The sequence below is a fragment of the Carassius carassius genome, chromosome 27, assembly GCF_963082965.1.
Source record: "Carassius carassius chromosome 27, fCarCar2.1, whole genome shotgun sequence".
In the NCBI taxonomy this organism is placed as follows: domain Eukaryota; kingdom Metazoa; phylum Chordata; class Actinopteri; order Cypriniformes; family Cyprinidae; genus Carassius; species Carassius carassius.
The window spans coordinates 20,485,393-20,753,087 of record NC_081781.1 but is presented as its reverse complement, the minus strand read 5'-3'; the positions used below and the strand labels follow the sequence as shown (position 1 = coordinate 20,753,087).

The following is a 267,695-nucleotide window of genomic DNA, read 5'->3' as shown; positions in this document are numbered from 1 at the left end:
GAAAACAATCTAATACAGTGGGAGAACACTGACAAATTTGAAACTCTGAAAAATTCTTTGCGCAACATCGTAAAAGAAATGTTGCAGTTCTGAAGAAGGAAATCTCAAAAACAACATAATGTTTGCAGAGATATTTTTTTTTTTTACATTTTGCAAGCTCGCAAATCTTATTTTTCGATCTTGCAAAACTTTTTTTTGTAAGATTTTGAGTTTTCGAACATTTAGTTTCAACCTTTCAGACCTTTATGTTCAGTTTTGAATCATGGCAGGATTTAAATCCCATAGGGATCTCCGCCCCCTTTCATTAACATCTACGTCTACACAGGGGTGTGGTGTAGTGTAGTGAGCAACATCGGATCTTACGCTATCTGCGATCACAACTTCACACTAGGTAAGATGGCACGCCACAAACCTTTATTAACATTTAACATAACTCGTATGTGTTTACGTAACATCATTTAAAGACGGCTAAGCTATTTGCCCGTCCGATTCGAAACCTGATGCTTTATATTTATATTTCCTTATTGTTGGCGTTTTAGCCAACAAGTCGATTTCACAATTACATGCACTAGCGATGACCAAACAGTATTTGAAATGGATTGGTTTGATTTTGTATTGCAGCTACAAGTTAATATGTGTAATATTGTAACGCTTGGTATTTTGTTGTGACAGGGTTGCATTACAAGAACTTATTTGACAACTTATTACGTGTTCTTTCTTTCTTTTCTTCTTCTTTTCTTCTTCTTTTCTTCGCTTTTTAATTTGTATTCTGCTCTCGCAACGCGAAAAAAACCAAAATTGTCTCGTGGTCACTCTTTTTTAATGAACAGCATGAATTAATCCGCTGGAATACACGTGTCTCTCCCCGATTTATGGCCGTCTTTCTGGTGGTCTTTGTCATTTTCTTGGAGGCGCTTTAACACGTCTTTTACCAAGGCAGCATCAAATAAATGTGAATTTATTTGAGATGATATACAGAACAAGTTATGTAATATGCATGGCTTTTTCATTTTTAAAGTATTAAACACAGGGATGGGAAATGTAGATGCAGTCCAACCAGTTAAGAAGATCAAGTTGGCATGTTACCACATACCTGCATGTATACAGCTTGATATATAAAAGGAAAATGTCACGTGTGAACAGAATATTTTCTCTGCATCAATTTCAGTTTGTTAAATTATGCAGAAATGTTGTTGTGTGTAATAAAATGTCATTTCCGCCACAGAAAGCTATAAAAACGTGCATAATTTGAAATATAATGGACATGACACTGGTGGATATTTTCATGCTTCTGAAAAGATGACAAAGTTCCATAATAGACTGAAAATCATGGGTTTGGAACTTCTGGCTGTTCATAATTGATAACCATTTTTTGATAAACTATTCCTTTAATTCAGATTTTTCTATCATCTCTGGCTGTCTTAAGACTGAATATTGTGGATCGTCATGGCTAAACGTGTTGCTGTGATTGGAGGAGGAACTTCTGGGCTGGCCTGCATCAAATGCTGCCTGGATGAAGGTCTGGAGCCAGTGTGTTTTGAGACTAGTGATGACATTGGAGGACTATGGAGGTTTAAGGTGAGAAATCTCTATATGATTGGGTCCACTGAAGTTGTGGATGTGAAGAAAAAAAGGGGCCAACCACTGATCCCTGAGGCACAGATAGTTGCAGAGAAGTAATAAACAAACATGCTCCTAGAAACTGATCCAATTTTCTTCATTTCTTTCCATCTTAGGAAAACCCAGATCCAGATCGTGCTAGCATTTACCACTCTTTGATTATCAACACTTCAAAGGAGATGATGTGTTTCAGTGACTTCCCGATCCCTGCCCACTTCCCAAACTACATGCACAACTCCCTCATCATGGACTACTTCCGCATGTACGCTGACCACTTTCAGCTCAAACGGCACATCCGCTTCCAGGTCAGAACTGAAAGGTTTTGAAGACACATTAAAACTCTGAAGTTTTAATGTACTATACTGTTTTCAAAGATCCACAAGTTCATGTTTTGTGTTTCCCAGACAAAAGTCCTTAATATAACACCAAGGCCAGACTTCTCTCACTCTGGACAGTGGGATGTAGAGACCGAGTCTAAAGATGGTCAGAGAGAGAAGCATGTGTTTGATGCTGTGATGGTTTGCACTGGACACCACTCTCACCCTCATCTCCCTCTACATGACTTTCCAGGTGCAGTACATATGATGACTTAGCAAACAGAGTGTATGTGCAAAGTGCAAAAACACTATGTCAATAAAGACCAAACAATCAAAGTAAGCTTTGGTGTACAACAGTCATTCAAACCAGTTTGAAGCCTCATTCAAATCCTTTCTTTAGGAATAAACACGTTTAAGGGAAAATTCTTCCATAGTCGTGACTACAAAAACCCTGAAGAATGGCGAGGGAAGAGGGTAGTTGTGATTGGTATTGGGAACTCTGGAGGAGATATTGCTGTGGAGCTGAGCAGAATGGCCAAACAGGTGATATGAAACAAAAACAGAATAAAAAAATTACAGTGTATTAATTATTTTACTCCTACTGAAGCCTCTGTTTTCCACATTATTTCTTTTACTTTAATTCCAGGTTTATCTGAGCACCCGAAGGGGATCTTGGATACTAAATCGTGTAGGAGAAAAAGGTGTTCCATCAGATATGTTGTTGAATAACAGAATGAGTAATTGGCTTATTCAAATGTTGCCTGTTGGATTTATCAACAATTTTGGAGAGAAACAACTCAATAAACGGTTCAACCACAAGCTCTATGGGCTGCAGCCTGCACACAGGTACTATGAACACTAGAAGAAATAAGACTCTGATGATGTTGGTCATTCTTAGTGTTGGTACTTAAGCATGAGGAGGTCATCTTTATGCAAGAAGAACAAGACCGAATCCATGAAAGCTTTTTTGCTGCAATTAATTACATTATATAATGTTTATTGTTTTTCCGCAGAGTTTTCAGCCAACATCCCATGGTCAATGATGACTTACCAAACCGCATCCTCTCCGGTACCGTCTCAGTCAAGCCGAACGTGCAAGAGTTTCGTGGATCAAGTGTGGTGTTTGAGGATGGCACTGTTGAAGATGACATTGATCTGGTGGTGTTTGCCACAGGCTACACTTTCTCATTCCCCTTCCTGTCAACCCATGTAATTCCTGTATCAAAGAACAAAGTATCCCTGTACAAATACATATATCCCCCAGGACTGGAGCGGCCAACTTTAGCAGTGATTGGTCTGATCCAGCCTCTGGGAGCCATTATGCCCATCTCTGAGATGCAGGCGCGCTGGGCCACTCGTGTTTTTAAAGGTATCAAACATGACGCTGACCTTCACAGAAAAATACAGGGTGTTCCTAATGTATATTTTCACCAGAATGCTGTAAACCAGTTTATCGTTAGGGTTTTACAATTGTAGAATTAAACAAAGAATTTCAGAGAATAGCTTGGTTTTTCATCATCATCAGTTTGGACTGGTTTTGAGTTCTGAAAGTTATAGTGTGACAGTATTCTGTAGTACTTGTACATGACCTATATGAATATTGCAGTGCATTAAGTATAGTGTTTTTGTACTTGAGCTGTGATATTCTCACTTAGGTCTGTGCAAACTGCCTCCAATGACTGGAATGATTAAGGACATTAAAGCAAAAGCGGATGCAATGGCTCGAAGGTTCTCCACACTTGATTTAAAAAGGCTATACAAGACAGCACTTACACAATTTCTACAGTTAAAAGTACATATTTTCAGTGGATCTTGATCTTAATCGTGTTCTCATGCAGGTATGTGGCTGCCCAGAGACACACCATCCAGGTGGACTACATCCCCTACATGGATGAGTTGGCTAAAGAAGTGAGTGTCCGTCCTTCTATCCTGAAGTTGCTCCTGACAGACCCTAGATTGGCTCTGAACGTCATCTTTGGGCCCTGCACCCCATACCAATTTCGTCTTTATGGACCTGGACGATGGGACGGTGCTCGTCAGGCCATCCTGTCTCAGTGGGATCGAGTCAATGAGCCCCTGAGAACACGCTGCACACCAGAGCCGCAGTCTCAGCGCTCCTCTCTTTCACTCGTATTCTCGGTGTCTGTTGCAGTGCTGCTCTCTGCTCTGTATTACAGCAGAGCCAGTCTGCACACACTCATAGGAGACCCTTCATTACTCCTGGACAAGATCAGGGCTTTTATACCATGGCCACTGACCAGACAGTGATCATGCTATAGGAGTCAAAAGACATCTGAAGAAATGTCTTTCCGTTGTGGTAAAACATTGTCAACATCATGAAAATGTCTTAATTGACAATGCATATGCTTGATATTGATATTTATCAGCAAGTGCCTTATCATTTATAACACAGTTTGTGTATAATGAGCATTTCATTTGATTGTGAAATAACTGATTATATTTGCCTGTAATGTGTATGTAATCATTTTAATATAAGTGTGTGATTTTAATTCACTAGCAACAAACTGATGGTCGTTGTGTTAAAACTATAATTATGCACCACTTTCAACTTAAGCAGTTTTTAGCAAGTCTTTTTAGCAAGTTAATTTTCTCTAAATATATATGTACTCGTAGATAAATATCAATGAAATGAAAGGCAACTTGTTTACTTAAAGTAGACTTTGATGATTGTTTAAAATAGTGCACTTTTATGTCAAATTGAAAGTTTTAAAGTAACTTTTAAATCCGTTCTAATAGTCTTTTGTTGTGTTTCAAAAAAGTTATCTTATTTTGATGTTATGTTTATTGTGTGTTTACTGCTCTTATCAGTACACTGTTGAGATGTTATTGCTGCCTGTATAAAGTGCACTGTGTGAGATCCAGTATGCAGAGCAATATGAACTGTAACACATTTTAATATTAACTAGAATAAAGAAACTACAAGGGGACATGGTGATAGAAAAAGTATGAGATGGTAGGGAAAAATATTTCAATGCAATTGTCTTCCCTCAAAAACTTTTACAAGTAAAACATAGAAATATAAATTTTCATCATGTAGAGGAGCTCTGTAATATGAAATCAAAACTAATAAACAAAAACGTATACATTTGTGCCATGCATCCTGGCTAACACTTCTGTGTTTCTGTGGCTATGTGTTGTTTCATATGATTAACAGGACTGTGTGGTGATTAAACTAGAGCTTAATATCTAAAACTATGTCAACATCTAGTTGAACATTGACCAGATAGGGTTATAAATAATTGAATCCCTGCCTCTTTTACAACCCTAACTGTGGTGAAATTTTCCCATTACTCTGAACTGAACAAATTAAATTTATTCACTCGCTGCTTCGCACTTGGTAAGATACAATGCCACAAACATTTTATTGACACTAATAACACTGTTTAAGTAGTTAATGTCCAGTTAATATTTAATTACAAAGTTTTTTGTTAAACAATGATCTGTTATTTCATGCCAATAGTTGAAGAGGCTGTATGTTGTGGAAGATGAAATTCGGAAGCAACTGTCAGTGTTTAGCAGGTCGCTTTCACTTTACATTTTGACATAGGATACACTAGTGATGATGCAACAGGGCCATATGCATGCAAGAATTGGAGGCCTATACTATCTACTGTGTAATGAATACACAAAGGATTAGGAACAATAATGGACCACTATGTTTTATGCTTAGGTTCCCTTGTAAAAAAGAAGATAAATTAATTGTATTGAATGTGCAAATGTACTTAAAATCTTAAAAGTATATTTAGAAAACAGTACTTGCAGGTAATATAATATTAATAAATAAAAGGCAGTGTACTTAGAGTACATTTAAATAAATTCATCAAATTAAAAGTTTTACTTCAAATCATTATGTTTGATAAACAGTATTTTTCATATGCTTTTGTCATGCTTCAATTAAGTACTTATCTTGATGTGTTGACTAACATAGTAAATCACATGTAAAGATTATAATTTGAACTGTTATTCAATATTATGTTTAAAGTTAATACAATTTAAAAGTCCTAAACTGCAACTAAATCATAAAAAAAATGTGTAATAACACATATATTTAAATTAGGGCTGCATCACGTGAAATTTAATGAGCATCTAGTCAGTAAAGCCGGTCAGACCTAATTTAAATACACAACTGTAACATGGAAGCATGGCAACAAGTGATGAATCCAAATGTAGGCTTCATTTTAGCAAAACATAGTCAGGCAGGGTCGAAACAACAGTAAGAAATAGTAATCCAAGGCAGAGGAAAAAGAGTAACCCATAAAATAGGCAAAGGTCAGGGCAGGCATATATATATATATATAAAATAAAAATTTATTTTTATATATTTTTATTTTTTTCACTCTCTCTAGCACCAGTTAAATAGTTTTATAGAGTATTTCACAGCTTTGGTCTAGGAGGTAAAATCATATAACATATTCTCTACCACAGTTTAGATGTATGACATACTGTATAGAAAGCTTTGAAACAAGTGTAAATATCATAATTTATTTCTACTTCCTGCATCTGCCTAAAGTCTGACTGTTTTGGATCGTCATGGCTAAACGTGTTGCTGTGATTGGAGGAGGAACTTCTGGGCTGGCCTGTATCAAATGCTGCCTGGATGAAAATCTGGAGCCAGTGTGTTTTGAGACTAGTGATGACATTGGAGGACTATGGAGGTTTAAGGTGAGATATCTCTATATGATTGGGTCCACTGAAGTTGTGGATGTGAAGAAAAAAAAGGGACCAACCACTGATCCCTGAGGCACAGATAGTTGCAGAGAAGTAATAAACAAACATGCTCATAGAAACTGATCCAATTTTCTTCATTTCTTTCCATCTTAGGAAAACCCAGATCCAGATCGTGCTAGCATTTACCACTCTTTGATTATCAACACTTCAAAGGAGATGATGTGTTTCAGTGACTTCCCGATCCCTGCCCACTTCCCAAACTACATGCACAACTCCCTCATCATGGACTACTTCCGCATGTACGCTGACCACTTCCAGCTCAAACGGCACATCCGCTTCCAGGTCAGAACTGAAAAGTTTTAATGACATATTGAAACAGTAAATTTATGAATATACAGTACTGTATTTCGAGAATTCACAAGTTCATGTTTTGTGTTTCCTAGACAAAAGTTCTTTATGTTACACCAAGGCCAGACTTTCCTCACTCTGGACAGTGGGATGTAGAAACAGAGTCCAAAGATGGTCAGAGAGAGAAGAATGTGTTTGATGCTGTGATGGTTTGCACGGGACACCACTGTCACCCTCATCTCCCTCTGCATGACTTTCCAGGTGCAGTTCATGTGATGACCAAGCAAATGTGCAAAGTGCAAAAGCATTATGTCAACAAAGGCCAAACACTCACAGTAAACTTTTGGTGTACAAGAGTCATTAGGCTTTATCACAACTCTGCTGTACAGTAAGTGATAAAATCCTTTTAACGTTAAGTAATTTTAACATTGAATAGAAATATTATTTATAATTAGTAAGTTTACAGGGCTTGCAAAGAATGATTCAACTTCAGTTCATGAGTTCTCACTTACATATAATCAGATAAAGCGAAGAGTATGCATATTTGGCATGCTATCTGAGGGGAGGGATCCGAGCTTGCGATTTAGCCCAAACCCAGAATACTCCTCATCCTTATCTGGGATAATAATAATTGAGAGGGAAAAACTGATATGGTGGAGGGATGAGTCAGCTGTATATATACCTCATATTGTGTTATTAATTTGATTATCTGAATGTTTCTATCTGGTGGTAATTGATTGATTGTCTAAACATGCGCCTCCCAAACTTTGTTTATATGTTGTTTTTATGTTGTTTCATGTTCAATATGCATATGCAATGAGACACTAAAGTTATTATAAAAAGTTATATATTAAATGCTACATTGCATATAACTGGATTTCAATCATGACAACTCTTGAGATCAAGTCAAGTCAAGTCTGCTTTATTGTCAATTCTTCCACATGTACATGTCATACATGCAGAGAATTGAAATTGCGAGCCTGGGTGCATACAGATAGCACTAACAGTTGAGTAAAAATATAGCTAGATACAGATTAAATATAAAATACAACTATACAAATAAGGGCGTCAAAAAAATTACAAAATAAAAATAAAGTGAAATAAAGCAGCACAAGGCACATGGCAGATTTAGTGTAAACCAGTGAAGTAAACAAACAGTGCAGATAAAAAGATTTGTAGTGCAAAAGAGCTGTCTGATTAAAGTGACAAAAAGCTCAGAGAGCAGTTCTTTATTTAAACTGACTAAAGACGTAGTTGAATAAGGTAGTGAGCAGACCAATGCTGCACAAAGTGTCTGGTGAGGTCACAGTTTGTTAGTGGGAGCTGGGTAGTGGAAGGACCTGGGGATGGGGGATGTGGGACGTGGGGGGTTGCAAAAAGAGGGGAGGGAGTTCAGAGTTCAGTGGTGACTGGGGAAAAAGAGGGAAGGGGGGGCAAGGTCTGGAGGGAGTTCAGCTTCCTGACTGCCTGATGAATGAAGCTGTACTTCAGTCTGTTGGTCCTGGTCTGGAGACTCAGGGATCACCTTGGGGGTGAGACGGGTTCCATAAATGTTCTGAAGGAGGGGAGAGAGACACCAAAGATCTGCATTGAAGGGTCTTCTGGCAGAACACATTGCAGGCACCGTACTACACAGTGATGCAGCTCGTCAGAATGCTCTCGATGGTGCCTCTATAGAAGGTGCACATGATGGAGGCTGGGGCTCTGGCTCTTCTCAGTTTTTCGGAGGAAGTAGAGACGCTGCTGTGCTTTCTTGGCCAGTGCTCCAGTGATGTCAGTCCAGGAGAGGTCCTCTGTGATGTGCACACCCAGGAACTTGGTGCTGCTCACTCTCTCCACAGTCACATCATTGATGGTAAGAGGAACATGTTGAGTGTTCACTCTCCAGAAGTCAACAACAATCTCCTTCATCTTCTCCACATTCAGAGATAAATTGTTGTCACTGCACCACCCGGCGAGGCGACTCACCTCACTCCTGTAGTTTGTCTCATCTCTGTTGCTAATGAGACCCACCACAGTCATGTCATCTGCAAACTTAATAAAGAGGTTGGAGTTGTGTGACAGTGTGCAGTCATGTGTCAGGAGACTGAAGAGGAGGGGGCTCAAGCACACATCCTTGGGTGGCCCCAGTGTTCAGTGTGATGATGCTGGATGTGTTACTGCCGACCCGTACTGCCTGAGGTCTTCCAGTCAGAAAGTCCAACAGCTAGTTACACAGCGAAGTGTTGAGCCACAGCTAAATCAGTTTGTGAATGAGCTGTTGAGGGATGAATGTTTTGAATGCTGAACTGAAGTCTATGAACAGCATTCTGACATATGATTTTTTTTATCTCTAGATGTGTGAGTGCTGAGTGGATGGCAGTGGTGATGGCGTCATCAGTCAAGCAGTTGGACAGATATGCAAACTGGAAGGGGTCCAGGGAGGGGGGAGATTTGATATGGTGCATAACTAGCCGTTCAAAGCACTTCATGAGAATAGGAGTCAGGGCAACTGGATGGTAGTCATTGAAGCAGGATGGAGATGGCTTCTTCGGGACTGGAATGATGGTGGTAGCTTTGAAACATGTGGGGACAACAGCCTAACTTAGTGAGATATTAAAAATGTCTGTGAAGACATCAGTGAGTTCCACTGCACAGTATCTCAGTACACACCCAGGAATGTTGTCAGGACCTGGAGCTTTGCATGTGTTGATTCTGCTGAGGGATCTCCTCATGCTGTCCGAGGGACAGCATCATCAACTGGTCGCAAGGAGGAGGTGGAGACGTCTGTGCAGTGGTGCTGTTTTGCTCCTCAAAGCAAGCGAAGAAGGCATTCAGCAGGGAGATGGTGCTGTCACAGGTCCACGGTGGGGGCTTGTAGTCCGTAATGGTCTGTATCCCCTGCCACAGGCTCTGAGTGTCTCTGCTGTCGCTCAATCAATGGGCCATCCTCCAGGTGTACTGTCTCTTAGCCTCTCTGATGCCGCGGGATAGGTTGGCCCTAGCTGTCCTCTGGCCCACCTCATCTCCAGCTCTGGAGGTAGTGTTCCACGTCTTCAGGAGTCTGTAGACCTCCCCTATCATCCACGGCTTCTGATTGTCCCAGACAGTGATGGTCTTTATGACTGTTACATTGTAGAATCAGTAGAGGCAGCAGAGTTTCATGGATGTGTTACGTCCTGTGACGTAGACTTGCCGTTGTATTGTGCTGGTGAATGTGTTCACTTTTTCTTTTATCTCTCTCTCTCTCTTTCATGCAGCACTCCAAATCATCTGCAGCTGATCTTAATTAGCAGGAGCGTGGCTTTTCTGCTGGCAGCGTTTATAAAGCAGCAAAGAGACTGTGATCGAGAGGAATCCCTCTCCATCTATCCCAGACAGAGTTGTGTGAACTGTTGTTGAAAAGAGAACTTATGTGGTGAAACCTGTTGTCTGAGTACAAGCATTTAGACTGTGTGAGTTTGAATGTTTAAACCGTGTAGGGAGACGGGCGCCAATTTATTTGGATTATCCATCCCTAAACTTTTCTCCTGTTTATGTATTGTTAGTCAGGGAGAGAGGTAAGATGACTGTCTTTATTTTTCTTTTCTTTTGTTAGGTAATTTATCTGGGTTTAAACTTTAGAAATCCCTTGTTTTGTTTGTTATTTTGGCCTGGCCCTCTCCTGACGATTTGGTTATTTAAACTTGTTTTGTTTGTTTGTTGATCATTTGTTTGCTTTATAAATATTTGGATACTTTTTATTTAAATAAAAGAAACGTTTAGTAAGCGTATTTTTCTTCAGTTTTCTTTTGTTTGTGTGAATCAAAAGGGTGTTGTGTAGCCTTCTGGATCTAACTCCGTGAGAGGTATTTAGAACTGGGATAGATGGAAAGGAGTTTTCTCACATTTATATATTTGTTACAACACTTGTTACTCCCCTTGAAACCCCTTAGACCAAAAAAAAGGGGGAACGTAACAATTGGGGGCTCGTCCATTGCATTGTATTATCTGTCTTTTTTTTTTTCTTCAAAGTACTACTAATTTTTCCCCGTGAAAATTGGCTCGTCCTTACTAATATTGTGGATTTGTTACTTGTTTTCAAGCAATTCTACTTTTGTGAGTACTATTTTTTCTTTTCTTGATTGCTGGCTGTTTTCTTCCTTGGGTGAAAGAGGAAAGTGTGTTAGGGGATTTTAAAATGGAATTTGATCTGGTCTCGTTTACTCTTGCGCCATCTATTGAAGTCTTTAATCGCTGTAGAAAGAAAGATCTTATTCAGATAGCAGAATTTTTTAACATCGTCATTATCAAAGAAGCTACCAAACAAGTCATTAAAGAAGAGTTGTATGACAAATTGGTAAGCGATGGAATCTTGCCGAGACCGAGTGATAATAGTGAGGTGGTAGAAAAACTTGAAGCCACAGCAATTAAAGAGGTGGGTAGTTTAGGTCAACCTGAAACTGAGGCTATTGCTTTTCAAGACCCTAGGTTAACACTGAGGTTAAAGGAGTTAGAGCTGGAAATAAAGAAGCAAGAGTGTGAAGCTCAGATGATTAAATTGAGAACCGTTGAAGCAGAGACTGAAAGGGATATTAAGTTGCAAAAGTTGGCTTTAGAAGCTCAGCGTGCTGCTCTACAACCAACCCCTTTTCTGCGTACCAGCACTTCAATTTCCTCTCCTTCATTGACAGCAACTAGTTATTTGTCTCAGGGGGATAGCCATGTGTCTACTACAGTTCCGTTTGACCCCAGTAGATATATTAAACTAGTACCACCGTTCAGAGAAGCGGAAGTAGATTCCTATTTTGTCACATTTGAGCGAGTTGCAGGAAAGTTAGGCTGGCCAAAAGAGATGTGGGCCCTATTATTGCAATGTAGCCTCAGTGGAAAAGCACAGGAGGTCTGTTCTGCTCTGCCAATCGAATCTTCTCTCGACTATGATCTAATTAAGGCAGCGGTTTTACGTGCATATGAACTTGTCCCTGAAGCATACCGGCAAAAGTTTCGGAGACATGGGAAAACAGCCAGGCAGTCTTACGTCGAGTTTGCAAGGGAGAAAAAAATCCTCTTTGATAAGTGGTGTCTTTCTAGCAAGGTAACAACTCTGGAACAGTTGAAAGAGTTAATCATGCTAGAAGACTTTAAGAATGGTGTGCCAGAGAACGTGGTGGTTCATTTGAATGAACAAAAAGTTGCTTGCTTGTCTAACACTGCCGTTTTGGCTGACGAGTTTGTATTAACGCATCGTACTGTTTTTGCTGCAGCACGGCAGCCAAAATTTGCCATGCCATATGCAGTCGATACGCTGAATGCAATGCCTCATGTAACCCGCCCTGCTAGAATTGAAAATTTCATGAAAGGTGCTCGTAAATTTAAACCTGCAAATAGTGAAAGACGAGAATGTTTTTACTGTCTAAGCCCTGAACATTTGATTGCGGACTGTCACCAGTGGAAGCAGAAGGGTTTGAAAACTAAAAGTGTAGCACTTGCTCAGACCTTACAAAAATTAAGCCCAGCTGATGTAGAAAGTTACCAGCCATTTCTCCTAGAAGGCATGGTTTCTATATTTCCTGATGCGGAGTTTAAGCCAGTAGTTATGCTTAGAGATACTGGAGCTTCGCAATCCTTCATTCTCGAGCATAGTTTACCATTTTCTGCTGACACGTACACAGGATGTGATGTGTTGGTGCGAGGTATTGAGATGTGTTGTGCTAATGTACCTTTGCATACGGTTCACTTAAAGTCAGGTCTTGTCAGTGGAGCTGTTAGGCTGGGTGTCCGCAAACAGTTACCGGTAGAAGGTATTGACTTAATCATTGGGAATGATTTAGCAGGTGGTGAAGTTTTTCCCTCTCCAATTGTGTCATATACGCCAAGTGTCAAGGAGCAGTCTAATCTTGTTACCTTGTATCCTTCAGCATTCCCTGCATGCGCAGTGACCCGTGCACAAGCACAAAAATTCAAAGAGGTGGTGGATCTTGCTGATTCCTTTCTTGTCCCTGACATTACCCCATGTGAGTATACGCTGACTACAGAGTCTGAGATTACGCCTGATCCCAGTTCGGAGTTAAAAATTCCCTTAAAAGTGAGTCGAGAACATTTGATAGCAGCACAGAGAGAGGACCCAACGCTGGCTAAGTGTGTTAAAGCTACAAATCTCAGGCAAATGCCTAATTCTGGGGTAATGTATTTCTGGGATCATGGACTGCTGATGCGTAGATGGAAACCAGATGAAGATGATGAGAACTGTCAGTTGGTGCAGCAAATAGTTTTGCCTTCTGGCTATCGAACACATGTATTAAAGCTGGCTCATGAACATGTAATGTCCGGTCATCTAGGTGTAACAAAGACCTATTATAGAGTTTCAAGATACTTTTACTGGCCTGGTATAAAGTCTGCTGTATCTACCTTTTGTAAAACTTGCAAAGTTTGCCAACTTGCAGGAAAACCAAACCAACAAGTTCCTGTTGCTCCTCTTACGCCAATCCCTGTGATGTGTGAGCCATTTGAACGACTGATCATCGATTGTGTGGGCCCATTACCCAAGTCCAAGGCAGGACATCAATACATGTTGACTATTATGTGTGCTGCAACACGCTTTCCTGAAGCAGTTCCATTATGCAACCTGAAAGCCAAAGCAGTTGTGAAAGAGCTGATCAAGTTCTGCTCCACTTTCGGTCTCCCAAAAGTAATCCAGACAGACCGGGGTACAAATTTTACATCAAGAATGTTTGAACAGATTCTGAAGGAGCTTGACATAAATCATCAATTATCTAGTGCTTACCACCCAGAGTCACAAGGTGCGATTGAGAGGTTCCATCAAACTCTTAAAACAATGCTGCGCAGCTACTGTGTTGAGACTGGAAAAGATTGGAATGAGGGTCTCCCATTTCTTCTGTTCGCCGTGAGAGAGACGGTACAAGAGTCTCTAGGATATAGTCCAGCTGAACTTGTCTTCGGTCATGTGGTGCGTGGACCATTAAAACTGTTGAGCGAGCAGCTGTTGACTGAACACCCAACACCAGTAGCTATCCCTGACTATGTCCAGTCGCTCCGCCAGAGACTTCAGAGTGTTCGTGAAGTGGCAGTAAAACACCTTGAAACAGCACAAGGCAAGATGAAAGCACGTTTTGACCAGAAGTCTGTTAAAAGATCTTTCCAGCCTGGTGATTCGGTTCTAGCTTTGCTACCCACTCCTGGTTCTGTGTTTCAGGCGAAGTTTAGTGGTCCCTACATTGTCAAGAAGAAAGTGAGTGACACAAATTACGTCATTGATACACCTGACCGTAGACGTAAAAGCCGTTTGTGCCACATCAACATGCTGAAAAGGTATGTGACTGCACAATATGAAAGTGAAATAAAATGTGATAAACCTACAGATAAAATGAACTGTGAGACGGCAAAAGTGCCAACCGTCACTGCTGCTTTGGTTACTAACTATACCATGGAAGAAGACGGATTGTGTAGCAGAGAAGTGCAAATTTCTTCCACACGGTTACAGAACTCTGCTATTCTACATAACCTCAAGAGTTACCATGCTCATCTTGGTGAAAGTCAAGCTAAGGAATTGACTGATTTACTGCATAAATACCCTAATCTGTTCTCAGATGTACCTGGTAAAACTGCAATGTGTTCCCATGACATTGATGTTGGAAATGCATCCCCGATCAAACAGCATCCTTATAGAGTCAATCCCCAAAAGCGTAACATAATGAAGGCTGAAGTGGAGTATATGCTGCAGAATGGATTCGCTGTGCCTAGTCAAAGTCCCTGGAGTTCGCCCTGCCTCCTTGTGCCAAAACCGGACTCCACCTATCGCTTCTGCACTGACTTCCGTAAAGTCAATACCATAACTAAAGCTGATTCCTTCCCGCTTCCTAGAATGGAAGATTGTGTAGACCGGGTGGGTAGTGCAACGTTTGTAACGAAGCTAGACCTCCTGAAAGGATACTGGCAGGTGCCTTTAACTCCACGTGCATCAGAAATCTCAGCTTTTGTCACTCCAGACAATTTTCTACAGTATTCAGTCTTAGCTTTTGGGATGCGAAATGCTCCCGCCACATTCCAACGTTTAATGAATAATGTGTTGGCAGGTGTGAAAAACTGTGAAGTGTATTTGGATGACGTGGTTGTCCATTCACATACCTGGACGGAACATCTTTCTACCCTTGAGAATGTTTTTCAGTGTTTTGCTGATGCCTCATTGACCTTGAACCTTGCCAAATGCGAGTTTGCAAAAGCAATGATCAGCTACTTGGGTAAGCAAGTGGGGCAGGGAATGGTGAAGCCTGTCGAGGCTAAAGTTGCAGCTATCCTAGAGTACAAGATTCCTTCTAACAAACATGAATTGCGCAGGTTCCTTGGGATGTGTGGGTATTATCGTGCTTTCTGCCCAAACTTTTCCTCCATTGTCTCACCACTAACTGATCTGCTAAGTACTACAAAGAGGTTCATCTGGACACCCAGTTTTGAGTATGCTTTTAATGCAGCAAAAGACTTACTCTGTAGTGCTCCGATACTCAAAGCCCCTAAATTTGATGCCCCGTTTATGCTAGAAGTTGATGCCTCTGCTACAGGAGCTGGTGCGGTCCTGTTGCAGGAAGACAGTTTCGGTATAGAGCATCCGGTTTCATTCTTTTCTAAGAAGTTCTCAAAGTGTCAGCAGAACTATAGTGTTATTGAGAAGGAGGCGCTATCAATGTTGATGGCACTACAGCACTTTGAAGTGTACCTAGGTGGTAGTGTTGAGCCAATAGTAGTGTACACTGACCATAACCCGTTAATTTTTCTTGAGCGCATGTCCAATGCAAGTCAACGGCTTATGCGATGGTCTCTCACAGTACAAGAGTTTAATCTTGACATCCGTTATAAAAAAGGTTCCGAAAATGTTGTTGCGGATGCGTTGTCTAGGTCATAAATGGTTTAATTTGTGACTACTACTTTTTTTTTCTCCAGTAATGTGAGTGAATTGGTGTCTTGTTTATTATATAACTGACTATTGTAATTTATAATCTTAACGGTGGGGGTGTTACGTCCTGTGACGTAGACTTGCCGTTGTATTGTGCTGGTGAATGTGTTCACTTTTTCTTTTATCTCTCTCTCTCTCTTTCATGCAGCACTCCAAATCATCTGGAGCTGATCTTAATTAGCAGGAGCGTGGCTTTTCTGCTGGCAGCGTTTATAAAGCAGCAAAGAGACTGTGATCGAGAGGAATCCCTCTCCATCTATCCCAGACAGAGTTGTGTGAACTGTTGTTGAAAAGAGAACTTATGTGGTGAAACCTGTTGTCTGAGTACAAGCATTTAGACTGTGTGAGTTTGAATGTTTAAACCGTGTAGGGAGACGGGCGCCAATTTATTTGGATTATCCATCCCTAAACTTTTCTCCTGTTTATGTATTGTTAGTCAGGGAGAGAGGTAAGATGACTGTCTTTATTTTTCTTTTCTTTTGTTAGGTAATTTATCTGGGTTTAAACTTTAGAAATCCCTTGTTTTGTTTGTTATTTTGGCCTGGCCCTCTCCTGACGATTTGGTTATTTAAACTTGTTTTGTTTGTTTGTTGATCATTTGTTTGCTTTATAAATATTTGGATACTTTTTATTTAAATAAAAGAAACGTTTAGTAAGCGTATTTTTCTTCAGTTTTCTTTTGTTTGTGTGAATCAAAAGGGTGTTGTGTAGCCTTCTGGATCTAACTCCGTGAGAGGTATTTAGAACTGGGATAGATGGAAAGGAGTTTTCTCACATTTATATATTTGTTACAACACTTGTTACTCCCCTTGAAACCCCTTAGACCAAAAAAAAGGGGGAACGTAACAGATGCAATAGTCATATGTGTTTCCATGTTATAGTGACTACCTGTTTAAAATCCTTTATTTAGGAATAGATACATTTAGGGGAAAATTCTTCCACAGTCGTGACTACAAAAACCCTGAAGAATGGCGAGGGAAGAGGGTAGTTGTGATTGGTATTGGGAACTCTGGAGGAGATATTGCTGTGGAGCTGAGCAGAATGGCCAAACAGGTGATATGAAACAAAAACAGAATAAATAATTATAGTGTATGAATTATTATTCCACATAACATATTTTATCAATATTACATTACACCAATTACATTGTTTTATATATATATATATATTTTTTTTTTCTTTAAATAAATGATCACTCCAAAAAATGAATCTCTTTCTTTTCTTACCTTCATGATTTTCCATGATGTTACAATTTCTTTTCACTGTGAAACACAAAAAGAGATAATTTGATGGTGGTTTTACATACACTGCAGTGAACAGGGACTTTTAAAGGGTCACAAAATTACCAGAAAAAAGCATTTGAATTGTTTGTTATATTTCAGGTTTATCTGAGCAACCGAAAGGGATCTTGGATATTGAATCGTGTAGGAGAAAAAGGTGTTCCTTTCGATATGATGTTTAATAACAGAGGGCTAATGTTGTTTCTTGGATGTCTGCCACCTGGATTTCTTAACAAACTAGGAGAGAAACAACTCAATAAACGATTTGACCACAAGCTCTATGGGCTGCAGCCTGCACACAGATACTGTGAACACTGGAGTTAAATGAAGCATTTTCTCTTCAGTATTATATCGTGTTGTATAGTGCTGTTTTGTGTGTGTGTTTTTTTTTTTTTATCTGGCAGAGTTTTCAGCCAACATCCCATGGTCAATGATGACTTACCAAACCGCATCCTCTCCGGTACCGTCTCAGTCAGGCCAAATATTCAAGAGTTTCGTGGATCAAGTGTGGTGTTTGAGGATGGCACTGTTGAAAATGACATTGATCTGGTGGTGTTTGCCACGGGCTACACTTTCTCATTCCCCTTCCTGTCAACCCATGTAATTCCTGTATCAAAGAACAAAGTATCCCTGTACAAATACATATATCCCCCAGGACTGGAGCGGCCAACTTTAGCCGTGATTGGTCTGATCCAGCCTCTGGGAGCCATTATGCCCATCTCTGAGATGCAGGCGCGCTGGGCCACTCGTGTTTTTAAAGGTATCAAACATGACGCTGACCTCCTATATGCTAAAAAAATAAAGGTTCTAGCAAAAGGTTCTATAGAGGAAATAGATGTTTTTCACACTAAGAAAAACATTTTATTTTAAGAACTGTTGACTTAAAGGTTCTTTGAGGAAACCCTAAATGGTTTTTCTGTGGCACTGTTGTGAAACCCACCTTTTGAAACTTTTATTTTATGAGTGTATGCAGAGAAATATGAGATGTCCACCTGCAATCCTGTACATTATAATTTTATTAAAGATGGTAATTAAACCGTTACAATATGACAAAATGTTTATTACAAAACATTTACCCTTTTATCTGTAGATTTAGACGAATGCTACTGAAGCTTAAGACATCTTCGATGTTCTTTCAGCATATTTTGGTCTTCTTAGTTTGGAAGTTTTGAGTTTTGCAGATACAGTTTATTTACATAATACATCAAACCCTTGTTTATAATGTAAATAAAACCCTTTATATTTTTTTCATGACATTACCCTTAAAAACATTTATCTTTAAGTGAAACATAAACATGTAAGAGCATCATTAATGTTCATAAGTATACAGTGTTTGTATGTAACAAAGCTGTGATATCTTCACTGCCCAGAGACACACCATCCAGGTGGACTACATCCCCTACATGGATGAGTTGGCTAAAGAAGTGAGTGTCCGTCCTTCTATCCTGAAGTTGCTCCTGACAGACCCTAGACTGGCTCTGAACGTCATCTTTGGGCCTTGCACCCCATACCAGTTTCGTCTTCACGGACCGGGACGATGGGACGGTGCTCGTCAGGCCATCCTGTCTCAGTGGGATCGAGTCAATGAGCCCCTGAGAACACGCTGCACACCAGAGCCGCAGTCTCAGCGCTCCTCTCTTTCACTCGTATTCTCGGTGTCTGTTGCAGTGCTGCTCTCTGCTCTGTATTACAGCAGAGCCAGTCTGCACACACTCATAGGAGACCCTTCATTACTCCTGGACAAGATCAGGGCTTTTATACCATGGCCACTGACCAGACAGTGATCTATATGAATCAGTTGTATAAAATCTAAAGCACAAGTCAACTAGGCTAAACTGTAACAATGACAAAAAAAAAGTAGTGTGTGAAATTCTTACATTTTGATTTATCAGCATGTGCCTTAACATTTTAAACACACATTTTATTATAAAAGTGATTTTATGTTTAGTTCAATCATCCACTATCGAACTATTTTATTCTTTGTATTGAGTGCATTATAGATTCCAGCTATTACTGCATTTTAGAAATGTAAAAAATACAGTAATTTTAGTACATATACAGTATTTTTAACTTTCTGAGCATTAAATAAAAAAAGTATAAATATACCTATTCACTGCTACAGAAGTGATTTTAACTATTGAGTATACTCAATTTGTTCCAACTTAAGTAATATCAAAATGTTACTGTAGTATTAAGAAATTACCCTCTCGGTTGTAGTATCAATGAGAAAAATAAGTCAATAAAAATAACAGTACATTTTCGTGGAACAACGTTTAGTTTACTGAGCTCACAGGCAAGTGCATCTCATTGTAAATGATTTTTATTGTATGTTGCAGTGTAGTAAGCCTAAAAAACGTGAGGTGTGCAAGTTTACGTTTATTGCTGTAAATTGGCACATGACAGCACATTTCTTGTGGATAAGCAAGGATAGGCTATAAAAGTTATTAGGTCGCTATTAGGAGCTTTACTTCTCTCATGTCCAAACGAGTAGTTACCAAGCTACATTTTTCTTGGGAAACAAAGTAAAAATTCTCACAAACCATCTAAGCAAACCCTGCTGACTTTTATGATGCGTTTTTAAGCTGAAAATGCCCTGGATTTATTGCAAAAAGCAGCGTCATCATTCTGCTAAACTTTTGTGCTCCACAGAAGAAATAAAGTCATCGGTTTGGTGGGGAAACTATTTCTTGAAATATATGTTATGAGAGATATATTATAATAGCTGAACCATCTACTCATAAAAGTTTTTTGTGGACAAATAATTTAAAAACTAAAGCTTGGGGTATTCATAAAAATTATACATACAGTCATGGCCAAAAATATCGCCACCCTTGGTAAATATGATCAAATGAGGCTGTGAAAATTAATCTGCATTGTTAATCCTTTTGATCTTTTATTAAAAAAAAAAATCACAAAGATCTAAATTTCCATTGGATATAAAGATTTTAAAATGGGGGGAAATATCATTATGAAATGAAAATTTTTCTCAAATACACATTGGACACAATTATTGTCACCAGTAAAATATTTCTGAAGTATATTCTCATTCAAATTTTCAATTTTGAGCAGTCCAGGGTGATTATGAAAATGAAATTATCCGGCCATGGCTTCCTGTTTCACAGAAATTTAAAGAAGAGGGAAAACAAAGCCCAAATTCCCTTAATCATTCATCACACTGAGAAAAACCAAAGAATATATTTCTGATGTGCAGCAAAAGATAATTGAGCTTCACAAATTAATGAAGCGGCTTTAATAATAGTGTTAGAGCAATGAAAATTTTCATTTCCACCATCAGGACAATAATTAAGAATTTCCAAGAATTTTCCAATCAACAGAAAATGTTACAAAACTGCCTGGAAGAGGACATGTGTCTATATTGTCCTGATGCACGGTGAGGAGGAGAGTTTGAGTGGCTAAAGACTCTCAAAAGACCACAGCTGAGTCTCGGGTTCAGAAAAACCAACTAAAAAAAAAAAGTCTGTGAAAGCCATGACATTTGCCAAGTATGGTAACCCATACTCAGAATTGGTGCTCTGCTTTTAACCCATCCAAATGCACACACACAGCGATAAGTGAACATACACCCACAGCAGTGGGCAGCTGTAGATCCAGCACCCGGGGAGCAACTGGGGGTTCAGTGCCTTGCTCAAGTTCACTTTAGCCATGGGTATTGAAAGATTTTCCTAGCTCATCCAAAAACAAACTCCAGCATATTCAGTTATCAGACATGACTGGAACTTCAAATGGGACTGCCTTCTATAGTCAAATTAAACTATATGAGCTTTTTAGCAGCAAACACTCAAGATGGGTTTGGTGAACACAGGGATCAAAAGTACCCCATGTGTACAATGAAATATACTGCTGTATATGTTGTGGGTTTATATTTCTGCTGGAGGTCCTGGACATCTTGTTTAGATACATGGCATCATGGATTCTATGAAATACCAACAGATAAAAAAAATCTGTGAATGACTGACTCTGTTAGAAATCTTATAATGGACCATGTAGATCTTCCAACCATACAATAATCCAAACACAAACCTCAAAAACACAAAAATGGGTCACTGAGCACAAAACCAAGCTTCTGCTATAGCCATTCCAGTCCTCTGACCTGAACCTTATAGAAAATGAGAGGAGTGAACTGAAGAGGAGAAGCACCAACATGGAGCTGGGAATATAAAGGGTCTGGAGTGATTCTGGATGAAGGAATGGTCTCTGATCACTTTTCAGGTGTTCTCTAACCTCATCAGGCATTATAGGAGAAAATTTAGACCTGTTAAACTAGCAAATGAAGGATTCAAAAAGGCCAGTGTGTATTAGAGAAAAACATTTATTTCATAATGATATTTCTCCCCATTTTAAATTATTATTATCCAATGAAAGGTTCGATTTTTGTGAATTTCATTTTTATAAAAGATCAAAAGGATTAACAATGCAGATTAATTTTCACAGCCTTCTTTGATTATATTTACCAAGGGTGGCTTTATTTTTGGCCATGACTGTTGAATGAAAAAATGATATAAGAAGGTAAACAGATATCAAGATGAATAATTTTGACATACAGGTGCATTTCAATAAATTAGAAAGTCATGGGAAAGTTCATTTCAGTAATATATATATATATATATATATATATATATATATATATATATATATATATATATTCGAATTTTTGATCAATGAATGATTGCTATGTACACCCTGGTACTTTTTTGTAGCCTACACATTTGTATACTTATTTTCTAATAAAAAAAAACAAAATAGGGCAGTCAAGTTCTATTCAAAAGGTATAAAGGGCGCCATCTGCTGTCTCACATGTTATAGACGCTTCCTCAGCCGCTGGAACGCCTGTACGCGGTGACGTCAGGCTCTCGTGGATTGGCGCGCTGCCATCTTTGATTGTGCGACAGGCCGCGGCGCGAGCGGGGCCCTCTCTCGAGCGCACGAGAAACCGCCAACCGCCCGTTATTGCTCCCCTCACACCGGCGGCGCGACCAGAAACACACACAGAGAAAGAAAACGACAGAGAGAGGGACATAAACGCTCCTTTCTCTTTTGTGGAGGAGATTTTTGTGGGTCGCTAACCGCTCGGCTAGCTGGGACTAGCATAGCACGAGCTTTTGTAATCCACAGCCGGCCTCGCTCTCTCTCTCTCTCACACACACACACACACACACACGCTCAACCACACAATACAAAGGCCCAGGGCACAGACCTTCTGGACGGGATAAACGATATACTTGAAGAGAGAGACAGGACCGGCGGAGATAGGTAAGTTATGTTAACGGCTAGTCAAGAGTGCTGCTCCTGCTGTTGCTCTTAGAAGAAAAGACTCAGTCTGGCTAATGTTAGCACTGCCATGAGCAACGACAAATCACGCAACCAAACCCAGTTTTCTTTTCTCTCACATAGGTCGGTATTAATATGGGCAGGTTTAGTTTATACTTTGCTGAAAGATAATATCCGGATAGCCTGAGGCAGAATTTGGGGTGAATGGGGGGTTTGGAGGCCACCTCACATTGAACAGCCATTTTTGATAAATGACTCATTTTGCCGGTAAAATACTATTGGGGCTGTTTTAGAGAATTCTTTGGTTTGTTTGATGCATCCACACGACTTCAAACCGATGGTTATATTCTTGCATTTTAAATCTGAAAGGCAAGTTCGAGGTGAAGGAAGGTAGTAGTTCCCCGGTGTCCTGTTTTTTTGGTGGTGCAGAGGTAGGTTAGCCAAAGGTGATGGCTCACATGACTTTTTCAAGTACATCAAACAAAACATTAAAATCAGTGCATGCAAATGAACACACACAACAAATTTATGCTCATGTTGTGGTTTAATCCTGTAAATTCTACGGTTTCGTTTTTGATTCGTGAAACTAAAGCATCTAAAATTATAAACATGGTAAAAACCCGGTTGTGCATTATCTTTTGCTTACCGCCCACAGATTGATAGTTTATACAAGCTTGGCAAGAAAAATACATTTTAGTAGATTTTTTTGTTTGTCTCAATCATCAGTGAATTGCATTACATCGTTTTATCTAAACCATTAAAACTACAGAGCTTTGATCATTTTAGATGATTTTTTTTTGTCTCAATCATCAGTGAATTGCATTACATTGTTTTGTCTAAACCATTAAAACTACAGAGCTTTAATCATTTAAGATTATTATTTTTGTCTCAATCATCAGTGAATTACATTGTTTTGTCTAAACCATTAAAACTACAGAGCTTTGATCATAAAACCTAATCCTCTTGATGATACATATTAATGAGGGGTATAGAGTGACAACTGATATTTCTATGCATTTAATGTAAATAGTCTGCTCTACTGCTAAAAAAAAAACCTTGATATACAAGCTGTTAGGATTTTATCTTAATTTTTGGATATATAAATCATAGAATCTGCACTAAAGTGCATATATTTGCTCAGTTTGGGCCTCTGAGGCCATCCTTAAAAATATTCTTGTTTGCCGTAACCCGACCAACCCTGTCAATTTAGGGCCGGCTAAATTTATTTATTTTTTGCTTTTAGTCCGACTGACTTGCCGATTGTAAATTTGTGTTAAGACAGACCAATTTTTTTTTACTCTTCAAACAACTAATACAAATGCAATAAAATAATATTAATTATATTTAAGGATTGTAAATATATACATTTCCTAGGCCTACATACAATCGAAGGCCATCTTCCTTAATAAAAAAAAAAACCCGTGACGTCATCTATGTTTACACGGATGTCACACTGCCTGTGCGTTCGCTTCGTCTCATACTCTCATTCACTGTCGGAGTCAACGGTTCTCGCATGGTAATGATGGCGGCGGCTGCAGTAAACTAAATGTTCGCGGTCAGTGTTCAAAGTCATACGGGTTCGGACACCATAATACATCTAAAAAATTCATTAAAACAGCTTGACACCACTTTAACTTGGCACGAAGTTCTGATCTTTTCCCATCCCTTCTCCCGTCTAGTCTAAAACCGTGTCTGTGTCGACTGTCACTTTATGTTCGAAAATCTATTGCACGAATCGATCGGACCAACCAACACAAGTTTCGAAAACGAAAATAGGAAATTGATTCCGACCTTTTCTCGGAGCACGTCCAGGTTTTTTTTTTTTTTTTTAGCGCGTCCAGTTTTTTTTATTTATTTTTTTTTGGGACACGCGTCACAGCAACTGCAGCTTCCGACACACGCATAACAGCAAATAATACTTCTGCACAGTGTTTATCTTTTTACAACAGAAATGTGAATTCTGCCGGTATTCAGACAGTCTCATGCATACAGATACAGATTCAGACTAGAATTGCCTAGGGTTGTCAAAATAGCTGAAAAACTAAATTCAAATTTTTTTACTTAAACATGATTGTATTCGAATTTAAAATGCATAATTTCAGTTGGGGTGAAGAAAAGCTTTTTGCTTCTCTTCTGAAGCCTCAAGATAGCGCTTCGAGCAAAATATTTCTGCACGTTTATTCAAAGCATTAGAATACATGACTGTGAAAAAAACAACATAATATTTAAAATAATTTTTATGAACCAATTATTATTAATGAAGTTGCTTAAAGACCTATAAACAAAACAGCGTCATGTATGCATGCATTGTTAAATAAAAAAAAGGGCGGAAAACCAGTTACACAGGATACATTTTTTTTCATTTAAAAACATGAGATGCAGTGAGATGGGGAACAAAAACCCAACATAAAGTCTCGATCTTTTTAGAAAATTAAATAAATTTTACATGTCTTTCTAAACCTGCGGCTCTCTTGTGCGAGACGCGAGTCCAACGGTGTCCCTCTAGAAAATGTGTTCTGTGTGAACGGCTTCAACTGTATAGGCTAACATAACCTTATAATGCGATGCCACATACATCGTCATCGCATCTCGTGCGCCACTAATAAAGATCAAGTATACTTTGGCCGTCCGCACACTGTTTGCATTATGTCCTTTTCATCATCCGCGTGCGGGCATTTTTTACACGAGGTGAAAGATAAGACGGCAGCTACTGCGTGTCGAGCTCGTCTGCCTTTGAAAGTTGTGTAGACACAGCTGTGCGCGCAGTGAGATGGAATGGAACACGGACTGTGAAGTACCGGGGCTCCTAATGCAGCTTCCTTAATGCACACCTAAAATTCAGAATATGGATTTTTATTTTACATTATTTTATTTTATTCGATTTTTTTTGACAGCCCTAAAATCGCCTATGTGATTTTTGTTGTTGTTGTTGACATTTCTAATCGTAAACACACTAGGGCTGAAACGATGCCTCGAAGCCTCTTTTAATTTATTTTAAATCTCACGTCAGGTTCTTTCGCAATGATTTTTTTTAATGTGACACAACGCGTTTGTCACCCACAAAGCGGAAGGATACACAAGCGCTGCCCCCGAAATCGCATAATGCAAGGAGTCAGCAGTGTTTTGATTTGAGGGCGCGGGCAAACGTAAAGAGAAGGTCGTGGCGTGTGTCCATTGCAAGATAGAGCTGGCATACCACAACTAGGGCCCTATGATTTTCGCGATGCAGAAAACGTGGAGGGAATCGCGGAATCCAGTCATAAAAACGGATTTTACAGTTTAATGCGGAATGGCACGGAATTTGCCAAATTTTGAATGAATTAATCAAAAATAGGTCATTGCACTTACATCAAATCACGATATGGACTAATATCTGTAAATATTAAGCCGGAACAGTCCTGCGTGTTCTGCGTGTCTCTGTTAATGAATGGCGCAGAAGCACGTCTTCGTCTATTTTACACACACGAAGAGCGCATGACGCTCGCGGTAATTTCAGCGTCTGCTGTCTCACTAAATAAAGACGTGAACACATGAACAACATCTCCAGAACTGCTCTGACAGTCACTTCATGAGCATTTGACCGTTTGATTTGAGTAAAACTAGCATCACATCACATAAACAGAACTGTAAAGGTACGTCAACCCGTCAAAATAAAAGTCCGGTTAAAGACTATTGTTCAGCAGAATGTACATAGCCTAAAAAAAAATCTAACATTTTTTTTTTTAAGGTTTAATCACACAACATTTCTTCCATCTTTTATTTTTTTATAGCAAATCCCCTTTGTTTACCAAAAAGTTAAGTTAATTTTCAATAATTAAAAGATAAATTAAATTAATGTTTTGTGTTTAATGATTAATGTGCATCTCAGAAAATGCTTTATTTAAAACCCCAACTGAATGGCACTTAAATGCACTTAATTCATCTGTCAACTTTATTGTCATTGTTCACAGTACAAGTACAGACAGAGAAACAATGGGTAATAATTAAATGTTTATTTTTGATGTATGCATTGCATTCTATGCATTTAAAAAATAAAAATATTTTTTTTCTAAAAAAAGGAAACTTAGTTGTTCATTTTAAGAGACCCAGGAGTCTTTTCTCTTGCATAATTAATATTGCACTTTAATTAAGCAAAAACACATTTTATCCGATTACTCGATTAATCGATGGAATTTTTGGTAGAATACACGATTACTAAAATATTCGATAGCTACAGCCCTAAAACACAGCCATGTTGAAGCCTGCAGTAAATGTTTTGCATTATGGCAGTCCACTCTGCTTATTATTTTTCGAAAATGTTGCACTCCTGTTTGTCATTGTGCACGTAACTTCATGCCAATAAATCATCAGAATTATTGGTCTTTACATTCGTCCTGCCTGTTGTCCGTGGATTTACCTATATTTGGTGTTATTTGCCGTATAGAACTTATTTAGACATGCAAAATTGATTTTACAATCGATTCAATGAACACTTGTTACTCAAATCAAAAAGTGACAACCCAAAGTAAACGGTCTCTCATTTGTAGGTTGCATTAATACCTGGTGGTGGATGCAAGTAAAACAGTATAACAGTACCTCATTTGTTTTCTTCTCACCTGAAAATCATGCAATAAACATGTTTTTGACAAAGATTGTAATTTGTTTGTGGTCTATATAGCCTGCATCAAAATGAGGTTTGCAATTATGCGCCCGAAGGCACGGGTTGAAGACACAGTCAGTGACGTCACGATATGCTAATTTGTTTAAATTCATACTTGCGTCATCAATATCGCCAAAAATTTCCTTTTTTTTTTTACATTGAAACTTTAAAAAAAAATATAGACCGACCTACCGACCCTTTTAAAAAAAATAAAAAATTACTGTTACTGCAAACCAAAATATTTTTAAGGATGGCCTGAATAAATTAAGGTGCTACACATTCTCATTGTATCATACTGTATAGGCCATAAAAGCCTGATGTGTCAAATATGATGCAATACATACAGCATGCGCAAACTTTTGTATATTATTTCTGTGAAATTGAAATGTTCTATAACAATTTTATTTTTCTGATTAGAACTATATATTGCAGGCTTGATTGGTTGCTGGAATTTGGGGTTGAAAGAATAAAGATCTTTAATTGAAATCTCAAATCCATCTCAATCAAGTTCATCAGTACTCAATAAATGAATGTTTACACAATAATAACTATTAGGGCTGTCTATCACCAGCAAAGTCATGGTACGCATCATAATACATGACAGCACTGAATTTAACCTCAACAGAATTTAGTAAAACAGCTGTTTATTAAACACTGCATACTATAGTGCCATTTCTATCTATTGGCAGAGCAGGCAGTTGACCTCTTTATTATGAAGGCCTCCATAACTGTACCACAGTACAATACAGGTAATAGCATATGTTTCATGTTTACATTGGGCACTCCCCACCAGATAAAATATTCTGATTGCTTGCATCTTGTTTTTAAGCCCATAAATGATAGTGTACTCATTCTAATAAGTTTATCTTGTACTCAAACTACAAAAAAATAAAAATTTTAATTGTTGGTAGGTGGGGTGGGCAATATGAAAAAAAATTAAATATCATATATATGTATATATATATCACGATTTTATAACAATTCTTTGTCATGCTGGTTTTACTATTTTGCCAGTTGTCTGAGCATTACAGCCAATCTCATTTCCCTATTATAAAGACAAAGCCTTTCAAAGTAACCAAAGAAAGAATGGCAGATATTTAGGCCAAAGAGAGCGAAGATAAAAATCTTTGTTCTTATTTTTTAAAAACAAGGATAAAAGAATGGCAAAGATACACATTACTACTACACATAATATACAAATAAAACAAACTGGGCTTTATTTTCGGGTACAATAAGGTGTATTTAGCAGGAGCATTCAAGAAATTGAATGAACAAATATAAAAATAAAATACTATATTAACTGATTCCTAAAGCAACTGTATTCAGTTTCTTCGATCAAGAGCAGTGAGTGATTTTTCTCTTTTTGTTAATGTTACAGGAAGAGTTCGCCCAAAAATAATAATTCTGTCAGCTGTCTGTCAATTCTGTCACAGTGTTTTATATTTATACCACCATTTACTCACTCAAAAGTGGTTTTAAACCTGATTGAGTTTTTTTCTTTCTTCTGAACATAAATACTATTTTGAGGAACGTGGAAAATCAAACAGTTGCTGGTCCACAGTGACTTCCAAAGTGTTTTTTGCTACTATCAAATTCAATGTGGACCAGCAACTTTGGTTTTCCATGTTCCTCAAGGTATCTTCTTTTGTGTTAAGCACAAGAAAGCAATTAATACAGGTTTGGATCAATGTGACAGTGAGTAAATAATGACAGAAATGAATTTTCATGGTGATGTATCCCTTGACAGTAATGATAGTTGGCTGCATGTTTAATAGGCCTATTGTCACTTTAAGACCTGCACGCATCTGATATAAGGCAAGTTTACGTTTTTCAGTTTTCTAACTGTTTACTTTCATTTTAGACATAACCAACTTGAGTCTACATGTAAGGCCTTGTGTGTTTTGACAGAATTAGTGCAAACTAGCTTAGTTCGGTAATCAGACGCTGTTTGACGGGCTTTAGCGCTCATGCTTTGGGTGTATGCGGCGCTCAGGATGACGCCAAAAGACCACTAAATAGCTACCTTGACCTGCCTGATCCAGATGTACTAAAACACTGACTACTGCATCGGTTAAAACGCCTTCAGCAATATCCAGTATAAAGCACTTGTGCTTTTAAGTAGGGATGGTCGTTTTCTGCAAATATCACATTCGAATATTTGAGCTCACAAAAAACGAATATTCGAATATTAGTTTATTTAAATTAAGTTTAATGAGACAGACGTTATTTTTCAGAGACATTTATTGTTTCTGTAATTTTTGAACAAGCTTACACACAATAAGCTTGAGCATTACACATGGTGTTTTAACAATGAGTGCAAACAAACAAAAGTACAGATTAAAAGCAAAAAAAAAAAGTGAACAAAGAAAAAACGTAAAGCAGCCTGCAGCAATTAGGCTATTGTACAGAATGCTTACACTTAACTTTGAAATTGTCAGCAAATCTTTTTTGCTTTTTTTTTCTATCGTTTTACATGTTCTTGTTAAGAAACACAGGCATGTAAACATGATCGGGGGAAAGTCGGCTTTTTAGTCTGTTAACAATAAGGCCGGCCGCGGAGAAAACGCACTCTGATGGCACAGACGTTGGCAGAACTCACAAATAACGGTGTGCTAAGCGAATAAGTTTTGTGAAGCGCTTCGTGTTTTCGTTTCACCACTGAATGGGATCCTCATCTGGTGGAATACATGGCTCCAGCAAGAACTGTTCCCACTCGTCTCGGCTGGACTCTGTAATCATTGCTGAAGAACTGGCTCAGCCTTTTCCGATGAGTGGGCATTGCATCCTCTTCATCGTTGGTGGCGGCGGCTGCATCCGCACCACTCGCATCAAGGACAAGGTTCTGATAATGTTAAAAAAAAAATTTCTTACTTCTCTCATGTTTTCATCGAGAGACCTGAGATGTGCCGAGGGTCTAGGGCAGACGCGAGAAGAGGAGTTTTCACTGCATTCTCCAAATTAGCGGTGTTTATTCGTTGCTTGAGAGATGCCCCAACAATGTTCTTGAATTCTGTGATTCTCCACGGCATATTTGAAGTACTGTAGAAGACCGCAGTTCTTATTCATTCATTAATTATTTTTTGCTTGCATACATCTTCAAATATGCCGTGGAGAATCACAGAAAGTGACCGAATTAGGTTTTATTGTGGACTTTTTTTTTTTTTTCTTTTTTTTTATGGAAAGCAAAAATATAGCGAAATTCGAATATCATTTTTATTTATTATTAGAGCAGAACTAATATTCGAATGCTCGACTATCCGTGCACACCCCTACTTTTAAGCCAAATAGCCTGCTGGGGTTTTTTTTTTTTTTTTTCCTCCTGCCCTGTACAGTCATGGCCAAAAGTTTTGAGAATTACATAAATATTGGAAATTGGAAATGTTGCTGCTTAAGTTTTTATAATAGCAATTTGCATATACTTCAGAATGTTATGAAGAGTGATCAGATGAATTGCATAGTCCTTCTTTGCCATGAAAATTAACTTAATCCCAAAAAAACCTTTCCACTGCATTTCATTGCTGTCATTAAAGGACCTGCTGAGATCATTTCAGTAATCGTCTTGTTAACTCAGGTGAGAATGTTGACGAGCACAAGGCTGGAGATCATTATGTCAGGCTGATTGGGTTAGAATGGCAGACTTGACATGTTAAAAGGAGGATGATGCTTGAAATCATTGTTCTTCCATTGTTAACCATGGTGACCTGCAAAGAAACGCGTGCAGCCATCATTGCGTTGCATAAAAATGGCTTCACAGGCAAGGATATTGTGGCTACTAAGATTGCACCTAAATCAACAATTTATAGGATCATCAAGAACTTCAAGGAACGAGGTTCAATCCTTGTAAAGAAGGCTTCAGGGCGTCCAAGAAAGTCCAGCAAGAGCCAGGATCATCTCCTAAAGAGGATTCAGCTGCGGGATCGGAGTGCCACCAGTGCAGAGCTTGCTCAGGAATGGCAGCAGGCAGGTGTGAGCGCATCTGCACGCACCGTGAGGCGAAGACTTTTGGAAGATGGCCTGGTGTCAAGAAGGGTAGCAAAGAAGCCACTTCTCTCCAAAAAAAAACATCAGGGACAGATTGATCTTCTGCAGAAAGTATAAGGAATGGACTGCGGCAAAGTCATATTCTCCGATGAAGCCCCTTTCTGATTGTTTGGGGCATCTGGAAAAAGACTTGTCCGGAGAAGAAAAGGTGAGCGCTACCATCAGTCCTGTGTCATGCCAACAGTAAAGCATCCTGACACCATTCATGTGTGGGGTTGCTTCTCATCCAAGGGAGTGGGCTCACTCACAATTCTGCCCAAAAACACAGCCATGAATAAAAAATGGTACTAAAACACCCTCCAACAGCAACTTCTTCCAACAACAGTTTGGTGAAGAACAATGCATTTTCCAGCACGATGGAGCACCGTGCCATAAGCCAAAAGTGATAACTAAGTGGCTCAAGGACCAGAATGTTGAAATTTTGGGTCCATGGCCTGGAAACTCCCCAGATCTTAATCCCATTGAGAACTTGTGGTCAATCCTCAAGAGGTGGGTGGACAAACAAAAACCCTCTAATTCTGACAAACTCCAAGAAGTGATTATGAAAGAATGGGTTGCTATCAGTCAGGATTTGGCCTCAGAAGTTGATTGAGAGCATGCCCAGTTGAATTGCAGAGGTCCTGAAAAAGAAGGGCCAACACTGCAAATACTGACTCTTTGCAAAAATGTCATGTAATTGTAGATAAAAGCCTTTGAAACGCATGAAGTGCTTGTAATTATATTTCAGTACATCACAGAAACAACTGAAACAAAGATCTAAAAGCAGTTCAGCAGCAAACTTTTTGAAAACTAATATTTATGTAATTCTCAAAACTTTTGGCCACTACTGTACATGAGTACTATTATCTCTGCTGAAATCGGCCAAGTTTTCTCTGCATTGTCAATGTTTTGAACCATTTGAATGCTTTTGCTTACTGGATCTTTAGACTTTCCAGGAGTTTGCCGGTTGATCTGATAGCAAAAATTGTTATTATTATTTTCATATATCATTGACACGAATGAATGTAGAATATTGTGTTTTTCCATTTCTGTCGGTGGGGCTCTAGCACTGAGGTTCACACTTATTCCTTTGAACAGTCCACACAGTCATCAACTGAAAAACCCCACACCCCTAATCCTAACCATTGCGAATCATATACACACCAAAGTCAATTAATGCATATAAATAGAAAGCCAAATATAAACAGAAACTTGTGCTATTGATGCGCACTTTCATAATTTGATATTTATTTTAAGACAATCATATGCTCTCATCGGTCACACAAAATGATGTGGTGGGACAGAATAGGCCAGCGGGCTTTAGGGGGTTTTAGCTATTCATTGGTCTCCTGTCCTGGCAGTTTCAAGTAAAGAGTGTTGAATGTTGATCTGGCCTTTACATAGTCCCATTGGTTGCATTTAACTACCTGTAACTTTTACAATGTAGCAGCCAGCTAAAAGATTACATTTTTTGAGGTGTAGATTGAGAGGAAGCTGGCATTTAACCGGTGAAGCTGCACTAAGTCTTTCCTTAATGAAATGTTTGTGTCAGAAAATCCTGATAACCCAAATTAAAATATGACTGCTTTCACTTTAATTACACCTCGTCTTATCATGTGACTTTTAGTTTGTTTGTGTGTGTATGTAGAGCTGGTTTGCATGATGTTAAGTTTTATGCTCTGTATGTTTTTGATTTGGCATTACTGGCCTTTTTAACTCTCTCCCAGAAATGACTGTGTTAAATGGGTTTGAGGGCTGTTGCTTTATCTTAGGTTTATCCATACTCAAGCTGATTTCAACTTATGAAATACATAATAATAATGCATTTTATTTCATGACGCCTTTCAGAACACCCGAGGTCACCTTACAAGCAATATACAGGTCACTGCATAAGACAAAACACACAACAAACAAACAGCATATACATTATAAAGTGCATTTAAGTCTCAAAAAAACATGTTATAAATATTAAACCGATTCTGAGGATTTCAGTGTTGATTTTTGTTCTGAATAGCATTATATTAATGTAGTTGTGAAAAATACCACATTATCTTTATAATTCTCAGTGTGCAGTGAATCTAATTGTGTATGAACATGATGAGGTGACCCTGTTGCTTCTAATGTGCTGTCTTGGCATAAGCCCTCACACCACATCAATTATGAATGGAGCCCCATGTGGCTCACAGTAGATTGCCGTACCCCCTTTCCCTTACTGTCACACTGACATCGGCATGGCATCATGATGTGCTTCATCAAATTAAAATATTTGGGATTCAAAGATGTAGAGTCCCACTGCCTTTTGCAGTATACGTATACGATACGTATCCCGATTAGGGCTGAGGAAAAATCAAATGCGATTTTCATGTGCGTCTCGTCATTAAAGCCACTCCTGTGATTAGTAGGAAATCCCCAGTATTTTATTATTTATGTACCACTTGGAAACGCTGAGACTGGGACATGAGCACTGCACCAACTGCACAAAAATGCCCCCACCACGAGAGAAAGCTGCAGCTGCGCGATGACCCTAATGCCGGCCGTGCCCAACAGCAATTGACGAAACCGAGGGGGTGCCTGCACCACAGTCGTGGTGGACATTAAATGCCGGAGTGCCCTGCTGCTAGTATTTCCTGTCACTGTTTTAAGTTCAGAGAAGACTGCTATCTACCAGTTGGGATATAAGCTCAAAACTAAACCACTGCCATGAATGCCATGAATCTTGTATGATTTCTTTTTTTATATATTGATATTCCGTTTTTGAGAATCTATATCTGTATCAGCAAACAAAATGTTGAGGTGCTCCCATGTATCTATTTTCTTACACCCCTAATGTTAATCAGTAATTTTTACACAATAAAAATGATCACAATTTGCTTGGAAAATACTTAATGATAATGAATGATAATACTTAATGAAGTAATGATAATTTGACTATATTAAAAGTATAGTTTTTAACAGACCTGTGTGTTTTCTATCACTAGTCCATTCTTAGAGCTTATAAAATCCTGGCCGCGAGAGGTGTGCCACTGCGAGCTCGCACTGTTCTGTAGTTTATTAAAAGTTTATCTATATTGCGTGTGTCTATATTGCACCAAAATGCAACCCTGCACTCCATTGGGTCTGCAGCAACACACCAGCTCTCAACATAATAAAAATGCAAACAGACAGACACCCAAAGATTCCTGCCTTTATTAGAGAGAAGAAAATGTTCAGCCCCCTCCCTCTGAAGCTTTGAATATTAGATGTTCTTACTACCGAGGCTACAAAGCTCAAAAAATGGTATTCGGACCACCCCTAGTGTAAATATGTAATAAATTTGACAAATAAGACCCTGCCTTAACCTGGAAGTAGGAAAGTCTGATAAAAGCCTGATTGTGCACCTAATGATTTCTCTGCATGTTTGGTGCATGGCCTTGAATAAACCTTCCAGTTTGAACCACTGAATCTAATTTAGTAATGTTTGTGAAAGGAGTATAAAGGCTATCATAAGCATATGCTGTATTTGGGGAGGGTTGCTTGCTCACATGCACATTTGTCTGTTTGTCTCTGTAGTTCCTCAACAATGGCTCCTGGTGTTGCGTTGTAGCCTGCTCTAAAGCCTGACAGGAAATACTGCTTAAAATTCTTAAGAGGTGCAGGTGGAATATTAGAGAAAGTATTTGGTTAAGCATCTGCTCATTGAATATTTTATTTATTGGGTTCTTCTAAGGGCTGGTTCTGAGGGGTGAGGCCGCAGGACTCAATGAGTTTCCAGCGCAATGTCAGAGAAGTCAGGGCAGAGCACCAAGGCAAAGGATGGCAAGACCAAGTATGCAACCCTTAGCCTCTTCAACACGTACAAGGGCAAGTCTCTGGAGACCCAGAAAACTGCAGGTAAGTCAATGGACCATTCTTACAAACAAGCTGTTAATTACTAAGTTCCCTGTGGTGGGGTGAATCCCTCAAAAGCTGTCAAGAACATGTTTCGGTTACATTTCTCCTTAAAACCTAAAGTGGTGAATTGCTTTTGCATAAATACGATGAAGCAAACAGAAAAATGCTTACAGGATGCTTAAATGCCTAATTCAAAGCTTACAGACAGTCTACACAAATTTTTGCAACATTGACTTACACTTGACTTGGGTAATTTGTAATGATTTGCTGTCTAGTTCTCAAAATAAGAAATCATTCATTGAGTAGAGTGTCAAGTGATGCACTGGGGTCTTTGAACTGTTGTTCATTGAGCCCCCCGATCAGCCTCCTTTGCATCGCTGGGTCAAATAAGCAGCCTTTGTCCACTAAGTTACTGCTGTGCATTCCTATGAGCTTAAAGATAGAGACTGCCTAAGAACATTTTTTGCTCATATTAACAATATTCCTGTACAAATTGTTAATTTTATTGCATATTATTGCTCTTTTGTGGGGGGTTTGATCACTTCTATTGTCATCATTTGTAAGTTGCTTTGGATAAAAGTGTCTGCCAAATGTAAATGACTTTTGGTCATGTCGTGGAAATTCTAATTCAATAATTTGTAGAGACTGAGAATGAAAAACCAAACAGAGTTTTGTCTTTGTATTGCTTTAATTCTCTGCAGAGAATGATCTGCTTTACACAGAGCTTGAATCTGTGTGAAAAGAGATAACACAGACTCACAGCCCACTTTTTATAGTATTTAAAAAGATACATTGAAGGACCTTTAAGCCAATCATGTTGCTCAGTGCACATCACACCATAACACATGCACATTACATCGTAGATGCCTGGTTACTCTCAAAACTTCCCATCCCTGGTACGCAGTTTCCCCTTAAATGTTGTTTTTCAACCTAAAGCAGTTATGTGCACAAGTTACATGAAATTACTCAATGTCCATATGGACTATATATACTACCTTGATCATTGTATGTTAAAAAAGATACTTAAATTAGATGAATGCAATCAATTATCAAAATAAAAAATTTCCATAACAGTCAGAAAATTGAAAATCCTTTCTTTTCTTCCACTTAGTTGCTGCCAGACATGGCCTCCAAAGTTTGGGCAAAGTTGCGGTCAGTCGACGCATGCCCCCTCCAGCTAACCTGCCCAGCTTAAAAGCTGAGAACAAAGGCAACGATCCCAATGTTAGCATCGTACCCAAGGATGGCAGCGGATGGGCCTCCAGACAGGATCAACCAGGAGATGAACGGTAAAACTCCACCTTCTTAAATGATAGGTCTTGTTCCTGTTGAAAAATCTATTTTAGATGTTCCAAACATACTCTTTTCACATTGTCTTGCATGTTTTGCAGTCATTAGATTCTTCTGTTCCACTGGCACTTTTTTTTTTTTTTTTTTATGATTGTAGGCAACAAGAGACACCTCCACCACAGCCTAAGCCAACTGTGCCCCAGACATCTGATGCCCCTCTGGGAGGCAGCCGCTCCTGGGCCAACAGCAGACAGTCTGGGCAGCTGGACGGTAAGCCGTTTCCTCTGTAAACCTTTTCATTGTTGTTCACTCTCAGAATGCTACTCGGTGAACTGTAAATCCTTTTCTAAACAAATTTAAGCCACAGATTTATCTTAATTATCATGAATTTTGAACTGCTGAAGTCAAGTGCTGAAGTTTCACTGTGTCTACAGGAGCTCCTCGGATGAGCAGTGAGTTCCATCAGGAGTTTCCGAGTCTGCAGGCGGCGGGTGAGGTGGAGAAATCAGGCGATCAGGAAGATGAACCTTATGGGCCAGGCCCCAGCCTCAGGCCTCAGAGTACGACCATCATCCTTCACCATTACTTAGGAGCTCTGATAAAGTGCCCATATTATGCTGATTGCTGATAGACATCATGATGTTGTCACGTTGCGCCGCTCACATCTGGTGTAGACACGATGTTAGGAATCGTTAGTTGTTTTCCCTTATAAGGATTCACGCTTCCAGCACAACCCCCCCATAGCCACCCCTGGCAGAAAACACAGCGCATTTGATTTCATTCATCGTCATATGCGCTCGTTCCTGTTGGTGTCGTCAATAGGGATGGGTACCGAAACCCGGTATTAAAATGGCCCCGGGGCTAAATTATGAAAGACCTTAGTATCAGTAAGATCGGTATCGGTTCTGCTTTCAGTACTGGAGGGGAAAAAATTAATAAACTATGTATTTTTGCTTAATGTTATCGTGCACATTTTATCTCACCAAACATTTCTAATTTGCGATATTAAGACGTTTGTCTGTGAAATCTGCGAGATCTCTCATGCGCGCCGCGGAGGCTGTCTGTCAGTCACACACACACACATACACAACAAGAACAAGCGCAGCGCACACACATGCATAAGGGGCCGTTCACATATCGCGTCTTTTGCGCACTCAAGTTCGTTATTTCAAATGTAGGCGCGCGGTATGCCCGCTCATAATGGAAGCGATGCGGTCGCCACGTGCACGCAGTGCAACGAGCTAGTTTTTTCCAGGCGCGTCCGCACCGCATCGAGTTAAAAACATCTCAACTTTTCAGAATGCCGCAAGCGCACCACAGGTCATGTAACTTCCTCACCTTTTCCGTAACAACGTTGAAAGCTCAGCCAAGATGACGGAACAGCTGATAGCTGTATGTGGATTTTTAAATTAATTTAGTAGCAGAGCTACTGCAAGCGATTTTTAGTGCTGCAAATCCATTTATCCATTGCTGAAATTTCCGCGTCTTCATGGAGAGAGCAGGTCATGGTTGCTTAGCAATGGCAGATTCCTCAGGAGCGCAAGTGCCCGAAGGCTTTGGGGAAAAAAAATCAAAGCGGCGTGCCTAGCGTCTTCCACACGTTTTTAGATGTGATATGTGAACGGCCCCTTACAGTACGAAAACTCCTGCTTAATACAAAGAGTGACGATGGCGGAGACAGTAAAATGTTCCAAAGTGTGGTTATACTTCACTAGAGTTGATGCAGACAACGCTGGTTGTCATAAGTGCAACAAAATTTTTGCATGTAAGGGCGGAAACACAAGCAATCTGTCAAAGCATCTTTCAAAAGTGCATTATGTGCAGACAGAGAAATGCAAAGTTTTCGACTGCCTAACACAACACAAAGTGACACAACACAAAGTACCGATAAGAATACCGTTAAAGTACCGGACCGTTAAGCAGTATCGATAAGAGTAGTAATACCGTTAAAACCTTAACGATACCCATCCCTATTTGTCAATATGGCAACCTGCATGTGCGTCAAGTCTTAGGAGGGGCCTGGGAAAAAAAACCCCTCTCCAATATTTTTAATTTGGACTGCAATACCTGGCAATCCTATATATATATCACCTTTAAAACTTGACACTTAGTGCTGAGAAACATCCTGCTCCAGTCGTTCTTGTGAATGAGTCTCTTGTCGATCAGCCACTTCAACTCTTTCATCATGAGAAATGGTAAGGTACAATCCATACCATCTTTTCTATGTACTGACAAGTCTCCAGGGCTGTCATTCCGTTATGGCAATGTCAGTTTCGTTTCCGACACATGCTGTACGCGGTAGACCAATCACAAAGGACTGCGCCATCTGGCCAATCACAGCAGTGAGGGCTCACAGAAAGGAGGGGTTTAGAGAGACTGATTCTTTGAACTGCTTCGCACAAGTCGCTTATGAATCAATTAAAAATTAGCTAAAATTAAATAATTTTTTTTGAGAGAACTAACATGTTTTTTGAACTTGAATGCATGTAGACCTGTTTTAGGAGACTCATAAAACAATATTAGGAAACTTAAAATGGCATAATAGGGGCACTTGTTGGGTTGCAACTATTTAGGGAAGAAAATATATTCAGCAGTTTCTTAATGAGAGTTCTTAAATATAATTATCACCTTCACTCTGGCCTTTCATTTCCATTCCCTTCTCAGATGTGGGTAGCTGGCGGGAAGGTGGAGGCAGGAACTTAAACGTTGCTCCCAGTTCTTCAGAGACTGATAGTAAGCCCTCTGAGGAATCAGGCGTGGGACGAGGCACACCATCTCCCTCTGGGGACTCCGATGAGACAGGGAAACCTTCTGCTGGGGAGGGCAGAGAAAAGAGAGATGCCAGAGACAGGCTCCCACCTACTGCCCCTCAGCATAAACTTAATGGTGGCCAGCAAACAGTAAGAGGAATGTCATCTCCGTTCCATGCTGCCCAGTTCAGGAGCATGATGCCACCATATGTGAGTGATTTAGCCATTGTTTATAATTTAATTTACCTTCTGAAATGTGACATGCTGCTATGTATTGTTTTGTTTGGTACTGATTTGTAGAAGTGTATTTGGCAGTGCTATTTTAATGTGTGCTTTATCTTTTCAGATGTTCAGTGCTTACCCTCGAGGGCCCTTTCCTCCTGTACAAGGCAGCTTTAGGTACCCTGGACAACAGGAGATGTCTAAGTAAGTGATCTCATAAGGTTTGAACTTAATTGGCCTTAGATCTAGAAGCTAAGGTTGAAATAATTATTTATTTTGAGGAATCTGATGCATTTATGCTATGGTGCTATCTAAAGTTGAAGTTACAGTTCTAACTAGTTATTGTTCTAAATGTTGTCCGAAGTGTTAAGTTAAAATGGAAGCAGTTGAAAGTGAAATTTTATTAAGACAAGCAATCTGGTATTTTGGAATACATCCAGGACATTAGGAGCCTTGTGAAATCTAGCTTTTTCCTAATATTTCTCTCTTTTCTCCACTAAGGGGTCCACGGTCTGGTGGAAGACCCTCCCAGCCTCCCTCTCAGCCATGGCTGCAGGATCCAGACAGGCCATCAATTGTTAGTGCCACTGAACTAAAAGAGCTAGACAATCTGGACACTGATGCTGATGAGGGTTGGGCAGGTGAGAGTGACTTTTGGATGTTTTTTTGTTGTTGTAATTGTGTTTTTTTTAATTATTATTATTATTTATGGTTTACAGAAGGGTTGGGTTGTAAAGAATATACACTTGTAGGCAGGTGCATACATTTCGTCTAACATTTGGGGGGACAATAAACATTTCTCAAGCAATTTTTGAAGGGGACACAAATAATCCATCAAAAATTTTACTTGTAAGGATATGTATACACCGAGGAAAGCCGTGCTACTATTAGTGCAGCAGGAGACAGTGCCACATTAGACAACTTCAAGCTGTTGTGTTTATGCCGAGACAGCCCTCTGTGTCCGTTGTAGACATAACTATCTGTCACGGTATTGCCAAGTTTGCGGTTTTCCCGTGGAATTGGGCTAATTTATCACTGCTGCAGGATGTTTTTCATGTCTGCGCCGCGGGTTGAAGTGACGCCAATAATGTTATTTTAGCACCCGGAACGTGTTTTTACAGGGGACCCCACTCGAAAAATACATTGGCATTGTGTATTAGAGAGAAAATAATCACTTATTAGATGTTTAAGTGAATAAAAATAGCTGACAGCCTCACGTCTAGGGCTGGGTATTGTTCAAAATCTTTCGATCCAGTGCCAATTTCGATACCTCAGTTTCGATAGCGGTTCCTAACGATACTTTTTTCGATACCATATGTTTTTAAAATCCATTTCAACATCAACACAAATACGTTAAACACAAAACTTTTATTTTTCACCTTAATTAAAACAAATTCTGGTAACACTTCCCACTCAGGATAACATTATTAATACAACTGGTTGTGCTTTTTGGATAGGGGTGAGCCATTCAGGGGCGGACTGGGACCAAAAGGTTGCCCTGGACTTTCTGGCCCACAGCAGCCCACCACATCAGAACGCAAACGCCCGTTTTGATGTCATTTATTAATTTAATATTTAAGTAAACAGTTTGGGGATTTTAACCAATAGGGCAACTGATCCTCCGTTTAAAAAAAAAATAAAAAGAACAGCAGCTGTTCATTTATGCCGCGTTTCCACCGAAATTACCCGGAACATTTGTACTAGGAACTTTTTTTTCCCAGGAACTTCCCCCCCCAGAACTGTTGCTTTCTGCGTTTCCACCGCGGTGTAAAGTACCGGGAAGATTAGGCAAATAGACTGGTGACGTAGGTCTGCGCGCGTTTCTCAATACAAAGTGCGCTGATTTTGGACGTGCATTCTCGGTAGTGCGGACTTTGTGCATTCGTCTCGGGAGTGTGATGTCCGCGACGACGCAAGTCCAGTAAATCTGCAAACAGCAGCATATACTTGATAACTTCAGTCAGCTACTATTTTCCTCTCTGTATATTTACAATAAAACAAAATAGGATATCAAATACCACTGCCTCCTTTCGTTTTCATTTAAGCATAATAACAGCTGCAGAAATGTACTTAGTTCAGGGATATGTGTATATATACAGCCATTACAATGAAACGAAATATTATATAGATTTGCCTTTTTTATTTTCATTTTAACATATAGATAAATTGAATACCAAAAGATACTGTGACAAAAGACCAAAGATAACCTGTTAGATTTACCCAAAACGAATTATATTTTATGTTTAACCACTAAAGAGACATCAGAGCCAGCGGCACACATCAGAAGGTCTAGCCGAGGAGCGGCTGCTTCTCGGCGGATCGATGAGAACTGAGCTCCCGCTGATCGGGTGGAGTTCACAGTCTCTGAGATCGGCGAAACACATTTTTAAATAGGCGCTGTCTTTACAAATAAACCACAGATTTGAGTTTTAAACAACTACATTCTCGCCTGAAATAATTTTAAAATTACATTTCATGACACAATAAAACAGTAATATTCTGAACATGATCCGAATAAATGGTGGTTGAACTCAATCAATGCTGCGTGAACTCAGCTCGCTTTGGCTTCTGCAATTTTCCTCCGTATATTTACAATAAAACGAAATAGGATATCAAATACCACTGCCTCCTTTCGTTTTCATTTAAACATAATAACAGCTGCATAAATGTACTACTTAGTTCAGGGATATACAGCCATTACAATGAAACGAAATATTATATAGATGTGCCTTTTTTATTTTCATTTTAACATATAGATAAATTGAATACAGACCAAAGAAAACCTGTTAGATTTACCCCGCAGCTGAATTATATTTTGTTTAACCACTAAAGAGACATCAGAGCCAGCGGCACATATCAGAAGGTCTAGCCGAGGAGCGGCTGCTTCTCGGCGGATACATGAGGACTGAGCTCTCGCTGATCGCGTGGAGTTCACCGTCTCCGAGATCGGCGAAACACATTTTTAAATAGACGCTGTCTTTACAAATAAACCACAGATTTGAGTTTTAAACAACTACATTCTCGCCTGAAATACTTTTAAAATTACATTTCATGACACAATAACAGTAATATTTAGAAAATGTTGATCCGAATAAATGGTGGTTGAACTCAAACAATGCTGCGTGAACTCAACCAATCAGGATGTTTAGCGCCCAAGTCCCACCCCCGAAAGTTCAGGAACTTTGAAAAAGTACCACCTCGCCAGCGGGGACTTTCTGAGGGGCATTTTTTTACCCGGAACTTTATTTAGTTCCTGGTTCCTGCGGTGGAAACGCACCGAGTACCAGGCCAAAGTCCCTAGTTCCTGGGTAAAGTTCCTGCGGTGGAAACGGGGCATAATAGACTCCTAGTGAGCGATACATGCTCATCAAGACACAAACATTCTTCTAGAACTCACACTTTGCATTCAGTTAACAGATCCATACGAATCATGCATGAAATAGAAGTTTATAAACTCAAACGATAGCTTTATGTGCTTTACAGATGAACTTGAAGTCTTTATTCATTCGAGATGTTCAATAATAGATAATCTTTGGCTCGGTAATACAAGTTCATGATCCGATTAGTGAACCAATGATTCTTTTGAGTCAATCTTTTAAAATAATAATTTATTTTGTTTAACGAAACCAGTGTGGAAACCAGTGTTTCACAAACTGGATAGATCTGAGGTGCAGGGCTCGCAAAATCGTAAGCCCCACGTCCCGGGCCTATTGTGTTTTCCAGTCCGATAGACTATCGTGAATAGTGATGTAAAATTCCTAACTTGTTTCGCGGCGTTCACTTGCTTGAAGGGGTGAAACGGATCGTAGCTGATCGTTTGCACTTGTTTCTAAATATTGCTGATTCAAGCGTTTTAAACAATTTGCAAGCGTTCGGAGCTTGCGCTCACTCATTCAAAGCACGTGCTGCGAGCAGCATTTCAGACAATGCACATACAGAGAATAAATTCATCTTTCGCGTATCGTAGCTTCTGAATGAACACATACAGTTATATCAAAATAATTGTTTCTGCAAGTATTCTCGTAAACACAGTCGGTTATGTTTTAAGTGAACGTATACAGTGGCCTGCTGCTTGGAGAAATTCGCTGTACCGGATAAATCTGTCTCTCTGTTTTTTAGACGACGTGAAAGGGGGCGTGTTTCAAGATACGCAATGGAGTAGACCAAACTAAACAGAGAGGGAGGGCAAAACACTCATCCAAACAAATGCACCGGCTTTGGTTGCAATACTTTTATCGCATATGTTGCACTTTGCTGACTCGGCATCCACTTTCATAAAGTGTAGCCACACTTTAGACCTCTTTGGCATTGTAAAACGGAAACGTTTTGAGAAAAAACAACTACACTTGTGTTGTGTGACTGCGAGTATCTTCAGAATTCCTCCCCGTCACGTGGTGGTGGACAGCCAGTCACGGTGAATTTAGGTCCTTACATGCACGTATGCTACAAGCTCACACAGATGCAGCCACTTGGCAAAAAAAAAAAAAACACACAAACCAGCCGCTTGGCTTTTGGAACCGAAATTTGACACCAAAAGATAAATAATTTTTCGATACTCATAGTATAGAAGTTTTTCGTTCGATACAATAAAGGCATCGAAGTTCGGTACCCAGTCCTATTGACATCTCTCTCACTGGACTTGTCTCTTTGTGTGTGTAGGTGACGTAAAAGAGCAAAGCAGGCATTTGGACCAAAGCATCGTGAGGCAAGGGAGGGGGAGACAAAAAATCTTTCTCAACTTAAAACGCATTTTTACCCTGTTTGTGGTGTTTTACTACTTGCACAATTATTTAAAGTATACAGCATTATTATTTACATTTTTCATTTTAGGGGGAGCAACCCTCAGATGGGGGGGTCCCGTAAACTGTCAGTATGAAAGTGCAACAGCAATCAAGCCAGTATTACTTACCAGTAACCATAGCAACAGTGACCGAAGTAAAATCAAAGATGGCGACATCAATAATACTGAAAGTTCTGACATGACAGGAGTCCAATCGAGCCACAAGTTCTTCCGTCAAATCTTCAGTAACCGACAGCAGCTTTTAAATTTGGGTAGAGAGCAGAGCATATTTGAGTCATGCACAGAACACAAAACTGATGGGTGTGGCTTTGGTGGAAAACTGACTGAATCTAAAACTTTCAGATGACACAGATAATTTCTCCATCACTGTAAGCTACCGAAACAACACATGAAAACTCGTACCATACATTAGACACGCATGTGTGCAGCAGAGCAACTCTCTCGCACTGTATGATGCATCAGACAAATAGTTGTTTAGTCCTGTTCTGTTCACACAGCGCGTGTGTTCTGAAAATGTGGTTGTGAATCCTGAAAATGTACAGGTGTGAGTTTGGTTACAGAATGCACTCATCACACCTATAAATAAACCGAACTGTGTGTGAATGTAAACCGTTCTAAGGAATCAAAATCAGGACTGACAACCGTATTCTGCTGCTGTGTGAACGTGGCCAATGACTTGCCCACCATTGTTCTGATCTTTTTTTTTTTTTTTTTTTTTTCAATAGAAATAAAAGTTATTTTGTTTAGTTAAACAATAGACTAAAGTTATAAACTGAAAGCTTTTGTTTTATTAAATTGTGGCCTCATACAAATTCATTTCCCTCATTTAAATTTGCTGAAGTTGTAGGAACAATTTCTTAATTTGTGGCCACAAATTGATTTTTGTGTGGGGTTCTGTATGTCAACTGTCTTATTTTTGCTCTAAGTATGTTTGAGTTTGTCATTGTACTGTTTTATTGTTGTTGGGAATAATAATTATTCATAATGAATTAAACATTTTCAAGAAATCTGTAAAGATCTAGATTTCCTTGTGGCATCCCTAGTACAGTGCAATAGTAGAAATCGTCAGTTGGTCAAGGTTTCTGCGCCATTTACATTGTAAAATATAGAAATTTTCACTGATGTAAGTACTTATTCATGTTATGAATACTTTTATATTCAGTAGATCATGGAAGCAAATCAGAAGATACAAATTAATCAGATAAAGTGATTTATAAAGTTTAGAATAAATTGGGTTATTAGCTATTTCCACATTTCATTTTATATTTAAACCATTTGTAAATTCGTCATCATCATTTCTCTTCATCCCGTATGGGACATAAGGCTTCAATGAGCACTCTCCATTGTATTCGGTCCCTGGCAGCATGTTGGGCCTCTCCCCATCACAGGTTCGTCTGTTCCAGCTCTTGTCACAGTTCTGCGCCAGGTGGTTTTGGGTCTCCCTGGTTTTCTTTTACCAGGGGTGTCCATCTTAGGGCGACTTTTGTGATGCTGTCCTGCTCCATCCTTAACACATGTCCTAGCCATCCATTTGTTAATTGATTCACCATTTTTGTTGTTAATTAGGTGCTCAAATGGAAGTTGACTATACTGAGAAACTGAACTTTAGTGATGATGAGGAGAACCATTCGGCTAAGGAGAAAGGCGATAACTGGTAAGCACTCATCTTTGTGACTTATTTTATACAAAATTCTTTGGGAATAGTGAACATTGGCTCTATAAAACTCTTTCTTGCTGAAACAAAGGGAGTGGATGACTAAAGTTGATCGCATGCGGTCAAGAAATGCTGATGTTCATGAGGCATGGAAGGAAGGAAAAGAGGAGAGGCGTGACGGCAAGAGCTCATGGGCTGAAAGTGGAGACCCCAGGGCTCCCTCCCCTGGCAATATTGTCCATTATAGCAAGATGGTTCCTCCACAAGAACAACAGGTATGGTGTGCACTAGAACTATTGACCCTTTGAAAAGAGCTTGATTGACAGGCGATCTGACCATTCATAAGGCAGAATCTGACATCTTGGTTGACAAACAAATCACACAGGATGGTAGATTAAATTTGGTGGACTTAAACTTTAAAAATTGGTTTTTATTGTTGTCTTTGTGCGTTTAAAATAAAATAAGTTCTGATGTTCATTTGTTTATTTCGTGCTTTAAGGAAATATGAAAAGACAATTGGTTCACGTGTGTGAACTACAGTGAGGCTTAGGGCTACAGTGATCTGTCACGATCCATAAAATGGTATTTATTGTTTGAATTTCTAATAACAATTTGAAAGCATAGACTTTGTTTCATGCAATAAGTAACCTGCTCTGTCTTGTCTGTCGGCGTATTGTCAGTTTTCCCTTTGCTCTGCAATATATTTTTTACTGCATGAGAATGTGTAGTGTGAGAGCAGCATTGCTTTTTCAGAGGTAGAAACAGTAATTAAGGAGGGCGGGTTTTTGTGAAGGGTCAATTGTCTTACTGATTTCACTGAGTTGGTCCTTTTATTTTTCTCCATATTTTTGCTTCATTGTTTTTTTGTGTATAGGGCCAAACTGTTGGACGTTCTGTGGGAAGTGGTGGTCCCCGTGTTACAAAGTTACCCACAACAGCACCCTCTGCTGGTGAAGAGGAAACTGAAGCATGGCGACAGAAACGGAAGAAGCAGTCAGAGCTCTCAGAAGCAGTAGAACGCGCTCGCAGGCGGCGTGAAGAGGAGGAACGGCGCATGGAAGAACAGAGACTTGCTGCATGCAAAGAGAAACTCAAACAACTGGAGGAGAAACGACGACCTTCAACTACAGAAACTACTACACAAATTACGCAAGCTCATGGTGATCACCAGGAATTGACCGAAACTGTGCCTAAACTACCTGCTGAAACTCCTCCCCCTCAGCCTCAACCACCACCTTCCCCTGCAAGGCAACCCTGCCCTCCCATGCCAACCCATGAAAGGACAGAGCCAACTGTGGAGGAGGTGCCACAGTTTGTTACCCGACAACCTAGCCCTCCTGTCCATAGGACTGCCCCAGAACCCCAAAGCAAGGTTGATACTGCTGTAACTGAGGAGGTGCATAGACAAGTGGAGAGACACCCAATGAGAGACTACTTCAGTACTGAGGAGCCCAGAGGTAAATGTAAATGGATGAAAAAAAAAAAATCATAAAGGTATTAAAATTCTAAAGTATACTAAAAACTAGTTTGGGGTGTACTAGTTTGATTTTCTGGTACAGTTTACTGTTAGTTTTCAGCTTGTATTCTTTCTATCAGATAAATGCTAATGTCTTTATGTTGAGGTGACAATTTGGTTGTAAATCTAAGAATCAAAAAGCTCAACTGGAGCTTATGCCCTTGTTAATGATTTAAACTTACCTTAATTCAGAGCCTAAAGTACAACATGAAAATATTACAGTTGTGGTAGGGTGTCAAAACTCAGACCAACCAAAGTGCGACAAGAACCTAAATTAAGCTCACCTGGTTTGAAGCATTTATACTTTTTCTGTAGTGTAGCTCAAACAAAAGAGCATGGCACTGGCAATGCCAATGTCATAGTTGATTCCCTGTTGCTTTGGATAAAATCTGGCAGGTGTTCACACGTTGTTGGTTTTTTTGTTGTTTTTTCTAATAAAAACGCTAGTTATATATTTAAAAAAAAAAAAAAAAATTTCTTTCAGTTGAGGAGCCTCAGTTGTCGTTATCCAGGCTGGATCATTCTCTTAGTGAAGATGCACCTCTTCCGTCTCAACTGGAAAATGAGGGAGACACTGGGACTGCTGTTCGCCCTTCTGTCACCTCTGGATACTCAAAACAGTTCCAGAAGTCTTTACCACCAAGGTTCCTTAGACAACAGGTGCTCACATAATGTCCTGGCTTTAAGAATCAATGTTAATTTGAACCTCGATAATGAAAATGAGAACTAGTATTATTTGTAGTAATTCCTGCTTTATAGTAATGTAACTTTTATTCTCTTAAATTCTCCAGGAACAGCTTAAACAACAACAGTGGCAGCAACAGCAACAACAGCAGCAGCAGGGTGGAGGGGGTCCAGTCTCTCCCTCAGGCGGTTCAGTTCCTCAGCACAGATCCTTATACCAACCTCTTAGCCCCCACCACCAACACCTTGCTTCAATGGGCTTTGACCCACGCTGGCTAATGATGCAATCTTACATGGATCCTCGCATGATGTCTGGGCGGTCACCAATAGATATGCCTCCTATGCACCCCGGTGTGTCTTGCAAACTAAAATTTTCCTTCCTAGTAACTTGGTAACACACCCAAGCACTGTAACACATTTACAAGATACAAGAACACATTTTCACTTAATGTTGTTTTAATGTAATGCTGTTTCTTCATCTCAGTTTAGCCCATATTTAGCCCACATTTTTAAATGCATCTCTAGTCACTAGACATTACACTCAAACATTACATCTGATAATTTAATAATTTCCATTTATACATTTTTTGAGAGTTCTATATCTGTAGTATGTTAAGTCATAATAATTGTTTTGTATGTCAACATCAGGGAGAATGCCTCCTAAGCAATTGTTACGACGAGAGCCAACAGACAACAGCAGCTCTGGATCAGACACTTTTGATCATCTGACCCGACCAATCAGAGAACACGGAGTTCCCAATGAACCTCGAATGGTCTGGGGTTCTGACCCATATCCATCAACAGAGCCCCTGCCCTCTTCTGCAGCCATAAAAGGGCGTGAAGATGGCAAGGAGACAAGGCAAGACTGCTTTATTATAGAGGTTTTAGATCAAAAATAAAAGTTATTTGCAGACTGTTAGAAATAACTTGTTGATCAAGTATTAAGACCTTTTCTTTTCCCTTTCTCTCTTAAAATAGATTGGATGCTTGTCTGGAGCTGGATAGAGGTCTATCAGGTGTCTCCCCTCAGGACCATAGCCCACTAGAGCCCAGGGGCAAGAGCGACTTCTTCAGGAATTCTTCTGAATCCTTGTCTGCGTTTGGTCATGTTTCGGAAGAGGTTCCAGGTCTCCTACAGACTGACAGAGTACCAGTCATCCCTTCTTTTGAACCTGAGGAGGCTAATCTCTCTGGTGCAGATGAGGTTGAAGCCATTGGACAGGCTGTATTGAAACAAAGCATCTCGCAAGGCTCCAGTCACTCTCTAAAACTGGAAGAGCCCAGATTTGAAGGACTTACCATAGCACAGAAAAACCTGGACTACCCTGATACCGTGGAAAGACCAGAGGACAAGTCAAGAAAGGAGCCATTTGGACAAGGGTCTGTAATCAACAGCCATTCCACGCCGCCTGTAGCTAATGATGGCATGCACAAAACCGACAAGCTTATTTTACCTGCACCCAACAAACAAAAGTCAGAGATGCGCTGGGGATCCCGTGGATCTGGATCTGGAAGGAGAGAGGGTACCGGGGGGGAGCGGCCAGTGAGGAGATCTGGACCTATTAAGAAACCTGTGCTGCGAGACATGAAGGAAGAGAGGGAACAGAGAAGAGAGAAAGAAGAACAGCACGAACGAGGGGAGCGATCCAAAAAAGAGGTAGCTGCTCCCAAAGGTGCCGTTTCATCCACTGTAGAAGCATCTGATGGACCGAAGCCCTCTGGTAATGAGAAGAAAGTCGTGGTAGAACCTGAAGTGGGAGTATCAACTGCTGGAACGAAGTCCAGAGATCTGCAGGCAGCTGTATGTCCTACAGCCACAACTGTTGCCGAGGATAAACCAGACAAACCTCTATCTAATGACAAACGTCCTGAACCCAAATTACCATCTCGCAAAGACTCCAACCTCCCTCCCAGAGCTTACCGTAGAGATGAGAGGGAGCGAGACAGAGAACGGGAGCGAGACAGAGAACGAGACCGAGAGAGGGACAGAGATGTGGAACGAGAGAAGGACTGGCCTTCTGATTTTAAAGCCCGTGGTCGGGGAGAGTACTATTCCCGTGGCCGGAGTTACAGAGGCAGCTATGGTGGGAGGGGCAGAGGTAGCCGTGGTCGGAGTCGAGGTGACTACCTTTACAGAGAGCCACGGTCACGCTCAGACTTGCCATTAAGTTCCACAGGAACAGCTAGTTTTCATGGCAGAGAGGAGAGTGAAACCCGTAGCGAGAGCTCAGATTTTGAAGTCTTGCCTAAGCGCAGACGCAGACGAGGCTCGGACACAGACTCTGAAAGTGAAGGCAGAGAATCTGCCAGTGACACCGGAGCATCAGATCGCGAGCCCAGCTCCAAACCGAGTAGGCTGCTTCGTCGCGAGCTGCCGGAATCTCGCTCCTCTAAATCTGCCTCTGGATTTGCAACTGGAAATCTTTCAGAAAAACCTGGGCCTCGAGATGAGGATGGGCGACCTAAACCGGGTTTTCTTTTAAAGGGTGATGCCACACGGCGAGGCAAGGGAGGCTTGCAGAGCAGGCGAGGTGGTGGCAGGGAACGAGGCGGCCACAGATCTGCTCCTTTCCGTCGGGTCCCAGTTAAAGAGTCCTCACAGTGGCCCTCGAAGCCCATGGAGACCTTTCGGCCAGAGGAAGCAGAGACCTCACGCACTGATAGCACCCCCTCTGAAAGACGGCACACCAAATATGACAACAAGAAAATTGGAGAGGGTGGACAAAGCTTTCGGGAGAGGCCCCGGAGACCAAGGGCAGCCCGTCCTCCCAGACAGGACAAGCCTCCACGGTTTCGGAGGCTTAAAGAACGTGAGGCAGCAGTGTTTGCTGGAGAGACTACTCCTGGTGTGCCAGTACCTACATCGGTCTCCCCAACACTGTCTAAAGCTCCTGGAGCACTGGTCGCTTTGTCAGAGAGAGTGGCTAATACCAGTACAGCACCTTCTCTCACTCCTGACATGACTCCCCCTGAACTTCCTGTCACAGAGACTGTTGATCCTGAAATGGGAGCCACCACTGTAGTTGCTGCTGGCAGCAAATCACCTGACTTGTCCAATCAGAACTCTTCTGACCAGGCAAATGAGGAATGGGAGACGGCCTCTGAGAGTAGCGACTTCAATGAAAGGAGAGAGCGGGAGGACAAGAAGCAGCTTGAAGCAGCCATGACTGCCATCACTACTACTTCCTCTTCTGTGCCCATACATATCTCTGGGGGACAGAACAAATCACCCACAGAAAGTGTGGCAATCTCAAAACGGGAGATAGCCTCAGCAGCCAAGAGGAGCTTCTCTAGCCAGCGGCCTGTGGATCGGCAGAACCGAAGAGGAAATAATGGGCCTAAAACAGGTCGAGGGTACCCTGCAGGCAAGAACGAAAGAAGGGGAGGATCTGGAGCCAAATCGGGACGGAGGGGGTGAGTCTTAAACGGTGTTGTCCCAGGCAGAAAAGAGTTTAAATATAGCAGATTAGGGCTGCAACTAATGATTATTTTGATAATCGATTAATCTGTCGATTATTTTTATGCTTAATCGATTAATCTTTATGTACTTATATTTTAGTTTTGCCCATTTGTTCCAATTCAATTATTAACAAAGGGTCTTTATCATTCAACATAGACTTTTAAAGATTTTAACCATTTTGCATTGTCATATCCTCATCAAAAATATACCTGGAGTTTTGTTTTATTATGTGTTAGTAATCCTTTGTCAAACTCTTCTGCAATCAAAACACTGACCCATACTCTAGCAAATTTCACAAGATTTCAAATAATGTTTTCACCATGGCAGTCCTTTGGGCTCCTAAAGTAGTTTAACATCCCGAACAAAGCTTATTAAGGAATCTTTCAGAAAATATTTTCACGAAGAATAATAATAAAACAGAATAAATTTGCAGTACATTGCATTTTATTATTTTTTTCGTGTAAATACACAACTTATACCTGGGAAACAGCTTTATAGCTTATGCTGTGAAATTGTAAATAATCCTTCGAATAAAGTGCCAATGGCCTGAAACCTGAATGGAACTCGCATTTTAAAGTAAAATCCATCAGAAGGTTGTCCAGAAAAAAAAAATTTGACACACAAAAAACCTGCTGTGTGAATAAGAGCAGTGAATACTTAGGGGAAAAAAGTGCATTTCAAATACATTTAAACATTTACCCCTCTCATTCAATTAGGGATGGGCGTTTTCTGCAAATATCACATTTGAATATTTGAGCTCACAAAAAACTAATATTCGTTTATGTAAATTAAATTTAATCAGTTATTTTTCAGCAACATTTATTGTTTCCGTCATTTTGAACAAGCTTACACACAATAAGCTTGGACATTATACATCGTGTTTTGTAGCTGAAAACCTTTAACAATGCGTGCAAACAAACAAAAGTACAGATTAAAAGCAAAAAAAAAAAAAAGTGAACAAAGAAGAAACGTAAAGAAGCCTGCAGCAATTAGGCTATTGTAGAACGTAGCCTACACTTAACTTTGAAACATTTAAATTGGCAGCAAATCTTTTTTGCTTTTTTTTCTATTGTTTTACATGTTCTTGTTAAGAAATACAGGCATGTAAACATGATCGGGGGAAAGTCGGCTCCTTAGTCTGTTAACAATAAGGCCAACCGCGGAGAAAAAGCGCTCTGACGGCACAGACGTTGGTGGGACTCAGAAATAACGGTGTGCTAAGCCAATAAGTTTTGTGAAGGGCTTCGTGTTTTATTTTCACCACTGAATGGGATCCTCATCTGGTGGAATACATGGCTCCACTAAGAACTGTTTCCACTTGTCTCGGCTGGACTCTGTAATCATCGCTGAAGAACTGGCTCAGCCTTTTTCGACAAGTGGGCATTGCATCCTCTTCATTGTTGGTGACGCACCACTCACATCAAGGAAAATGTTCTGATAATGTTCAAAAAAGTTTTTTTTTTCCTTCTCATGTTTTCATCGAGAAACCTGAGATGTGCCGAGGGTCTAGGGCAGACGCGAGAAGAGTTTTCACTGCATTCTCCAAGTTAGCGGTGTTTATTCGTTGCTTGAGAGATGCCGCAACAATGTTCTTAAATTCGGCCACTTTCTGTGATTCTCCACGGCATATTTGAAGTACTGTAAAAGACCGCAGTTATTTGGGGCCGTTCACATATTGCGTCTTTTGCGTGCTCAAGTTCGTTATTTGCAAAGTTGGCGCAGTATGCGCGGTCATATTGGAAGCGACATGGTTGCGATGCGCACGCGGTGCGTCGCGCCCGTTTTTTCCAGCCGCGTCCGCACCGCATTGAGTTAAAAACATCTCAACTTTTCAGAATGGCGCAAGTGCACCGCAGGTCATGTGACAAGAACTAAACATTCAGCTTCATCGTTTCCCGTAACAACGTTGAAAGCTCAGCCAAGATGAAGGAACAGCTGTATATGGATTGCCATTTTGAAATAAATTTAGTAGCAGAGCTACTGAAAGCGATTTTTTTTTTGTGCTGCAAATCCATTCATCCTTTGCTGAAATTTCTGCGTCGAGAGAGTGCGTCATTGTTGCTTAGCAACAGCAGATGCCTCAGGAGCGCTTCTGCCCGAGCGCTTTGGAAAGGAGAAGCATTTTCCATGCGTTTTTAGGCGCGATATGTGAACGGCCCCTTATTCATTCATTAATTATTTTTTGCTTGCATACATCTTCAAGTATGCCGGAGAATCACAGGAAGTTACCAAATTAGGTTTTGTGAACTTTTTTTTTTTTTTTTGCGAAATTCGAATATCATTTTTATTTAGCAAATAATTAGAGCAGAACAAATATTCGAATGTTCGACTATCCATGCACACCCCTACATTCAATCATAATTAGGCTGCAAGACTGAATTATGAACTGGTAAACGACAAACTGATCACAGAACATGTTTGTAAATCTTTAAATGTTAACTGCTAAAAAGCAATGTTATTAGCTTTTACGACTAAACATTTGCAAACAACATTGTACTGGAGAATCTGCACAAATAAAAGTCTTAAACAGTTAAACAGTTCAGTAGTGCAGAGTTTACAGGTTACTCTTCTTTTTTTGAAGGCTCAAAGTAAAGTTCTCCCACACTTTGGATGACTTCGTTCGATTAGTTTTATCTTCCACTTTTTTCTTTTTCTTTCTCAAACTTACTCCACTGCCACCTGTCTCTACCATCTCGCTGCTGCAGACGCAGTTCGGGAAGCGCGTGACTTAAAACGAGGCCAGCTATTGGCTATTCGCTACTTCTCCTGCTGTACTGGCTGAATAAAACCTGCGGTGGCTCATTACTGCCACACTTTGGTCATCGCAGATTTTAAATATGCACAAAATGAGGCGCTTACAGCAAATAAAAGTTTTTTAGCAACTAATCGATGACTTAATTAGTTGACAACTATTTTAATCGATTAAATAGATTAGTGGTTTCAGCTCTAGCAGATTATAGGTGAAAAGCATCTGTCATGGTTTAAAGCAGGGCTGTTAAATTCAGCTCCTAAAGGGCCACTGTCCTGTAGAGTTTAGCTCTGACCCTAATTAAACCGCACCTGATCTAGCTAATCAAGGTCTTCAGGAACGCAAGAAACTTTAAAGGCTTACAGCAGGCATCACTTTGCTTATACCATGAGTGCCCCATCCTGCTCCGGAAGGGCCAGTGTCCTATTTAGTATAGAGCCTTAACTATTAAAACTATTAAACCAACTAATCAGGATCTTCAAAATTACTTAAAACATCCAGATAAGTATACTGGGGCAAGTAGGCCCTCCAGGAGTGTGATTGGACAAATTGTTCTTCCTCAAAGAATTACATTTCAGAACAAAACTTATGCAATGGCAATTTGAGATTAAGTAATTAATTTATGCCTGGTAAAAACCATATAGCTATGGACCAGAATGAGGGTAAGCCCTTTCACTTGGACCACAGAGAAACCAGAACACCCTAATAAATGCATAGCAACATGCAGAGAACATAACAGCCTCATAGCTGTCCACAGTTATTTTAGGAACTAACAACTCCCGTTTTCTTCAGACAGTGTAAAAAGCAGTGCTCTTTTATGCTTTTCTAAACTTTATTTCATGGCAATTACTTCTATTATTCAGACATTTATTTATAATGGAGCTTTAGGACATTGAGTTCTGCTCTGTTTCTTTTTTTATTTTATTTTTTAAGAGCTTTGTTTTGATTCAACTGTGTAGGTGATAATTGCCTGTGAGTTTGTCTTGACAGCCCTCCAAATAGACATGTATTTTTAGACCGTCTCTCATTCAACTGACAACTTTTATCTTGCTGCCCCCCCCCCTCCCCACAACCCTCAGATTTTTATTTATTACTGAGCTTATATTTTCTGTTTCCTGCAGTGCTGCTTCTCAAAATGCAGAGACCACTCAGGCCAGTACAGGTCTGAAAACTGGGAAAGAACCTGCTCCCAGCCGCCGGAAAGAGGAAGGAAAGCAAGCTGTCAAAAAACCCAAAGAGAAAGAAAATGCTTTGTCTCAGTTCGATCTCAACAATTATGCCAGTTAGTTTTTTTTTTAATTGAATTTTTTGGTACACCTTGTAGTGACAATTTTTAAGTCAAACTATTTTTAGTAACTTTTTGATTAAGTAATTTTTAGTAAAATTTTGGCTAGCTATAAATTACTTGTAATTACTGCTTCATTATTATCACTACTATTTATGAACAAAGTTTTACTATTGGTAAGCTTAATAAAATAGTTTGACACTTGTTTGTCCTCTTTCCATCCTTTTCTAGGTGTAGTGATCATTGACGACCACCCAGAGGTCACAACACTGGAGGACCCTCAGTCTAACATGAATGATGACGGGTTTACAGAGGTTGTTTCACGGAAACAGCAGAAACGTTTGCAGGATGAGGAAAGAAGGAAGAAAGAAGAGCAGACTGCACAGGTGAGGAGAGGAGGGAATGACTTAAGTCCAATGTATTGCAAGTATTGCATCATGGCAGTTGGTACACAAACCAATATCTCATCTGAAGTCTTCTTTGTTTGTCCTTATGCTGTACAGAATTGGAGTAAAAAGGGCTCTGGAGAGAAGGGCAGGGGAGGTGGTGGTTCTAAACTCCCTCCGCGATTTGCCAAAAAGCAGCAACAGCAGCAAGGATTGGCAGCAGGACAGCAGCAACCATCAGCTCCAGCTCCACAGACCCAGGCTGTACCTCAGCAGACTCAACCACAGCCAGCTATGTCTGTGTCGCAGCACAACCTGCCTGCCTCCAACCAGAGCACTAGCTCGCCCCAGCCTCTTGAGGGTGCTGTGGCTCCTCTGACCCCCACACCTGTAGACTTCCCTGCCAAGAGTCAGGCACACAACACCCTGGGTACAGAACTGTGGGAGAACAAGGTGGCTGGCTCCGCTGTTCTCTCTGATGTCAAGAAACGTAAGTTCCTCACTATGTTTACGTGCATTTTTAGTTCAAGAAACTTGTATACGTTAATGAAGAAAAGGCCAGTGAGATTTTTCTTGACATTTGTTCTTTAATTTTTAACAACATGGTGGCAGCTCTGCCTCTGATGGTCGTCCTATTTGTCTTACTATTATAGTTGGACCTATCAGCCCTCCCCAGCCTCCCTCTGTCAGTGCCTGGAACAAACCCCTCACTTCATTTACTGGGACCGTTACACCTGAGGTGAGAGGATATTAAAACAAGGCTGTTTTCCAACATGCTATTGTTAGCTGGATGACCAACACCATTTTGAATATTCTGAATTTTAAGTGCTGGTGTTTTTGTGGGTGTGTGTTTTAGGGTGTGAAAGCGGGAACAGAAGGTGGGGTTGATCTTGGCATGGATAGCATCCAGTTTGGTGCCCCTTCTTCAGCAGGAAGCACTGACAGTGACGGATTGCCCGCCTTGCTAGAGAAAACCTCTGATAATAAACTACCCGAACCCAAAGAGCAAAGACAAAAACAGCCTCGTGCTGGACCTGTCAAACCTCAAAAGGTAGTCCCTTCTTTTATCTAACAAAAACCAACGTACATTAGCATTTGCATCAGATAATATAGCATATTTTCAAATGATACAGAAAATTTAGCAAGATGTGGCACGGGACTTGATTTTACTATTGTTTGATTAATGAGAAGGGGGCTGTTAAATTTGCTGCTGTAAATAAGGCAAAAGAGATGATTGAGAAAATTGATCTGCTATACACAATATAGAAGCATTTTTACTAGTGGTCCCAGTCTTTACAGACATCCCTATATAGGTGTATAATATACATTAAAACTTACATTTTCCTCCACAGTTACCTGACATCCCCCCTCCAGAGCACAAGGAATATAAACCTGGTCCCATTGGTAAAGAGCGTTCGCTCAAGAACCGGAAGGCTGCCAAAGATGTGCGTCAGTCTGATGGAGAGGGCCTGGATAAAAATGGAAGTAGAGGCAGCCGAGACAGAGACTCCAGCTCACCCACTAAAGACAAAGTTCCTGAGCTGGGAGGAGACATTGAGGGCATGATCACTGCTCCATCAGCAGAATACTCCAGCAGCACTAAGGTGCAATTTAATATCCTATTGCTTCAGTTGTCATTAACACACTATTATTCAAAGGTTTTGGGTCAGTGAGTTGTTTTTGGGGTCAGTGTATCATTTTAAAATAACAGTTTTCTTGATTTATTTTTGGTCTTTGTCTTATTCTTAAGTTAATTAAAACTATTATAAAAAAATAACACAACATACAAACCAACACATCATGACACCAATATTGTCTTATTTTAAAATACACTTTTTAAATTGTTTATTATCTTATTTCACAACATTACTGTTTTTTACTCTGATTTTGATCAAATAAATGCAGCCTTGGTGCGCTTAAGAGAATTTTTTATACATTTAAATCTTACCAACCTCAAACTTTTGAATGTTAGTGTTTATTTTATAGAAGAAGAAAAAATAGTTCAGTTGTAGTTATTTTCTGAGAATGTATGTGTTTATTATGCAGGAATCAGTGACTGACTACACGATCCCATCTTCCTCGTTAGCAGAAAATGTCCCCACTGCAGGGACCAAGATGGAGGAGAGCCTTGTGACACCTGTGAGTGCTTTAGTACTGTAATAAGTGTGTGTGTGTGTGTGTGTGTGTGTGTGTGTGTGCGCGCTCTTGTTTTTGTGACATATCAGGACACATCTCTGTATAATGACATGGGTATGGCACAGGATTACAAGGAGAGGGTGACTTATGAGGACATAACCCATGTCCCCATTTTTCAAAACGCTTATAAATCATACAGAATGAGGTTTTTGAGAAAGTAAAAATGCACAAAGTTTCCTGTGAGGGTTATGTGTAGGGTTGGTGAAGGGTGATTAGAATATACAGTTTGTACACTATAAAAACCATTACGCCTATAGGATGTCCCCACTTTTCACAAAAAAAACGTGCGTGTGTGTGTTCTGATCACTTTTTTGGTTGTTGGTTCAGGTGGCGCTCCCGCACCCGTTGCCTATTCAGAGAAGAGAAGCCCTGCAGCAGAGCTCCAGCCTTGCCACAGTCTCTCCTGCTACTGTTGACCTCACACTTAAAGTAAAGGCACACCCACTAAATTATTCATTTGACAGTCAGAAATGTAATGTTTAATTTACAAATCCTTATCCTCAAAGCAAAAGCATACGCATACAATGTTATGCTGTGGCGGTTTTTCACACCATAAATAGTCAAAATGTACTTTGCATAAGTATGTGAATGCAAATACTTCCAGAAGCATCTTTTAAACTGCTCCTCATTGTTTTCTTGCAGATGGAATCTGCGCGCAAAGCTTGGGAGAACTCACCTAGTCTTGTGGAAAAGAGCTCTCCTGTCTCCTCCTCTGCTTCCCCAATCACCAGTGGAGGAGGAGCAGGCAGTGCCTCCTTCAATTCCTTCTCCAGTGCTTCAGTGCCTCAGATACCTGTGGCCTCGGTCACCCCCAGCACCTCACTGTCCGGTAAAAGTTCATGCTTTAACAGCAAACCCCATAAATGGGTCTGATAGTAAAAAAAAAAACAGACATGGGCCGAATTTTAATAGTGGGCTTCCGTTATACAGGATCTGCAACCTACACAACGTCCTCTCTCAGCACGAAGAGCACATCAGCTTCTGACCCTCCCAACATCTGTAAGGTGAAGCCCCAGCAGCTGCAGAGTTCAGGAATGTCCAGCACTAACTTCTCCCAGCTGGGCTGCGTGCCTGCTCTGTTACCACAACAGCAGCAGCAACAGACCCAACAGGTGTTTGTATCCCAGTCTGCAGCAGGTAAGTTCATTTATAGTTCATAACATTGTTTAACATCAGTTAAACAATTATTTTAAATATAATTTATTTGCAACATAAATCTCTCTATTCACTAATTTACTGCATTCTTGTTGACAAAGTATTAATCTGTTTAAAAAAAAAAAATATCTTAATGACCCAAGACTTTGCCTGCATGTAGGACTCTTAATTTGCATGGTATTTCTTTCTTAGGTCTATATATCTCCTTGTTAGTTTTGATTAAGCGATCAACGGCTGTTTTAAATTGTGTAGGTTCTGCGGCCCAAATCCCGGCCTTCTACATGGACACCAGCCACTTGTTCAGTACGCCCCATCCTCGCTTGGCTCCTCCCTCTATAACCCAGCAGCAAGGCTTTCAGCCTGGACTCTCTCAGGTCTAAAACTCAGTGTCCTCACCAGCAGAATCAGAATTTTAAGTCATGATATGAATAATATTTTTAGTGGTCTCATTTCCCTGAAGTTTTTGAGTTTAGTTGACACCTTATGATTTCTGTCTCTGTAGCCTACAGCAGTGCAGCAGATCCCCATCCCTATTTACGCTCCTCTGCAAGGGCAGCACCAGCACCAGGCCCAGCTGAGCCTCAACGCTGGACCTCCGGTGTCTCAACCTCAAGACCTCTTCAGCTCCTCCATGCAGCCCTACAGGTATTGCAGGCCACATTGCTGAAATCTATAGCATCCAACCATTTTTTGTATAATGCATAATATCTCAATACATTTATTGTATGCTCTTGTGCTTTCACAGGTCTCAGCAAGCATTCATGCAGAACAGCCTCTCCCAGACGTCTCCTATGATGCTGTCTGGGACGCCACTGCACAGTTACCCTGGAGTGCAGCCCCCAGAATTGGGCAAGCCTCAATCCAACCTGGCCTTCCAGCAGACTTCAAACACCCAACACATCCCCATCCTGTTTGAGCCCCAGCTGAATCAGCCCTCTGGCATGGGAGGATCACAGCTTATAGACACACATCTACTGCAGGTCAGAATTCAATTCCTCTAGATGGTGACCTAGTATTTCTTTGCCCTTATATTTAGCCTGCTAAAGTCTTATTTTTTTTCTCTCTCACTATGTGATGATCCACAGCGTCAGGGAATGAGTCAGCACTCAAACCTGTTCTCCGGACAAGTCCAGCAGCAGAGCAGCTACTACAGCTCAACACAAAGTCCCAGTTCTGCTCTACATCATATGACTGTTTCCATGCCAGGTTCACAGTTGTCTTTGCCCAATTTCGGCTCTGGTGGTGGTCAGCCACTCTTGGCTTTGCCTCAGTCCTTACCTCCGACCCCTCCACAAGCCCCGCCCCCCAGCCTCAACCGCCAGACCCCCAGCAATCCACCCTATCGTGGCCTAATTGGTCAGAATACACACAGTATGATGCAGCATTCCAATAAGGTTTGTGCTCAGATGCTCATACACTGATCATTTTTTATTTAAAAAATGTACTACTTTTTTACTTTTTCAAACTAATTTATTTCACTTTGTTTAATTTACTGGAAGTAATAAAGTTACTGAATGTAAACCTACAGATTCACTCCTAATAATAAATTAGTCTTTATAAGCACAGCACTGCTTTGTGTACAGCAGTGATCCTCAAATCTGGCTCACGAGAGCCACTTTCCCGAAGAGTTTAGCTCTAACCCTAATCCAACACATCGGAGTATGCTAATCAATGTCTTCAGGATCATTTGAAAATCTCAGGGAGGTTTGTTTGATTAGGGTTGGAAAGCAGGAAAGTGGATCTCGCGAGCCAGACTTGAGGATCACTGTTGTACAGAATAACCACTGTATTTTGCCACCTACTGTCAGAGTGAATTTGTATTTTTACTCAGCCCATCTGCTGTTTTGGTTCCAATTATATATACATAATGGTTACACTTTCTATTAAGATTTCCTTGTTACATGTACTTAGCCTGTACCTAACCCTATTTTAATAACAATACATTATGCATAATTACGTGCACGTAACCCTAAGCCAAACCCTAATCCTACCCATATGGTTAGTACATTTAGTTAATATTACTGTGTACTTAAATATATAATTACTGTAAGGATACCTTTAAGTAAATTGTAACATACATAATCATTTATTAAGCTTAAAAGTGAGGTGTCCTTTTTTTGTCAAATTAAACTGTAACATTTCAGGAAAATGATTTAAACATAGCTCTAGTCCAATATAATCTTTTTCTGAAACTGAAATATTCTTGTAGTCTAAATCTTATCATACATGGGGTATATTGAAACAGTTTTATCTGTTGTAGATGTGTGAGATGGATCTGAAGCTCTTCAGTGGTGGAATGGATATGAAGCCTGGAACTCCACCTGTCAGCGCCAGAAGCACTACACCCACTTCTAGCCCTTATAGGTGTGTGTGCATGCAAAGTAGCCTGAAAAAAACCACATCATTCATGATGTACAAATTAAGCTTTTAATGTGATTTTAAACTTTAAAAGTACATTAAAATAGAAACAACACACTATTCTTCTACATGGAAAGCAATAGAAATGCAGTATGCAGTACTGTGCTTTGCAGGGCTGTGGGACACAGTACATTCCTACAACTTAATTCGTTCCTATGATTTATTAATTTGTGGCAACTGTTCATGTTTCATTAATTTTGTTCCTTAACCCATGAGTTAACTGAATTGAGGGAACAAAATATTAAATCGAACAAATTCTTAATTCATGAAATCTTTTCTTTCCCTTCCCGCATGTTTACCACAGTAGGAGATGCGAAAACTGTGATTAAAAGTGAAAGATAATAAAATAAACCTGCAAAATTAGAGGGTTAGCTGTGAAAATTTAGAAAGAAACGATGCCTAAATATTATTGAATTTGTGGAAATTCGTGACCAACCGTCAAACCAGAACAAAGCCGCATAAATGTAGGCTATAGGCTCGAACATCATCCAAAAGCATGGTTGCGATATAACATTTTCCAGCTAACCTATTATTCCTCTAATAAACAAACCTTTTATACTACACTTGTCATAATCTTATAATTTGTAAACAAATAATTGTTGGGTTCAAAACCTGAGCATACAATGATAATATAAAAGTAATAGGGCTAACATAAACCTAACATAAACAATTAGTTTTCATAAAATATGCGAAATATATCTGGCTCAAATAATTAAGATAATGGATTTAAAACAGAAGTGTGGCGGTGCTCCATAAGTTCATGGAAAGAAAAGGCTTTTTGTTTGCATTATTTTACAAGAGCACAAATCTGAAAATGAAAGTTAACACTTTTGCTGATTATATTTTACTCAGTAGTATTTTTTATTTAGTTATTTTTAATGTCTCAGCTGTTTCTACCGCACCGGCGCCTCGTGCGCAAGTAATTGTAGCAATTCAAACCTGCATCGCAGTCTGTTCATTATAAAATTAAAATAGTCAACCAAACATAGAAAAGCTTACTCTGGTCATTTTAAATAGACCGTAGAATTCCGATTAACTCTGCTGTTATGCCAAGGACGTTTTTGCTCATGTGAAGAGGATGATCTTTTCCATCTATGTGCGAATGCATGTAAAAACAAGTAGTTTACATTATAAATGATAGTTTAACGTTCTAATACATTGCGAATATGGAAACATTTGGATTTGTGCAATAACCTCCAAATAAATCCAGCCAAACTGGCACTGTATGCCAGTCCATCCTTGTATGTATGCACCCACTGTCACGATCTAATGCACTGTAAATGACAGATTTTTAAAAACAAATAGGCCAACCGGAATGTAAAAATTTCTTTTTTTGAGGGGCTTTTGCACATTGTGTCATGCCGGTGACTCTGCGCTGCTGCAGTAGAAGTATTTTGCACCATTAGGGTTAACTATTAATTGATTGTTAATTTAAACTGCGATCAATCATGGAAATTATAGAAAATTGATGCAAATGCCTAATGCAAAGCCATCCAGATTAAGGCCCAGACACACAAAACCATCAAAAATCATCAAAAACATAGTGGTGATAAAAGCATTGCATTGTTTCCATCTGAGCCAAACTTTTTTTTCCTACTCTCAAATTTTAGAAATCATTCTAATATGCTGATTTGGTGGTCAAGTGAATAATTTTGTGGAGACTTTGGTGCCCTAAACATTTGAATGGTAGTGTAAGGACCAACCATCCTTGATGTCATGGCCTTCATGCACGCTGCATGCATATCCCCAATCTGTCGCAGCCATATTTAGTGTGATTTCTGACAGCTTCCTTGATTGCGTTCTCAGGGCAAGCTCCACAAGCCCCAGTAGTCAGTCTGGCAAGATGAACAGCATGCTGTATCCCAAACAGTTCCAGTCGGGCACCACAGGAATGCGCATTGCCCAGCACTTCCCAGGACAGTTCAACCCACAGGTCAGTTACTACAGGCATAAAGCAAGTTGTTGGAAATCTTAATTTGATGACACTTCTTGAACATTAACAGCATTTCCCGTCTCTTGGACATAAACAGATGTTGTCTCAGGCTAACATGGTGTCTCCATTGGTGCGTCCACCCCATGTAAACTCCTTTCCTGGAGGGGTGCAGCGTTCACCAATGGGTCCACCTATGTCCCCTAATTTGAGTGGGGGTCTGATGCCCTATCCCAGACCCCAGCATCCTCCACGTGGACCTTCTGGTCCCTCATTGGCACCACGTGGCACACAGGCTGCCCTGAAAGCAGAACAGGACCTTAAGGTGAGCATTATCACAATTTAACTGGGGTGATTTTTTTTTTTTTTTTATTGAAATAGGACCGCAGTAACTCCAAATTATACATTCAGCTAAATTATTTGTTGGTCAATAAATGTGAAGTGTAGTTTTTTAATGGCACTAACTGTAAAGTGACTGTTGCCTAATACATTTATCCTAATACTTATCCTTAGTCCAGTATCCATATCCAGTCATAGAGCCTATGTTTTTCTGTGCGATAGGGGTCCTTGGAGTTAACGTAAATTTGAGAAGCTCTACTTTAGGGGTTGTATATGAGGTTTTTTTCTATATTGGCTTTACAATTTGTATGTGTTTTTTTTTCTCTCAGGCTAAACAAAGAGCTGAGGTGTTACAGTCCACCCACAAGTTCTTCTCTGAGCAACAACAGCTCAAGGCTCCAGTCAGCAAGCCGACCCACATAGAAGGAGCAAGCAAACCCACCGACAGCATCACTTCAAATCACCAGGGGGCGCCATCTGACCGCGCAGAGTCTGACAAACCTGCACCTCTAGCAACAACCAAACCCATCCGGACGGGTCCGATCAAACCACAGGCCATCAAACCAGAAGAGAGCAAATAGTCGTTACTGCTTCAGAAAAGACAGATGGATGGAAGGATGGACAGAGAGGCCGAGTGCCGGGGAGGTGGGGGGTTGGTACGTCCTACAGCACCTGAAAGCGTCAGAGAAGTGTAGGGAAGTAGAGTGATGGATATTAATTTTACAAGGTGCTGTGCATTTCTCTCACACTTACTGTGCCCATTTTCCTCATCCTTGTTATCAGTCCATCTGTTATTGTCTCTGCTGTGGTTGGCATTCCAGATAAAGCGCCACTCCATTGTGTAAACTGTACATCCTCGGTGAACAATGAAGGTAGACATCAACATAAGTTAAACTTGCTGCTGAGAATGCCATTTTTATAGCAGTATGATTTACTTTCTCATTTCCTCGTGTAGAGAAACACATTTTAGGCAGGCAAATGTCTCCTTTTTTTGATTGAAGATGTTTTCCCCCATAATTTTATATTTTTGCTCATGTTTTCGTGCAACAGTTCAGTTTCCGCGATAAAGATATAATGAAATGTCTACACACACTTTCTTGCATACCTTTTATCGTGTGTATGTGTGTACCCCTCTCTCAACATTACCTACACTCACATTTACTTTGACTTCAACCATGTGTATTGGCCTTAACGATACATAGAACATTATTTCAGCAGATTAGGAGTTGATTACCGATGTATCCAATTAATTTATCGTTTGCAGTCTCCACTTTGAGCCTTCCCTCTTGCCTTCTCGGTCTCAAGAATCGAACTTTGTGTGTTTGCGTGTGTGCGCAAAATACCCTTGAATCTTTAGCCAAAGGTTAGGTGTCAAGAGACCTGAATCCTTTTAAGAATATGATTTTGACAATGACTGCTCTGCTTGGTCAGCAGATAGTAGAATTATGATGGAATATTTTCTTTTTTTGTAAACGGTTCCTCCAGACCAGGCCTATGTTCGTGTCCCAAGCTTACGCTTCTCCCCTTTTCAGTGAATGAGGACAGATGTAGAAACGCCCACTTCTATAACTCCATATTTTCACCTTCTAGCCTCTCCACACAGCTCCCAACCATGCTGCTGACCAGCTCTGACTCTCCTGGCCAATCACTGCAGAGGGGTGGCAAGGTTTGGTTTGGGATGAGTGGTCAAGCAAATTTAGTTTCAGTACTAAAGAGCGTAGCTGCAAGTTTAGAAGAGAAACGTCAAGTATGAGGCTGCCAGACTCAGTGGGGGGGTTGGGACAAAAGTGATGAAAGTCTTGAACTACTCTGTACGTTGACCACAGGCCTGAGTACATAAGGTCTTTCTCCAAACCACTCCTCTTGGGTTGCTTTTGCAAAGAAGGGGCCTGCATTTGAACAAGGGTTTCAGTATGGCCCCTATTTCTTGTTTAGTAGGAATGAGAAACTGCAAACAGAAGGGGAGGAGAGGGAATTGATTTTTTTTTTTTTTTTTGGTTTCTGTTTTTGTTTTACTTGTACAGGGGTTAAATCGCTGTATTAAAATATGTAAGGTCTTATTTACATTCTCCTGGTTTGGTTACAGAAACTAATAAAATAATATGCTGTAAAAATGAGCTGTGGTTGGGATGTCAGTTTTTTTGGTTTTGAGGCAATGAGTTCATTAAAATACCTCTGTGCATGTATGCAAAACAGAAGAAAAGCAGACTTTTTAAATCTTTATTTTCATATAAGTTAATACACTTCCATAGCCACAAGATTCCAATCTTAACATCTCAAGCAGCACAAGGCTTGAAGCAAATTCAAAAGAGAGAAGGGAAAATGTTCAACATATACAGAGTTACGATAGCATAATTATGTAAGGATTAGAGCATGTACACAAGCAAAATTTTTATGGTTTTTAAAGTTGCATACCTCTGTGCAATCTATCAATCAAGAGGCAGGCCTACTGTAATGAATTGTATGCCATTATATTTTCCCCCTTTCTTGAAATTTTCAGTGCGGTAAACAAAAAAGACGAGACATTACTTAAAAAGGTAGAAAAATAATTTCTCTATTAACATGTTAAGTGGACAAAATCATTGAGGACGTAAATGTGGCCTCAATTTATTAAAAACCTGATATACTTTATCCATTTTGGAATTCATTATTCAATGGAATATCTTTTAAAGCATTTAAAGATGTAAAAATATATATTTTTTTTAATGTGAAGATGTGCAATGTAGTCACTGGTGTTTATTGTCTGTTGTCTTGAAAATAAGTCTATATAGAAGTCTTTGTGCTTAAATGAATATGATCAAGAAAATGTTATATTTGCTGTATTCATTAAACTGTTTATACCTACTGCTGGTGCTAGGAATAATGTCATCGGCATAATTATAGTTGATTCTTGTCCAGTTGTCTATTATTGTCTTGAATTCCAGTAAATCCAACAAAAGCTGTCCCTCCAGATGGTAAAATATTAAGACATTACAAAACGCATCTATAAGCTGGGTGATACAGAAACTTACGCTGATGTCTTCACTTTACTCCTGCTTGCCTAGTCTCACATTATAAGAGACCAAGTAAAAGTTATCCCAAGCATATAGCTTTCTCTGCGTTGGGTTGTAGTCTACCATGCTGTTGTAGCGATAGCGGTTTTTGAATGACACCGAGATTGTTTTACCCTGGCTGGTTTCGGTGTCGTACATGTAATTTATGGTGGTGTTTGGTGAGGTGTAACTAGCAACAGTGTACAGCATGCCACAGATCATAAAAGCATTAGCCACGGATGTCTTGCGGATTTTAGTCTCCCAGGTGCCCTTCACCTCCAGGTTGTGAGGGTCCAGCTGGGAGATGACAATAGCTCCCCTGGCTTTGTTGGTGCTGTATATGGCCCATAGACCTTTCTCATCTATTGCCAGGTCAATGTCTGTGTAGCCTCCCCAGGAGTAGGGGAATTGGCCATGGAAGCCAGCATGGGGAAGATCACGGCGGGCAGCAATGCTTTCAGAGAGTAGATCGTATCTTAGAAGGGTGCGGCTGAGCCTCCGTTGGTAGTACAAGGAGCCTCTGTACATGGTGGCACCTGTGCTTTCCATAGACTCGGGCAAGAGGAGGACTTTAGTGGGGAAGCCACGTGACAGCTGGTCCATGTTTTCATACCCGAAGAGTTGACGGACTTCAGACCCTACGGAATCAATGCGCCATACCATCTCTGAACCATAAGGTTCTTTAGCTTCTGGGTCTTGCATCCAGACACCGTATTTACCAGCAATGCTGTCAGCCTTGCGGTGCACCTCTGGCTCTTGTACCCACACCAGATCACCACAGCCTGAAAAATCAAGAGATTGGACAATTGATGGAAAACCAAATAATTTTAACATAAGATTGCACATGGAACCAGTGACTGGTTGCAAGGAGATCCTGTTAAATCAAAATCTCCTAAAGGTGGAAGAGAGGACACCTTGTCCTACCATTCCTTTGAGTGTAAAAAATTAGAAGCATAACTTACCCTTTCCTAAAATACCCTGTAAGAGAGAGGTACTGGGGAAAGGGATGGTTGGCAGAATTCAAAGGACTTCCTGGAAATAACCTGAACCTTGATATCTTTGTTTAGAAACATGGTCCTATCAAGTGATTCGCATTACCATTTTGGCGCCTTACTTAACATACACAGCTCCTTTTATATACTAGATTATTTTAGATGCAAATAAATTGGTAAAAATAGCTGTATTTGTGTTGGTGCTGTCAGCAGCAATGAATACTATGTGCACGGTGTCATTTTTTCAGGCAGCTGAGATGTAGGGGCATGATGTATTTATACATTCACATGCTTTGACAGTGTCGGAGGACATTTAGTAGGTCGGTTACTTTTGAGTGAAAGGCTAGGGTTAGGGTGTGACTCACCTGAGATGTCTGCTGGACCTTCCGGGGCAGAAACCTCAGTGACTACAGCCGTCACCTCCTGGTATCCAGTATTCTCGTAATGCCATGCAGGATCTAGGAGCACAAGAGGACAGAAAATCACATACTCCGATTGAGACGTGCTTGTGAAGGTGTTGAGGTCTACATTTGTCAAGCCTTCACTATAAGAATGGCAACTAGTGACCATGACATTGCAGTCAGAATATCAAAGAACTCTTGTTTAGGAGACCATTTCCATTGTGTAGTAGGGAAGTGGATTCATCTATTATGGTGGTGAACTTTGTTCTGTGCTAACGTAACTTTACCCTTGTTACCCCATACCTCTTAAACTTCTTTTGTCTCCTTGTGTGTTCCCAGGCCTTGATACCAGTTGGGAGACTGCAGGTCCTAAAAGGCAAAGACACATGATGCCGTTATGGTCTAATGATGTATACGGTACCTTAATTGCAGTCTAAAGAAACCAGATAATGAGAAGATAGACTGGTTAAAAAGAGATAATCAACCACTGGTATCCCAGAGTGGCATAACGGAAGTCTAGTTCCCAAGAGTGGTGTGTTGCATGGTTTTGGGGGACTGGCAGCTCTACTGACAGTCAGGAATCTAACAGAAGGAAATAAACGGCTCTGAGTAGATTCCCAGCTGTCCCGGAGCCTGACAGACTCCAGACCTCCCATTACATATCCAAAACTCAGACTTGCTCTCCAGCAGGGCACAAATACACACCCCCTGGTAAACAATCTCAAACAAAAACGGCTAATATTTTTAGTGACGTTTTCTGATGTAAAAATATCAAACAGCGGAAGATAGTTGAGAAGGGGTAACTTGTTGGAAATTATGTACTTTTGATTGGTCTCCACAAAAATGCAGAAAGGACCTGAACAACACATTACCCCCATTTCCTTCATTTTATTGCCAAGAACTAAATGACTTCTGTTAAACTGTGGTGCCACATTGTCATTGAAGTTTGATCATGTGCTAACTTGTTTACCAGCTTTTATAATGGCCCAGATTACACTTGGAGACATTAACATCTGGAAGCTGACTTTGATTCATTGCTGTGAAGAGGGTTAAAAAGGGCTGCTGTCGGTGATAGCCTGCTCAGACCTGCAGTGGGAGGGTCTGTAGGTACTGTCCTTTATCCCTATAATCAACAAATGCTTATGAATACAAGTCTATGCGTCACTACAAGACAACAAAAGCGTGTAATTCCCAATGTTTGTTTGCATGCTTATCTGTATAACGTGCCTAATGGTTCCCGAAGAGATCAAGCAGAACTTCAAGAACCCTCTGGACCAACTGGTAGCGTGTTGCAGGCAAATTTATTTGCAATAGCCAACTCATCTTGAAGACTTTGGAGTTTTAGGTGTGGGGTGGGGGGCGGTTTGTAATGTTTGAATGCTTTTGGTTTTTGCAACTCTAGACTGTGAAGCACATGCCAATGCTTATTATAATTCTAAATGAGAATTCCATTCATTTAAATTTTAAAACATCAAAGGCAAAATTTCCAAAACAGTTCAATCTCCAGAGGCAAGACAGCAGGATTATACATTTATAAATTTGTACTTAATGAGGTGACACTGACAACATCCACATGGCCAAATGGCACAAGTTTCCTGATCTTTTATTTTTTTGCAGCTTCACTACTAATTTTTCCTCATTAAAATGTTTTATACTTAAATAGTACTTTTAAAAAGTCATACGTTTTAAACCATGTACAAACACATAAGACGAAGACTGTAGTCATCAGTACCCTAATACTAAATTAAAATGGTGAATTTCTACAACAGCAAAAGTACCAGGAAATCTTTGCTTTTACATGACACTACATTCACGCTGCTAAGGGCACCTTTGAACCTTGCTATTAGCCAGTGTAAATAAAGCTTTTATACCCACTGCAAAATTACTGTTTATTCAGCCCCTTTTTGAGGGTGTACATTTGCATGGTAGGATATTTATGGTCTTAAAGGGACTGTAAACCTGAAAGAAAAACACTGAATCCAAGAGGGTGAGGATGTGCAAGACAGATGTCCTGTTTTCTTTTCCAGCTCAAAGAGCCAGAATCTGTCTTTCTTTTGCAAAGAGGGTCTCCAAAGTCCACTGCTTCTCTAATCTGTCTTATTAAACTCCATCTTTATTTTTCAAGTGTTTACATGATGTATGGTGCAGATGTGTGGAGCTGTGGTCCTGATCACAGGTGTCAGTGTGAGAAGTAGAACAGATGTCAAATATGGCAGGACATGGAAAAGAGAAGCTGATAGGGAGGAATATATAACCTTGATAAACGAAAATTAATTTGGGAAATTGAGGCGGGCCACAGAACTGTGGCATCATGCTATACATAATGCTAGCAACTTGGCTGCTTGCCTAAATATTATTTTGTTAACAGAATATGTCAGTAAGGCTTAACCATTTTTAAGGTACCAGCACTTGCACTAACAACCCCAGTTGGGATCAGTTACCTCTGACCTCCACCCCTTCTCATGCAGCATCCGTCAGTGGTCTGCTGGGAGCTGTCAGTAAGACTTTACTGCTGAGTATTTGCACAGTACTTATGTTTAGCTGCTTCAGTAGCTTGCCCCTACACCCTCATGTCTATCTTGCTTCTGTTGCCCTGCTCTTACTATGACAGCGGGTTGTCACCTAGTTCTAACTTTTCTGTTCCCTACTGCTTTTAAATGAACACAGTGACCTACTCACACTTCCAGGCAAGTATAACTGTGGAAATACACACATAAACCGTATGAGTCTTTTCCATGGTGCCAGTGACTAGCATGCCAATTTGCTCACTCCCTCCACGTTTCCAGACACCACACCTATTTACTTGTCACGGCTCGATTGTTCTAAACATTTTAGTAAACCAGATTACAAATTAGTTTACAAAAATAAGTTCACAAACATCATGCAGATGAAGGTTTCCATCATTACCAGTATTTGACTGTATGTTGACAAAAAATAGGTATAGGTAATCTTTCACACTTTATTATGAATGTACACAATGTCACAATATTTACCTTTATGGGTACAGCAACTTTCCACTGGGACAGTACCCCCAAAGGGACACATTTGTACCTTATTTTCCCCTAAAGAATCAATTTTAGCATCTTAGAGTACTAAGGTAATTATATCCACACTTATGGTACCACTATAAAAAAGGTACAAAGTTGTCCCTTTGAGGGTACTGCCTCAGTGACAATTTGTTGTATTTTGTGCATTTTTTGCTAATTTTTTCTAGGAAGGCACATCACAAATATATAAGGTAGGGAACGTTTGGCTAAACATAGCTAAAAGACAATTTGGTTCTTGGTTGTCAGTTCTCACCTGATCCTGGTCTGAAGCTGTTGTCATTTTGGGGCACTCTTGGAGGAGGCTGCTGCATGCATGGTCTGCTCCTCAACCTCTCAGCCTCCTGGCGGAGCTCTTCCATCCTCTGCTGCAGGTCCTGAACCTGTCTGTCCAGTCTTTGCTTCTCTCTCTGGAGCCGGGCGTTCTCCCCCATCACCTGGTTGTATGCATCCTGGAGACCTGACTGAGATCCGGAGCCATGTGACGACTCTGACATGGCTTCCCCTCCTACAAGGCGGGCAACCAGCGCCTCTAACAGCCCCAGGCGAGATTTCAGTGCCTCTACCTCGGGACTTGAACCTGCTGATGGACAACTGGCCTCTGTAGGGCTGTCCACCATGAAGGTGTATTGGCAACGTCCACTACCGGCATTCGCCCGGCGAAAACTTGCGTTGCCCTGAGCATGGGTGCCCATCAGTAGGCAGGAAGCCCACAACATAGCCCAAAAATACATGTTGAGCTTGACCACAGATACCTGGAAACTTCTTTCTGTCTTTATCTGATGTTCTACCTCAAGGAAGGTGGTTTTCGCAGAGGTGAATCTACTCTTTCTGTATATCACTTGTCTGCCCTGTCCTCTTTAGCTCCGGCACTAATCTATTCCTTCCCTTTTGTCTCACAAGCGTAACCAGAGTCGCTCACTTCTCTGGCGTTCCACTAATGACCTCTCACCTGAGTCTATTCAGTCTTCCGTTCCCACTGACTTTCTCTCAGTCGAGGGACTGATTGGAGCGCCTCGTTTTGATTGGTGGTTGAATTTTCTCTTTGATGTCTGTGATCCCACAGTTTGTGTCTTCGGGTCTGGAGGCAGTTTCTCTGAGTCCAGGCACATTACGCGGGGACATATTTATACAGTCAGGGAGGAAAAGGAGGGAGGGAAGGAGTAAGAGAGACTGAAAGAGGGACGGAAGAAAAGGAGGGATGCTGTGTGCTTGAGGGATTGCCCCAACAAAAAGATCTTTCCAGAGTTCTGCATTTGCCACCTCCTCTTGGAGGGCATATCAGAGCATGTGTGGGATTGATTGTGTGCTGTTTGTTTAGCTTTGTGTCTAGGAATGCAAGGGCAACCACAGGTGAACACAGGGGGTTTTGTCCCAGTATTATTTAATGGGTTGTATGCTCAGGCGTTTTCCCACTGGGTATTGTAGTGATTACTTATGTAATGTACCTAACAAACGAGCTAAGTGTGTGTGACAGTTAAAGAAGGTGACTACTGGGGGAGTGCATACCTTTTCTGCTGATTTCTAATTTGGGTGTTGCGGTGTATGTGGACCTATCGGTTTGCTGCTGGTGGTTCACAGCCGGGGATCTTGCTATGGGGAACCCAAGACAGACTGCTAAGAGGGGGAGTAAGTTTGGATAGAGTTACCCCTAACGGACAGGCTATGGGGGAGGTCTGCAGTGTTGGATTACATGTGGCGTTTAGCTAAAGGGGTCAGAATGTGATGCAAACAGTAGCAGAGGTCAATGCTTGTTTGAAATTTTACATGCTTGATGGCATTTGTAACAGTTAAATATTCAGTCTTCAGAATCAACATGCTCCCTTGCCCATTTCTCGTTCTGTCACCAACCTTCGCAATCCCTTGATATTTAGTTTTCTTTTTCTCATCTACTTATGACATGCAACTGCAATTTTCACCCCTCTCCTCTCCACAGTTCATCAACTCATTTTCTCTCAATAGGTCTGTCACTTGTTGTTTTTGCTAGTTTGCTCCATAAACATTGGCTCAAAACACCTTCACACTCATTTATCTACAATACGGCACAGATGATTCAGGACTGGAATCCGTCTTTCATGGTGGCCATTTGTTTTGTTTGTTTGCATGTGATGTCTGAATTTCTTGCCCAAGTCTTCTGTGAAATTTAGTAATACAAAATACTTTACTTGTACCACTCTTCCTTGCTTCTGTGAGTGCTCATAAACATTCTTTCTTAAAGGGATAGTTCACCCAAAAGTGTAAATTCTGTCTTTAACTACTCACCCTCATGTACCTGTAAGACCTTTGTTCATCTTTGGACCACAAATTAAGATATTTTTGATGAAATACGAGAGCTTTCTGGCCCTCCACACAGCAACACAACTGACACGTTCATGGCCCAGAAAGGTAGTAAGGACATTATTAAAATAGTCCATGTGACACCAGTGGTTCAACCTTAATTTTTATAGTTACCAGAATACTTTTTTTGTGTAATATCCTATTTTATCATTTCAAGTTGTTTTGTGAGATGTTTTGCTTGAAAAGTGTGCCTGAGGTCTTAAAATTAACAGCACTTGGATTTTGTTAATGTTATGACATCAGTCTTAAGTGGAAATGCAAGTTTTAACATCATTTTTGATTTCAACACCTTTGCTTGCAACCTTCTGGCCATTCTTCAGGACCACCATCAGAGTTCTCAGCTTTCACCTTGCAGGCTTCATTTCATATTACCACATCAGATTTATTGGAGATTGCAGAAAACTGACATTTACCAGAAACACTGTGTATTTACAAGACCATGCTTGTAAATCATGTTCAACTAAATCCTTCCTGTCAAACGCACAATCTATGGCAGTAACTGGAAATGCTTACTTTGAAGGATGGTGCAGAATCAAAGCATACATTCCTTCAGTCAATGCAATTCTTTAACATTCTCTCCACCCATCCAGTCAATATCTGCAATCCCACTTATGTTTTTTACAAGCTCCATACAAACATAGGATTCTGGATTTATGTCTCAAAAGAGCATAAAAAAAAGAAATCTTGTTAGCCTTTTGTTTCTGTGTATTGAAGAGATTTCCAGCAAGTTCAGAACTGTAGATCTGCAACAAATCTTCAATAGCATTTATTGACTCTGCAACTATACATACATCTTTCCATTCACATGCATGTTCCGGTCTCGCAAAAGTCTGAAACAACATGCAAAAAGACTGTAAAATGTCTGTTTTGTGGTTGTAAAGGAGTTCCTGTAGCTCAATTGGTAGAGCATTGCTCTATCAAGCGCAATGTTGGGTGTTCAATTCCCCGGGAACACATGATGGGTAAAAATTGATAGCCTGAATGCACTGTAAGTGGCTTTGGATTAAAGCATCTGCTAAATGCATAAATTTAAATTTAATTTAAATTTAAAGCCTGGTTTGAGTAGCATGCACACACACAATTAAGACATCTTGCCTAAGAAGTGAACGGAAGAACCTTAGTTAGGCAATTAATTGCTGACATGAAGAGCATCTCTCATTAAAGACTTCTTGGGGAATTTGCTGACACAAACCAGAATAACGTGACACTCCAACAACATGCAAGTTAATTATTTCCATACATACACGCACAAAACATTATGATATTATGAAATCAAATCATGCTTGTATCAGAATTACAAATTTTACCCAGACAAGTTAATAAGAGTTAATAAGAAACCAGCAACACCCTGCAATCACATAGCTGATAGTGATGGTGATTTTTGCACCTGCAAACAGTACTCGCATTTCTCAGTAAAGGATAAAAAAAATCTAGTTATTACTTGCACTGAACTTTTCCTTTCTGATACATTATGACTTCACTGGAAGTGATGAGCCACACAGGGATGGGGGATTATTGGAAAGCCTTGGATACTGGATGCTCATTATTTCACCACTACAGTATTTTTTTGCCTGTTTCTGTCCAGAGTCAGTACAGATGGAGTGAAGCTGTCAGCCATGAACACATGGAAACCAGAGTGCATGACTGAGATGAAAAGAACAGAAAGTTTTTAAAAAATGCAGAAAAAAGAGGGATAAAAGACTGCAAGAAAAGTAATTCAGTGTGAGGAATGCAATGATACTCAAAGGGGAGTGAAAACAGTAAAACTCAGAGCTGGTGTTTGAATGAGAACTTTTAAGGGTTGACCAGGGAGTTGATTTTCAGCTTTAAAGAAGGAAATATAATACATGGTGCTATAAAAAGACTTAAATAATAAACCATAGATGTGAAACGAAAACAGTTTTTGCCTTGGTAAGTATAGTTCAGGTCAACAGTTACGATGTAATTATTTGGAGGTATATAAAATGGGAATCATGAAATGTTCCATATACCCACTGAACATACTGTATTCTGAAGCATCAGCTAAGTCATAAAAACACGCGTTAAGGGCCATTCTGTGAAGCCCGCAAGTGTTTTAATGCTTTTGTCTTCGCTCACAAAATTTTTGTATACTCTCCCAAAAGGACTGGATTCTTCTGAGAAACTTTGCATTCGTTCGTAAAACTTTTGCGTTCCTCAGAGAAACTTTGAGTTCGCCCACAAAAATATTTGATACTCTTAAATTTTAAAGAGTTTCTTGGGGAAACTCTGGAAGCCCATTTCTGCCAATTAATAAAAAAATAATAGTAATTGCAACTTTTTATCTCACAATTATGACTTCTCACAATTGCGAGTTTACATCTAGTAATTGACTTTATCTCAGAATTGCGTCATACAAACTCACAATTCTGACTTCTCACAATTTTGAGATAAATCAGAATTGCAAGATATTAATTCAGTGTTTTTTTTCTCAGAATTTTGAGATAAATCAGAATTGCAAGATAGTAATTCAGTGTTTTTTTTTCACAGAATTTTTTTTTATTAGAATTGGATGATACAAACTCACAATTCAGCCTTCTCAGAATCGCAATTGTGAGTTGTTAAAATTGCAAGATATAAATCAATTTTCTCGGAATTGCATGATTTAAACTAAAAGACAGAATAGAGAGAGAGAGAGAAAAAAAGTAATTTTAGTGACGGAAACAAGCTTCCATTGCAGACAGAGCACAAAAGAATCCCTCCGATCTCTATTTTTTTTTCTACTTCTATGTCCACTTAGAGGCTCCACACCATTCACTCACACACAACATATTTTTTCATTTAAAAATTAAAGGCACAGGGCAGTGGAATTAAAAAGATAACTTTTTACTCTTTTTGGACTTTTTGTAACTTCAGCACTACCTTTTTAGAAAGGTAAATGCTTCCAAAGAAGCGAGTGCACACTAGTTAAACACTAGTCTGTGTTTTAATGCGGTCTTTGTAAACAATACCAAAGAAAATGTTTTGATAGGCAGTGTTTTTTCATCGTTGAGTCTTGCTTGATAAATGGCTTCTCACTGTAATCCTGTCAAATCATGCCTGAATTGAAGGCACCTCAATTCCAACGCGATGAATCAGATCAGATATGATGACTTTTATAAGCACTTTATTTAAATGCAAGTTTATTTCACTGTCTCCCAGTAGAAAGCCAGTGCTGACTTGTTTAGGGAATAGATATTTACAAATAAATATACCAAAAAAAAAAAAAAAAAAAACAGTAAAATATGGATTAAACCAAGTGTACAGGTGTGTTCAGGTCATCTTCAGCAAATCAACCAAATCATCATCACACACAACTATTACATTACTGACCAATACAAGCTGTTAAAATTACACCAGTGAAGATAATTAAAATGTGTACATAAACTTCATATCAAAATAACCAACTCAACAGAATTAACCACAGTCAATTAAAACTTTGTAGCCAAATATGCAAAAAACATTACAGCAGGTAATAGCAGCAAATATTAAGTAACATTATGCCCAATGTTTTCTCCATGTTAAAACTTACAGGAGTCATACAAACAGATGATGACATCACAGCCATGGTGCAGCGTAACTCCTGTTTGGCCCCACCCACCTGAGAAGACAGTTTTTCATAGACCTACCTATGTTGGAAATGGATTCAGATTTTTTGTTATACATGGGTATCATGGTATAAGCAGAACGGCTCTAACGTCTAATTAACTAGAACTATATACCACCACTACAATTTTTAATCCATGTTTCATTGCGTATAGTAAGTTTTGAATTTCTGAATGCATATACAACAAAATAACCATTGTGTTTGTGCGCATACAAGAGATTGGTCTGCACCAGTGTTGTGCCTTCATTTTGAGAGCTTGATATGTTGTGTTGTCATACACGTACAAATTGAACTCTGCCCCTGTTTGTTATGTTTCCAGACCCTGCCAAAATAGGCAAATACAGTTGGCAGCCCAACTCTGTGCAGCGCCCCCTCTGGTATGGAGGAATGGCAGCAGAGAGATGAGGGAAAGGAGGGAGGAAGAGTACATCATGCCTCTAACCTCCCGGCCAGACACTAGCGATTCCGCAGGATCACAGGAACTGCAAAAGAAGAGGGATGCAAAATCAGGATATGGTTTAATTCTTGTAAGCATGAAGAAGTGTGTCTGGAGTGGACTTACTGATTATGACGAGGAGAAGGATGACAACCACCAATGCTATAATCATTTTGATCTGGGGATAGAAGAGAAAACCAAAGGCAAAAATTATATAGTGTACAATTAGACTAAAGGCACACCTTCGGGAAAATGATATATATTGAATGTAGAAAATCGTATAGTTTCTAAACCCAAAGTGTCTTTACACAACAACAACTTTATCAAATAAGGCCATCGGAATAGAGGCTCACCTTCATGTCTCTCCACCACATCCTTCTGTGGAGCTGCTTGGCTCTACTGCTGAATGCTGATGCATTGTCCGAAAGGCTTTCTGAAAGTCAAAAGAGGATCAGAACTAAGGTTGACTTCCATACATGTTTATTATTATATAACTATAAACAATCTTAAACAACTGAGATCGTTTTATGTGGATTATATTCTTCTCCAGGAGATGCTTGTTGACTTTCATAATGCTGTTTTGGGATGTTAAGATCTACGACATGTGGGAGCAACTAAAACTTCATTAGTAAAGCTTCATTAGTGCAAGAACAAGAATCAAGAAAGTTCATACCAGCTGCCATTCAAACAATACCAGAAAATGAATGTGTGTAGAGCCGGAAAGATACAAAGAAACCAGGTGCAGGTGATTTCATTGCATTTAGACATTTAAAAATTCAAGAAAGAAATCTTATGGATCAGTCTTCAGGTTCAACTTTAGCACAAAGACAGTATTGCAGTCGCCATATGGAAAACATTCCCTTTAGTAATGTCAATGTCTTCCAGATGCTGCGCTATAAAGCTACTTGTTCTCTATTTGCAAACAATCTGTTTCAATTTCTGCAAGGAAGCCAAATTGCAGTAATTATAATAAACAAAGACAATGGATTTGAGCTCAGAACAGTCCTGTTTTGATTTTATACTGACATGCAAAGATTCATCATTTAACAACAATGTAACATTTCTGTAACAAATATGTTGTAAATGTTCAGCATGTTTTTTTTTTTTTTCAATTCGATGCCAGTCCAGTTTTATTTTAGTATAGTTTATATACTTTTATAGGATTAATAAAAAAAATTATAATATTTTTATTAGCTTCATGTTTATTAAAGTTATTAACTTATGTTATATATTTTTATATTTATACATTTCAGTTATTTGCGAAGACTAACGTTTTTCTTCATCTTTCATTTAACTTTTTCATCTGATGTTTATATTTAATTTTGACAGCATTATTTAAATTAATGACAACTATTTTTAATAGTTGACGCTTCATTCCACTTGAATGCACTTGGGAACACTGACACGCTAAAAATCACAACATCATTTAATATTATGCGTGTAAGATATCTGAGCACCCGAGCAGTTTAAAACAGTCACACTGGCTTAACCAATGGAAACCAAAATAACTCTGAAGTGTGGCAATAACACACGTCACCTCTTTTATTTTCCTCTTTAAAATCTAATCAATGCAAAACTGCTCATAATTCACAACTCTAAACACAGTGGCTCCTGTTACATTAGCCTCACAATCATCATGCACGTCTCAGAAAGTGCTTTCATTTACAGCTAAATACAAAAACAGGACCAAACATGTTGCTTTTATCACAGGGATGCTGTGCTTGAACCTGCTTTAGTTCATTTATCTCCACTACTTAATGTTATGAGACTAGTAACTAATCTCAGATCAGCTTGAAAACAAAACCATCTGCATCATCTTGTGCACACAGGTGGTGTATTTTTCACATCTGGGCCTAAAATGAGAAAAATTCCACACCATCTTGTGGGACATGGGATATTTTAACCACTTTCCTGCCCATATGTCCCAAGGCAGTTCACAAATGGAATAACAGAAATGGGACCCGACTCAATAGAGGTTCAGGTATAATGAAATATTCAATTAATGGAAGGGTTTATTCATATGGCATTGGAATTTAAACACTTTCCCACAGTTCTCTGGGTCAAGTTTGGTCAATAGTAGTGAGCTGGATAGTGTGGATATGATTAATTTGCAATAATAGTTTGTTTACACATGGCTTCCCAATCTATTCAAGTGCTGGCCCCGAAATATATCAAACATGCTTTTAAATAATCAGAGGACGATTTGCAATAAACGACTGAATTAAACTTTACTGCAATTTTTGGGGAGCTAATTTTAAAAACCCTTCATATTTCCACCCAGGTTTTTAACTTCCGAAGATCTGCTGTTCAAAATCTGTAATGTTTCATGAATCATTTCTGTCTCGATTCCTATGAATCCAACCAAATCACAAAGTGCATAAGGATTCATAGTGATCCGTCCATGTCCATCCTACCAGATTTATCCTGCAGCTCATCCAGCCGTTCCCCACGTTCGATCACTTTGGAGATGTTCTCCTGCATGACATCAATGACCTCATCAACCTGAGACTGCACCCTGAAGGGCAATCGAGACAGAGAGGATAACATGAGAGGAACAATCTGGTGCTTTCATTGATTCAGCAGAACATTTTTACAGCTTAGGAGCACATGTTTGAGTCTGTGATTCTAATATTTCTAAGATATCATTATGACTACGATCTGTTGACCCTGCAATGTTGAGGGGAGGTGAGAACGTTTCGCTAGACGTGGTCTAGACACATCCAAATAGTTTGAACTATTTGATCTCATAGTCGTGACATGCAAAGGACGCACTAAATAGCTGGTGAGGTATTTAGCTGCTCTCATACACCTGGCACATGGCTTTGAGACGCAGGTTACCCTGTGAATGAACTGAACACAGGATGTTTTGACTCTTGACTCTGTTCTTGGATACCAGCCTAGGAAAACACACCATGATCTGCGCCAAACTACCAGTCGTGCAAAACCTCGCACATACCTTGCACCTGGGAGGGCACCTGCCATGTGTGGTTCACCTTCAACTTCAAAACCCCACAGATACAAATGAGGTAACCTCAAGAATCAAAGACTTCCATGGAAAGGTAAAAAAGAAAACAATATGGAAATTTCACTTTCCAAGGGTTCCCTATTAAATTCCATTGTTTTATGTGTTACTTCGCCGTGCAGTGCATAGTTACGTAAACCTGGTGTTGTGTGGCTGCTTACACCGGGCGAAGCTCTTCTGGGTTTCCCTTGGGAGAATTACTGCAATGCATTAGTATGTACCAAATTTCATAACAAAGAACAAAGAAAGGCTCACAGTCTGGCTACTACAGCTACGTCAGTACACAGAGTTTCGAATATTGGGAGTAGCTGTTTACTTTTGCCTGCAAATATTATGTTGTGTCATAGAAACCCAGATGGTTACAGTGCCTCCCTTCTTTTCGGACGGGAAGCATGTTTGTGGGTGGGTGTTTTCACAGATGTCATTATAAGGAGTTACATAAACTCAGCAAGAGACAATGGCACAGGCAGTGCCTGCACAGTCAATAACTGTGATTTCCACAACACAAAGCCAATGGAAATGATTGTTCTCCACATTTCTGAACTGAGCCCATCCTAGTATTTGTAAATCCCTAATTGTTCAATTCTCAAAATAACCCCTTAACCCTAAGATAATGATACCTCAAACTGTGCAGCTTGCCGAAAGATACTGCTTTACAAAGGAACCAGACATAGCTTTCACCTGGCAGATGATAAAATGGCCTAAAGAAGCACATTGAAGGAAGGACCCGGGCTGTATCAGAAGAGCAGAAATTCATGGATTCATGCCCAAGACCATATTTTCATAGACTTTTTCTTGACTCGGACTCAACCATCTACAGGTCTCAGTCTTGACATGGACTTGACCCTCTACTGGTGACGGTCTTGACATGGACTCAACTCTCTACTGGTCTCAGTCTTGACATGATGTCTTGACATGGACTTGACCCTCTACTGGAGACAGTCTTGACATGGACTCAACCCTCTACAGGTCTCAGTCTTGACATGGATGTCTTGACCTGGACTTGACCCTCTACTGGTAACGGTCTTGACATGGACTAAACTCTCTACTGGTCTCAGTCTTGACATGGACTTGACCCTTTCTACTGGTGACGGTCTTGACATGGAGTCAACACTCTACTGATCTCAGTCTTGACATGGATGTCTTGACCTGGACTTGACCCTCTACTGGTAACGGTCTTGACATGGACTAAACTCTCTACTGGTCTCAGTCTTGACATGGATGTCTTGACCTGGACTCAACTCTCTACTGGTGACGGTCTTGACATGGACTCAACTCTCTACTGGTCTCAGTCTTGACATGGACTTGACCCTCTCTACTGGTGATGGTCTTGACATGGACTCAACTATCTACTGGTCTCAGTCTTGACATGGACTTGACCCTCTCTACTGGTGACGGTCTTGACATGGACTCAACACTCTACTGGTCTCAGTCTTGACATGGATGTCTTGACATGGACTTGACCCTCTACTGGTGACGGTCTTAACATGGACTCAACCCTCTACAGGTCTCAGACTTGACATGGACTCGACCCTCTCTACTGGTTACGGTCTTGACATGGACTCAACTCTCTACTGGTCTCAGTCTTGACATGATGTCTCGACATGGACTTGACCCTCTCTACTGGTGACGGTCTTGACATGGACTCAACACTACTGGTCTCAGTCTTGACATGGATGTCTTGACCTGGACTTGACCCTCTACTGGTGACGGTCTTGGCATGGACTCAACTCTCTACTGGTCTCAGTCTTGACATGGATGTCTTGACATGGACTTGACCCTCTACTGGTGACGGTCTTAACATGGACTCAACCCTCTACAGGTCTCAGACTTGACATGAACTCGACCCTCTCTACTGGTGACGGTCTTGACATGGACTCAACTCTCTACTGGTCTCAGTCTTGACATGGACTTAATTCTCTACTTGCTCAGTCTTGACATGGATGTCTTGACCTGGACTTGACCCTCTTCTGGTCTTAGTCTTGACCTGGACTCGACTCAATATTTGTCTCACTCTTGACATAAGGCGCTTTTACACCGTGTAGTTGCACCATGTAGTTCTTGACATCATCATAATCATTAATGCTGAGAAAAGAACAAAATGCTGCAGACAATAGGTAAATGTTCTTATCGCTGTTTTCCATATTCTTGGCGTAAATATTTTACACTGCTTTTTAATTTTAGTAGGCATATGACCAATCAGTGTACACATATGTCACTGGTAATTCCTATAAACTGTAAAAGACACTATTCTGAAGTAAGAGCTAATTTAATTCCTCCAAATGGAGTTTCTAGAACTAATACCGTTCCTAGTTCCCAGATCCTTCCTAAAAAGCAGGAACTACTACCAATGGTTGTAGGAACTATGAAAAGGTTCCTCTGGTGTGAAAGTGCCTATGGACTCAACCCTCTACTGGTCTCAGTCTTGACCTGGACTCAACCCTCTTCTGGTCTCGCTCTTGCCTCTGACTTGACCCTCTCCTTGTCTTGGTCTTGATTCGGACTCAACCATCTCTGGTCTTTGCCATGACTCAAACTCAAATCTCAACTGCAACGCTGACAACAGCTTTATGGATAAATGTAGGTTGTGAGTTATTTTAAAGGTAAAGAGAAAACTACTGCTAAACATTATTTACTGTTAACATAAATATTTCTAGTATATATAAAATACAATAAAACATTTGATGCTAAAAATGAAGATGTTGGCAAAGCAAGTAAAAAAATTGGGCAAGCTGAAAAAAGTACTCCTACAAACTTATACATACTGTTTAATTTTTTCATTTTGTCCTCCAAATCTTGGTCCTGTTGGGCCTCTCCTGCAAAAATAAAAATGTTTTTTTTTTAAATGTTAGTAACCAAACAAACCGTCATAATCACCTTTGCTGGGAAAATTGCCTGCAAACAAAAATAGCTGCTTAAAGACCTGTTTATTTGTCAATGCATGGATGATTATGCAGACTCACAGGAAAAAGTCCTCCTCTTCATCCGAGTCTTCCTCTAGAAGGTTCCTCTACAAGTTAAGAAGATGAGGGTGTCAGTGTGGTCAGAGCTGGTGCAGGCTGGGTTTAATCTAAAATTCCATCTGAACTGAGGCCAGGTGTTTGACATAAGAGTGACCAGACTGAGACTTATAAAGATCTTATTGTGTATAGAGTATACAGTCATCTGCCAGAAGTGAAGGACAACAGAACCCTTTGAAGGGCACAATGTAGGCACAGCTTGTGACACAGTATTCCCGGAATGGAATTCACCTGGAGATAAAACTGGTCAGAACACAAACTCCTGCAAGGAGACACTGCTGATGCCCAAGACATATGAACTCCATTTGGTCTGCATTTGTGCCATCTGATCTTTAAAGCAATGAATCACAGATCAGGAGGCATCTAGTTGACCTTCCATTAGTTTTGTTTAAACATCCATGATTGATCACATTTAACAAATACCTCACTAGATCATTTCAACATCTCGATGACTAATGTTATATAACTTTCCATAACTGCATCCAGACCTGTGACACTCCTCTAAAATTCCATCTGGACAATTCCATACTAATGTCAACCTTACCACAGAAAAATGAAGTGTTTAGCAAAAGAATAAATAACACTCAAATAAACTGAGCATTTTAATGTATTAAAAAGCTATAAACTTGAAAGGAAATCATACAACTCCAACAATCAATGAGTCTTGTGATGTTGGTGGATGATGTTACATCAGTTCATAAGTTACTTGGCTGAATGGCGATGAGAATCACAAATCATTACTAATGTCAACTATGACCATCTTAAAGCTAAATGCATTTATAGCCAATGTTTTGGGAGGGAATATGATTTAAAAAAGTAAAGAAGTAATATTTTTATAACACTGTCCAACAGATTCAGTTCAACTACTGAATCTGTTGGACAGTTCAAAACTGAATTAAAAAAAAAGAAAAGAAAAAACACTAAAACTGAAATTTTGATGAACATTTAGGCTATCATTTCATTTTACTGCCCAATATCTAGGAGCTATTCATGAGACTTACCAGTGTCTCAGAGTGTTTTAAAGCATTTTAGGATTGATTCTCATCGTCATATATAAGCTGCTGTTTTAGGAACTGACATTTTTGGGTCTGGACCCTATCTGCTGGGTTTTAGGATAATTCATATAAATGATTCAGTATAAATGAAATGAGCTCCTGAATTTAGATTTAATGTCGTGACTGCAAGTAACCCTGCAACTCCTCACTTCCAATTGGCTCTTTACTAAGGGGATATTTAAACACAAGAACCAGGTCCTTCCTTGGGTCACGGTCAACAGTGTTACATAACCGGCACGTGGAAAGCCACATTCATCTTCACTCTATTACACATTTTTGTTTTCTCACTTTTGCTGAGTTCAAGCTTCAATGTGAGGCAAATTAGAAAAGACTTTTCTTTGGATGAGCTAAAGTCTGAACCATCCAATGGATTCTCCCAAACATACATCAAATCGGGAGTTGTACCCAAAATAAATACACATATTTATCATATCCTGGCATAGACTTACATGCTTTTGACTGTAAGGTCTGGCAGGGTTTTTAAAATGGTTTTTAAATGACTCTCGAATACTGGCAGAAGATGGAGACATTGAATCTTAATTATGAAATCGGTACTGACAGGTTCTTGGGTAGGGCTCTGCTAGTTTATTACCCCAGGCCTGAGCTAATGCCTGTTACATCATGACATTAGTCTTCACTTTCAAATAATCTTTTCTGGTCTTTTCCATTTAGTGCCTGATTTAGTTAATAAAATATAGGTTTATTGTTAGTGGTGCTTGCTATGACAATTTGACTTCCACTACCATTCAGAGGCCACAAATAAAGTGCAGCACAAAAGTATGCAATGACAGTGGCAACTTTAACACTTTAAATGATCACTTTCCTTATTCAAACTGATTTTTTTTTTTTTTATGAATATGATTGACCTGAAGAATGAAAATTGTATCATACACTTTGGAAATTATGATCTTTATTGCCACTTATTAACACTAGAGTTATACACTTAGCTCATGAGATATACAGATACTTGGTTCACTAAAATGAGACAATATTTTTATACTATTTTAAAGATTTTTTTTTTTTTAATGACAAAATATTTGTCTTTTATTCACACAAATCAAAACAATGCAGTTATATTTTGAAATATTTTAACTTATCAAGGGCTTTAATTAATGATTATTTGGGTAATCAAGTAATCTACAGAATTTTTTGACAACTGAATAATTTGATATTTTTTTGTAATAGAAATAGACCTAAGTGAAAAACGGGCTTTATTGTGACTATTTATATATAAACTAACAAATAGACGATAATAATTGGTTCAAATAAAGTATCAAAACCAAGTAATTGCATGGTTTTATTGAACAACCCTGATAAAATAGGCCTACATAATGTAAAATGTCTACACAAATTTAAACATAACCAACTTAAGTTTATTATGCATTATAGCAAACACCTGCAGAGGGCGTCGATGTCCTGGCAATGTTTCATTTTACAGCGTGATCCAAGGATGTTAATTCCATGTAATTTTAATATTTGGCCACATGCAAACTCAGAGCGAGGGTTTGAACTTATTTTGAAATCGTGTTGTACAACAAATCGCATACTTAGAAATATGTTGATTAGGGCTGGGACAACGCGTCGAGGTCATCGATGACATCGAAGCAAAAAATACGTTGACGCAAAATATGCGCATCGATTCGTCGACCTGTTTTTATTTCTCTAAAAAACGTTTGCTAAACGTTTACCTTATGTGCGCTGAATATACGCGATGGCCGGATCAACATTCTGTCCAACGTTATATAACCAATCCAGGGGTTTTTCTGCAATGATCTTTTTTTTTGGCGGCTGTCAAAGCCTTATTTGATCAGTGAGTGATGTAGAATAGAATGACTGTGCTGCGCCTGACAGGGCACGTACGAGAGAGAGCCCCGGCTGTGCGCGCGCAGTCTTCAAACAACACGAGCGCTTCTTGCTCTCTCTCTCCCTCGTGCATATTAATCAAAATCATTAAACATGATAGAAAAACACCAAAGTTTCACGCGCGCTCGCGCACTCACAGTCTTCAAACTACACGAGCGCTGTCTTGCTCTCTCTCTCTCTCTCTCTCTCTCTCTCTCTCTCTCTCTCTCTCCCTCCCTCCCTCGTGCATATTAACCATAGACTGTATAAAAACATGGACGTAGTGTCCGTGACGTCACCCGTAGTCTGCTGAGGTGTGTTTTTGAAGCCTAAAGTGTGTAGAGCGGGCCATCGCCATCTTGGCAGCGCGTCACCGCGCGACTCTGCCGGACAATCAAAAATGGGCAAAAAGGCGGGAGCTAGTTGCTGAAGCCACACCCACCTAGCACGACGGCAGTGTCAGCAGCGGCAATCCACCTGTCACTCAAGTGGCTACGCACTTAATTATGCAGAAATTTAAGTCTTATATAATTTAAACGGATGAGTTATAAAAAAATTCACCCCCCTCACAGTTGTCATGAAGGGCAAAATTAGCTATTTAGACCAAAATCATTTTTTGAACCAGGCTGTAAACATGTTTTTTCCTGCTGTAAAGTTGGCCATTTTAACATGGGGAGTCTATGGAACTGACTCCCTTTTGCAGCCAGCCTCAAGCGGCCAGTCGATGAATTGCAGTTTTAGTCACTTCCTTATTGGCCTCACGAGAAAGAGCGGGAGGTTGGCGCTCGATATTAACCAATATCATTAGACACGATAGAAAAAGGGCGGAACGCCAAAGTTTCACATGGAGCATTCAGAGATTTTTTTTTTCTCTATGACAGGCTGCTGGCTCCCACTGTTAATTTTTTTTTTTTTGGAAAAGCACTCTGTATTAGCTTAAAGCCCCTCAAGTTTACATTGGTTACTGTATTCTTTCAATTGCTCTAAACAAGTATTTTGGGTGAACTTTTTTATTGAATGCTAGACATCAAGTTGTTCTTATTTTCATCTGAAAGAAGAACTTTTTTTCAGTAAGCTAGGCCCTATGTGTTCAGTAAGCTTGTTTCAGTAAGCTATGTGTTTTCAAGGCTTCAAGGTTTTATTGAATGCTATCTCTATACAAGTGCAAAGTAATGCATTCTTAGTCAGTCTTTTATTTTGTAATTTTAAGGAATTAATGTTTTTTTCATTCAGATATGTAAATCAACATGTATAAATTGTTAGTAGTCAATTAATGGGGAGATAATCGTAATCGGATCGGCCAGAAAAAATTAATCGTTAGATTAATCGATGCATCGAAAAAATAATCGCTAGATTAATTGTTTAAAAAATAATCGTTTATCCCAGCCCTAATGTTGATGAATTTTCCTGTGTTGGCATAGGTTATAAATATTAAGTTACAAATCTAGTGAGATAACAAGTACTGTTCTCCCAGATAAATGTTAACCAACACAAACTCACGGTATATGCTGAGGAAGAGTTTGTGTCCCGAGCTGCTGAGATGGAGATGCGCTCCACGTTTGTAAATGATAAATGTAAATGTAAGTGCAACACAAAACGCATCAGACTTTATATGCGTTGCCAAATGAAACCCAAACGAACAGTACATGAATAAAAGACTGAACAATATAATGCAAGCACTATCTAACTTTTCACCTCAAGGAGTAATATCGCAAGAGCTTGTGCACTACAAAAAAACAGGCAAAACGGCTCTGTATTTATATCAGACACACTGCGTCGTTAATTTTGCGTAAAAATATTGTTTTATCGAGGAAATTAAATAACACTTATTTCATATATACTGCCCTTCAAGTACTTTTCAAGTACCTTCTCAAAAATATGTATGTTTTCAGGGGTTTTCCAGGATGTAAATTTAAAAAAGTCAAGTACTTTAAGCACCTTGTATGAACCCTGGACTTATGAATGGACCAAAAACACTCTTTTTTTCATTTAAAGAAACCAGTTTATATATTATGTCTGTTTATTTCTACAAAATCATGTTCTGTTTTATTTGAGGTTTTTTTGTATATTTTTCTCTCCCTCTGTTTAATTTCTTTTCCACCTCAGTTTATCCGCTGCTATTATGACATATGGCAACTGCTTGTTGTTAAGAACAAACTGCTCTCTGAAGTGTTGTACAACACAGAGTTGAAATGTGGTGTGTGATTGTGTGTAATAGCATGAACACTGCTGTTTTAGATGGGCTGTTATATAAATTAGACTTGTTTGTGGCCTGCAGACACTGAAGAACATGAGGACAGAGCTGTTTACTCTTCCAGTAAACAACATAAACAGATCATGGAGCACAATGGGGTTGTAAAGTGAAGAAATATGCAAGTCAGCTAAGAGCATCTTCAGACCTCTCATCTCCAGGTAATCTATATGGTAAGAACTGACTCACTGTTGCCTCAGTGACTTACCCGCTCACTGCGAATGGAGCCGGTGACCTCATCATCATTCAGATGCCGTTTAAATTTAGGGGGCATGCTGGGATCGAAATGCTCCTCCCGCTCTGGCTCCCTCTGCAAGCAAACACAGGAAACACAGCAGTGATTGACTAGGTTTATGAATCTTGAGTCACTCCACTGACTCATTCTTCACACATAATAAAATCATTTAATCCCAAATAATATTTTATCCCATGTATTAACTTCATTAGCTTAAAAGTAGGATGGGTTTGGTTGACTTTTGCTAAGCACCACTGCAATACTACAGAATTTGACTGTCACAGATGTGCATTTAGCAGCTAAGAGATCCAATCAGATTTCAGAGCTGGAACCATCTGTTCTTTATGTGTTAATTTAGACCAGACTGTTACTTAAGAGAAAGCTTAATTATAATGTCCATATATCTAAGTCTGTTGGTCGGTTCATTAGACTGAACTTTGGGCCATAAAAGCTGCACTACTTTTAAGTAAATCCAGTCGTAATTCAGACTTGGGGAGAGACCACCCGGTAATACTTAACTCTTTTGGTCATGGGGATCAGTTTAGCCACACAGACTGAAATGTGCTGCTTGCAAACATCAAACAGAGCAGTTTAAGACAACCTCCAACAATTGATGTGAAAGTCATAACTTTCCTCAGTGTGTATTTGCTTGAAATTCACACAGCTGATGTATGGTTAAACCATTTCGTCGTTCTTTTACAAACCTGTTGCCTTTAGCTTTGAATTCACAGCAGGTTTTCATCTTGAAACTACCAGACATATAAGATTAAACCTTACCAATGGAATTACAATGACAGGTCCTCATACAGACCTTCTGATTGACACTCTCACATTGATCATAAAGTCATTCTGAAATTGTAGTTTGCCAAATTCTATATTAAGCCTATGTAATTTAAACAAAGCCATAATAATAACAGCAATATTCACTATATAACAGCAAGACTGCACAGGGACTTCTAGGAAAACTATAGAGCGGTGCATTGATGACAGACTTTTGTAGGCCAACTTGAAATTAAAAGGGTTTTTGCTATTTTTAACCCATTAAAGGGTGAGTCATTAATGACATAATTTTAACATTTGGGTGAACTAATCCTTTAAGCATCACCCTGTTTCCCTTGACAAAAAGCCATTGGCCATTTTCCCCTGGCTTTTGATTCACTGCAAAAAAAATATGCTCTGTAACCAGCAAATGTTTATAATTCTTAAATGTTTTGTTAATCAAGATCTTCTCATCTTCACAAATGAACAAATTTTTTTTGACTTTCTAAGCCTAAATACATCGGTAGAAGTGAAAAAATTAAATAAAAATACAATCGATAAAAAGTTAAAATATCTGGATCTTTTTTACAACACAGACCTTACATAATGTGTTTCACCAAAAACCCTTGACTTTGGAACAGAACTGGAACTCATTTCCAGGATTTAGGACTCATTCAAGCTAGAACATTCCAGAAAAGAGTGCATATGACTAATGCACATTACAATGTGACATAATACACGGATGCAGTGTTGTCACATTACTCTGATTAGGAAATACTAGCTCGTTACCATAAAAGCTACAGAATTTTACAGTAATTGTACTGAAAATGTTATTAGGTTCAGGTTATAGTGAAATGTTGCATTTTCCCTAGTTTTAGTGAGTTACTCCATAACACTCAGTACTTGAGTGGGAAATATGTGATAAACTTCGTATTTATGCAAAAGGTGTTCCTGTAATAAATAATAGATGATGTCCTGAACAGATGTGCCTCTTAAAAATAAAATAAAAAAATTAAACGTATTCATGAATTCTTGCTATTGTTAAGAAATATGATCTGTTCTCTTCGTTAACAGTCAAAACAAAGCTGGTTCCTTCACACACTCATCCCAATCTCCATGTCTAGTACCATTGAGTCCACTGTCCTCTCTCTGAGACTGCTCTCTGCTTCTCTTGCTGGAAGAGCTGTCGGAAAAAGGCTTCTCCTTTATCCAGGAGCACGGCAGAGCTTTTCCAGAAAGCAAGAGAGGGGAAAAGAGGGGCTGGGGACAGGGAACGAGAAGGAGAGAAGAGAAGGACACATGGGGTTTGAGAGAAAGAGCATGAAAAGGGAAACAAGTAATGCCAAGACAAAGAGAGAATCAAACCATCATCCACTGAGACCACTCTGATATATTTACATTTTGAATTTCAGTTTAGTGCTGTCAAACAATTAATTGTAAAAGTTTTTGTTGACATAATATATGTGTGTGTACTGTGTATATGTATTATGTGTGTATTTATATATACATAATAAATATACACAGTACACACACACACACACACATATATATATATATATATATATATATATATATATATATATATATATACACACACACATGTAAAAAGAAAAAAAAATATTTATCTGCAACTGTGCAATGGTTGGACGGATGGCTGGATGGACAGATGGATGGATGGGAGACCATTTTTAGGTGTTTGAAACAGAGTTGGGATGAAAACTGAAAGCAGAAATCTGCCCCTGCTGTTTCCAATACAAACCACCAAAACCACAATGAGCATTCTGATAGCAGAATGTTTACAGACTTCACAAATGATCACACTGATTAAACCCTCACATGCGTCACGTTGTTAAAGGGGTCATATGATGTTGCTAAAAAAGAACATTATTTTGTGTATTTAGTGTAATGAAACGTGTTTAAGACAAAAAAAAAACATTATTTTCCACATACTGTACATTATTGTCCTGCCTTTCTGAAATGCATTTTCACAGAGCTCATCGTCCTGAAAAGCGAGGTGTGCTCTGATTGGCCACCTATCCAGTGTATTGTGATTGTCTGAATACCTCAAGCATGTGACGGAAATGTAACGCCAAACAACAAGCGCTACTTTACACTGCTGAAAACTCACGTTTGAATCATCAGTGGCAAATCCTTTACATATGTAAACGTATTTACGGACTGTGAGTCAGAACAGCTGGAATTGTAATCTACTCTCCCAGGATCAGGAAACAGTCCTCCATAAAATGTGCTGCACACATCTGAATATTACAGTTGAACTGTTCTGGAACAGTGTTGTAAATACAACTTAACCACTGATTTCTAGTTGTTTCCTCTTTTGGAAGGCCAAACAAAGTATCTTCGCTTTCGCAACAAAACAGCGTTTCTACAACATGACACCAGCGGCAACAGCGAGAATAAAAGTTACGTCTTCTTTCTTTGCGTAAACATGTGGGTGGTGTTATGAAAATCTTCCCACATTGTGATGTAGACATGTGGGGGTGTGTTTAAAAGAGGCGTTTTAGGAGGCCATGGACGAGTCTAAACTTTTATTAAGGCTATCACTTTGGGTTTGAGATTTTAGTCTTTGCAACTTTAGGGATCTTATCTATTCATGAACATCTTGTAACACTCCAAAGAGAAAGGAAAACTTGAAATTACATCATATGATCCCTTTAAGGAACAGATCACAAACAACACTAACAGGTTAGGCATTATTCCAGTGTTCTCTCCATCACGTTTCAGAAACCAACAGGTCAGGGAACGGCTGAAAGAAACACTTAGATCACTAACACATGACAGGACTTCCATCATTCAGGAAACAAGACATCAACAACCGCGGATTAATCAAAGACTGTTTGAATATCCGAGTCTAAACCAATGAGACTAACATAATCACTGAGAAGAGACGAAACCATGAAACTGAAACTGATAGACTCGATATTCTTTCACTTTGAGAATTCAGAGAACAATATGAGACTGAAAAACAACATCATTAACGTTACTTCATTTGTTTATTCATTCATTCGTTAGAAAGACAAGTTATCACGCCATAACGTATATATGGGCTTCATCATGATGGCAGTTATTAATGTTATTAAACCAAACAATTCTTAAATATACTAGTTTTCACTGAAGCACTCGACTGACTGCATATTACCGATCATTTCTAATAAAACAGCAGATGTTCCTGTCAAGCACCTGCTAAACAGAGCTTCATGCTAGTCAAAACAAACTCATAAGCATAAAAGATCGAAGCAAATGGTAAAACAAGGTTTCGGGAAAAACAAGAAGCATGAAATCAAATAATCATGTTTACATGAAGATTTGTGAAGGAATGGAAACGCTGAAGTGAAAACAGATGGAATGACAACTAGCATGACTGCTAACACCTCTGGCTACATCACTGACCGCTACAAAAGCACACACAGGCCTCGAGAGCCACGTCTCGGGCCAGTCTACCTCTGAGAGCTTGCTTTCGTGGATTCCCGTGTAGAAGAACCGCGTCTGTTGTCCCGCTGACGGTGTACGATCCGAACCGGTCCTGACCGATGTCTCTCGCTCGCTCGGCTCTGAAGCGGAAGTCAGAACAGCTGGATACTGTTTCCTGCAGACACATCATCATCACCGTCATCACCATCTTAATTTTCTATTGTAAGATTTAAAAAATCATCTAGTAAAAAAAAAAGAAAGAAAAAAGTAAACTAAGTATAATCAAAAACTGTCGACGTCTATACAACAAATAATATAAAAACCATCACCACCTTCATTTACTGTAAAAAAAACAACAAAAACAAAAAAACAAGAAAAAGATTATCATAATATCAACAAATCGTCATCTAATAATAATAAAAACTAAAAAAGCATTATCTTCATGACTTCATCCAGTAAAATGGTAAAATATACAACATTCTTCATCAACATCATCACATTCATCATCATCACAAGCAGCCCAGCTATAGTCATAGAGTGATTACTAATCTAGTGAGTCATCACAGTAATGCTGATTAGTAGATGACCTGGGGGGTATTCCAGAAAGCAGGTTATGTGACATACCCGGGTAAGTTTAAGGGTAAGTTAGTGGATAACCTCAACTTTCGGTTCCAAAAATGGAGGTAACTTTCTGGGTATGTATGTAACCATAGGGACTTACTCTCTGAAGATAACCTGCTCGGTAGCAGGTTATGTTCCAGGGTTAGTTTGTTTCAGAAGGTTACTGAGTATGGCGTGCCCTTTTGATGACGATCCTGTGGACGTGGAGGCACAAATTATACGAGGTTTTTTTCGCCGGGAGAGAGTTATAAGACCGCGAATTGATGTATTTTCATTTCCTAATGATTATTTGAAAGAGCGTTATCGATTTTCAAAAGATTCGTTAATTTATTTAACACATCTCTTGAGACCACATATTGCAAATGTCACAAACCGCGGGTCTGCGCTTAGAACAGAGAACATTCTGTGCATATCACTTCGGTTTTTCGCGTCAGGGCATTTTTTGTACAATGTGGGCGATGCAGAGCATGTGGGAAAGGCAACTGTGTGTAGAGCCATTCGCACAGTATGTCAGGCACTTAAACGATTCTTACACACATTTGTACAGTTCCCTGGCCATAAACCTCTGCGTGTTATTAAAGAGGAATTCCACAGAGTGGCAGGTTTGTCCTTTGTAGTAAAATCTATGACGCATATTAAATATGTAGTCATACTATTTATATCTATACATGTATTCATCCTGCACACACACACACACACACTTTAAACTTCCATATATGACTTTCTATTTCAGGATTTCCAAATGTAATTGGGTGCATTGATGGCACACACATTCCTATTAAAGCTCCTTCAGTAAATGAGGGAGACTATGTTAATAGGAAATCCATTCATAGTATCAATGTGCAGGTAACAATTTCATTTTGTGTTCCTAATTTTTTGTCTTGTTAAAATCATTAAACTCATTACTTTTTCCCACTAACTATAGGTAATATGTGAGGCAACCCACATCATTACTAATGTGGAGGCAAAATGGCCAGGATCTGTGCATGATGCCAGAATTTTACGCGAGTCATCATTATGTCAGGCATTTCAGGAGGGTATGTTTTGCTGTATAATTTTTTTTTTTTTACTATATTTGTATTGTACACTTGAATCATTACAGGACAGTACAATGGTTACTTGCTGGGGGACAGAGGATACCCTTGTCTGCCCTATTTAATGACACCCTACCCTGAACCTGATCCCGGACCACAGACCCGCTTTAACCTGGCTCACAGCCGAACACGGGCCAAGGTGGAGATGACCATAGGGATCCTGAAGTCTAGGTTTCAGTGTCTGCGTGGGCTCCGGGTCAGTCCAGAGAGGGCATGCGACATCATAGTGGCTTGTGTTGTGCTTCACAACATTGCCACTATAAGAGGAGAGAGCCACCCTCCTTGGATTGAGGAAGATGGCCCAGAGGAACCCCAACAGGGTTTTGCACACAACAGAGATGGAAGACTATTGAGAGACAGGATTTGTCAAAATTACTTTTATTAAAATGTTTGCACTGGTCTGCTCTGCAGTTCATTTCTTGATTTCCTGCAAAACAATGAAAGTAAAAATGAAATAAAATGAAGCAAAACAAGCTTGAAATAAAATTTGTTGTTTTTTTATTACAATGCTTTATATACACAACACTTTTAACATGCAACAGATTAATCAGAAGTTCTCACCTTAAGGCGATGCTCCAGTAATTCAATTTCAAGTTTTGCTTTTTTAATTTGAAGCTGTATAAGGTCCATCTCCATGTCACTTTTTCTTATTTGTTTTTGAAGATGGACCTTATACAGCTCCTTTGCTGGCAACTAGGAAGGCAAAAAAAGTTTAATGAATGAGATTCTGTCAGACAATAAAAGTAAAATATGGACAACTGCACTCAAATTCTTACTCTGGTTAGATTGTGCATTGAGGTTGAAGGACCTTCATCTGTGGGCAAATCCCCAGGTATGTACTGTGAAAGGACAATGACAGTTTGTTACTCTAATGTAAAAAGGGGGCATACATTATAATGGTGTGCATCATACCTCAGTGGATCTACCAGCATTGTCCACTTCTGTCACAGCAGATGTGGTCTCTTCATCGTCATCTTCATCCTTAAGTGGAAATATGCAAGTATACATTATCTGGCAAAAATAAACATAAAAAATATCTAAAAGCAACTAAAGGTACCTGACAACAAAACACTTACAGCTGTGACAGACTGTGTTCTTTCTGTAGGGTCCAATAATACAATCCCTCTGTCAGTATCTATAAGAAAATACAACCCATACAATTCTCAATATTATCAAAGAGAAACCAATAATGCAGGAAAAAATATCAAAGCAATATAACTAAGACCACAGTAGCCTATACATCATATGTAGTTAAATAATGTAAGCCTGCATAAAAACGTTAAGCATGTTCAAAAAGCCTTTATAAGTGACAGAGAGTAATTTATTAAGTCATAATGAGAACAAATCACAGTGGCAAACTTACATGTCACCATGTTACTTGTGGTGCATGGTGTGTGTGATGAAGTGCCCCCTGGAATGCCAGCAACCACTGGTCGCCCTTTATTAAGGGACAGAGCCAGCTCCTCAGATGGGGTTAGGGGAGGTGGTGGTGGGCCCCCGCCAGTTAGACGGGCTTCAGCCTTCTTTCTATTAGCTACATGACAGAAAGAATATACTAAATCGTGTTTAATAAATAGTTCAGTAATTGTGTAATCAAATATTACCTTTTTGCAGAATGTTTTTGTGTTTCATTTTGACTTGGCTCAAAGTTCTTCTGGCTCCAGAAGGATTACACCTTATTAAATAAGAAACCATATATTCCTAGTCAATATACACTATTTTAATCTGAAGAAATGAATGGCAGGAAAAGCAAATGCTTTCGTAGTGATTTAACAGTCAAAAGGATGCGGAAGGGGTGTTTAATTATTGTGCACTATAATAAAAGGGGAGGCAATATAAAATTTGCAATTTAATACACTCACGCATTTACTCTGTCCGTTATTTTTTGCCAAGCCAACTCTCTTTCTTTAGCCCATGCAGCCGTATTGCTTTTTTTCATTATTATTGGCTTGAATTCTTCGTATGCGTGCATTAAAACCTCCAACTCCGCCTCAGTAAAGTATGCCGCTCTTTTTTTTTCGTTGTCATTTTCCATTTTGACTCGTGAAATCGGCGATCCATTGAAAATGCCTTTATGCACGCGCATTAACTCTGGGTAACCAGTAGGAGGTTGATTAAACTAACTCTTCTCGGGTGTTTTGGAACCGACATACTCATGGTATGCGGGTTTGGGGTAAATCAACCCAGAGGTTATGATTTACCAAATGGTAAGTTAACCTTGCTTTCTGGAATACCCCCCAGATCTATTCAGGAACAGCTTGTAACACTCCAAAGAGAAAGAAAAACTTGAAATCGCATCATATGACATACACCTTTAAACAAACATTAAATATAACCAAGGACTTGAGATGATTTATGGAACGTCTGTAGCAATAAATTCAGATCATCCTGTCACATGAATAAGAACAAAACGCAGAGTGATGCAGCTCTTTAGAGGATAAATGGTTTTGTAAGCAGGCCCGGAATGTGTCCTGCGGGCTACAGGAGGCATGATTTGTAAAACAGGCAACTTTGAGAAATGTTTCACAAGGGGATAAAAGGTGCTTCGCAAAGTGAAAAAGACAAGGTGATGTGTCCCCCAAAAGGCCCTTGTCCAAGGTGCACACTTTTAGCACTTAAATCCCCTGTAAGGATGCATTTACAGACATAGAAGTGAAGTTTCTTTTGCATGTGTCTTTTGAGTACAAATCTGGTCTGTTCTATTTTAGCTGGACAACAGGTTGAGTGTGCAAAGATCTGTGTATATACTGACTACCTCAGACTTTTGTCAATTGTTTCATTTTCAGATTCCTGTGAGACTTTGAAGGATATGGGAAATGATGAGAAATATCAGCACATAAACAATGAGAAAGCCATGGATGACTCCACTCAGAATATTCCAAGTCACTGGACTCAAGATGTTTGCTATTCGAATCAAAACAGCAATATTTTTTAACATGGAACTGTCCAGTAATATATTTCTATGGAATAGCAGGATATTTCTTAACCTTCCCTGTTTATAAAGACTCAGCTGTCTTGCTTTGCTGTGACCTTTGACCTTCAGGTTAATTTAATGTGCCTATGGGACACTTCAGTTCATAATTCAGGTAAGTTATAAAGCTGTGCTCTCAGACTTTGTCCATTTTAACCTCTAACATCTCTCCTTATGACAGAATGAACATGCTTAGAAACCAAAAGAAGCAATGGCTTACATACATATCATCAATACACAGATCATTACACCCAAGATGTATATTCCAAAATTTATGAAGAAACAGATTTATTACCTTTGACTTCAAATGTCACTAAAAGGAAATATTTATCTGTCTGTTGATCCTAATGTTTATTCACTCAGTCAGAGTCCAGGGTTTGGAGCACGATGAAAACGGCTAAAATAAACTGCCCTGTCGTCTTGATGAGATGAGCAGACGTCCTGAGAGTGGGAGCAGGAGAGATAGAGTCACAGAAGATTTAGTCAAGGCCTCTAGATGAACATTTGAGTATTTCATATGGGATGTATATGGAATGGTGGCAGGCTGGTTGATGGGATGGTGCTCAATGGAAATCCAGACTTGGTTAAAGGATTGTAAACGACAGGAGTGAATGGTGCAAGGTTGATGGATGAATGGCAAAACCTGTGATAGATGAGTCTCAAAAGCACTTGGGAAGATCCATACTATCCTGTTTATACACATCAAGGTTAATATTGTTAACTAAAAGGCAACATTTCTCATTTTACTTTAGCTTAAAAGAATAGTTCAACCAAAAGTTTACAGACAATATTATAAATCTTATTAATAAGTATTTTATCTTCCTTGTAATTGTCCAGGGTAATGGATGTGATTGGGCCACACAGAGCTTTAAATCTTTGTCCAAGATGGTTTTCATGACATGAAGCCCTGAGGGTGAGAAGGTCAAAACGTGCCCTGTTTTCACTCTCTCTCTCCCTCCAGTTTCCTTTACTCCCGGTGCAGTTGATCAATCTCAAACTGACCTTGACTGCAGAACAGACCTCAATCAAGCAGCCATGTCTCCGGATGCATTAGTCACTGCTGAGCTGCTAAATGCGATGGAGCAGGAAGCATCAATCTTTCCCAGTGAAGTGTTTACCTACTGTCATGAAGACTTCCAACACCATGACACAGGTCACACCTGCCATGTGTCCTGAAGATTAGAGTTCACCAGAGGTCAAATTTACTTCTGAATGGTGTCCACAGTGGATGCTGCTGTTTTATTTAGTATTACATGTGTTTTCAAGACCATAAGTGCACCAGGATGAGTTTTAGTTTAGTGTTCTTTACAGTTAAAGGAATAGTTCTCCCCCTAAAATGAAAATGTACTTCCCTTTGATTTAAGATTAGATTAGTTTGTTTCTTCATCAGAAGAGATTTGGAGAACTTTAGCATTACATCATTTGCTCACCAGTGGATCCACTGCAGTGAATGGGTGCTGTCAGAATGAGAGTCCAAACAGCTGATAAAAACACCACAATAATCCAATAAGCAATCCACATCACCCAGTCCATCAGTCCATGTCTTGTTAAACAAAGATCTATGTGTTTGCATGAAGCAAATGCATCATTAAAATATTTTTAACTTTAAACAGTTGTTTAAATACGAGTCCTCTATTTATAATATTGCTTTCTCCAATGAAAAAGTAATCTTATGCACAGATCAAGTGTTTACAATTGTACAAGACAAACAATCCAACACCAAAAAAAAGCTCTACACAAATGTTTTTATCAGCTGTTTGAACACTCATTCTGACAGCACTGGATATGGCAAAATTATATAAAAACAGATTTTGTTCTGTCAGATGTTAACTCTGCCACAAGCCTCTCTTTTCACCCTTTAAACCGCTTTGAACAATGTATGGGAAACATTAGATCATCTGCTGCTGTCTAGTCAACAAGGCAATAAACACGTTTTCCCTAAACAGGAACTGTGCTTCCAAACAAAAATGTCCCGCTGAAGATGAGGAGGAGAACGCCAGGTGTTTGTGAAGGCCTCCTGATGGGTCATGACCTTTTTAACTGGATTTCTACAGTTTATGGGACATCCTGCAGAGTAAGAGTGCAGTTTATAGCCTCGTTCACCCACACGATTAGTGATCACATTCTCACGTGTGAAGTTACAGGTCCATTAGATCATAGGAGACTCTGTAGCCTCTATAGTTTTGATTGAATGGACAGTTATATTATATCTATACCTGTATATGCAACTTTTCAAAGTTTGTGGTTAGTAAGATTTGTTTTTGTGTAAGAAATGTATAATTTCCAACAAAGATAAAGTAAATTGATCAGAAATGACAGTAAAGAGATTTATAAGGTTACAAAGATTTGCTGTTCTTTTGAACTTTCTGATAATCATGAAAAAAGTGTCACAGTTTCCACAAAATATTAAGCAGCATAACTGTTCTTAGCATTGATAATAATTAGAAATGTTTATTGAGCAGCAGAGCAGCATATTATAATGATTTCTGAAGGATCGTGTGACACTGAAGACTGGAGGAATGACACTGGAAATTCAGCTTTAACATCACAGGAATAAATTGCATTTGAAAATATATTTAGAACGGAAAACAGCTATTTTAAATTGCAATAGAAATTCACAAAATTTGAGTTTTTACTATATTCTTGATCAAATTAATTCAGTCTTGGTGAACAAAAGATACTGCTTTCAAAAACATTAAAAAAATCGTACCAATCCCAAATCTTTGAAAGGTAATATATATTTGTAATTATATTTCACGTTAGCAAAACAAATGTGCATCAACCAAAACTGTACATATAATTGTGAAAAAATACCCAGAAGCCATTTAGAAGACAATTTAACATTTCTCCAGACATTAGGTATTAATGATTACAGGATGTATTTTCGCCTTAAACACTTGTTTTGCCCACTAGACAGACATCCGACAACATGTTTACACATTGTGGACTTGAAAAGCGTTAGACAAAAGCATTTCCACACGATTAGGAGTTGAGGAATGTTGTTGTGTATAATTGAGGGTCACAAGGTGCCAATTTCTCACCATCTTTCTTTGTTTTCCATAGATGCCACTCCTTGATCTTTATGGGCTCACTCCCATAAGCCCAGCAGGAGCCAGGACAGGGATGCGGGCCATGTTTTCATGTGGTTTGGACATAGACAGTTTGAATGAGCTCCTGAATACCGGAGATATTTCCCCTAGCCATTTGCTCTCAGTTCTCTCAGCAGTTGTTTGCATCCCAATCATCCCGTGCAACCATGAGGAATTCAAACCTAGGTGCTTTTCAAAATTCTTTCCCTCCTCAGTGCTCCGAATAAAATTTGGGTGCATATCCATTGTAAAAGGCCTCTGAATGAATAAAAACCTCTGAATGAGTAAAAACCAACTATTCTTTGGTTTGAAATTTGAACCCAGAAGACAGTCATGATCCATGGTAATAAACTTAAAATGTTTGCTTTATAGCCCTATAAATGGTTTGTAGCTTAGTGACTATATTCTTCTTTCTGATGAATTTAACATTAGATCTTAGATAAAAGCTGACTGGATCAAGTCAGAGACCTTGAACTAGAGGTTATGCAGACCAAAAGCGGTTTATTGCTCCTATTCTTATAAAGGCATTTATGGTACAATGAATGAGTCTGAGTTATGGCTCTCAGTAACAAGCATATCACATGCAAATATCATCATGCATAAGCTGCAGTTAAAAATATTTTTTTATTGCTTTAACAGAAGTTTCTTAAATCTGCAATTAAAACCTGGAATACTTTTAAATATTATTGCAATTTGCTGCAATCTGTTTTCTACTTTAAATTATTTTAAAATGCTATTTTTCCCCAGTAATGCAATGTTACATTTCCAGCAGCCACTCTGTTACTTTTCTTGTGAGTTGAATAGGCCTCCCTAACAAGTATAAAGCATTATTATTTACTACTGTATATACACTCACCTAAAGGATTATTAGGAACACCATACTAATACTGTGTTTGACCCCCTTTCACCTTCAGAACTGCCTTAATTCTTAATTCTGCCTAATTCTGGCAATGATTCAACAAGGTGCTGAAAGCATTCTTTAGAAATGTTGGCCCATATTGATAGGATAGCATCTTGCAGTTGATGGAGATTTGTGGGATGCACATCCAGGGCATGAAGCTCCCGTTACACCACATCCCAAAGATACTCTATTGGGTTGAGATCTGGTGACTGTGGGGGCCATTTTAGTACAGTGAACTCATTATCATGTTCAAGAAACCAATTTGAAATGATTCGAGCTTTGTGACATGGTGCATTATCCTGCTGGAAGTAGCCATCAGAGGATGGGTACATGGTGGTCATAAAGGGATGGACATGGTCAGAAACAATGCTCAGGTAGCCCGTGGCATTTAAACGATGCCCAATTGGTACTAATGGGCCTAAAGTGTGGCAAGAAAACATCCCACACACCATTACACCACCAGCCTGCACAGTGGTAACAAGGCATGATGGATCCATGTTCTCATTCTGTTTACGCCAAATTCTGAATCTACCATCTGAATGTCTCAACAGAAATCATCAGAGACTCATCAGACCAGGCAACATTTTTCCAGTCTTCAACTGTCCAATTTTGGGTGAGCTTGTGCAAATTGTAGCCTCTTTTACCTATTTGTAAGGATGGCTGAAGCGAAACAGTCGTTCCGAAGCTTTGCGAGATCCCGAAGCGCAGATGTGTCGAAACACTGATCCGAAGCGTGATTCGAAACACCCATGTCACGTGACTATGACCAAACGAAGCCTCGAAGTGTTTCACTAATTGTTTCATCAGGTGTGGTCCGCCGAATCAGCGTTTGATTGGAACGGTCGGGAACAGACCACACAATCGCACATCTGTATAAAAGTGAAATAAACGCATTTTGACCTCGTGGGTTTTTGTGAGAGGAGTTTGACTTTGAGATAGCGGATTTTTGGTGATATAGTGACATAGTGCGATTTGATTAGTTATAGGAAATTTAGACTTACATTTAAATTTACACAACACATTGACTGAGAGGCTAGAGACAGACAGAGCATACATATAGTGACACATTAATAGATACATAGATATAAATATATATAGACAGCTAGATTAATAGATAGATACATATATAGATAGATTACAGATACATATATAAATACATATATTATAGATAGATACATATATAGATAGATTATAGATACATATATAAATACATATATTATAGATAGATACATATATAGATACATAGATTATAGATACATATCTAGATACATAGATCGATTCATATATAGATAGATAGATTTGGATAGATAGATAAAATGGAAGCTCCCCAGAAGAGATGCCGTACATCTGTGGTGTGGGAGCATTTCCATTTAGAAACCCCAAATAAAGTGAGATGTGTGTATTGTGATCGGCAGCTAGCCTACTGCAACAATACATCATCCATGATGCGCCATTTGAGGAGCACTCATCCTGCTATTTTGCAGGGTGCAGAGGATGGCATTCCCCCTGTACCTAGGCCTGCTACTGACACTGCTGGGCCATCTAAGCAAGGTATGCATTGTTTGGGATATAATTATAATTGAAATATAATTACAACCTTTTGGGACACTGTTTATAAAGTTTATAAGTTATATAAAGCACTGATTATAAACACTGGAAGGTTTCCAAATAATGAACCAGTAGGCTATACTTTTAATAGATGTGCACTAATTGAAGCTGTATTTTTCCAATGTATTTGTCTGAAAGTATGTTTTGTCTTCTCTTTTAAAAGTCAGACAGAGGGAATTGGATTAGGCTCTTATAAACATGGTGGTGAAGGATCTGCAGCCCTTCACCATCGTGGACGATGAGGGATTCAGGGCATTTGTGAACAAGCTTGATCCAAGCTATGTCCTCCCATCCCGGAAGGTGCTTAAAATAATGGTCAGCGAAAAGTACAACAAAGCCAAGGAGAAGACAATGGAGGACCTACAAAAGGCCGAATTTGTTAGCCTTACAGCTGACATGTGGTCCTCCATTAATATGGATGGATATCTTGGTGTGACTTGCCATTACATAACACCAGAGGCAAAAATGGCAACTGTTGTACTGGGTGTAAGGAGGTTTTACCAAACCCACACAGCCCAGCATCTCATGGGGGCTAAAGCCTTGCTAATGGCTGAGTGGGGAATAACCTCCAAAGTTCAGTGCATGGTGACTGACAATGCATCTAACATGATCCTAAGTGCCCAGCTACTCCACCTTCGCCATGTCCCATGTTTTGCTCATACTTTAAATTTGATTGTGAAAAAGGCACTAGATCAAACCCCAGTCATCAATGAAATATGCCAGAAGGCCAGAAAGATAGTGGGGTTGTTCAGATCCAGCTGCAAAGCAAAGGACAAGCTTGTGGAGATGCAGAGCTTGATGGGAAGACCAACTCTGAAACTGATACAGGAGGTTGACACGAGATGGAACAGCACATTTGACATGCTACAGCGCTTGTATGACCAACGTGAACCAGTGGCTGCTGCACTTTCCAACTTAAACAATGATACTGCTCCCCTGACAAGTATTGATTATGACATTATTGAACAATCATTGTCAATACTGCAACCATTCAAACTCGCAACAACAGAGATGTCAGAGGAAAAGAGAGTGTCTGCTTCAAAGCTTATACCACTGTACAGGATGTTGCAGCACAAGCTTGCACAGAAAAAAGGAAATGCAACGCAGGAATCAACTGTTCAATTAGGTAGGCCACAATGACCATACTACCCATGTGATTGGCCATAACTGTCATATTATTGTCATTATTATAAATATGTGTTTCTCCTGTTTTGGCTCATAGGCTCACATCTGCAAGAAGGTCTGCACTCCAGATGTGGAGGTTATGAGAGTTTTAGAGCCTTGGCACTGGCTACACTGCTGGACCCAAGGTTCAAAAATGTGGCATTTGGAAATGCTGCCAAAGCCCAGGAAGCTGAAAAGCATATCACACTGGAGTGTGCTTCACTGATGCGTTCAAACACAAATCCTGGTGAGCAGTTTCAGTCTGTGTTATGTTATGTAATCTGAATCATGTAATATAATATATCCTTCATATATGCCGTCAGTTTAGGATTTGTTACTAATTGCTGTTTTCATTTTTATTCAGACCCAGAAATGTCAACATCACACCCATCACCATCAACACCAGTAGAAACACAGGATAGTTTATGGGAACTTTTTGATACTCGCATCCATCAAACCAAGATGATACACAATGCTACAGCTGATGCCACAGTGGAAGTGAAAAAATACATCAACGATGCGTATTTGCCCAGAACTCATGATCCACTAACTTACTGGAAAGAGAGAGCAGTAATCTTTCCTCATTTGTATGTCCTTGCAAAAAAATATCTTTGTATGCCAGCAACAAGTGTCCCTTGTGAGAGGATTTTTTCAAAGGCTGGAGAAATTATCTGTAAAAAAAGAAGTAGGCTAAGTCCTTCCACAGCAGATAAATTAATATTTTTGAATAAAAATCTCTAAAAAAGGGAGACATTGTGGCTTGATTTCTTTTATTAATATTCATTTTTCATGACCAAAATAACATTATGCACAGTGAGGAGCCTATAGGTTACAAGCTTCACATATTAGAACATTATAATAATAAAAAAACAACACATTTTTTTAAATGGCTCGTCAAGGTTGTTTCAGATCAACACCTGCAAGTGACCACTAGGTGTCACCGTTGAGACGGGTGTTGGATTGATTCGAAGCCTCGAAACAATATGGCACATTTGGTTCAACTGTTTCATTGGTTCACGAGGCCTCGATTTTGCCATCACTACCTATTTGTAGTGGAGATGAGTGGTACCCGGTGGGGTCTTCTGCTGTTGTAGCCCATCCGCCTCAAGGTTGTGCGTGTTGTGGCTTCACAAATGCTTTGCTGCATACCTCGGTTGTAACAAATGGTTATTTCAGTCAAAGTTTCTCTTCACCAGCTTGAATCAGTCGGCCCATTCTCCTCTGACCTCTAGCATCAACAAGGCATTTTCGCCCACAGGACTGCCGCATACTGGATGTTTTTCCCTTTTCACACCATTCTTTGTAAACCCTAGAAATGGTTGTGCGTGAAAATCCCAGTAACTGAGCAGGTTGTGAAATACTCAGACCGGCCCGTCTGGCACCAACAACCATGCCACGCTGAAAATTGCTTAAATCACCTTTCTTTCCCATTCTGACATTCAGTTTGGAGTTCAGGAGATTGTCTTGACCAGGACCACAGCCCTAAATGCATTGAAGCAACTGCCATGTGATTGGTTGATTAGATAATTGCATTAATGAGAAATTGAACAGGTGTTCATAATAATCTTTTAGGTGAGTGTATATAAATAGATTAGAAGTAAATATTGAAAAAGCAAGGTTCCACATTTACGGTATGTCATCTATTGTTCTGCTCCTACACAACAACAAGCTCTGATTGATTTACACTCAGCGTTTGATATTATTCAAGCAAGGTTTTTTACTTTAAAGTTGGTCTTAAATGTTGAGAAATCTAAATTTAAGTGGTTATTAAAATTCTAGAAATTCTTTAGATAGTTCTGTCGTTCTCCGAACTCTGCAAGGGAAACAGATTGATTTAGTCTCAGAGTATAAGTACCTGGGCATCATAATTGATGACAAACTTCGTTTTAACTCACATATTAATCATCTGAGACAAAAGTTAAAGAAAAGGTTAGGATTTTACTTTATAAATAAGTCTTGCTTTTCATTTAATGCAAGAAAGAAGCTTGTGTCTAGAACTTTTTTTTACCGATTCTTGACTACGGGGATGTAGTATACCAGCATGCCTCTTCTTAACTTCTTGCCTCCTTTGGAAGCTGTGTATCACGGTGCCTTAAGATTTATAATGGATTGTACATTTTCTACACATCATTGTACATTTATATACTAGAGTTTTCTGGTCTTCACTTGCTGTTCGAAGGATAATGCATTGGTACTTATTGATTTACAAAGCAATTATGGGTTTCTCGCCATCCTATCTCTGTTTGCTTCAACAAAAAGTAGTTGGTAACCACTCATTGCGTTCCCAGTCTTATTATCATCTTCATGTACCCACAGCTCGAACTAATCTAGGTAAAACTAGAGTAAATCTGGTAAAAAAAAAAAAGGTAAATCAGTTGGTGCCTTTTAGTAAATTTAAAACACTTTTGCGTGCTGTGGAAAATGATTTAATGATATGCAAATGCTTCTAGTGCTGTATTTTACTGATATCTTACTGTTGTGATGCATTGTTGTTTGTCATATGTGTTTTAATATAACTGGGCCGCCAATCTTGGCCAGGACAGTCCTGTAAAAGAGATTCTTAATCTCAGTGAGGTTCTCTCCTGGCTAAATAAAGGCAAAGAAGAATGAACAATAGAAAGGATATAACATCTTTTTTTCCTCACTAAATATGTTCTAGAACCTTCTTTGAGAAACGTGGGAGGCTGGTTTCTGAATCAGATGCATCCATATGCACGTGTTACCAATGAACGCTTCTTTGTCATTAGGGAAAGAACGAAAAAGTGAATGAATGAGGGAGAGAATGCAAGAAACAGCAGTGCAAACACTCCCTGCATGCCATTAATAATGAGAAACACAAACAGTAGATGATATAACTGTAATACGGAGTAACATCCCCCCTGCACAGAGGGCAGATGAACAAACAGGAGGTGTCACAGGAACATCCTGAAGATTTATGACTCTGAATTCCCCATGTATCTATACTCAGACCTGCTCTCTGTCTCTCTCTTTCTCACTCACACACACACACACACACACACACACACATATACACACACACACGTTTACTAAGAAAACCAAATGGGGACACACCATAAACCATTTCTATATAAAACCAGTTGTAAGTACTATGGCTAATGATAACTTCGAGCCATTACTAATTTAAATTAATTGTGAAAATGAAAGCTGCAGATGTACTGTGATTTTTATAAACAAAGCATTTATTTAAAAGACTATAAGGATGGAGTACATTAGAAACCGTTTATGAGCAGCACATTAGGGCTTTGATTTGAGCCAGAGCCTGATGAGGATTGGCTGAATCTGTTTGGATAGAGAACAGTACTCAGTCTTGGTGTTTTGCACGCTTGGTCTCCGGTGTGTCGTTGAGCTTGGAGAAGTTTTCCGACAAGGCTGCCAGGGCACGGTACCGATGGGAGATGCTGTTCTTCACTTCTTTAGGGAGCTCCGCATAACTTCCACAGAAACAAAGCACAGAGGAATGAGAAAAACAAAATCACTATGAAAATAAAAGTGCTAATTTTATCTGACAAATTAATTTGCCATTCATTTTCAACTATTGTTGACAAATTTACTCTATGCTTTTGTTTTCTTGTCTGAGCATGAGTACAGCACTTTTTTTTTATAAAGCATTTTACAACATTCTTATAATTTGATAACATGGACAGTAGGAAAAGTCTTTCATAAATATTTGTAGATTTGGTTAGATCTGCTGTCTGTAACTATTTTTGTGTTCAAAATTTCCAAACTTTATATAATAAACGAGTACACAATGAATCCATCTTCCAAACCGTGTTTTTGGCCTGTCCTGAATCCTTACGGTACACCTATAATAAGTGTTTATATTCTGACAATTTTAGACCGTTTCGGGTAGGTACTGCAGCGGAGTAACCCAGTACCTTTGTGATTAGTCATAGACATAAACAGAGAGAAGTAGCTCCGGCTACAATGTTCTTCCGCAAGACGCACGGAGTTCCGCCAGAGCGTCAAAAGTTAAGGCTTTTCAAAAGGATTTACTTTTACCAATACTGCCACCTACTGGTGAACCTGAGAAACACAAATGCAAAGTTATGAGAAGAAGATACTCACGTTTTTTCATAGCCATCGGGCTGAAAACAAGGATCCCACCCAAAATCCCTCGGGCCCCTGGGCTCAACAATACGGCCCTGAAAAAAATTATTAGAAATGTTGGAGGTAGCAATCAAAACCTGCATGCTATAGTGATCAATGTCACACATTTATATATATTACCTGTTAAAACTTTGTGGTCAGAAAGATTTAAAAAAAAAAAATAAATAAAATAAAAATGCTTTCATTCAGCAAGGATGCATTAAATTGATCAAAAGAGACATTTATAGTGTTTTGATTTAGATTTCAAATTAATGTTGCTCTTTTGAACTTTCAATTCATTAAAAAATTCTGGAAAGAAATTTGTCACACGGTAGTTTCCACAAAAATATTAAGAAGCACAACTGTTGTAACAATTGATTATAACAACATTGTGACAATGATAATCATAATAAATGTTTTAGAGCAGCAAATCAGCATATTTGAATGATTTCTGAAGGATCATGTGATACTGATGACTGATGTTATGATGCTTTGCATCACAGAAATATATTACATTTAAAATATATTAAAGTGAAAAACTTTAAATATTAGTCTTTTAAAATTGCAATATTTAACAGTAATACTGGTTTTACTATATTTTCAATCAAATAAATGCATCCCTAGTGAGCATGGCACACTTATTTCAAAAACATTAATACATTTTACTGACCCTTATCTTTTGAGAGGTAGTGTACAATACACATTTGTGGTACTTATATACCATACATCTGGATTCAGTTTATTGATTGAATGATAGTAAAGACAGAAAATGATCAGAAAAAAAGAGAAGGCAAACAATGCCTGTATGGGCACTAAAGCTCAATGTAAAAACCACTGCATCACGAGAGTTGATAAACATGCTCACCTCAGTTCTTCCTCTGAACAGCTGCACTGGCTCATCTTTTCCAGCACAGAAAGCAAATGTACACAGAGCCCAGGCAGATTTATCCTCAAAACCGGCTAGCAATTTATACAACCCTACAAACATATACAAAACAGCTCAATTTTCAGATTTTCCTATTTTTGCCTATGCCTATGAAGATGACTTTTTAAGAAATAAAGCTAAAATATAAATAACATAAAATAACAGTATTCAGTGTTAAATATAAACTAAATGAAAACCAAATGTTGACTTGGCAGCTATTGAAAATTTAGTTTAGTTTAAGCACTAAGATTACCAACTCAAAAAGAATAAAAACTAAAACTGAACTTAACTAAAACCTCATAAAAATGGCTGAAAATTACAGTATTCAGTAGTAACCTACATTTCTGTTAAAGTGCCTTACCCTCTGGCTTCAGTTTATCCAAGAACCATTTTCTGTGAAGAGTGAAAAAACATTAAATCATACAATGCACTGTTTAACATACTTACACCTTACCACTGTTTTATATTTACAGAATTTAAAGGAGCCAGACTCACATGTAAGGTCCTGGTAGTCCTCCTAGAGCCCTGAAGCACAGACAGGTGTCCTCTACCAGCACTGGCCCATCCACCTTCACACAAACCCATAACATCATGTTTGAGGCATCAACCAAGGAAACCAAAGTAAAAAAGGTGTGCAATATACAAACCTGCCTTGCAGCTTCTTGACACTTCTGTATAGAAATATCATCTGGTTCCCCTTGATATTCAGGCACTGCAAGAGACGACATAAACACATTACAAATACAGCAACAGCATGCTTGATATTTTAAGTCAACAAAGCAGAAGAATAATAGCCAAGTACTTACAGTCAATCTTCTCAGAAACCAGTTTGTAGGGAAATTTGTCACCAAGGATCTGAATTACCTGTTTGAACAAGACATTATTAGATTGATAGACAGATTCTACAACTAAGATCATTTTAGGGCTGCAAAAAGATTAATTGCGATTAATCATATTCAAAATAAGTTTGTGTTTACATTTTATAAATTATATACAAGTGTAAATATGTGTGTGTGTGTGTGTGTGTGTGTGTGTGTGTGTATGTGTATATATTATATGTATGCACAAACACATATAGTATGTAATCAAAGGTTTATTTTCTATGCAATTAATCATGATTAATTGTTTTGCAGCACTAAATAATTGTAATCTTTTTGATAACATAATATTACTCTGTTCACATTTTGTCATATTTTATTTTAACCCACATTTTGACCCATTCCAGTCTGTTTTTAAACAAATTTTGTTTTTAACATTTAAATTGTATTGTCAGTTGTTAGATAATTACAAGTTCATGGTATCAATCTGCATTTAGACAAGCCCCAAATTCGGATATTAGGGTTGCAAAATTGCAAAGCTCATTGAAAATTATTTTAAGTACCATACAGACCAAATAAATATTATCAAATAAATAAATAAATAATAATTCAGGCCGTGTTTTGTAGCCCATTTATTAAAATAGCTCAAACGTGTGCATGAAGTCAACTTGAATCTAAAAATCATCTTTCAGACTATATAACCAGCTAGGCGTTTATTTAGGAGTGAGAAGTGATTACTGGACAATTCACTTATTTATAAAGCTTCTCAAAACAAATCTTACAGTACGGCGTGTGAGGAAAGACTATTCATTCAATGCAAGTCAAGAGACTTTTTCACATTTTGTTTTAAATTGGATAGTTTGTGGCTGAATCGATATTTGTAAACACGCCGCACTCCCACCTCTTCCAGTTTTTTCGCGTTCCCGGTAACGAAGACCACAGCTCTGCCGGTGGGTGCTGCCATGCTTCAGCCGGTGTCGGTCATACAACAACTCACTGTCGGAAGTTCACTGTAAAACACTCGGCTCCGTCACCCACTAACCAATCGTATTCATTGAGCAAAAACATCCACCAATCAGGGAACCGCAGTCCACCGGATTCTAGACACGCCCTCCTCACACACTGACCAATCGCTGGCTGCTCAGCGCCGTCCTTCTGTAAAATCACTCCGAGTGGAAAGTGCAAAACGTGTGAGAGCGTCATTACTTGTCGACAACGACTGTAGAATAGAAATCATTTCACCAGTATATGCACATTAAAGTACTTAGTAAATTAATTTTATCAGCCTGGGAAAAGGTTATAATTCATCTGATCAATCTGAATTGAGCTTAATGGAGTAGGAGGATCTGACCCATAAGCATGAGTTCGCTGCCTCGCACCACAGAGGAGTTCAGCTCCGCGGTTTACTGGGAGCGCTTTTTCCGGAAAAGACGAGAGAGAATGCTTTCGAGTGGTACGGAGACTACAACTCCCTCTGCTGTGCACTGCATAAATAATTTCTGAAGGATCATGTGACACTGAAGACTGAAGTTATGATGATAATTTGTAACTTTTTTTTTACTGTTTTTTTTTTTACTGTTTTTGTCAGATGTCAACCTGTAACTTTTGATTAAAACGTATATTATTTCATAATTTCTTTAATTTCTAATTTCCTTAAATTTGGAAGAATTGTAATTGTTGATCTGTTCAATGCAATTGTCAAATGTTTCAGATGTACAGATGCTGTAAAAGTACCATATATATATATATATATATATATGATTAAAGTGGTTCAAACTATTTTCGAAGCCAGTTTTGTGAACTAGAACAACTAGAACAACTGATTCATTGATAATCTGATTCTACACATTGATTCTTTTGATAATTCTGTAATTCCTTCAGGAGCATGTTTAGAAGAGCTAGGATATCAGGGATATTTTCAGTAAAAAAATGACTGAACAATTTTTTAAATAGCCAATAAAAACTGATACATAAAAATAATAATAAACATCTTGTAGATTGAGTTATGTGAACTTCTAATTATAATTATAACTCTTGTTCTCTGCTGCAGGTGTTGGTGGTGGGCTGTGATAACTCTGAGCTGATTGAGCAGTTCTATGATGTTGGCTAACATCAGTTAATCAACATTGACATCAGCGAGACGGTGGTGGCACACATGAACCGGAGGAACGCAGAGCACCGTCCTGACCTGATATTCCAGCAGCTGGATGCCACCCAGACAGGCTTTGAGAGCGGGAGCTTTCAGGTGGCTCTGGATAAGGGCACGCTTGATGCCATGGCTTCAGAAGAGAACGGTGCACTTGCAGGCAGGATGCTGGCAGAAGTTGGCAGAGGTTTGGCTGTGGGGGGCTGGTATGTCTGCATAACTTTAGCGCAGGAGCATGTCATAAAGCTGGCTGTGGAACATTTCGCCCAGGGCTTGGCTGTAAGAATTCACTGTCTTAGCGGACAGCAGAAGGAAGAATCTGATTCCTCCTTCGTCCTCCCTGTATTCATTCTGGTCTGCACCAAATTCCGCCAATCGCCTCTGTTTGCAGTGCTTGAGTTGTGTCAGGGGGAGGATGGCGCTCCTGTTAGACTTGCGTCAGTACCAGAGCTGTTGTCCGCTGTGAAGGAGAGACAGGCCTACAATCTATTTCGGAAGTAAAAGTCCCATTCATTTTCTCCATAGCAGAACTGATTTTAATGGTGACTTCTAAACCATTCAAAACCGTTTTACTATGAGCTACAAGGTTTTTAATCAGTGGCATATGCTTTCAACTTATTTTTTAAATAATTATGTTTATCAAGTCCATGGTGGAACACTACATCACCCATGATACTCTCATTTAAATTTTTAGGGAATTGAAATATGCAAATCATGCCAGAAGAATGTTTTAGTAATTTGCAAGACTTCATCAGATTGTAGCCCTTTCCCAGTTTTGTACTTTTTTTGTGCATTATTGCCCAGTTTTCAAATACTTCTTTGATTCTACTAATCAATTTGTAATATTGTGATTCATCTTGGTAACTTGTTGGATTGGCTCATGGCTTTTAACTTTTAAATGAAGAATGTGTGCAGGAACTGTTGCACACTATTACAAATATCTATGGAATTCTTGAATCTGATTGTCTAACTGCAGAATTAAAGGGGTATTTCACCCAAAAATGACAATTCTGTCATTAATTACTCACACTCATGTCGTTCTAAACCTCTTTGTTCATCTTCCGAACACAAAGTAAGATATTTTTTGTTGAAATTCAAGAGCTTTTTAATTGTTCAAAGCCCAGAAAAGTAGTAAGTACATTGTTCGTTAAAATAGTCCATGTGACCTCAGTGGTTCAACTGTAATCTTATGAAGCTCTGTGAATTTTTGTATGGAAAGAAAACTAAAATAATGTGTTTATTCAACAGTTTCTTCTCTTCCGTGTCAGTCTTCAATGGTATTAACAAGAATACTATGACACATTAAAAAAAAAAAATTATAATATAACAGATATAATGAAATGTTATAATATTTGTATTTTTTTATATATATTTTTTTCTGAAAGGGTCTATAATACAATTAAAAAATTTCCAATAAGATTTGTATTTTTGTTAGTTCCTCAGTGTCATGAATCTGATTGGTTATATGGCTCGACTGAGGGTCGGACTCAATTCAGACGCCTGGTCATTGTGGCGATGCATCGAGATCAGGAGTATGAGGACATGCAGGCTGTCCAATCAGAGCTCTCTCCAATGGTGATGGAGCTTACACCTCCTGGAATGCCAGGAGGAATAATTCCCAGCTGGTGCAGTCAGAGAGACTCCGGTCTGCCGCCACAGGTGTGGTACCGCTTCAATTCTGCAATGTTTATAGAACAACTGGAGATTTATTTCAGTGTTTGGTAGCTTCTTCTGCTCATAAAAAAGTATCCAAACCATCTGTTTCTGATGCCCCTGCTTTAACGGGTGTTAAAGATCGCATTGTGGACAGAGGTTTTCTCTGCTGTACACACCATGAAGTTATGGTGGCGGGTTTAGCCATGCTAGGAATGGATGCAATCAATAATAAAGGTAAGTGTGCTAGCATTAAAAAGCCAAGTGGAGGTTTAAAGCATTTACATTCAAAAGGGATGATATCATTTAATTTTTCAATTAAAGATGATTTATGTACTTCAAATACTATAGTCATGTCCTGGTTTGGAGTTTCCTAAGGCTGTATTTATTTCATCAAACATACAGAAAACCCCCCCTGAAATATTGTTTACTTTTATGCAAATTAAAATATATAACAGTTTTCTATTTGAATATTGTCACAATATAAAAACTTCATAATCACGGGAAGAAGGAGGCGGGAACCAGCGGACATTTAAATGAAACTTTAATAACAAAATAAACACAAAACAGCGCGACAGCCCCTCATGGACGACTGCCGCGCACAAACAAAACCAAACACAAAATAAAGCCCAGGCCTGGTCCTCTCTCGTCCTCCACTGTCGTCGCTCCTCTTTTGTATCCTTCTGATCTCCTCCGTGGGACTCGAGACCGGTCAGTGGAGCAGTTGTCGCTCATTTCCCAATCGCTCCACCGGCCTCGCTCCGTTCCCACGGCTCTCGGCCCTGCCCCACTCGCCACAAATATATTTTATAGATTTTTATAGAAATAGATTTTTTTTGTTGTTGCCTGGAATGGTAAAATGTTGCTTAATATTTTTTGGGGAAACCATTTTTGTTCAAGATTCCTTAATATATAGAAAATTAAGCACAGCATTTATTTGAAATAGAGCTATTCTGTGACATTATGGATGTCACTTTTGATCAGTTTAATTTGGCCTTGAATATAAATATTAATTTATTTCAATAAATAAACAAAAAAATAAAAATCTTACTAACTCCAAAACCTTTTGAAAGTTGTTTAACATATTAATTAATACAATTACAACTATTAATTTATTAAAGAGTGTAAACGCTGTGGCTCTTTAAATCAACATGTATCATGTTTACAGTTCTATTTGCAATTGTACTGCTTCTAGTACCAAAAAATAGTTAATGTCCCCCAAAAATAGGTTATAATGTAATCACGTTCATATAATGTACTGTTAGTTATTTAATGGAACAAAGAAGTTGGAATTTGGAAACAATTGTTATGCAGCTGATGTCATGTAACATCAGTTCATAATGACCATGGGCTGTCAAAAACATCCTCATAAATGTTTGTAGTGTATGTGTTATATTGCAAAGATATGATTTGTTTATGGAACGGACAGAAAAGTCAAAATTTCACCCTTCCCTAAATCTTACATCTACAGTAGACCGTATAGTGGCTCGATTAATCTTTAAAAGATTGCGATCTTGATTTAAACACCCTCACAATCTTATTCCTACATAACAATGATTCAGCAGTGTGTATGAAACCTTTGAAAAATACAATCACAGCAGAACCAATAAATCTGTGTTTGCACTGCTGCGGACCCAGAGAGAACAGTTGTCATGTACAGGTATGAAACAGCTTCACAAACAGCTGAAGCACACAGTTTGGTTATTTCTGTTACAAAAAACATGGAATTCACAGAAGAACTATGATTTTTTTAAATTTGGTTATAAACACATACCCAACTACAAATATAGAATGTATCAATACATCGTTTTGCCAGTAGATGACGACAAGTGGCTGATTAAAAAAAGTATTTGTTAATGATTTGTTCATTTAATGATTTGTTAAAAAAAGCTAATTCAGTCATGTTAAGTCCTTATGAGTAAGTCATTAAATCATGCATTTAAACATAAATTTTAAAAATAATTCTAGAATAGACAGCAGCAGTTAACATTTTGTCAGAACTTCTCGTAAATTGCGTTATATTGTTGTAGTTCTCTGTTCAGACTCATGATCTTTTTTTAACCAAAAAATAAATTAATAATCGTGATTCTGCATTCAGCCAGAGTCATGCAGCTCTACTAGCATGTATCCAGAATCGTCTAAATGGCGCAGCATGTTCGGTAACATTGAACACTATAATGTTGATCTACTATTGATGTTGATTTCACAAAAAATCTATTCTAAATAGTCTGTCACATGTTTTCCGACAGATCACCCAGTGTCTTTCTTATTGGTGGGACTGGGTGGCAATATGATTTTTTTGGGTTGTTTTTAGGTCATTTTAAGTTTTGTCTTAATGATTTTAAGTCATAGTACCTTTTTAAAGTTTGCTGATGCTCTTTGAAAAAAGAAAAAAAGCTGGCGAGTACTTTATTGTCATAAAAATGTGGCAATCTCATTTATCTGTGTACATAATGCGTAGGAGAATCGTGATATCTATTGGTCATCTGTCTTATGTGGAAGAGATAGTGGAATTTATGTTTTTCGCTACCAGATGAGCTACTAAGTTGCTGTATCTACAGTATAATTCTTTTTCTGCACTTATATAGGAGGGCATTCTTTTGATGTCATCATGTTAGACGTTGATAGCAAAGACTCCACCCTGGGCATGAGCTGCCCTCCACCTGCCTTTGTAGAAACATCACTTCTGATGAAAGTTTACAGCTTATCAACCCCTCGAGGTAAACACTGAAAGTTGAATGGTTCAGTTTTGATACTTTTTCTTTGAAAGTTCTGATGCTGAGATATTTTGTATATTGTACATTTGGCTTTTCCCCCAATGATCACTGTTCTTTTGTTTCCCCCACAGGGCTGTTCATGTTGAACTTAGTGTGTCGTGACTTGGCACTCAGGACGTCAGTTGTTGAACGTGTTCAAGCCGTGTTTCCGTGTGTGTTCTCTCGTGGAATCGAGGGTGAAGTCAATGAGGTGCTGCTGTGCTGCAGAAGTTCAGGAGAGGGACACAAACCTCACAACATTCCACAAACATTACAGCAGACAGCAAGAGACTTACAGAAGACACTATGTGCCAACACCCAGACTGCACCATGTGTGCCTCAAAAAGACAGTACTGCAATGCTGAATGACCTGAAAGTCAGCTAAAGATTGGAAAACATTTTTTTTATCAAATTAACATCTGGTTTCACTTGGCAAAATGTGCATCATTTTCATGGTTAAGAAATTAACTTAGTTGCATTCTTATGTCACAACACCTTTGACAAAATGGCATACAGCCTGGCTCATATTTCATCTTATTCCAGAAAAAAACAAAACACAATGTCTACTTGGAAAGGAAGAGATTGTCTGAATGACATTAAAAGCAACTATCACAATTTGTTTTGACATTGTGTAGTATTTAGGGAAAATTCCATCTGAAATAAATGAAAGTCTTCTTTTCCTGCCCTTTGAAAGAACACCGCAAAATTATGTCAAATGCATTAAGCATATACTGTGTGAATATTAAAATATAACAATCTTTATCATTGATGATCTATATCAAAATGGAAAGATCTATCATCGCCATTGCACTTTATGGTACAAATGATGGCAATATGTTCAGATAAAATTAAGTGTAAGGGTCAGTACCTGTAAAGAATTTGGAGGTGAACATTTTCATTTCAGAAACTGCTGCTAAATTTGACAAATGATTACAAATAAACAACTGCACATAACATTACATTTTGAGGTAGAAAGACTGAAATACTATTTTCTTGTAAAATAATATTTACGTAAAATCTCCAATAATGATAATTTACAGTTTGCGTTATATCTTGCTGGGCTGTTTTAAGTTTAAACAACCTTAAAAACTAAATTTAAAAGAAAATACTGTTGTCTCAATTCTTTCATCAAACAATAAGAGTGAATCAGGGTAATGGTCCTGAAACAAATAAAACCAAAATAATAATAAAGTTACTGACAATAAATATCAGTTTTTATATTACTGTTGTAAAGTTAAATGCACTGTAGACTTCACACAGAAGCAAACTATCTGGCAACCCTGTAGTGGCTGTGCAGTGTTATTTTTACTGGATGAAATGAGGGTGGGGTGGATGTCATGCACTGTAGTGTTGGCGGGTCATAAAAACAAATTAAATAATAAACATATAGTAGCTATTCTATTTTGCTTGTAAATTATGGAAACAATTCTAATTTTATATATAATTTAGCTTTGTTTATACCATGGTATTGTATTTATTCTATCGGATTTACCTGCCGCTGTTGAAATCGTTCAGACTGTGGAAGAACAGTGCCACTAGTAGACTCACCTATGTCACTTTTTACTTTTTCAAATGACTTCCAATTTTTTATTTTATTTTTGTATCTCATTCAGCTGTGTGCATTACATAATAATAATAATAATAATAATAATAATAATAAAATAAATAAAAATATAACCAAATCTGTACCTCGAGATTCTGATCAGAGGAGTGGCGTCTGCGCGAGCACGCGCACGCGCACTCCACGAGCGGACAGTCGCTGTCAGGTCTCGATCATAAGTTGAAGTTCAGGACAGACGAGCGGATAAAACAGTCGACTTCCACTGGAGATAGTCCATGTGGTTTCTTTATATGCCGCCTTATAGTTTATTTGGGCTCGTCGTAAAGTGTGTGTGTGCTTTTAAGTTAACGTAAGTCGCTGCTGCTCTCGAGCGCCGTTACTCTCAACTGCTGCGTCTGTCAGGACCAAGCGCTCGGAAAAACTCACATAAGGTAATTAAACTGTGATTTACAAACGAAACTGGTTAGTATGTTCAATACGTTTACTTTGTAAAGAAAATAAACTTTGTAATTTTAAGTTAGGCAGTATTATTTGAGTGGTTTTGCTTTAAAAGTCTATGTATGGGGGGCAAAAACAAAACCACAACAATAAAAACCTTCCTTTATTTGAAGTTTTCACGTTGTTTTCTCTTTCTCTCTCTCTCTCTCTCTCTCTCTCTCTCTCTCTCTCTCTCTCTCTCTCTCTCTCTCTCTCTCTCTCTCAGTTTTAATGTATATTTTAATATATCACAGGAGAACTGTCCGCTGCGTCCGGTGGTTCGCGCGCCGGCAGCATCCTCGCGGCTCCGTAACCATGGGCAACCGGGGGATGGAGGAGCTGATCCCGCTGGTGAACCGGCTGCAGGACGCCTTTAGCGCCATCGGACAGAGCTGCGACCTGGACCTGCCGCAGATCGCGGTGGTCGGGGGTCAGAGCGCAGGAAAGAGCTCCGTCCTGGAAAATTTCGTGGGCAGGTATGACACCATCATAAACAGGCACTGCAGTTGATTATTTTTAACAGTTCAGTTCAACAGACCAGAGGTGTGCTAAGATTTTATTAATGTCATGATTACTGGTCAAACAGACCATGTGTTTTTAATAACAGCACAATGTCAAAAGCCTGCCTGATCGAGATATCAGGGTGACTGAGGGCTGATTATAGACCAATCAGCATTCTAAAAGAGATAAAAAATATTACATGGCCATGTGGACATAGTTATTGGTCTTTGGTGATAAACTCTCGGCTAGTGATGTTGAATTGAGTCACTTCTCTGCAGAGGCACTGAACTGTATCACTGAAGCAGGTGCAGATGGTCTCATCTGTAGTCGGGAGCAGTCACTACCTCTTCCTCCATCTGTCTAATGGCCTGCCAAGCCAAGGTCCGTGAGCCATGCAGAATCTGAAGACTGACTTCATGTTCTCTGGACAATACGGATCATTAAAACAAGCTGGCAACTTATTTTTTCTTATTTTCAAGAATATTTGTTTTCTGAATCTGGTCGGTCACTTATTAGGTGTGACGTATTTTTCCATAATTTATCCTATATTTTTTAAAGGAAGCCATTTGAAAAATGTCAATTTTCTTTGATCTCTTGAGAAAGCCTGATGTACTATGAAAGCATCTGCAACTTTCTGAACTCAAAACATGTGGTTATATACAAAAATTGACTGTTTTTGGCAAATAAACTTAAAACTAATAGTGTTTAAAGAGCTCAAAGTAAGTGTAAAATTAAAACACACACGTGTTCCCACTTAAAGTTAGGTGTGTTTAACTGCTGTGTAGATAATTAAAATTAAGGTGTTTGTTTGCTATTATGGTTAGGTTTAAGCGTGGGTTAAGGTGTAGGGGTAGGGTCAACAGTGTAATGATATAATATACTGTATATATATATATATATATATATATATATATATATATATATATATATATATATATATATATATATATATATATATATATATTCCCTCAAAAACACAATAAAGGATCATGTGACACTGAAGACTAGAGTAACTGCTGCTGAAATTCAGCTTTGCCATCATAGGAATAAATTGCATTTGAAAAAATGTTTGAAATAGAAAACAATTTAATTTGTTATAATAATTACAATGTTACTATTTTACTTTATTTTTTTATCAAATAAATGTAGCTTTAGTGAGCATAAGAGACTTCCTTTAAAACATAAAAAAGGAAATCTTCATTATGCCAAAATGTTAAAGTTTTTTTATTGTATGACCCCTTTAAGAATCCCTGTAAGGCACACAGCTTCAAGTCTTTAGTAATCTTTTCTTTTCTCAGCGAAAGAGGAGCTCACAGGATCTTCTCTTTACATGCTGATTTCCGCATGGAAAGACTGGGCCTGTCCAACAGGAAGCTGTGATTGTTAGTGGAAGCTATTGTTTGCTCAGTGCAAATCAGTTTGGTGAGCTGAAGTGAAGTGTATATTGCCTGCTTAAGACAAGTGTGTCGGACTGAGATCAAGCTGCTTGCTTATCTGAGAGGGAGGCACTCAAGCGCTCTGACCATCATCCTAAAATCTCGGTCAGTGGGTTGAGGCAACATGCTTCAGGCAGTTACCGAAGACCCAGTTTAGTTTTTTGATAGACAGGCTGTTATTTTTTTATTGATTCTCTTACATTCTTGATAGCTTATTATATAGAACAATTTATGTTGACCAAAGATCTTAAGTTATCTTGGAGCAATTACACATATACTGTATATCAAAATGTAATCTCTGAAACACACTAAGATGTGATGCACATATTTATCTCTGAAGCTGTACTAATTTATAAGGATGATGTGTACGGTACACACTTGATGTCACATGATGACAGCTATAACCTGTGTGTCATCGCATTACAACTAATTACAGTTGGTAATGTAAATAGCCATTAATATGTGGAATTATACAAATGTCAAAACAGACTGAACCTACAGCACTTTGCAGGGAAAAGCAGGTTGTCAGCAAAGATTTAGAGTGTGTTCACACTTCTTCTTGTTTAGTTCTCTCTCAAAAAAGAATCTACCATTCATAACATTCAAAACAATGCTATGTACTGGGCTAAATGTGCTTACTATATGTTGTGTGTGCATATGGTGGTATTTTTACCAGTTGAGTACTCACAAAGAGCTTATGAAATGCATAAAGGTGTCAAAACAGCACCAGGAATTCCTCAGATGCACACACAAATGAAAATCTCCTGCAAGTATGGAGGTTTTGATGCCTAGTTCTGGACTGTGATGGGAAACATAGCTCCTATGAGGAGAAGAGACTGTTTTTGGTTAATTTAGATGTTCTGCATTTATTGGTCTGTGTTGCATTCATATTTTAGTTGAACTGCAGCAGAGTTTAAAAAGGCAGGCTCTCATAAGTCACATCACCTTAATTAAGTGATATGTGGAGAATTACAATTCTCAACTTATCCTCATTTTACTCAAACTGTATGTTTTCTTCCAAAGAACACGAAAGGAATTAGCTAGCTGAATGCACACGTTGCTTCTTCCTGTCTGTATATATATTATAAAATGACTTAAATTGCATTGAAGAAATACATTTTTTCAGCTCATGCATTGTCCTATGACCTTGGCATTTCTAGTTTCTATTTATTAAAAATATATATATATATTTCAATCAGTCCTTGCATTCCTTGGGACTCAAACCCATGACCTTTTCTAGTGTCATGTGCTATAATTTGAGCAATGCACAAGCAGTGCTATATTTTGTGTTCACAAACCATACGATAGATTTGTTTCCTTTGAATGAAATAATGTGGGAATGAAGTGGAATCATTTATGTACCAGAATGAACTTTCCTGGTGCAGTCATATGATGGCCTACTTAGAGCTCATGCACAGGAAATAATGAGTACACGTATCCATAGCAATGAGTTATATATGAATGGAGGAGAGCAGTGCACGCTCAGCCATCTGTTATCTCAGTATCACTGCAGTCAGTGGAACACCAGAGATGCCCGGAGAAATGGGTTAGTGAAATTAGATCTCACTGATAGTGGGAACATAGTGCTTGGGTTTAGTAGAGTAAGAAGTTGATTTTTACATGACCAGTAGAAGACATCTTAAAATAAAGAAATAAAATTCAGCTGATGGGTTTGGAAACTTTCTTTTGAGGAACTTCCCAGGTTCTCACACTGGTTTACATTACATTTGCATTTATAAATGTAGAAGAATCATTTATTAAGTGACTTAAAAAAGAGGAACACATCTAAGAGTAATGTAAGAAGTGGAGCAAGTTTAGAATAGCTGTATAAAATACCAAAAGTACTGAAGGGATAGTTCACCACAAAATGAATAGTCTGTCATTACTTTCTTGCCCTCTTATCTCTTAGACACAAATTAAGAAATTTTTAGTGAAACCTGAGTTCCCTTTCAGTCGGTCACTCTCGACACCACGTCGGTGACCGACGAATATGGGATATCGCTTCGATAGACCAATCTACTTCGAGTGTAAACTAAACGAGCCAATGCACATTGGCATGCAATTATTGCATCCAGCTGCCGCTGATCACTGCTTGAGTATAAGAAGGCAGCAGGTGCAATGCATTTCAGTTTTTCGATTCGGAGCCGAGCATTAGTATCGCTCTGCTCAACTGTGTCTGCTGTGAACTACGAGTTCAGCACGCTCTCGGAAGCTTCGTGTTTTGGCTAGACGGCGCTTCAGTGGCGGTCGTTCCTGTGTCGAGTGGATTGCACACTTCAGGCTGCACTACCACTGCTGTGTTGCAAACGGCCAATTCCCCTGTGAGCCTCAGCACTAAAAGAGCATTTCCGAAAGAGCAAATTTCTCTAAAAGAGCTTCACGGGTGCGTCTTTGTAAAGACGACGGATCGTCCTTATAAGGACGCCGTTTCACCCGTGTGTTTCTGGGTGCGGTCGTTACCTGGCAACGGGTGATGGTCACGATCGCTGCCTCACGTGTCTGGGCGTTGAGCACGCTGAGGTGGCTTTCGTGGATGAGTCATGTTCTCACTGCGGGAATATGACCATCTCGGAGCTGCGAACCAGGCTACCTTCAGGGGGGCGGAGTCCCGTTGCCACGGCCGCGATCTGGGGCTTGTTCTGGCGGCCGACAGATGAGAACCACTTCTGGCAGTAGCGCGGATGGTTTGAGGGTCACAGTTCGAGAGCGTCAACAAAGGCCCTACTCACGCACCCTCTGCCAACCCGTGGAACCAGGTGAGCCCTGCACCCCACACACTTGCACCACACTCCGGCCTGCCGACAAGTCGCCCGAGTTGGGTCCCTATGTTCCACCTCGCTGCCCCACTGCGGGTACGGCTGTGGTTCCACTGGTCCTGTTTTTACGGTTTTTAAGTGCCTGGTCAGCGCTACCCAGCCTGTCTGGGTGGCTTCTGCCAACCATCAGCCTCGGCTATGCAATTCAGGTCGCCCAGCATTCAGGTCCAAGCTCTGCGGTGTCCGCTTCACTACAGTGAAAGCGTCCGATGCCCCTGTCTTGCAAGAAGAGATCGCAGTCCTACTGGCGAAGGACGCGATAGAGCCGGTCCCTCTAGCCGATATGAGAACGGGGTTTTACAGCCCGTACTTCATTGTACCCGAGAAAGGCGGTGGGTTACGACCGATCTTGGATCTGCAAGTTTTGAATCGGGCCCTCCATCGGCTACCGTTCAAAATGTTGACACAGAAACGCATTTTCGGGTGCATCCGTCCCCAAGATTGGTTTGCAGCGATCAACCTGAAGGACGTGTACTTTCATGTGTCCATCCTTCCACGCCACAGACCTTTTCTGCGGTTTGCATTCAAAGGACTGGCATATCAGTACAAGGTCCTGCCCTGCGGGCTGTCCCGGTCTCCCCGTGTCTTCACGAAAGTCACGGAGGTAGCTCTCGTTCCTCTCAGAGAGCAGGGTGTTCGCATTCTCAACTACTTAGACGATTGGCTGATACTAGCACAGTCTCGAGATCAGTTGTGTAAGCACAGGGATGTGGTGCTCCGGCACCTGAGCCTGTTGGGCCTTCAGGTCAGCTGGGAAAAGAGCAAACTCTCGCCGTGGCAGAGGATCTCTTTTCTCGATATGGAGTTGGATTCGGATGAACAGACAGCACGCCTTACAGAGGAAGGTGTGCGGTCGGTGCTAGCCTGCTTGAATACGTTCAAGAGCAGGACAGCGGTCCCACTGAAACTCTTTCAGAGGCTCCTGGGGCATATGGCGGCCGCGGCGGCACTTACACCGCTCGGCCTATTACATATGAGGCGGCTCCAGCACTGGCTTTATGGCAGAGTCCTGAGGTGGGCGTGGAAGCGCGGCACTCACTGGGTCCAAGTTACACCGGCCTGTCGCCAAACCCTCACTCCGTGGTCAGATCTTGCATTTCTCTGGGCAGGGGTGCCCCTAGAGCAGATCTCCAGGCATTCTGTGGTTTACACGGATGCCTCCACCACCAGCTGGGGGGCCACGTACAACAGGCATGCAGTCTCAGGGGTTTAGATGGGCCCGCAGCTGCAATGGCACATCAATTGCCTAGAGTTGTTAGCAGCACACCTTGCCTTAAACCGTCTCAAAGGTCTCTTACGAGGCAAGCATGTGCTGGTCCGAATGGACAACACTGCGACTGTTGCGTACATCAACCGACAAGGTGGTCTGCGCTCTCGTTGCATGTCGCAACTCGCCCGCCATCTCCTCCTTTGGAGTCAGAAGGTTCTGAGGTCACTTCGTGCCATTCACATACCAGGCCTGCTCAGTCGTACAGCCGACGAGCTGTCTCAAGCAATGCTCCCGGGAGAATGGCGACTCCATCCCCTGACGGTCCAGCTGATTTGGAGGTTGTTCAGAGCCACTCAGGTAGACCTGTTTGCTTCTCCAGAGACCTCTCACTGCTAGTTGTTCTAATCCCTGACCAAGGAAACTCTCGGCACGGACGTACTGGCACACAGCTGGCCACGGGGCCTACACAAGTATTCGTTTCCCCCAGTGAGCCTTCCCGCACAGACACTGTGCAAAGTCCGGGAGGACGAGGAGCAAGTCTTGCTAGTAGCGCCGTATTAGCCCACGTCGACCTGGTTCCCTGAACTAGTGCTCCTTGCGACAGCCCCTCCTTGGCCAATTCCTCTGACGAAGGATCTACTTACTCAGAGATGGGGCACCATTTGGTACCCACGTCCAGACCTTTGAAAACTCCATGTCTGGTCCCTGGACGGGACGCTGAGGTTCTAGGTGACCTACCACAAGAGGTAGCAAACACCATCACTTCGGCAAGAGCACCGTCTACGAGACACGCTTACGCCTTGAAGTGGAACCTGTTCGTCGAGTGGTGTTCTTCTCGCCGAGAAGACCCCCGAAGATGTCCGATTGCGGTCATGCTGTCCTTTCTGAAGCAAGAGCTGGAGCGAAGGCTGTCTCCCTCCACCCTCAAAGTCCAGGTTGCTGCTATTGCTGCGTACCATGACCCCGTGAATGGGAAGTCTTTGGGTAAGCATGACCTCATCGTCAGGTTCCTTAGAGGGGCCAGGAGGTTAAATCCATCCCGCCCCCCGTGTATATCCTCTTGGGACCTGTCTCTAGTGCTTAAATCACTACAGCAGGGCCCATTCGAGCCTTTGCATTCAGTTGAGCTAAAGTTTCTTTCATTGAAAACTCTGCTCCTGCTTGCACTGGCCTCCATCAAGAGGGTAGGGGACCTGCATGCATTTTCAGTCGACGATTCGTGCCTAGAGTTTGGGCCGGCTGACTCCTAGGTATTCCTGAGGCCCCGGCCTGGCTACGTGCCCAAGGTTCCCACTACACCCTTCAAAGACCAAGTGGTGAACCTGCAAGCGCTGCCCCTGGAGGAGGCAGACCCAGCCCTGGCTTTGCATTGTCCCGTCTGAGCATTAAGGTGCTACGTAGACCGGACACAAAGCTTCAGGACCTCAGACCAGCTCTTTGTCTGTTACGGAGGCTGGCAGAAGGGGAGTGCCGTCTCTAAGCAGAGGATGGCCCACTGGATTGTGGATGCCATAACCCTGGCTTATCAGGCTCAAGATGTGCCCCGCCCGTTCAGGTTGCGAGCCCTCTCAACTAGAAGTGTTGCATCCTCCTGGGCGCTGGCTCGTGGCACCTCGCTGACAGATATTTGTAGAGCTGCGGGCTGGGTGACCCCTAACACATTCACTAGGTTCTATAGCCTTCGTGTAGAGTCGGTATCCTCCTGTGTTCTCACCTCAAATGGGTAGTGGCACTGAGAGGCCCCGGTTAGTGTCAGCTTGCTTAAACTGCTCCAGAGTGTCCGTACTGTAGACCCTGTTGAGATCCTCCATCACCCTAAGCAGCTGGACGCGGCGGAACGTCCAGTGCCAGACCTTCATGATGAATCCGTGAGAACCATGGAAGGGTGGGTTCCATATTGAGACCTAAGTGGTACTCGTATGTGTATAGTCCACGGTATAGCCTTAGAGCCTGTGTTTCCCCCGGCAGACTTCTGCCTTCCCAAGAGGGTTTTTAATCACCTCAAATTTCTCCGTATACTCCTAAATGGATGCTATATGTGTATTTGCCTCCGAGACCTCCTTCCGGAAGGATGGGGCTTCCGCAGCTTTCCCAGTGTTATCCAGTCTCACCCATTGAGGTAGTGCTTTGACAACGGTGAGTGGAGCTACTTGTTCTGAGCCCCGGCCTACACCTAATAGGGGCGCAGGCGGCTCGCACAGGGCACTGGAAGGGGCAGCACCCATGGCGCTTTGATAGGGATCCCATATTCGTCGGTCACCGACGTGGCGTTGAGAGTGACCGACTGAAAGGGAACGTCTCGGTTACGTATGGTAACCCTCGTTCCCTGAAGGAGGGAACGGAGACGCCATGTCCCGTCGCCATGGTTGCTGTACCGCCGCTGAGCTGCCGGGTCCCCGGCTCGGCTCCTCAGCGAAAAACTGGAATGCATTGCACCTGCTGCCTTCTTATACTCACGCAGTGATCTGCGGCAGCTGGATGCAATAATTGCATGCCAATGTGCATTGGCTCGTTTAGTTTACACTCGAAGTAGATTGGTCTATCGAAGCGATATCCCATATTCGTTGGTCACCGACGTGGCGTCTCCGTTCCCTCCTTCAGGGAACGAGGGTTACCTTACGTAACCGAGACGATTTTTGTCCCTCCGTTCAAAGTTCATTCCATCAAAACTTTGACACTTCAGAAAGGTTTAGAAAGAAATTGTAAAAGTAATCCACGAGTCAAGCAGTTAATCCAAGTCTTCTAAAGAGACACAATCCCTTTATATGATAAACAGATTTGATTTAGGCCTTTGTTCCTATAATCAGTGACCAATGCACATACATAAAACAAATCAAATATGGTAAATGACAGCACAACCGTATTTGCCTGTTTCGCTTAAACATGCTTGCTATGCTGGTTCTTGAGCATTCAAGCAATCACGTTTCAGCTTGTTTTGAGCATTAAGTTTTGCTGAAATGGACTCTCAGTGGAGGCGTAGAACTCTCTCAGTGTGATTAAAATATTGTTTAAACTATCCGCAATTATTTCTTAAAATGTTTATTTTAATCTGAAAATGCTCAGTTAAACACCCACTGAAATGTGTACGCATTCATACGAAGTTACACACAGGCAGTGCACAATTCTGCATTATTGTACATATCTGTTTACTACAGTAATGCCAGTTGGGTGGGAAAAGGACAGGATGAAATAAGCGGATGAAGAAGAAAGGAAAGAGAAGGGGGAGAAGACAAGGCTGAGAATTTGAGTCAAGAGGGGCTTTGTTGAGGGGGTTAGAAAAGGGAGGTCATGGTTAAGTATTGGGAATGACTGGGAATGTAAAGGACATTGTTGAAGAAGACTGAGCCATGTGTCAAACACACAGATGACTCACTGCCTGGGTTCAAGCTAAATACCACAGGCTGGCCTGCTAGTTCATAGTTTCTTGGCTAATATACAGATGAGTTACCCCCTTAAGTTCAATAATTAGTGGTTTGTTAAAATCTGTAACTCTACTGTAATTATAAGGAGTACTAATAGTCATACTTGCTTTAGCAAAAACCTCCAATTATTTGTAGTAGCCTACTAGCAATAGTGCTGCAGGGAAGACATACTTTTGTAGGCCAAATCTCAAAAATGATTTAGCACTTTAACGCTTGTCCTGAAGTCACTGTTTTTTTTTTGTTTTTGTTTTTTTAATGGGGTTTTGGTTAAAGGCCTGAAATAAGGCATGTGTTTTACAAAAGCTCAAGACATTTTCACATTTATTCTGCAACATAAAATACATCAGCAGGTCCACTTTGTGATTTTTTTTAAAAGCTTTTACCGGTCTTGAAAAAGACTGGAAAAAGCTTTATGTTTATAATTGCATTCTTGCCAACTATTCCGGCTTTCAGGAAAAATGTTTTAAAGGGTTTTAAAGAGTTAAAAATTCCACAAATTTTTATAGTGTATTTGGTTTTGCTAACTCAAGTTTGGCCTGCAAAGTACATCATCACTGCAACACTTTATACCGCAGATGGTTTTACCTGCATTTTGCCCTTCTCCCTGGATGCCTTTAACTAGGTCTAATCCAATGGGACTTCCCCTCTATTTTGGGCAATAGTTCTGTTTTAGATTTGAGCACACCCTATTTCCGCTATCATTTTCATTATCCAAGTGATTCATCTCAAGCCTGGGATTTATCAAACCAAATGGAAAGCACATTTTTCCATTGAAAAGGAAAACTATTCCCATCATTGTACTGTTGCCTCTTTCAAAATATATTGGATAAAGAAGAAAAATCAAAGTCAAATGGGTCCAAACCATGAATCAACCAGAAGCTAACAAATAGAGCTATGATGGTGTTTACACTTTTTGGTGTAATCATACTATGATTAGTTTATTTAGAGATATCTCTGCACTTTAAACAGAGGTAGAGTTGTATTTTTGTTTAATATTTTTTTTGATCACCCATAAAGAATATCAGTGATCCAGCTGCAGTTCCTCTACTGGGCTGTTTTATTTATAGACAGCACTCATGTCCTCTGCACATAGATGGTTAAAATCAACTGGGTCTGGTTTATGTATTCACTACTTTATGATTATGTAAAGCTAGATTGTCTCACAACTCTTTTGTAAATGTACAGGCCAATACAAGTTGTGTGTAATGTGCCATAAATATCAGAGTATGAGGGTCATGAAGGGTGGGACATGGTTTCTGGTTTCACATTAAGACTGGACTAGTGCAAGTATGCAGTGACAGAGTCTCTGGCACTGTGCCTCAGACAGGGACTGTGTCAGTGTATCACATGAGAGAAGTTTTATGTGTAGGACTTTTTAGTTTTTTTTTGAAAGGAGAGTTTTACTTTTGCATGTATCAGGATTCGTCTGTCTATTGTATGTTTTTTTTTATGTGTAATCTTTTTTGACATAATGGTCAATGCTATCTTTTCAGAGATTTCCTGCCTAGAGGCTCAGGAATTGTTACAAGGAGACCACTTGTCCTTCAGCTCATTAGTTCAACTTCAGGTATAAGTAATACACATATACTACTTTTTGTTTATAGGCTTTTACTAGACAACTAAAATATAACAACCAATCCAAAATTTACAACACAGTAACTCAAAACACACACACACACACAAACAGACACACACACACACACACACACACACACACACACACACACACACACACACACACACACACACACACACACACACACACATTCAAACAAATAACAAATCAACCAAATATGTATACCCTATGTACAGTAATGATCGCAAAGCCAGTTAAAACTGCATTATTATAATTTTTTTTAGTTTCAGTCTTTTAAATTCTAAATCATTCCATAACACCTTTCACTGAAAATGATAACTGCTTAAAAGCTGGTCTACATTTTAGTGCACTACAAGTATGCTTTTAAACTCTCCTGACTATGATAATCAGTTAACTGTAATTTATTTTGATAAATTTTTTTCTTTACTATAATACTATATCATTGACTTCTATCTGTTGCACTCAGTGACAGATTGAGGTGTCTGACTCTAAGAAGTCCCAAAGTACAATAAATGTGAAAAAATTAATAATAATTGCATACATATACATCTTGTCTTTTTAATGTCTAAATAAAGTCTAAAAATATAAAAAGTAAAAATGAGTTTGGTAACACAGTTACACCTACAAATAATAAAAAAACACACCTACAAATTTAAAATCTTTTGACTTTAACCAATCAAGCCCTTTTTAAAAAAAATTATAATATTCTTCACAGGTTAGTTTTTATAAACCATCCTAGTCACAGACTCTAGTTTCCATCTCTTAATAGCAAATATCATGTGGCTTATATACTGAACACTAGAGGGCAATGTCTTCCGTGTTAAGATCAGTCCGTGTTTGGAGAGTGGAGAAATGAATTCATGAATTACAAATTGTTGAGCTGTCACTTCTTTTAAGGCGCTATCATATTCAGCTTTCTCTAATTCATACTTTCCATTCTCCACCGCAGAGCATGGTGAGTTTCTGCACTGTAAAGGAAAGAAGTTTACAGACTTTGATGATGTCCGACGAGAGATTGAAGCAGAGACAGACAGAGTCACGGGAACAAATAAGGGCATATCCTCTGTTCCCATCAACCTTCGTGTCTACTCTCCAAATGGTATTATTGTCAGAAAACAAGTGATTCATTGATGTACAATGCTCTTATGCTCCCAAAGGCTGCATTTATTGTCATCATTTCACAATGTCATGTATTCCTGTGATGTCAAAGCTGAATTTTCAGCAGCTGATTTGATGCTCAAGAAACATGTCTTATTAATGGTAATACTTATGCTTAATAGTTTTGTTTAAAACAAAACTTTTTACTGTAACTTTTGCTCAATTTAATGTTCCTGATTTAAAAACTAAACAAATAAATGATACTGAAGGTATATATACTTTTTATGTTGTTTATGCCTCTCATTCAGATTTTTTCCCCTCCTATAAGTATCTTTGACCAAATATTTGTGTCTGTCTTTGTTTTTCTCTGTTTCTTTCTCTAGTTTTGAACCTCACTCTGATAGATCTTCCAGGCATAACTAAAGTACCTGTGGGAGATCAACCCCCTGACATTGAATACCAGATCAGAGACATGATCATGCAGTTCATCTGCAGAGAGAATTGTCTCATCCTGGCTGTCACACCCGCTAACATGGATCTGGCTAACTCAGATGCTCTTAAACTGGCAAAAGATGTGGATCCACAGGGTGAGTGGGAAAGAGCGATTAGGGTTCATATCTGACCTCAGTTACATCCCCTCTTGGCAATCTCATGTCTTCATAGTGTCTTTCCTTCTTGTTTTTCTTTCGGCTTTACTTGATCTTTCTTTCAGGCCATCGCACCATCGGTGTGATCACTAAGCTGGATCTGATGGACAAGGGCACAGATGTCAGGGACGTGCTGGAGAACAGGTTACTGCCACTACGCAGAGGTACAGCGCTCATGTAGAAATGTGCTGTCAGCAGAGGCCCAGTGCAGTTTGGTCTAAGACCTGGGCCACTGCCAAGCAAGTCTGCTGCAGGCCATAGAGGCTAAAACAGGGCCAGGTGCAGAGTCTTCATGCTTCCTGCTGCTGCCTTAATGCATTAGACACACAGAAGTACAGCCATGGAGAAGGGTTAAGACACTCTGGAAATCCTATTCCCCAGTCATTTATGCAGATCGCATACAGACTTACTTCTAGTTGTAGTACGTTGGGTTTTTCTTTTTTGTTGTGAAGGGGTCATAACACTGCTGAAATTTCAATAAAGCGGATTTCCCCGCCTAAAGTCTAAAGTTCTTGAAGTGTTTTTTTGCCGTAACAGAGTTGAGCTCATGCTATGGCTAGACCAGTGATTCTCAAGCTTTTTGACTCCTGGTCTACAACCACATTTGAATAACTCAAAAAAGTTTTTGTGTACATATTATATATATGTATGGCTACTGTGTATATTTATTATGTACATATAAAGACACACATATACAGTATATATTTTGAAAATATTAAATAGATTTACATGTATGACTTTATATTAATATAATTTCTATTATATATATATATATATATATATATATATATATATATATATATATATATATATATAAATGGATTTAATATAGAAACATAACATATTTTTCTTAAATATATACATACATGTGTGTATTTATATATATATATATATATATATATATATATATATATATATATAATAAATATACAAGGAACACACATATATTACATAAACAAAAGCTTTTATTTTGGATGTGATTAATCGTTGCCCAGCACTACATTAAAGCAACATTTTATTAAAGAGTTCACCCCGAAAATGAATATTTTGTCATTAATTACTCTTCCTCATGTCGTTAAAACCTTCACCCGTAAAACCTTTATTCATCTTCAGAACACCATTTAAGATATTTTGATAAAATCCCGGAGCTTTCTGACCCTCCATAGACAGCAATGGAACTGAAATGTTTCCAGGCCCAGAAACATAGTAAGGACATCAATCAAATAGTCCATGTGACATCAGTAGTTGACATGTGTCATGGTACTCTCATGAATGTTGTTGAGAGGAGAAAAACTGTCGAAGGTGAAAAATCGATAGATTCAGTTGTTATTTTTGTTTTCTTTCCAAACAAATTATTCTCATAGCTTCATAAAATTACACTTGAACCACTGATGTCACATGGACTATTTTAACGATGTTCTCACTATGGTTCTGAAACTGGAAATATTTCAGTTACATTTCTGTCTATGGAGGGTCAGAAAGCTCTCGGATTTCATTAAGAATATGTTAATTTGCATTCCAAAGATGAAGATTTTACGGGATTTTTGGGTTTACTATCCCTTTAAATATTTTTTATTCTGTGCATCCTAGTTAAATGTAATGGCACTGGTGAATTAGCTGGTAATGCCAAACAAATAATTAAAACTATTAAAGCAACTGTATGTACAGTAAGTTCTGATCGTACACCCTACTTCTAATAAGGCTTCATTATAAAACAAAGAATGTATCTGAAAGAAGAGAACTTTTCCCCTCTACTATATTTATTTGTTGTGACTACAGGTTATGTTGGTGTGGTCAACCGTAGTCAGAAGGACATTGAGGGAAAAAAGGACATCAGTGCAGCTCTGGCTGCCGAAAGACGGTTCTTCAAGTCACATCCTGCATATAGACACATGGCAGACTGCATGGGCACACCGTACTTACAGAAGCTCCTCAATCAGGTAACAAGAGAATGATACTATACAGAATATGTCTGAAATACATAGTAGTGCACAGAATAAAAAAGGAAAATTATAAAACCCGAATTCCGGAAAAGTTGGGACGTTTTTTAAATTTTAATAAAATGAAAACTAAAAGACTTTCAAATCACATGAGCCAATATTTTATTCACAATAGAACATACATAACATAGCAAATGTTTCAACTGAGAAAGTTTACAATTTTATGCACAAAATAAGCTCATTTCAATTTTGATTTCTGCTACAGGTCTCAAAATAATTGGGACGGGGCATGTTTACCATGGTGTAGCATCTCCTTTTCTTTTCAAAACAGTTTGAAGACGTCTGGGCATTGAGGCTATGAGTTGCTGGAGTTTTGCTGTTGGAATTTGGTCCCATTCTTGCCTTATATAGATTTCCAGCTGCTGAAGAGTTCGTGGTCGTCTTTGACGTATTTTTCGTTTATTGATGCGCCAAATGTTCTCTATAGGTGAAAGATCTGGACTGCAGGCAGGCCAGGTTAGCACCCGGACTCTTCTACGACGAAGCCATGCTGTTGTTATAGCTGCAGTATGTGGTTTTGCATTGTCCTGCTGAAATAAACAAGGCCTTCCCTGAAATAGACGTTGTTTGGAGGGAAGCATATGTTGCTCTAAAACCTTTATATACCTTTCAGCATTCACAGAGCCTTCCAAAACATGCAAGCTGCCCATACCGTGTGCACTTATGCACCCCCATACCATCAGAGATGCTGGCTTTTGAACTGAACGCTGATAACATGCTGGAAGGTCTCCCTCCTCTTTAGCCTGGAGGACACGGCGTCCGTGATTTCCAACAAGAATGTCAAATTTGGACTCGTCTGACCATAAAACACTATTCCACTTTGAAATAGTCCATTTTAAATGAGCCTTGGCCCACAGGACACGACGGCGCTTCTGGACCATGTTCACATATGGCTTCCTTTTTGCATGATAGAGCTTTAGTTGGCATCTGCTGATGGCACGGCGGATTGTGTTTACCGACAGTGGTTTCTGAAAGTATTCCTGGGCCCATTTAGTAATGTCATTGACACAATCATGCCGATGAGTGATGCAGTGTCGTCTGAGAGCCCGAAGACCACGGGCATCCAATAAAGGTCTCCGGCCTTGTCCCTTACGCACAGAGATTTCTCCAGTTTCTCTAAATCTTTTGATGATGTTATGCACTGTAGATGATGAGATTTGCAAAGCCTTTGCAATTTGACGTTGAGGAACATTGTTTTTAAAGTTTTCCACAATTTTTTTACGCAGTTTTTCACAGATTGGAGAGCCTCTGCCCATCTTTACTTCTGAGAGACTCTGCTTCTCTAAGACAAAGCTTTTATAGCTAATCATGTTGCAGACCTGATATCAATTAACTTAATTAATCACTAGATGTTCTCCCAGCTGAATCTTTTCAAAACTGCTTGCTTTTTTAGCCATTTGTTGCCCCCGTGCCAACTTTTTTGAGACCTGTAGCAGGCATTAAATTTTAAATGAGCTAATTAAGTGGATAAAAGTGTAAAATTTCTCAGTTTAAACATTTGCTACGTTATCTATGTTCTATTGTGAATAAAATATTGGCTCATGTGATTTGAAATTCCTTTAGTTTTCATTTTATTAAAATTTTAAAAACGTCCCAACTTTTCCGGAATTCGGGTTGTACTTTGAATTATATTTCTTCCCTTTTTTTACTCCTAAACATCTCTCCATCTCTCTAGCAACTTACCAACCACATTCGTAACACATTACCAGCATTACGCAGTCAACTGCAGGGTCAGCTTCTGTCACTGGATAAAGAGGCAGAGGAGTACAAGTGCTTGAACCCAGATGACCCCTCACGCAAGACCAAGGCCTTAATGCAGTAGGTTCACACACACATAAACTCGTTCTAATTCAGAGATTAAATAAACATGCGCAGATAAACACAAACAGACATGGACACAACCACGCTAGTCTTTACCTAATTCAATAAACAAGACCTTTGTTTACAGCCAAAAGAACAAACGGTTTGCAGATAAGATCAGATCAGAACTGAAGATGCCACCCACACAAACACATACTGTTTTTCTTGTTGTCCAGGCTGATACAACACTTTGGGTTGGATTTTGAGAAGCGGATCGAGGGATCTGGAGATCAGGTGGACACAGTGGAGCTTTCAGGAGGAGCCAAAATCAACCGCATCTTTCATGAGCGTTTTCCTTTTGAGCTGGTTAAGGTGATTTAAAGATTAGTTAATTATTATTAATTACTTATATGCCATTCAGAGTTCTGGAATCAGAGCAAATGCTGATTTCCTTTTCACATTCCACTACATCAGATGGAGTTTGATGAGAAAGAATTACGAAGGGAGATCAGTTACGCCATTAAAAACATCCATGGCATCAGGTACATGTCACAAATTTAAAAGGGCACTCAGTCATTTTCTGTTTTCATTGTGCTTGACATTATGGCAGTCATCTTAATCTGATTGCCAAAATAAATTTCACACATAGAGCTTTTCTGTACGTATTTCTCTACCTCTACCTCTTTTTATAACAAAATATATTCAGATGTTATCTCCCTGTACTGCATTTTTTTCTCTGCTCTTGCTGGTACAGGACAGGCCTGTTCACACCTGATATGGCCTTTGAAGCTATAGTGAAGAAGCAGATTGTGAAGCTTAAAGGGCCGTGTCTCAAGTGTGTAGACCTTGTGATTCAGGAGCTCATCAACACAGTACAGCAGTGTACCAACAAGGTACAACATCCTCTTATACATCCTTTTGTGTTGTTAACTAAAATGTACCTAGTTATTTCTATTGAAACTTGCTTATCATGTATTTAAATGTTTTTTGTAATTACACATCTTTAATGATGAAGTTGCAATTTAGTGCATTTAAAATATATTAACTTTAAGTTTAAGTATGTTAGTCAGTGCAATCAAATAGCACGGCAAAAGATTGAATTATTTAAAATGTACTGTAAAGTAAGTGTACTTAAGTGTTTTAAGAAACAACTCTATTATGTATACACAAGTGGCCTTTTATTTAATACATTTTATATTATCTGCAAATGCAGTTTTAAACATAAATACTTGAAGTACTTTAGATACCTCAACATCTGAAGTACACTTCAAGTGCACATTCAAATCAATTAGGCACACTTCTTTGTCAAGGCACAGAAGGGACAAAAAGACAAGGAACTTAAGTTAAGAATGTAAATGGTGGTGGTAATGTTTTTAGATTTTTTTTTCTGTTTGAACTTGTTTTTCTCTGTCCACAGTTAGAGTCCTTTCCAAAACTGCGAGAGGAGACGGAGAGGATAGTGACCACACATATTCGGGAACGAGAGAGTCAAGCCAAAGACCAGGTCAGACCGATACCGACACACAACCTTTCTAATTACTCTCTCTTTTTAGGGAGGGTTTAGTTGTGGTTGAAAATAACTTCATTAGCAGTTTACTTACAAATGATGTTGTATGTATGTCATATCTTGTTTTGCACATTCATGTCTTTTTCCATTGAACAGGTTTTACTCTCACTAGAGATTCAACTCTCTTACATCAACACAAACCATGAAGATTTTATCGGGTTTGCAAAGTAAGTCTTAAAAATAAGAAAAAATAAAAAACACATTTAAGAACATGGCATGAAAGATTTTCCTCCATTTACACATCTCCTTTAAGCGCTCAACAGAAAACCAGTCAAACAAGTAAGAAGCCTTCAGCTGGGAACCAGGTGAGTCACAGTGTTTTATGAGCTGATAATATGAATCTGGTATAAATCAGAAAGCATCAGCAGGGTTTAGACAATCCTTTTCTGGGAGGAAGTCTCTTTTCTGCTCAGGCTCTGTTGCTCTTTTGGTCATCTGTCTCACATCAGATAATATGTGGCTTATGTGTATGTCCAACATTTTTTCATATTAATCTTATTTCGGGTGCTGTAAATTAATGGTAATTTTTTTTCGTTCTCTCTGAAGGCTGTTTTTGCCCCAATTCTATCGAATTTCAATGTTTAACATTGGAGTTTAATCACAGTAACTGTTATAAATTATTTAAAGCCCTGAGACTAGTAGAGCTCAAAAATGTCTGCCCACTTTTTGTGTATTTCTTATTCTTTATCTACATTTTACTGAGCAGTTTTTGAATGGGAAGCAAGAAGAGTTCTTGTAAGGAGAATCATTTATTGAAGGTGGTTATGTAGCATGCCCCTCTCTTCAGATCCACTCCTCTCTTCAGGGCCTTTCGTAATAAATGTGTAGTGAGCACCAAATCAACATATTAGAAGGATTTCAGAGGGATCTGGAATAATGATGCTGGAAATTCAGCTTTGCTATCACAGGAATAAATTACATTTGAAAAAATATTAAAAACAGTTATTAAGAAAAGGTATTATTATTATTATTATTATTATTACATATTTAAAATTTTCTGAATTATTATATATTACTTATTATATTTTCCTGAATTTTAATAAACATTCTTACCAACCAAAACTTTTGAACAGTAGTACATGTCAAAAAAATGTATGTATTGTACTAATGGCAGTTTATTAAGCAACTGGAATAAATGTTAAAATACACTGTTTCAGAACTTTCTACATGTTCAGTTGAGATTACTGTAATAAAATCAATTAAAGCCATGACTAAAAGGATGATTTAGATCACCTTACATTTCAAGAAACTAAATTTAAATCATACATGGATGACTGTAAACATGTTTCCCCTATGTTTTAAACATTCAGGGTGTGAAAATGATTTTTTGTGGTAATAGAGTTGGACTCGTATTGAACCTGGAGCATCCCTGTAATGTCATAAGGACATTGTTTGCTGATCTATGTTCATATCTCCTCCACTGTTCACTGTGCTACATATACAGTTGAGGTCAAAGGTTTACATACCCCTTTCAGAATCTGTAAAATGTTAATTATTTTACCAAAATAAGAGGAATCATACAAAATGTATGTTATTGTTTATTTAGTAGTGACCTGAATAAGATAATTTTTTTCATGTAAAAGATGTTTACATAAAGTCCACAAGAGGAATGACCTCATTTCCCCTTGTTTCTTAATACTGTGTTGTTACCTGAATGATCCACAGCTGTGTGTTTTTTGTTTAATGATAGTTGTTCATGAGTCCCTTGTTTGTCTTGAACAGTTAAACTGCCTGCTGTTCTTCAGAAAAACTCCTTCAGGTCCCACAAATTCTTTGGTTTTCCAGCATTTTCTGTATTTTCAAAAATGACTATGATTTTGAGATGCATCTTTTCACACTGAGGACAACTGAGGGACTCATATACAACTATTACAGAAGGTTCAGATGCTCACTGATGCTCCAGAAGGAAAACCCATGCATTAATTGCAGGGGTGATATGTTTTGAATCTTTTTGTGTGCATTATTCTTATTTTGCCTAAATATCATATTTTTCATTTAGTACTGCCCTTCAGATGCTACAGAAGATTGTTACATGTTTCCCAGGAGACAAAAGAAGTTAAATTTACCCTGATCTTCAAATTTAAATGCAAACCTTAATGCATGTTTTTTCCTTCTTGAGCATCAGTGAGCATCTGAACCTTCTGTAATAGTTGCATATGAGTCCCTCAGTTGTCCTCAGTGTGAAAAGATGCATCTCAAAATCATGAAGTTATTGTTGAACAGGGTTTAAATACAAAAGAATGGTGGAAAACCAAAGAATTTGTGGGACCTGAAGGAGTTTTTTCTGAAGAACAGCCAACAGTTTAACTGTTCAAGACAAACAAGGGACTCCAGAACAATTATCACTAAACAAAAAAAAACACACAGCTGTGGATCATTCAGGTAACAGCACAGTATTAAATGCAAACTTTTGAATGGGGTCATTTATGTAAATTCAACTATTATTCTCTCTTGCGGAATATATGTATATTTGATGTGAAATATCTTATTCAGTTCAGTACTAAATAAACAATAACATGCATTTTGTATTATCTTTCTTATTTTGGTGAAATATATTTTTTTTTGCAGATTCTGAAAGGGGGGTGTACACTTTTGACCTCAACTGTATGCTGTTTTCTGTACATGTCTAATCTTCACTAATTTAATCCTTCCATGGCTTAGAAAATTATTTTGTATTCTTTATGTTGGTGATAAGAAATAAATGTGGAGTGGCAGCATGCCAGGAGAGATGCCCATGCTCACTGGTGCCACCTTAATGCTTCTATTCTCTCCTCTCTGCTGATGTTTTAGGGTGCTGCCCCTCCTCCATCCAGTCAAATTGTACGAGTCCAGTGTCTGTAAGCCTTACCTACTGTCTACCAGTGTCACATAGTCTCATTTGTGTTTGTAGCTATGTATGTAAAGTATGTCAGAAAGACTGTATGCCTCTGAACACAGCAAAATCACGTCTTCCTCTTTCCCGCTTTATTTTCCACCCTTTATCTGGTGCTGCTTTCACATAAATCAAAGACATTCTGAGACTCAGAAATTCAGATTTTTATGACTCCTGCTAAAACACTCCCCGAACGTTGTTGTACAGTGTGTTTTTCATGCACTACACTTCCCTAAAAACTCCTCAATCAGTGTATATACACAACAGTCCAAAACATGACTCATTTGACCTTTGAAAACATTTTCTGAATCCTGATTTGCCCAGCGGTGTCTTTTAAATCCTAAACCACATTCTTAAACTTTATTCTACTAATTACCTTCCCGTATCCTCCTATTCAACATTTTAATGTCTCTGATTCTCTGTACTGTAATTCTGTTCTGATAATGTGCTTTCTGTGAATGAACCTCCTTCCAGTTTGCAGTACACGAGTAAATCGAGTCATGTATATGTGGGTGCTAATGTTAAAAACAGGTTGTAATCTCAAACTTCTCTTTGATCTAAGTCCAGTTGGCCTTTGTGTGTATATATGTATGCATGCATGTGTGTTGCAATTTCTGATTTTGAACAAAAGTGGTGCGTGCTGCAAATGTGAGGTTGGTACAGTCACAAAATAAAAACGTTTGTGTGTTTTATTGTTTTTTGGATGATCAATTGGAACAATAGGTGAAGAAAAATATACTGAATGAGTTTTATTGTATGTTCATTTATTGAATAGTTCAGAATAATTACTAAAAAACAGCAACTCATAATGTTGTTAAACTGAATGAATGATGCACAGGATAAAACTATTTTTTTTAAAGTCATGATCCGCTTAAATCAGCCAGAAAATGACTCATATTTCCTACAGGATGTTTGGGACCTTTCCCCCTCCTCTCTTTGTCATCCTGACCTTCTGTTTCCTTGTCTCCATCTCTCCATCCCTCCAATGCCCACTAGCTTTTATTGTTATTCCTTTAGTTTGATCTATCTATCTATCTATCTATCTATCTATCTATCTATCTATCTATCTATCTATCTATCTATCTGTTGTTCTATCTATCTATCTATCTATCTATCTATCTATCTATCTATCTATCTATCTATCTATCTATCTATCTATCTATCTATCTATCTATCTATCTATCTATCTATCTATCTATCTATCTGTTGTTCTATCTATCTATCTGTTGTTCTATCTATCATTATATCTATTGTTCTATCATTCTATCATGCTAATATAAATGCCAATTGACTTTAGTACCTGGTTACAGATTTGACTGCTTCTTTAATTTCACCTTCATCTTTTTATTTCTTAGAGGACCAGAGAATCTCATCCTCTGCCTGTGTTTTTGAACCCAGACCTTTCACCTCTGACTTTTGCCCCTCAGGTGATTCGCAAGGGCTGGTTAACCATCAACAACATCAGTCTGATCAAAGGAGGGGCCAAGGAGTACTGGTTCATGCTCACAGCAGAGAGTCTGTCCTGGTTTAAAGATGATGAAGTGAGTAAATGAATAAGAAAATTAAATTCATTCATTTAATGATGATCATGGTAAAAATGCATTTTTCAGTGGTCTGCTTAAAGTTCCCTGTCAGGGTGTGGTGGAATTCATTGGCCGGTCTCTGTGTCAGTCACACTGTGTGGCCTGTCAGTCGGGCTGCCATCTGTCTGCCTGTCTGTGCCTGCTGTACAGGTGCAGGAAGTTCTGCACAGCAAGTGTAGACAGGCAGACAGACAACGCTCTCAGTCAATGGCAGCACAGCCTGCTTCTCCCGACCGGAAGCCGGAAGCAAAGCAGCTAGGGAGGACAAAAATAATGGGTTACTAATATACAAACATGCATGCCCTCTAAATGCGTTTCTATTCACATAATTGCATTTAACATACATTTTCATGCTTCTCTTATTCCATTTATAATTATCTTAAGATAAACCAATAATTGTCTGCTGAGATTTTAAATTGACACAGAAAATTCATAGTACTCAATGCATATAGTAATGTAAATGCATTAGCTCATTGCAATATTATAAAACTCTTATATTTCACTCTTTAATTTCTTCTTTTGTTGAATCCCTCTTTTCCTCCTTTGCTTCTTATATTACTTGCTCCCTTTTCCTGGTATACCCCCACCGTCTCTCACTGTCCACTGGGAATTAAGGCATTTGGTCTGGATCACCCTGACATAGCTGGAAGCCCCCCAAGTCAAACTAACACACAAACACACACACACACACACACACACACACACTCATGGATATTGATATACACAGAATCTTAAACACACACAGACGTAGACACACTTATGCTTACCAGTCGTCCTGACTGCCAAATGCATGCGACTATATAAGCAAACATTAATTTTAATGAATACTGAAACTGAAAACCCGCCCGGCACTTTAAACAGAGGAATTCGTTTAAACACTGGTATATTTTTTTGAAACTCACACATCTTCAGGCTCAAAATATTCAAATGCAAACACATCTAAACTCTGAATTATAAACTCTGTTGGTATTTAGATTAAAATGATGGCTCATTTTAAAATTAGCATTGAATTTAAGATTAGTTTTTAAATATTAGAGGATTTCAGAAGTTGGCTGGCTTTACAGCTGTTCTGGCTTTACTCATGTTACACTGAATCCATTATTTCTTTTGAAAAAAATTGCATGTGAATGATTTTTCTAGGACTTTTCAATTCAAGAATTACATTTAAATTTGACATTCAATAAAAAAAAAAAAAAAAAAAAAAAAAAAATATATATATATATATATATATATATATATATTTGACACCTTTTTCGATATATCCATCTCTTCTCGTGTCTATCTTCTTTACTTTCTCTTCATTTCATTCTGTCTCTGTGGTTGGCAGTCTCACTGGGGCCATACACATTCCTGGGTGGAAAATTGTAAGACTTTGTCCAAACACCATCCAGTCTCCTAGAGCCTGCTGAAAGAAAGAGAAGAGAGGAGAGAGGTATAGATACAACCCCTCACCCCTTTGCAGCAGATTACATCGCAATGTGCACATACATTCTTCAGATCACTTCTTTACCCTTAAAAGCTTCAGTTGTACTTCGGTAAAAACTGGCATCAGATGTTCCCTTCCTTTCTTTAAATCCGTCTCCATTCTGAATGGCCTTCATAGGCCGAGACTGCTGGTTTGGGTTAATCAGCACCCAACATTAAACAGACACACATTCCTGGAGTCTTCCCTCTCTCTCTTTCTAAGAGGGAAAACAGATGACTTGTGCATCACTCCACTTCTGTTAGCCTTTCGCCTTAATTGCTGTCTTTTCACCTCTTGTCTATGTCGTGCAAGTTAGCATGCATAAATGCGATGATTATGCTTAGATCTGGAAAATCACTTATCAAAACCTACCAAGGGCCTTCTGCACATCTCAAGACAGTTCAACGGAGAACTAGCCAGACACTTGGAGCTTTGATATAAACCATATACGTGCACAGCTAAGCCTAAGTACATATGTGTTTACGGTAATGACAACTAGAACAGTTTTAGCCAGGTTTAGCTACACAAAATGTGGCTGATGTGACGTATATGCTGCCTATTCGGTGGATGATCATCTAAATTAAAGCTGTCAATCGTCAAGGAACCTCTTGTGTCATTACCGCCAACTTTGTGTCCACAGAGACATGCTGTATCAACACTGGTGTAGATAACAAACCAAACATAGCAGAGTCTGATTTTTCACCTGCAGTTGCTGAGTTTGTGTGCTTTTGCTGAAGTTTGCGTCGGTTCTCCAGCGATGTGAGTCCATGCACAGTCTAACCAATGTGCAGACTACTGTACACCAGTATGATCCTGAACAGGTAGTCTGAACACTGGGATGACAGAGCAGGAGATAGTTCCAACCCTCTCTCTCACTCTCTTTCTCTCTCTCGCTCTTTTCACCTCTTTTCTTTATCTACTTTAAACACTCAGTCCAACCCTGCTGGCCTCGACCTTCACAGGAGGCGGCAGAAGATGCAAAATAAACAGGACAGAAATAGACTCCATTGCTTCTATCTCATTCTCAGTTGGGATGACGCCGATGTAGAGGACGGAGAGAGGCGCTCCAGGCGTCCGTTTACCCGTTTTCGACTTTCTTGGTTCCGTCCCGTCCCAGGCTGCCGTTTTCCCACGTCGGTTTGCAGTATCCAGCCTTGACGTGGCACATTCGCTCCCACAGCCGCCTATCTGGCAGGACGTTCATTTAAGGCATAGCAAAAAAGAGGGAATGAAGAGTCAGAGAAGGAAGGAGAGAGAGAGAGAGAGAAGAGAGGGAGGGACCCCACTGGCCATATAAGGGTTGATGGGACCCTTGGGGAATAAACTTTTGGAGTGGTCCGTTGTTTCTCAATTCCTCTCTTTCTTTCAATCTTTTGGTCCGACTCTCTGCTGTCTTTCTCCCTCCTTCCTCTCTCGGTACTTCCAGCCATCCTCTGGACTTCCCTGTCCCATCTTTCTCTCTCTCTCTCTCTCTCTCTCTCTCTCTCACTCTCTCACTAAAGCGGTACCAGATGTTGTATTCTTAACGCCAGCCTGTCATTTCTAACTTTTTTTTCAGCCTCTAAAAACTTAGGCAGGAAGTGGGCCCCTCTGGAATGAAAAAAGAGAGAAAGTTTTTGAGGGGAGCAAAAAAAGAGGGGTGCAAGGAGACAAGGAGGACAATGAGAGATAGTGTAGTAGTAGTTTAAAGGAGAAGTTTCCTAAAAAAGTAAAAATTATGTCATTGTTTGCTTACCCTCATTCTTACAAACCCATATGCCATTTTTTTCTCAACTCATTGATAATTCATAGTGATCAGGGCCTGTCAAGCACAACAAAGAAAAATAAAAGTGCTCCAAACAACTGCTCCATAAAAGTGTGCAATATTCAAAGTCTTATAAAAACAGTTAATATATTTTTGTTGGAAGATGTATACTGTAAAAAAATATATATATTTTTTTAATAGATTTTAAAAAGTTATTATTCCTGTGATGCAAAGCAAAATTTTCAGCGTCATTTCTCCAACCTTCAGTATCACATGGTCAGAAATCATTCTGATATGCTGATTTAATGCTTAACTAACATTTCTGATCATACTTATGTACAAACCCGATTCCAAATTAGTTGGGACACTGTACAAATTGTGAGTAAAATAGGAATGGAATAATTTACAAATCTCATTAACTAATATTTTATTCACAATATAATTTAGATAACATATTAAATGTTGAAAGTGACATTTTGAAATGTCATGCTAAATATTGGCTCATTTTGGATTTCATGAGAGCTACACATTCCAAAAAAGTTGGGACAGGTAGCAATAAGAGGCCGGAAAAGTTAAATGTACATATAAGGAACAGCTGGAGGACCATTTTGCAACTTATTAGGTCATTTGGTAACATGATTGGGTATAAAAAGAGCCTCTCAGAGTGGCAGTGTCTCTCAGAAGTCAAGATGGGCAGAGGATCACCAATTCCCCCAATGCTGCGGCGAAAAATAGTGGAGCAATATCAGAAAGGAGTTTCTCAGAGAAAAATTGTAAAGAGTTTTTAGTTATCATCATCTACAGTGCATAATATCATCCAGAGATTCAGAGAATCTGGAACAATCTCTGTGCGTAAGGGTCAAGGCCAGAAAACAATACTGGATGCCCGTGATCTTCGGGCCCTTAGACGGCACTGCATATACAGGAATGCTACTGTAATGGAAATCAAAACATGGGCTCAGGAATACTTCCAGAAAACATTGTCGTGAACACAATCCACCATGCCATTCGCCGTTGCTGGCTAAAACTCTATAGGTCAAAAAATGTTCCAGAGGTGCAGGCGTTTTCTCTGGGCCAAGGCTCATTTAAAATGGACTGTGGCAAAGTGGAAAACTGTTCTGTGGTCAGACGAATCAAAATTTGAAGTTCTTTTTAGAAAACTGGGATGCCATGTCATCCGGACTAAAGAGGACAAGGACAACCCAAGTTGTTATTAGCTCTCAGTTCAGAAGTCTGCATCTCTAAAGGTATGGGGTTGCATGAGTGTGTGTGGCATGGGCAGCTTACACATCTGGAAAGTCACCATCAATGCTGAAAGGTATATCCAAGTTCTAGAACAACATATGATCCCATCCAGACATCGTCTCTTTCAGAGAAGACCTTTCACCCATAGAAAACATTTGGCGCATCATAAAGAGGAAGATGCGACAAAGAAGACCTAAGACAGTTGAGCAACTAGAATCTTGTATTAGACAAGAATGGGACAACATTCCTATTCCTAAACTTGAGCAACTTGTCTCCTCAGTCCCCACACGTTTGCAGACTGTTATAAAAAGAAGAGGGGATGCCACACAGTGGTAAACATGGCCTTGTCCCAACTTATTTGCGATGTGTTGATGCCATGAAATTTAAAATCAACTTATTTTTTCCCTTAAAATTATACATTTTCTCAGTTTAAACATTTGATATGTCATCTATGTTGTATTCTGAATAAAATTTGAAATTTGAAACTTCCACATCATTGCATTCTGTTTTTATTCACAATTTATACAGTGTCCCAACTTTTTTGGAATCGGGTTTGTAGAAAACGACATTTATTTGAAATTCAGTAACACAATAAACATCTTTCACTTTTGATCAATTGTATTATTGCTGAATAAAAGTATACATTTATAAAATAAATCTGTCAAACTGATAATGACTTAAATTTTAGTACGGTAAATTACTCACAGAAAGAAATCGTACTCTATGGTTTTAGAAGTCTTAAAATGTAGTGCATGAAATGTATGGACCACTTTATTTAGTGTTTTTGTTCTTTTTGTTGCCTGTCAATTCTTAGAAGGCTTTTTTTTTACTGTTCTTTAAAATCTGAAAACAATCAGGTTTTGGAACATTGTTAGATGGCCTAGTTGATTTGCAGAAAATATTCCATTCCAAGAAAATTCCTACGCATACACTCCGTCAGACTCAATCACCGATAGCAGCATCATTAGGATCTTTTCCCCATTCTGTTTTTCGTTTTTCCTCTTTTTAGAGTGTTTTCCCGCACACTTTCATCTCTTGTTCTTTTCTTTCTCTCCCACATCTCCGTTCCGTTATTTGCAATGTAATCCAAGCCATTTCCTGAGACCCCAGCCCCTCCTGTACAGACAGAGAGGAGGAGAGAGGTGGAAGGGGGGAGCTCTTTTTCTTTTCTCCTCTTTTTTTCAGATGAAATGTTGTGTTTTAGAGCCTTGGTCCAAATAATGACTTCCACATGTGGGCCCTCACTCTCTATCTCTCAATTCCTCATTCTTTTTCCTTCTCAATTTTTCAATCCTTTACTCAAAGAGTGAAAACTTGTGGCTTCTCTCATGTGCATGTTTTTTTGTTTTGTCCTGGGCCTCGAGCCATCCTGAGGATGATCACATGGATCTACAGTAGATTTTTTTTTATTTCTATGCTCTTGGCTTTTTTCCTAATAGTTATCTTCCCTAGTTCACACCATTTCAGAATTTCGGTTAAAGAGATAGTTCAGCTGAAAATGAAAGTCAATATTTAGTCATGCTGATGTTGTTCAAAGCCTGTATAATTTTCTTTCTTCTGTGGAACAAAAAGGGAGGAATGTGCTTGTCACTCTTTTCCATACAATTGCAATGATCATGGGTTGAAGCTTTCAAGCCTAAAAACAATGCAAAACACATTCAAAGTTTCATAATAGTGGTCCATACAACTTGTGTGCTATATTCCAAGTTTTCTGGAGCTACAGTGAAATCTAAACATCCAACCTTGTTCTCCTTTCCTCTTAAAAATTAAGGCAAAAAAAAAAATCTATTTATGTTGAAGGTTCTTCATGGAACCATCAAAGCCAGCAATGTGAAAAACATATGTATTTTTAAGACCATCTTCATGAGTTTATGAGAGATGTCTGATTGTTCTGATAGTTGTTTTGAATCAGATCTTTTCAATTAATTGGTTGATCTGGTTCACAAAAGTTATCTGAATGATTTGTTCATGAATTGGACTGATCCAGTTCAGTGATTCATTGTTTAACAGATCACTAGATGGGCAGATTATCCATAAATAATGACTTTGTGACAGTTTTGAAGATGTAAATCTCCAGTCCCCATTAAGTGTAATTAAATGAAAAAGAACAACCATTACTGTCTTAATAATTTCTTCTTTTGTGTCCCACGGAAGACAATGTCACAGACTGACATAAGGGTAAATTAAGACAAAACTTATTTGGGACCCCAATTTTTAAAAACTCTTAATACAGTTTGTTAACACTGTACTAAATCTTATCAGGATCTTTATTGGCTGCTTCTCTAAACTTTGCCATGTTTGAATGCCAAAAAGGAACCTAGGCATGCTGGTAGGTAGCTCAGTAAGAATTAAGATGTCCATTGTCTGTCTCATTTTCAAGGAAAAAGAGAAGAAATACATGCTTCCTCTGGACAACCTGAAGGTGCGAGACATAGAAAAGGGCTTCATGTCCAGCAAGCATGTCTTTGCCATCTTTAACACAGAGCAGAGGTCAGTTGTAGCACCTACATACACTACAAAAGAGAAAATATATTTTCATATAATTCTTTTTTTAATGAACTTTAAAATTATGTAAAGATCAAACACTCAGAGTACACGCGTATGACTTAAATTGTAGACACAGCTAACAAAGAATTCAACTCCTCTGAGTGACCTGTGTGTGTGTGTATGTGTGAGGGTGTGCGTTCTGCCATTAACAGACAATCAATAAACAATCCAGTTAACTGTCTGCACATATTACAACCAAATTTCATGGCTTTATTGTCCCACTGGGCATTAAAAGGATCAACATATTGTAAAGAACTATTAAAGGGTTAGTTCACCCAAAAATGTAAATTAGCCCATGCAGTACTCACCCTCAAGGCATCCTAGGTGTATTTTTTTTCTTAGACTTACTTATTTCAGCTGAATTCAATTGGAGTTGGAAAATTCCTGGCTCTTCCAAGCTTTATAATGGCAATGGGTGGGAGTTTCTGTTCAAAAGAAGTGCAATGAAGTGCATCCATCCATAAGAAAAGTGCCTCACATGGCTAAGGGGGTGAATAAAGGAAGGTAGAGATTCGATGCTTTTTGTAAAAAAAATAAATGAATAAATCCATATTTAAAATGCATAAACACTTTTCTCTCACTTCAGCTAGCGGACATACATGGAAGCCATTCCGGGTGGATAACATAGGACTTATGCATAGCGCATGTGCTCGTGATTTGTGATGAACATGGAAGCACAGAGAGAACAAAACAAAACAACAATCACAAATTAGAAATACAAAACGAGGATTTATGAAAAATGAAGAAAAATAAAAATGTTGAAGGATTTCGATATAAGCCCAGAGGAGACCGTTTTTTCTTTGCTAAAGTAAGGAAACTTTGCTTATTTGCTCCTGCAAACAAACTCACGAGACTAGCACATCTCAGAGGCGCATGCACTATGCATAAGTCCTATATCATCAACCTAGAACGGCTTAACGTATGACAGTTAGAGGAAGTTAAAAGCTTGGAAGAGCCAGGACAATTTTTTATATAACTTTGGGTGGATTTGTCTGAAAGAAGAAAGTCAAATACACCTAGGAGGCTTTAGAGCAGGGATCCTCAAATCTGGACCTCGAGATCCACTTTCCTGCAGAGTTTAGCTCTAACCCTAATCAAACACACTTGAGCATGCTAATCAGTGCCAATCAATGACTTTGGGATCATTAGAAAATCACAGGCAGGTGAGTTTGATCAGGGTTGGAGCTAAAACCTCCAGGGCAAGATTTGAGGAGCCCTGCTTTAGAGGATAGAGCCTGCATTTCAGCCAGGGTTTGATGGGCCCCAAATTTTTTATGCCCCTTGGGCTGGGCTTCAGGCCAGTTTTCACATCATAGTTCAGATGCGGGTTGGGCTGGGCCTCGGGCCTGTTTTAGGCTTCTCCTAATTTTTATATTTTAGACATCCATCAATTAGTGCTGAAAAATATTTGCTGTGCTGGTGGAAACAACACGAGATCTTGCTGCCGAGACTGTCAAGAGCAGCTCAAGTCCTGCAGCAGCATGTGTGCAGTCAACGCAGCTGAAGAGTTGTGCATTCAAATGCACGCAATAGGCTAAACTTGCCGCAAAGCCCCAGCAAAAGTAATTACCATAAATGTGTTAGGGGGAAATAGTAAGGAGATACTTTAATTATTTACTAATAAACTAGTGTTTTCTGAGCGCTGAATCGCCATCTCTTCATTAGACGTGCCTTTAGAGAGAAGTGCATCTTTACAGATTATGATTATAATGAAAGAGTTTTTGATTTGTTTTATTTCGATGAGTGCTAATTTAAGGCTTTTTATAGATATTTATCTGGGAAGTGGACGAGTGTGTGAGGTAGAGGAGGAGTTACCTGCATGTCTGTGAGGCATGTATTCGCTGAGTTTTGATTCATTTTTGTGAAAAGCTTTTGTTCAAGACGAGAGGACATAAAGTGCATCATGTTTTCTTTATTTTACAAAAGCACAACATTTTGTTGATATTGTGAGTGCACACAAATACAAGTAGACCCTTACAGTTACAGTTACATTGATGTATTACTCTTACCTTTATGAGCAAAATTATGGCATAGGCTATTTTAAGTTGTTTCTATGTCCACTCCTAACAAACTTGGATATAGCGCACATTTATTATAGCACAGGTTTAACATGAAACATTTTTATATGCTTGAACTGTTTTATTATATCAACATTTTATTTTGAGCAAGTCGGGATGATTTAAGAAGGCTGAATTGATCAAACCTCTATGATCAGCTCACCGTCTGCCTCGCTGTCTCACTGGCCGCTTGGTCATTACTTTAAAAAACTAAAACTTATATAATGAACAAAAAATGCTCCAAACGTTTTTTTACATTAACTTTTTTTAAATTAATAATAATAAAAAAAGAAACAAATTATAATCATTTTGCCATTACATACAAAACTTAACTATTTTAATAGCTGAAACAGTCGTATTAGCCATTTTGGGAGAAGGTGGTAAAAAGACAGGCTCGGGCCAGTAATTCAGATAAGCTGTCTAGTGGATGATGAAATGAGTAAAAAATCCACTAGACTAGGAGAAACAACATCCCAACATCATGGAAATGTAAAAAAGTTATTATAATAGAGTTATTATTAGATGTATTTTAAAGTTGAATTTTATATTTACTCTCTCTCTCTCTCTCTCTCTCTCACACACACACACACATTTATCTCTCTCCCTCACACACACACACATTCCATTCTACAACATCTGGACTATTAATCAGTTAGATCTTTCTTCTCCTCTTTTAATATGTTTCTCCACACTTTTTTTCCTATGTGTATTTTTATTTTCTGGTGCAATTTGTTCTCTGAGCTCCTGGCTACTTCTAATGCAGGGTTTATCAGAGTTTCATGTTTGACACGCCGTGTCTTAACCACACTTAATAAATGTTTGATAAAAAGTCTTGATGTCTTGATAAAAAGAGTTGATGCTCTTGTCACATTTCACTTAGGATGGCAAGGCACGAGGAAACAAGAAGTTTTTCAATATCACAGTCTTTAATAATCCAATCAAAAGGGGAACGTAGGAGACATAGGAACACATGGAAGGACGTTCAGAACCGACAAAACTAACTGAATGGACAAGACCTTAAATACAAAGACAATTAAGGGACTAATGACTAGACACACCTGGAATCAAATTGACAATCATCAAGAGGAAGAAACTGGGTCACACGGACAAAAACACACACAGACAGTTCATAGCCCAGACAGCTCTATTCAGCTGCGATGAGTGATAGAACGTTTTGTTAGTAATTTGAATGCTAATTTTAGATAGCCTGATAGCCCATGGTGAAATCTCATTGATCCTAAACCTTGTACCATACAACTGTATATTAGTCACAGTCATAATAATCAAATGTTAATTTTTTTTCTATAGGCTAAAATGCTTTTTCTCATTCCAACTTAATTGTCCGAGATAACTACAAATTCCAAAGTCTTGAGTTGGCAAGACATCTAAATGTTTTTGAAATAAGTATCTTATTCTCACCAAAGTTGCAATTTTTCAATCAAAAATACAGTTAATAATAATAATAATATTGTGAAATTTGTATCTTGAATATTTATATTTATTTTATATAAATATTTAATTTTTTTCTTGGGATGGCAAAGCTGAATATTAATTTTCATTGTCAAATGTTCCTTCAGAAATCATACTAATATGCTGATTTGGTTTTCAAGAAACATTTCTTATTGTTATCAATGTAAAAAAGAAAAGTTGTGCTGTTTAATATTTTTTTATAGAAAGCAATAATTTTTTAGGATTCTTTGATTCTTTCAAAAGAACAACATTTCTTTTTTTACATTGTCAAAGGGATAGTTCACCCAAAAACTCTTTCAGGTTTGGAATAACATAAGTAAATTACAAATTTTTGACAAATTCATTTTTGGGTGAACTATTCCTTTAATGTTTTTATGATCACTGTTGGGAACATTACTTTAAAAAAGTAATTATTTATAGTTACTCACTACTTGTTCCAAAAAGTAACTGAGTAAGTAACTGAATAAAAGTAACTCGTTACCAGGGAAAGTATCTATTTGCGTTACTGTAAAAAAAAAAGTAAAAAAAAAGTTGCTATGTCAAAGAATTTGTATTTTTGTTTAGCAGTTTTCACAAGTCAGTTGAAATGAGTAGAACAGACAGGTGTTCGTACATAACTTTCGATATTTCTTGCACGTCAAGTAGCCTATTATCTTTGTAAGAAAAGTGTTTTTGGCCACTAGCTTTGTAGATGCGTGTGTCACACATTACATGCACGTTCTTGCCTTTGACCACAATGAATTTGAAATAGTGCTTATATCTCCACCTTGAAAATGCCAACTTTTCATCGGATTGCTCCTGACTCGCCATCTCTGCTGCTGCTGCGAATCTCTGTGTAGCTGTTGCAACGTGTGTGTGTGTGTTTGGCGCCGCTGGCGCGTGTGTGTAAAAACACTGGCTCTGATTGGCTACCATGAAAATTATGACTCTGCCTTAGCCAATCATAATCGCTTATCTCGTTATTAACCCACCTGCTCACTCGCTGTGTGAGCCAGGGGTGCATTCGGATTGCATAGTTTATTAAACCAATGCATAGTAACGCACCGCATTTAACGTTCAGTAATGTTAACGGCATTGTAACGACGGGAAAAGTAATTAGTTAGATTACCCTGTTACTGAAAAAATAACGTCGTTACCTAACGCCATTCTTTTAAACGCCGTTATTCCAAACACAGATTATGATCACTTTTGATCAATTCAATGCATCCTCACTGAATAAAAGTATTTGTTTATTATTAAATCTTTTTTTTTCTTAATGACTCCAAACTTTTAAACAGTAGTCAAGATATATATATATATATGTTTTATATGGTAATTGTGTTTGACAATGTCAGAGGGCTAAGATTCACTGCAAAGTCAATTAATGGGCCATCAATGACCATGTCACACAACCAATTCAAAATTTGATTTTTTGATTTTGCCTTGCAATGAAAGAAATCTTGTCTCAGAGGGCAAAATCATAGCCAAAATTGTCTCAAGGAGAGTGCAGTGGAGTCACATCTGGTGGTCACAGCACACACACACTTATTCACACATCTGCCTGCCCTTCTACAGGGACATATAGATTTCAAATGTACTCCTTTATATTTTCTAACATAAACACACTCTACCTTCAAAGTAATACTTCACAGAGAGTCCAACAGGAACAGGGGCGCAGTAGGACACACTTCTGGACCATTCCTGGCCAGTCTCTACTTAAGTGTCCCTCCCTGCTCTCTTTTTCTCTCCGTCTCTGACATTGTGTCTCTAGAAATGCAGTCTCTTTCATTTTCAAGTGCGGGTGTGTCTGGGATTAATTAGCTGCTTAATTGGAGAGATGTTGGTATGCTGCGGTGAACACACACACACACACACACACACACAGCTTTGACTGTGAGAAAGGCATGGCAGACTATTGTAAACACACCCATGACTGCACCACAATCAATCAGATGCTCCCACACTCTACACACACACACACACACACACACACACACACACACACACACGCACACATCCATCATTTCAAGCACTCTGTATAAAGATATTCAAGCTTGCATAAACTCCACACTGATTCCCACTCACCAGCAGAAACATACCACCCAGCACTCCAAAAAATCCCCTTTTTTTCTCTCTTGCTCTCTTATACACTCACACACACGCACACACTTTAATAATGTAGTGATTCATACTGTGCCCTTTACACCCTCCATCTCCCTAGTGTCAGAGCGACTGGTGATGTCAGGAGGTAGATGTCGTTTTGTCACAGCTGTGACTCCAGTCTGGCATGGAATGGAAAAAGTGCTCATAAACAAAGCAGAGAGCTTTTTCTTCCACTTTATTTTGTCTGTGTTTGCATCAGTGTGCATTGCATCCAGGTTCATATATGATGGTGAGTAGTAATGTGCGGTTCTGGACTCACTCAGGACTGTGATTAAAGGAATGTTTTGGATTAAACATAAGCCGTGACATCTGAAACGTTGTAATGATTACCGCATACAATAATTACGACCTGCTCATCAGTTTGTAAAAACAAACAAAAGTAGTTTTTACAGTAATGCATTTACAAAGGAAACCTCTCCCCATACACACTTTTATTACATTTAAGGGAAGTCGTGGCCTAATGGTTAGAGAGTCGGACTCCCAATCGAAAGGTTGTGAGTTCGAGTCCCGGGCCGGCAGGAATTGTGGGTGGGGGGAGTGCATGTACAGTTCTCTCTCCACCTTCAATACCACGACTTAGGTGCCCTTGAGCAAGGCATTGAACCCCCAACTGCTCCCCGGGCGCCGCAGCATAAATGGCTGCCCACTGCTCTGGGTGTGTGCTCACAGTGTGTGTGTGTGTTCACTGCTCTGTGTGTGTGCATTTCGGATGGGTTAAATGCAGAGCACAAATTCTGAGTATGGGTCACCATACTTGGCTGAATGTCACTTCACTTCACTTACAGTATTGCGATTTTTGTTGTTTTCACAAGCAGTATTTAACCCATAACATTCAACATTCAAATTGCATGCATTCAGTGTTGAAATAGCTAACTAAAATGGAATTTAAAAAACAAAGCTGAAATAAACTATAATATCAGATTTAAAACAATTATTAAATGTACTAAAAAGTACAAAATCGATTTGGCAACTAGCTGAAATAAAAGTATTTAAATTATTACAACTAAAATAATATCAATATAAATAATGACTTAATTTAAATAAAGATATTAAAATGAATAAATATCTGAAAATCACTCTGCAAAATTCATAAAACTTAAACTAAAATTAAAACGAAAACTTAAAGCTTAAAAAAAATAACTAGTAGAACTGACAAAAAAAGTACTAAATTGCTAAAAATCTAATTAAAGCTAAAACTAAAAATAAAAGACTATAATAGTAAATTATCAATACTGAGATTACATGAATCTAAGACTTTGGGGCAAGATCTAAGCTTCAGTTTGAGAAAAAAAAAAATCCATAATAAGCCCCAGAAACATAGCCAAATATTATTTTTGGATGTGCACAGATTGTTTTGTTGATTTTGTTCATACTCCGTTTTTGAGTCTGAATCCATTTAAAAGTCAGAGCCGTACTTTGTGGTTTTGGAATGGCAAATAAAGTTCATTACATTCACAAGCACCGCAGTTATCCTGTCATAAATACCATGAACTACCAATGAATTATGAATCGTTTAACCGCAAAACAATATTCCACACATTACACTGTATTAGGAGGGTCTGCAAAGCAAATGATGTTTTGACGCTTGGATCAGTGTATCGCTTGACGTGTGCAGTCATATACGTAAACTTTGGGACTAAGTCCTTACGCAAGCGACTTTAAGAAATTATTTCTCAGTTATAGCAATTAGTAACACTGACTCCTATCTGCGCTTGTAAAAATAGTGTTTTGTAGCCGAGTTTTATGAGTTCAGTGCGTGTGTGTGTCCAACTTGACCCCGGTCTCAAGTCACGTTCCTGTAGCCGTGTTCTTATCAGCCGTAGACTAAATCAAAAACACGTTGTACATTATACTTTAAGCCTCTTACCCCACAGGCACAACAAAGAGAAACAATAGCCACAAAAAGACAGCGAAATGAGAGGGAAACAAAAGGAGGAGAGGAACAACAGAATAATTGGGGGAATGTGGAACAGATGGAGTGAGACAGGCTCCAGATTCCTGCCTCTCTCTGAGCCAAAAAAAAAAAAAAAAGACGGGGAATGAGACTAGGTAAAAAGATATGAGACAATAAATGGGAATGGTAACGATGTTAAAAAAAAAGGTAGGACAAAATCTGGAAAAATAAAAAAAGAAAAGATTAGAATCAGATCGGAGAGAGTGAAAGGATATTCACGTCAGACTGGGCTGAAGGGGTGGTCTGGGGTTTGTGGTTTTGGACAGATGATATGTGCGAGCGAGAGAGGGTTTTGCCGCACTTGTTTGTGTGAGAGTGTATGTGCTGCCATGGGAACCGGCTAACTACAGATTCTTTTGGCCTTAGGAACGTGTATAAGGACTACAGGCATCTGGAGCTGGCCTGTGACACTCAGGACGAGGTGGACAGCTGGAAGGCCTCTCTGCTGCGAGCTGGGGTTTACCCAGAGAAAACCACAGTAAGCAAAGGAACCCACTGGCTTCTGTACCTGTACGCTAAACCCTGCGGCATAAAACTTCAAAATAAAGGTTACCGTTTAAACCAAAAAGGGATTTATAGCCGGATACCATGTGGATCTTTATAAGCTCCACTCAGAACGTTTATTCCCTACTTCTTTACAAAACCAACAACATGTGCTGGTGCTGTAAAATAATACTGTAAAAATGCCCCATTTTTATCAACCCTTGAGTTCCTTTCTGAAGAAAGTTCACGCTGCTCTTTTTCATACAATGAAGGCAGACCAGACCAAAAACACTACAAAAAAAACTACGTAGAAGTAGTCCAAATGACGTAATTTTTCAACTCCGAGTCCAAATATGCCTACTTTGCTACTATATAGATAAAGAAAGTATGTGAAGTGAGTATGTATGAATTTGTAGTAATTCTAAAACAATAGGTGAATAGTACCTGGTTGGCCTATTGCTTTCGGTGAGATCCACATCTAATGGACACTTTACTGTCCAGTGGCATATTCAATGAAATTCATTCCATATCAAATGTAGTAGCTACTTAGTATATGACATTTTGGGTACAGCTCGTCTTTGTTTTTTTTTGCATCCTAGCTCTCTAAAGTAAATTTCATTTACACATATTTCAATTTCAAAATGACTTTTTATGAGACATGACTATGAGATTCTAGCAAATTATAATGATTTTAGTATGTTTCATGCACAAGTCTTATGGTTTCATAAGACTTGAACTATAGCGCACAACACTTGAGCACTTTTATAATGCTTTTTTGTTCTTTTTTGCATGTTCTCATTCTTTTTTATTGCATGTAAAAGAGCAGCATGAACATTATGCCTAAAGTCTTCTTTTATGTTTTGTAAAAGAAAGAAAGCCACAATGGTTTGGAACAACTTGAGGATCTAAATGTAACAGAATGTTCACTTTTGAAAGAACTATTGAATCCAGAAAACAAATACGCTGATCTGAAGAACCTATACAAATAATCAAATAACCAACTAAACTTAAACCTTTAAAGGGATAAGTCAACCAGAGATGAAAATTCTTTCATCATTTACTTGCCTTCATGTCATTCCAAACCAGTGAGATTATCAAGAATCTTCAAAACATAAAGACGCTTTTTAATGAAACCAGAGAGATTTCTATCTTTTCATTGAAAATCAATTCCACTAAAACTTCGCTGATTCAGAAAGTTCATTTCTACATCGTAAAAGGCATCCATATGAATTGAGTTGTTTAATTAAAGTCATCTATATGGTAAACAGTAGCTGTATCTGTATCTGCATGTTTGAGCTTTCGTTGTTCATATTTAATGTTCTTAATGTATGTGATAGAAGTTTGTGTGCATAAAAGCCTAAATTAAATCTGTTCATCATACTGTATAAAGTGATTATGCATATTGGATTAAACAGCTTGGTTCATATGAATCACTTTCACAATGTCTTTATGAACTTTCTGAAGCATCAGGGTTGTGGTGGAATGAATTTTTGGAGTAGGAACAAAAATATCTTCAATTGTGTTTCGAAGATGAACCCAAATGTACAGGTTTTGAACGTGATGAGTAAATTATTTTTGGGTGAAAAATCTCTTTAAGCACTTCGTCAAAGAACCATTGAAGAAATCTTCGCAAGCTGCAGTGCTCTAAGAAACATAAGGTTATTATACGTTCACATAATAACGAGGCACACATGGAATCTATGCACACAGAGTATTGCAGAAACCTCCACAGATTCCTGCAGAACTGGAGCGCCTGGCGCTCATAAATGTTTAACACATTTCATATTTTATAGCACACGATTCTACAGATTTTGCCCTAAAATTGGTGAATAAAAAGTCTGCTGATTCCATCTAGGCATTCTAATAACTGTGCACTGTAGTTAACTGGATAACTCTCGCTCCTGTAGCGTTTCTATGTGTGTGTTTGACTCTGCGGCTGCAGGCTTCATGGTGGCTGTGCTCTGGGGTCAGGAGCTCTGCTGCATTCCTCAGCTCTTGTGTCACACCATGGAGGATCAGTGAAGGAGGGGGCTTCGAGCTCTGTTTCTAATCAGCTCCCTTGCCTTTTTTTTCACCATCCCCTTCTTTCGGTCTTTATGTATGCTTTGGAGCAACATGTTAAGTGATGTCACAGTTCTGTCAGGGTTCCCCATAATTCGCTCTGACAGAAGTCTACCACACCCACTCCGACATTTACTGAAGTAAAACTCATTTTTTCCTTGTGTCTTTTGCACCCCCCCACCTCACCCCACCCCCCAAACATCTATTTTCCAGCTTCGTTCACTTTATGTTTGTGCACTCATTGCCCTCTGAAACATCTTTGTCATCCCCCAGTATTGACAATACATTTAGTGTCCAGGTTTGCCCATGTCTTCCTCTCTCTTTTTTCTGATTGCTCAGGTGGATGGAGAGGGTCCAGCTCAGGCGGAGAGCTTCTCCATGGACCCTCAGTTAGAGCGTCAGGTAGAGACCATCCGCAACCTGGTTGACTCGTACATGAGCATCGTCTACAAAAGCATCCGAGACCTGATGCCCAAGACCATCATGCACCTTGTCATCAACAATGTAATAAAAAATAATAATAGTCAAACCAGTAAAACTTTTTTTTTTTTTATGTAAGATGCAGAGATATACATTCATTCATACATTTATATTATATAAAAAATGTACCATGTCATGTTAACATTAGGTTTCCGCAGCAGGGACATTTGTTTAACATTAGTATTTTATTATTTATTGCATTATTATATTATTTATTAATCTTGGCAACCAATTTACTGTACATTTTTAAAGCTTTATAGTAAGTTTACCTCAAGATGTAATAAAAATATTATTCTTCCATACACTATAAATTATTCAAATATTTAAGTATAGTAAACTATACATTTAAAGTATATACTTCTATAATATATTTAAAGTATATACTTTTATAATATAATATAATTGTTTTGTACTTGAATTGTAAAATAAATATTATTTAAAATCTGGGTTGGGTTAGAATGAAAATGTGTAATTCTCAGACCTTTGCTCAGAAAGAAAATCATATTTTAAGGCAGTATTGTGACAATATATTGGCATATTTCCAATTTTTTTTTAACTTGACAGTGTTTGGACACCATGGAAAAATATCTGGTCAGTTTTCAATGTAATTGATTTGACCATCTTTTAGGCCCAATTCATTTATGTTTCAAAATCAATTCCAAAATAGTTCCACTGTGATTTTATATTGACTTAAGGACTTTAAATTTATACATTTTAATAACACAACTGAACAGTTGTCCACAACAGATTAGTCCTATGTGTTGTGTTGTGTTGTGTTGTACACTACTGTGCCACCATAGTTATTGCTATAGCTATCGTTATAGTTAACATTCTTGGTTTAACCCCTTAACTGTCACTCACATTTTTGAACATAGACTTTATAGTAGGGCCGATCGTTAATGCGCATCTCGTCAGTAAAGCCGGTTCCCTAATCAGAGGTAAATTCCATCAGGTGCGTGATTTCACATAGAGCAGCTGTTACTACACGGAGCCGTTGTTAACTGACAAGCTGCGCAAATCCACGTTCATCATTAGTGTTTATTTGCGCATCTTCTCAGTTAACAACGGCTCTGTGTAGTAACAGCTGCTCTATGTGAAATTACGCACCTGATGGAATTTACCTCTGATTAGGGAACCGGCTTTACTGACGAGATGCGCATAACGATCGGCCGATCTCGATCGGAGCACCCCTACTTTATAGTGCACGATCCAAACTTAAATTTTTATAATTCATGAATGAAAAAAACATTTTGTAACATGATATTGATGTACCATTCACATGGTAATGCAATGTCTGATTTTAAAATGGGTTTTAAAAGATAAATTTAGAGATTTTAAGTTTTCAGTTGATATAATTTCTGATGATTTCTAAAATGTGATAGAGAAAAAGGCAACGAAGAAGTTCAGATATGATGTAGATTTTTGAGGGTGCACTCTTGTCATAAATTAATCTATTACTTTTCCTACATAATTTTTAACAAAAAACATTGGTAAATATATATTTGGGAGTCTTAGACCTTTCCAACGACATATAGTTTGTCAAGATTAGACTAGATTTAATTGTAATATAGTGATACTTCTAGATACTTCTACTTAAATCTAGGCATCACGTATACGGGACGGGGTGACAGTTAACAGATTAAACATATTTGTGTGGATGATGTGTGAGTAGTTCACTATTCAGCTAGTCATGGAATCTAAACATTGCGGCCACATTGAAAGAGAGAATATGACTGTGTCATCATCTCACTGTATATAACTTCAAGTCCTGTTCCTTTTTTAATGTGGAAACTAATTTTCTAATTAGTGTTCCTTTTCTAATGTGTTCTCCACCCATAGGTTGAGGAGTTTATCCACTCTGAGTTGCTGGCTCAGTTGTACTCTTCAGGAGATCAGTACTCTCTGATGGATGAGTCTCCTGAACAGGCCCTGCGTAGAGAAGAGGTGCTGTGTACCCACGCCGCCCTGAAGGAGGCACTAAACATAATCACTGACATCTCTACTTCTACCATCTCCACCCCGTTGCCACCCCCAGTAGATAACTCCTGGCTCCATAGTGGCTCGCTACACCGAAGGTACCTCACGTCTCCACTTCCTCTTCATCATCACTCCACCTCCACCTTAGAATTGAATCTGTACTCCGGCACATAATTTATGGTGGACCGTTGGCACACACATGGACTGAATTACCAGGATTTCTGGAAATTTCATGGTGTTTTCAAAACCTAGGAAACTGAGTGAGATTAATAACAAATTAAAAGTCATGGAAAATTGGTTTTTATAGAGCTTCATACTCTTGTGTAGAGTATTGTCGGATGCCAGCGAGTCTTTCTTTGGAGGCGGTTCTTTTCAATGAATCATTGAACTAGTTCATGTCATTCTGAATCATTTCTTAGTGAATCATTCTGAATAAAAAATATTCTTTAAAAACTTATCCAGTAACCACAAGTCAATGGTGACTGGTAATGGAAATGTTGTGGCCCACCCAAAGAGCTAATGCATCCCTCATTCTCATTCTCTCTCAGGTCTCCTCCAGGTTATAGTGTACCTAAGAAGCATCCTGCTCCGCCTGCTCCTTCGTTACGAGCTCACTTTGAAACTCCTGGGGTCACACCGGTCTGCAACAGCACAGACACCACCAACACTACCAGCCGCCCCAAACGAGTCCCTCCTAGTGTTCCCAGGTAAAAATTCACCTGAAGGCACACTAACAGCATCAGACCATGGCTTGTTCCATTTCAACAAACCTCATTTTTGCACAACATGATTCATCAACCGATGTTTATCTACAGTAGGAAAGGGATTTCGCGTGTGATCCTTCCATTAACAACACAGCTGAGTAAACATTCGATTAATAAAGTACCCAGTGACCAGAGGGCTTGAATCAGGTGCGTCAGCACTGAAATAGGCTGAATATTTGAAACGAACCCAGTGACCCGTAACTTCACAGCATTTTTAAACAGTATTTCAACAGTTTTCCAAGCTTGAAAGCTGCAGTGGACTTGTGGTTTCCCCTTTCCTAGGTTATGTCTTCCGTTAATCCAACGTGTTGCAAACTACTTATGAACCAAGGAGATCTATGAAAGTGTGGGCCAATTTTCACTGTTAACTTGTTACTTATTAGCATGCATATTACTAGCATATTGGCTGTTTATTAGTACTTATGAAGCATATATTAACGCCTTATCAGAATGACCATATTTAAGATCCCTTAATCCTAACGCATACCTAAACTACCTTACTAACTATTAATTAGCAGGTAATTGAGGCAAAAATCATAGTCAATAATTAATTAATACTGCGATTTGGTCCCCAAACTAAAGTGTGGCTGCCAAATTTTGTTTGCATAAAAGGTCCATTGTGTGGTGTACAGTATGAGGCACTGCTCACACAGAAATTACTTTCAAACCAAGCAGCTTTTAGTAATTCAATGAGATGCGAGTAGCTTTAACATGAGCAAAATCTTTGTTGGGAACTTTTACGCCCCCAAGCATGATTGATTGTGCAGATTCCTATAAGATTGACTGGATTTTACCCACAAATATTTGCCAAGCAGCGGTAAATGTGACTGCACCTTAATACAGAGAGAAAGCTATCCGTTAGCATTCCTATCCATCTCAACGGCAGTTCCTTGGCAGGCATAGGTCCCCATGGAAGTTTTAGAACTTTTAGCTTTTAATGCAAAATGAAGAGCAAAAGATTGTAAAGCCCAAAGTATATCTCAATTTTGACTCATTTACTTGGTGTATATATTGCACAGATGTATGCATAGCCTTTAAAAGTATAGGCTACTCCATTTAAAGGGATAGTTCACCCAAAAATTTAAATTCTGTCATTAACTCTCACCCTCATGTCGTTCCAGACCAGTAAAAACTTTGTTAATCTTCAGAACACAAATAAAGATATTTATGTTGAAATTTAAGAGCTTTCTGACTCTCCACAGACAGCAATGTAACTACCACGTGCAAGGCCCAGAAAGGTAGCAAGGACATTATTAAAATAGACCATGTGACATCAGTGGTTCAACCACCATTTTATGAAGCTAAAAGAATACTTTTTGTATGCAGGGGAAACAAAAATAACTAAGTTATTCAACAATTTAATCTCTTCCATGTCTGTCTTCTCCATGCATTCACGAGAGTACCACGACACATGCACTGCGTATTATTTGCCTGTCATGAACGCGCGTCGAAGACTGATACAGAAGAGAAGAAATTGTTTAATTTATTTTTTTATTTTTCACAAAAAGTGTCATAGCTTTGGAAAAAATTTTGTTGAATCACTGATGTAACATGGATAATTTTTAAATTGTCCTTGCTACATTTCTGTGCACTGAACGTGGTAGTTCCATTGCTGTCTATGGAGGGTCAGAAAGCTCTCGGATTTCATTAAAAAATACCTTAATTTGTGTTCTGAAGATGAAGGCCTTACGGGATTGGAACTACATGACAAAATATTAAATTATGGATGAACTAATATTCTGCACAAACACAGGTGCTCGACACAAACACGCTAAAATGTTTCATCCTTTGTTAAGAAGTTAAACTGTTTAACCAGAGTTGTGAGTATCTTTGAACTCTCCCACTAGCACTCATCTATTGTTGCCATCTCAAGCAGTCCGTGAATCTATTTTGACTGTTAAATCAGGCTGTGTGTGTACAGTTTGTGTGTACTCTGCTGATGATGAAATTTACGTCATAAAAACTGAAGTATACTTTATATTTAACTGATTTAGTTAGGTTGCACAAGCCTGTCATCTCTTATTTGGGCTGAATGTGTAAAATTTTTCCTGGAAAAGGTTTATTTCTATTTATCAGAATGTGTTTAAACTTAATTGTACATTTACAGTTACAACATATGATCAATATTACATTTTTATTCACACACCCCCAAATCAGAATGTCAGAAAGTGCACAGTTGCAAGAAACCCCTTAAGTAAAGAAAGCCCTTCTTTATAATGATAAGTTATTATCACTAAGGGTTTTTCTTGCTGCAACCGGCTGCAGAGTTTCCCGCTGGTAATTATGGCATTGTGGTGGCGTTCATGTGCATTCGTCTCATAAATATGACCATTCCAGCATTACTTTATGGCAGCATATGATTGTTAAAAAACAATTTAAGATCTGCTAGTTCTGCTATCCTTCCCAAATGTTGGGATTTATGCTCGTAGTGAACACGACTAATAGGACTTTCCATGTCCAGAGAGCTAGGCTTGTTCTTGGATCCGTGTTTAGGATTAGTCTCAAAGCTGTGCACTCAGAGACCAGAACTCTTCGTGAAATATACGCATACCTACCTTCACATGCATGATAGATGAGACCACGTGCTCACTGGTCCCAAAACTACAGCACTAGATCACAGACACTGCTGTCTCCACGCACCATGAACATATGGTCTTGAGTGCAAAGGAAAAAGAAACTTTAACTTGAACAGATGTCATTGCTCAATCACGCAGGCAAGCATATTTACATTTGAAGGCTTTTAAAAATCATGCAAATTTTCGAGGAGCAGGGAAAGTATGCACTGCAGGCAAATCTCACGCAAATGGTCAAGTAAAATGTCAAAATCATATATATTACACACACCAAGAAAGATATAGTAAATATACACATCATGCTACTGATTGTGTGCTTTTTGTACTGAATTTGATTTTAATACAAAAAAATTTGTATTAATTTTTTTTCTTTTTTTAAATCATGGTGTCTAGATGATTTAAATTGTATTACATCTATGAGATTTTGTTTCTTTTTTCATTCGCATAATATTATTTAAAATTATATATTATACATATATATATACAGTACAGACCAAAAGTCTGGACACACCTTCTCATTCAAAGAGTTTTCTTTATTTTCATGACTATGAAAATTGTAGAGTCACACTGAAGGCATCAAGGGCTATTTGACCAAGAAGGAGAGTGATGGGGTGCTGCGCCAGATGACCTGGCCTCCACAGTCACCGGACCTGAACCCAATCGAGATGGTTTAGGGGTGAGCTGGACCGCAGACTGAAGGCAAAAGGGACAACAAGTGCTAAGCATCTCTCGGGGAACTCCTTCAAGACTGTTGGAAGACCATTTCAGGTGACTACCTCTTGAAGCTCATCAAGAGAATGCCAAGAGTGTGCAAAGCAGTAATCAAAGCAAAAGGTGGCTACTTTGAAGAACCTAGAATATGACATATTTTCAGTTGTTTCACACTTTTTGTATATAATTCCATATATAATTCCATATATAATTCCACATGTGTTAATTCATAGTTTTGATGCCTTCAGTGTGAATCTACAATTTTCATAATCATGAAAATAAAGAAAACTCTTTGAATGAGAAGGTGTGTCCAAACTTTTGGTCTGTACTGTATATATATATTACTAATAGAATATAATATATTTTATTGCAATTTTTAAACATTTATTTTATTAAAATTATATTTTTTATAATTGTTAATAGATTTATAATTTAATATATTTATATGTTATAAGAGTTGATATTATATGATTACAACATTTTCTGTATTGTTTAGAACTCTCTTTATAGTAATGAGAATTAGCTGTAATTCATACAAATCTCAATGCTAAAAATAGGGTTTTGCTTCCTTTTTGCACAAAGTCTCGTTTTTTCCTGTGGATTTTGGTGGGGAATATGATCCGGATGTTTATTAGCGAGTCTCACTCGTGACTTGAGATGAGTGGAGGGCTTGTTGAAAACGTGTTTTTTATATTTGAGTGCAGACAGTCACTATTCTCTTCCTCTCTTTCTAGCTCTCGCCTTGTTTGAATGTCAGAGACCAATCACATGAAGGCTTCTCATATGTTTTACAGTTCTTTGATTATTGTGTTTTATTGATATCTGGTATGTTTTGTATTTCATATGAACAAGAATAAACCAAACTTGACTTCATTAAAGGAGCACTGAGGGTTACAGTCACCTTCCTGCAGTATTCACAAACTGACCGTATCTTTTTATTTCTCACCATTCTAGTGGCATTCGCTTTTTTTAAGACTTTCCTTGGTTTTCCCCTCGTGATTGTTCCTTTTTCTCACTCTCATTCCTTACCTTCACTTTTTGGCCCATTTTTCCCTGTCTTTTCTGCCTCATTTCCTTTGTGTTCAGAAACGGGGCTGTTTGGACCTCCACCCTTTTTCTCCTGCTTTTTCTCTCTCTCTTTCTCTCTCCCCCCGTCGCCCCTTTCTCTAGTTCTCCCACTCACTTTTTCACATTTCCTTTCACCATCACTCATCCCAACTCTCCAACTTTCCCTCTCTTTCCTTCCACCCCAATTCCCCTTGTCTTTTTTTCTCCTTCACTTTTTGCAGAACTCGTTTGAACCTTTTCACAGTCCTGCTGCTGTCTCCAGCGTGACCCCGACCAGAGCGGGCCTGACTGAATCTGAAGACCTAGGCAGCATTTCTGGGCACTAAAACGGCAGTTCTGAGACGCCGCCAGCATCTCACCAAGCAGCGTTCCTCTCTCGCACCTCATCCACTTCTCCAATTACACATTCTTGTACTTATAACTTTCTTTCTGTCTTCCAGTAAACCTCTGGCATTTCCAGGCTGCTAGATCTCGTATGTTTCCTCAAGCATTGTTTTGCTTTTTTTTCCATCGTCTCCATCTTTTCTTTTTCTTTCTGTGAAACCACAGGCTTGCACTAGCCGCAGCACAGGAAAAATAAAAGCCACTCTCTTCTCTTTCCCATCCCAGAGAGCTGCTCCCTCTGCCAGCTCCATTAGAGAGTGAGATTCCTGTGCCTCCACAGGGATCTTTCCAGGACCAACTCTGCAGGAATGCTGAACTCATATTCCCTTAAACACTCTCACACACACACACACTCATTCAAGACGTCCCGACACCGTAGCTTGTGATTGTAACATGGTCAGCGCACAGTAATGAGCTCTTTTGGGCCTAATTAAAGGTCACTGTTAGAATACTTCTGTTCGAGCACAAGGTGTGGAGACGAAGATTTCTCTAAAACATTGACACAGTGGCGCTGTCAGAATTTTGCTCTGTTCATTTGAGCATCCTGACCAGAACGGCACAGAAACATTAGCTTAACCAATTGCGTGTGTTTGTGGCGGGACTTTTCTGAAATCACAAACTTTAGTTTTAAGAACGGCTTGTAATTACTGCTATTAAAGTTTGGAAACTTCTTTAAAAAGACATTATTTAAGAAAAACTGTAACACTTTGGGGTAAGGTCAAAATTAGTTCAAGCAGTAGGTAGCACAACTAAACAACAATTGCTTTTCTAGGTTAATGTTAATTTGTAAATAAACCATTGTATATTGTTCAAATGTATATGCCACATTTCATAGTATAGGGTCACTAAGATTTTTTACAATATTTTTGTAGCAAGTCTCTTATGCCCACCAAGGCTGCAGTTATTGATTGCGAATACTGTATAAACATTAGTATTGTAAAATATTTTTACAGTTTAAAATATCTGGTTTATATTTTAATATATTTTCAAATCTAATTTATTCCTGTGATGCAAAGCTGAATTCTTTTGCATCATTACTTTAGCCTTTAGTGTCACATGATCCTTGCTGCTCAACAAACGTTTATAGTTCAATATTATCAGTGTTGAAAACAGTTGCGCTGTTTAATGTATTTATGGAAATGTTGATACCTATATTTTAGATTCAAGAGAACAGTATTTATTTGAAACATTATACATTTATTTTCTCTCACTTTTTATCCACTTAATGCATCCTTGATGAATAATAGTAATAATTTATTTCGGACTCCAAAACTTTTGAATGGTATGAATATTTTGAATATAAAACTACCCTAAATTAATAAATGCTGTAAACGTATAGTATATGATAACTATACATTAAGAAATATGAGCAAATTGAACTTTAATGTAAAGTATCACTAAAAAAGAATCCATTAAACACGTTTGAGATATTCTGGATATTTTCTGGAGTTTTTTTTTTTTTAGATTTTTGTGTATGACTCAGCAAGGTTTGGTATTTATTTTGTAGCCCATCTAAGGAAAAAATCTTTTTTGTGTTCTTCTCAGTTCTGGTGATCAGATCTGGCCATTTGTGCTCATTTCGCTTTCATTTCCCCAAAACAAAACACGCTTGCAGGCAATTGTAAACATATGCAGACATCTGAAGGAGAGCAGTTAATGGGAGATTGTTGTTATTTCCATTATTTCCATCTGAATTGGCAGAGCTGTGAGCTATGACCTATAGCAGTCTGTCCTGACAGCTCAGGTTATGTGTAATGTGTTGCAGGAGACAGCCACCGGCGGTGCCCACTCAACAGCCCCACTGAGACACCGATGCCCACCAGTGAGAGAGAAAGCACCAACCACAAGAACTGCTTGAATTTTCATTAAGAAGACAAGACCGCAAAGATTCACATCTTACACACAGTGAAAAACTATCAAAACAGATTTCAATGTAGAAAACTGATCTCCAGATGGTGGTGAGATTGAGCAATGTGCGAGGTTTGTTCCTGTTTTGTACATAGGTTGATGTTTGCAATGTGAGTTCAGCTCTTTATCAGGCTTAAATAAAAAGAATTTTGGGATTTTGTAAATACTGTGTGCTAAAGAAGTCTGACAATTTCCGGGTTGTATTGTTAAAATTGCTCACGGTTAGTGATTGCTATCTGAACCAACACCTAATCCCGAGATTAAAACTTCAGCATGTAATTTCTCACAATGGTTGTGCCGCGAACATGATTTATATCTCAAATCAAGCAGCTTGTAAAGGAACCACCCACATCAGCCTAGCTTTGTACTGAGAACTTCCAGCAGTACTCTCGTTTTAGAAAATGTGGAAATCAAACAAACAAAAAAACATTCGTAATCTTATTTTGCCAAACATAACTTCATTAATTTATAATAAAGTATTCAATTTAAAAGACACTCTTTTTGCACAGAATGTTTTAATTTGGCAACTTTATTGCAGTGTCACACAGACTGTTTATTTAAGATGTTAGTTATAAATGATACTACAGAAAAGCCAACAAAGGCTTATTATATTTTATCAGTTGAACACTGGCAGAAACGTCCTGTTGCTGTGCCGTTCTATTATGAACAACAATTAAAGCTGCAGAAATACCTGGGACTGACTGACATCTTGTGGGCAACAGCTTGTCCAGAACTGTTTCCACTCTGGTGAATTTTTTATCACCTCCATTGAAATAAAAAATCATTCAATCATTAAATCGTGCATTAATCACATCGAAAATAAATGTTTTTGTTTAAACAATATATGTATTTTAATATATTTAGAAAATATTTACCAGTATTTACATGCATATATTTATATTTTTTATTATATATAAAATAAAAATTTTCATGAATATATACATGCATGTGTTTGGATATATATATATATATACAGTACAGACCAAAAGTTTGGAAGTTTCTTCTGCTCATCAAGCCTGCATTTATTTGATAAAAAATACAGAAAAAAACTGTAATATTGTGAAATATTATTACAACTTAGAATAATAGTTTTCTATTTGAATATACTTTAAAAAATAATTTATTCTTGTGATTCAAAGCTGAATTTTCAGCATCATTACTCCAGCCTTCAGTGTCACATGTAACATCCAGTCTATCACATGATCATTTAGAAATCATTCTAATATTCTGATTCATTATGAGTGTTGGAAACAGTTTTGCTGTCTAATATATTTGATGAATAAAAGGTTAAAAAGAACTGCATTTATTCAAAAAATAAATAAATAATAATATATATTCTAATAATATATTTTCTTTACTATCACTAAAAACATTCCCTTTTGTGAATGCCTGCCCACGCCCAATCATAATATTAGTACAATTTATTAATAATAATTTAGCCGTAAATAAAATGACCAACATAATGACCTTTCACCTGACGACGAAGACCTCATCCGACCGGGATGGTAAGTGGTGTTTCATTCTCAGCGAAGTGATTTTGATGTTTATTTACTTATTATTATTTTGCAAGAACGATGTGATGTGAGAACATGCAGATATGTTGTTTATATTGCTGTGTGTAGTCTGTAGGGTAGAAGTAACGTTAGCGTGCTCTTTGAGGGAGAAAAGTTTCACAGGCATCGAAGGGTCTGGTCTTTTTTATGTTATTTGACTAAACTTTTATTATATTACAGTACTTATTTATTTTTTTAACACATAGAGTACCTTAAAAATAATTATCACAACACTGGTAACGCTTATTCAGATTTTATAATTCTCTGAATTATCATTATAAAAATAAAAACAATTTAGAAATGAATTAAAATATAATGATATTTTAAATGTGATGCAAATTTTTTTTCTACAATAGCAACAGTGTTTACAACAGCAAGACCAATTTAGCCTGTAAACTCAATAATATCTCTCTGGAAATAAATGTAAAATTATCAATGTCAATATAAAATGCATAATATACCTAACATCAAAATGCAGAGTGAAGGATATGAATAACAAATGTACCCTGTCATGTGTTTACATCGCAAAGGTGTTCAATTTTAGACAACAACAACTACAACAGTAATAATAATATTAATCACTATATTCCAGTGTATCAGTTTTTTATGTTTTGTATCAATATTTAAGGTGGACTTATTGATTAGGTGCAAGAGTAGTAGTGATGGTTAAAATAATAGATTAATGCTGAAATAGTAAATTGTGCCTTGTTCCTAGATGGACAGAGAGTGGAAAGTAATAGATCAAATGAGGAGATGGAGATAGAAGAAGAAAAAGAAGGAAATGTAGAGGCACAAGTGACAGAAAGAGAGCAGGTAACAGCAAGCCAGGAGACAGAGGCTGGTGAGAAAGAGGAAAATGTAGAGGCACAAGTGTTTTCTATAGTTTTTACTATAACAGCTGTTCTTAATTATTCTGTTGAACAGAGAAGAAAAAGCCATCAGGTTGGGACAATTTAAGACATTTCAGTTTCTAATCCCAGAGCTATTATTATTTTAAACTTAAAATTGTTTTCTCCATTGTTTCTTTTTCAAAACTGCATCAAAACATTTGCTGCTGTATCAATACATAATCATCCATATCTATACGTGAATCAGCAAGGAATGCATCATAATATATTGCTGTATTGATATTTTGAATAGCGCCATTTAAAGCCTTGTTCCATGTGCCCCTTTTATACTTTGAGCACCTGCCCCTCCAAAGGTCTCTGCATGGCCCTGCTCAGAGGGAGTGTCAGCCATTGTTAAAAAAGTTAACCGCTTAAGTCATTTGTGGATTAATGCGTATTGGTGACACGAACCATTTAAAGCGCCAACCCTTTAAAGTTTGAGCATATTGTTTGCAAACTGCAATTGATTCATTAATTAAAAACAAAGTAGTTGATCAGCTGCGTTGTTTTTGTTCTTTAGTAGCAGTTTTAGCCGTGTGCAGTGTATTTTTTGTTGGTTTTCATGAGACCCCCCTTGAAATGACCAGGACCCCCCATTGCCCCCCCAATCAAAATTGTCTAGAGTCGCCACTGTATATATATATATATATATATATATATATATATATATATATATATATATATATATATATATATATATATATATATATTGTAGGTGTGATCGACAAAGGACAAAAAAGCAGGAAACCATACGGTGCACTTAGTTTGTGTCACGGAGTCCTTGTTTATTCATGTCCGTCAGTTCGTGCCCTTGGCTTGTCTTCTTGTTTTGTTTATGTTTTGGATGGATGTTTCCTATTGACCCCTGCCTGGACTGTTTATGCTTTTTGGATTACCCCTTAATAAAAGACTTACCTGCAATTGGTTCTCTCTCCGTGAATCCTTGTACCACCGGTCGTGACAGAAGGACTCCGTCACTGCAAGAACCAGCGGTATGTCTTTTTTTCCCGTTCCCCAGCCAAAATGGCAGAGCGGAGAACAAAGGATCTCCGGTTGACCGCCCTCCGCCAAGAGGGCAATGAGGTGGGTGCCCTGGCACAGGTGTTCTGGTCCCTGGCCGAGGGTATGGGATACAACGATGCGGCCCTGAAGGATTATTTCAACAGCGGGCTGGATGATCCAGTTTCTCAGGAGGAGATGGGGCATTTAGAGACACTGGAATTCTGGGAATTCGTGTACTATTTGCAGCATAGGCTTCCGTGAGATGCCCCAGCCACTCCTGTCTCTTCCGCCAAGATGGCTGCTAACCCAGCGTCGATGCCCAAGTTGGCCACCGGTCCAGAGCCACGGTTCAAGGTGGCTGCCAATCCAGCGCCACAGCACAAGATGGCTGCCAGTCCAGCACCACAACACAAGATGGCCAATGGTCCAGAGCCACGGCCCAAGATGGCCGCCAATCCAGCGCCACCACACAATATGGCCGCCAGCCCAGCACTACAGCACAAAATGGCCACTAACCCTGCGCCAATGCCCAAGATGGCCACTGGTCCAGAGCCATGGTCCAAGATGGCCGCCTGTCCAGAGTCAGGACCCAAGATGGCTGCTTGCCTAGCGCCGCTGCATGGGATTACAGTCACAGCTGACCCTCCGGAATCGAGTCAGGTTCCAGTGAACTCTCCAGAGTCGAGTCAAGTTCCAGTGAACTCTCCAGAGTCGAGTCAGGTTCCTGTTGACCCCCCAGAGTCGAGTCAGGTTCCTGTTGACCCCCCAGAGTCGAGTTAGGTTCCAGTGAACTCTCCAGAGTCGAGTCAGGTTCCTATTGATCCTCCAGAGTCGAGTCAGGTTCCGGTTGACTCTCCAGAGTCCAGTCAGGTTCCGGGTTGACCTTCCAGAGTCGAGGCAGGTGCCCGTGGACTTTCCAGAGTCAAGTCAGGGTTTTGTGTACCCTTCAGAGTCCAGAGTCAGGGCTAGTCACCGATGACCCTCCAGAGTCAGGGGCTAGTCACCGATTACCCTCCAGAGTCAGGGCCAGACAACGATGACCCTCCAGAGTCAGGGCCAGTCAACGATGACCCTCCAGAGTCAGGGCCAGTCACTGCTGACCTTCCAGAGTCAGGGCCAGTCACCGCTGACCTTCCAGAGTCAGGGCTAGTCACTGATGACATTCCAGGGCTAGGTACCATGGACTTCCCAGAGACAAGGCTAGTCATCGTGGACCTATGTTGAATAAATGCAGGAATTTACCTCTTTATAAACTTGAAAGCTGCGAAAATTATTAAAACCATGTAGGACCTGATTATAACTATTACACAGAGATTTGAAAAATAGAATTCCACAACTTTTTCAAAACGTTTTTAGGCCTGGAAATTGTTGTTTTAAAATCGCATGGCATTTTCATGACCTTACAGACCCTAAATGCAACTGATGCATGCTCTTAAAATCATTTAAACTGGTCCAGCAATGTGATTGCGCAAATGTAATGTATATATACATACAGTCGTGGCCAAAAGTTTTGAGAATTACATAAATATTAGTTTTCAAAAAGTTTGCTGCTAAACTGCTTTTAGATCTTTGTTTCAGTTGTTTCTGTGATGTACTGAAATATAATTACAAGCACTTGATACGTTTCAAAGGCTTTTATCGACAATTACATGACATTTATGCAAAGAGTCAGTATTTGCAGTGTTGGCCCTTCTTTTTCAGGACCTCTGCAATTCGACTGGGCATGCTCTCAATCAACTTCTGGGCCAAATCCTGACTGATAGCAACCCATTCTTTCATAATCACTTCTTGGAGTTTGTCAGAATTAGTGGGTTTTTGTTTGTCCACCCGCCTCTTGAGGATTGACCACAAGTTCTCAATGGGATTAAGATCTGGGGAGTTTCCAGGCCATGGACCCAAAATTTCAACATTCTGGTCCCCGAGCCACTTAGTTATCACTTTTGCCTTATGGCACGGTGCTCCATCGTGCTGGAAAATGCATTGTTCTTCACCAAACTGTTGTTGGATTGTTGGAAGTTGCTGTTGGAGGGTGTTTTGGTACCATTCTTTATTCATGGCTGTGTTTTTGGGCAGAATTGTGAGTGAGCCCACTCCCTTGGATGAGAAGCAACCCCACACATGAATGGTGTCAGGATGCTTTACTGTTGGCATGACACAGGACTGATGGTAGCGCTCACCTTTTCTTCTCCGGACAAGCCTTTTTCCAGATGACCCAAACAATCGGAAAGGGGCTTCATCGGAGAATATGACTTTGCCCCAGTCCTCAGCAGTCCATTCACTATACTTTCTGCAGAAGATCAATCTGTCCCTGATGTTTTTTTTTGTAGAGAAGTGGCTTCTTTGCTGCCCTTCTTGACACCAGGCCATCTTCCAAAAGTCTTTGCCTCACTGTGCGTGCGGATGCGCTCACACCTGCCTACTGCCATTCCTGAGCAAGCTCTGCACTGGTGGCACTCCGATCCTGCAGCTGAATCCTCTTTAGGAGACGATCCTGGTGCTTGCTGGACTTTCTTGGTCGCCCTGAAGCCTTCTTTACAAGGATTGAACCTCTTTCCTTGAAGTTCTTGATGATCCTATAAATTGTTGATTTAGGTGCAATCTTAGTAGCCACAATATCCTTGCCTGTGAAGCCATTTTTAAGCAACGCAATGATGGCTGCACGCGTTTCTTTGCAGGTCACCATGGTTAACAATGGAAGAACAATGATTTCAAGTATCACCCTTCTTTTAACATGTCAAGTCTGCCATTCTAACCCAATCAGCCTGACATAATGATCTCCAGCCTTGTGCTCGTCAACATTCTCACCTGAGTTAACAAGACGATTACTGAAATGATCTCAGCAGGTCCTTTAATGACAGCAATGAAATGCAGTGGAAAGGTTTTTTGGGGATTAAGTTAATTTTCATGGCAAAGAAGGACTATGCAATTCATCTGATCACTCTTCATAACATTCTGAAGTATATGCAAATTGCTATTATAAAAACTTAAGCAGCAACTTTTCCAATTTCCAATATTTATGTAATTTTCAAAACATTTGGAAAACATACATACATGTGTATGTATATATATATACATATATGTATATATACACACACACACACACACACACACACACACACACACACACACACACACACACACGCATAAACACAGTTAGAAACATTTATTTCAAATACAGTAAGCATGTTAAAATATTAGCTTTATTAAAAACAATTAAATCCATTTAAACTTTTAAACAAGCAATTCCAGAATATGCACTTTTATATAAAAATACTGTTAACTCCCTACTTCCATATAAATTATCTTAAAATCACAAAACATGTCTTGATCATACCCCAAAAATCAAAATGGTATTATTTGAATAAAAAAATATTTTTAGGGGTTAATTTTCTTAACCAAAAGAAAAAACCTTACTTTATTTTTAATTTGTGTTAAATGTGACCTAGAAATCTTTTCTTGAGGCTCACACATTTAATAATATAGTTTTATATTATACTGCCAAAATTTAATGAAGTTTCCCAGTAATTCTTCCATGAGATCAAAGGTACAGCCCCCCCCCCAAAATATACTGTCATAATTTTCTCAAACTTTTTCAACCTGTTTGACTTTCTTCTGTGAAATACAAAAGAATTTGTCTGTACAATGGTCAAAGGTAAACAAAACTGTTGCCAATATTCCTCAAAACATTTTCTTTCATGTTCCACAGAAAAAAGCAAACTGTACAAAGGTTTGCAATGACATGAAGATGAGTAAATGATGTCAGATGATTCACTTTTAGGTGAACTATCTCTTTAAGGAAAGTGCAGAAGACTCTCAAAATCATCCGTCCAAAGGGAGTCTATCAGAAGCATCATTTAAAATGGTCTTAAACCCCTGCATTTTCAATTCAAGAAGTGGGACAGGTCCTCTCTAATCTCTGCCTCGTCCCAAGGGCCGTGGATGTTGTCCTTGTGCCTCTGCAGGTGGACCAGCAGCAGTGGACAGACTAAAGTTAATGTTATCAGAGCCAGCGAGAGGAGAAGAGCCCCCTCGGGCCACAGGCTCCCCAGACCCCCGACTCCAGCCAGACACACCAGCACGGCTGCCCAAGGGAAGCTCCACTCCGCCTTCTCCCGCATGCGGTGCAGCAGACAGGGCCACAGAGCGAACACCAGGAGGGCACAGCTCAGCATGGTGAAGGTGTGCAGGGCGCCAGGCAGCCGGGACGCCAGGCACACCGACCCGAAAAGAGCAGCGTTGAGGGAAAGACTGCACGGTGGGCTGGGCTGAGCATACGGGAAGGACACCAAGTGAGCCAGGAGCATCACAGCTGACATGGCCTGCACAGTATCTGTACTGACCGACTCGGTTAGAGTCTTTAAAACTGGTGAAAACCCAAAAGTAAACGCCAGGAAGATGGTCGCGCTCTGCAGGTCCGCCAGGCGCGTTCGCTCCCGAACACAAGAGCCTCCCAGGATCTCATAGAGTCCGTATCCCAGCAGAGCACAGGTCAGACAGACCCAGAGCACCGCGGACGGCACCAGCGCTCCCCGCTCCATATAAGACCATAACGTAAGGAAGACGGCCACACAGGACACCTGCTGCGCGATGAGCCCCGTCTCACGCACCACCGCCCAGTAACGGTACTGACGCACCCGGATGTTGAGCCGCAGCTCCTCCAGAAAGCGTCCGTCCACATAATTGTCCGGGAAAGCCTGGCGTTCATACAGGACTTTACGCCACGGGACGGCTGCAGGAGCTCCCGGACCACTGTCTGCCCCCATCACCTGTCAAAACTGACAACACACAACCCATCATCACCACATACAGCTTCTTTTTATAGGATTTAAAAACATAGATTCAAATATTGATTTAATACATTAATGAATAAATAAATCCAAGTATCATACATAAAACGAGAAACATTCATTTTAAAATGCCACTAAACTTTAAGAAACAAATCTACCTATAATCAAAATATTATTACACAAAAATGATGCGTTTTTGTTCAGCCTTAATTGTTATAATGACAATGATAAACACAAACAAAATAAATTCAAGCAACATTATATGTAACAGTAAAAATGGTGTGCAAACAATTTTCACACAGAATTTGGTAGTAAATTTCACATATAATTACAAAGAAACGGCAAGTAACAATTAATTAAACATGATTTTAGACTAATGACGTTATTTTTTTCTTGTAAAATGCACTTCAATAATCTGTGCATGATTTAAATTCCACATAAATCTTAATCTTGTTTAGGTTACCCTACTGATAATCAAAATATTATTACATGAAAATTCAGCCTGTTCTAGTCTGACAGCTTCTCGCGTAAATCTGAAGAACGAGATTGGACTTTTCGACCGATAATACTGTAAATGACTCCAGTGTGTGGAGACAAATTAAGTTCATTCATATTGAACACATAAAGCTTTTAAACCCATATAAATGTAATATCTTACCGAAACAGCCGGGTTTTCTCTCTTCTTCACCCACTGCTGTCACGCCATCTCACTCCCGGAAGTGACGAACCACAAAAACAAAAGCGCGACTGTAGCGTTTGGTGAAGAGCGCCATCTACGGACATTTACTCACAAAATCCAACTAATGAAGAGTTTCTGTGATCGGTATGTCATAATAAAAAGTGTTTTCAAGGGTTTTTAAACAGAAGAGAGAACGTTAACAATGAATGAAGTTCTCCTTGATTCTGATTGTAAAACAGCAAATGAAGGATCACTTCACATTATAATTTTCAACCTCCAAAAACTGTGTCGTCTTGAGAGATTGAGAGGGACATTCCTTCACTGAAAGGAAGACGAGTTGAAAACTGCAGCTGGCAGTGCTAAAAGTCTCCAGAAGGTGGCGACATGAGATTAGAAATTCACAAAGAAATTCACTTCAGGTTTTCAGTGGGACAATTCAAAACAAACACATTTCAGAAAATCAAAGAAATCCGCGTGATTCATAATGGCGCTTCAGTGCAACTATGATATACTGAAAATTAAATCTCAAGCACAAAAGAGGGTGATTTGATCAAAAAGAGCAGTAAACTTCGAACAGCAGGACCAGAGACTGTGGAAGATGGCTGGTGTAGTAACGACACAGAAATAGCTCAAGCATCACTAGATCGAGAGCAACTGCACACTGCAACAACACAGCAGCCATTAAAATACTGCACTTTAAATCATGCACTTTAAATCATGCACATTCAGCAGGGAAGAGGAATCCGGCCTCTGAATGAGTTCTGATGCACTCTGAAGCCCAGGCCGCTGTCATGATGGATGAGGGATTGAGCTGCTGCTGTTATTACTAGTGCTGCTAAATCCTTCAGAGATTTACAGAGCTGAGAGTCATATTCAGCCTCAGAAGAAGAGCGGGTCTAAGTTGGCATAGCTCATGTGTGAATACAAGGTTAGGGTCTTTAAAAAAAAATTATCTTTTGAAAGTCTGATTCAAAGCAAATTCTCTTTGTATTCGTCTTGATTTCATACCATTTTTCTGCAAAAAAACAACAACAACAAAAAACACCCTAACATTTCATGTGTAATCAATAAAAAATAATAATGTATTTTCTTTAAACCTTCAATACATGAGTGTAAGTTATGCTTTAAAATGTGTTTTTAAAGGTGAAATATTTGTATTCTTTTTTTAAACAAATATCATGAATTATTAATATCATTAAATTTTTAAGGACTCATAACACATGGCATTTTACAATCTAAGCTATAGTTGATATAGCCGTTATAACAACTATGACATTATGTCAGGACAGTCAACATTTAGACTTCTAAGCACCCCCCCCCCCCCAACCAAGAAGTAAATTGAAAATAATTTTAGTTATGAATTGCATTTTTTATGCATTTTGAAATAAATAGACCCAGACAAAAAAATGAGCACCATGAAAATTTTTAAATTACAATTAAAAATTGTTAAGAAAAGGGACACAGCATCAATGTATTGGGTGCGTCTCTTCATAAAATTATCAGTAACAGATGGGTAAAGCAAACAGAACATGGGCGTAGGTGGGGTTAACGTATGAATAAACACTCAATATTTTAATCAGACATAGCGACATTTCAAAATTCTTTGCTGGTTTGTTACAAAAATAGGAAACGTGCCACATATCAGTGTATTCTTATCAGTCCCTGGAAAAATTCAGTAACTAAACATCACACAAAACTAGTCTAATCATCTAGATTTAAAACGGGTTAGATCGGTCACAGCAGCAGCTTAGAGATCAACTTCAAGCTTTCATTTTATCGGCTTAGTCAAGTAGAAAATGATTGTCTTGAGACATGAAAAGGTTTGTAGGAGGAGAGACTGCAGCTATTATCAGTCCAAGGACACTTGACGGGAGTAAACGGAGGATGTAAGGACAGAGAGACAGACAGAGGGGTGTGTGTGTTTGTGTTTTTCAGTCAGTAGCAGTAGAGGCAGCTATGTGGGCGTCTTCCTCTTGTCATCAAAGAGGCTGCGCAGCAAGTACACCTGGACCCCGGATACAATCACCATGACAATAAGGTTGGTACACGACCACAGGTTGACCCGCTCGTAGTTGCTATCTTGCAGGTTGCGGTCGCGGGCTTCGAAGGCTTTCAGCAAAGTCTGGATCTGAAGACTCTTTCCCAGTCGAGACTTCACGCTGTTGATGGTGTCCTGTAAAGAAACACACACTCTCGAATGTGAATATTTGCACCAACACTGAATTTTTATTTCGAAAGAAGGCTAATATGCCCACCAACGCTGCATTTATTTGATCGGAAAATACATTAAAGAGCTTACATTTTCGATGTACACAAAAGGCCTATTTCTCTCAAATATTGTTCACAAATCTGTCTAAATCTGTGTTAGTGAGCACTTCTCCTTTGCCGAGATAATCCATCCACCTGACAGGTGTGGCATATCAAGATGCTGATTAGACAGCATGATTATTGCTCAGGTGTGCCTTAGGCTGGCCACAATTAAAGGCCACTAAAATATGTTGTTTTACTGTATTTTTGGGGTCCGAAAACCAGTCAGTATCTGGTGTGACCACCATTTGCCTCATGCAGTGCAATACATCTCCTTCACATAGAGTTGATCAGGTTGTTGATTGTGGTCTGTGGGATGATGGTCCACTCCTCTTCAATGGCTGTGCGAAGTTGCTGGATATTGGCAAGAACTGAAACACGCTGTCGTATACGCTGATCCAGAGCATCCCAAACAACTCAGTGGGTGACATGTCTGGTGAGTATGCTAGCCATACAAGAACTGGGATGTTTTCAGCATCCAGGAATTGTGTACAGATCCTTGCAATTATCATGCTGCAACATGAGGTGATGTTCGTGGTTGACTGGCACAACAATGGGCCTCAGGATCTTGTCACGGTATCTCTGTGCATTCAAAATGGCATCAATAAAATGCACCTGTGTTCATTTTTCATAGCATGCGCCTGCCCAAACCATAACCCCACCACCACCATGGGCCATTCGATCCACAACGTTGACATCAGTAAACCACTCAACCACACGACGCCATACACGCTGTCTGCCATCTGCCCTCTACAGTAAAAACTGGGATTCATCCGTGAAGAGAACACCTCCAAAGTGCCAGACGCCATCGAATTTGAGCATTTGCCCACTCAAGTCGGTTACGACGATGAACTGCAGTCAGGACGAGACCCTGTTGAGGATGATGAGTGAGCAGATGAGCTTCCCTTAGACGGTTTCTGACAGTTTGTGCAGGAATTCTTTGGTTATGCAAACCAATTGTTGCAACAGCTGTCCGGGTGGCTGGTCTCAGATGATCTTGGAGGTGAAGATGCTGGATGTGGAGGTCCTGGGCTGGTGTGGTTACATGTGGTCTGTGGTTGTGAGGCCGGTTGGATGTACAGTTGTGGCCAAAAGTTTTGAGAATTACATAAATATTAGTTTTCAAAACGTTTGCTGCTAAGCTGCTTTTAGATCTTTGTTTCAGTTGTTTCTGTGATGTACTGAAATATAATTACAAGCACTTGATACGTTTCAAAGGCTTTTATCTACAATTACATGACATTTATTCAGAGTCAGTATTTGCAGTGTTGGCCCTTCTTTTTCAGGACCTCTGCAATTCGACTGGGCATGCTCTCAATCAACTTCTGGGCCAAATCCTGACTGATAGCAACCCATTCTTTCATAATCACTTCTTGGAGTTTGTCAGAATTAGAGGTTTTTTGTTTGTCCACCCGCCTCTTGAGGATTGACCACAAGTTCTCAATGAGATTAAGATCTGGGGAGTTTCCAGGCCATGGACCCAAAATTTCAACATTCTGGTCCCTGAGCCACTTAGTTATCACTTTTGCCTTATGGCACGGTGCTCCATCGTGCTGGAAAATGCATTGTTCTTCACCAAACTGTTGTTGGAAGAAGTTGCTGTTGAAGGGTGTTTTGGTACCATTCTTTATTCATAGCTGTGTTTTTGGGCTGAATTGTGAGTGAGCCCACTCCCTTGGATGAGAAGCAACCCCAAACATGAATGGTGTCAGGATGCTTTACTGTTGGCATGACACAGGACTGATGGTAGCGCTCACCTTTTCTTCTCCGGACAAGCCTTTTTCCAGATGACCCAAACAATCGGAAAGGGGCTTCATCGGAGAATATGACTTTGCCCCAGTCCTCAGCAGTCCATTCACTATACTTTCTGCAGAAGATCAATCTGTCCCTGATGTTTTTTTTGTAGAGAAGTGGCTTCTTTGCTGCCCTTCTTGACACCAGGCCATCTTCCAAAAGTCTTTGCCTCACTGTGCGTGCGGATGCGCTCACACCTGGCTGCTGCCATTCCTGAGCAAGCTCTGCACTGGTGGCACTCCGATCCTGCAGCTGAATCCTCTTCAGGAGACGATCCTGGTGCTTGCTGGACTTTCTTGGACGCCCTGAAGCCTTCTTTACAAGAATTTAACCTCTTTCCTTGAAGTTCTTGATGATCCTATAAATTGTTGATTTAGGTGCAATCTTAGTAGTCACAATATCCTTGCCTGTGAAGCCATTTTTATGCAACGCAATGATGGCTGCACGCGTTTCTTTGCAGGTCACCATGGTTAACAATGGAAGAACAATGATTTCCAGTATCACCCTCCTTTTAACATGTCAAGTCTGCCATTCTAACCCAATCAGCCTGACATAATGATCTCCAGCCTTGTGCTCGTCAACATTCTCACCTGAGTTAACAAGACGATTACTGAAATGATCTCAGCAGGTCCTTTAATGACAGCAATGAAATGCAGTGGAAAGGTTTTTTTTGGGATTAAGTTAATTTTCATGGCAAAGAAGGACTATGCAATTCATCTGATCACTCTTCATAACATTCTGGAGTATATGCAAATTGCTATTATAAAAACTTAAGCAGCAACTTTTCCCATTTCCAATATTTATGTAATTCTCAAAACTTTTGGCCACAACTGTACTGCCAAATTCTCTGAAATGCTTTTGGAGACGGCTTATGGTAGAGAAATTAACATTGCTGGACATTCCTGCAGTCAGCATGACAATTGCACACTCCCTCAAAACTTGTGACATCTGTGGCATTGTGCTGTGTGATAAAACTGCACATTTTAGAGTGTCTGTCTAATCAGCATCTTGATATGCCACACCTGTGAGGAGGATAGATTATCTCGGCAAAGGAGAAGTGCTCACTAACACTGATTTAGACAGATTTGTGAACAATGTTTGAGAGAAATAGGCCTTTTGTGTACTTAGAAACAGTCTTAGATCTTTGAGTTCAGCTCATGAAAAAAGGGGGCAAAAACAAAAGTGTTGCATTTATAATTTTGTTCAGTATGTATATATATATATATATATATATATACTATATTTGACCCCAAACATATGAGCTTTCACCACAGTTCCTTTATGTTAGTTCGGAGAGTGTTTGTGTGTTTCTCAACAAATAAACCTCAAATAACTTTATTGTGTCTTCAGGATTAAAAGGAAAAATAATCAACGGCCGAGACATAACGTGTCTCACAGAAACTTCTACGAAATCGATAATATCTCCACTCTGAAACAATGGCAGGTAAACAAAGTCAGCTCAGAACTTTGACCCAACAGGAACACATAAGTTCCTGCACAGATGTGATTATAATTGGAAAACTTCCCTTTGCTTCCTGAAATAACTTTTTAACGTCAAATCAGTTTATAAACACTTCTTTCAAGAAAAACAGTCAAGTACTTGGCTAGCGGTCCCCGGCCCTTTACTATCAGACCATTTCACAAGCACTCAGGGTCACATTCACACCTCCTGTAGTTAGCATGCCTCGTCAGGTTATCTATAATGTTTCGGTTCAAACAAAGGTCATCTTAACCTTTTGTAAAAATTTTATCATTTAAATTAACAGTTTCCTTTATTAAATTATTTTAAAATGTAGTTTAGTCCTGTGCCATATTTCAGTAGCCATTACTCCAGATTATTTCTTTCTATTATCAGTGTTGAAAACAGCTGTGATGCCTGATATTGTTGTGGAAACTATGATTAATATCGGTTTCAGTATTTTTTGATGCATAGAAAGTATGCAGTAGAACAGCTTTTGTTTTTACATGATAAATGTCTTTACTGTCACTTTTGATTAATTTAATGCATCCTTACCGAATAAAACTATGAATAATTTATTTCTTTCCTTTAGTCAAACAAACAAAAAAAACGACTGACCCCAAACTTTTGAACGGTATTCTACATCATGTGCTGACTGAGACAGGTGTTTTTCATACCATGATATCCTCCAGCTTCATGTCCAGAAGGTCTGCTCCCTGTACGTACGCTTTCCAGTCCTCCAATTCCTCGGCGTCTCCCATATTGTCCAGAATCAACTCAAAGAAGATGACCTTCTCAGAAACTGCACTGAATGTATTATCAAAACAGAACATGTAGTCTCCCTCTTCTGTTTCCACTCTGAAGTAGAAAGTGTCACATAAAAAAATGAAGAAAGTTCAAGAACAGACAATCAGGAAGTTACTGGCTCAGTGTATATGATTAAACTGTTAATGTGGGTAAAACATACGTATGAACCCCATCAGACTTTCTGTGGTCAGTGGCTATAATGTGACCGCTGGGCGACTGTAAGTAGAAGTCCACATCTAGACTCGCTCCATCCAGAACCTGCACACAGACACAGATTTATATGAATGATGAATCAACAGAAGGATCTGCTGATTCTGTCCTCACAGCATGAAGCTCTGAGCTTACTGTGGGCATCAATCACAATCCTCTTGGTACTTCTCCTTCTCCCAGAATGACCTTTAGTTCCACTGTGTCACTTCTTCAACTTCAGGATTGTGTCACAACTTCAAGTTTAATTTTCATAATCCAGCATAGTGTATTGCATTAGATCATGCTTGAAAGAGAATTACTGCAGTTTGTTTTGCAACCAGCTAATCAGCAAAAAATGGGGCCAATTATGAAGAAAAACCTTTTTACAAAAATGAATACAAGAATATTAATATAACAATTAAATGTTTTATGTTGATTTTAAGTTGTGTTAACTTAATGTAGAACAATTTTTTTATTATCTCATTTTATATGATCTATTTTCAACTTTTAATTGATTCGACAACACGCATGCAGAGGGTATCCAACAAAATGATGAAGTTATAACAATTAAATGTTTTATCTATATTTAACTACATTGTTCTTTGCTGTTTTGCTATGGAGAAAAATAGTATAGTCACTCACTTTCACTTCAAACGTTATCATTAAAAAATAACTTCATTCATGTTTTAATTTATTTTGCTTACTTTAAACATTAACGAATGCATTTCACACGATTTATACAACTTTGAATTAAAGTTACCTTCATGTTTTTGTGAGATTTTAAGTTGTTAACTCAATGTAGAATTTTTTTTTTATTTCTCATATTATCTATTTTCAACTTTTAATTGATTCTACAACACGTATGTGTGCAGTATCCAACAAAATGAAGTTATATCGTCTTGCAGTGTATCCAGTATGACCAGCACACAGGCAGGATCAGAGGGAGATCTCAAGATGTGTGTCACCTGGTACTCGATCTCCAGCGAAGCGTCTTTCTTCATGGTCTGGAAGAAGCACTCTGAGCGTCCGGCGGGGAGACTGAAGGTGAAGTCACCGTCCAGAGACTGAGAGAACGCGCTGATCACACACACACACAGCGACAAACACGCCACACACACTCTCAGCACCTCCATACTCCACCGCATCTCCCTAGACTTATAAACCTTTATAAACAACCGATGAAAGTTCTTCTGAAAACTTCAGCAGCTGCTCGGGACAGCTCAGCAAACGAGTTGGAAATGCTCATGGAAATGCTATGACTTGAGGACCCCGCCTCACAAACTTAGAAATTGTTACCAATCGTTTTTAAATCTGCCAGCACAGGTACATCCTATATCTATAAGAAATTAATAAATTGTATAAAATTTAGGGAACACGTGTTTTACGAGAATGCATTAAATATTTAAATGCATGTACAACGTACATTGGCATTTAACGCGACGTCCTGAACTGCTGCATTGTGGGAAATGTAGTCTTCTGTGCAGAATGTATTTCTGCGATGCATTGAATTACCTATAGTACAGTAGCGATGAGAAAGCCAGAATCATTTCCGCGAATCGTTTATTTCCCAAGAACCGTTCATTTAAAAGAATTGGTTAATTTCTCATTTTTATTCAGAGAATAGTAATTTTCCTTATGCATAATAATGACACAATAATTTATATTCCCTGGGGGACTTCAAAAATAGTATATAATATGTTCATCCAATTAATTCAAAAGATTCGACTCGACAAATGATTCGCTTACAAACATGATTCGTTTTTACTGCATCACTGAAGCTGACCAACTGATCAAGTGTATCGGTTCAGCTTTAGCTGAGGAATGTTTGAACCAAAAATAAATAAATAAAAAGCCAAGATTATGTGATAAAATATACATTTGTTGATTAGAGTTATTACATAGAGATAATATATACACACACACACACACACACACACATAATTCTAGTAGTGCCAGAAGCATTGCGTCTGAAACTTTCTATGGGTGGCGCACAATCCACTAATAAACGTTTTCCTCAAAACCTAAAATGAAGTTATTAAAAACAAAGCATAACGTTACATTTTTAATAAAAAAGTTAGGCTAGTAATTTCACTGTTAAACTGATATTGAAGCGTTTATAAAGTCTCATGTAGATGACTGCCATGTGTTAAACCCCACAAGAATTGAACACGAAAGTAATTAAATATAACAAAGCAGCTCTGTTATTCTCTCAAATGAATGTTATAGCAATAGTTCAAATCTTATCTTTGATGTGACGCGTCCGATGGCAAAACTTCCAACTCATCTAGACATCGAGGAGTGGGCGGGGTTAAAGTAATACTCGATTCCTATTGGCTGAAACCGCTGAAGCTGTGAGCGCTGAGCAGCCGAGGCAACAGCAGCAGAAGCAGAAGGGAAGTAGTCCGTCAGCCAGCGCTCCTCAGCTGGGGGTTAAGAGATAAACTAGTTCGTCAAGGACCACCAAACACACCCCCTTACCCTCATACAGTTGTAAACAATTAGCATTATTAGCTAGCCTTGGCCTCTGTCGTCAGTATTAGAGGTGAATAGATAAAAAGCGAGGATGTTGGTCCCCGCGGGAAGATAATGAAGAAGCTGCGCGTGTTGTTGCTGTGCGCCGTTTTAGCCCTCCTGTGCTGGTGAGTCAAAATATTTTGTTTGCTGAAATGCTATTATAACGTCTCTACATGTCAAGTTGTTACATAAATCACTGACACTTTGACAACGACATCATTTACCACTGTGTTTGTAATGATAGCGTCATGCTAGATGCTAACATTAGTTCATTAGCCTCAGAGGTGGGATGTATTTTTAAGCTTCCTGTCTAAAGACCTCATATAATATGAGCCAAATACTTTTTATATCATTTATTATTGTGGAATTGCTTGCATATTGTAAATAAATGTGCTGACAGCCTGTTGAAAGTAGTACTGAACCACCAGCTGTCCAGTATAGGGCTGTAGCTATCGAATATTTTAGTAATGGAGTATTCTACCAAAAATTACATCGATTAATCGAGTAATCGGATAAAATGTGTTTTTGCTTAATTAAAGTGCAATATTAATTATGCAAGATAAAATAAGACTCCTGGGTCTCTTAAAATGAACAACTAAGTTTCCTTTTTTAGAAAAAAAATATTTTATTTTTTAAATGCATAGAATGCAATGCATACATCAAAAAATAAACATTTAATTATTACCCATTGTTTCTCTGTCTGTACTTGTACTGTGAACAATGACAATAAAGTTGACAGTTGAATTAAGTGCATTTAAGTGCCATTCAGTTGGGGTTTTAAATAAAGCATTTTCTGAGATGCACATTAATCATTAAACACATAAAACATTAATTTAATTTATCTTTTAGTTATGAAAATTAAGCAAACTTAACTTTTTGGTAAACAAAGGGGATTTACTATTGAAAATAAAACATGAAAGAGATGTTGTGTAAACAGTGTGATTAAACCTTAAAAAATAATGTGTGATATTTATTTTTATGTATGATACTTTTATTTTTTTAGTAGTAGGCTATGTACATTCTGCTGAACTACACCGGACTTTTATTTTGACGGGTTGACGTACCTTTACAGTTCTGTTTATGTGATGTGACGCTAGTTTTACTCAAATCAAACGGTCAAATGCTCATGAAGTGACTGTCAGAGCAGTTCTGGAGATGTTGTTCATGTGTTCCCATCTTTATTTAGTGAGACAGCAGATGCTGAAATCACCGCGAGCGTCACGCGCGCTTCAGTGTGTTAATAAAGGAAGATGCACTTCTGCTCCATTCCTTAACAGAGACACACAGAAAATGCAGGATTCATATTTAAATAGACTGTTCCGGCTTAATATTTACAGATATTAGTCCATATCGTTATTTGATGTAAGTGCAATGACCTATTTTTGATGAATTCATTCAAAATTTCCGTGCCATTCCGCGTTAAACTGTAAATTCCGTCTTTATGACTGGATTCCACAATTCCCTCCGCTTTTTCTGCATCGCGGAAATCCTAGGGCCCTAGTTGTGGTATGCCAGCTCTATCTTGCAATGGACACACGCCACGACGTTCTCTTTACGTTTGCACACGCCCTCAAATCTAAACACTGCTGACTCCTTGCAGTATGCGATCTCGCACGCAGCGCTTGTCTACTTCCGCTTTGTGTGTGTGTGACATTAAAAAAAAATATTTGCGAAAGACCCTGACGTGAAATAAATTAAAAGAGGCTTCGAGGCAGAGGAATTTGCCTCAATCATTTCTTGTAATCGAGTTACTCGAGGAATCGTTTCAGCCCTAGTCCAGTATGAATGTAAATTGTGGATAGAGGGCACACAATGTACAGAAAACAGAGCCCAGCATGTATTGTTAGGCTTCCCTATTATGTATGTGAGCATTTAACAATTTTAATAGTATTTTATGTATGTTTTTAAATTTTTTTTAAAGCTTTGTTGAACTTTGGCATCAGCTTATATAGTTTAGTGGCAGCACTTTTTATGTCCATTATCATGAATTATGGTCAGTTTTTCAAGCTTAGTATGTAGGTAAAGCCTCATAGTAACTCGTTCAGACTTTGAACCTCTTGGATTATATGTATTTAAAAGTAACGGGCTGCTGTCCAGTATGCTAAACTGCTCGAGCCTAAATCTTTTGCCCTGATCTCGATAGCAAACTCTGGTACTTTGAAATGTTTAATGCATTTGAATATGTGCATATCAATGATAAACTGTGCTGGCTCTCTGTGCCAGGCTGATGTGGCATCCACCGTGGACAGGTGGTGGATCAGGGTTGGTCATATGTTGACTAAGCACACAGGGTGCTGACGCAGGTCACAGTACCTGGTGTGATACACAAGTACACAATTACCCCCTTTGCCTGCTGCCGGACATCCTATCAGATTTTAATAATGGGCTGATATGTGAACTCTCTGCTATTTTCATAACGGCTGATTACAGAGCTTGTATTACTGTGCTTCTGCACAACAGTTGGTATGCTAGAAATCTGAGACAGAAAGATGATGTTTGCTTTTGGTTTTAGCAATGTTACCTTCTAATTAAAGGTAAATAGAAAAAAATTGTGAGGATATCTTCATACCTAATGGCTGAGAAAAAAAAAGACATGGTGAGTTGCATAAGAATTGCATCACATATGCACAAACGCACAGCTTGTAAATACCTGTTGTTTTTATTTGGCACACTTTGTAAGCTTTTATTACTTCATTATTTTTTTCATGTTTGCATGGCCTTAAATGCTGAACATTGTAGACAAGCCACATTAGTCCAAAATCAACGTTCACTCGATTACGTTGTCGCTTACTTCAGCATCTTCTGTCAGACTTCACCAATCATTTTTATGTTAATTTTCTTTATGACTTATTTAAATAATGAAACTGCTGCATGAACTGAAAACTGATAAGGTAAACTGTAAAACTCAGAAGAATGAGTTCTATCTTCAGGGTACATTGGAACCGGTTGGATGAGGAACAAGCCAAGTCATTTGACTTCAAATCATATATGATAGAAGCAAACACTTGATATGCATGGATCAGTGATTTCCCATTCTACCTACACTCTATGTTTATAAAATGTTACTAGCATCAATCAATAAAGCTTGCAGACACGATACCATGACAGACCAACAAACAAAGCACAGGGGTTGACACACCAGCTGCTTTCCTAATTCAATCCTTCTTATCTAATACTCGATTATATAACGCCATTGCTTACTGCTCAGTCCTCAGACTGACAGTATTATCCTGCTAAATCATTATCAGCCTCATACTGCTATATGTGCCACTGGCTGATTAGATGGCAGTGTTGACCTAACATTCAAATCGTTTGTCCTCTCTCTTCACCATTCCCACATCTCAGATCTCCAATACGTACAGTATTACCCTTTTTAGGCATAGTTTTCAAGTAAAGGATGAAGAAAATACTATACAAAACTTACCGAAACAACAGTTCTTTATTTTACCTTTGGCTTTTTTACAGAAAAGGAAACATCACACACCAGAACAGCAAGGGTTTCACAACATAATCTGAAAAGTAAAATAGCTTCAGTTAAATGAAAGCTTGTGTAAATCTAAATGGGATTAGAGGTTGTCGTCATCATAAGTTAAAGCTTCATTGTGGTTATCATCACACTTTAGCAAACTATTCTAACTCAAACTCTCAGCGAGAAGTTTTATTTTTTAATAAAGACTAAAAGATTTGTCACAAGCTCAATGGTGGTGATGACCATGATGAGGTTTGTTTGTAGCCTACATTTAGCTTTTTACTTCTACTTATTGTATTTAAGCATAAAATTTTGTTGGTAACAGAGCATTGTTTTTTTCTTCAAATATCCCAAAAGCCAATGGAAAAACATTTTGTTTTTGTTGATGTTGTTGAGGGGAGCAGTCTGATGCTAACATAGCCTTCAAAAACATGTCATCACTGCAGCGCTCTTACAGTCAACACTGCCCACACTTACATGCTGAGAAGAGTGAACACAAAGGTTCCCTACAGAGGAGAGGTTAACATGCAATATGCTGACATTTCTATGTTTTAAACAGCAGTTGAATAGCAGTTCACTAATCAATGACTGAAAACAATGCAAAGTCAGAAAGCTAGTACAAGGTTACAATGGAAGAGATTTTATGTCTTTACCCACCTTGGATCTTGGGAATGGGCATTTTAGAGTGGGACATGCTTAGCAGGTCAGTTTTTTTGTTGTTGTACCATCTCTGAGGATGGGTCACGACTAATAATGAACAAACCAATTAGTACAGCTAATCTGAACAAGAAAAAACTCAAAAGAAGTTGAGGTTTTTAAATTAATCCCCATTTAAATCATTGCAGCTCACATGGACATATTTGGTTTTTGCAAAGCAGTGTGTTCAGCATTTAAAGACGTCACAAAGTTAAACTTTTTTTATAAGCATTCATAATAGTTCTGTGAAAGGTAACGGTTGTTTATGTCTCACAAAGAATTCGAGGCCTGTGCGTTTTGTTGCTGGAGGCATGCAGGATGATGTCACAGCAGTATGCAACATTCTCAGCTATTATAAGTACAGAAGAAGGAAATAGACAGGAGGAGGAATAAGGAAGAGAAAAAAATTAGCAGCACAGGAGAAGAGCCTCTGGCTGTGGGTCTGATGCTTCAATTTTTACAAGGCTCATCGGTTTGAAAAGCAAGGTGTGCTCTGATTGGCCAGCTGTCCAGTGCTTTGTTTTTGGGCGAATACCTCAAGTGAGTGAAGAAAGTGTTACGCCCCTTAACATACTGTGATGCTGTGTCCCGTTGCGATGAGACAAAACTAATAAAACCTATAACAAACAAGGCATTTGTTGCATCCAGTGGGGACATAATTACTGATTATAATGACTTATACTGTCTTTTTACACGTTGCGTTGTGTATCGTGCCAGAAATACATAAAACCATGTCTGCATTAATGATCAAAGAAACGACAAACAACCAGCATTACTCTACACTGCTCAAAATTCACATTTGAATCATCAGTGGCAAATTCTTTAAATATGAAAACCTACTTCGTACTTACAGTCTGTGAGTCAGAAGCGCCAGACTGTCCTTGCAAAGTTGGAATTGCCACACTTTATAGAAAGCGCCTTTGTGCACAGCCGGTGTACTCTCGCAGGATCAGGAAACAGTCCTCGGTAAAATGCACTGCACATGTCTGAATATATAGGTTAAACTGTGGAACTCTCCACAGAGAAAGAAAAAATTGAAATTGCATCATATGACCCCTTTAATATAGACCGAGATTACAGATATTAACCAGCCGTACATATGCATGTCTGCGTTGTTGAGCCTTACAGCTCAAGCTATAATACTGCTTTTCTTAATCTTTCACTACAGATGATGAAATGCACTTTAAAATAAAATATCCATGTTAGGGTTGTGTGATGTCTACCAAATTGGCATCAGACGATGTATACAGTGAAACGTCGCGATGGACGATCACATCGGGGGGCTGGGTTAGGGGTGCGCCTGAGTTAAGACTATAGAATACCTTAAAGGGACTTTGGCCCGAGGCGTGAAACAAATAACGCGTTCTATGGAGCCACTAAAAGGTTAGACGCTTGCTAGCGGTAGCCTGTTGCATTACAGTACATGAAAGTTCACTGACCACATACACAGAGAAATGTCTGATAGGACGATGGCAAACGATTTGCAGATCCTGAGCAGCAATGACAAACATCTAATCTTGTCAAATGTGTTGTAAGTACTGATGCTCCATAGTATTAAGTCCTTGTGATCTTTGCAAAAGTGAAAGAAAAATGAGAGCGCACAATCGAAAGCAGTTTCAATAGCAGTTCTCTGATGCCCGCAATTTAAAAACAGCGGCCTATACTTACCCAACGATATAACTGCAATGAAAAGTATTGAAATTATATATTTTTTTTATCCTCTCATCTCGTAGGCTATTTCTTCCCTTTTAGGTTTCCGTAGTACACTTTGAAGGCATCGTCTATTGGCCCAATCTTAATCCATGTATAAAATTTCACCTTAACAATGATTATAAGGCCTAGCCCCCAGAGTATGTGATTTTTGCATATGTGTGGTTTCAGTTTTTTGTAAATTTAGAATGCATTTCAGTATGAAAGTTATAAGTAAATCATGATTTGTTTGCGAATAAATTGCATTTGTTTGCAGATTTCAAAAATCTGTGCATATACACATTTTAAATGGCTCAAAACTCCATAAAATGGTCTTATAGGTGGTTGTCTAGTTATAAGTGGTTACTAGGGTGTTCTGTGTGGTTGCTAGGTGGGTATGGGGTGTTCTGGGTGGTTATTAGATGATTGCTCTTTGGCCAAAAGTGTCCAGCCCAAAGTCTCTGCGATTATTCTGGTCCCATATATCTCTTCCATTCTTCAGTTTAATTCTATACACTACTGTAAGGTTTTTTTGGGAGCTCTCAGTTGAGTTTGCTCTGTGAGGGACCTCATTTCCTCATGCACAGACAATCGAGCAGTCATGCTTTCAGTGAGGTGTGTGTTTATATGCATATGCAAGTTAAAAAGCCATTTGTGCTGTCTCTGCATAAGTCCATGTCCATCCCTTGAGAGCTGTAATAGTGGTCTTGTCTTTAGGCCCTAGTTGTCATATAATCCTAACTGTTTTTAGCATGTGGAGGGGTAAGATAACTGTGTGCTGACCGCCTGACTCCGGTGGAGAAAGGATGACTCTGAACATACCTCAGGCTGATAGGATGGGGGTTGGTGGGTGCGTGAGATATGCAGGGACAAAGGTCCCGTCCTGTGTCAGAGTTTTTTTTTTTTTAGGAAAAAATAGCTGGTTTTCCTTGGATATGGATTTCTTATCTTCATTCAAGAAGGCACCTCTTTGTTTTGCTCATCTGGTATTTTCACTGGAACATTTTCTGGTTCCTCAGAATTTCTCAGTCCTAGAATTTCAAGAGACAATTGCCAATCCCTGATGTTCAACTGTTCAGAGGAACTTTTCCTGAGCACCAGCATCCTGTTTGTGTTGTGCCATAGGTTCTGCTTGATTAATGATGAAGGAACCATTCATAATGAATTGTGACAGCATAAGCTGTATGTTGATTCAGTAAATCGCTAATTTAAACTAGGGCTGAATGATTAATTGCATTTGCGATATCACGATATGGAAAAGTGCAGTTCACGTGACACACGAGAGTAAAGATTAGTGTTCCTGTGGCTCAGTGGTAGATCATTGCGTTAGTAGCGCAAAAGGTCGTGGGTTCAATTCCCAGGGAACACACAAACTGGAGAAAAAAAATCTGTAGATTTCTGACAAGCTACGCAATATCGCGTTCATTATCGAAGGTGATTTATCTGCAATAATGAACGCGATATTGCGTAGTTTGTCAGTAATCTACGGCTCTGTCTATTAAATGCAGCTCCATTTGAAAGCAGGTGATGGCAATTTAGCTGTAATCACTGAAACAGATTTACTGACTAGATGCACATGATCATATCGTTAGATATATCGCCAAGCCCTACCTGAATACACTGTAAGTTGCTTTTGATAAAAACATCTGCTAAATGCATAAATGTAAACAAATGTGTGTTCGACTAGAATTGAAGATCGATCAGTGTATGACATCAAAGTACTGCGAGAGAAAGCATGAGTGTGAACGTACTTCAAAATGGCACATTGAAATTACTCGAGCAGTAGCAGTGTTATGGTGCATTTCATTACTGAAAAGTTCAACCTTAAAATAATATATATAATAAGGCAATTTATATATTCTTATTTATTTAAAGTCTTTCTAAAGCAGTGGTTCTCAAAATGTGGGGCATACGAGTATTGGAGGGGGCTTGTGGGCCATCAGCAGAAAAAGAAAATAAATAAATACCTGAACAACCAAAAGACGTAACTTGGGAGATGGATCTGTGTTTAATAAGGAAGAGAAAAGCCATAGATGATGTCGCACAGACGCAGGCAAGATGCTGGTCATTCAAAAGCTAAATGCAAAAATTATGACGAGGCATATCTTGCTCTCGGCTTCACTCACTGTGTCTATTCCGGACTCTACTGTACTCTACAGTACCGTACACTGGACCCGACAAAACGATTGTTGTATAGGGTAGTGGTGATAGTGGGTCACGACCCGGTGGTTGGGGACCCCTGCTCTAAGGCATTTAACATTACACAAGTATTCAGAGCAAAAATTTATTTTCTTAACTTAGCATTATTATTATTAGTAGTAGTAGTATTACACACTGCATATTATTATTATTATTATTATTATTATTATTATATTACAGATTGCTACGTTATGTTATATGACAAGTTCAGCATTGAGCTACACATAATGTGACAGAACTTTCATTTGCTTTCAGTTTCAGCAATGCTGAATGAGGTTTTATGAATATATTTACTTAATATTCCCAAGTAAAACAGCCCTGTTTGCTTTTGTAAACATGCCATTTTCTCCATGATGTCACATACACTTATTTTCCATTTACTGATTCTCACTTCCTTGTGTTGTTGGTGCTCATGCCCAGCTATGAGTTGTGTGTTCTTTAATGTTCTTAATGCCTTATCTTTTGTATATTTTTGTAGCTAGCTTTTTTTAGCATTTTATTGATAAATAACACTTTTTATTGTAACACAGGTGGCAAAGAAGACACTGTGCATTGTGTAAAATGTGTGTAATTTAATACAGATTTTACTGATTCGTTGGTGAAAAATTTAGGAAAAACACTCTTAATTAGAATAAAACAAAGCAATCCTGTATCAAATGAATTAATATGATTTAGATCTTTGGCTTAAGAGACGGAGAAGGACAATTGGGTTATATTTAATTAAACTGTGTTTTCATGGACGTGGACAAACACATTTAGCTGGCACTCAAGACTGGATCTCTTTTATTCTGCCTTCACTCATTTGGTTTGCTTTTCCAGAGCCAGATAGGTCTATTATTGTATCTTCTCTCTGTCTTTGTATCTCTCTTTTCTGTCTCTCCGCCTGTGTAAGCAGTTAGATTAGATCCTGTCAAGCGCAGGGAATGTCTGAACTCGTCGCTTGGGAAACAAGCGGATGAGTGGACCGAGCCAGACAGAGGCTGTCCCCAAAACATCCCTGGAACCATGTCAACTTTAATACCAATGTTTCCTTCTCTTCTGTGAATAAAAACCCAGCACCTGCTCTGTAATCAAATGATAGGAAGAGAGAACAGAACAGGGTATTTTTGGTAAGTAGAAGCAATGAAACGAAAGTTTTAGTTTTCCAGATTTGAGAGAGCTTTGTGGGATACTCTAGTGTTTTGGTTCATGAAGAGTGATTTTTGCAGTCCTCTGTTGGAGACAAAACAGCAACATATTATATGTAATATATAAATGGCACATCAGCCATGGCCTGTGGGTCTGGACAATGGATTTATTTTTACGTTGGGCTACAATTTTACACCTTTTTATTATATATGCACCATAAGTTAGGTATAAAACAGTGCAATATTTTGGATGGACTCAGTGGACTGAGCTTCTATTGGTCATTGCCGTGTTTTTGACCAGTCTAGCTACTTCTAGGTTTATGATGGTTGTGGTAGTCTTCCTATAGCCCATCCCCCATTCATTTAAGCAAAGGGCACATTGTTTGTTTCTGTCCTACACATACAGGCTTTCTCCACACCCTCCTCAGATTGTCTACTAGTTTATTTTGTACTAATCGTAAAGAAAGCAGAAAAACCAGCCCATGATGAGTTGCAGGCTTTAAACACGTTTACATTTTTACACCCTCTACAATTCAGTAAGCAAATGGGCATCAACATTATGAATTATTGAGACCTGCTGAAAGGTTGTTAAAAGTGTGTGGCTAGCGTTATAAGTCCATTAAAGAATACATGCACAGAGGACTAGTGGTAGCTCAGTCTTGAAATGTTTTAATGTCTGTATATTGGTTTGCCAAGCTGTTGCCAGTAGTAGACAACATTTAAAGTTGTCTCACATCCTCTTTCATTAATGCAAACTATTTTCCTCTGACTGATGGTCTTCTTGCAGATAAACTGTATTCCCAGTTCCGACACTCCCTAAAGCCACTGATCCTGCTTTTAGCTTTCTGTTTTCTTTCCTAATAGTTGTTCCTAAATCCTGCAGCTAATACTTAATTCTCTTTGGATTCTTTCCAAGTAATTCTTTTAATAAATTGACTCCCTTAGAGTGTTGTAACATTCATATTTTCAATAAAATTGTTAGTCGGTTAATTAAGTTGTATTTGATTTAATTAAATTTAATTGCATTTGTTTATACTGTAAACATTTAGGCCTTATACTCCACCCTCAGTAGGCTGCTCATAGTGTGCAGAATATGTTCAGTGAGCTTCTGTCAAAACCTGGCGGCATTTAACCGGGATTTAGTTTAGTTTACAAACAAATTACTGGTTTAACCCTTTGAGTGGTACGGTCCCACATAAGGGTTTCTTATTTCCGTGCCCCTGGGAGTACAGTCTCACATATGAGATTTTGAACGTTTTGTGACGTCACATAACAGCCAAATTCAAACTGTGCTTTTGCACTTTAGCTGGCACATAAATACACATAAGTACTAGTAAAACAATACATTTTAGAGTTTGAAAAATACAAGACGAGTAAGTGTGACAACGTATGTTAAAGTCAGTTAATCTTTAAATGCACTTAAACCTGCTTTTCTGACAAACCTGAACTTTTCTGTTTCTGTTAAGTGTCCCATTTGGGACAGGGCCATATTGCCTGATCACAAGGAACCATTTCTATGGTCTGTATGCCTATAGTGAGTCTAATGTCAACATGTTTAGCTGTAGTGTTGATTTTCCTCTTCCCAAGTTATGAAACGTAGATCAGATCCTGTGTGCTGATCAAGGATGTGGCAGGACAAAAATAGATATTTGATATTTGGGAGAAAGAAGGACAATGGTTAAATGACACTGGTGAGATATTGTTTTCTATTTAATGTCAAAGTGCATTGTGAATTTGTTTGCTAATTTTTTTTGTAGTTTGTTTCTAACAAAAGATGATTGTTAAATGTTTTTTTAAGAAGCAGATAAGGGACAGAATAACTCTTCACTTAAACATGAAAAGGCATGATGGTCAGGTTTCCTTGTTATCGGGGCCTAATCTGGTTGTCGGTGACAGGACTTGCATATTTCTTTCACCCCCCACAAGAATACCAACATGTTTACCTTCTCTGGTTTATGAAGCGGTCTTTTATTTTACATTAGTGTGAAAACTAGGGCTGAAACGATTCCTCGAGTAACTCGAGTACAAAAAATTAATGAGGCAAATTCCTCTGCCTCGAAGCCTCTTTTAATTTATTTTAAATCTCACGTCAGGTTCTTTCGCAATGATTTTTTTAATGTGACAACGCGTTTACGTCACCCACAAAGCAGAAGGAGACACAAGGAGTCAGTAGTGATTTTGATTTGAGGGTGTAGGCAAACGTAAAGAGAACGTCGTGGCGTATGTCCATTGCAAGATAGAGCTGGCATACCACAACTAGGGCCCTATTCTCTGGACATCATTTACTCAATAGTAGTGTAATTTCTGCATGCTGCATGTACCTTCGTGCTTCGTACCTCGTACCTTCTGACGCGGCAAGTATAAACCAGGCTCTACACCTGAAGTGATCAGTGAAATCTGACTCCTGCTACAATGTGCCGCGTCTCTGCAACACTCCCTGTATGGAGCATGCAGACCATGCTTTCGCACAAATGCAACCATGTCAATTTTTTACTCGCACATTGTCAAAAAACAAACAAAACAAAAAACGCAAATTCAGCCATTTTGCTTGCAGTCTAGAGCCCTGGTTATTGTCATGCCATTGGTGTTGGGCTTATCCTGAAGCTTATTTGGAGATGGGATTTAAATACTGTGCACTTGTGTTGTCACACCATACTTCTGGCATCAACTAAGGGATCATCTTATTGGAAAATTTTTTACATGAAAACCTGTATGCTTCTCAACAAAGCACAGAAACCCTGGCCAATCTCAAAAGAACATAGTTCACTGATTCTGCTGTGCTGACTCTGCTGCCCTGAGCATTGCCTGGTAAGGAAGTCAGGCATTTCATTAGCATCAATGGCTTTAACATTCTGAGGTGAGCTACCAAAATCATCTGTAATAAACTCATCACTTCAGTGTATTTTTGAGTTGGACTAATCAAGTGTTTTGATTTGTAAAGCAGACCTCATCTGATGCAGATCTCCTTGTTGTGAATTGTTCGTACCATGTGAGTGGAAGATGTGATGCTGCAGTGACTATACATGCATGATGAGATTCAGTGGTTTTATCCCGGCCTGAATAAGCTTGTGCTTTGTGTCTCCTGCAATGGTCAGGTTGCGTTAGCTGCATGAATGCATAAAATGTATTATTCACTCTGCCTTCTAACTTCAGCCTATATTTCACTTAGTGTGCTTCTCTGTTTAATCTGATTATTACAGGCATTTAAAAAAATATTTTTTTAAATACACTAACTCAATTCTCATTTCTGCCCAATAAAATATTCTATAGCTTGGCATAACTAGAAAAATTAATATGCATATTCAAACGTAGAAAATGCCCATGGAGTTGTAATGTATTACGTTTTATTAACTTTTCAGGCCAGCCTTCTTCCTAGAAATAAAACAGTCTTGATTCTTTGTTGATTTAGCTTAATGTAATAATTGTTTTTATAATATATTATCTTAATATCGACCATTTATTGTTTATCGATAACCAAATAAACAAGAACTTAAATATCGGTGCATCTCTAGCCCTCATCTGTTAGCCTGTTCAACTAGAGTACATGAATCCTCTTACACTGATTCCCGCACATACATCAAACAGCATGTCAGTCATTTCAGTGAAGTTTATCATCACCTCAGACTTGAGCCTCCAATGCCTCTGGGATTTTAATAGCAGCATTTGTGTCACAGCGCCTGTATATTAATAGCCTGACTCATGACTTCATTACATTCAGCTTCATTCTATTCTCGAGAAGTTGGGTGAGAATGGGAGAGATTGTTATGATGCATGTGTATAAATCCTCAGAATTTTAATGAGTTCATTTCCAGCCCTGATAGCTCAAGAGGGCTCAGGCGTCTTCTGCTCTAGCATTTGCTCTGTGGCAAAATGTTTTTGTCTAGCCACAGCATTGGCTTACTTTGTGGGAGAGCTCTGGCTGCGTGCCCCACAAGCCTGTTCTTCTGTTCCTCCCCCAGCCACGTCGCTCTGTGCACATCTGAATCTGTTGAATCTCTGATTTCCCTCACCTCAGTTCATTTATTATTTATCATTTCACCATTTACTGTCATCCAGACCATCCCTCCCTTGTTGACTGTGTTTGTATTGCTTAAAAAAATCTGAGATATCTGTAACTGTGATTTAGCATCACGGTGTTGAGATTGATTTATTGAGATTATTAGTCTCTTTGCATTCTGGGCTTGGAGTATGTGCCTGTGTATTTTATGTGGCAGGGCACACTGCAAAAATTAGCATTTGTACTGACATTTAGTGTCCAGTCACCCTGTTTTTACTCCGTGAACCAGATGCTGTTTAGACTTTTTTATTTTTTTCCTTTTAATGTGCCAGATGCTCCGTTCCTGTGCCACATAGGCAAGTCAAAGTCCACTCAACAAATGCAAAACAAACAGATATGGATTTATCTTCCTCATCAAGCATTTGTCCATTCAAAATGCAGTCATTTGTTGTATAACATTTGAACTATAAAACTGCATGAAAAATAACCTTTGAAACTCACCCGTTTATGTGATCGATTTATTACCGTTGACCTCATCCGGTCAGGCCATCGTTAAAAATATTCTTGTTTGCCATAACCTGACCGACCCTGTCAATTTAGGACCGACTCAAATATTTTTTATTTTTTTGCTTTTAGTCCGACCGACTTGCCGGTTGTAAATTTGCGTTAAGACCGACCAATTTTTTTTACTCTTCAAACAACTAATACAAAAGCAATAAAATAATATTAATTATATTTTAGTAAGTATTGTAATTATATAAATTGCCTAGGCCTACATACAAACGAAGGCTACGTTGTCACACTGTGGCCTGTGCGTTCGCTTCATCTCATACTCTCATTCACTGTCAGAGTCAACGGTTCTCGCATGGTAATGATGGCTGCGGCTGCAGTAAACTAAATGTTCGCGGTCACTGTTTTTTTTTTGGAACACGCGTCACACAGCAACTGCAGCTTTTACAGACATTTACTGCTAATCACAGAACCGGCTTTACTAAAGAGACACGCATGACAATCGCATTATATATATATATATATATATATATATATATATATATATATATATATATATATATATATATATATATATATATATATATATAGATAGATAGATAGATAGATAGATATAATAGATTGGTTTTATGTGGGATTTTGCAGGCGGGAGCGGGACCAGATAAGATGTATTTCTGCATGAGCAGGCGGACGCAGGACAAAATCTTGTGGGAGCGGGACTGAAAAATCTGTACCGCGCAGGTCTCTAATTTCTGTGTTAGTTATCTATTGGGTATCAGCACATGTAAAGAACTTTTGTGTGTGTGTGTGTGTGTGTGTGCGCATCCCTAATCTGTAATGTAATTGTCAAGATATTCAAATGGGTGATAAATTAGTTTGCTGGTTTGTGAGGATTATTCAAAATTTTACTTTAAAACACTTGGATTCTACTTCTCCTTTTTCAACCAATATTCACTTATTTAACCAGACCAAAATCACAAGATGTGTCATGAGACTTTCTCTTGCTGCCTAATTTTAGATGCATTCAAACGAGTTTAGCCTGGAGGCACAATGTTAGAAAGCCCTTTTCAGACAGTAGCCACAGTTTACATTAGCGTCCATTTACAGCCACTCCCTCGCTGAGAACTGTGACAAACACCCGACAGCACACAGGAAGTTTTTTCATTTCAAAACTCACTTAATGAGTCTGTCTTTGTTCATGTAGGATCATGTAGATCACTTTAACTATTTCATCACTTCATGTGTCATTTTGATTTCAGGGTTTGGTACAGTGGCGACACGCCTCTAAATAGCCAAAAGATATTTTCCTCTATCACTTTTATGACTTTTTTCACCACAGATGTTCCTTTGTCAGCTCTCTGCTGTTTACTTTAGAGTGCAAAAATTGTGCTGCTAGAAAAGATTGCTCGTGCCTTTGCCAGAAGGCGTTGCACTGCATTGATGTTACTTATGATACTTTTATTTTTATATTCCCGATATCAAGAAAGTGCCTATGAATCAACAGTCTGGGTTCAAGCATCAATTTAGAGCAATAGATTTAGGACAATAGATTTCTGTTCAAACCCTTTCCTAATGAGAACTTGTGTACGAGACAAATACTTTTTCCTTACTTAGTTTTATAACCATGTTAGACGAATATATAAAAACTTTTATCTTTGATAAATAGTGGCTGTATAAACACTTCCATCAACCATAAAAAGCAACCACAGTATTTGCATGAACATTCATGAGTAATTATTTATGTGCACTTTGCACAGGTGCGCTCAGTTTCTCTTGTATTTACACCAGTCAGTTTTGACTATGCCATGAATTCGCTTTCGTTCTCTCTTTAATGAATGATGGTGCTAAGAATACATTAAAAGTGTGCTTTAGCTCATTTAATGGCATTCCCTGGTAGTGATGATTTGAAGTTTAATGGCATTGTTGTTTAGGATTGTTGTACAGTTGTGGCTCCTGGTCTGTTCTACCATGCAGAATAGGGCTAAAGCTAACAGGAAATGTTTAGGGGATTTTGCTGGGTGCCTGGCTTTTCTAAACCTACTCATCCAGACAGGCTGAGATAATAAGCACCGCCACAAAACTAAGCGATCTGTCGGATCAAATGGAGCACCAGCTAATTGATTGCCATTATTTATTGTCTAGTGTCCAGTCACCCATTTTCTGTCCTGGTGCATACTTTGTCGTCAACTGCCTTGCTATTTCCCTCACTTGTCCGTACAAATGTAGTGATGAGATGGTCCACAATAACTGCTGGTTAGTGATATATTGATTGTTTGCATTGCATCTCAGACTGAGTGTTTCTCCTATGATTTTCTGATTTGTCATCTTACGTGAATGGTATGTGAGGTGATTGAGACATTACCCAACAGATCAACCTTCACTTCCAAGTCTGCGGCCATGAACTGGTTCAGATAAACATGATTGCTACTGAAACCATCAACATAATAAATACATTGATGGTTACCCACTGAGGCTGTTTAGGTAAATATGTAGCTGCACTGAGACCAGCTGATTCCTATTTTTGATTAGCACTTCAAGAGTTCCAGTTTCAGCTGACTTTCTGAGAAGGGTGTGAAACTGATCTTTTGGTTCATCGAAAGAAAAATGTGTTTGTACATGAACTAGTGTTGTCAAAAGACCCGTTACTTCGGTACCAAGTGGGTATCAAAAATTTTAAATGTGACGGTACCAGGTTTCTTTAAGTACCGGTAGTACCGAGGTCCCGTTCAAACCCGGTTCAGCGCTATGATTTCCGCGAAGCAGAAAACGAGGACGGAATCTCAAAATCCAGTCATGAAAATTAAACTTACATTTTAATATGGACAGTCATGGAATTTGTCAAAGTTAGCATAAATTAATCAAATCAAATCTCCATATGGACCAGTATCTGTAAATGTTAAGCCGCAAAAGTTGTTTGAAATATGAATCCGTGTTCTGCGCGTCTCTGTGTGAATTAATGAATGGCAGAGACGTGCGGGTTTGTTTACTACATAGACTGAAGCGCATGACGCTTGCATTAATTTCAGCATCTGAGCTTCAGAGTTCTCTCTCCATCAAGCGATCTGAACTTTTCAGTTCATCTGAATGGACGCACAGCGCACCTGTGTTTGATGCTCTGTAAACTCTTTGTGAAGGTGCACGACTCACCGTCGCTTTACTGATAGCGCTGTTTCTCACACATGCAAAGAGAGAAAGAGAGAGAGTCTTACCACGCTGAATCGACACGCTATATGTAACCTATTCTTTGTTGTCTTCTCCTGTCAAAATAATGGAGTTCATTTAGAATTATTCATATTCATTTTCGAACAAGCAGAAGACATACCGGTTTCTCCGGTAGTGGGCGGAGCTAATGCGCAAATGGCAATTTCATTGGCTGGCGCTGATCTAGTACCGTCCCTGTTTTGATTTCAGCAAATCAGTTTGACCGAACGCAGACAACGTGATTAATATTCATGAACCCAGCAGCTCATCAATTCATAGTGCATTGTATATACATTAGTATGATAGTAGAATTAGTAGTAGTATTATCTTTTAATAATAATTAATATGATCTATTACTATTTTTTTTACAGAAACCCTCAATGACCAAAAATATGTTAAGCTTCACCACCAGTCTTGACAAATATGACAAATATGCATTCATTAGGCCTAAAAGTTAATTTTTACATAAAGGCATTGTGCTAGAAATATTACTATTATTTAGTAAAATGTATGTGATACTGCTGCTACTGTTGAAAAAATTTATAAAAATTTATTTTTTAAAGAAATAAATCACAATATTTCTTCCATGTTTTAATTTTAATAGCAAATCCCCTTTATTTACCAAAAATAAAATGTTTAAATTTCATAAATTAAAAGACAAATTAAATTTGGGTGAAACTTGTTTACTGTTTTTCATAATTATATAACTTGTAGAAAAACTTTAAACACAATTGTAAATAAGTATAAAGAATGGCATTGGTTTTATTTTTAGTGCTAAAAAGTTTTTTTTTTTTAATTAGCATATTTTTGTGTTTCGCTTTGGCACCGAAATTGGTACCGAGAACCGTGGATTTTCACTGGTATCGGTACCGAATACTGAAACACTACACTAGGTTAGTTTGGAAAGTTTTCCCATATCTTCTCCTAAGGGTGATACTATCCTGCTATTTTTGCTTGTTTCATACACACAAAAAGCCGCATATTACCTGCCATTCATTTTGTAGGCTTAATGCTCGCCGGTTCGTGACACATCCTCGGGTAAACTAACGCCAGGGAATTGCCATTGCAACATACCTATGATGAATTTACAGCTGATTGCGGGCATTTCACATATATTTTGTACAGATTTTTTGTTTTGTTTTAGCAAGTTTTAGTATTTTGCAAGTATTTTGCCCAGAGAAAAACACTGGATTCTGCAACAGACATGAAACTCATTGTCATTAATAAACAGCTAATTAATAAACCAAAACCCTTAAAAAAAATCCCTAGTTTAAATATGGTAAGATTATTGTATTTGTTAAAATGTTTTTTTTTTTGAAGGCTGCATCAAGGCTGCATTTTTTTTATCAATACAATTATTTCAGTGATGCAATGCTATCAGCTTTTCAGTATCATTACTGCAGTGTTCATTGTCACATCATCCTTCAGGAATCATTCTAATATGCTGACTTGCTTCTCAAATGTTATTTATTACTATTATTATTATTATTATTATTATTAATGTCAAAACCGTTATACATTTTCAGGAGTTTTTGATGAATAGAACAGTGTCTTAGTTCTGGCGTTCTTAGTTCTTAGTGTCTGCTCGATCCCTGCTGCTGTGCTTCCCTGTTAGTGCTCTCATAAATAAGAGCTAAGTGTGAGATGATATTCTCCCACTGAGTTCCCTTAAGCTTCCTGTCCAAGGACAGAGCAACAGTAGCTCTGATATGCTTGTGGGCCACATGGCCTCCTGTGTCGTGCTGCTTCCCAACAATGGAAATATCTAAATTAGAACATTTATTTCCCCCATAGTTATGTAACATCAGAAAATGACAATATTTTAAACTGGAGAGGGCATGCATAGATGTTTGAGCTGCTGCTTTTTTTAATTTAATGACTCTTTTTGTGAAGAGAATAGAAACCCCTTATTTTTCTCTTTATACTTGAAGTGTTTGACTTGTTTTCTTGTCATGACATGTCTGATGGTTTTTGATGTGGTGTAAAAAGATGTTTGGCTACAAGGACAGCATTCAAAATAGGCATCATGAAGTATATGCATCTTCTCCACACAGGCCTACAATGAGTGTTGTGTGATATGGAGGAATCTAAGTTTTAAATGTTAGTAGGTTTTGATCTCATTCATCTGTCTGTGGTGTTGTTTTTCACATGATTCCACTCTGATGATTCACTGTTTTTTGACCTACATTTGAGGTTTTTTTTGTTTTGTTTTTTTTTTTTTTTTTTACTTCTTCCTGTTCCACCTCTCTTCTTATTCTCATTCAGTGCTGCTTTTTACATGATTTCCTTAATTAAAATATGTTGATGTGTGCAAATGAATGCACATTACATATGAAAAAAGTGGAAAGAATCATGGCGAGACACAATAAGCACTTTCTTTGTGCTTTGGTCTTAACAGCAGCTGATGACATCTGATGCTTCTGCTCATGTCAGCTACAGATGAGCTGGAATGGACATTTACATTTAATTCTTCCTGTGTCTAAATTGTAGGCCCATTACAAATACGGTTCAACTTTTCTATAAATATTTATTACGTCGCTCTCTTGAGTACTCCATTTTGGTACAACTAGGGATGTACTATTCAAAAAGTTTGAGATGCTAAACAAATCACAATTCAGTTAGGGGTAGGAGTTTATATGAATGTATGTCTGAGGGGAACTTACTCTCTTCAGAAAAGTTTAGACTGTATTTTTTCTTTTAATCTTGCCTCTGTATAATGCATATTAAAGTTCAGTGCAGCTGATTTGTTTACAGCGGAAACCAAGGAAACACTTTGTGAATCTGTGTCTTGTTCAGTTCGTCTGCTGTTTCTGTTTCATGCAGACATTTTTTTATATATAGTTTCACAAAACTGAAGTCAAACCATTCAGTTTTTGCTTCCAATTTCAAAATTTAAAACAATACAATATTTGTTTATAAGAAGAACTTTTTTTTCTTTTTTTTCTTTTCTTTTTTTTTGCTACTTATTTATTTGATTTGGGATTCGTTTTAAAATTTCAATTTAGTTTTATTTACATTAACATTTTATTTACATTTTGTTATTTAGACGCTTTATGCAAAGTGACTTACAGATGAGGACCATAGAAGCAATCAAAACCAACAAAAGAGCAATAATATGCAAGTGCTATGTTAATACATTATTATAGTGTTATATTTTAATTTCACAAAGAAACATGCAGAATTTTGTCCAAGCAATAATAAAAGGACACATTTCATTTATAATTTGTATTAAACTTAATTTTGTAAAAAAAAAAAAAAAAAAAAAAAAAGGTACATCCCTACCTAATTACAAGGTGTGATAATGAGAAGAGTCCTATGAAGGGAATCACTTGACAGTGGTTAATGTCTGATGTAGAATGAGGGTTTGACTGTACAAGCCGAGGTGCTGACAGTGTGTTAACATGAGCCTGCATGTGTACAGGTTCTCCTGACTCCTAAATCTAGTCAAGGTGACGCCCTCAAGTTACTCTGTTACCATCTGAGATGAGAGTGAGACTGAGAGTGTGTATGATGACAAGCCCCAGCTGTTGTTCATTCTCCATGTCATCTTACAGCTTTCTTTGGAGATCAAATGCATTTTACAAGATCTGTGCCATGATTTTACCGTCCATGTGGATCTTTGTTGGTGGTTAAATTAAACTGGTAGGATAAGGAGGAGATGACTATATGAGCGTGTTTACATGCAGTTCTTATGCCGATTATGCATAATAAGATGAAAATGCACTTGGTCATGTAAATGTGGTAACCCGTTTTCTTTTATCGGAGTGAGGTCATAAACAGCGTAAGCATAAACCGGTTGCAACAGGTAGTTTTTTGCCTCTTTCTCCGATGTCGCACAGCATGTAAACGCAATAACACACTTTCTGTCAGCTTATTGAAGTTCGCATGTGTAATACTTGACAGGAACGCATGGTTAGTGCAGATTTAAGCACATCTAGACCAAGCAGTAAAGAAGGAAATATATCACAAAAGCAGACTTTTTCACGACTCAGAAAATTGTAAAAATGTGTTCTCCTCTCGTGCAGCAGAAGTGGTTTAGTGCTGCGTTTATAACTGCATGAAAGGATTCTATACGAGCTGTAAGTTTCCCGACATTTTGCAAGCTTAATTTAACATCACAACTGTCAAATGTATGGAATACTCAGTCAGATATGCAAATTATTATATTTTGACGTCACTACAGGGAAATAAGCTGATTTATTATTGAAGTCATGTAAAAGCAGCTTACTTGCATTGTCAAGTTACTGATGTGCATGAAAACAGGGAAATCTGCTTATCTTAAGCTGATATTCCTGAGTTATCAGCTTTATGGTGTGCTTGTAAACGTCCTTTATGATTAATTTATCAGTTTGGTGTATAGTGTCATAATTTCCAAAAATGGCATGTTTTCGGTGCTGAGTGGACAGTGTGAGCATTGCAAGGTGGCTTAAACTAGGGTAAATGCAGCTGAAAGATAAACACAGAATAGAAATGCTATGTAGGGCCCTGTAAAATTAATTTTTTGTCAAATTCAGTTTCCCCCAATTCCTGTATAAATTTTTCTGGTTTCTGTGTTTTATGATTTAATAAAACAAATTATCAGCAAACTGTGGCAATCAAACAAATTCCTTTGTGCTTATGTAGATCATGCAAGTTCGAATCCTGCTTATTTTCCTGCTTTAATAAAATAAATAAATTATTAATCAAAGTTGCGATTACAAATGTTAAGAATGATGTGTTTTTTAAAAGTATCGTTCAAAGGCCTGAGTTGTTAGACTCTCAGCACACTAAAACCTTATCATTGAAATCAACGTTATAGAATTACAATGGTATATCCTGGTTCAGAATCTGCAATCATGACACTTCTTTAAAAATTATCCAATTAATTAATTGTGTGGACCCTAAACCAATCAAATTACCAAAATAGTCTGGAAATCGTTGGCTTTGCACATCACTAATCCGAACATAAGTTTCTCACCCCTGTTGACCTGACTGAAGTCATAACAGGTATGAAATCCTTGCCAATGCGACCCTATTTCTCAACTAAGCTTGTACAGCATTAGACTGTGTTAGTCTGTAAAACCGTGAGAATGATGGGAACATGCCATTATGTTTGGGTGAAACTATTTCCACGAGAGCTCTGATGAAATTAGCTTTAGTCAGAATAATTTTCACCATGCTAGAGGATTTACTGTTAACAGTACACAACAGAAAAAAGGACATAATCATCTCAGCCGTGCATATTTCTTATCTGCTTTAGTGGAGCATGTATGTGAGAACAGTGTCATCATGAGCTCTTACCACCTTGAGAGAGAGTTTTAAGAGAGTTTTTATATCACATGCTATATTTGGTCAATTTAGCTCATTTCCATGTTTGGGAATCTTACGATTGTCTCTGTGTGTTACAGGCACTCTTGTCATCATGTTTATTGCTCAGAAGAGATCGCCTCTGGCCCAGGACTCCCTGCACAGGATGACAGCCGTTACACAGCGCAGGAACCAGGGGCTGACGACAAGGTAACGAAAAACAATGTCTCCACGCAGTTACCAACTAAATGCCTCAATGACTTGCTAGCAGTTGAACTCTTCTCCTATTAGTTCATTGAGTGTGTGTGCTTTACACCAGTGAAATTTATCTCTGAAATGTGAAATGAGAATAATATACATTTGACCTTTAGAGAAGAGAGATTCTTTGGCTGTTGTGTGGGTTTGAGTAGCCCTTGAAGTTGTGCAATAGTTCCTCATTCAAAGTGCAGGCTGTTTTTGACACGGTCTTTCAGCACGCTAATCTATAAAGGGACTTAAAGACAGTGGCCCCAACAAAGACCCTCCATCTCTTGTGTAACCTATAGATTTGAGGCTGTGTGGGGTGTGGTTTCTTCTGGTTTTCTAATATTTCAAAGTGGCTGACTGATTAATCCCAGTTTGTTAGCTTGTGTTAGCATGCTTTATTTAAAGTTACAGAAGCATACGAATGTTCAGCAAAAGTGTGAATCTGTAAAGTTACCCTTTTTTGCATTTCAGCACATTTTTTCCCCTCCGGCAGTCACAAAAGTGTTTCCTCTTTGCTCCTGCCAAACTTGAATGATAGCTGTTTGCCCTTGAAAAACGTCTCTTCTACCCTCATAGAAACGGAGCCAGTTCTGTCAGCTTATCTGTTGTTAAAAGAGTCTCTCGTCAATCATTCCAAACCACTCTGAGGAGCACAAAAAGATTTTCTGTACAATGATCACATTGCTCTCAATGAAACCGCTAAAGTACATGTGACCAGAGCCATTCAAGTTCCAAAAAGGACAAAACAAATGGCACAAAATTGTTTGTCAGAAACTGACCATGCAACCCCTTCTTGCTCATTTATTTAGACGTTTTACTCATAAGTAACTGTTTTTTCTCTTTTAGGTTGAAGAGGAAAGGGCGACACACACTCAGTCATTGTACGACGTGGGTCTGGAGACAGAGAGAGCTGCACTAAAGGAAACATCATTGCACTCGCAAGACGCCCTGCACGAAGAGAAGCACAAACAGGTTCCAGTGCAATCTAACCATCATATCGGTTTTCTTTTATTACATATCTCAACTTTGGATGCAACCCACACATTTGACATCTTAAATTTATTTCAGTTGACTTTTGACTATACTCTTTGCATATAAGCAATAAACCTTTGTTTCATTATGAACAACATCATGGAGTAATCAGTGGCCATCTGATTTTGGTTCCAGAAGTATTCTTTCTGTAGAAATGTAGAAAAATGCTAAATATGCATGTGTATACAAATATTAAAGTAGATTGAGAACTTGGGGACACTGACTCATTCGCAGTTCAAGTGGGCACTGAACAGCTCTTTTGGTGCAATTTGCTTGACACAAATCTCTGATTGGAGATTTTTTTTTTTTTTGCACAATCATGAGTATTAAAATTTTTCACCATGAACTCTGTTAAACATGATTATTTAAAGTGAAAATTCATCCAAAAATAAAAGAAACTATCATCAATTACCTTCATTAATCTTCTGAAGAAAAATGTATTTAAAAAAATGTATATATATATTTGTTTTATGAAATACAAGAGCTTCCTGACCCTGCATAGACAACAACGTAACAAACTTTTTAAGGACCAAAAACATGCAAGGACACTGTTAAAATAGTGTTATAATGTTAACAATGTATTTACTACGGTTCTGGGCCTTGAACATGTAGTTGTGTTGCTGTCTATGCAGGGACAGAAAGCTCTCGGATTTCATCAAAAATATCTTTATTTATCTTTATTATCATTTTTGTTCTGAAGATTAACAAAGGTCTTACAGGTTTGCAACAAAATGAGGGTGACTAATTAATGACAGATTTGTAATTTTTGGGTGAATTGTCTCTTTAAAAAAATAAGTTGAAATAATGCATACTAATCGTCTCAACAAAAGCATATACTGTCCATTAACAACCTTGTAGCTCACATTGGGTCTGTCTTTAACTGTTTTCAGTTAAAAATCAACTTCCTTATGGAGAGAACGAATAGGATTTACTGCCAGAATCAGACCCTATTGTGAAAGTGAAAGTGAAAGTGACGTGACATTCAGCCAAGTATGGTGACCCATACTCAGAATTTGTGCTCTGCATTTAACCCATCCGAAATGCACACACACAGAGCAGTGAACACACACACACACACACACACACACACACACACTGTGAGCACACACCCGGAGCAGTGGGCAGCCATTTATGCTGCGGCGCCCGGGGAGCAGTTGGGGGTTCGATGCCTTGCTCAAGGGCACCTAAGTCGTGGTATTGAGGGTGGAGAGAGAACTGTACATGCACTCCCCCCACCCACAATTCCTGCCGGCCCGGGACTCGAACTCACAACCTTTCGATTGGGAGTCCGACTCTCTAACCATTAGGCCACGACTTCCCCGACTTCCTTGTTGTGATCTTCCAGCTTATGTCTGCAACCAAATCATAGTCAAGTTTTTGTTTCTTCTGTTGCTTAATTGTGAATCTCTTTATCTGTCTTTCTGTTATTGTAGACTGAGAATTTGGAAGAAGTGTTTGAGGAGCCACAGATCCAGCTTGAGTCTGCTCCCCCTGAGCTAGAACAACAACAACATCAGCTGGAGCAGCAGCAACCAGAACCCCAGAGCACCCAACAATCAGACCAACAACAGTCGACTCAAGCACCAACACTTACACAGCCTCAAACAGCACCGCCACTCTCCCAGCCCCAGCCAGACCCTGAAACTCCACAGGCCACTGCCACAGAGGACCAGGCTGCCTACGCCTCCGCTGCTTCAACCCCCCCACAGACTGTCCCACACGGAGAAGACCCGTCTGCACCTCCTGCTGAACTCCAGAAGAGCCCAGAGTCAGCCTCACCTACCTCAGTCACCTCCTCCGAGAGCTCCTCCAGGTGAGTACAAGCACAGCCGTCTGGGAGAGAAGAGGGTGGGAACTTTAAATATTCGTCATTTCATTCATTTTGTTAAATTTTTGTTATATTTAATTTGATTTTCTTATCGAGTCATTTCTGTGATCCATTTCTGCATCCAAACGTTTATAAACTGAATTAGTAAAGCATACAATCGTCACTTCATGGACTTCATATGGCACCTACTGTGGACGTTTTTCAACTGCATCTCAGTGGATCTCACCCTCTGTAGTAGTTCGCTATGACTTGTTTTCACCGGACTTGGAGCGTTTTCGAATCTTCCATTTCGACAAGGATGGAAAAAATACAATATCACCTTACGATTTAAAATGTAGTAAACCAGTACTTCGAGAACCTCTATAGAACCCTGGACAAATGTTCAGTCCATACGTGGAGCCAGATTACTTTCTCTCTCTCATTCTTTCTATCCCCCATCCCGCTTTATTAGTACTCCTCTCCCATTCCTCTCTATTTTCCTTTCTCTTGGTGTAAACCCCATTTGATTTCTTTCCTTCAGTGGACTAGACGTTCCGCGTCCTGATGCCCCTGTAAAGAACTCTAGTGCCAGTCAGTGTGAGGTGGGCCCTGTGCCCCCCTTCAGCCAGTCCCTTGACACCAAGCTCACCAGGTGAGTAAAGAGCAACAGGTAAACCGCAGGTTACATGGTAACATTACGGTAACTCCAGCACTCGCGTTGCATCAGGTGACTTGGTAACCAATGGTCAACCAAGTAACGGAGCTGCTTCAGTCACATCAGGCCACGTCTTCTCTTGCTCTGTTTTTCATTTCTCATTTCATCATTTCATTTTTGGCAGTTTGGTTTACCACTTAATTTTTTTCCCAATGCCATGATGCAAAGTGTTTATCGCTTGTTTTGCTTGTCACTTGAATTACTTTTTGAATTGTTTTTTTCATGTGTAGCACTACACTAAGGTCGCTTTCTTTCCCCACCTTCTCTCTGCTGTGTTTTCTTGCTCTTAATAGTGTTGTGGAGAAACATGCGGAGAATCAAGCAGAGAACCAGTCTGACACATTGGGAGTAGAGAGTACAGAGACCAGTGTTGACCCGACTGCCTCTCTGCTCCCGAGTGAGCTGGACCTCACAGAGCTGGGGCAGACAGCCAGTATCCCTCCACCTACAAAAAGCCAGCAGGTACACACACATTATTTAATCTAACATGGCTAATTAATTCTAACAGTGAGGGAGAAAGCAAATACACACAAGAGGTATTGCATTACTTAAACCCCATTTAAACATGGTAAAATCACTTTAATACAAATGACTAATGGCATTATGCTTTTTAAAAAATGGAGCCAAGTGTTCAATAAACTCTTAACTGTAATAATAAAAAAAATATATATATATATAATAAAATAGAATTTTCTGTTTCAGGTGTATATAGAACACTATATGCTGAAAAATACTATGAAGTGTTCAAATATAAATTAAAGAGTTTAAAAGGTAAATAATTAAATCACTTGACAAATACATAGATGAATATATAATATACAGTCCTAACATATTAGATAATAACCACAATTGAAAGGTTTAGATTTTTTATGCTCACCTAGCCTGCACAGTAATATTACAGTAATTTAATATAATTTTATATGTTTTAAAGTGTAGTTTATTCTTATGATTGCATACTATTATGTATCAGTTTGAGGGCTTGAATTTAACTTTCTTATTTGGTAGCACTGGTGAAGACAGGAGCACCAATCTTATTTTATATATGCTATATACAGAGACAAGAAGAGTAGAAAATGTCATTTAAACTTCTCAAGACTTCAATTTCAAGCCTTGAAATATCTTATAGTTTTGTTTTTCCTAAGCGTACACCAACAAAAAGAGCATGATGACAATAACCGCTGCATTTTGCACTCCATAGTTTTCCTTCCTTACCTTTTCCCCCTGTTATTTAGAGACTGAAAAGGTTTGTATTCGATTACCAGTGAGGCTCTCCACACCCTGCTGTTAGAGATCTGCAGAGCTAAAACATCCCCTCCTCTCTCGTAAAGCTGCTCTGACACATACACCCTAAATGGAGAAGATGCAAATGGAAGAGAAAGCATAAGAGTGGAGGAGAGGAAGAAGAGAGAGTTAGCCTGAGAGAGTGCATCAGTATGTTTGTTTTCCACAGGACAGCCTTGTAAATGTTTAATCAACCAAGTGCTCACTCAGCGCTGCTATTTATGCATTGGCACACTCACAGAGAGGAATAGAGATAAGGGAGACAAGAAAAAGGGATGAAGAGATAGAGGGAAAGACTGCCCTTTTGTGTAAAATGTATAATGTCAAAGTCTATAAGTCTCCTATGTTCAGCAAAGCTGCATCTATTTGATCAAAAATGCAGTTAAAAATGTTAATGTTTATTATATTTATGATAAAATGCATTCCTTTGATGCAGGATCATTCTAATATGTGACTCAAGAAATTTAAACCGGTGCTGTTCAATATTTTGTGGAATTCTTGATAGATTTATTTTTTGACGGATTCAAACAGTTCATAATTGTATTATATTATTATTATTATTATATATTACACATATAATATTTTATGTTTCATTTACAGTTATGTAGATTCTGGACCAATACCAGGTTCACGTTTGCTGTAACTACTCAGCATAATTCTGCTAAAATAGAAAACACAGAATTTACAAAATGGCATTGTACAGTTTAAGGACCAAGGAAGGTTGGGTTGTGGTTTGTTCACTGTAAAAAAAAATGTGAAAGGTTTTCTTTTTTCTTTTTTTTCAGGCTGTGGACCATGAGGGAGCAGCAGACCCTCCTGTACCCAGTAAAGAGGACATCCCCACTTTTGATGAGTGGAAGAAGAAAGTGATGGAAGTAGAGGAGAAGAAAAGTAAGAGATGGCTTTGGGTCATGTGCACACTCGCAGAGCTGCGTGTTCATCACTGAATCATCACATAACAGGCTGCCTCTGTGCTGCTTCTGCATCAGTACACACTCACACACACTTCCTCTAGGACACACTTCTGCTTGATTTCACAGAGCTGTCCCTTTCATTTTATGTCTTTCTATCATGAATTTCTGTTTCCCTCCTTTGCATTTTCTTGCTTATAATAGTTTTTTTTGCTTGCTCACATTTGTCGGTTCAGTGGCGAGCACAGTGACTGTTGCGTAACCCAGTATACACACAAGTAAGCTGCTGTAATGGATTGCTTCAGTACACTGCAACAAAAGCTCATGCTCATTTGCTCATCATGCTCAAGCTAAACAATTAAACTCTTGCTTTAGTGCATCAGGGTTTCACATCTCTGGGTGTGTTTGTGTCCACATTCAAATCACAATGTCAACTAATTAAAAACCACTGGCTAACAGTATGTTATTGACCCTTGTGATCATTAATTAGCGGGTGCAGTACACAATAAAACTAAAGAGCTCTTAAAGAGCAACTCTTCAAGTACATAGTGTTTGGGTTCAAGTGAGGATTATGAATCACAGTATCACACCACTGAAATTTGATCCGTTTCAGGATTGGTGCTTTTCATAGCCCGGGCTGCTTGTCCTAGAATGTTCTCGAAAAACTAGTTTGTTAAATCAAATAGAGAAAACTAAATTATTGTCTGCCACTGCTGCAAAGACATGTTGAGGTTGCTTTTTCAGGTTGTTTTTGTCATCAACACAGTGTTAATGAATAGCTTTTTTTTCCCTAAAGGTTGTCACGTAAGGTCATGACAGATAGTGAATACATGTGTAAGGAAACAGGTCAATTTAGCTCAAAGGGAATCATTTAAGATTTTAAAGGGAATTTGAACAGAATCACTGTTTCACGGCTGATCACTGAGACGCCCTGCGATTCACTGAACGAACCGTTTAACATCAAATCTGCGCTGGATATTAATATCCAAAGTATAGTGAAAACACTATCAATTAGCACAGTAACAGGATCGGCAGTTTAAGACATTAACTTGTAAGCACAAAACACAAGATACTTCTCTTTTCAATATGAATAAGGCTTTATTAGATAAATCTAAGACATATAAACTAATCTAACACATAAACGCATGCACGCACACATTCACACAAGTTGCAGGAAGATCGAAAGTTAGGGAAAGATGAGTTTAAGAGAATGGAAATGTTGAATCCCAAGTTTACAGCAATACGTTAAATTGCCTAGACATGAACAGCCATCAATCACTTAATTAGCCCTCGCATTGAGTTCCTCAATGAGGTTAAAATTATATTAGATACACCAGTACAAATGTCTGAAGGTACATTGCCTGTGTAAAGTTGTCATTGAAATGGGGTTCCCCCCGATGTCACTGATTGGCTGGAAGTTCAGTAGTCGCTGAAGTGACGTCTTGGGAAGCCCGTGGTTGGGCGTTGGCTGAAGATGCAGAGTTGTGTGGCTGGTTGAAGTTGAACGGGTACTCGAGGTCAGACGGCGTTACAAAACTTAACTCGGAACACGAAACTCTCAAACGGAAAAGAAAAGAAGTAAAGTTTGGCGAGACTAGGTGGTGTTTCTTCTCATTGTGGCTAAGTAGCAGCAGGCAAGCAGGCCGAAGCACGCTGGAACCGCACTCAAAGAACAGTGATGACAAACAGCATGGCTAAAAGCTAAAGCTAAGAAGCAAAGCTAAAAGCTGGCATGACTGATAGCAAAAGCAAAGCTAAAACTAAAAGCATACATGACTAATAGCAGAGCAAAGCTAGAAGCTAAAAACCAGATTTTATGGTGTCCTGAGTATTTAAACTGGGCTGTTGGCCACACCTCAAATGATGTCTTGACCAATCAGATATTGTCTTGGCTCGGGGGTATAATAAATCATATGTTATCTTACCAAGCATGTGGTCCGAATTTTCCCGCCCTTGCAGGGTATAATTTTAGACATGATTCCTATAACAAGAATATGATATATTTGACAAATAACTGATGGTGAGGACTATTTCAAGCATGCAGATTCGATTACATAGATACTAGACATGAATATGTATCCTTAAGCTATCCCATAGTTAATAAATGAATATGGAGCTAAGCGATGGACTGATATTCATTTAGAAGTCATTTTGGAGTTCATTTTGGTCCATATATATATGTACAACAGACAGTTCTTTGTCATTATCTGACAAAGATTTCTGTGGAGACCAGAGGTTCAAAGGCCCCCCCCCTTAGGAATTTCAGTCTGGTTCTGCTAGGTGGGGGAAGTGTTTAACTCTCATGGGTTTACATGTGATGTCCGAAGTTGCATCTCACTTACGAACAACAAATTTGACAATCTCTTCTGCGAATTAAAATGGTCAGTAATTGTTCTAGTGGTGTTAATGTTGAAAGCTGTTCTGTGAAAGCGTTGGTTGGTTGGTTATGTTACTTGGGACTTGGGAATGTTTTATGACTTCCTGTTGCCTTACTGAGGAATTCGGCTCGTGTTTCAGCCACAGCCCTGATCGACTCTTTAATTTGTCTGGTTCGAGTCATTTCTGCTACACTTGCATGCTATTTGCATACATGAAGATAAGCCGTTCTTTTGTTTTTATTGCTGTAATTGACAGGTCAACATATCAACCTGCACTCTGTATGACACTCATACTCACATACTAGGCTAAAGAGTAAAAACAATTTTGACTGGAGATCTGTATGTAACCTGTTATGTTGGTTTCAGGTCAGTCTCTGCACACTTCATCAAACGGCAGCCCTCATCCAGTCAAAAAGGTCCAAAAGAATTTCAAGAATAACTACGCTTCTGTCGAATGTGGGGCCAAAATCCTCTCGGCCAACAATGAGGCCAAGGTACATATGGGGCAGATAGAAAGATGGAAGGAATTTCACCAGGGGCATAAATAGGACAATCATTTGTGTGCCTGCCTGTGCGTTTTGTTTTCAGAGCACATCTGCCATCCTGATGGAGAACATGGATCTGTATATGCTGAACCCCTGCAGTACCAAAATCTGGTGAGTCACTGCAGATAAAGAAAGAAAAACAGACTGCAGCAGCTGCTTAGAGACAATGAAGAAATGCTTTTTACACTCTCTATTCTCTTATTTGTGTAAATGATAGTTGACGTATTAAATACAAAGATACAAGTACTATTAGTACGTTGAGATGTCTTGTAGTGTGGTGCTAAGCTCATCTATTTTAAACAGCATTTGAATTATTTTATAATTATTTAGCCTCTTAATAATTGTCTCTGATGTTAGCCCACTGGTTATTTATCCTGATTTTTTTGTCTCCCCCATTTGACATTTGTTATCTTGCATCAGTAACAAGCCTCCATGAGCTATCATTAGGCTATTTTTAGAGAAGATTGTTAAAGTTTTAAACTGTGTTCATAATGTGTGTGTTGATATATATGATAAATGTAAAAAAAACTTAGATCTTAGGAAACTTAGGAAACTAGATCAAGTAAAATAAACCCTGTGTATGATTTGAGATTGATTTTGATTTGTGCTTATGTGAAAGGACAATAATTCAGATTTCTAAAAAGGAATCAGATTGTGATGAATAATTGTGATTTTTGAGATAATAATCTTGATTATAACTATAATTGAGCACTACTAATTACATGTAATATAAATATTATTGCAATGGAAGACCATCTAAAATGAATAAGTGCAGGCAAAACAAGTGGTTTCAAAACCTTAAAAAAGAAATAGTGACGAGACATGGCATAATATATATGTATATATGTATGTGTGTGTATATATATATATATATATATATATATATATATATATATATATATATATATATATATATATATATATATATATATATATATATATATATATATATATATATATATATATATATATATATAAAATACAATCTAATAATAATATAAATTAATTCAATTGCACGTTGATTTCCCGCTGTGCTGTTGGTAGTTTTTGTTTCAGCGAATGTTACTTGATGATAAATTAATTTCCCCTTTGGTTCTTCTGTCTTTCCTCCATCTCTATCAAATCTTCAAATACAGGTTTGTTATTGAGCTCTGTGAGCCAATCCAGGTGAAACAGCTGGATATTGCAAACTTTGAGTTGTTCTCCTCTACACCCAAAGATTTCCTTGTGTCTATAAGTGACAGGTAACATCACTCACATAGACGTACATTGTGTTCCCACTCCTAACCAGGCACAATGCGATATGAGTTTTTGTCTTGGCCAACCACAGCACATTTCACAGATTGCAGTCAAATCTCATTTGTCCAAAATCCTGTGTCACATTAAACACTGAATATGTTGTGGTTGGTTTTGATTGTGTCATTCCACATTTTTTTGGTGTGAACAGACAAATTGCATGTTTTTAAAAAATACTGGTTGGGAGACTGCGTTATATAAACACCAACTTAAAATTTTCTTTAAAATTTGTTTCTCAAATTCAGGTATCCGACCAATAAGTGGATCAAGCTGGGCACCTTTCACGCCCGTGATGAACGCACAGTACAGAGCTTCCCTCTGGACGAGCAACTCTATGCCAAATACGTAAAGGTAAAAGGGGTGCCAGTCGCTACAGTTTCATAAAATGAATTGTTCTTTCCAAAGCTACTTGATGGTGAAATTTCCTTGAGAGTGGAGATTCTAGAAGGGCGCGTTTAATTATTGTACAACTTAGTTGCAAAGCTGTGCACAGTACATTGTGATGTTTTTTCATAATGTCCCACTTAAGAAAAGCAAGTTTTGTGATAGTAGATAGTAGCGTCCATGCTTTTAGTTTGAAAGAACGGAATATATAAACTTTGTGAATTTAGAATTTCCTTAGAACATTTAAGCTGAAAAAAAAAAAAATAAAAAAAAAAATAAAAAAATAAATATATATATATATATATATATATATATATATATATATATATATATATATATAATATAGTTTATTTAATATACTGGAAAAAATATAGTTTATTTAATATACTGGAAAAAATATAGTTTATTTAATATACTGGAAAAAAATATTACTTGGGGGCAGAATGCATCACTGTATTAAGTATAAATAGTACCGAAGTATTAAACACAAGAGCATGATGTCAGTGATATGTGCTCTGACATAAGTGTGTGTATCTATAAACTGTAATGTCTGAAACATGAGCAACTTAAAAGGGATCACACATGATTTTTCTGTCACCTATGATCTAAATAACATGGGATTATATTTACAAAGTGTGTTTTTAAGGTAACTGAATAAGAGGCTGAGAAAGCGGGAGAGTCAGGACATATGAGGAAAGCCATGCCCTTCCTTCAGGCCTGAGAGTCTCATGACTGTATATATGTGTACGATGCTAAAAACGCTCTCATAACCTTATATTGATTTGCATATAAAGTTGGTGTATATATATATATATCAGTGTATTAAGAGATGAGTGCTTGGGTAGAAACACATTGAGTAGAATTCACATTCACTTTAACATTTGCTAAGACATTTTTTTTAACAAACAGCTAAATAAATTAGCATTTCGGGTGAAACAGTTAAGTACAGTGTGTGCTTTACATTTGATCAGATTTGTCCTCTTCACTCATTCTGATTTGTAAGTTGATTATATAATTACTTGTAACATATGTCAGGAGGTGCCATTGGTCTAATGGAGGATTCCCACAATACTTTGCCATTTCTGAGCCGCCATAAACCTGTTCTGTCATGCTCTGCTTGACTTTTGTGATGTTTATTATGTCAGTGTTTTTGTTTACTTCTTTTCCCTTGCTGTATTTCCAACTTTGTGCTCCTGCTCACAGCCTTTGCCTCAGCTGGCTTTCTCCTGCATTTGTACTTCTGCTCAAATCATGAAAGCAGAGCAAACAAGAACCGTTCGAAATGCTCGACTTGCTACAGCAGTAATCAAGTCTTTTATACTGACCTTCCTCTCTGTTTTTCTTTGTTTCCGCTTTCTCCTCCTGCATCAGATGTTCATCAAATACATAAAGGTTAGCGCACTTCTCTCTTAGATCTTGTCAGTGCTGCTTTGGGTTGCAGGCTCACGTACTGTAAAACAGTGACAGTGATATACATGTTTTCTCACACTCACATGGGAAACATCACGCTTTACAAATACTTCAGCACTTCATTCTTGTTAAGTTTTGTTTGACATTATTGGGACATCGCTTAAGCGGACATTATTATATTTTGTAAGAAGGTAAAATAAGCATTGGTTTTGTTGTATGACCATGTTTGAGTGTGACCATATTTTATTTTTTTTGTAGGTTGAGCTGCTCTCCCACTTTGGCTCTGAACACTTCTGTCCACTCAGCCTGATCAGGTGTGTTTGATTAATGTTACTGGAATAGAATTGGGACAATTCCAATACTGTGTATAACATGACTGAAACCTATTTTGGACATAATCTTGATGTTATTGCATTCAAAGTGCAGTGAAGGTATGTGTTGCATACTCCAGTAATGTATATTAGAACAAAAGTGTCGTCTTCTGTTGTCAATATTTATATTGCTCACTAGCTGAAGAACACTCTGTGTGAGTGTAATAGCACAGATATTTAAATTGTATGTTAATACTCAGTTGAGTTTTTACAGTATGTACAAGTGCACTACAGTTCCAAAAGTGAGAAGACAATACATTTATTTAGAGTTTTTGAATGATTTTGAAGTCACTATTAGCTTTTACACTCTTTGCATTGATTTGATCAAAAATACAGTAATACTTTGAAATATTTTTTGGAATTTTAAATTCCTATTTAAATATATTATTGAGATGGTAAAGCTTGTCTTTATCAGTGTCACATGATCATTCAAAAATCATTCTAATCTGCAGATTCACTGCTTAAGAAACATTGAAAATGGTTTGCTGCTTAAAAGTTCTGTGTAAACCATGATACATTTAGATTTTTTGATGCATTTAAAGTTTAAAGAACCATATTTATTTTTACAGTTGAAATTTGTTAAATTTTTACTATAAGTTTTCATCATTGTGCCTTTGCTAAATAAAAGTATTTCTTTCTTTCAACAAAAAGTTGGAATGACCCCAAACTTTTGAATGGTAGTATATTATGTACAATAGGTGTTTGCATACTTGCATGAAGTATGTTTCTGGTCTCATGCATGCCGTGAAAGGAATGTTTTTGGGATGCATCATGAAATGAAGTATTTTTTCCTTCATTTTGAAAAAAAAATAAATAAATATATATATATATATATATGTATGTATATATATATATATATATATATATATATATATATATATATATACATACATACATACATACATACAAACAAAAACATGGTTATACAGAAAGATGCAAAAAAATACAAATAATGTCATGAGCTTTCAGAAAGTGACTGATAAGAGTAAAGCATTTCTTTAACCAATGCATACTGCACAGCAGCATAATGCAGTAATGAGAAACCGGTCACTTCTGATTTTGCAATCATGTACTTGCATTGCCCTTTTTCACTGACTTCGAGAAAGGACACATGGTTTTATAAAAGTTTCAAAAGGCAAGTTCTTGAATTGAGTTGATCTCTATCCTGCCTCAGGCTCATCTCAGGTCCGTTTGCATTGGCAGGAGATTTAATCTTGGTTGGAGGCCCATAAAGAGGCTGTTCTGGCTACACTCTATGAGAGACATTTTGTCCCACTGTAACGAAATTACTGTACTGTACTATACTGTGAGAGGCAAGCAAAACACTACAGCTAGATACAGAGATGAAAAATAAAAATAAAAGTCCTTTCCACACTTGTACTAAACATTTTGTGAGCTTTTTAGTTCTGACCTTAACAAATCCAAATTGAGAACCACAAGTAGCTACTTTCTGGTCATTGTGCAATTTTTCAAGCCACATGAAACAAATTGTATTATAAGGCATCATGTGGCAACCCTTGTGAATGCGTACTAATCTGCCGAGTGACATTTATTCCAAAATCCTACTTCCCTCTGATCTCTAAAACTGCTCATTTTACTAGATGTCTGTTGTTATTTTTCTTCCACTGCTGTTAGCTCCTCTGTACGTGGCCCCTTGAGGATTGAACGGGGGCTATAAAACATGTTTTTAAAGACCCCCACTAACCTGAGCAAAGGGCAGAGTGATTATATTTGTTTTGTAGAAGTCAGCGATAAGTTATGCTGATGATCAAAGAGGGCTTTATGTTACTATTTCTTATTCTGAAGCCTTACAGTCTCTTATCTTTCCAAGGGCTGTTTGTTCTTTACGATAATACAGGAACATGGTGTCATTTTTATCAACAGTCCCTCCCATGCTGTTTTTAATCCTTATCCTCTTTCTACATTTTTTTTCTAACTCTTTTACTTGCAAGTATCTAATGTTTTGTGTTGCTCATGTGTGTATCTTTGTGTATACTAGGGTGTTTGGCACCAGTATGGTGGAGGAGTATGATGAGATCGCTGACTCTCAATACACATCAGAGAGAGCCGAGTACCTGGATGAAGACTATGGTGAGATCATCTCTCTGAATGATTGCTCGCAGAGAGCTTAAATAGTACAGTATTAATAGATAGATAGATATATTGTATGGCAGAATTGAATCATTTAATTTAGACACAAGCCTGTATTTGTTGTGTGTGTCCATTTGGCTAATGCTGTCTTTTTAACAGATTACCCACCCGGCTACCTGCCATCAGATGACAAGACGTCGAAGAATCTGCTGGGCTCTGCTACAAGTATGTGCTGTTCCTCCATATTCTGCTTGTGCTTTTGATTTCATGAATATATATCTGTAGATCCCCACAAGTAATCATTTCAATCTACTGGTTAAACTAGCTAAACTATGAACAGAAGGGGAAAACAGCAATACCACTTTATAATTGGAATGAAACCGGTTAGTTGAGCATTGCACAGATTCACTTTGCTCATGGCAGGCCCTGTTGATTGTATTCCAGTTTGCTCAAAGCTACAGTGGCAAAAATGTATTAACTGTAGAATTCAAGGCAGTGGTGTGCCCTTTGCCTCGGTACCAAGTTTTCTTTTAAAAATTTGTTTCGAACTTCCATTATAAAGGTTGTGAAGTCATAACTTTACAAATTGTTTTCATTATATGCAATAAAGCCATAATAAAATAACTTTTTATTTCAGTTAGTTGACAATGCAACATTTCTCATTAGCATATTTAAAGTTGAAGTACTTTTTATTTTATTTATAATTACAAAAACGAAAATCAATTGTAGCTAAATAGAAATACTAAAAACGAATAAAAATGACCAAAGCACATAACAAAATCCTAAAAAAAGAAAACTAAGTATAAAGTAAAAGCTATTCAAAATACTTTATTTATATAATTAACCTTAAAATAATACTGTTACGCATGCAGTTAATTGTTTAATGCAGTTAAACATCACCAAAGCTCAATAAGTGGAATATTATTAATTTTTTGTTGTTATTGCAGATTTGCAACACATTAACTATGGAGAATTTATGAGGTTAATAATAAACATTCCTTGAATAAATGCACTTCTGTGTGCAGTAGAATTCCAATTAATGTCAGTATACATACAGAATTTAATGAGGATAAGACAAAATTGGTAGAACTAACCAAATTACATTTGCCAAAGATTAAATTGTTCTACTAGTTCTACCACGCAACATGCATAATGACAGATTGGCTTCAATAATTCAAATGTTCATCATTTTTGGCCAATGATCATTATATTATGAGCATTGTGTTTGGTTTGGTGAATTGTAGAAAACAATTCAGCCTGTGTGTTGGCACTGTGTGACATTTACCCCTGTTCCATGCATGTAAATGTTACATTTTTTGTATTTTCCTCTGGATTCTTTTAGACGCCATCCTGAACATGGTAAACAACATCGCAGCAAATGTGCTAGGAGGGAAACCAGAACTAGAGGACGGAGCTGAAATGGAAGGTACGGACCTGATCTCTGCCTCGAACCTGGATATTAAAACCACCCAGTCCTGAGTCTGTCCTAAGAAATGACTCCCTTATTTGCTCCTTTCTGCTTGGCAGCTGTTTGTGACTAGTGAGGGCTTTCAGCATGCCAACAGTGCTGGAACTGTGAGGCCTGGCAGTGAAAGCATGTCTTTGATGGGTTCTGTAGCTGCGCTTGCCAGCATCGTACTCTCCCAGGGTGTGTGTGTGTGTGTGTGTGTCTCTCCCAGAGAGAGCTGCTACAAAATGCTGTTCAAACAGGCATTTGGCTTTCCTAAAAGCAGCAGTGAATTTTAAAAACACCCTGCTTCTCTGTATCATGACCATAGACAGTATAACTAGGAGGCTAAAAGAAAGAAGACTGTTTGACAAGATATTTTTACTGTGGCCCTTGAGAGATTGCAGTCGAGTGGATGGCTGAAAGTTTAAATTAAGTTTGGAAAAGGAAAGCACGCTATGGGCCGTTTTGTTTCTTGATAAAAATGGTGATTGGTAGCTAATATATTACCAAAATACATACTACAGTTTATTGATATAAAATAACACAGTTGAATCACCTGATCAAATTTTTACCAATAAAATGAATGAACGATTCTTCCCACTGAGTGAACATACTGGCAGTTTTAGTATTTTCAGACTAACATCCTCCTGTACATTTTGACAATTTAGAAGTCACTTTTTTTAGCCAGTTAAAATTATATTTTAATAGCTTTTAAAAGGTTGTTCAATTGAAGAAATGCACAGTTGGTCATTATAATATGACACCTGCCTTTTAGAAAACTAGGTGGGTGAAAATTATGTTCCTTATTTAACAATCTTGAAACAGACTTATAAGGTTTAAGAAGTGTCCTCCTAATCTTTTGGATGTTTTCTACTCCACTCATGGCTTATAGTTTTACAAACTCACATAATAGAGAGTAACTTTCCATTTTTGATGCACATTTTTCAAGATAATGTAATCTTCACTGTCACAAAGAATTCAGAAAATGCCATTGTGACACAATGACTGACATTTCAAAGCTGTGTTTTTTTTCGATGTCCTTGTTGTTCTGGATAAATTTAAACCATTTCTAGCATTATATAATTTCAGGCTCTCGAGATCATCACCTGTTGCTACTTAAGGGCACATTTTTGTTTGTGTGTTTAATCTTGGATGCTTTTCTCTGAGCAATAGCCCTCTTTGTGTTGTGGAAGGGCAGTATGGAAACCAATATTCATTCATATTCTCTTTTTCGTTTTCTCACTGTCAAATTTGTTCTTTCTCTCATCTTGCTCAGGAAACGTTTCCTCTGGGACAGAAAACGTCACCCAGGCATTAGCAGAAACCACACTCACACCAGAACCTACTGAACAGCCCTCTGCGTGAGTCTCATTCATACACACACAAACACACACACACACACACACACACACACCCTACTCATCCAGCATATTAAAATCCCAAATGCCTACTCAATACTGATCCCCAAGCTAGTAAGCGTATTCCAGCACAGACTGGTTTGAACTGTTTGCTCACATACCAAATCAACCACCGAATCCTTTTTCTAATACAGTAGGAGTTTATAAAACTTTAATTAACTGTAGCTGTCGCATAACCAGGCTCAGAGTCAGACTCAATCTGCTGAATTATGCAGTGCGCATTTAAACATGCTAAAAATACTCTTGTTGGTAGCTAAAATCTTATTCAAATTATCAAAAAATATTTAGTTCAGAGAGTAGTATTTAGTTCTCTCATTTAATGAACCTTACACCCTTTAACACATTCACCTTTTTTTTTTTTTTAAACAAACACATTCTTGATTGAATTTTTTTATTAATATTAATTGCAAAATCTTGTTTAAGAGAGAAATAGCTTTGATTTGTTAACAGATGGTTCTTTTGATTATATCTTTTTAGTGAATTGGTTGGTCTGCTTTATAAAATTGGTTTAAAGAATTCAGTATTTTATTATTATTTATAGTAATTCTGTTATCAGTGAATGTTTTTATGCATATATTATTCTAAAATATTTATTATAATTTTTTTAGGTTTGTTTAGGTATAGCTGTAATTCATTTTACATTAGTTTTAGTTTTTGCAATTTTAGTACTTTAACTTGAATTTTTAGTTGTCAAAGCTGCATTTGTAATACAGTGGTGACCAAAATTATCAGAAAACTAGTATTTTCACCAGCTGAAAAATGGTTTTAAGTCAGTTATTTCTAATGTTTGCTGTAGTGTGTCAGTAGGAAATATCAGTTTACATTTCCAAACATTAGTTTTGCCATTAATTGTAATAATCTAGTGAGATTTTTGTTTGCACAAGGAGTCTGACAGCAGCCAGTGCTCCACACAGAGATCTGATCTCACCATCATCTAGTCTGTCTGGAATAACATGAAGAAACAGAACAATCTTAGACTAAATCCAGAAGAACTGTGGCAACATCTCTGAGACACTTTAAGAAACCTACCTGCAAAGCTAACTCAGAAACAGCGCAAGTGCACCTAGGACAAAATCTGCTTTAAATGCAAAGAATGGTCACACCACAAATGTTGATTTTATATAGTTAATTGAAGTTAATTGATAAAAACAATCTTTTTATTAAAACTTTTATTTTTAAAAGTACTTTAGCTTTGCAGGTAGGTATCTTGAAGCATCTTAGAGACGTTTTTTTTTACAGTTCCTAAAATTACAGAATTTTTCATCTTTGGATGAAATGTATCTTTAAAAAATTAACATACAAGGAATTGAGTTGTGACCGGCATTTCAGTTCTGCAGTAACCTGAGGAGCTCACATTCTGAGTGGTCGTGCTCATAACTAACAAACATTGTGCAACCTTGGTTTAAAATTAAATGAGAGATTTGAGAACTAACATTGTTGGTCTTCATATGTCCAGTCTGGATTTCCTTGAGCCGGATCCCACTCTAGTGAAGGAGGACTTAGAGGTTCCTGTTCCTGAGGCTCCTTCAGAACCTCCACCTGAGGAGAGCCGTATCGTCATCCTCATTGAGGAGGAAGAAGAGGCCACCCAGCCAACGGTGACCCTGCTGGAGGAGGAGCAAGAGGAGGAGAAAAGTATAGAGGAGTTGTGGGAGCAGGAGAGCGCCACATACTGCGGCCACCTCTCCACTTTGTCCTGTTTGGGCTCTTTGCACGAACACTTCTACTGCTACTGTTCAGCAGCATTAGCACTAGAGCGCCAGCGTAGAGACCGGCGCCACAAAGCACAGCACACACACACCGACACAGACACTCAAACCACCCCTCAGCAGTCCCTCCCTGACACCACCCCAACCCAAGAACCCCCTGTTCCCTCTGAGAAACTTCCAGAAACAGAGCAGCCCTCTCAGGCACAAACTGAGAGGATTTCCCCTACTGAAACGGTGGCTTCTCCCCCTCAGTCCTCCAGTGAGGAAACTGCAGTCACAGAGCAGGAACCCCCACCTGAGACCATTCTTTTAGAGCCCAGTCGTACCTCCACCCTTCCCCCTAACAGCTTCTCCCACACCCCCACCCAAAACATCCCAGAGTCCCTGCCCACGGGAGAGCCAGTGGACCAGCGTCCGCAGTACCTGGTGGACATCCCAGAAACCCATACGCCTGTCAGCAGCTCCAGCAGCCTCCTCTCTCCCAGTGCTGCCTCCTCTCCGCTCTCCTCCACCACCACCACTGAACCCCACAGCCCAGAGACAGACCCTCCCAAACTGGAGCTCCCCATTTCCACCAAAGAGCAGACGGTTCAGCCGTTGCCCACCCACACTCGACCCGCTGATATCCCACCTCCTACTGAACTTCCCATTCCGCTTCCAGAGGCCTCAGATATCGGCAGGACTGCAGGGGTTGAAGATCCTCACCACAGTGCTGTGGCCTCCCATACAGAGTTTTCTGAAGCCCCTCTGTCTCAACAAGAAGAGACTGTTGATGACATTCTGCTCCCACACCGCACCGCCGGAGAATTTTACGCAGAGCAGCAACATTCAGCGGAAATGGGCCAAGGGAATGGAAACGGGAATCAGGTGCACGGATCCAACCAGAAGGAATCAGTGTTCATGAGATTGAATAACAGGATTAAAGCACTAGAGATGAACATGTCCCTCAGCAGCAGATACCTGGAGGAGCTCAGCCAGAGGTAAAAACACACAGATACACGCTACCAAACCTAAAATGATCATAGTGGGCCAAGTTGTTTGATTGACCCGTTCTGCTGTCTCTCAGGTATCGTAAACAGATGGAGGAGATGCAGCGGGCTTTCAACAAGACCATCATCAAACTGCAGAACACCTCCAGAATCGCAGAAGAGCAGGTTATTATCAGTCACACAGAACATTAGTAATTTGAGCTGGGCTTTTTTAATAAACTTTTATACTACAACATGCTTGGACCCCAAAATGTGTTTGGACACGACATTTGAGAAAGTGTGACTACAGTGGCACTTTTTTAAATAAATGATCATATTTCAATAGGAAAATACACTACCATTCAATATGTTGGGGTCAGTAAGGGTTACCTTATATTATCTTATGCTCACCAAGGCTCAAAAATACAGTCACACACACACATATATACTTACTTCTGTCTTTAACCGTGTTTTTGACTAGACTGTATTCCTGTAATATTAAACCTGATTTTTCAGCATTCATTGTGCCTCTCTTCACTGTCACATGATCTTTGAGAAATCATTCTAATTAACCTAATTTGCTAAAGGAGCGTTTATTATTAGAATTATTAGTGGTATAATTTACACATCCCAAATCTTACACATCCCAAACATTTGAACAGCAGTGTAAAACACTGAAATGAAAACAAGTAATTTTAATGAAGATGCACGGTTTATCATCAAATCGAAGACAAAATATGATTATTTTTTTTTTTTTTATTGTATTATTTTTCTATTATCTATTGTTTATCCATCAAATATCCGACTCTTGCACTCTGTTGTTTCTATTCTACTTGTTTTTTTTTCTCATTTTCTATTCTTTCATTTCTTTTAACTTCAAAATAAAACGTTCTGGGACAAATGTTCAAGTTCTGGCCAAGAAAACGGACAACTTTGAGGGCAACTGTAGCATGTATGATAACTGTTTCCAACTGTGTGTGTACTAAGGACCAGAAACAGACAGAGTCTATACAGATGTTACAGAGCCAGCTGGAGAATGCCACCAGGATCATGCTGAACCTGTCTGACACTGTTGCTCAGCTACAGCGAGAGGTCTACAAACATGCATTTCTCATCTCATTCCTAACCCATCTAATGCTTGGCCCACCCAATAATGTATATTCATAAGGTTCACTGTGTGTTGTAGGTGTCTGACAGTCAGAGTTACCTGGTGCTGTCTTTGATCCTGTGTCTGATGCTGGGTCTGCTGCTCTGTATGCAGTGCTGCAGGAGCTTGCCCAGTCACAACACCAGCTCAAGCATTCCCATGAGCAACCACTACCCCAGCCCTAAGAGGTATAACACACACACCAAATGTGCAGAATTCATAACGCAATACATGAACACAATGGCTTCTCAGGATTGCAGCAAGGAGTTCTCTAGAGGCCCTGCAGTCAGTCAGTCAAACAGCTTGAAAGAGTTGACTCAAACTGAAAATGCATGGGCTTAAGACTGATTGATGAGTCTTTTGATGAGCAGAGCAATCTTGCTGAGTTGGATTGCACAGTTGCTAGCACAGGAGTTGGAAGTTAACCTTTTGTGACAATAATGTAACCGCATACACTACCATTTAAAAATTGTTCATTTTTGTTACACAAGATTTTTATTTCACCGAATTTGGTATTTTTAGATTTTTCATCAATCAGGAATCAGGACGTTCACATCTTTATTTGGACACTTGAGTAGAATATATTTAGTATTAATATCTCTCTCTCATTCTCAGGTGTTTTTCCTCATATGATGATATGAGTCTGAAACGGAGAGTTTCTTGTCCTCTCGTTTGTTCAAAGTCATTTCAACTGCCCACGTCAGAAGGTAAGAGTGACCTTTGACACCGAAGAGAGTTATGATGCCAGAGCTCTCTCTCTCTCTCTTTCTCTAACTCCTCCCCTTCTCTCATGTAATTCACATTGTTTTACTCTGCTCTGGTTCTTCACATCCTATGTCTTTTTCAGCCAGACTCAAATCCACCATATTCCTTTCTCACAGCATGAAAACCCAAGATAATGCCCACTAACGTCACACCTTCTTACGTTGTGTGCTTTCATTTTGGCTGCTGCTCTCTGAAGAATTAGTCATTTTGTATTAAATAGCACACAGATCACATTACAGCTTGATCTAGTTTTGGGTCCAGCTGTCACTAGTTCCTAAGTGTCTGGCGATAATTCAATATCAGCGTGACCTTTACTGGAGCACAGTGTGATTTTGTAATTGAATGTCAACAGAGGCTTAAATTATCAGATATGGGATGTATTGAGCAAAAACCTATTTCTTTTACAAGCCAAAAACTAAATTAAAACTCGTTAATTGAGTGTAATTTGCTTTTTTATATCAGTGTATTGATTCTCAAAGTAAAGGAATGACTTGTCTTATTGACAATCATATTTAGACATATTTAAAAGTGTAATAAAGTTGATATGTAATAAGTATTATAATATTTATAATTTATAATATTTTCAGTCATTTTATTTGTAAGTGATGTGTGCAGTAATTAGATGTAAATCTGAAATCAAATGACAACTCTAATATGTAAGAACAATTCAGAAAAACAAATATGAAAAACTGAACCGTCTTCACTATTTAAACGCCAGATCCTTCTTGTGCTTCTTGTTCCATTTTTTCCTCTCACATTTTGCTGCAGCATTGTTTGTGTGTGTGTGTGTGTGTGTGTGTGTGTGTGTGTGTGTGTGTGTGTGTGAGCTCATCAGTGGATTGTGTTCATAAGGCATAAGGTTGGATATTTTTAGCACATGATGCTTTTGGCTGGCACATGTTGGACATTTGCAAGTAGTAACAGTGGAAAAAGTGGTACATTTAATGAATTACTAAGTATTGCATGTACAGATATGCAAAACAAACTTGACTTTCAAATGCATGCAAATGACAGCATAATGCTAACAATTGATGCTGCAGCCATGGTTACCACCTGCAGACTTTGTTGGCAATGAAACGAGAGTGAAATAGGACACAAGGCAGATTACAATTGAATAAGTTGCATCCATGAAGAACAGCAGAAAACCTTTACTTTAAAGTGTGTGTGTGTAACTTATGCTACTACTTGCAAGTGCTTTCATGCTTGTGTTATCGTTTGCCATACCATTCCGATAACCTGCCCCCTCTCTCCCCTCTTTAGTAGGTCCTGATGACTTGTACATTGTAGAACCTCTAAGGTTTTCTCCAGAGAAAAAGGTATGGAGTTTGTTTGGGCCGCTGTGTGTTCATGACAGTAGTGGGACTGAGGCAGGCTTTTAAAACCACTCACTGCTGGTTTAGCAGCTCTTTGTTTTTTCCAGTTTTCCAGTTAGATTATCAATCTGCAAGAACTCTATTAATTACATAAAAACTTAAACAGAAATGCTTCATTAAATGTGAAGAGCAGTGAGTGTTTTGGAACGCAGCTCTTTCCAGTTAGTCTGTCTGACCGGCCGTGAAGTTAACCGTTTCTCTGCTGACTGAGGATTCAGATTACATTGAAAATAACTCTATACTCAACAAAAATCCCAAACATTTTTAACATCACATTGATATTATGTTATCATAATCTATACTACAATTTTAGCTCTTTTTTTCATCCAGTCAGTAATTGCATTGATTCAATTTCCATCTACCTTAAATACAAAACAGTCACTGTTCGTTTCTAGTTTAATCTGTTAATGATGAAAAGTTAGTCAGTCTATAACTGTCCCATTTAATAAGTCATTTAACTCATTCAAAGCCACACATGACACTGATTTGTGTCTTTTTGACCAGTTTATTAAAAAGAACTGCTTCATAAGAGTCTTGACTTGGGTTTTAGTCAAAGTTTAGCTTGTTTCCCAAATAATAACTTTGTTTTCAAAACTTTATGCTGGGATCTAATAGTAAAGGCCTGTTCAGACCAATACTGAAAAATTTGGTATGATTTTTACATGCAGTTTGTCTGTTCATACCAATGCAAAAAAAAAACGGAAGACTGTTGAATAAAAATGCTAATTCACTCTCTGTCATTAACTGATGCTCATAGAAAAAGCAGAAATACCCCGGTACACAACTTTGCTACAGTCAAACAGTATTTACATGTTTTTAAACAGCCATTCAGATTCACTTTAGTGTTAATCAAGCAACACCAAATACGAGAGTACAGAGACAGAAGCTGGTTTGAGATTCTTCCTCTGCCATTCAACTGTCAGTGTTATTTTAATATCGTCTCTATATTATTATACAGTCATGGCCAAAAGTTTTGAGAATTACATAAATATTAGTTTTCAAAAAGTTTGCTGCTAAAGTGCTTTTAGATCTTTGTTTCAGTTGCTTCTGTGATGTACTGAAATATAATTACAAGCAATTCATACGTTTCAAAGGCTTTTATCGACAATTACATGACATTTATGCAAAGAGTCAGTATTTGCAGTGTTGGCCCTTCTTTTTCAGGACCTCTGCAATTCGACTGGGCATGCTCTCAATCAACTTCTGGGCCAAATCCTGACTGATAGCAACCCATTCTTTCATAATCACTTCTTGGAGTTTGTCAGAATTAGAGGGTTTTTGTTTGTCCACCCGCCTCTTGAGGATTGACCACAAGTTCTCAATGGGATTAAGATCTGGGGAGTTTCCAGGCCATGGACCCAAAATTTCAACATTCTGGTCCCCGAGCCACTTAGTTATCACTTTTGCTTTATGGCACGGTGCTCCATCGTGCTGGAAAATGCATTGTTCTTCACCAAACTGTTGTTGGATTGTTGGAAGAAGTTGCTGTTGGAGGGTGTTTTGGTACCATTCTTTATTCATGGCTGTGTTTTTGGGCAGAATTGTGAGTGAGCCCACTCCCTTGGATGAGAAGCAACCCCACACATGAATGGTGTCAGGATGCTTTACTGTTGGCATGACACAGGACTGATGGTAGCGCTCACCTTTTCTTCTCCGGACAAGCCTTTTTCCAGATGCTCCAAACAATTGGAAAGGGGCTTCATCGGAGAATATGACTTTGCCCCAGTCCTCAGCAGTCCATTCACTATACTTTCTGCAGAAGATCAATCTGTCCCTGATGTTTTTTTGGAGAGAAGTGGCTTTTTTGCTGCCCTTCTTGACACCAGGCCATCTTCCAAAAGTCTTTGCCTCACCGTGCGTGCGGATGCGCTCACACCTGGCTGCTGCCATTCCTGAGCAAGCTCTGCACTGGTGGCACTCCGATCCTGCAGCTGAATCCTCTTTAGGAGACGATCCTGGCGCTTGCTGGACTTTCTTGGACGCCCTGAAGCCTTCTTTACAAGAATTTAATCTCTTTCCTTTAAGTTCTTGATGATCCTATAAATTGTTGATTTAGGTGCAATCTTAGTAGCCACAATATCCTTGCCTGTGAAGCCATTTTTATGCAACGCGATGATGGCTGCACGCGTTTCTTTGCAGGTCACCATGGTTAACAATGGAAGAACAATGATTTCAAGCATCATCCTCCTTTTAACATGTCAAGTCTGCCATTCTAACCCAATCAGCCTGACATAATGATCTCCAGCCTTGTGCTCGTCAACATTCTCACCTGAGTTAACAAGACGATTACTGAAATGATCTCAGCAGGTCCTTTAATGACAGCAATGAAATGCAGTGGAAAGGTTTTTTTGGGATTAAGTTCATTTTCATGGCATAGAAGGACTATGCAATTCATCTGATCACTCTTCATAACATTCTGGAGTATATGCAAATTGCTATTATAAAAACTTAAGCAGCAACTTTTCCAATTTCCAATATTTATGTAATTCTCAAAACTTTTGGCCACGACTGTAGTTTTTGAGTTTTTATATTTTTCTGTTTTCACCTTAATTTTTAATTTAAAGTAAGTAAGTAATTGTTATTGTTTTTTTAATGACTATATAGTATTTATTTTTTAAGTTAACAATCACAACGTTGTTTGCTGTCACTTGGCCAAATAACCTCTGGGCATGCAACCAAGTTTTTGTTGCCCTGTGATGGAAGATTGATTAGAACACATTGTAATAAACAAAATTGCTTTGCAATGACTGGATTCAGATTGTTCCTAACATTTATGTTGGTGTGAACAGGCCTCAACTTTCTCTGCCCTCATTTGGATCTTCATGTGATCATAGTGATTGTATTGTTGTGCCGTCACTTGATTTCTGTTTCTCTATTCTTAATGTCTGATAAAGTGTTTGCCGCTATATATATTTGTTTATACTCACTCAGCACAAAGACGGTTACTGTGGCTTTAGGTGTTTAAATTACTCTCTGAATGCATCATTTAGACATGAAGTTATTCCTCCCTGTGTCTTTCAGAAGAAACGCTGCAAGACCAAAGGAGTGGAGACGCTCCAGGCCTCCGTGCCCTCAGTGACGGGTGTTAATGGTGAGCTCAGATGCAACGGTGAAACATCATCATCTTCTCTTCTATTCCTGCCATCAACGTGCAACGGCTACGCATCCACCTGCTCATCCAGGGACTGTGTGTCAGAGGGCAGCTCCGAGAACTCTGCTTCAACACTGTCTGAGGAGTCCTTCAGCAGCGCCCCCTCCATGAACGGACACGACCCCACCCTGTGCAACAGCGAGCCGCCGCCGCCACCGACCCTCCCTCCGGCCAAGAGCAAGATAGAGAAGAGGTCTCTGAAACGCCGCAAGTCCAAGAACGCTGAGCAGCAGGAGGCCCGGCGCGTGGGGGAGATCCTGTCACTTCCTGTGACCGTCATGCCCACGCTGGAAGAGCTCATGAAGGGAAAGGCGGAGCTGGGCGTGGCCACATTCGGAAGGACAGCTGTAACGGGACGAGTTTGAGTTTTCACGCCACCTTTTTTCTTTTACTCATTCCAACATTTCGAAATGTCATTGTGAGCGCTGATCCTGACGCCGTCTTCACTACATCCTGGTTCTCTGAACTTTGGTTATGTGCCTTTTTTTTTTATCCATTCCAGGATATTTTCGTTATTCCCTTAAAAAAAAATTTATACTTCTGGGGAAGTTGTGACTGATAAACATGAACAAGTATTGACTTGGTTTGATCTTGCAGAGGTGACCAGGAGTTTAGGCTGATTTACAGGTGGCAGACTTACAACATTCAGCGTGTTTCTTTACACTAACATGACCCTCAGGTCTCCAGTTGCTCTTTCACTGTCTCTTTAAGGCTAACCCACTCTTTTTTTCCTTCCTGGTTGGATATGGTATTCTTGTACATGTGAGTGTTTGTGTGACATTATGCCAGTCGTTGTCTGTGGTTGGTTTGTGAAACCAGTGATGTCACACAGCACAGAACTTCAATCCAGTGAACCGAGCGGAATGAAAAACAGATCCAGTCAATGTTAATTCTGTCATTGTCTTTTAGAGCCAAATTAAGGTGTGTGTTTTTTTTCTCTACTATTCGAATCACAATCTAATTTGACCAATAAGTCCAGGCTGGGCCTGAACATTCACACACACACACACACACACACACACACACACTCATATATCAACATATTCACATTGTGCATCTCAAGCATGTTTACAGCTCATTTTCTTCATGTTCAGTGGATCCTTCATAAAAAAAAGAAAAAAAGACATTTTTACATGCTATATATATACACACGGGGAGTTTGTTATTTTAGTGGTAATTATTTATGTATTTATTTATTTAAATGTGATCCGGGCTCTGAGATTGAGGTCATGTGATATATGAGATACAGTGCCCCCCCCCATGTAAGAGATTTATTACAGATACACACAAATGGTACGGACAACATCTTCCTGTTCTCTAAAGTTGAATTCAAGAAAACTGTATTCTGCTTTTGACTTCTTAAACTTTATTTTGCATTCACATCAATTCTTATTGCTCATAACGTGATCATAGAGATGTTGTACATCTGATTGGCTCAGCTTCTGGCTGGGATTTACACTTCCTCGCTGGATCTGTTCGGACTAACTTTGGGTAACTGGATTCGATGTAAATCGTGAAAACGTCTGGTCTGTCCTGTCTGTCATGTTCGTGTAAAGTTTGTGTGTGTGTGTGTGTGTGTGTGTGTGTCCCGCATCTTCTCTTCACACACTCCATGTCCATCTTAACACACTTTCTATGTGTGTGTGTGTGTGTGTGTGTGTTCACTTCTTTCGTAGTTGTTTTTTAATGCATCCAAGAAACCATTTGACATCCCAGTGGAGTTTCTCTGTTTCAGATCTGTGTGTTGTGTAAGACTGTAAGTGTTTTCTTTCACGCAGGCTCTGGGGTTTAGAGAATGTGAATTCACATCACGATTTCAATAAAAGGGAAAGATTGGGATTGCAGTGCGATGGACCATCTCTGTGATTTCCATGCTACATGTTTCACTTTAAAATGTTTCACTACCTTTCTCCTTTTTGAATGGTAACTGATATATGCTTGTGGAATTTGTGGATGTATGTTGATGACTCTTACCAGTACACCAGTGAGTAGATACCGCTGAGTGTGTGTCTCCTGTGCACTTTGGAGGGCTCCACATGCCTTTGTTTTTCTACACCACACCTTGTACAAGTGCTTTTTGGCCCCAGGCGTTCCCCAGTACAGCGCCCTCTCGGGGCGAATGCCTGATTTATTTAAATGTCCGCTACGTGGCACCCAAATGAAATCTCATCATCCGTGAGGATGAACTGCACAGTATTTGATTATATTTTGTTTTTCCAATTGTAACTACAGCAGTGTAGTGCCATTAGAAACTGTGAATTTATAAATAAAACACTTTGTTGTCTTTATTCAGTGTTTTATTACTTTCACATTATAGTACAAGCATTACAGCCCATGAAAGCAGCTCAAAGCATGCATTAAGAGCTGGGGGTGAAAACTCTTTGAATTTGAAAATCGGGGTAAATTTTACTTATTTTGTCTTCTGGGAAACATGGAACCATTTTCTGTAGCTTCTGAAGGGCAGTAATAAATGTGACCCTGGAGCACAAAACCAGTTTTAAGTCACTGGGGTATATTTTAGCCAAAAAATTATAGATTTTTCTTTACGTAAAAAATCCTTAGGATATTAAGAAAAAGATCATGTTCCATGAAGAAATTTTGTAAATTTCCTACTGTAAATATATTAAAACTTATTTTTTTATTAGTAATATGCATTGCTAAGAACTCCATTTGGATACCCTTTAGTGATTTTCTCAATATTTAGATTTTTTGCACCCTCAGATTCAAATATTGTCCGATCCTAACAAACCATACATCTTTCAGATAATCGATAAATCTCGATTTTGAAAAATCGACCCCAGTGACTGGTTTTGTGGTCCAGGGTCACAAATGAAAATTTATGATATTTAAGTAAAATAAGAAGAGAAAAAATAATTCTGTTCAAAAGTTTTACATTGTGTTATATTTATTAAAACCAAGTATAAATCTAACCAGTTTAATGTTTTTAAGCATTTTACATTTATTCCAAAATTATAACAAAAATATATAAAAACATGTATTCATAGTTCTGTGGATTACTACAGGTGCTGGTCATATAATTTGAATATCATAAAAAATTTATTTCAATAATTCCATTCAAAAAGTGAAACTTGTATATTATATTCATTCATTACACACAGACTGATTCATTTCAAATGTTTATTTCTTTTAATTTTGATGATTATAACTGACAACTAAGGAAAATCCCAAATTCAGTATCTCAGAAAATTAGAATATTGTGAAAAGGTTCAATATTGAAGACACCTGGTGCCTCACTCTGATTAGCTAATTAACTCAAAACACCTGCAAAGGCCTTTAAATGGTCTCTCATTGTAGTTCTGTAGGCTACACAATCATGGGGAAGACTGCTGACTTCACAGTTGTCCAAAAGACGACCATTGACACCTTGCACAAGGAGGGAAAGACAAAAAAAGGTCATTGCAAAAGAGGCTGGCTATTCACAGAGCTCTGTGTCCAAGCACATTGATAGAGAGGGGAAGGGAAGGAAAAGATGTGGTAGAAAAAAAAGTGTACAAGCAATAGGGATAACTGCACCCTGGAGAGGATTGTGAAACAAAACCCATTCAAAAATGTGGGGGAGATTCACAAAGAGTGGACTGCAGCTGGAGTCAGTGCTTCAAGAACCACTACACACAGACGTATGCAAGACATGGGTTTCAGCTGTCGCATTCCTTGTGTCAAGCCACTCTTGAACAATAGACAGCATCAGAAGCATCTAAAGACAAAAAGGACTGGACTGCTGCTGAGTGGTCCAAAGTTATGTTCTCTGATATAAGTAAATCTTGCATTTCCTTTGGAAATCAGGGTCCCAGAGTCTGGAGGAAGAGAGGAGAGGCACACAATCCCCGTTGCTTGAGGTACAGTGTAAAGTTTCCACAGTCAAGTGATGGTTTGCTGTGCCATGTCATCTGATGGTGTTGATCCACTGTTTTCTGAGGTTCGCTGTATACCAGGAAGTTTTAGAGCACTTCATGCTTCCTGCTGCTCACCAGCTTTATGGATATGCAGATTTCATTTTCCAACAGGACTTGGCACCTGCACACAGTGCCAAAGCTACCAGTACCTGGTTTAAGGACCACGGTATCCCTGTTCTTAATTGGCCAGCAAACTCGCCTGACCTTAACCCCATAGAAAATCTATGGGGTATTGTGAAGAGGAAGATGCGATATGCAGAAGAGCTGAAGGCCACTATCAGAGCAACCTGGGCTCTCATAACACCTGAGCAGTGCCACAGACTGATCGACTACATGCCACGCCGCACTGCTGCAGTAATTCAGGCAAAAGGAGCCCCAACTAAGTATTGAGTGCTGTACATGCTCATACTTTTCATGTTCATACTTTTCAGTTGGCCAATATTTCTAAAAATCCTTTTTGTATTGGTCTTAAGTTATATTCTAATTTTCTGATATACTGAATTTGGGATTTTCCTTAGTTGTCAGTTATAATCATCAAAATTAAAAGAAATAAACATTTGAAATAAATCAGTCTGTGTGTAATGAATGAATATATTATACAAGTTTCACTTTTTGAATGGAATTAGTGAAATAAACTTTTCGATGATATTCTAATTATATGACCAGCACCTGTATATGTCCTTATAGAGTCTTCTTCAAAATACTATGTCAAAACACTTTGCTGTAGCAATATTTCTTTCTGGTTAATGTGTAAACAATATCGGTTCAGTGGAGTCTAGAACTTTTATTTTGAAGTGTGTCCAGTAGCAGGTTGATCATTCGCATCCTTGTTCTCTTCCCTGCCTCACACAGATCAAGTTTACAAAGACAGGGATTCGCTGTGTTCAGAGGACTTTTATTTTGAAGTGTGTGCCGCAGCAGGTTGATCAGTCTCTGCTCTGCCTCTCTCATGCTCACTGACCGATCTGGAGCTTATTAAGGTAACAATAACTTCATCAAATACACTCGAACATGCGCTAGACAATTAGAGTAGCACTATTAAAAGCAAAATTACGCATGCACGTGAATGCCACGCGTTAATTTTGATGCAAGAGTTTTATTGCATATCTAATCTATATCGATGATCCGTTATCAGACACACAGGCCATCAATAGACCATCAGATCTTAAAATCATCTCTTCTAAAACACTGCTTTCAGATCTTAAAAGCAGCTTTTGGTTGTGTTGCGCATCTGAAGATCGGTGAAATGGAGGTCAGGCGATAAGAGACTTAACACTACAGTAACGTTAATCCCGGACACTCCTGTCACAAACCTGCGCGCGACGCTCAGCCGTGCTCCCTTACGGGGCTATCCAATAGGACTTTAGTTTTAGTAATATTTGCTTTTATGTGTTGCATTTAAATAAACGCTTATTATCATTATATCTGTTATTATTGTTGTTGTTATGAAGCAGTTTGACGCCAGAAACGAACAAAATGTTTCAAAGTTTTTTTATTTATTTTTATTATTTTTTAATACGCAGTCATCATTATTGGAGAAACCATTGAAGATGACCCTTGACCACAAGATTGCAGACTCAGACTCCATGTGTTTTTGCTCTTTTTTTTTAATCAATAAATTCCTTTCATTCTAAGTAAAATTTAGTTTTTAAAGCAAATTCTGTTAGTGCTCCTGCAACATTTTCTTATGTATTATGCTTGAATATTTAAATGATATGGTTTAATTATTTGAAATTCATATTTAGAATTTGGATTTTTGGCTGTGTTTAAATTCCAAAATTGAGTGTTTGAATTATATAACATGTGACCCTGGACCGCAAAAAGTGAGATGTATACATCACCTGAAAGCTGAATAAATAAGCTTTCCATTAATGGAATAATATGACATCATTTGGCCGAGATACAATTATTTGAAAATCTGGACTCTGAGAGAGCAAAAACAATCAAAATTGTGTTTAAAGATGTCCAAATGAAGTCCCTAGCAATGCATATAACTAATCAAAAAATGAAGTTTTGATATATTCGCATTAGGAAATCTACAAAATATCTTAATGGAACATGATCTTATATTCCATTGATCCTAATGATTTTTGTCATAAAAGAAAACTAAATCGATACGTTTGACCCATATTGTTGTCTATTGCCACAAATATACCCTTGCTACTTAAGACTGGTTTTGTGGTCCAAGGTCACATTTAAATAATCTGTTCCTAAGCCTACACATGTCATATTTTCAGTCCTTTTTCCATACTGCTTTTCTGTCCATTGTGTGTATGTATGTTATTGTCATTTGAATATGATCCACCGCATTGATCCTTATGCATTGATTTGATATAGGATGGCTGAACCGCCTCGGTCATGTGACTGTTTTGTATCTCTGCCTCCGGGTTCAAAAGAGGATTATGTGATATTTGGTAAGAACTCTGACCGGCCGAGAGATGAGGTGCAGGAGGTGGTGTTTTACCCTGCATCTTCACACGCTCCCGGATCTACAGTGGAGGTGAACTGTCCTTTTCATTATGTTTCGTCAAATGCATAATATTATATAAATTCTATTTAAAATATATTTCAATATGTGTTTCATATTTCCTCCCCTTTCTCCTTCAAATATGTGGTTGCTGAGCAAAAATCTGGGATTGTGGCCAAACCATAGATGATTTATCGGTGATTCTCTTTTCCATGTAGTGCACATATATTTCCATTCCTCAAGCAGAGCACACTCATGCGGTCATGCTGAGCAGACCCGCTTGGCTCTGGGGGGCTGAGATGGGGGCTAATGAACACGGGGTGTGTATTGGGAATGAGGCTGTCTGGACCAAGGAGCCTGTGGATCCAGAAGAAGCTCTGCTGGGAATGGACCTGGTTCGGTGAGCTCAAAACAAGCAAACCTCTTTATCTTCCTGCTTTCTAGTATTGAAATTGATCAGATGATGTGTGTTGTATGTGTTGAGGCTGGGTCTGGAGCGCGGGGACAGCGCATGGGCCGCTCTGAATGTGATAACAGGTCTGCTGGAGCAGCACGGTCAGGGTGGAGCCTGCAGGGAGACCCCCGAACCCTTCAGCTACCATAATACCTTCTTACTCGTGGACCGACAGGAAGCCTGGGTCCTAGAGACTGCTGGGAAACTCTGGGCTGCACAGAAAGTCACAGGTGAGGAAAGATGATTCATGGGCAGTGGTGAATGCATGTTTTTTTCACAGGTCAAGTGTTTGTGTGTTTCTCTCAGGATCTGTCTGAAAAGATCCCAAATGAAGGACATTTATGTTTTATCCTGGTAAACACTTAAAAGGTAATATTACAACAAAAGTTAATAAGTGAATATGGTAAATGATACATTTGGACTCTTAAAGATGACACCTGACAGATTATTGCTAGAGTAGACAAAAAATTATAGAAGTTAATTATTGTGGAAAATGCACCCAAAATAACTGTATTTTAAAATGTTATATAAAATATATTTTCCAAAATATTTCCAAGTTTGTAAGTCTTGTACTTTGTTTGATAAAGTAAATGTAACTTAAATATTATGAACTATATAAATGTGTGTGTGTGTGTGTATATATATATATATATATATATATATATATATATATATATATATATATATATATATATATATATATATATATATATATTAGGACTGTCATTCGATTACATTTTTTAAATCTAATTAATTACCTGATGTTTCGATTAATTAATCTAATTGCAAAATAAATCTGACTGTGAAAATAACCTCAAAAGATTATTTAAAGCTATTTTGTGTTAAATGAGAAAAAGAAAGAAATATTTAATTCAAATCTTTGAAATGCCGCCTTATATGTTCCACAAAAGAAAGGTTTGAAATGACATAAGGGTGAATAAATAATTACAGAATGAAAATGTATTGGGTAAACTAACCCTTTTATATTATTATTATATTATTATTATTATTATTATTATCTATGAAAAGATACAATGGGCGAATTTAGCCAGGATGCCGAGGTCAAACCTCTACTCTTTTCGAAAGACATCCTGGGATTTTTACTGACCACAGAGAGTCAGGACCTCGGTTTAACGTCTCATCCGAAGGACGGTGCTTGTTGACAGTATAGTGTCCCCATCACTACACTGGGGCGCTAGGACCCACACAGACCACAGGGTGAGCACCCCCTGCTGGCCTCACTAGCACCTCTTCCAGCAGCAACCTAGTTTTCTCAGGAGGTCTCCCATCCAGGTACTGACCAGGCTCAGCCCTGCTCAGCTTCAGTGGGTGAACAATCTTGGGCTCCAGGGTGATATGGATGCCGGCAGTATGAAATATAAGATGATGGACGGGTCTGGGGGCGGGGCCAGTGCGTTAAAATATTTGATGTTAATTTTTTCATAACTAATTAATTAAAAGTTAATTAGTCAACTGACAGCCCAAATATATGTAATCAATGTGTAATATTATAATCTAAATTAATAATTATTTATATACATGTACTAATATATTTGCTTCGTAATGTTACTTTGTTTTAACATTTTCAAAATCAGTAATATTTGTAATTATATATCTATGAACAATAGCTGTATCAGGGTAACACATCTAATGTATTGATATAAGAGTCTTGTATCTAAAAAATCCATCTTTAAAAATAAAGCGGAGGTTATTTCTTTATTCAGAGGGAGTCAAGAACATCTCTAACCAGCTGACGATAGGCACAGAGATCTGTGTGGAGCACGCGGAGCTGCGCGCTGTGGCTCAGGCTCAGGGCTGGTGGAGCGGAGAGGGCGACTTCAGCTTCTCTGCTGTCTTCAGCCCTGACGACCCCCCCGCCAGGATGGAGATGGCCAAGAAGCGCTACATGGGCGGCACAGCCCTGCTCCAGCAGCACAGCGGTACGTTTGCTTTTAGTCTCAGCCTCAGACATCTCGCCCGCGGACCGTTGGTTGAAAATCTGATGCATATGGCACACAAAACTGGAAATACTTCAGGAGTTTTGAAATCGTAATCAGATTGGTTGAATTATACAGGATTTCCAGGAGGCGTGTGTGTCGCGTTCTTTAACGTTCCGCCTGGCAACAAAGACGTAACTAATACGACCCGCCTGGTAACAAAGACGTTGAGCCCTTATCAGGATCAACTACACGCTGGATTTTTAAAAGCACGTGAAATATTTAAGGTTCGCGGCATAGAATCTATAAAATACATCCGAGAGTTTTACACACCAGTCTGTTATTGTGGCGACATTTCCACGCCCCGAAACATGACAATGAACGAAACAAACTGTGATTGGTTGTTTTACGTGTCGCTCAAATGGCCTCATGGGCGGGCCTTCCAGACCTTCAGTCGTCAGTCTGGAGGTCTGGCTACGCGAGACTAGTTTGCTTTACTCTTCCATCATGACTGAGGTTTACAACAGGGAACTTCAATGTTAGTTTTAGGTTTCTGAAATGTGTTTTTGAAGTTTATATTCTTACTCTTGCTATCCAGAGTGTTATTTTGAACAGTGGATTTATTCAAATATGTTGAATACAGCCATCTACTGTTTAGACACTACATTTATATGTATTGCTTTTTTTTAATTATTAGTAAAAGTAGGTCAACTAAAACGTTTTTATCATGACTTTTTTTATTATGACATTATGATTTAACGGTACTTAAAATATTTAGTCATTTTCAATTTCTAATAATTTACTGTAATAATAATAATACTACTGTGTATTTTATATATTGAATGTGGTGAATGTGTATGTAGTGCTTATATCGAATCATGTAACTTTTTGAGATAACGACTTTGTTTTTCCTGTAGCCCAAAATATTACTACTTATTAAAATCTTGTGGTATAGATTTTTTTTTTTTGGGGGGGGGGGGGGCATATTTTTATTCTATTATTGTAGAATAAAAATATGCTATTTATATTTAGTTTTATTATTAAAATTAACATAGTGTTATTTTTCTTTTGGGGTATGCAATGCATGACTTTTTTGGCATTATTTTTTTATTAAATCCATAATTGCACAATTACAGATGTTACTCTGACTTGCCAGTTTTAGTTTTCTAAATTTCTAAATCTTTCTGAATATTGGTGAATCGTGAAAGAAAACGTATCATGATTTCCACAGAAATATTAAGCAGCACAACGTCTGTTTTCAGCATTTATAATAGTTATAAATGTTTCTTGAGCAGCAGATCAGCATATCATAATGATTAGAAAGATCATGTGACACTGAAGACTGGAGTAATGATGCTGAAAATGCAGCTTTGTCATCACAGGAATAAAATAAATTTTAATATATTACTGTGATCAAATAAATGCAGCCTTGATAAGCACAAGGGACGTGTATCAAAAACATAATCTTCCTGACTCCAAACTTTTCAAATGGTTATCTAAGCTATTTGCAATATAGCAGACCTTATATGCCATTTTATACCTGAAATTATGACATTTGATCATATGTTGTTGTAATGTCTGAAGAAAGTTGTCTGTTGTAAAATGAACTGTGTCATATGTACCTTCCAACACATTTTTTTTCCTCTCCACAGGCTCGGTGACGGCTGAGGTGATGATGAGCATCCTGAGGGACAAGGCCAGCGGGATCTGTATGGATTCGGAGGGCTTCTGTACTACAGGCAGCATGGTGTCCATCCTCCCGTGCAACCCAGACATGCCCTGCGTTCACTTCTTCACTGCCACACCTGACCCCTCCAGGTGTGACCCTGAAAGATCAGCTCAGACCTACATTGCCAGAGCACTCGTCACACTTTGATCCTTCTCTTGCAGGTCTGTATTCAAGCCTTTTATCTTCTCGGAGAGCGTGAGGTCCGTCAGCATGGTGATGTCCCCTCAGTACGGCTCAGACGATCCTGTTAGGACACAGCCTCGATTCCAGCACCAGGTGGACCGGAAACACGAGCTGTACAAAGCCCACGAGATGGCACTGACCAGTCCTGTGAGTCTGAGAAAATGGAGAACTAAGGCTTTTTATTGATAAAATGCTTTTTGGTTTGTTTACATAAGCTGTTGAACATTAATTATAAATGCACAAATTTCTAAAGCCTCTAAATGATTACATTTTATTTGTACATCTGTCAATTATCATTGTGTCGCATTGCATTTAAATGTCATTAATATTTATCTTAAGACATCTTATTAGGGAGATACAGAGTGACTGATTTTTATATAAAGTTTATACAAGTAGTCTGCTATACTGTTATCAAGACAGATTTCATTTACAATCAGAATTATGTTATACAGTTTGCCCACAGAAATATCAGCAACTGCACTAAATTTTAACTAATTCATAAAAGAAAAAAAAACATTTTTCAGACTAATATTTACTGTTTGTGGTGTTTAAAGGAGTACTCTGGATTTAATTCAATACAAGTCAGTCAACCGCATTTGTGGCATAATGCTAATTATTACAAGAAGAAAAATTATTTCAATTTCTTAAAATAAAATACAATAAAATTAATGTTTAAGTGTGGTGTTCCTTAAAATGGAATTGGTTTGGAGTCCTTTTTAAATTTATAATAGATTAGATTTTTTTTTTTTTAAGCTGTTTAAATAATTTTTAGAGTTCTAGGGTTTTATTGGTTATGGCAGATTGTTTTTATGGCAACAAAGTTGTAAAGTTGGATATAACTGGATATAACAATGATAATGTCTTGTGACTATATTATTGAAACAGTGAGTATTTTAACAGAAAACGTTTGGCTATATTCACTCCCATTGTAAGTGCCTTGCTGTAAGCCATATTTTTGCTAAAAATGGCGAACAAGTGGACATTCTTTTGTAATCATCAAATATTATGCCACTGCAGCCCTCACTGAGATTGACTGACACTGAATCTGCAATATTCCCTGTGTGTGTGTGTGTGTGTGTGTGTGTGTGTGTGTGTGTGTGTGTGTGTGTGCGTGCGTGCGTGCGTGCGTGTCAGGATGCTGGATGCTCTCTACAGGAGACTATGAGATACCTGGAGTCTCAGTGTCTTGAGGAGATCGAGGCCATGCTGAAGGGGGAGATTGAGGGCCAGGAACTCGGGGATCTGTTCTTCGACTGCGTGGATGCTGAGATCAAATTCTACCAGTGAGACAGAGCAGGTAAAACAGAGAAATGTCAACGTATCTCACACATCTGGCCTGTGACTTCCACTGTCTGATATTTCCTATAACTTGTGGCTGTTTTGCAGTTGTGGTTGTGAATGTCACTAGTGCTTGCTGATCTGCCTGGACAGAGAGAGAGAGAGAGTCCAGAGCGCACAGGTTCCTGTCTGCCCAAATCCTGCTCTCCTAGTCCCCCTGATGCCATGCCAAACTAATTGTGATGTCCATGCCACACTAACTGTAAAAAGAAACACACTAGATGTTCATGTGAGTAGATCACCATAATCATGTGTAATTGTCGCACAGGGCGGTCATAAACGCATCACATTTACCATATTGCGATAGTTTACTAAGGTGTGTATGTACTGTGGGTAGATGTGTGAGAGAAGAGATGTTAGGGACAAACACTTCTCATTCCTGTAAAAGAGGGGCTCAGCTACCAGACTGACCCTCTGAGGAGAAACATAATAAAATATCCGTGATTCAAAATGTCTGGCATCTTTATTGAAAATGGCAAGTTCATGCCTTCTCTTGGATGTTTGAAATGGAAGTGGAGGAAAGCACAGAAGACGTCCCAACTGCTGCAACCAGGTTTATGCGTGAAAATAAAATATGTAAGGTGTCCATTTGGTGTTTATTGCAGTTTAGCTTTGTATTGGTATTGTTATGCTAGTTCTATTCAAGCTACCTTATACATACTAGAACTCATTAAATGACCTGTGGTATGCCATGTGGTAAACATTAAAAATAACACAAATCTAGTGTGGTTAATGATGTGGTATTATGTTGTTGTTTTGGGACACTTTACCACAGCAGTTTTGTTGTACTGTATGTGATATACTGTATCTGATATTCTTGTGGTACTACTGTCATATCTCTGGTCCTTTTGTTATATTTTTATGGTGCTCCTGTTATAATTTTGCAGGTTTTTTATGGTAACACTTAATATGCTATGATGTTCTTGCAAGAAAACCATAGTTTGACTGTCATAAACCTGTGGTATTACTAGCATACTTGTCATGATTTAAAAAATGTTACACATACTGTACAAAAATGACACACCATATACATCTGCCATATTCAATTTCAGCATTTATTCACCGTGTAACAACATAATCTATGTACCCTACAAACTAGGGTATATGACAATAAAACAGAGCATGAAAATGTAAATTCATAATATTTAAACATTTTAATTTACATATTTAAAGCTGCAGTACGTAACTTTTATCTTGTGTCCACATTAGGAAAAGCACATCTCACTTTTTCTGCAAAATAAAAAAGGAACGTGAATAATATACGTGAATAAATAACACGTGGGGAACAACATCTCTTAACAGGTATTTAACATTTCAAATCATATTTAATTTCAGATAAACCATTCATGTATTAATGAAGATTAATGAGAAATATAAATAGTATTATAAATATTCAATATACATGATGATGCATGTATATATGGAATATTATATATAAAATTACATATAAACACAATAATAAATGTTTTCTGGTAGCAGAGCTATTTTGTTAATAACAAAATCTGTAAAAAGCATCGTCATTCTGTTGTCATTAATTCCCCAACTTAAATATGAATTTGACCTTACTTGTCTAACGCTTTATCAAAAGTTTGCTTTGTTTTACATTCTGAAGTCCTATTCATTTGCACAAATACAAGTCAGGGAATGATCACCCCCTGCTGGCCTGACTAAAACTAGCTCCAGCAGTAAACTACATATTCACAAATTTTCTCCCACTAGTGTACTGACCAGTCTCTGGCTTGCTTAGCTTTAGTGAGGAACCAGACTCTGCTTACTGTAACAACTGCGTTTGCAGCCTGCGCCTTAATAAAGCTGCTCTAAGAGAGAGGTAGTGCATTCTGACAAGCTCAATGTGGCCACCAAGATACGCTACCAGCTTAAACAATGAGGTCAATTTCATGATTTAGGTGGGAAATTAATGACAGAAGAATGTAAGGAGGCCAGTCTACTGCCATATGTGAACGGCGCTCCTATTTACAGGTCCCGCTCTAACACTTTATCAGAAGGTTTCTTTTTTTGACATTCGGAAGTCTGATTAAGGCCCTGTCCCAAATGGCACTGTACTTTCATGACGTAATGACACTTTGACTGATGGTTGAAATTCTGTTGCGTACCTCGCCTCTGTACGTGCTCGAAAGAAGTGCGGATTGAGGGCGCATAACGGCCGCAAAGGGTGTGCTTGGCAGCACCCTTCTGAATGCTAAAATGATAAATGGGACACCTTACGGTCTCATGAACTTAACGGACACGTGCACGTGGTGGCCATTGCAAGTCTGTAAGACCGCAAGTGCACATGAAGTGGGAATCAGAGGTGAGTATAAGCCATTGCTGGAGACTCAGAGACAAGTATAGGAGATCACTGGAGTCTTAGAGGTGAGTATAAGTCATTGTTATAGACTCAGAGGTGAGTATAGGACATTGCTTGGGTCTCAGAGGTGAGTATAGGACATCGCTCGGGTCTCAGAGGTGAGTATAGGAGATTGCTGGAGTCTCCGAGGTGAGTATAGGACATCGCTCGGGTCTCAGAGGTGAGTATAGGACATCGCTCGGGTCTCAGAGGTGAGTATAGGACATCGCTTGGGTCTCAGAGGTGAGTATAGGACATCGCTCGGGTCTCAGAGGTGAGTATAGGAGATTGCTGGAGTCTCAGAGGTGAGTATAGGACATCGCTGGAGGCTCAGACGTGAGTATAGGACATCGCTGGAGGCTCAGAGGTGAGTATAGGAGATCGCTGGGGTCTCAGAGACTCAGAGGTTAGTATAGGAGAACGCTGGAGACTCAGAGGTGAGCCGAGGAGATTGCTGGAGGTTCAAAGGTGAGTATAAGTCATTGCTGGAGACTCAGAGGTGCGTATAGGACATCGCTGGGGCCTTAGAGACTCAGAGGTTAGTATAGGAGATCGCTGGAGATTCAGAAGTGAGTATAGGAGATCGATGGAGTCTCAGAGGTGAGTATAGGACTTGGACAGTAAAGAAAATCGTTGGAGACTAGAGTATAGGTGAGTATAGGACTTGGAGAGTAAGGAAAATCCCTGGGGTCTTAGAGACTCAGAGGTGAGTATAGGAGATCGCTGGAGACTCAGAGGTGAGCATAGGATATCGCTGGAGTCTCAGAGGTGAGTATAGGAGATCGCTGGAGTCTCAGAGGGGAGTATAGAAGATTACTGGGGAATCAAAGGTGAGTATAGGAGATCGCCGGAGGCTTAGAGGTGAGTATAGAAGATTACTGGGGAATCAAAGGTGAGTATAGGACATCGCTGGAGGCTCAGAGGAGAGTATAAGTCATTGCTGGAGACTCAGAGGTGAGTATAGGAGATTGCTGGGGTCTCAGAGACTCAGAGGTGAGTATAGGAGATTGCTGGGGTCTCAGAGACTCAGAGGTGAGTATAGGAGATTGCTGGGGTCTCAGAGACTCAGAGGTTAGTATAGGAGAACGCTGGAGTCTCAGAGGGGAGTATAGAAGATTACTGGGGAATCAAAGGTGAGTATAGGAGATCGCCGGAGGCTTAGAGGTGAGTATAGAAGATTACTGGGGAATCAAAGGTGAGTATAGGACATCGCTGGAGGCTCAGAGGAGAGTATAAGTCATTGCTGGAGACTCAGAGGTGAGTATAGGACTTGGAGAGTAAAGAAAATCGCTGGGGTCTTAGAGACTCAGAGGTGAGTATAGGAGATTGCTGGGGTCTCAGAGACTCAGAGGTGAGTATAGGAGATTGCTGGGGTCTCAGAGACTCAGAGGTTAGTATAGGAGAACGCTGGAGTCTCAGAGGGGAGTATAGAAGATTACTGGGGAATCAAAGGTGAGTATAGGAGATCGCCGGAGGCTTAGAGGTGAGTATAGAAGATTACTGGGGAATCAAAGGTGAGTATAGGACATCGCTGGAGGCTCAGAGGAGAGTATAAGTCATTGCTGGAGACTCAGAGGTGAGTATAGGACTTGGAGAGTAAAGAAAATCGCTGGGGTCTTAGAGACTCAGAGGTGAGTATAGGAGATTGCTGGGGTCTCAGAGACTCAGAGGTTAGTATAGGAGAACGCTGGAGACTCAGAGGTGAGCCAAGGAGATTCCTGCAGGCTTAGAGGTGAGTATAAGTCATTGCTGGAGACTCAGAGGTGAGTATAGGACATCGCTGGGGTCTGAGAGACTCAGAGGTTAGTATAAGAGACTTGGAATGAAACAGGTAAGAATTTGATGACGGTAAAAACCGACAGACCTGTACTGCATTAGTGAAAAGTCGTTCTAGCGATTAATGCTGAGAAAAGACTTGACTGAACTAGTAAGGGCACATCCTCACTTAGGATGCTTCCTAATAAAAATTGGTGCATATTTTAAGCACAAACGCCCAGTAGTCACCTTTTTCTGTCGAAAATTACATATACATTTGTGTCATATTGCGGTCTCATATAGCAGTGTATTTTAGTCTAGAATTCAGTGAAGCATTTGGCAGTAGCGTCCTCCTGCCAGTGAGTGGCGCTGTGACAAACATACTCCTCCCGCTCTCTCTCTCTCTCTTTCTCTCTCTCTCTCTCTCTCTCTCTCTCTCTCTCTCTCTCTCTCTCTCTCTCTCTCTCTCTCTCTCTCTCTCTCTCTCTCTCTCTCTCTCTCTCTCTCTCTCTCTCTCTCTCTCTCTCTCTCTCTCTCTCTCTCTCTCTCTCTCTCTCTCTCTCTCTCTCTCTCTCACACTCACACACTCACACACAACCGCCGCAAACATGGAAGACGAGCTGACGGATGTTGTTGACATCGAGGGAGATGAATGTGATGAAAGAGTCGGGTAGGAGATTATTCTTTAATTTCCCGCTGTCTGGGAAATATTATGCACTTCTGCTTTGATTCATTTGAGTTCATGGATGAGCAGAAGTGAGACAGAAGTAATAGAAAAAACGACCGACATGATTCATAGCAATATTTGAACCGAGTTTGATATAACTGTGCAGCTTCAGTTAATTGCTAACAAGATATTAAAGATTTTAAAGAAAATAATGTAAACTAACATGTGGAACGTTATATTCCTTTCGTACTATTTTGTTGACGATGTAAATCCAGTAATTTTCGCACGGATGGTGGAAACGGTTTACATAATGTTATGTTTGTTTACATAAAGTTTATAATAAAGAGTAAATAATGCATAGCTGCTTGCAACTAACTCTAAATCAAAGCCCTATTAAGTGCATGTCGTTAATTAATATTACTCAGTAACGTTACTTAAATATACAGTTACACTTGTAACAAGGTCACTGTAAAATAAACCGAAAAATCACTAACTCAGGGATTACAAATGTAGATATGTTACATTATCAGAAGTGCATCCAAGCACAGCAGCCCCACATGTAGAATAACACACATCTTTTAAAGAATCAAACAAAATCTGTAATCAAGTACTCCATAGTTGTCTTTTGTAAATTAATTGCTGTAAATACTTATATATTTATATATATATATATATATATATATATATATATATATATATATATATAATTAATATCTTCATTTTTTGTCTGCTCTCTTAAAAGGGACCTGAACAGTGCTGAGATTCTCCAGGATCAGTATTTACAGTCTGCTTGGAAGACAAACAGCAGTATACTGGTAAAGTACAATGGATTTTAAGGGTTAGCTCATCCTTAAATGATAACTGACACTATGTGTAAAGATTAGGGGTGTCCCCGACTAAGGATTTTCATAGTTGAATCAGAATTTTCGAATCTTGCCGATATTTGACTGATAGTCGAATCATATGTTTTTGGGATGGGGCAAAATACATTATTAAGAGTCAAGTCAACATTCGACAGTCATAATTACATTAACACACAGGAGAAATGTGTTTCACGGGTGCCATTTGTGGTAAATAATGTTTTTGAATACAAGATAGTTAACAATAAACGTCAGTAAAACCCCAAGAATCCACAAATCTTTTTACAATAGTGTGCTAATTTTAATGTTGTATAACTATATGACAGTAGTTATTAATGTTCTGCATCTGTTTAGAGCTGTGCGCGCTGAAGATGACCAGTAGAATGAGGCAGCAGGTTGTTAATAAATGGGATTTAACTATTTAATTATTAATCTCATAGAATACGCTTCATTATTTATAAAGCATAGCGCTAATATTACGACTTATACGCTACCAGCAACTAAACTCTATTTTATTATAATAGTGTTCTCATTATAATTGTTATGTATATTACAGTCCCAGACTCCCTCCCAGTCATAGTCATTAATATTCTGCATTGTTGTTTGTCCTTTTCAGATTCTTATTTACAGCATTATTTTAATGGGCTGTATATGAACCTATTGGAAGAAAACCAGTAGTTCTATGTGAAATCAGATGTTTGAGCACCCCAATATAGCCAAAATGGCGTGATCATACCACCAGGTCAATATTCAACTGTGAGATTGGTAGTCCAATCAGGCTCCTCCTATCGAATCTTCGACTGTTCGGGGTCACCCCTAGTAAAGATACTCTGAAAATGGATATAACATGTTGTTGTTATTGTGTGTGTTCAGCCGTGGACGCTGGACAGCTCCATCAGCGATGAGAACAGAGAGGCCATCGAGAGCATGCTGCTGGAGGAACAGTATCCTTCACTCTTCTCACGTCACACTGATCAATTCTTATTTTCTTCATGTTTAGTTTTCACATCCCATAATGCACAATGGATGTGATCATTCATTAACAGCATTGTTTTTCTTAAAACAAAAGGTATTATTTTGCCAGTAAAAAAGCACCAAAGGTGGCATGGACCAATGAAAAGACTAAAGTAAAAAAGTGAGCTTCCTTCTTTTATTCCTTTATGTTCATGAATATGTAACATGTACACCTACATAACTGTTCAAAAGCTTGATGTATGTAAGATCTTTTTAAATACTATCAATCCAGCAAGAACAAACAAAGATGATAATGAAGAATTTAACATTGCTACAGATGTTTTCTTTGTTAAAATTCAGCTTTGCTGGTCACAGGAATAATTTACAAAATAATATACATTAAAATTGAAAAATATTATTTTATTTCTAATTATACTACACAATATGTCTGTTTTGCATCAAATAGTTTTAGTGAACATAAGAGGCTTCTTTAAAAAAATTAATTAATAATTACCAAATCTTACAGGCCCCAAACTTTTCAATGTTTGTGTATGTATATATATATATATATATATATATATATATATATATATATATATATATATATATATATATGTATGTATATGTATAGTAATTAATTCAGAACATCTTTGTAGGGCATTGGTGAAGAGTTCTGGAGCTCAGACTCGTTGGGTTGAAGAGGAGAAAGATCTCTTTGAGAAAGGACTGGTATGTTTTCTGAACACATAGAAAACAGTGCTCTCTCTCTCTCACTTATGGAATTAAATTGTATTTTATTTCTTTTTTTATATGGTTTCTAGGCTCAGTTTGGCCGCAGGTGGACAAAGATCGCCAGACTAATCGGCACTAGGACAGTTCTGCAGGTGAAGAGCTATGCTAGGCAGTACTTCAAAAATAAGGTATGAATTTAGCCCATTTCCACATCACCATACGCTTTTGGTACAGATGTTTGTAGTGCTTAAATTAATTAATATATAAAGGAATAATTATAAATAAAGACATCCAAGGAGGTATTTTTTTAACCAAAATAAATATTTATTGTAGTATGTTTGTTTTTTATTTAATTTTTAAATAAATAATATATCTTCATTAGATCTTAAAAATATATTGCCACCCCTTCATTTGTTCATAATTTTGGGGGTCACTAATGAACAGTTGACTACATGAACTAATTTTTCATGTAATGATATTTTTGATCGTAATTATAATATATATTTTAAAATACTTATTGTGGGTCTACCATTATTGCCTTCCTGTCACATGACAATAAAATGACTTCCTTCACGTTGGTTGTACCATTGTGACTTGACTGATTTGACTGAATTTGACAAAAACCATCAATTCGTTTCAGTAATAAATAATATGTTACATAGTAAAAAAAGGAATAGTACTAATAAAAAATTACAATAGCATTCTTAAGTTTGGGGTTGGTAATTATTATTATTTTTTTAATAATGTTTTTGGATGAAATCTCTTCTGCTCACCGAATTTGCCTTTATTTAATAAAAATACAGAACAAATACAATAATATTGTGAAAAAGTATTACAATTTAAACCGTTTCCTGTTTCAATATATTTCAAAATGTCTGCGATGAGAAGATTTTTAGCATCTGTCATTACAGACTTCAGTCACATGATTCTTCAGAAATCACTCTTATATGCTAATTTTCTGCTCAAAAAAAAAAAAAGATTATTATCAATGTTATATTATATTATTTTTTGACAACTACTTTCTTTATAAAATAAAATCTGCCTGACCCGATACTATTGAGCAGTATAGCAGTTTAATAATATTTCCTGTTTTTCAACAAGCCTGATCAAAAATATCAATATGAATTCATTCACAAATATAAAACATGTTGATACCTCATGTAGAAAATCAATGTATTCTTAATATTTTTTTGAACATTGTATTAAAATAAAATGAGCTTCTTTCAGTAAGCATCCTTTTATCAGTGGTACAAGTAGTAATCTTTTCCCCCGTGTCTGAACTTTAGTGTAAAACAGACACACCTGCCAAAGTGCCCTCCTCTAATGTGACTTCAGACACCATGATGGTCTCCTCGATCCAGCCTCACGTCTCAGCCCTGACCAATGCTGTGCGCATCGAGCAACTCTCTGATGATGAAGATGTTGACATCACTGATGACTTCAGTGACGATGGGCTTCAGTCAGAAATCCAGCCAGAGCCCCCAGACTCCCCAGAGTGCAACCACAAACAACAGCTCAGTCCACTGCCACCTCTATCAGACGTACTGTCAGAATCAGGAAGCACAGCTGAAGACGGACCCACTGATCCAGGCACAAATGGAAACGCTGCCATTATTTCTCATATTGGGATTGATTCGGAACCCGAGGAGGAAAGTGGGACATGCTTCTCTAAATCAGGCAGCCCAGGCAAACACAGCCTGTCTGAGGAGGAGAGCATTGAAAGAGCAGGTACACCACTAGCACTTCATTTAATCTCTGTAACTGTTACAGACCATTACGTGTTAATGTAATCTTGTGCTCCAGAGAAGACTGGATCATGTGGAAGTCCTGAGGAAGAGGTGGAGGAAGACCAGGAGCAGGAGGAGGAGCTCAGAGCTCCTGATCAGGAGGTTGTACTGGACCTAAACACGATCACAGAGGAGGAGAAGCAAGCCATCCCTGAATTCTTCGAGGGGCGTCCATCAAAAACACCAGAGAGATATCTAAAAATCCGCAATTACATCCTGGACCAGTGGTGAGATGTTGTTCTGTGCACTTCTGAGGAACGTTTTCAAGTAATAGTCATAGTACATATACTGAAAATAGTGTTTAAAAAAAAAAAAGAAAAATAATTTTCATATTTTTAAAACAACATAATATGGTTTAAATATGAATGTAAAAATATCATTTTTACACTTTTTAATTCTCTCATGTCTCTTCAGGGGAAGAAGTAAACCCAAGTACCTTAACAAGACATCAGTGCGTCCAGGCTTGAAGAATTGTGGGGATGTCAACTGCATCGGTCGGATACACACCTACCTGGAGCTCATCGGAGCTATTAACTTCAACTGTGGTAATGCTTATTGCTCAGTCAGTTTTATGAACTCCGTTTTCATGAGTACAGTTTCCCTCCCTAAACTCTCTTTCTTTCTCCCCTCCTCTGCAGATCAGGCGATCTATAACCGTCCACAGCTGGTTGATCGATCTCGGCTAAAAGAAAACAAAGACAGTCTGGAGGTGTATCATCTCGCCCAGAGACTGCAGTCTATGGTGCACACTGTTACTGTTCTCATCATCATTATCTGTGGATGTTTATCCATTACAACTGTTTTCATTTATCTGCTCATTTAATGATTCTTCTAATGTATTTGGTGTGTGTGTGTGTGTTTGCAGCGCACAAGGAAGCGGCGCATTCGGGACATGTGGGGGAATTGGTGTGATGTTAAAGATCTAGAGGGTCAGACGTATGAGGTATTGAATCAAAATCTGCAGTTCTTCTTAGAACTGAAATATAATCTACAGAGAACTACTCCAGGAGCTGACCTGATACATTTTTTTTAAATGCTATAGTAATATATGTATTTTCAATGCTTTTTCTATTTAACAAAATACTTTTTGTTTGTCCTTTCTCATCATTGAGCCCTGATTTGTTTTTGGATTTTTGTCATCCAGCATCTGAGCGCAGAGGAGCTGGCCATCAGAAGAGAGGAAATGAAGAAGAAAGGGCCAAAGCCATCTAAACTCCCCAAACAGAGAGGGTATACAAACGCTCACTAACAAAACTGAAACCTTTAACATCTAGATCTTAACATCATTAATAGCTTATTGTTTGTTTAACATCACCATCTTGAATTAATTGCATGACTTTGTCCTCTGCAGCTCTCTGTTTGATCCATTCCAGCTCATTCCATGCAAAGCTTTTGGAGAGGAAACAGAGGTAATTATTATTCTTTTTTAATAACGTCTTTGATCAGTATTTTACTGCATAAAAATGTGAAAAAAGTACAATGAATTCTATATATATATATATATATATATATATATATATATATATATATATATATATATATAAAAACATGATTAATCATGCCCCCTCACCTTTAAGACTGGAATACAGATTTTCAAACAAGAGCCATCATACACACTTGATGACTTTGTAAGTGTTTGCTGATAAAAACTGGGCATCATCAGATGGCTGGCTATGACTAAAGGCAACTAGTGTTGACGTCTCTAGATTAAAAATCTGGGTAAAAGTCATGTAGTGTGGTCCAGTCGTCATGTAAATCCCAGAATTAGGAATTTTCCTCTCATTGAAACAATTCAAGCATGAAGTGGCCACCTAAATGCTTGGTTCTAGTGTAATTCCTCTTCATAATTTGTGTTCATCAGGGTTATTATAGTTAACTAAAACAAAAAAAAACAAAAAAAATGTAGTTGACAATGTATTTAAACTTATTTAAATTTCACATTTTCATTTAGTTTCATTTGATGTAGAGATGGGACGTTTGACGTTCTGAGGCTCTGAAGTTTGTTTTACTCCATTGAAGCAGACTGGTTTGAAAGTTGTGTATCAAACCTCCATGATCATGTGACCGATGACGTTTGAAGCTTCAGGCGTCACAATAAACACCTGAAGCGAGGCGACTGATTCGAATCTTTGGCGCGTTGTAAGGAGACGTGAAATGCTTGGTGTTTCCTCCCTGCTTCATTGTAACATAATAACACTTTCATGTGTGGACAATGATTCTCAGAATGAAGGCACAGGTGCCATTGCTTAGTATTGCTTTTGTGTTGAAACTGGAATCAACAAGATGTGTGAATCATTTGAAAGTGGCTGCTATAATTGCAGCCGACCACTAGATGTCACTGGTAGTGTCTTTGAGGCTTTGAAGCTTTTTTCAGTACAATCAGGAAAAGCCTCAAAAGCTTAATAAGGCTTTATCTGCGTTATCTCTAATTTGATGAACTAAAAAACTAAAACATTTTATATATATATATATATATATATATATATATATATATACAACTAAATTCCTAAAACTTAAATTATCTTTCAAATGAAAATGGAAAAAGCTAAACTAATTCAAAATATAGTATCTCAGTCATAACTAGGGTGACCATATGTGCCATTTTTACAGGTCACATCTTCAATAATGCCTAAAATATCCAGGTTTTGTCTGTTTGCATTTACATCCACAAGAGCGCCACCTTGTGCTTCCGTATCGCTCTCGTGGTTCTTTGATGTCATACAATGATCGATCTACACAGTGCTGCTTTAAGCCAAATGAACACACTAATATGTACACATATTTGCATCACTTCTCTGTAGAACCCACCTTCTAAATCATGCACAGTGCTTGCATGTTATTGGTCAAATGACTTTTTGATCATTACCTTGAACGAAAAACGAAACCAAAACCTGAAAATTTTAGGCAATATAGAATTCCGTTGAATTCTGTTGCGTCTCGTTTCAGGAACCATACAAAGTGATTGTTTTGGCTGAGGCTCTTGTTGTCATGGATATAGTAAGTATGACAAAGTGTTGGTTTCCACATTTGCATTTTCATTCATTCCTCAGTATTATGTTGTACTAATAACTGAATCATTTCTCAGCATGCTCATGTATCCATGGGAGAGGTGATTGGCCTTTTAGGAGGAACATATGAAGAGGAAGAGAAGGTGTTAAAGGTCAGTTAATTCATTGATTCATTCAACTGAGTCTGGTTTTTTCAATCAGTTTAGGAACACTGTGACATAAATGCCTGTTGAGTTGTTTGTAATGTTTTCTGATATTTGTGCAGATCTGTGCAGCAGAGCCATGTAACAGCTTGAGCACAGGTCTGCAGTGTGAGATGGACCCTGTCTCTCAGACTCAGGCCTCGGAGCTGCTCGGGGTCAAAGGTCACAGTGTGGTGGGATGGTACCACTCTCATCCAGCCTTCGACCCCAACCCCTCCCTCAGAGACATTGACACTCAGGCTAAATACCAGGTAACGCATCACTGTATTATATTGTATATTGTCCTTGGTTAGGTGTCACATCCTCTCTATCTGTTTTTATGGCAGAGTTATTTCTCTCGAGGAGGTGCGCCGTTCATCGGGATGATTGTCAGCCCGTATAACTCAAGTAACCCGTCTCCCCTGTCTCAGACCACCTGTCTGCTGGTCCAGGAGGAGACCGGACCCTCTGGACCTCAGAGTATGTCACAGCAGCACCTAGTGTAAATAATAAAACAGGCCCAGCAACAGCTACAGCTGAACTTGAATCAATTTGTGGTTTGTGTTTCAGGGTTTCCATACCGATTTAACATCCAGTATTCACCTGAGCTTCCTGACTGGTCAGAAGTGATGAGAAGAGCAGAATGGGTGGTGTTCAAGTACAGGATGTCTCACGGGTGAGCTGTGTGTTTTTGATTGTAAGAGGGAATCAAGAATACATGAACATATTACAAAGTTACAAAACACTGCACATTATTCACATTTCCATTTACTAGCCTACAGCCTATTTACTAGTTTTACTTACTATTTCCATTTACTAGCCTATTACATTATAGTAATATTAAATAAACAATACTTATTATTCAGAATGTTTGAATGTAGAGTATTTCTAACATTGTTTATTAGTATTTGTATTAGTACCATATTTTTTGGACTATAAGTCGCACCTAAGTATAAGTTGCATCAGTCCAAAAATACGTCATGATGAGAACATTTTTTATATAAGTCGCACTGGAGTGTAAGTCGCAGGACCAGCCAAACTATGAAAAAAAGTTCGACTTATAGTCCGGAAAATATGGTAATTATTTGACATTATTTTCAGCCTTAATAAAGCTTGCTACTATTTAGAGAAATAAAAGACAGTAAAGTAAAGACTTTATAATGTAATAAATTATTTCTATTTCAAGTAAATGCTGTTCTTTTCAACTTTTTATTAATGAAATAATCCTAAAAAAGTATAACACAAATATTTTGCAACTTTTTTTTTAACATTGGAAATAGTAAATCATCATCCTGATCAGCATATTAGAATGATTTCTCAGGGATCATTTGACACTGAAGTCATGATCACAGGAAGAATAGATTGTATTTAAAAATATATTCAAATTCTGAAGTGAAAATTTTAAATCATAATATTTCTCTAACTTTTATGCTTAAAAAATGCATTATTCATTTTTACAATGAAGAAAATTGACCATGTTAAAAACATCATCCATCAGTGCTGTGCTATTTCTATAAATATTTGGTAATATTTCTTTCCTCTGTCAGGAGTGTACCAATGGACAGGCTCTTCCGCAGACACTCTTCTCTAACTTGCCTGGAAAAGGTAATACGTCTCATCTAGACTTCACATGCAGGATATGCAAAAAAATGAATTATAATGGTTCACCGTGAATTTATTTGCATTTATAAGACATGTTAGTCGAATGAGTTCTGCTAAATAATTACGTTTATAAAATGATTCATTTTTTTCATTATAATTAACTATTATTTGTTTCATCTGTGTGTAGATGCTTACATCAATCCGGAAGACTTTGGAGCAGGTCTCAGAGATTGACATAGAGACTTTCCTGGCACAGATAGAAACCTTGTTTAATACACATTTCGTCCCTGAGACCGTCTCTTCCTCCTCTCATCTTCATGAAACAGTAACACAGCCTCAGTTACTATCATTCGTCTCCTCTGAGCTAATCAACAGCAGCCATGCCACGGATGAGATGTGTGTTACGGAGTCTGACAGCCCAGATGAACTGTACACTACAAGACCTGTCAGCCATGTTAAAAGCTGTGAAGATATCAGCCCTGTGTAAATACTGCTACTGCATAGGACATATGTATCATTCATACATTGTACAAAATTGTGTAACATTGCACTCATGTAGATTTTAATTATATACGATTAATGATATAGTTTTCATAAAACTCGAGTTTAACCCCCCCCCCCCCCCCCCAAAAAGTAATACTTAATACGCGTTGTACACTATAGTTTGATGACATTTTTAAATTCAGTTTGATCGCAGTGTTCAAGAAAGTATTTGTTATCGTTTATAAATAAACGTATTCTGAAATAGATTCACTGAAATTGGAGTAACACAATTTGAGTAAAAACGTAATGTTAACTAAGCCGTCCTTTTTACTGTAAAATTTCGATCATGTTAGCATTGAATAATAACAATTGCAAATAAACACAGATATACAATTTTGGTTTTTACACAAGATGTTGTCAAAATCTGAACAGACACAATGAAGTGTAGAATGAACGAAGCCACGTATAATTGCGTATTCTCCACTGAAAGCGAGTAAAAAGATTGGAAGGTTTAATAAAAGTTACTGTATAGTTAAAATATGTGAATTTTTGTGACCGCCGGTAATTGAAGAGCGGAACCATGGTGAAGTGTTGCCAGTGGCAGGGGTCAGTGTTTTAACTGTAGCAGTGAAGTACATGGGGGAGAGTTTCAAGGGCATCTTTACAGTGAAGAACTTCTCAAAACAGACAAACTTTTAAAATAACTAATGTCTGTAATTAAGGAGTTGTAGCAATAAAATTATAGCAGCGGTGAAAGTTTTAGTGATCAGGTTAAAGTACCACTCGATCATCACACTTGCTATCCACCTTTTTCCTGAGGTAAAAATGGGCGCCGCCATTTGTAAATTCTATGGGTCTAGCTTCCGGTCTCATTTGCGTCCAGCTATTTTTATCTGTACAAAAGATTTTGTTTTGCTGCTTGATATGCGTGATTTTTTTCCCCCAAACCAGTTGAGCGCAAACCACGCCCCCCTACGCGAAAACCCCACCCCGCAGCCATGACTCACGTCTCTAGGTCGATTTCATTGGTCAACTCTTTTACGTCACCTGAGAAGAAGAAGTTTGTACGTCAATCAAAGTCGTTGATGGATCCGTCGCTGACTAACGGTAAACAGTTCTTTTCAATAACGTTTTATTATGAGAAGTATTTGTAGGTCTCAATGTGAGTTTTTACATGTATTATTAAAGTTTTCATTTGAACTTTATCTTATTCATTAGGTTCGCTCTCAGGAGAGTGCGCATGTTTTGGCTGTGGTGAAGACCAAGCCGTACATCTGAAGGTAAAAATATGATCTCAGTAAAAAATTAAAATAAATAAACCCAGTTACATATTTATATATTTTACTCAATGACATGATATTCAACTAATTTATTAAACGCTCACTACTGGCACCTACTGGGATTCTAATTTCGTTGAAAAGTATAATTTCCACCATAATTTCTTGTTTTTATATATATAAAAAAATATTTAAAATAATCACATGATATTATTAAATACAGTTGTATTTTTCAGTGTAAATTATTACATTTTATAGGTATAGATAATCACATTATTATAAATTGTATTCATGGATCAAATGTAAGAATTTGAAATAAAAGTATTAATGAGATTAATGGGAAAATGCCCTATATAAAGGAAAAAAATAAATAAATACCCCTGGATAAAATTTAAAGGTCTCAGCTGATAGAAAACTGATAAAAAAATCATATTTGCAAACACATACACGTATGTTTGTTTTTGTGAAAAGTGGGGACATCCCATAGGCGTGATGGTTTTTATACTGTACAAACTGTATATTCTATGGCCCTACACCAACCCAACACCTAACCCTAACCCTCACAGGAAACTTTGTGCATTTTTACTTTCTCAAAAAAACTCATTCTGTATGGTTTATAAGTGTTTTGAAAAATGGGGACATGGGTTATTTCCTCATAAGTCACCCTCTCCTTGTAATACCTGTGTCATACCCATGTCATTATACAGAGTTGTGTCCTGATATGTCACAAGAACAAGAGCACACACACACGCACACACACACACACACACACACACACACACACACACACACACACACACACAAACATTTGTGATAATAATGAATTATTATTTTTTAATTAATTTATTTATTTACTTAATAATTTTTACTGTTTCTTATGCTCATCAAGGTTGCATTCATTTGATCAAAAAATACAGGGAAAAAAATTATATTGTTAAATATTATTATGGTGTAAAATAATTTTTTCTACGTTTTCTAAATCTAATTTATTCTTGTGATCAAAGCTGAATTTTCAGCATCATTACTCCAGTCTTCAGTGTCATTTCCTCAAAAAGATTATTCTAATATGCTGATTTATTATCAATGTTGGAAACTGTTGTGCTACTTAATATTTTTTTGGAACCTGTGATACTTTTTTCAGGATTCTTTGATGAATAAAAAGTTAAAAAGAAGAGCATTTATTCAAAATATTAATCTTTTCTAACAATATACTCTGCAGCTCTAAAGTTTGGGCTCAGTAATTTTTTTAATTTTTTTTGAACGAAATAAATGTTATTCAGCAAGTTGTTTATTCAGTGTTAAATTAATACCAAGTGATAGCAAATATTAACATTTTATAAAAGATTTATATTTTGAATAAATGCACTTCTTTTTAACTTTTTATTCAACAAAGAATCCTGAAAAAAAAGTATCAAAGGTTCCAAAAAAATATTAAGTAGCACAACAGTTTCCAACATTGATAATAAATCATCATATAAGAATAATTTCTGAAGGAACATGTGACACTGAAGACTGGAGTAATGATGGTGAAAATACAGCTGCATAGATGACTAGATGACTGTATAGGCATATATTTAAACAGGACTGTGTGATTCCTGTTGTTGAGAACAGTGTTTTCAAACAGAATTACTTTTATTAGGCATTTGTGGGTGTTTGTTGTTATATAATAGTTTTTTATTGTTGTCTCTTTAAACAGCATCTTTATCTCAGTCTCCTGTGAAATGGATGCTGAGACTGCTCAGTGAAATGGCTGAAAACCCAGACTACAGTAATGCCATGTCTAAAATGGCCAAGCAGCTTGAAAAGATGCAGCACAACCAGACCCAACTGATCTCTGCATTTTACTGCTTTGGTAAAGGGATGTCTGTATCAAACGCAGCAGCTTTAAGTGCAGCAGCATTAAGATGAGCTGCTAGACGACCAGGTCCTATTATTGGCTGTCAGCCAACAGCAGTGGCCAGAAGAACAGCTAAGACTGGTTCTAGGCAGCGTTTGACAGCTGGACGCCCCAGAAAATGCAGTTCTGGTTCAGAGCATGACTACAGCAGATATACAGAGAAAAGGGCTGTCAGGGTTCGCCACAAATTGTCAGAATCTGTGGCAATGAATTACTCACATCAAGCATAAAAATATTTGGGTGTGTGTGAGTGTGTGTGTGTTTGTGAGTGTGTTTAAAAATGGTTATTTAGTAGATTAGTTAATGCAAACATAGTATTATTTATGAAATTTAGATCCAGACTGCAGGTTATGTAGCCATTTTTAAAATCATTTTTGGAAACTTGTTAAAAATATTAACTGCACAGAAATTTTTTTCAAAAGTTTTTATAGCAATTGTGAATTGCATGTAATGTTTTTGTGTACCAGGGCATTTTTGTATTTTATCTATGTAATTGATAAATAAAGCATTCTATGGCAAGTCAGCAAGTTGATTATTACTAATCATCACGCAAAATGCAAACAAAAACATGCTTTTAAATCGTTTTTTGGGTTACTTTGATGCCACTTTAAGTAAAAAATGCACCTAAAGTCTTGCATTCTGGGCTAGGAATGCAGGTAAGGAGGTCATATTGTTTGCTATACTAAATTATATATACCGGTATATATATATATATATATATATATATATATATATATCAGTATTAAGCTACTCTGTGTCCCTGTTTTATAGCAGCCTACATGTACCCTTGTGTACCCTACATGTATGTAACTTTATTCACTATTTTTTTTTTATTTTGTACACCCTTTTATTTTTGTTTTGGATATTATATCCATATATCTATGATTATATTAAAATTTGTTCGTTTGTTTCAACGCAGTGTAGCAATAAACACTGTGATAGAGTTGACCAATGAAATCGACCTAGAGACGTGAGTCATGGCTGCGGGGTGGGGTTTTCGCGTAGGGGGCGTGGTTTGCGCTCAACTGGTTTGGGAAATAAAATCACGCGCTTGATATTGACAATTGAGGTGTCCTATCATAATTATTTTAATCCGTTATCTTAATTAAAACACAATGGTTTGTACAGCAAATAGTTTTACCGTTTACTGCACGTTGTTATTCTCCTCGTTATTTACCTATAGCGGCTAATGAAACATCTCGGTTACTTATGTAACTTTGGTTACCTGAATAGGGAACAAGATGCTGCAATAACGTCATCGCTTTGGGAACACCTCCGGTGTGACGAATGTCTAAAGCCCTTATACCATTGCGCTAATTTATTGGCTAATGGAGGTGCTTAGTGCATACACTACCGAGTGTATGCTCATATATGCGTGCTGTGCGCTATTTCATCAGATTTTACACTATGACGAAGGAAGCGCTATCGAAGGTACGGAATGGCCAGCATCGCAGCATCTCGTTTCCTATTCAGGGAACCAAGGTTACATACGTAACCGATATGTTCCCTTTCATAGGTTCACTTCAATGCTGCGATGATGTCATTGCTTTGGGAACGATATACCATAACTCCTGACATACCCAACCCTTGTGGATTGTTCAAATTCACTACCCTTTCGAGTTGTTCGGGATGAAAACATCCACTCAATTAAACTGCTGTAAAAATGTATCAGATTCATATTCTTATATCATAATTATTTTTCCTTTTTTTTTTTGCATAAATCTGTTAATCAACCTCAGTCCTGATCAAAACTACCAAATGTTTTTAAAAAAGCCAAGATTTTAACTCTTTAATTGCCAAGTTCATAAATGATGTCACTGATTTGGGGGGAAAAACACACAAAATGACTTATTTTCAATATAAAAGTAATTGTGGCTGGATTTTGTTTTTACTTTTTATAACAGTCTTGAGCATGTCAAAGATTAGTAGCAACATTGGCTTTGATGCATTTTTAGTTTTTGTGCAACATTAGATTTTTTTTTTCTCCCTAATTTGTTGTTGGTGGCTGTTTTTGCCCCATTGACTTCCATTATAACGACATTTTTTGATTGCAAAGCCATGACACCATGTAATCATGCATTCTTGATTGTTTGTGGTTTTCCCTTTTGGGAAGAGGTACAATTTGTTAATTTTACAGTTGATCACTAGGTGGGACCATTAACCCTTTAGATAGGCCTTTGCAAAAAAAGGCTTAGTTTCTGGCTTTGTATATGGAGTTATATGGAGTATAACAGCCAATTATAGTGTTTGTGTGTGTGAGATTATTGATTGTTGGTGGTTTTCCCTGTTGGGAAGAGGTAACATTTGTTATTTTTACAGTTGATCACTAGGTGGGACCATTAACCATTTAGATAGGCCTGTGCAAAAAAAGCTTAGTTTCTGACTTGTATATGAAGCTATATGGAGTATAACAGCATATTATATTGAGTGTGTTTGTGTGTGTGTGTGTGTGAGAGAGACCTTTGCGCACTTACCTTAATGTATTTCAGAAAATCACAATGTACACCTCAGCTCTTAGAACTACACGGAGTAAACAAAAGTGTATTTATGCACCTGCTGCCTTTTAATGGTGGTGAACGTATTCAGTTGTTAAGTGATGACGTAAGAAGCGCTGTTTCTGGGTCCAGGCCTCAACTCGCTTCACTTGAGAATATGACCTCAGCAGCCGTTTATGAGCACTGTTTATTCATATTGATAATTTAAGTTGAACGCTTTCAAACTTACGATATAGACTACAGTCTCCGTGCTCACAGC

General features: G+C 38.6%; 13 protein-coding genes, 1 long non-coding RNA gene and 1 pseudogene across 21 annotated transcripts in view; 10 read left to right on the top strand and 5 right to left on the bottom strand.

Annotated features, from left to right (window-relative positions):
• Positions 1-1,125: 1,125 nt before the first annotated feature.
• On the top strand, positions 1,126-5,046 carry fmo5 (flavin containing dimethylaniline monoxygenase 5). The gene is made up of 8 exons (XM_059513109.1): positions 1,126-1,578; positions 1,737-1,925; positions 2,025-2,190; positions 2,338-2,480; positions 2,584-2,783; positions 2,951-3,306; positions 3,593-3,665; positions 3,776-5,046. The coding sequence occupies exons 1-8, from the start codon at positions 1,447-1,449 to the stop codon at positions 4,203-4,205; spliced, it is 1,689 nt and encodes a 562-aa protein (XP_059369092.1). The 5' UTR covers positions 1,126-1,446; the 3' UTR covers positions 4,206-5,046.
• A 1,383-nt stretch (positions 5,047-6,429) lies between these two features.
• On the top strand, positions 6,430-19,134 carry LOC132106986 (flavin-containing monooxygenase 5-like). The gene is made up of 7 exons (XM_059513108.1): positions 6,430-6,620; positions 6,780-6,968; positions 7,070-7,235; positions 16,814-16,956; positions 17,286-17,502; positions 17,590-18,018; positions 18,543-19,134. Exons 1-7 carry the CDS (start codon positions 6,489-6,491, stop codon positions 18,965-18,967), a joined length of 1,701 nt encoding a protein of 566 aa, XP_059369091.1. The 5' UTR covers positions 6,430-6,488; the 3' UTR covers positions 18,968-19,134.
• A 2,896-nt stretch (positions 19,135-22,030) lies between these two features.
• Positions 22,031-65,953, top strand: prrc2c (proline-rich coiled-coil 2C). The gene is made up of 33 exons (XM_059513106.1): positions 22,031-22,454; positions 34,838-35,001; positions 36,113-36,290; positions 36,449-36,561; positions 36,726-36,851; positions 38,956-39,251; positions 39,388-39,467; positions 39,765-39,904; positions 45,631-45,718; positions 45,810-45,993; positions 46,593-47,175; positions 47,719-47,894; positions 48,026-48,269; positions 48,567-48,777; positions 48,897-51,332; positions 55,249-55,409; positions 55,644-55,798; positions 55,916-56,288; positions 56,452-56,537; positions 56,655-56,849; positions 57,151-57,402; positions 57,845-57,937; positions 58,322-58,423; positions 58,637-58,823; positions 58,925-59,131; positions 59,402-59,523; positions 59,652-59,794; positions 59,895-60,129; positions 60,235-60,543; positions 61,410-61,513; positions 63,374-63,500; positions 63,598-63,822; positions 64,166-65,953. The coding sequence occupies exons 2-33, from the start codon at positions 34,887-34,889 to the stop codon at positions 64,415-64,417; spliced, it is 8,298 nt and encodes a 2,765-aa protein (XP_059369089.1). The 5' UTR covers positions 22,031-22,454; positions 34,838-34,886; the 3' UTR covers positions 64,418-65,953.
• Positions 65,954-66,042: 89 nt separating this feature from the next.
• On the bottom strand, positions 66,043-72,419 carry myoc (myocilin). Its single transcript, XM_059513107.1, has 4 exons — positions 71,562-72,419; positions 68,565-68,630; positions 68,226-68,318; positions 66,043-67,650 (listed from the first exon to the last, which is right to left on the bottom strand). The coding sequence occupies exons 1-4, from the start codon at positions 72,037-72,039 to the stop codon at positions 66,863-66,865; spliced, it is 1,425 nt and encodes a 474-aa protein (XP_059369090.1). The 5' UTR covers positions 72,040-72,419; the 3' UTR covers positions 66,043-66,862.
• Positions 72,420-76,749: 4,330 nt separating this feature from the next.
• LOC132106981 (vesicle-associated membrane protein 4-like) lies at positions 76,750-93,487 on the bottom strand. Of its 2 annotated transcripts, none has more exons than XM_059513105.1 (8): positions 93,326-93,487; positions 89,081-89,182; positions 83,668-83,714; positions 83,470-83,520; positions 80,097-80,197; positions 78,036-78,115; positions 77,809-77,860; positions 76,750-77,728 (listed from the first exon to the last, which is right to left on the bottom strand). In XM_059513105.1, exons 2-8 carry the CDS (start codon positions 89,144-89,146, stop codon positions 77,703-77,705), a joined length of 423 nt encoding a protein of 140 aa, XP_059369088.1. In that variant the 5' UTR covers positions 89,147-89,182; positions 93,326-93,487; the 3' UTR covers positions 76,750-77,702. The 2 variants fall into 2 exon arrangements, with proteins under 2 accessions (XP_059369088.1, XP_059369087.1); XM_059513104.1 differs by lacking the exon at positions 93,326-93,487 and adding an exon at positions 90,994-91,126.
• Positions 88,438-100,218, top strand: LOC132106982 (uncharacterized). 2 transcript variants are annotated; one of them, XR_009424216.1, is made up of 3 exons: positions 88,438-89,045; positions 98,943-99,091; positions 99,928-100,218. It is a non-coding gene; the product is annotated as an uncharacterized LOC132106982 (long non-coding RNA). The 2 variants fall into 2 exon arrangements; XR_009424215.1 differs by lacking the exon at positions 99,928-100,218 and having other exon boundaries at positions 98,943-99,310.
• A 7,707-nt stretch (positions 100,219-107,925) lies between these two features.
• On the bottom strand, positions 107,926-111,639 carry LOC132106980 (inosine triphosphate pyrophosphatase). The gene is made up of 8 exons (XM_059513103.1): positions 111,495-111,639; positions 110,582-110,639; positions 110,423-110,487; positions 110,271-110,344; positions 110,137-110,168; positions 109,716-109,828; positions 108,830-108,906; positions 107,926-108,195 (listed from the first exon to the last, which is right to left on the bottom strand). Exons 1-8 carry the CDS (start codon positions 111,555-111,557, stop codon positions 108,066-108,068), a joined length of 612 nt encoding a protein of 203 aa, XP_059369086.1. The 5' UTR covers positions 111,558-111,639; the 3' UTR covers positions 107,926-108,065.
• Positions 111,640-111,746: 107 nt separating this feature from the next.
• Positions 111,747-117,533, top strand: LOC132107434 (eEF1A lysine and N-terminal methyltransferase-like; annotated as a pseudogene).
• Positions 117,534-118,635: 1,102 nt separating this feature from the next.
• Positions 118,636-168,811, top strand: LOC132106979 (dynamin-2-like). Of its 2 annotated transcripts, XM_059513101.1 has the most exons (22): positions 118,636-119,140; positions 119,441-119,662; positions 130,065-130,138; positions 131,118-131,267; positions 131,650-131,853; positions 131,979-132,077; positions 133,693-133,853; positions 135,589-135,731; positions 135,950-136,085; positions 136,188-136,255; positions 136,468-136,606; positions 137,131-137,217; positions 137,377-137,447; positions 137,534-137,585; positions 140,071-140,100; positions 141,580-141,693; positions 148,570-148,679; positions 156,726-156,837; positions 159,243-159,407; positions 161,223-161,458; positions 161,909-162,067; positions 168,626-168,811. In XM_059513101.1, exons 2-22 carry the CDS (start codon positions 119,502-119,504, stop codon positions 168,663-168,665), a joined length of 2,511 nt encoding a protein of 836 aa, XP_059369084.1. In that variant the 5' UTR covers positions 118,636-119,140; positions 119,441-119,501; the 3' UTR covers positions 168,666-168,811. The 2 variants fall into 2 exon arrangements, with proteins under 2 accessions (XP_059369084.1, XP_059369085.1); XM_059513102.1 differs by lacking the exon at positions 140,071-140,100.
• A 7,194-nt stretch (positions 168,812-176,005) lies between these two features.
• LOC132107310 (phosphatidylinositol N-acetylglucosaminyltransferase subunit C-like) lies at positions 176,006-177,793 on the bottom strand. Of its 2 annotated transcripts, none has more exons than XM_059513547.1 (2): positions 177,656-177,793; positions 176,006-176,985 (listed from the first exon to the last, which is right to left on the bottom strand). In XM_059513547.1, the coding sequence occupies exon 2, from the start codon at positions 176,971-176,973 to the stop codon at positions 176,092-176,094; it is 882 nt and encodes a 293-aa protein (XP_059369530.1). In that variant the 5' UTR covers positions 176,974-176,985; positions 177,656-177,793; the 3' UTR covers positions 176,006-176,091. The 2 variants fall into 2 exon arrangements, with proteins under 2 accessions (XP_059369530.1, XP_059369531.1); XM_059513548.1 differs by lacking the exon at positions 177,656-177,793 and adding an exon at positions 177,487-177,622.
• A 1,471-nt stretch (positions 177,794-179,264) lies between these two features.
• LOC132106977 (transmembrane emp24 domain-containing protein 5-like) lies at positions 179,265-185,516 on the bottom strand. Its single transcript, XM_059513100.1, has 4 exons — positions 185,198-185,516; positions 184,204-184,301; positions 183,914-184,094; positions 179,265-179,849 (listed from the first exon to the last, which is right to left on the bottom strand). The coding sequence occupies exons 1-4, from the start codon at positions 185,375-185,377 to the stop codon at positions 179,631-179,633; spliced, it is 678 nt and encodes a 225-aa protein (XP_059369083.1). The 5' UTR covers positions 185,378-185,516; the 3' UTR covers positions 179,265-179,630.
• Positions 185,517-186,598: 1,082 nt separating this feature from the next.
• Positions 186,599-236,450, top strand: LOC132106976 (SUN domain-containing ossification factor-like). 4 transcript variants are annotated; one of them, XM_059513097.1, is made up of 24 exons: positions 186,599-186,871; positions 209,022-209,130; positions 210,013-210,138; positions 211,632-212,011; positions 212,547-212,657; positions 213,014-213,182; positions 214,787-214,892; positions 217,657-217,784; positions 217,879-217,946; positions 218,972-219,079; positions 219,377-219,482; positions 220,887-220,907; positions 221,184-221,239; positions 223,296-223,387; positions 223,547-223,612; positions 224,730-224,813; positions 226,114-226,198; positions 227,712-228,944; positions 229,031-229,118; positions 229,920-230,024; positions 230,119-230,267; positions 230,695-230,786; positions 232,108-232,160; positions 235,239-236,450. In XM_059513097.1, exons 1-24 carry the CDS (start codon positions 186,819-186,821, stop codon positions 235,731-235,733), a joined length of 4,083 nt encoding a protein of 1,360 aa, XP_059369080.1. In that variant the 5' UTR covers positions 186,599-186,818; the 3' UTR covers positions 235,734-236,450. The 4 variants fall into 4 exon arrangements, with proteins under 4 accessions (XP_059369080.1, XP_059369079.1, XP_059369082.1 ...); XM_059513096.1 differs by having other exon boundaries at positions 232,105-232,160; XM_059513099.1 differs by lacking the exon at positions 212,547-212,657 and having other exon boundaries at positions 232,105-232,160.
• A 3,686-nt stretch (positions 236,451-240,136) lies between these two features.
• Positions 240,137-247,841, top strand: LOC132106975 (secernin-2). The gene is made up of 9 exons (XM_059513095.1): positions 240,137-240,262; positions 241,620-241,782; positions 241,968-242,149; positions 242,234-242,433; positions 243,928-244,143; positions 245,793-245,958; positions 246,031-246,199; positions 247,187-247,349; positions 247,439-247,841. The coding sequence occupies exons 2-8, from the start codon at positions 241,621-241,623 to the stop codon at positions 247,337-247,339; spliced, it is 1,248 nt and encodes a 415-aa protein (XP_059369078.1). The 5' UTR covers positions 240,137-240,262; position 241,620; the 3' UTR covers positions 247,340-247,349; positions 247,439-247,841.
• Positions 247,842-252,010: 4,169 nt separating this feature from the next.
• On the top strand, positions 252,011-261,851 carry mysm1 (Myb-like, SWIRM and MPN domains 1). Its single transcript, XM_059513094.1, has 20 exons — positions 252,011-252,162; positions 252,902-252,974; positions 253,893-253,963; positions 254,089-254,154; positions 254,630-254,702; positions 254,795-254,893; positions 255,992-256,433; positions 256,509-256,719; positions 256,907-257,037; positions 257,131-257,234; positions 257,358-257,435; positions 257,637-257,722; positions 257,844-257,901; positions 259,439-259,489; positions 259,578-259,652; positions 259,766-259,954; positions 260,030-260,162; positions 260,253-260,358; positions 261,230-261,287; positions 261,472-261,851. Exons 1-20 carry the CDS (start codon positions 252,101-252,103, stop codon positions 261,769-261,771), a joined length of 2,466 nt encoding a protein of 821 aa, XP_059369077.1. The 5' UTR covers positions 252,011-252,100; the 3' UTR covers positions 261,772-261,851.
• A 4,497-nt stretch (positions 261,852-266,348) lies between these two features.
• LOC132107433 (metalloendopeptidase OMA1, mitochondrial-like) overlaps positions 266,349-267,695 on the top strand; it is a 17,978-nt gene continuing 16,631 nt past the window's right edge. Inside the window, exon 1 of the mRNA XM_059513642.1 lies at positions 266,349-266,372. Within this exon, the coding sequence (XP_059369625.1) occupies positions 266,349-266,372 (24 nt within the window). The remainder of the gene's footprint in view (positions 266,373-267,695) is intronic.

Bases quoted from the DNA above. Each gene is read 5' to 3' on its own strand.
- LOC132106979 (XM_059513101.1), top strand. From the start codon at position 119,502: ATGGGCAACCGGGGGATGGAGGAGCTGATCCCGCTGGTGAACCGGCTG. The intron at 136,086-136,187 runs GTGATTTAAAGA...CCACTACATCAG, and splicing joins TTCCTTTTGAGCTGGTTAAG to ATGGAGTTTGATGAGAAAGA. The intron at 159,408-161,222 runs GTAATAAAAAAT...CTCCACCCATAG, and splicing joins TGCACCTTGTCATCAACAAT to GTTGAGGAGTTTATCCACTC.
- LOC132106975 (XM_059513095.1), top strand. From the start codon at position 241,621: ATGGCTGAACCGCCTCGGTCATGTGACTGTTTTGTATCTCTGCCTCCG. The intron at 242,434-243,927 runs GTGAGGAAAGAT...TTCTTTATTCAG, and splicing joins GGCTGCACAGAAAGTCACAG to AGGGAGTCAAGAACATCTCT. The intron at 246,200-247,186 runs GTGAGTCTGAGA...CGTGCGTGTCAG, and splicing joins AGATGGCACTGACCAGTCCT to GATGCTGGATGCTCTCTACA.
- mysm1 (XM_059513094.1), top strand. From the start codon at position 252,101: ATGGAAGACGAGCTGACGGATGTTGTTGACATCGAGGGAGATGAATGT. The intron at 257,902-259,438 runs GTAATTATTATT...GTCTCGTTTCAG, and splicing joins CTTTTGGAGAGGAAACAGAG to GAACCATACAAAGTGATTGT. The intron at 260,359-261,229 runs GTGAGCTGTGTG...TTCCTCTGTCAG, and splicing joins AAGTACAGGATGTCTCACGG to GAGTGTACCAATGGACAGGC.
- prrc2c (XM_059513106.1), top strand. From the start codon at position 34,887: ATGTCAGAGAAGTCAGGGCAGAGCACCAAGGCAAAGGATGGCAAGACC. The intron at 36,291-36,448 runs GTAAAACTCCAC...TTATGATTGTAG, and splicing joins GATCAACCAGGAGATGAACG to GCAACAAGAGACACCTCCAC. The intron at 48,778-48,896 runs GCAAGACTGCTT...CTCTTAAAATAG, and splicing joins GAAGATGGCAAGGAGACAAG to ATTGGATGCTTGTCTGGAGC.
- LOC132106986 (XM_059513108.1), top strand. From the start codon at position 6,489: ATGGCTAAACGTGTTGCTGTGATTGGAGGAGGAACTTCTGGGCTGGCC. The intron at 16,957-17,285 runs GTGATATGAAAC...GTTATATTTCAG, and splicing joins TGAGCAGAATGGCCAAACAG to GTTTATCTGAGCAACCGAAA. The intron at 18,019-18,542 runs ATGTTTTTCACA...GCTGTGATATCT, and splicing joins AGGTTCTATAGAGGAAATAG to TCACTGCCCAGAGACACACC.
- LOC132106976 (XM_059513096.1), top strand. From the start codon at position 186,819: ATGAAGAAGCTGCGCGTGTTGTTGCTGTGCGCCGTTTTAGCCCTCCTG. The intron at 213,183-214,786 runs GTACACACACAT...CTTTTTTTTCAG, and splicing joins CACCTACAAAAAGCCAGCAG to GCTGTGGACCATGAGGGAGC. The intron at 223,388-223,546 runs GTGAGATCATCT...TCTTTTTAACAG, and splicing joins GTACCTGGATGAAGACTATG to ATTACCCACCCGGCTACCTG.
- fmo5 (XM_059513109.1), top strand. From the start codon at position 1,447: ATGGCTAAACGTGTTGCTGTGATTGGAGGAGGAACTTCTGGGCTGGCC. The intron at 1,579-1,736 runs GTGAGAAATCTC...TTTCCATCTTAG, and splicing joins GAGGACTATGGAGGTTTAAG to GAAAACCCAGATCCAGATCG. The intron at 3,666-3,775 runs GTTCTCCACACT...GTTCTCATGCAG, and splicing joins GCGGATGCAATGGCTCGAAG to GTATGTGGCTGCCCAGAGAC.
- myoc (XM_059513107.1), bottom strand. From the start codon at position 72,039: ATGTATTTTTGGGCTATGTTGTGGGCTTCCTGCCTACTGATGGGCACC. The intron at 68,631-71,561 runs GTGAGAACTGAC...TTTGCCTTTTAG, and splicing joins CAGCTTCAGACCAGGATCAG to GACCTGCAGTCTCCCAACTG. The intron at 68,319-68,564 runs GTATGGGGTAAC...TTGTGCTCCTAG, and splicing joins AGACAAAAGAAGTTTAAGAG to ATCCTGCATGGCATTACGAG.
- LOC132106981 (XM_059513104.1), bottom strand. The intron at 78,116-80,096 runs GTAGGATGGACA...TTTGACTTTCAG, and splicing joins TGAGCTGCAGGATAAATCTG to AAAGCCTTTCGGACAATGCA. The intron at 77,861-78,035 runs GTGAGCCTCTAT...TTCTATCCCCAG, and splicing joins TGTGGTGGAGAGACATGAAG to ATCAAAATGATTATAGCATT.
- LOC132106977 (XM_059513100.1), bottom strand. From the start codon at position 185,377: ATGCGGTGGAGTATGGAGGTGCTGAGAGTGTGTGTGGCGTGTTTGTCG. The intron at 184,095-184,203 runs GTATGTTTTACC...TTTCTACTTCAG, and splicing joins AAGTCTGATGGGGTTCATAC to AGTGGAAACAGAAGAGGGAG. The intron at 179,850-183,913 runs GTATGAAAAACA...GTTTCTTTACAG, and splicing joins TGAAGCTGGAGGATATCATG to GACACCATCAACAGCGTGAA.
- LOC132106980 (XM_059513103.1), bottom strand. From the start codon at position 111,557: ATGGCAGCACCCACCGGCAGAGCTGTGGTCTTCGTTACCGGGAACGCG. The intron at 110,640-111,494 runs GTGGGAGTGCGG...TTGTTCAAACAG, and splicing joins ACGCGAAAAAACTGGAAGAG to GTAATTCAGATCCTTGGTGA. The intron at 109,829-110,136 runs GTAAGGCACTTT...ATATGTTTGTAG, and splicing joins GGATAAACTGAAGCCAGAGG to GGTTGTATAAATTGCTAGCC.
- LOC132107310 (XM_059513547.1), bottom strand. From the start codon at position 176,973: ATGGGGGCAGACAGTGGTCCGGGAGCTCCTGCAGCCGTCCCGTGGCGT.